Here is a 288,358-nt window from a genome sequence, read left to right as displayed (position 1 = left end):
GTATGCATATGTTGCTGTATTTTTCTGAATTCAACCCCTTTGGAAATACCTAGGAGTGGTAGAGCTGGATCATATGGTGGGTCTATTCCCAGCTTTCTTAGGAATCTCCACACAGATCTCCATAGTGGCTGAACTAGTTTGCATTCCCACCAACAGTGTAAAAGAGTTCCTTTTTCCCCACATCGTTGCCAGTATTTGTTGTTATTTGATTTCTTTATGCTTGCCACTCTGACTGGGGTTAGATGGAATCTCAGTGTAGTTTTGATTTGCATCTCCCTGATGGCCAATGATGTGGAGTGTCTTTTCATGTATCTTATCTATTGGCCCTTTGTATATCTTCTTTTGTGAAGTGTCTATTCAGTTCATTTGCAAAATGGGCACATTTTTGTGTTTAAAAATTACTCCCAATTTTTTGTAAATTATGCTATGCTGAGACTTCTGACATCTTCTATGTGACACAGATTTAAGGCTGATACTTACCTTTGAGAGTATTAGTTTCAACATTTTCATAAAAAAATAGAAAACCTACTTCACTATGAATTTTTATGAGACATAAAAACCTAATAAACCATGCTACATTCATACTTTTACACATATTCGGAGGTAGTTCCACCATTAACCAACCTCAGCCTTCTTCCTCTCCTACCCTTCCATTTCAGCTTTGCTGAGGTTTCCCCTCCATTATCTGGAGTCCCTATGGTATTCTTAATAGTCCTTAGTTGGGGCATATTAGAGAAAATATATGTCCCTTCTCTTTCAGTGCCTGGCTGGTCTTACTAAACATAATGTTCTTCGGGTCTTTCCATTTTTTTTTTTTTTTTTGCGAATAACATGATTTTGTTCTTCTTTATAGCTGAGTAGAATTTTGCAATATATTAATGAAAATAATTTTAAATGTTCCATAAATTGTAAATAACAAATAAATGAATATATACTGTATGCCTCTAGAGCATTCATCAAAGATGACAAATATGAAAATATCTACCATGTTTCTTTACCACCATAAAATAGTTCAGTATAAGAAATTTGATTCATTTTTATTTCCTTCATGGTTAATTCAAATGACATGAATCAGTCTAATAGCAAGAGCATGCTAAAAAGTAATAAAAACTCAGTAAATATATAAGAATAAGCATATTTTAGCACATTTTATATAATAGTTTATTGTTTTTCTATATTTTATTTTTCTTTAGTGACTTTGAGATTTTAGAAATTATTTTCAGTAGCACAAAATTGTAGTAACACCATCTTTGGTTGAAATTTTTACAGTTTATGATAAAAAACTAACCTTATTTTGTAACTTCTTGTTAGAGATATTGTTTCACTCAAATTTTCTTAAATGCAAACCTAAAAAATTAAAACAGTGAACAATAGTTTTTTTTTCTTTCTTGAGTTAACTGGTGTTTTGACCTATATGGTATGAATAAACAGATTGATAGTTACATAACTTGCTCATAAATGTACTAATTGAAAAATATAACCACATCTCTAATTATTTTCTTGCATTAGATGTTTTATTATATATCATAGATTAAAAGTTATCTTACCAAATTATCTCTATATTTACAAGTTCAGTACATCTATTCTTTTACACATATAGAAATGTAAAAAATAAAGTACTGAATAACTGAGTACATTATATGAAAACATAATTATACAGAAGTGTACTTTTTCTAGCTTTAAAACTACTTATGACAAATAATATAGACTTTAATTCATACAGCTTCTTGACGTCATAGAAAATTAACATTAAAATTACTTCTGAACTGAACAAGGATATGTGATTGGAGCAGTGATTATTTTGATGCAAATGGAAAGAGAAAGACATTCAGTAATAATGAAAGAAGCAATGAACCTGAGCAAAGAATGACTGTCTCTGAGAATCTTGTCCTCACATGTATAGTACAAGGCTTCTATCTCCTCTTAGACTCTGTCCAAACTCATTAGAAAGGTAATTGCAACTGTCTGTTCAAATACTGGAGAACAGCAATTGTATTTTTTTTTCCTTTCCGTCCTATTCCATTCACAAGCAAGTAATCTTTCCATGTCAGTTTATGATGAGGCAGGAGCATGCAAAACTCAAATCCCTTTAACCACCGGGCTATTCGCTTCTACAATGGAATAAAATCTATTGTATTTGAAGTAGACTTAATTTTTTAAGACGCTTTAATTCTTGGTGGGAATTAGAGTATATTATTGTTAAAACTCTGTCAGGAGAGGATTACTTTTATAATCTGCGAAGCCATATCAGTTCAAGTCATTTTTAAAATAGCTTTGGCATTTACTTAAGCCATTAATATGTCTAATGACAAAATTATATTTCTACTTTAGAGGTAAGGGTATACTTCTCAGAGATTATGATTCTATTTTGTCACCATCACAACAGCTGAAGTTTTACTATTAAATTTAAAGCATAATTATCATTATTCTACTAAATTATTTTTAAATATTTAATGTTATTAATGATAACATTAAACTAGTATGTTTCTTAATCTAAAGGCATTGCTCCTTAACACAAACTGCAAAATATGGAATAAGGAATAGATTCTGCATTAGTCAGAAATCATTAGAATAACAGAACTCACAGGATGTGTATATGGTAAAAAGGGATTCATCAAATTAGTTTACAGTCCAAAGCAGTATAGCCCCAAGTGGCCATCTCCACATGGAGAGCTGGAGGAACCAGCAGCTGGTGGAGAAGTCCAAAAGCTGGAGTCTCAAAATAGGAACAACTGATAATGTAGTCTCTGTCTAAGATGGAAAAGCCATCCAGAGAACATGTTCAGGAAAAATGATGGTGAAAAACCAGTTTGAACAGAAAAAAAAAAAAAAGCTAAAAGCTAAAAGCTAATATCTCAGGGGAGAGCAGATGTGCTCTCATTCACAGTTTTCTTCTCCTTCTTATCCAGCCTGCTGCTACCAAAGAGTACTGCTTACATGCAGGACAGACTTCTCCTTCCATCTCTCATTACATAAGCCAATCATCTCAAAACTCCCAAAGTCCGGTAACCTTAGGTGTTTCATAATCTACATTAGCTAACCATCCAGAATAAGCATCACTGAGCCAAAGCTCTACCATTTTCTATGCAACCGTTCATCACTTTTAAAATGGAAATCAAATACCACTCAGTACATCCAAGTTAAATAAGACATTTGTGACAATGGCAGGCATATAATGACTTATAAATTATACCTGTTTTTCTGTTTTGTAGTCTTTCCTCAAACTTCTCTTCTATATATCATTTTTGTTGTTATCTTTAACACATAAAATCATGTGTAGTGTAAGTCTTTATAGAAAAATGTAAAAGATTCTTTGAAATTTTTTCAGATTTCACCTTCTACATTCAAAAGAATGTGTCATTATATGTGTTTACATAGCTTCTAACAATGTTAATAGAAACAAATGGCTATTTTTCTTATTTTATTATGTGCTTTTCATTGTTTTACTCACCCACACATCTAATAAACAGAAATTATACTAGCATATAGAAGAGCTTATGTAAAATCACCTGAAATTTTGGCATAGCTATAAATATAATTATTTTTTAGTATTTATATTATTTATATTGTAATATTAGCTGAAACTTTGTAAGTCCCATCTTAACATAATTATTTCTCCTATTTTATCTGCATCATGGCCCCTTTAATTATGCAACTACCAGATCCTTCACCTTGCTCCTTCTCATGTATGTTGCCAGGGCTTAGCAACTCCTCTAGGTATAGACTGTGTGTCCCCTGTTGTCAGGCACAGCATGTTATACTGTTGACTCCAGGTATAGTTAAGTGAACAAGGTAGGTTTATACAAAGCAAGGTTGTACTGTTGAACCCAGGTGTAGGTAAGTGAACAAGATAGGAGGTGAGGACATGCACTGGGAGGGATGCCTGTTTTATTGCAGAAAAGAATAATTTTAAAGATTTTTTAAAGATAAGATTCTATTCTTGGTCTTGTTCTTTTCAACGCTGGAACAACTAATTTGGCAAAAAAATTAATCTAAAAGTATATGTAATAACAAAAAATCAAATACACAGTACTAAAAATAGAATTGTGTCACCAAAAGTTTAAAGACATTTTCTAAGTTTGGTAAAATGAAAATTTATGGGATCAAATATTAAGCTTCCTATATTCATAACAAAATTTCTTTCTCTTGCTTTCTTCAAGATTTTAGTTCTTGGCTTTCAATATTTTTAGAGTGTGTCTACATGACTCTTTGGTTTTTATTTCATTGGGAGCTTCTTCTAGGTGCAGGTTAATAGTGTTTTTGTAAAATTAAAGAAAATTTTGGGGCACTTTTACTTCAAATACTTTTCCATTCTTTTATATTTTTCCTCTCCCTTTGAAATTATGTTTATACTTCCTAATGTCTTTCAGTTTTATTTCTTTTTATTCTTTTTATTTCTAATTTTTATTAAATAATATATAATTATTTTTAAATTCACTGGTTCTTCTGTTGTCTCAGTCTGCTTGCCAAACAATTTAAAAATTTTAATTATTGAATTTACAAATTTCAAAATTTTTATTTGTATTTCTTTTATAATACTAATCTTTTATTGTTTTTCTCTCTTAAATCAGACATTAAATTATATGGTTCTTTTTTTTTGTGGTATTGGGTTTCCTGGAAACCCTGCTTCCTCTGGGCTATACTCCCAGACCGATTTTTTCATTTTATTTGGAAACAGGGTCTCTTAAACCAGCGTGGCTGGCGTCGAACCTGCACAATTCTCCAGTCTCTGCCTCCCAAACAAAGGGATTACAAGCTTGTGCCACCATGCCTGGCTACAATTATTTGTTTACTTATTTGATAATATTTTGAACATATTTGTATTGCCTTCTCTGAGATGTTTGTTGAATCCAACAATATTTCTTTTTCCCTCTGAAAGAATTTTGGTTGATATTTCTCCTCTGAATGAGGCACACATTCCAGTTTCTTTTCTATCTTGTATTTATTTTTTACAGACAACTTAGATAATCTACTGAGTCGATTCTGGTAGTGGAGAAATAAGTATGGACTTTGTAAACAGATTTGTGTGATGGCATAGATTTTCTATAGATATGGAAAAGATAAATGGTCTTAGGCAACATACATAAACTCTGAGTCTCCAATTTATTATCTTTTTTAGAGGGGAACATTTTTTTTCCTCCCTAGGGAATAGGAGATTAAGAATGTGATACAATAAGGGCCAGTAAGTTCCATTTTTTATAAATTCAGAATTTTACCAATTATGTGGAGACATCACCTAATGTCCCACAAGGCTTAAGATATTGGTTACAAATCATCATTCAATGCTAGCTTTCTATTCTTGTACAAATGGGATTACCACAATCACAAATATTTTACAAGAGATAACTCTTCAGAGAGTATTTGTAGAGATAGTTGTTTTCTTGGACTGCTCAAGATGCTTTAAAAATATCAGACTGACTGGCTTAAACAAAAGATGTTTACTTATCACCTACCTAGGGGCTAGCAAATCTAAAACCCAGGTGCCATATATTAAGTTCCTTCTCAGAGTCTTCTTTCCAACTTAAGGGGCCTTCTTTTAAGTATGGTCTCACATTAGAGAGAGAGGGAGGGGGGGCTCTTTTATATTTTTATTGGTGCATTGTAGTCATAGATCGTAATGGGGTACAAGATAGTGGAGGCATACATACACACATCACCCAATTAGTCTTTGACCAATTCCTGCCCCATTCTTCCCCCTCCCCTCCTCATCTTTAGCTGAGTGATTAACTTTGATATGTTTGTGAATGTACTTCATGAACATTAGATAATTTCCCTCTTCCCCCTTCTCATCCCTTCATGTCAACTTATTTGGTCATGTATAGTACCTCTGTCTAGAGTCCTTCTATGACCCATTTTCTCCCTAGCTTCCACATATTAGAAAAAACCTCCAATTTCTTATTTTTTGTGACTGACTAACCTCACTTAACATAATGTTCTCCAGTTCCATCTATTTCCCTGTAAATGATGTAACTGTGTTTTTATTTATTGCTGAGTAAAATGTCATTGTGTACATAACCCATAGTTTTGTAATCCATTCATCTGTTGATGGACATCTTGGCTGGATCCATAGTTTGGCAATAGTGAGTTGTGCAGCTATGGGCATGGATATGCATGCATTAGTTTGGTAGTTTGGTTTCTATTCTCTTGAGTAGATACACAAAGTGGTATTGCTGGATCATATGGTAAATTCATTCCCATTCTTCTGAGGATCCTCCATACTGTTTTCCAAAATAGTTGCACTAATTTGCAGTTCCATCAAAAATGTATTAGAGTCCCCACTTCTCTACATCCTTGCCAGCACTGTTGTTTGTGTTTTGAATGATTGTCATTCTAGTTGGAGTTAGGTGAAATCTCAGGATAGTTTTGATTTGTATCCCCCAAGACTCCTCCACATGGCCTCATCTAAACCTAATTACCTCCCAAAGTCCCCACCTTCTGACACCATTATGTTGGGAGTGCAGGCTTCAAAATATGAACCTTAAAAAATAAATTAAATTCACTCTATTTGCTTTTGAGAAATTAAATAAAAATAAATTGATATATTAATATTAAATATAACAGTCAATTAATAGACCAAATTAAAATGTAATATAATTCCTTTAGACATGACATATTGATATTCTAAAGTAGCCAAAATGGTGGCTCATACATGTAATCTCAGTACTTAGGAGGCAAGAGGATCATAGATTTTTGGCCATCCTCAGCTACTTAGTGAGGTCTTCCACAACTTAGAGCCTATTTTAAAATAAAGAATACAGAATGGGCTGAGGATATTTGTCAGACGTAGAATGCCCCTGGTTTAAATGTCCAGTGCATCAAAAAAATATCTAAAGTATTTGTTTATTAGGCTATTGAAAGAAGAAGAAAATTTCAAATGCACATATGATACCTAAAATTTTCTTGCCTTCACTGTGTTGTTGATTCCATTCCAGTTTTACACAGTCTAATATTCATCTATAATCTTAGGAATAATAAAAAAATAACATGAAAATATCATCATTAAATAAGAAGTTCAGAGGTTTTAGCACCAAAATGACCATGTGAACATCAATGTATCTCCTCAAATGCATACTTATGATAGATTTCACAAAATAAAAAAGTCCAGAGTACCAAAACGTTAAGACAACAAGATGCTCCAGCCTCTGGTTCAAATACGAGGGTAACAATAAAAAATAGGTCCAGCTGCCTGCTGAAAGATTTGTTATTTTCTTCTATGGAAATATAAACAATTCACCCATAAATAATTGCACAAGCAAGCTATAAACCCTTACACTCAGTCACTCATAACAGAGCTTTGCAGACTTGATTTATAATTACATTGTACCTATGTGAAAACAAGGCTATCTTGAAAAAACTCTATTATAAACTGATTATTTTGATACAAAACTAAAATGTATGAAAGAAATATTTTATATATGCCATGAAAACCATTCATATTCAATAATTAAAGCCTTTAATCCTGCTCAAGATTTTAATGGCACCGTTTTCTGCATATAATAATGTAAAATACAAATGACTTTATAACTGCTATATTGTGAAATGAATGTATTTTAGCATAGATTTTATTTTCCCTGTATTATTTAATCAAAATCATGCACTTCATATCTTCTACATAATATTTTAAAATGTCAAAGTTGTGCAATCTTAGCCTATTATACACAGTTTCTGACCCTGGTCTTTTGGCATTGTTATTTAGCATTATAGATGCTTTTGACTTGTTAATAAAACTTACTTTATGCTTTATAGTTCTGCATTAAAACTCTTAATTAGCCTTGGATGAGTATGGATTAATCACTGTATTATCATCATGGTGAAGTTAAGTATTTTTTACACCTATGTTGATAGATACTATCAAAACAATACCCACATGTATGAGGAAAAATAGCAAGAAAACCTGTCAATGAATTTTGGGAGGTAGTTGTCATGTAAAGCCATGTGAGTTTTTCTTTGGGAGACACAGTGGTAAGTTTTTTATGAGGATTTTTATTTCATCAGATGCTGTCTGGCTTTCTGCATTCAACCAGCTAAACAATATTCTCAAATCTTTAAATTTCTTAAAAATAATACTTTATACCTCTTTTTATTCCATATTGATTGGCTAAAGAAAAAAGAAATAAGGAAAAAAAAATAACTTGGAATGAATCTAAGTACCTGATTTCTATATGTTCATACTAGGTCAATTTTTTTGCTCCTAGAGAAAATACCACAACTGAAAACATGAGTAGAAACTAAATATTTGTGAGCATTAACTTAGCTGTCTATAAAATCTATTATCATTTTTTGGTCCTTGAGTAATCTATTATGCAGTGACTTTTTCTGCCTTCTCCTCTCTTAGTCTTCACTCTATATGCCTCTTTTACTGGCAGTGAATGACCTAACATTTTATTTTATACAGATAACTGGGACTGCCAAACATAAAATCTCAAGTTCTCATTGCTTCCCAAAAGCTTGACATAACTACATCTGCATTCTATTTCTCTTATTTATTATAATACATGAGTCTTTCTATTTTTCTGAGTTAGCTAAATATTTATTTATTTATTTATTATTTATTTATTTATTTGTGTGTGTGTGTGTGTGTGTGTGTGTGTGTGTGTGTGTGTAACTACTGGGGGTGGAACCCAGAGGCTTTCTACCTCCGGGCTATATTCCCAGACCTATTTTCTATTTTATTTGGAGACAGGGTCTCACTAAGTTGCTGAGAGCCTAAGTAGCTGAGGCTGGCTTTGAACCTGCACCATCTTCCTGTCTCAGCCTCTCAAGCGCGGGAATTACAAGCGTGCGCCACCACGCCCAGCAAGCTAAATATTTAGAAGGGATGTTTGTAAGGTATATTTTTCATTCTTAACATTTAAATTGAAGTTCTAATCACTACATAAGCACAAAAAATATACACATTATTGGGTTACACTGCTATATTTTGATACTTGTATATATCATGTAATGTGTACATCAGGTTAAGTAGATATATTTCCTCAGACATGTAACATTTACTTATGGTGAACAAACATTCAAAACCCTGTATTCTGATTTTATAGAATGTACAGTATATTATTTTTATCTGTAGTCTCCCTGCCTTGCAACAGCATCCTAGATTTCTTGCTCCTTACTGCAACGTAATACCCAGTAATTAATCTTTTTCTTTCCTTCTCTTCATGTTATAGGTTCAATAATGTGTTTCAAGAACTAATTCTACATTTTTAACTTTGTGGCTTTTTAGATGCCTATGGTTGGCTTGTAGATTATTTATTTATTTGTTGAACCTGTGAAGATACTCCTGTCTCAACCTTCACATGTACTAGGATTATGGGCATATGCCACCATTTTTGGCTTACATTATTTATTTTTAGGTATTACTTTTTAAGTTTTCTGATAAAAGATAAATTTTCTGCTAAGAACAGCTTTAGCTGCAACCCAAACGTTCTGATAAATTGTGTTCTGATGAATTTTTTTGGGGGGTACTGGGGTTCCTGGAAACCCTTCTGCCTCCGGGCTATACTCCTAGACCTATTTTTATACATTTTTAAAATTTGTAAACAGGGTCTTTTAAGTCAGTGTGGCTAGCTTCGAACCTGTGTAATCCTCCTGTTTCCGCCTCCCAAGCGCAGGTATTACAAGCTTGCGCCACCATGTTTGGCTGTGTTCTGATAATTTTTTATATTCATTCACCCAAGATATTATCTATGGTTTGCTCTTATTTTACTTTTTATCTCATTCATTGTTTTAAAAACCATTTTCATTAATTATCAAATATTTATAAATTTCTCAAATTCCCTTCTGTAAAAAAAGCTATTATCCCTCCATTGTGATCAAAGAAATATTTTCTAAGTATTCAATTATTTCTTCTTTTTTTTTTTGGTGGTACTGGTGCTCCTGGAAACAAACCCTTCTACCTCCGGGCTACACTCCCAGACCTATTTTTTTTTATATTTTTTATTTGGAAACAGGTTATCTTAAGCCAGCTAGGCTGGCTTCGAACCTGTGTGATCCTCTCGTCTCTGCCTCCCAAGCACAAGGATTATAAGCGTGTGCCACCACGCCCGGCCCTCAATTATTTTAAATATGAGAGGACTTAATATGTAGTATACCCGAGAGAAAGTTCTATTGAGTTCTATTGAGAAGAATCCATTTTCAGTTCTTGTGTGAAATATTTTAAATGTATATATTATATATAGTTATGTTACAATGTAACTCTGATTTTAACTGATTCTATTTTATGGTCTTGTCTTCTATCCTTTATGAAATGTAGAAGATTGAATTATTTTGTCTATTTTTCTGTATTTATTTTTCATATATTTCATGGATCTCATTCATGATTTGTAAATGACATGTCTTTTTGTGAAGCATGCGGGCTGTAGCCACAGAGTCCACAGTCTAAGAAGTGCCAGAGGGAAACCTTGCCTGATGATAACCATACCCCACTCTCTCTTGCTCCTCTGAGTACCACAGCTGAGAGAAATTTTACCTGGTTATAGCTGAGAGACACTATTGCTGAATCCCTGATATTCATTGCAAATGAAATAGTCAGTGGAGGGGGTGGGAATAAAGTCCCCAGGTTAGCCCTGTTCCTAGGTATTTTCCTGTTCCCAGGTATGAACAGGAATGGATGTCTGAGGTATTGCTGCTAGGCAGGCATGTCCACAGTAGCAGCAGAGTGGAATAACACAGTTTTTGTTAACACTGCACTCACATGGTGCACTGTGTCGGTCATTTCCACACATTTTCTGATCACACACTGTTGACAAGACTGGATATGTGTGCCACAGAGGGGCTGTTGTGCTATTTGTCCCCATTTCTAGCCATGAAGCCCCAGATGCATACCAGTGTCTAGTCAGAGAACAAGTGTGTCAGACCCCTTATTATTTTGGAGCAGCCAGTACCAGAAATATGTTCTTGAAACAATGCCAGAGGTAACAATAGATGAGAAAACTTCTCTACCTGATGAATGTCACCACTGTCATTGTGGGAGTAAATACAAAGGGTGTACTCACACATAAGTTGTCTGAATATTTAGAATATTCCCATTCTTGCAAGACCTGAAAAGACAGTTGGTTTCTCCAGGTTTGATACAGTATACAATATGGCCAAATGGATCTTAAGAAGCTTTGTGGAAATTACATTAGAAATCCAGCTGAAAAATACATTGAACATTGCATAAAAAAACTGATGTCCTAAGATAAATCTTCAGCAGAAAGTCACGGACTAAGAATGACATTTCATAAAAGTAATAACGATATCTATTGTACAAAGTATACAGGTTTCAACATTGGAATTCCCAAAGTATGGAGGGAAAGGTATTATAACCTCTTAAAGATTAAAGCTCTAGAAATAGGTCCCAAAGATATCAGAGTAGATTAAATGTCTGATAAAAATTTTAAAGGAATGATTTTTCAAAAAACTTAATGTGATCCAAGAGAATACAGATAAGTGGTTAAAAAAAAGTAGAAAGACAATACAGGGCATAAGTAAGAAAGTCAACAAAAAGAGATTCTGAAAAAATTCACAACTCTTTGACATGTAAAGCTTAGTAAATCAGATTAAAAAATCAGTCAAAAGCTTCAACAACAAACTAGATGAAGCAGAAGGAAAAGTATTGGTGCTTCAGTACATGTCTTTTAAATACCAAATTGGTATAGAAATACAGGAAAGGAAAGAATGAAGAGAGCGGATGGGATGTTTAGGACACCATCAAAAGATAAAATGTCTACATTACCAGGACATACACAAAAAGGAGAAATAAAGAGAAATAATGTTAAGAACATAGAAAAACTGTTGATTAAAATAATAAATTTTTTCTAATATTACAAAAGATATGAAAATCCAAATACAGAAGACCTATAGAATTTCATGTACTTATTACCAAAAAGGATTCTTACCACAACAACTTAAGAGTCAAATTGTCAAAAGTACAAAACAAATAAAGAATTTTGAAGACTCTAAGAGAAGATGTAAAGTCACATTTGTGGGCAACTGAACTAACAGCAGTTTCCTAGACATAAATTTTAAATAATGATAGGGCATGGAATGATGTCTTTCACACACTGGAAGAAAATAAATGCCAACCAAGATTATTATATCCAGCAAGCTTACCCTTCAGTATTGAAAGGGAAATATAGACCTTTCAAAATAAGCCAAAACTAAGGGAATTCATAAATTCCCACAAGATTATCTTTACAGAATATGTTAAAGGGAGTTCTATGTCAGAATTAGAAAAAAAACCCTACCATCATAGAGCATGTTAAAATGTAAATCCCAATAGAAGACTAGATAAGCAAATAAAAATAGAAAAGAATAAAATATTATCATAACAATTAACTATCAAAACACAAAAAATAAATTAAATGTATCTATATTTCAAAAAGTATTTTTATTACAAAAGAATAGTATTACTTTTTTGCAGAGCACCTTGGTGATAATACTTAGAATAAAATAAAAACAATAACAAGACAATTTACCCTAAACCTGTTTATTTGGTAGTGCTGAGTGTCAAACCTCGGGCCTTGCACATGCTAAGTAAACTTCTTACTACTGAGCTATATCCACAGCTTATAGGTTCTAATTCTTAAACAAAACATGCAAAGTCTTTGAATGGCAGACACATTGTTGTTCTAACAGGGCTCTTCTCCAATCAGTGCTTTAAAGCTTCCTCAACTCTAGCAATGATACTAAGCGGCTTCCTTGATACTATATTTTTAATACCTACCAATATGCATATGTGTTTTATGTAACTAGAAGGCACCTTTTTCTATGTGCTATTTACAAAAAAAAAATCCCAGATTCATTAATTTCGGTAGCTTTACTTGATATCTGAGTATAATTTATATATTTTTTCTTTGGGTTATATTAGCCTTTAATAGTTGTGTATTTAGTTGCATTTTACTGTATTTAACTGATAGTTATAAAATATTATCTGTATCTTATTATTTTTTCTGCTTGAAAAGGCCCTAGACCTTCTCTGAGATATTAGCCTATTATTGGGACTGTGATGCTCTTATTTTTAAAAATATTATTTCTTAAAAACACTTAAATTTTTGAGAATATATAATTTTATTTTTCTATTCTCTAAATAGAGATAAGAAAGGGGGATGATTTAAATTTATCTAAGGAGGCTTGCCATTTTATATTCCTGTACTGTATTTGAAGATTACATTTAAAAATAACTACAATACTCTCTATGCTTCAAAGGTTGAGTGGATATTTTGAAATTATTATTGTCACATTGTAAATAATAAATTGATCCTATTCCATAGCTTGTAATGATAAAACAGAGTTTGCACAACATGACAATCAGTTTTATATGTCGACTTTGGTGGTTTATAATAGTACTCAGCCATTTAATCAAACAGTAAAAGTATTCTTGTAGAAGTATTTTATGAAAAAGGTTTATAAGCACTTAAATTTCAGAAGTTTATCTCTGATAAAGGAGGTGGAAATAACTCAATCAGTCCAAAGGTCCGAAGAACAAAAACAAGTTTTCCTAAAAAAGGAGAAATATTGTCTCAATATTGCAGTCCTATCTCCAGCCTACAGGACTTTTCTGTAGATTTTTAAAACAAATTCTTTACACACCCATTCTCTCTTTGTAAAACTGTGATACACAGCACTCATTGAGCCTGCCTTTCAGTTTCCATCGTGTCCCCTCCCCTTTCTCCTTTCCATGCTCAGCCTAGTGATTACATTTGTTAAGTTTGTGTATGTACATCATGACAATTGAGATGTTTTCCTATTTCCCCATCTCATCTCCCTCGGTTAGATTGCTTTTTTCACTCATCTAAGATTTCTCCTTTGCCTGCATTTCCTCCTCAGCTTCTGTACACTAGGGATCACATCCAACGTTTATTTGTGACTGAATAATCTCACTTAACATAATGTTCTCCAGTTCCATCCATTTTGTTGCAAATGACATAATTTTGTTTCTCTTTATGGCTGAATTGAATTTTATTGTGTACATCTCCCAAAGAGATATAAATTAAAAACTATCCTGAGATTTCACCTAACCCCAAATAGAATGGCAGTTATGAGAAACACAACATCAAACACAGGTGAGAATAGCCGGGCGTGGTGGCGCACGCTTGTAATCCCAGCATTCGGGAGGCTGAGACCAGAGGATCACAGATTTCGGTTCATTGACAGCTTAGGCTATTTATTGAGGCTCTCTGCAACTTAGTGAGACCCTGTTTCAAGAATAAAGAATAAAAAATAGGGCAGGGGGTGTGGCTCGGAGGTCAAATGCCCCTGGGTTCCATCCCCAAACCTAAAAAAAAAAAAAAAAAAAAAACAAAAAACAACAACAAAAACAAAAACAAAAAAAAACACAGGTGAGAATATGAAGAAGTAAAAACTCTAATACATTGTTGGTGGGACTGCAAACTGGTGCAACTACTTTGGAAAAGAGTGTAGAGGATGCTCAGAAGAATGGGAATGAAACTACCACTTGACCCCACAATACCACTCCTGGGTATCTACACAAAAGAATAGAAAACAAACTACCAAAGTAATGCATGCATATTTATGATTATAACAGCACAATTTCCAATTACCAAACTATGAAACTGGCCAAGTTGTTCTTCAAAATATAAATGTATTTCAAAACCATGTGATATGTCCAAGAGTCAAATCAAGATAAATATCTCAAAGTCAGACCAAATATACTGCAAAATTACTAGAAGAGAGAATCATAATCACTTATCAACACAAAGGTACTGGTAGAAAATTTCTCAGAGGATCAATAAATAAGACATACTAAATTAAAGAGCTTTTGTACAGCAAAAAATAAATTTGCATCTGAAAAGAGAGTCTACAGAATAGAAGAGAATCCTTACAGGCTACTTCTTTGATAAAGGAATAATATCTAGAATATACAAGAAACTTAAAAAAATAAACTTAACACACATAATTAAATAATTCAATCATCCTAAGTATATATCCACAGTTAGTTTTTAATTTAATATTGGATTCTTAGTAAACAGTTTTAGTTCCTATGTTCTTATTATTCTTTCAAGCGTGATATTTATATATAATAGCAAGCCTGATTTTTAAAATGTCCACAAACATCTTAAGGTATAGTTTCACTCTTTAAGCTTACTCCTATGACCCATTTTCTCCCTAGCTTCAGTACAGAGACATTATTAAATTTATCTTATATCACTTTGTTGCAAATGACATAATTTGTATATACATTTATTTTATACTTATAAAAGGTCTATTAGGATCATAGTGATAATATATAAAGTACATATGGTCTCTTTATAAAATACTTTTGACTATTCATTTCATCTCATTTCTTCAGCCCTTTCAGAAGATCTGTAAAACATAAAGTAATGAACACAAAAATATAAAAATTCAGAAACTTTATAACAACTTTATATAGAACTAGAATTACGTACTAATTTGATTACATTCACTCTCCCTATTTTCCCCTCCTCTCCCTCTTTCTCATTCTGATCTCTATTCCTGTTTCTAATATCTCTCCTCTGTCATGTTGTTTTTTATAGATTCCACATATAAGGATTATTCACTACATTAACAGAACTGAGAACAAAAACCATATGATCATATCACTAGATGCTGAAACCGCATTTGACAAAATCCAACACCCTTTTATGTTAAAAACACTGCAGAAAATTGGATTAGAATGAACGTATCTCAACATCAAAGCCAACATCATATTGAATGGGGAAAAAGTGCAAATTTTTTTTTAAAATCATGAGCAAGACAAGGATGCCCACCATCACCACTCCTTTTCAATATAATCTTTGAGAGTCTTAACACAGCAATAAGACAAGAGAAGAATAACAAAGTAATTCAAATAGAAAAAGAGGCATTAAAATTATTCTTGTTTGCAGATGATGTAATCCTTTACCTAAAAGACCCAAAGAACTCAACCAAAAGATTACTGGAGCTGATTAAACAATTCAGTAAAGTTTCAGGATACAAAAACCTAAATTAATCAGTTGCTTTTTTAATATGTCAACAATGAATCAAAAATAAAAGAAATAAAGAAAACAGTTCCCATCCCTCCATAAATATTATTTTGTGGTACTGGGAATGGAACCCAAGGCCATTCTACTCTGAGCACCACCCTCAAACCTATTTTTTATTTTGACACAGGTTCTCCATAAATATTTTAAGTGCGTACTTTGTGACATAAAATGTAATAATCTCTAAGGTTTAAGAAATGTCTCTAAGAGATACTTATTAAGTAATATGAAAAGAACAGAGCATAATCACAAAAGAGTATGATTTAAACCTCAACTAAGTAAATACTACTAGTGTAAAATAATAAGAGAGAGAGGATCTCTGACTTGTCTGAAGAAGTCTCTAGAAAAGAGAGACATTTGAGCAGCTGTTTTGGAACTGGAAATATCTTGCACCATATGATATTTGGGAGAATCTGGATGGAAGAACATATGAACCACCTTTCCCTAGTAAGGACACTTCCTGTTCTACTTCTATAAACATTATTTTCATCTACAAGCTGTGCAGTAGTTCTGACAGGCCATTAATATAGTGATTTATAGAAGTTTGTTTACTCTTATTCAAATATACTTAATGAGATTTAAAAATTATAGTTTTAGAGAGAAATGACTAATAATCTACCAGGATGGGTAATATTTGTAGTGAAAGTCATTTTAATAGACATTCTGTGGCTCACTGAACTGAAATAGAATCTTGGATGTGTTATTACATCAATGTAACAAATGCCCCACATTTTATCCTGATGCTGGATAAATTTGTAGATTGAGGATAAGGGACTTATTTTATGTGCCATGAAACATAAATCTAAAGTTGATACAACAAAAGGACTATAAACTTATATAGTTATTTACAAAATTTTGAAACTATGCCCAAAATAAATATTTTAAACATATAAATAATAAATTAAGTAAATAAATAAATAAAATATTTTTGTAATATTTTAATAATAATTATGTTCAATTAAAAGTATACATTTTAAATGTTGGCTAAATATTTGAGAATATAGTTTTATAAGAAATAAAAAATAAGTGCTGAAAGCCAGGCGTGGTGGTGCCCGCTTGTAATTCCCAGCATTTGGGAGGCTGATACTGGAGGACTGAGGTTCACGAACAGCCTCAGCTTCTTAGTGAGGCCCTCTGCAACTTAGTGAAACCCTTTCTCAAAATAAAGAATAAAAAATACGGCAGCGGGTGTAGCTCAGAGGTCGAATACCCCTGGGTTCTATCCCCAGACCCACACACAAAAAAAGAAAATTAATAATGGTTCATTTTTCCTCAACTTATAAATATGTGAGGGCCTACTATATGTCAGACAGTATCCTAGCCAATGAAGTTAAGCAGTGAAAATATAATCTGTATTTATACAGTTCAAATCCTAATTAGAAGTGAGAGAAAATAAACACATAACACACACACACACACACACACACACACACACACACAACACACACACACACACACACACACACACACACACACACACACAGGCCAAGTGGAAATATGTTGAAGAAAAGTAGAAATAATTTTGCACAGTTTTTTCAATCACAGTTCTAGAGGCAGACTGCTGGGTGTTGAGCCAGCATTTCCCCACACTTCCTACCTGACACTGAACTATTTGTATGACTTTGAACACATTACTAAGCCCCTGCATGTCTCTATTTCTGTTTGTTAATAACAGCTAACATCTTCCACAATAATGTTGTAACTATTAAATAACTAATATATGTAAAACACTTGGAAATTTGCTGCACAGTTTTATTATATTGAAATATGTGTTGCTGGGTGTGGTGGCACACGCTTGTAATCCCAGTGCTTGAGAGGCAGAGACAGGAGGATCACACAGTTTCGAAGTCAGCCTCAGCTACTAATGAGGCTCTCCGAAACTTAGTGAGACCCTGTTTTCAAATGAAATATAAAAAATAAGTCTGGAAGTATAACTTGGAGGTAGAAAATCCCCTGGGTTCCACCTCCAGGAACACACACACACACACACACACGCATGCACACACAAGAAATATGTGTTAACTATAATTATAAATTATAAAGAAAGGAGATAGAAATAATGAAGCAAAATAATTTATGTATAGTAAATGCTACTTTATAAAGGATGGTCAAATAATATCCTTAGGATAAATGTACATTTTACTTGATCAAAAATATCTATGAGAACTTTTTTCTACAACTAGAGTCATGATAGACCAGTCATTTGAGATAGTAGTGATTTCTTCCCCAAATGTTGATTCACAATTTGAATAGTACATTATAGATTTATTGCATTTATAGGTAAATGGAAAATTAACAATATGTGCAAGAATGAATTATTTTTTGAAAGAAGCAGAATTAGGAGGATTTGTTTTAGTTTCATATTTAAACATGTACATTAAATTGGCATCAGAATAATATATATTTATAAAATTTAATACTTTGGATAAACTTGAAAGGGCTGTTTTGTTTTGTTTTAAAAAGATGAAAGATCTGAATGAACTTTTACTATATGTACTGATCAGAGAAAGAACAATCTTTTCTCAAAAAGTTATCTAACAGATATTATCTTTCATCTAACAAAAATAGACATAAAAAGTAGAATGAACAGATTTAAATAAAATATCAGTAGAGAAAGTAAACTGATTTTGAAAATGCATTAAATAAGAACCCTGGTGTTTTGCTGTGAAGCTGGCCTATCCTAGCATCAAAATGCATACTATAAAATTTTCACAGAAGTGTATTACATTAAAACAGTAATTTCAATACATATTGGCTGCACTGACTATATAGTTGCTGACTTTCAAAATATCACAGAATTGTAGATGACAACAATGTCTACCTAGTTTAATTTTTATTTATTTATTCTAATATCAGGAATACTATTTCACAGATCTTGAATAGAAACCCCAAGGGAGGCTGAATTACTTCTGCCCCAAATAATACACCTTTTCTTTTTTTCTGCCTGATAAATACTAATCAAACTGTCACTCAACATTATTTTAGTTTGGATATGTGATCTTTGAAGAAATTTTTTATTAACCTTGAAATCCAGCTCAGTAACACAAGCCATGAAAAACTCCCTAGATTTAACATAAGGACTGCAGTGTTGCACTCTACAACTTATCAATTTCCAAAAAATCATGCTTTTGACCAATGTAATCAATAATTTTTAAAACATAGTATTCTTGTTATATAAATACTTAGATATTTTATATTGAAAATATGCAGTTATAACAATCCACAACTGAAATATATTAAGAGATGTTCACAGTCATCACATATGCAACTTCTGATAATCAGAACTCCTTACCCGGGCTAAAAAGACAAACCCCAGATTTTTTTTTTTTTTTTGCCACAGAATTAATTATCTTTTCTATTCTTCCAATTCAGGGTGATGATGGCTTACTTCCTCAAACATGGCAGAGAAAACAACAAAATGATGCTTCTTTTATTTTTCAGAACTACACAGCTTGGTCTCTTTGAAACCTAAAGAAATCTCATTGGTTTACCAGGAGGAGGAGGTGAATTGTGAAGAGGTGAATGCTGGGAACTAAGGAACTGGAGATTGAAGGCTGCAACTGTAATGGCTGCAATAGAAATAACTTCTCTAGAGTGGTAGATAATTTGGTAAAGAAGAATGTGTCTGTATTTAAGACCTACTATTTTATTCTTGTAGATCTCCAGCTTTCTGCTGAGTTGAGGAAGACATAACCAAATTAATGTTATTTTCTTCAACAGAAGTACCTACCAATCAAGAATAGTTACTAGAATTTTAGTGTTTGGCCAAATTTTTCTGACATGAAGCTTTTGCAGCAATTATTTATTAGTAATTAGATACTATAGGAAGAGAAAGACAAAAACAGAAATTTTCTGACAATACATCATAGCAAAAGAATGAATCTACTGAAAACAACTGATTCCTATAAAAACTCATTTTTATAATCTCTAGAACTAGTTAGAGAAACTGTGAATTTGGCATAGGTATAAAAAACCTAAGGAAATGTGATCAATAGAAATCAGTGCATAACTTCTCATGTCTGACAAAGCATAACAACCTATGGGGAAACAACAAACAAAAATAGAAAAAGTAACACACAACAAGGGGGCAAGTGAACTCCACTGTTTACTTAACACTCATTACACCATTGTGGGAATGATGTGTTGACAAAACTTGTCATGACATTTTTGAAGATTAAATAGAAGATTTGGAAGAAAATCATTATCAGAAAAAGTAAAGATTGGTTGTGTCAATAAGATGAAGAATTCAAGAACCTGTTCAATTTTTGAAAGTACATGAATATGATAAAGACAGGAAAGATAAAAAAATTCAAAAACAAAATCAGTAGGATGAATTGGATAATTTTACATGCAATAAAGTATGGGGCAATAGAAAATAAATTTAGTTAATCCTAGTGATATAAGTTATTGGTATATATTTACTATATTAAGGCTGAATTTTGGACCTAGTGAACATCATTGTAAACAGTACTCATTAAGTGTGCTAAATATAACTGTACAATCAAAATGGCATATTGCTATTACAAGATGAAATAAACTAAGCCAAGTCATCATCATGACAGTAAAACCAGAAAAGCTAAAGAATCAGAAGTCTAAATAACATAAAAGAAAATGTATGACTTATCCCAGACAGGTGATGTTGACCTGTAATCCCAGCACTTGGGTGGCTGATATAGAAGATCAAAATTTGAGGCCAAATTCAGCAACTCAGTGAGACCTTTAACAATTTACCAAGGCCCTGTTTCAAAATAAAAAGGGGCAGATCTGTAGAAAGCAGTTAGCTTTACTTTGTGTTTTGAAATATGATTTGACTGAAGGAATTTTGCTTAGAGTGCACATGGCAACAATACCAATGATGTAGTAAGAGCAGTTATGGGTGAAGTTTATCTGTAATGTAATTGCAAAAAATGGCATCAATAATTTTACAGAGTCCTAAGGTAGTTCAATGTAATCTCCATTTAAGATTTTCTACTACTGTGAGTTAATCAGTTATTGGATATTGGCTGTCCCAATTATTTGTGATCAAATTTCCCCTCATGATGTACCTTGAATCATCTTCTTTTTTATTTCCACTGTCATAACCAAAATTCATGCCACTATCATCTCTTAGTTTACATAGCTCCCTAAACTCAATGACTTTTATTAAAGCTATGTCTCTATATTATTAACTGCCATTATATTACTCTAGAAATTCATAGTTCTAAATTTCCTTCATCCTAAATTAATGCCTATGTTAGACTAGATGAAACTACATGATTTAACTGTTTTTGACTTAGATCCAGTCACATTTCGGAACTGTACCCTTCTTTTCTGAGTTCATGACTATTACCCTTGTCTAAATCAACTAAAGGAATATTAAGACTTACCCTAATGGGTCATGTCAGTATCAAACAGATTCTTTCTTATTTATATTACATGACAGCATTTTTAACTTTCCCCAGTGATCAAATCAGTTACATAGCTAGGAGATAGTGATTCCTTTCTTGACTTCTTTTCTCTTGTCACAAGAAACCTAAAATTTTCAAGAGGTACTATGATTAAAAGTAATTGGAACTCTTCAGGATTTCTTGACAAAAATGTTCTCTAGGACTAATACCTGTAGTTTGTAGTTCCTGAATTTACATAGACAGAAAGCACAAATTTGTATTAATGGTAGTGACAATGAACAAGGTCACTCTTCTATTCTTTCACTCTTTTTTTTTCTTTTGTTGATTCTTAGACCCATACACTCAACTCATTTGGATCAAAGCACTATATAATTTTATTGCTTTAGCGTGTGTATCACCTCCTAGAGAATGCTACCTAGTTCGCATAGGACAGAAACTCTCAAGCTGATACCTCAGCTGCGTACAAAAGGGCTGTCGATACCTCTGTCAGCCAGAAAATGCTTCTGGAAGATATGCTATATACTAGTACTAGTACATCCCATAGTCTTTTGTGCATTTGCATCTTCATTTTCAAATGTTGCTTTCTTGATCTAATGGAACGATATGTATAGTAACATGTTAGCAGATCAAGTAGTCTGAAATTTTAAAACAATGATGTAATACAGGTTTATTGTGTTATTTATATAAAATATTGAAATATATCAAGGGCCAGGTCTGAATAGTTTACACTAAATTTTAGCTTCCCAAATTGAGTATGAATGTCTTATATTATTATTATTATTATTATTATTATTATTATTATTATTATTTGTGTGTGTGTGGTAAAGAAAATTGAATCTAGGGGCACTCTACCTTTGAGATAAACTCCCACTCCTTTTTATTTTCTTTTTTAAATAGGGTCTCACTAGGTTGCGATTCTCACTGAATTGCTTAGGCTGGCCTTGAACCTGTGGTTTTCTCATCTCAGCCTTCCAAGAACTGAGATTATAAGCATGTGCTACCATGCCTACCTAAAAATATTGCTAAACCATTTTGTCTTGTGCATTTCACACAAAAAAATGAGTTTTTCTTTGAAATAACTTGTCATAAAATATGTAGGGATTTATTAAAATAATAATAAAGACAAAGACCACTACCATTATTTAAATTATAATTATCTGCAGAATCAGTAAAGGTAATTGACTGTATTAGAAAGATAAAATGATGAAACAGTAAGAGAGAAATAGTATTTTCTGTATTTATCTTCTACATTCATTAAAGTGGCAGAATGTATCATTCACCATCAACAAGATAACTAAATTGAATTATATTCCTAAATTCATTCACATTACTTCTTTTTGCTTTCCCAACAGCCAAAAGCCCTAAGTCAATTTGATGTTGAATGTGATAATTCATTTGGGTCTTCTGTAGTGCAAAAAAAAAAAAAAAAAAAAAAAAGTAAAGAAAGGAGAGAGGTGACTAAAGAGAAGTTGAAAATAGGTTGGAAATTTAGAGTAGAAAAACATTTTCAAGATAGAAAGTAAAACTTTTATCTTCTTTTAAAGTAGATATGTATAAAACCTCTCAGCAGGTAATCAGAATGATACTACATAAATATTCATCTGAAAAAAAATCATGAAATAGAACCTGAGGAAAATTTTATATATGTGGTAAATCTTTACTAGATCAAGAAGCTGATGAAACAGTCCTTATGTCTCTTGGGAACTTAATGTCTCATGGGCTATTTATGATGCAGTTTTTGTTTCATTGGTAAATTTTATTCTGCTTCACATCATCTTCCTCCTTTTGCTCTAGCTTTTGTAATTCACATATGTAATCTTACATTACCTCCCCCATCATCATATCTTAACTACCCTAAAGCTTTTCTGATTTAAAGTCGTAGGATGTATGGGACAATTTTCCTGGTACTTACGCAGGGTTAACATGGAGGTGGAAGGCAGTAAGCCGTGCTATGGACAACTAATTCCTTTAACAGAAGTTCCCCTATGCTGTTATTGAGCACACAATTGTAAGTGCAATTCAACATTGCTTCTCAGAATATCCTAAAAAGATTAATATTCATTTGTTCACAACTTTGAAGTACCCAGAACAATGGTTTTCCTATTTTGTTAGCTTCAATCAATCCCCCACATCTATTTCCTACTGATGCAAATTTCTCCTCTTATTGGGTTCTTGTTTGTAAATTAAAGAATAATTGACAGACTATAGAAAAGTGGGCATAGGATATAAATATTTATTTTAAGCCAAGAGAAGATAAAATACAAAAACAACCCCAAACATACACATAGAAAAAAGGATCCCCCAAAGTGATTAACCATCTAAATTCATGGTGAGATTTAATCTTTTATTGTAGTTCTCCATCTGCTCTTTTGTTATTGAACACAATTGTGTCTTGAGGGCACCATGTCATTTTCCCAATTTTATTGCTTAATTTGAATTACTAAAGTTTGGTGGACTTTAACATCCTGGGGATGGTGGGTCCAAATCTCGTGGCAGCACTTGTCTGCCTCCTCCCTTTGATTGTCTTTAAAATTTATTTATACCAATTGTCCTGAATTAGCTTTTGGAAAGGGCTGAAGGTTTGTTTTCAATTCTCTTTCCCTGGTTTTTGTTATTCCTATATCATATTAACCATCCTGTTTTTGTTCTTTTTGCAAATGGCTTAATTTAATCCTTCCTTTTCCCAAGTTCTCTGTGCTGCATCACTAGAATCCTTTCCCAAGACAACTACCTGAATGTACCATAGGTAGTAAGTAATATCAAAACAATGCGTAAGCTGGGTGTGGTGGCAAACGCTTATAATCTCAGCATTTGGGAGGCTGAGAAAGGAGGATCATGGTTCACAGACAGCCTCAGGTTCTTAGGCCCTTCTCAACTCAGTGAGACCCTGTTTCAAAATAAAGAAAAAAAAAGGGCTGGTGGTGTAGCTCAGCAGTAGAATGCCCCTGGACTCCATCCCCAGTAGCCATCCCCCCCCACACACACATACAAAATAATGCTTAGATATAAAGTGCGTAAATCATTTAGGATATATCATAGACCAATACATAAACTATACAGTAATTACCAAAATAATATTTGATCAATCAAGTATCAAATTACATTTAGGATGATATAACTTCTCTCATATCTACAGTTTAACATTGTGCTGAGATAATGTTAACAATGCAAAAGAATCTTGTTAAAATAGCACACATTCTAAATCTTTAATCACAACTCACAACAATTTTTTACAGTATTCAGAATTTTTTTCAGAAAAATAAACACTATTTAAAGGAAAACTTCTGAAATCTAGGTGAAGACAATAATTTAAAAATTATCAAAAACATTTATCAGGGTTCAAGATGGTAGGGGCATACATGAAGAAATTTAGCAGAGTCTTTGTAAATCATACTGAAATGCACAATGCATATTCTTTGTCAAATGGTTTTCATGGAATATTTTTAACTTTCTTTTTTTAATTTATTTTCTAGTATCTAAGGCATATATATCTAAAACCTTTAAACATTATACTTTTAAGAGAGATTTATAAAAATCTCATAAAGTCAATTTATTATATTTATTTATTTATCTATTTATTTTCGGTGGTACTGGGGTTCCTGGAAGCCCTTCTATCTCCGGGCTACACTCCCAGACCTATTTTATATTTTTGAAACAGTGTCTATTACGCCGGCGTGGCTGGCCGCCTCTCAAGCGCGGGGATTACAAGCGTGCGCCACCACGACTGGCTCATAAAGTTAATTTAGATAAGTATATTTAAAGAAAATTTGAACATTGATTGGAACATAAAATGATTTTTCTTTTGGTTGTAATCAGCACTCATGTTAGGTCAGATTCTATGGCTTCTCTCTCCATTACGTATGGAAAGGCTACAATTATACTTATTTTAAAGTCTGATTTTACTATGGCCTATAAGAATTTTTACAGACTGACTACAAAGAAACCATCAGCATATATTCTGAAATCTATTATTATTGTTTTTAGTGTTTTGTATGTGAGAGCATCTTAAGGCTTATAAATTACATTCACAGTAAATATTTTAACTTTACAATGACTTAAAAATACATCATAATATTAACTTCATTTATAGGTAAAAATCTATATTTCAGATTTGATCACAAAAAACCAGCATTAGAGTCAAGATTTCTATTATTTTTAAAGATGGCAGGGTTACACTCTTACACATAAATAATTGTGCAGGTTAAAAGGTGTCCATTTTTATCATATAATACAACTCTCCAAGTCATCATTAAATTATGTCTTTCTAAAATGAACTTTGGAAATATTAAAGGCATGCCTATTTGTTCTGATTTAATAAAACATTTTTTGGACAAGAACTTTTTGTGTGGTACTGATGATGGAACTTAAGGGCATTCTACCTCTGAGCTACACTCCCAGCCCTAATTAATATTCTTTATTTTTGTTTTTTGTATTTTTTTAATTTGAAACATTTTGTTTAGATTTTTATACTGCTTTAAATTGAACATAAAGAATTCTGTAACCTTAGAGTGCTTTTTATTTTATTTTATTTTATTTATTTATTTTTAAATTTTTTACTGGTGCATTATATTCATACATCATATTGGGGTAAAAAACTTGTGTGTACATACATGTACACATCACTGATTTAACCCCTACCCAATTCCCACCCCATTCCCTCCCCGTCCCTCCTTCCCTTGCTTGGCTTAGTGGTTGACTTCGATGTGTTTAAGTACATTGTGTGTTTTAGAGATTTTCCTCTTCCCCCCTCCTTTCTCCTCCTTTAGGTTGCCTTGTTTGCTCCTCTATAGGATTTCCTTTTTCATCTAGAGTTCCTCCTATGACCCATTTCTCCCTAACTCTCACATATTAGGGAAAGCATCTGATTTCTTATTTTTTGTGACTGACTAATCTCACCTAGCATAATGTCCTCCAGTTCCATCCATTCGGTGAAAATGATGTAATTGAGTGTTTTTTTAATGGCTGAGTAAAATTCCATTGTGTACATAACCCACAGTTTTGTAATCCATTCATCTGTTGATGGACATTTTGGCTGGTTCCATAGTTTGGCTATGGTGAACTGTGCAGCTATGAACATAGATACACATGCATTAGTTTGGTAGTTTGGTTTCCTATCTTTTGGGTAGTGAGACCTGTTTGAATCAGGTCTCACTGAGTTGCAAAGGGTCTCACTAAGTACTAGCTGAGGCTGTCCATGAATCACAATCTTCTTGTCTCAGCCTCCCAAATGCTGGGATTACAAGCATCTGGCTAGACAAGAACTTTCAAGTCTTTATTTTAAGTAGATTTTAATGCTTATATCTAAGCATATACTTGTATTTTGTATCACTATTCAATTAGCACATATATTCTAGTTTCCTTAAAAATACATTTTATCCCTAAAATACTTTGATTTGAGGCTCCATAAAAAATAACTGGTACTATTATTTGAAATTAGACATGATTTGAGTAATCAGCAACAAAAGAAATTTTCAAAATTATGCATGAATCAGAAAACAAAAGGATCATCTGAATGGATTAATTCAATAATTATATTTGGAATATATAACCTTTCATAAGAAACAAACCAGTCTCTTTAAGAAAACATTGCTTTATGAACTTTAAACAATGTCTAGTCATTTAAGATATCAGAAAGAAAGGCTATTCACTATTTAGTTAAAACTTAAAAATAGTATTTTTATTCTATTACATGCATGTGACATTTTAATATTAATTGACAAAAATATTACTGCAAAAGTAACTATTGAAAGAAGTAGAGATACTTATTACTTAAATTAATAGTCAAATAACTTGGCTTTCCCAAGTTTTATATTCTCTTTATGTAAGGATAATTATGCTACCACATTTTACTTACAGAATTATTTCACATTTCATTTGAGAAAACTAATTTAAAGTGTTTTAATCAAAATAATAAGAAATGTGAAAATAAGATATTCTTTTCATCTTTAATATAAGCCATATCAATGTGTTTGTTTAATTGTTTGTTTAATTGTTTCACAGAATTATTCTTGTTGAAGTTTATAAAAAAATAACTATAAGCATTTTTTTTTTTGCAAGTCTGGGGATGGAACCCAGGGGCATTCGACATCTGAGCTACAACCCCTGCCCTATTTTTTTATTCTTTATTTTGAAACAGGGTCTCACTAAGTTGCGGAGGGCCTCATTAAGTAGCTGAGTCTTTTCGCAAACCATGATCCTCAGATCTCAGCCTCCCAAATGCTGGGATTATAAGTGTGCGCCCCCACACCTAGCCACTATAAGCATTTTTTATCTATCCACTGAATACGTGTTGCTTAGCCCATGAGTTAAAAGAAAAAAAAAAAAAAATATATATATATATATATATATATATATATGAGTGAAGTTTTAACTTCACGAAAGCATTTATTTGCCTATTTGCTCCTCCCTCCAATTGTATGATGATATTTGTTTTGATAGTGAACCTTGATGTAATTGTAAAATATAAATAACTGATTTTAATTAATATTGTTAGTTTTTCACCTCTGATTATTCAGTTAAATATATCTGTGGATTACCAAGCTAAAAATCAAAGTATTCCTTACAAAACTGCAAGGTGTACTACATATTTAAGTCTTCTTGAATAAGAATTGTAAAGCTCAGAAAAAAAAAACCTCATGCATCTGTGGTATTGGCTTTGTGTTATATAGTATTTTTTTAGCAGATTTGCAATCACACAGCTGAGTCAGTTTTGACAAGATGCATTAGCTCCCTAGATCTTTTCTATCTATGTGATCAAATCTATGCTTTTCAGTCTTGAAAAAGATTTGTTTCTATCAAGACAGTCTTATTTATATCATTCTTATTTTTGATAGCTTTTCTATCTAGATAAAATTCTTGTTTCTACAAAATAGCCACATTGTATGATTGGTATGTTTCTGATAATGTATGTTTAATACTAAAATAGATTACAGGAAAATATATCATCCAAGTATATAAATAATAAATAATTTATATTCATTTACATCGTATCTGTCAAATATTTATCATGAAATATTAGACAAATTAATATTTAAGTTATGTGAAGAATAATTTTTCCTTAGCACAAATGATTTCTTGGGTGGTAAGTAAAAATGTAGTCAATTATCACTCCCAAAGCAAACAGCCATCTTTTGAAAGAAAATTAAATATACTTTTTCTTGACAAAACAAAGTCATGGACATATGCATCTCAAATAGACTAACACTTCAATGTTGATATGTCTTCACAAGTGGGGTATAAAGTGGGAAAATTTGGAGAAGATGAAACAATAATACAGCAAGACCTTTGGAAACTGGAAAATAAAATAGAAGATTAATAATCAGTTTAGCACACTCAATTAGGCAGAAACCTTAGAGTCTCGGGGGAGAGAAGCTCAACTCTTTATATGTAGCATTCCTTAAAATTGCAGGAGTTTTAGAAATAAGAGAAAAAGAATTAAAATTTAGCCACAAAATAATTCAAGATCATTCTCCAAACATTACTCAAGAAGCCTCTTCATGCATAGAGCATTGATTAAAAAAAAAAAAAAAACAGCCTTTTACGATTGCTTTAAAATGCTAGAAACAAAAACAGGTAAGACCACAGAGAGTTTGTACGTCTTCCTGAGTGGAAAAAGGAGTAACATGTACAAGTGGTTGTTATTTTATTTTTGGAAGTTGGGAGATCTTAAAAGTATTCTTCACAATCTCAGTCCTTGATTATCTGCTTGCAAAACATTCAAACAAAAAACACAAATGGGGAATAGAGGAGGTTTCTTTAGAAAAGTGAAGGCACTATATGAGAAAGGTTGTGAAAAAACACTCCAGGGTCACACTCCAGGGGAAAAAGCATCTGGAATGGGCCATTCCTGGGAAAAGAAAGGTGTTTTGGAGCAATGGGGTTACACTCCAAAGATGGGCCCTGGAGCAGTTCATTTTCAGGAAAGGAAAGTGACATGGAGTGTTCTTCATATTAGGTCTTATTGTCTCTCTGGACTCCTTCTTTATAAGTATAACATTTGGGTGATTGGCTGCTCTTTTCACATCATACCTTAGTGACTCTGTTCCATTTATCTGTCCACTTTCCAACAGGAATTATGGAGGCCCAGGAGACTGGGAGATACATACTACAAAAAAGAGGGTAATCAAAGAGGAAAATATCTTTGTGGTTCAAGGGAAGCCAATGGTCAGCAAAACCATGACCTGTCCTAATACATGAAGCAGCTGGTAGACATAAAACTTCAACAAGTCCCTAAGAGGAACCCTGAGGAGTCTTGACTGACTTTAACAGAAAAATAATGTTATAAAAGATGTTTGTCCAACATAAGACTACCTGGTAGATCTTGAACACTCAACTAAAAAGCATAACCAGAAGTAAATATGCTATTTCAGAGCAAAGTAAAAGGAGCTATACAGAAGCTACCTATAAAATTACAGAAAAAATAATATATAACAACAATGCCCCCAAACCTCCCTTCAGTTCAGTCCTTATAATATAATATTTGAGTATAAGGTTTATTCTTCAATTTAAATTGCCAAATAATAAGAAAATTTTACAAAGCTATTAAAAAGAGGAAAAAACTACTTCTTTGGAGGACACATATCAAGGGTGTGTGTGTGTGTGTGTGTGTGTGTGTGTGTGTGTGTGTGAGAGAGAGAGAGAGAGAGAGAGAGAGAGAGAGAGAGAGAGAGAGAGAGAGAAAGAAAGAGAGAGAGGTACTGAGGAAGAAATCTAGAGGAATTCAATCTTTGAGCTTTTGACCTACATGCCCCAGTCCTATTTTATTTTTATTTTGAAACCAGGTCTTGCTAGGTTGATGAGAGTCTCAACACTTGCTGAGGTTATCTTTGAACCTACAATCCTCTTGTCTCAGCCACCAAAGTACTGGGATTACAAGACTGTGCCACCATGCTTGGCTGTATATCTAGTTTTAGCTGAATGGACTCAACTACATATATTGATGAACTGACTCAACTTCAGCAACATTTCACATAATTATTAGCATTTACATAGTTTTTTAAAAAATACTGTTAATTGAAAAGCCAGTATTTTCTTTATTGTTTTTATTAAAATCACCTTATATAAACTGATCTATTCATATTTAATTAGTATTTTCTAGAAATAATATTTCTTAGAATGTTTATTATATAACATTTAATTTGTATTTTTGTTATAAAGGATAAAATACCTATTAAAATTATGAAACATAAGTATAATTTTATCATTTATTTATATTCATTTGATCAATATATAAACTATATGCATCTTCTCATGCATTAGAAAAATGTATAAAGTTCAAGTTTTTATTTATGTTCTTGGAATTGAACACAGGAAAATTCTACCTTCAAGCCTCATCCTTTTTATTACGTATTTGTTTGTTTGTTTGTTTGCTTGCTTGCTTAATTATTTGCATTACTGAGGATGAAACCCAGGGGCATTCTAACTCTGAGCTACACTCTCAGTCCTATTTTTAATTCTTTGTTTTTGAAACAGATCTCACTGAGTTGCAAAGGTCATATATAGCTGAGGCTGTCCACCAATCATGATCCTCCTGTCTTAGCCTCCCAAATGCTGGGTTTACAAGTGTGTACCACCATGCCTGTCTTATTTTTTAGTATGAAACAAGTTCTCACTATGTTACTGAGAGTCTCACTATGTTTCTAAGCCTCCTGTCTTAATCTTCAAATCTAGTAATACAGATGTTTGCCACCACACTGAGGTAATTCTTATTCCTTTATTGTTTTCCTGTGTAGAAAAATAAAAACATATATTGAGTGTTAATTTTCACAAATAGAAAACAGAAGTATTTTTTCCAATATGAACTTTTAGGATTATAGCCAAAATGTACATGATATGAGGGCTCTAAGACTAATTCTGCTGCATACAAGTAGGTTGTTATTACCTGTATCTACATTTCCTAAAATAGAATTGCTTAAAAAAATTTTAAATTGTGGAGAAATGTTATGAGTTCAGTTTTGAATGGAGTCTGTGGTTAATAAACATATCCATTAAGTAACTATATTTTAGGATAATGCTTATGGGTTTAGTAGATGTAAAGTTGTAAACAGATAAATATATTAAATAACCCAAAGAGAACATATAGATTAATTTATAAATTGAACTAAAATAGAATCCTGAGGACTACCAATATTTAAGATGTGGTAGGAAAGATGCATTAGCATTCAGATAGTTAGAATATAAGCTATAGTAGAGTTGCATAGAAGCCAGTGGAAGAATATATTTCAAGGGCGAATGAAAAAAATGGGTTTGAAATCCAAATAAAACCAAGAGTTGTGGCCCATGCCTGTAATCCTAATACTTAGGAGACTGAGACAATAGGATTATGTGTTCCCTGTTAGCCTCAGCTACTTAGTGAGGCCCTCCGCAATTAATGAGACACTGTTTCAAACTAAAGACTAAAAAAATAGGAGTGGGGGGTATACCTCTGAGAAATGTCCCTAGGTATCGTCCCCTAAGACTCCGACCCGCAGGGGCTTAGAGAACGACACAGACACCTATTCAGCTGAAATATGAATTCTTCTTTAATGGATCCTTAATTCTTCTTCATAATATCTCTGAATATGTCTTTAATATGTCTGACAATGCGTACAACAAGCACAATATATATCAGCATCATAATCCCTCCCTCTATTCCCTACCAACCCCAAGCTTCCCACGGCTAGGGCATGCACACTTCTGACTCTTTCATAGTCAGGCTGGTGGTAGCATGAGGCTTTGCGTCACTGATCATTCTGCAGGCACGTAGCATGGCACACTGCTCATGCTCAAGGAGACGTCCATCTTGTGAGTCTCATGACTTGGCTGCAAGCCTAGGCGCCATCTTGAATCCACGCTGGCAACAAGCCTGGGTGCCATCTCGGTCCAGCCGAGTGGGCCCCAACACCTAGGTTCAATCCCCAATACTGCAATAAATAATTAAATAAATTATTAATAAATTAATAAATTAATAAAAATGTATAATAAAGAACAAAAAGTCCAGAATGGCCAATGCAATTCTAATTAATAAAACCATGTTGCATCATTAAGTCATCCCATGTTGCATGATGAAGTCATCATAATACCTGATTCCAAATTATACTACAGAGATATAATGACAAAAATAACATATTTGCATAAATAAAAATATTTAGATGAATAGATGCTACATAAATAAATCCTCACTATTATAGCTAGTTGACTTTTGACAAAAAAAATTAACAACATATATTGAAGAAAAAAGCAGTCTTTTAAACAAATGGTGCTGGTAACTGAATACTCATACACAGAAAAATAATATGAGATTTCTTACCTTTCACTCTGCAAAAAAATAAGCTCAAGATGGATCAAATAGCTTGAAATTAAATCATATACTTTTCAGTTACTACAAAAAACATAGGACCAACTCTCTGACAAGCACTGGCAGAAAATTCCTCAACAAGACACACAAAATTCAGTCAATAAAATAAAAATTAAGGTAATTTGATGGCATAGCATCAAATTAAAAAGCTTATGCACAGCTGGGCATGGCGGCACACGCTTATAATCCCCAGGCTTGGGAGGCAGAGAAAGGAGGATTGTGCAAGTTCGAAGCCAGCCTCTCTGGCTTAAGAGACCCTGTTTCCAAATAAAAATAGAAAAAAAAAGGTCCTGCACATCAAAGAAAATCATCGAGTCTGAAGAAAAAGCATAAAAATGAAAAAAAAATATATTACCAGCTACTTTTTTTGAAAGACTAATATCTAAGATATAGGGAAATTTTAAAAATGTAAATTTTTTAAAAATCTAATAAAAATGGGCAATTGAACTGAATAGACTGTTTTCAAAAGAAATGCAAATAGCTAAAAGTATTTGAAAATTTGTTCAACATTATTAGCAGTCAGAAGAATGCAAATCAAAACTGCACTGAGATTCCATATAACCCTGGTTATAATGGAAATGATCAAGAATGAACAATATTAAATGCTGGCAAGGATGTGAAAAAATAGAAAATTTTATACATCAGTTATGTGATTATAAATTAGTATTACCACTATGGATATCAATGTGGAGGTTTCTAAAAATATAAAGAGTAGAACCACCATAAAACCCCACAATACCATTCTTGGTAACTTTCTGAAAGAATTGAAGTCAGAATACTGTAATGATGCATGCATATTTATGTTTTATAGCACCACAATTTACAGTAATCAAATTATGGAACCGACATAGGTGTTTCTGAACAGATGCATTGGTAAAGAAAATGTGGCAAACAATAAAATTTTATTCATCCATAAAGAATGAAATTATATAATTTATAGGAATGTTCATGGAACTAAAGGATATTATACTAAGTGAAATCAGCCAATCTCAGAAGTCAAAGGTCATAAGTTTCCTCATACTTGCTGAAGCTAGAGAATAAAATTGGAAACAAATAAGGTTAAAATGTCAATAAATAAAGATAAATAACAGTAAACTAGTGAAAGAAGACTGGGAATGGAAGGTGAGAGCGAAAAAAGAGGATTAAGGAAGAAAACAGTTCATATAATATTATGTCCATTTATGAAGGAAGGAAAGAAAAGAAAAAGAAAAAGAAAGAAAAAAAGTTAATTTAATTACTTGGATTGAATTTCATGGGTTGGTAAAGGAAAATAATAAAAATATTTTATAATTTATTCAGCCCATGCAGTTTTAGATACAAATATACAATTTATCATTTATCCCTTCTATCTTCAATAAAATACTGTCATTTTGCTCCTGGGTTTTATTTGATTTATAGTGATATAAGCTAATCACAGAAATAAAAAGTGACTTATATCCCCTTCCCTCATAATGCTTGTGTGTGTGTGTGTGTGTGTGTGTGTGTGTGTGTGTGTGTTTGTGTAGTACAGGGAATTCAACTCAGGGGCACTTTACCTCTAAGCCACATCCTCAGACCTTTTTATTTTTTGTTTGAAAACAAGGACTTGCTAGACTGCTGAGAGTTTCACTATGTTGCTGAAGCTCTCCATGAATTTATGACCCTTTTGTCTCAGCCTTCCAAGAACTGAGATTACAAACATGTGTCACCATACCAGTTCCATAAAAGGCTATCAAATCTCTTCCAACAAGGAACATTCAAAAATTTTGTTTTTTATTATTAAATTAAATTTCAAAGTTCAGTTTAGACAATGGTGATCAATAGAAGGCCAGGAATGGCACACCGGACTATGAAAAGTACGGAATTGAATGGTTTACTTCAACCTTTCCAAGAACATATTAGAATGGACCTAATGGAGAATGTAGCTAATCTGATGTACTTCAAAGTTTTTGTCATGCTCCTAACAGACACTATTTCTACTCATTTGATACAAATTTTTTTTGATTTCTTGAAAGAAATCACATTACAAAGAGATTCACATTACAAAGAGATAGAAATAAATAAAATTACATATCTAGAGTACTACTGGAGGAAAACTAAGTAGCAGTAGGTATAGAAAATTTCAGAAGAGATCAGTAATTTTAAATTGGGTGGTTAGAAAAGGACTTTTTTGAGATGAAGGAGAAATTATTGATGAGTAAATACGGCAATCTTTTTGTTTGTTTTGGTGGTACTGAGGTTCCTGGAAACCCTTCTACCTTTGGGCTACACTCCCAGACCTATTTTATACTTGGAAACAGGGTCTCTTAAGGCTGGCTTCGAACCTGCACGATCCTCCTGTCTCCGCCTCCCAAGCGCGGAGATTACAAGCGTGAGACACCACGGCTGGCTAAGGCAACCTTTTTGAGGGGGACAAAAAGGGAAAAAAGGAAAATCCCTAATGTATATGATGTACATTCACAGATATCTCAAAGTCAATTACTAAGCAAAATATGCAAAGAAGGGAGAAAGAAGGAAATGGGGTAGAAATTTGGAAGGGCTATTTGAGTGATGTGTGCATGTATGCCTTTATCATAATATACTCCATTAATATGTTGACTATACTGCACCAATTAAAAAAGAAAAAAACTCATTGAAAAGATATTGAAGTAAAAAAATAGATAATGAGAAAATGAGCCAATCATATATATATATATATATATATATATATATATATATATATATGTTGTTGTTGTTGTTGTTGTTTTGTTTTGTTTTGTTTTGTTTTTTGGTACTGGGGTTCCTGGAAACCCTTCTACCTTCGGGCTACACTCCCAGACCTATTTTATATGATTTTATTTGGAAAGAGGGTCTCTTAAGCCAGCGCAGCTGGCTTTGAACCTGTGCCATCCCTTGTCTCCCTCCCAAGCCACGGGGATTACAAGAGTGCACCACCACACCCTGCAACCAATCAACTATATTAAGAAGGAGCATTCCAAGTGATTTAATAGTACATTCAAGGTTGAAGTCTGAAGTCTTGCCTGACAGTTGTGCAAAATACTGGCCTATGTATTTCTAAAATGTATAGATACATTTTAACAGATATATCTGCCTTAGTGCTATATGTCTTCACAGTCTTCATTATTTTAGAAAAGCCATTGAAAATGTAAAATATAACAGTATAAAATATAAAATATAATAGTAGAATATAAAACATGTGCCTAACATTGTAATAGTTTTAACGTTTCCTAATTGTGAAATGTGTTAGTTCCATAAATAAGACCTAGTTGTGAGTCTTTGGTCAAGTAATAGGCTGATGTTAAATCACTTTTACCCATCAAACAATGTAAAGCAGAGTATGAAGAGCAAACTAGGTAAGCAAGCTAGGTATACAACTGAAGAAAATTACAGACAGAAAAATCCTATAGAGTTTTTTTTTTTTTTAAACTTACCTTTTTCTGTTTTCATTCTGAGTCAAACTGATATGGAAATTTAAGTGCCTCTGGAATTCTGCAGTAAAAACTCAACCCTTCAGCTCATCCCTGACTATAGTCAGAAATATTAATGGCCATTGAGATTCTTTCTTCCTTGTATTTTATATTTTATATTTGGCCTGTCTATATGTGGACGTAAATATTCCAGAGTTAAGCATCATTTATCATTATTTCTCCAAACTTACCATTTTGTGTGCTTATTTAAATTAAAATATTCTTAACACCACCAATTTTTATGCAAAAAGTTGCTGCATGTTGCAGAGGAAAGAGGATGATAGTGCATTAAATTGGGGTCATGTTATAGGTCTGCCATTCCTTTTCCCATTTGTTGGTTCCAAGAATATACATTTATTAATCCCTCAATAAGTGTCATGATAATTATCATCTAAAAAACAGGATCTGTAAAAAATTGTTTCTCTCTGTTTACAATGTCCTAAATATGAGAATATAGCACTCCATCATTCAGTACTACTTGAATACAATTAAATTCCAGGTGCACAAGAGACAAGATAAGAGACAGTTACTACTTTGGTTCAAACTATCTCAAAATAATTAGGGACTTAGAGCTCTTTATTATATATTTGCTTAAGGATTGGCTTTGAATAATTTTCACAGATAGTATCAGGGAAAGATTAGTCCATCATTAAAAGATTTATTTCTCTTTCAAAGCAATAGGAGATCAATAAAGCAGTTCTACACACATATATATGAGTAAGTAATCCTAAACAAAAGTTAACTCATGGGGTGTTGGCAGCCCACTAAGACTGCCTCCTGGACTTCCGGGAAGGTGGCGATGGAGAAAAGTGGGGCTTAAGAGCCCTGCTAACAACCAATCTCTATTACCACAAAATCAGCACCTTTCATAGCCAGAAAACACTATCAGCAGAGAAACAATGTAATTTCAAGGGACAGAGAAAAAGAGGGCTGGAAAAACGAGACACCAGAAACCAGACTGCAGTGCTGTAGCCAGAACTGTGGTGCAAAGCAGTGGGCGCCATTTTCCCTTGCAGCACCAGACTCCAGAGAGGAGAGGAACTCATAACAGAGTTCAGAACCAGAGAGGAGATAAGCCGGCCTCACACCCGAGGATGCAGCAGCAGCATCTTACTGCTGGCGGCAGCAGCGAGTTCACCTGACGGCACCAGACCAATGCACTCAATAGTCTACCAGGCTCCAGAGAGGAGTGGCGGACAGCGAGCTGAGGTGAGCCGCTGCGGATCAGCCAGGAGGAATTCGGCAGATTTCTCAGTGCAGGGAGCATCTAAAGCTCTCAGAGGCTGGGCTCAGCACACCCTGCAGCGACTCAGAGCGGAGCTCAAAAACAGAAAAGAAATATGCCAGCCTCATGGCTGAGGGCGTGGCAGTGGCATCATATTGCCACTGGCGGCAGCAGCAGCAAATTCACCAAGTCCAAGACAGCTCCATCTGCGCACTCAATAACAGTGAGTCAAATTGTGGCCCCTAGAGGAGAAATCCCAGTACTGTACTCCCACGGACTTGACCCAGTGGGGTAGTGGCGGTGGCAGAGATATCACACCATAGGAGAACTCCTAACCTGGCACCCCCCCATGGTCAAAAGCAGCCTTGATTGACTCCCAGGGTCTGAGACTCTGCGATACAACCCAGTAAAGGAGTAGTGGTGACTGAGATACCACAGACTCGAGATCCAGAGCACCTTAAGTGAAGTCCTAGTGACCCAAGGGAAGAACCCAGAGAAGGCACAAATTTCCGAAATCATGGGAAAGAGGAATAATACTGGAGCAATTAATGCCCACAACCCCACAACATCAGAACCCGATAAAACAGAAATTCAGAGATTTCTAGAAGATCAAATCAGGAAAATAACTGTAGAAATAATAGAGGTGCTTCGAAAAGAACTCAGAGAGAGCCAAAAAGAGATAAAGGATGCAATTAATGAAGTAAAGGCCTCAATTCAAAGCACAAACAACCGATTAGACCACATGGAGAACAGAATCTCGCTCTTAGAAGATGATCATTCCAAAAATGGACACATAGTTTCTAATCTAGAAAAAAATATCCAACAGCAGGAATCTGACATTGAAGAAATATGGGCACATTTTAAGAGGGCTAACCTAAGAATAATTGGAATAGAGGAGGGAAAGTAAGGTGAAACCAAAGGGATAAACAATATTTTCAAGGAAGTAATAGCAGAAAATTTTCCAAACTTAGAGCAAGAGGTCGATACACAGGTCCAGGAAACTTATAGAACTCCCTTTAGAGAGGATCCCCACGCCACATAATTGTCAAAATGACCAATGTGAAGCCAAGCAGAGAATCTTAAAGGCAACAAAAACAAAGGGCCAAGTGACATTCAGAGGCAAACCAATTAGAATCACTCCAGACTTCCCAAACCAAGTCATGAGAGCCAGAAGGGTTTATATATCTGCCTTTAGAACAGTACTACACTGTTTCAATTATTGTAGCTTTATATGGTTTGAAATCAGAAAATATACATCTTCTAGCTTTGTTCTTCTTCGAGATTGTTTTGTGTATCTAGAGTCCATATTCCATATCAGGATAGATTTTTTCTGAAAAATAAATAAATAAATGTATGATAGTTTCACCTAAAAAAAAAAAGAAAAATATTCTCTGGTAAGAAAGAAAGCAAAAAGAAATATTGAAATGTTATCTTTAAGTCATCAAAAGCTTGATATGTGAGATTATCATTGTTAATATTGGATAAATTGCTATAAAACTAGATGTCAACCACTAAGCCAAGCATGGGAATGAGGAATGGGGAGGGAACAGGGTGGAGATAGGGTAGGGGCTAACTGGGCGAAGTGTTAGTAATAAAGTTAAGTAACATTACCTAGCATTAAATCATATGAACATTTTATTTATTTATTTAATTTTTGTTTGTTTGTTTTGGTGGTACTGGGGATGTAACCCAGGGGCCTAAAGAGAAAGCCTACAGAATGGGAGACCTTTACCATCCACCACTCTGATAGGTTCTTGATGGTTTTCTTTAGTATGATGCTATCCCACTTATTATTACTTTAATTTTCTGCACTTTGGAAGTCTTGTTGAGAAAGTTACTGCCTGGTGCCTATATGTTAGAGTATTGAGCCTATGCCCTCTTCTAATAACTTCATAGTCTCTGGTCTAATTTCCCAGTCTTTCATCAATTCACGTTGATTCCTGTGCATGGTGAGAGGTAAAGATTTAGTTCCAACTTTCTATAAATAGATAGCCAGTTCTCCCTGCACCATTTTTTTTGAAAAGGCTGTATTTTCTCAAGTGTATGAGACTGGCCCCTTTGTCAAAGATCAATTGACTATAGGTGTGTGAGTTTGTTTCCGTATCTTCTATTCTGTTCTACTGGTCTGTATGCCTTTTATTGTGCCAATACCATGCTGTTTTCTTTTTACTATTATTGTTGTATAGTATAATTTAAAGTCAAGGATTGTGATGCCTCCTGCATGGTTATTATTGATGAGAATTGCTTTGGCTAGTCAAGGTCTTTTTTCCTCCCATTAAAATTTATGACTGATATTTTAGTTCTATAAAGAATATCATTGGTATTTTGATAGACATTGCATTGAATCTGTAGATCACTTTTGGCAGAATGACAATTTTGATATTTATTCTGTCTATCCATGGGCAAGGGATATCTTCCCATCTTCCAAGTCTTCTTCAATTTCTTTCTTTAATATTTTATAGATTTTATTGTAGAGGTCTTTTATATCTTTGGTTAGGTTTATTCCTAGGAATTTTATTGGTTTTGAGGTTATTATGAATGAATTTATTTTTATTTCTTTCGTTGTGAATTCATTGTTGGCATATAGAAAAGCCACTGGTTTCTTTAGATTGATTTTTGTATTCTGAAAATTTGCTGAATTGGTTAATCAACTCCAGTAGTCTTTTGTTTGAGTTATTTGGGTGTTCTAGGTAAAGGGTTGTAGCATCTGAAAACAAGAATAATTTTAATTTCTCTTTTACTATTTGAATTCCTTCAGTATCCTTCTCTCGTCATATTGCTTTGGAAAGAGTCTCAAGGACTATATTGAAAAGGAGTGGAAATAGTGTGCACCCTTGATTTTAGAGAAAATTTTTGCAGGTTTTTTCCATTCAATATAATGTTGACTTTGAATTTATTGTATATTGCCTTAATAAAGTTGACATATATTCCTTCAATTCCATTTTTTGCAGTGTTTTTTTAACATAAATGGATTTTGGTTTTATCAAATGCCTTTTCAGCATCTATTGATATGATCATGTGAGTTTTCTTTCCAGTTATATTTATGTGGCGAATAACATTATGGATTTGTATATGCTGAACCAGCCTTGCTTTCCTGCGATAAAACCAGCTTATTTGTGATGTGGAATTCTCTCGATATGGTTTTGAATAAACATAGCTAGCATTTTGTTTTGTATTTTTGGGTCTATGTTCATCAGATATACTGGTCTGTATTATTTTCCTTGAGTTATCTTTACTTGGCCTTGGTATTAATGTAATATTGGCCTCAAGGAGTTTGGAAGAATTTTATGTCTTTCAATTTCCTGGAAGAAGTTGTGTAGAATTGGGTTTAGTTTTTCTCTAAAAGTTTTGTAGAATTCAGCTGGAAACCATCTTGGCCTGGTATTTTCTTTGATGGAAGAATTTTTATTGCTGTTTTTATTTCTTTAATTGCTATTGTTTGATTTAGACTTGCTATATCTTATTGTTTTAATTTAGGTAGGTTATATGTGCTTAGAAATCTGTCAATTTCTTCCATGTTTTCCAGTTTATTGGAGTATTAAAATTTCAAATTATTTTCTGATCATCTTTTTAATTTCCCCACTGTCTATAATGATGTCTCCTTTTTTATTTATGATTTTAATAATTTGAGTTGATTCTCTCATTCTTTTGGTTAAGTTGGCCAGGGATTTGTCAATCTTATTAATCTTTTTAAAAACCAGATTTTGTTTTGTTGATCTTTTGTATTTTTTTATTCTTTATTTCATTTATTTCTGTTCTGATTTTAATTATTTCTCTTCATTTTTCTGACTTTGGAATTAGACTTTTGCTGGGTTTTTTTTAGGTCTTTTTGATATATCTTTAGATTGATTATTTGACAACTCTCTGTTCTTATGTGGGCACTCAATGTTATAAACATTCTTCTTAACACCTTAAAAGTGTTTCATAGATTTTGGTATGATGTGTCTCTATTTTTGTTTAATTTCAGAAACTTTTAAATTTTCTCCTTATTTCTGATCTTATCCACTCTTTTTTCAAGAGTGTATAATTCAATCTCCATGAATTTCTATAGTGTCTTTTGGTCTTCCTGTTGTTAAATCTTACTTTTATTTCATTGTGATCTGAAAAGAGGCAGGAAATTATATTACATCCTTTGAATTTTCTGGTGCTTCTTTTGTGGCTCAGGATGTGATTTATTTTGTATTAGGGTCCATCAGCAGCTGAGAAGAATTTGTATTCTGCTGTTCCTGGTTGAAATATTCTGTATATGTCTATTAGGTCCATTTGGTTTATAGTTTTTTCATTAGTTCTGAAGAGGTTTTACTCATTTTTTTTTTTTTTGCCCAAAAAGTCCATCTAGTAGAATGTAGTGAGATATTTCAATATTATTGTATCTGGGTCTATTCAAGATCTGAAGTCCAAAGTAATTTTTATTGTTTTGCTCCAGAATGTCACCCATTCTTTTGTTCTCACTGCTTTTAAGATTCTTTCTTTACCCTCTATATTGGTCATTTTTCTTGTGACATGGCATAGAAAGATCCTTCTTTGATCTTGTCTTAACAAGATCAAAGAATGTCTTATGTATCATAAGTATGTCTTATGTAGGTGGATGTCCAAGTCTTTTTTAAATATATTTTTAAATATAAAAATTGCTACATTGTAGTCAAACATCTCAATGGAATATAAGACTTGTGAGGATACAAGCACACATCACCCAATTAGCCTTTTTCCAATCCCCATCCCATTCCCTCCTCCTCCCTTGATCACATGCTTGATTTAGTGATTGACTTTGATATATTTAAGTACATCATGTCCTTCAAAGAGATTCCATCTTTCCCCTCCCATCCCCTCTGATAGGTCACCTTAATTGCTCCTCCATAGGGCCCATTCTTCAACTAGATTTCCTCCTAGTACCCATTTCTTCCTAGTTTTTGCATATTGGGGGAAGCATCTGATATTTTTCTTTCTGTGATATTTCCCTGTGAATGCTGCACTGCAGGCTCTGATCCCACTCTCTAAGGCCCCAACACTGGCCTCAGTCCCTGGCAGTCTCTGAACCCGGCCTCCGAGGCCCTAGGACTGGCCCTGCCTTATGGCAGTCTCCTATCCCAGCCTCCCAGGCCTCGGTACTGGCCTCACCACAGGGCAGGCTCCAATTCTGTTCCTCGTTGGCCCCGGCACCAGCCTCACCACATGACAGGTTCTGATTCCATCCTTGGAGGCCCCAGCACTGGCCTTGCCTTAGTGCAGGCTCCGATTCCAGTCTCGCTGCCCCAGCACTGGCCTCACCACAAGGCAGGCTCTGATCCCCACCTCAGAGGCCCCAGCACCAGCCTTGCCTTATGACAGGCTCCAATCCTGGCCTCACTGGCCCGAGCACTAGCCTCGCCACATGGCAGGCCCCATCCCTGGCCTCGCTGGCCTCAGCACCAGCCTCGCTGGTCCCAGGACCTGCCTTACCTTAAGGCAGGCACCTATCCTGACCTTGCTTGCCCTGGCACCGGCCTCACCGCACTGCAGACTCCAATCCTGGCTTCAGAGGCCCCAGCACCAGCCCCAGCACTGGCCTCACTGTACAGCAAGCTCTGTTCCCTGCCTTGGAAGCCCCAACACCTGTCTTGCCTCATGGCAGGCTTCAATTATGGCCTCACTGGCCCCAGGGCCAGCCTTGGTGCACAGCAGGCTCCAATCCCAGCCTCGCAGGCCCCAGCACCAGCCACGCTGCATGGCAGGCTCTGATCCTGACCTAGCTGGCCCTGCACCAGTTTTGCCTTACTGCAGGCTCCAACCTCAATCTGGCAGGCCTTGGCACTGGCCTCGCCAAAAGGCAGCCTCCAATCCCAGCCTCATTGGCCCTGGCACCAGCCTTGCCTCATGGCAGGCTCTGATGATCCCAGCCTCAAAGACCTCAGCACTGGCTTTGCGGTATGGCAGGCTCCAATCCCAGGCTGGCAGGCCCTGGCACCATCCTCACCATAAGGCAGGCTCCAATCCCGGCCTCGCTGGCCCTGGCCCTGGCCTTTCATCACAGTAGGCCCCTATCCCAACCTCACTGGACCACTACCATCTCAGTTTTCTTCCAAACACTTTTCCCACACAGCATGTTGTCCAGAATTTCTGAGCATGCGCAGCAGTAGCAGACTACCTTTGGGGAGATTTCTTCCAAAGTTCAGGGTGGATTGGATCATATCTATGACTCTCCCTATTACGGCCACCACCGTTGCCTCGGTTCTCTCCCAAACAACTTTCCCACACAAAATATTCTCCAGAGTTCCCAAGGATGCACAGTGGTATCAGTATACCTTTGAGGAGATTACCTTTGTGTGTGTGTGTGTGTGTGTGTGTGTGTGTGTGGTGGTACTGGGGTTCCTGGAAACCCTTCTACTTCTGGGTTACACTCCCAGACCTATTTTATTTTTTATTTGGAAACAGTGTCTCTTAAGCCAGAGAGGCTGGCTTCAAACCAGAACGATCGTCCTGTCTCCACCTCCCAAGCACAGGGATTACAAGTGTGAGCCACCATGCCTGGCTGGGAGATTTCTTTGTGGAGATTTCTTCCAAAGTTCAAGGTGTATTGGATCAGATCTCTGCCTCTCCCAACTACTGGCCACTGCTGCCATCTTGGTTCTTCTCCCAAACAACTTTCCCCCACACAGCATATTGTCCAGAATTGTCGAGCATGTGCAGTGGTATCAGCCTACCTTTGGGGCGATTTCTTCAAAAGTTCAAGGTGGATTGGATCGAATCTTTGCCTCTTCCAAATACTGGCTGCTGCTGCTGCTCCTGCCACCATCGCCTTCCTCCTGGTTCTCCCCAGAGCACCTTCCGTACATGGTATGAGTCTCCAGAATTCCTAAGCATGTGCTACAGGAGCGGCCCCCCTTTGCGGAGATTTTTTGCAAAAGTTCAAGGTGGATTATTATTATTATTATTTTTTGAACTGACGCCTGCTTTAATTGATGCTTGTGGAGTATAAAGTCCTACAAAAACATTATAGAGACTCCCCTGGAAAACACAACAGCTGCTGTGGAGAGGACGACTGAGAGTAATTCATAGCTCACCGTGGCCTCTCAATTTCTCAGTACCCAGAAGATTTCTCCAATATGTCACTCCTGTTCTTCATTGTCTCAAATTGTATTTCATTAGAAGACAAAAGGGGCACATTGTTTGAAATTATTCTGGTCTTGAGAAGTTTAAATATTTTTTAGCAGTTGAACATTCAACTCTTAAATAACTTTAATGGGGAAACCAGTTGACCATCAAAGTTACTTTGCTAGCAAAGGCGAATGGATTGAATTATCCTGGATATCATTTCATTAAGGCTTCAAACCATCCAGGAGAGAGTAGCATAATTATATCATTTTATAATCCAAGTTTCAAGGTGGATTAGATAGGATTTGTCTTCATCTCCTGAATAATGGCTGCTGCTGTCGCCATCTTGGCCCCTTTACAATATTTTTAATAAAATAAGACGGTATGTGTGTTTTGAAGAGGTTGTGAGATTGAGCACTCAACAGCAATGAATTTTATCTTTCTATCAAGAGCAGAGGCCACAGTCTCACCACATAGAGCAGGATCTGCTGTTCCGAGCACATCACAACCCCCAGTGCAGCATAGAGGAGTGCAGTGGCCAGGCACACTGAGTTCCTCAGTGTGCTGGCTGGGCTTCCTGACTGACACTGCTGGGCTCCGTCCAGCACACCCAGATCATTTTTCTTACAAGGTATGTTGTTAAGAGTTTCCCAGCATGTGCGGCTAAAGAGGTCTTTTCTCTAATTTCTTCTGGGATGTTCTTCAAAAAAATCACTTTTCATGCGTGTTGGGGACCTTTTTATCATTTTGCTTATAATTCTGCCATTATCCACTCTCTCTCTCTCCTGTATTCTAGGTAGGAAATCAAAGCTGGGAATTCCTCCTTATGTTGTCCCAATAAAATATTAAACCAAAATATAGTGTCCAGGGCTTCTCTATGGAATGCATGTCCTATTCGGTGGCCGTGGTTGCAATGGCGACCACGGCCACCACCATCTTGCTCCTCTCCCCTCCAAGTCTTTTTTGTGTTTGGCAATTCTATGGAATTATTTTGGATACCCCTGGTCTGTGCCTCTATCCCTTCCTTACTGCCCATTATTCATAAGTTAGGACATTTCAAATTGTCACATAGTTGTTGGATGTTTAGGTTCTGTTGTTGTAATGTCTTCTGTATACTGTTGACTGTGATTTCTGTTGTTTTACCATTTGTTGTCAATACTTACTGCTATGGTAGCATTAATACATTTCAGGTGTTAAGGTCAGGTATTCTGCCTGTCAGTACCCTTATAAAGGGACACATCAGTGGTATGGATAGAGTAGTTTGTGACCTATTACTTTTTTTTAATTTATCTTTTTTGTGGTACTGGGAATGGAACTCAGGGGCTTTTCTACCTCCAGGCTATACTCCAAGACATATATTTTATTTGGAAACAGAGTCTCACTAAGTTGCTGAGAGCCTCACTAGGTAGCTGAGCCTGGCTTCCTCCTGTCTCAGCCTCCCAAGCACGGGGAATACAAGCATACACCACCATGCCCGGCTCCCTATTACTTTTTTTAAACTTTGATATGTGGTCTCTTGATGCATGAGTGGTAGTGTTGTTTCAATTATGAGGGACTCTTAAGGGGAGAGAAATTGAGGTAATGAGTACAGGAATAGAGTAAAGTAGAAGATACAATCAAGTTTAGTAAGAGTAGGAGGATAATAAAATAATATCTGGTTAAGATGAGAGATAGTGAATATATAGTAGGAATCTTATAGTCACTGTAGAGTATTTTGGTATAAAGATATAAAATAATTTGAATATAAAACAAGGAGATTCAGGAAGAGAACAAAATGTTTTGAGAGAAGAGAGTAGAGGAGATAGATGGAAGATGATTGTAAAAAAAATGGCGGGAAGCAAACAAACATGCAGAAAACAGCAAAACAACCAACCAACTAACAATAACAATTGCAAATCAAAAACAAAACCAAGAGCCAGGAATGGTGGCAGAAACCAGTAATCCCGGCATTCATGAGGCTGAGGATGGAGAATTGCGGTTTGTGGACAGCCTCAGCTACTTAGTGAGTGCCTCTGCAACTTAGTGAGACCCTGTTTCAAAATAAAGAATAAAAAAATAGGGCTGGAGGTATACCTTAGAGGTAGAATTCCCCTAGGTTCAATCCCCAGTATCACAGAAATAAAAAGCAACCAATGAAAAACAATTTAAAATAATGAAATGAGAAAAAAAAATCAATACTGTAAATTTACATAAAGGGCCCACTTGCCTTCTGCAGAGATAATTTTAGCCATTTAATGTCTGTTCACTGTAGTAAGTTCTGGAGCTTTTTCCAATATCTCTCATTTCTCAATAACTTATTTTCAGGTTTTATACTGACTTTTTGAGTGTCTGCACCTCTCTCTTGCCTCTCACCTCTTTGCTATTAGGTCTCAGGGCCACAGGGGTCACTGTAAATGAGCTCTGTGTAAACAGATTTTGAGTGTTTTTCTGTCCTCAGCTTGTGCCTTTGTAATTGCACTGGTGGACAGTATACAGTGTAATCTTGGAGCAACCTCCAGTGACCTTGTATGGGTACTGACCCCTGGGCAATTCGGGCCTTTCTGTATCTGTAGGTTATGGCAGCAACCACCTCAGCAGTAGACCACCAAATATCAGCCCACCATTGTCCCTTTGGCTGCTCTGAGTGGTTTTCCTCTGAGAAATGTATTTACTTTATTGTCTTGTGGGACCATGTTTCTGGAGGGCACTGTGCATTCTTGCAGGTGCAAAAATCTGGTGAGCTCATTGGCTTTTGAATTTTCTTTCTCTATCCCTGAAGTGTCCCAGAAGTGTGGTGCTAGTAGCTTAAGATACAAATTCTGTCACTGCTTACTACATCTCATGTCCTTGGCTTCCTTGCCAAGGATTTCTTGGGGCTGTGGAGGGAGCAGAAGCAGCTGGAGCTGGTGGCTCGATATGATTCAGGCCTCTACACTAGGTCACTTATGTCCTCTGGATCTTTTCTCTCAATCTGACTACTGGATTTTATTCTGCCATGGTTACCTTTTTGTATTTTTTTTATTTTTATTTTTATTTTTTATTTTTTTGTCATACTGGGGTTCCTGGAAACCCTTCTACCTCTGGGCTACACTCCCAGACATATTTTATATTTTTATTTGGAAACAGGGTCTCTTAAACAAGTGAGTCTGGCTTCAAACCAGTGCAATCCTCCTGTCTCCACCTCTCAAGCGCAAGGATTACAAGCCTGCACCACTGCGCCTAACTAGTGTTTTTGTTTGTATCTTTGCTTCTTTTTTGTCAAGGAGTATCAGTAGTTAATTTTTGTTTGTTACAGCTACTGAGAAGGGCAGTATCCCATTGTCACCATTGTCTCCTACTCTCCTACCTTTTAAATAGCCTATCATCAGATATTTGACTCAATTTATTTGCTTTGCAAATAGAATTGTGTACAATTAAGAACTCACGAATAAACCTGGCATGGTGGTATATGTTTGTAATCCCAGCTCTTGAGAGGCTAAAACTGGAGGATTGTGTAGGTTTGAAGCCAGCCTCAGCTACTTAGTGAGGCTCAGAACAATTTAGCAAGACTGTTGCCAAACAAAATATAAAATAGTTCTGGGGGTGTAGCCCAGGGGTAGAAAACCCCTGGTTTCTATCACCAGTATCATACAGACAAAAAAATTAATGAATAAAAATTTTATCATATTAATAATAATAATGATAAATGTTACATATTTAACAATAAAATAAAAATTTAAAAGCACTCTTTTTAAATACTTAAATATATCAAAAGAGGTTATGAAAATGATGGTATGTGTCACATATGCAAATTTAATAAATGCTTCAGAGCAAAATTATAAAAATAGTAATACAATAAAATATTTTGAGTATATGTTAAAAGCTATATAATTTAACAGAGGTGATGTTAACTAATAACTTACAATATAGAATATAAATTATAATTTTCAAATGATAATTAAAATGTTCCATCTGTATTGAGGAGTATATATACTATTGTATAGACCTTAAAACTATTACTCAGTTACTTTTTGTATGACTTCCTAAATCTAAGCACCAAGATATTCATATTCAATACTGTAAACTAGACAAATAAGCTTTTCTCCCAAATACAGTCATTATACTTTAGAATTAGTATAAAAAAGCAAATAAGTAACAGGTCCAAATTCAAATTTTATTGGGGAAAGAGCCAGAGTTTTAATGTTTTCAAATTTCCCATTGTTAAAATGGCTATGCTTAATGAAAAAATCAACGTTACTTTGCTTTTATTTTTCTAATTACCACTTTATCTTTTTAATCAATAAGAGATATTTTCAGAAAATAGATAAAAATGTGATTTTTAAAAAATCGTTAAATTATTGAACAGAGTAGTTAAAATTATATGGGAGGGCTGAGACAGAATGATGACACTTTGAAGAATAACTGTAACAATGAAGCAAGACTCTAAGCAACCTAGTGACACCCTATTATAAAATAAAATAAAACAAAAAGGGCTGAGATGTAGCCTGAAGGTAAAATGCCCCTGAGTTCAATACCCCGTATGTGTGTGTGTCTCATATCAAGTATTATTTATCACAATTCAGATACTGTATATCAAGAAAATTTCGGCAGATTTAAATAAAAATATACAGACAAATTACTGTTGCAATATTACTAATCTGATGTAGTATGTAAGGATGGACTAATAATTTTCTTAGAAAAAATTGTTTTAAGAGAGAAAACAAAGTTTTAAAAATATTTTTCATCTAATAATTTTAATGTAGTTTTTGTTGTACTGGAAATGAACCTAGGGACATTCTACTTGGGAGCTACATCCCCTGCACTATTTTTTTAGTTTTTATTTATTTATTTTTTGCTGTACTGGGGATAAAACCCAGGGGCATTTTACCTCTGAGATATACTCCCAGCTCTATTTTTTTGTCTCTTTATTTTTGAAACAAGGTTTCATTAAATTGTGAAGGGCATAGCTAAGTAGCTGAGTCTATCCATGAATCGCTATCCTCAGGTCTCCATCTCTGGGAACACAGGAGTGTGCCATTACACTTGGCCTATGTTTTTTTTATTTTGAAACAGGGTCTCACTAAGTTGTAGAGGGCCTTACTAACTAGCTAAGGCTGGTCTTAAAACTGTAATCATCCTGTCTCATCCTCACAAATACTGGGATTACAAGTGTGTATTACCACACCTGACTTTAAAGTGGTATTTTATTTTATGTTTTTTCTTTTTTTTCTTTATTTTTTTTTCGGGGAGGGGTGGTACTGGGGTTCCTGGAAGCCCTTCTATCTCCGGACTACAATCCCAGACCTATTTTATATTTTTATTTGGAAACAGGGTCTCCTAAGCCAGCACTGCTGGCTTTGAACCCCTGCGATCCTCCTGTCTCCGCCTCCCAAGCATGGGGATTACAAGCGTGCTCCCACCACGCCCGGCTAACATGGTATTTTACATGAAGGGAATACACTATATTTTCTACACTAAATTCAGAGTAATTCTAGTTTTCAAAATATAAAAATGTTTGTATTTGTAATATTTCAAATCAAATATCAGATACTTAAAATTTTATATTTAAGTCATGACTTGGTAATTTACACATCAAAAGACATTCTTTCTATTGATTTTTTTATTTTAACCACATTCTTACAAATCCACTTTTTTCTTGAATCTCCATTTTTTTTTTTTTTTTACTTTATGAAACAAAAAATTGAACTCTAAAAACTTTAGCTACTAACAAAACTATGTCTACAATTTTGACTGGTCTTTACCAAAATCTTAATCCCTATTATTTACTAATGGCCGTATTTTTATTTGACTTATTTATTATTTTTATTAAGACAATATTTTAGAAAAAATAGAAATTGTATATAACAACTATAGTGGATACAAAAAATTCAAAGTCATTTCTTAAAATATGACAGTTACATGTAGAATGCTTTAAAATATTTCTGGAAGATATTATGATTTTAATGCCACGTTAAAGAAAAAGTTAATAGAAGATTTAACTTCAGAAAAAGTAGACTATAATATGTCCATTCCAAAAATAAAATAATATTATACATAAATCCAATCCCTAGCAAAACCTCTATTTGTTTCTTTACATTCACTCTGCATTTTTCTAACCTAAATTTTCTCCAAAAATTTTCTATTTGGATTATATCAAAGTAAATGATTTCTAGATTTCTCATTATTTTATCCTTTTTGATACCAAATAGTAACCAGAGAACATTGTTCAGTGCAATGGATTATTATATTTCTCTTTTAAGCTCAGGTGAATTAATAGATTGATTCTACAATTTAGCATTATTCTATGCCTATGGCTTTGAAAAATACTTTTAAGAAAACTTCTATTAATTATCTAATTTACATTTTGGACATTTTATGTTAAAAATCTAGACTTTTAGGGGAATTGGAGATTATAAACCCAAATACTTTATTTTATGGAAGAAGTTACTTAATCTTATCTAACTTAAGGAATGCTCAGAATGCTAATTATCGATAAAAGTTAAAATTTTCTAGAGTACTTTTGTTGATCTTCACTATTACAGAAGAGCTAACTTTCAAGTGTTTAGGTAAATAGATTTTCCAGATAAATCTTACAAATTTATATTTGGGTAAATAAAATTAAATGATAGTATAAAAATGTTAAAGCAACTTCATATTCAAACATGGGAGATGCAGGTCATAGGACAATAATAAAATTTACAATGAAAACGAAGTCTGAATAATAAAAATATAAGTATGTAATGTGATATTAAAATAGCAGACCACAATAAAAGAGGGAAAAATAAGAGAACAAAAAAAAAACAAATAAACAAGAGGCCTAGAAAAAATAGTACTGAGATTTAAAATATTAGTTTTTGTTTTGTTTTGTTTTGTTTTGTTCTGTTTTGGTGGTACTGGGGATGGAGCCCTTCTACCTCCAGGCTACACTCCCAGACCTATTTTGTATTTTATTTGAAAACAGGGTCTCTTAAGCCAGCAAGGCTGGCTTTGAACCTGTGTGATCCTCCTGTCTCTGCCTCCCAAGCGCGGGGATTACAAGCGTGCTCCACCATGCCCAGCAAAACATCTTTTTTTCTTTTTAAATCAATTTCAAAATTATAAAAAACTTTATATTTCACCAGGAATAAGGTAAAAATCATAAGGTAAAATAAGTTAATTAAATAATAACTGAATAATGGTGGTGAGAGTGTACAAATATAACAAAATATTTTTTTATTTTTTTATTGGTGCATTGTAGTCATATATCTTAATAGTGTACAAGATGGTGGAGGCATACATACACACATCACCTAATTAGCCTTTACCCAATTCCCTCCCCATTCCCTCCCCTTTCCTTCTTATCATATTTAGCTTAGTGATTGACTTTGATATGTTAACAACAAAATATTTAAGGAATGATCTTAATAACTGAGATAGTGGAGAAAGTATTATTTAAAAAAAATGATGAACATTCATAAAACCTTCATATGCAACAAACAAAAATCCAAAACATAGCCATCGACAGTTGAATGAATAAAAAAATTATACTGTAGTCATACAATGAAACTCTGTAAGTTAAAACATTTTATCATATATAACAGACAAGATGAAACTCAGTAATTATTGTGATTAAAGAAGTTAGATAAAAATGTGAGGATATTTTACATGATCCATCCATATAAATTTTATAAATTTACATATATACTTTATTAAATTTGATAAAAATAAATTGTATATTAAAATAATATAAATTACATTTCTATAAAATTCTAGAAATATAAATTAATTTGTAGTAACAGAAATTCAAAAGCCTTAGAAATAAATGAGAGAAACAATATATGATAAAAAAATGTACTACTAAAGGAGAAAATAAACATTTGGGGAGAGAATGCAAGAACTCATTCTCTTGATTACTCTTATTATTTTATGAACACACATATATAAAAGAATAATTAAATTATACACTTTAATATGTGCAGTTTATTATATCAATTACATTTTAGTTTTATTATAAAATGCACTTTTTCTGATAAAATTATTTTTAAAAATATAACATTTATTTTCTTTTATAAATGTCATGTAGTTGAATACAATATTCATCACAAATATGACAAAAATATTTGTACATAAAAATTAATATTAAAATAATAAGAAAACTTAAGTGGTGAATTAGTTGAATTATCAGTTAACAAAAGAATAAAACTAAGTGAACAAGAAAAAATAAATTTAGACTAACAACTAGATATCATTTTAATTCTCATCTTATTGATAAGAATTAAAATGTTGATATTGAATATGTTGTAGATTTAGCATTAATTGCAATGATATGACTTAAATGTAAGAAATATCTAGGAATAGAAAAAAGTATACTTATTTTACACTAGTCACATAAATAGTTACATATTATTCTAAAATAATAACTTTTTCTTGTGCACATATAGCTATTGTAGAATATTGGTACTCCTATTACTACTATTACAAAAAATAAAATGCTGAAAAATGTTCAACAAAATCTAATGCTCATTCATGTTAAGAATACTGCAGAGGATTGTAATAGAAAAATTTTAACTGAACATCATAAACACAGTATACAATAAACCCAAAGCTACCACTATATTGAATGGAAAACTGCAATCATTCTCTTTAAAAATCAAGAAAAACAAAGATGCCCACTATCATCAATTATTTTCAAGTTAATACTCGAAGCTCTAGCCAGAACAATAAGATAAGCAGAGAAAATCAAAGAAATATAAATAAGAAAAGAAAAAGTAAAATTATTCTCTATTTGCAAATAGCATTATCTTATATTTAGAAGATTCAATGAACTAAACCAAAAGATTTTTAGAACTGGTTACCAAATTCATCAAAATATCTGGATACAAAATCAATCTAAAAACATCAGAAGCTTTTCTATATGGCAACAATAAATCCACTAAAAAGAAATTCAGAAAACATTTCCACTCACAATAATCTCAAAGGCAATAAAATATGAATAATATATAACCAAAAAGATGAAAGACCTCTACAATAAGAACTATAAAACACTAAGGAAAAAAATTGAATAAAATCTTAGAAGATAGATCTTTTAGGCCTTTGGATAGGCAGAATAAATATCAACAAAATGGTCATTCTTCCAAATTTGATCTAAGGTCAATGCAATCCCTTTATCTGGTTATTTATATGTAGAAAAATGGAAACCAATCTCACTTTTTCAACCTTCACAAGAATCAACTCAAACTGGAACAAAGACCTGGAAATTAGACCAGAGACTTTGCAGTTACTTAAGAGGTACAAGTAAAATTTTCCTCAATAAGACCCCAAAGGCACCAGAAATTAAAATGAGGATTAATAAATGGTATTGCATTAAACTGAAGAGTTTCTATGCAGCAAAAAATATCAAGAATCTTAAACATGAGCCACTAGAATGATAAATCTTTACAAGCTAATTTTTATAATAGAGGACTTATGTCTAGAATATACAAATAACTCAAGAAACTCTCCAGCAAAAAAACATGACCATTCCTCACAAATCTAGAAAAATTTGCCTTACATTCCTGCAGAAAAGAAAGACCTAAAATTGACAAAATCGTTTCCAACAATAAGAACCATGCAGGAAAAATCACAATACCTGACTTCAAACTATACTACTGAGTCATAGTAATAAAAACAGCATGTTATTCATGGAAAAGCAGACATATAGAATAATAAAGCAGAATAGGAGACTCAGAAACACACTTAAAGCAACTGATTTTTGACAAAGGGGCCAAAAACAAGCTGGGAGAAAAGATGGCCTTTTCAACAAATGAAATTGGCAAAACTGATTATCTATATATAGAACAACTGAAATAAATACTACTTTCTCCCAGTACACAGGACTCAATTTAAGATGCATTGAAGATCTGTAAATTACATCAGAGACTTTGCAGTTACTTAAAGAGGGCATAGGACCAATGCTCCAACATATAGGCATAGGTGAAAACATCCTCAATAAACCTACGAAGGCACAAAAATTTAAAATAACTATTAATCCATGGTATTGCATTAAACTGAAGAACTTCTATGCAGCAAATAAAATTATCAAAAACCTTAAAAGAGAGTCAACAGCCAGGCATGGTGGCGCATGCTTGTAATACCTGCCCTTGGGAGGCGGAGACAGGAGGTTCGAAACCAGCCATGCTGGCTTAAGAAACCCTGTTTCCAAATTTTAAAAAAGTATAAAATAAGTCTTGGAGTGTAGCCCGGAGGTAGAAGAGCTTCCAGGAACCCCAGTGCCATAATAATAATAATAATAATAATAATAATAATAATAATAATAATATAATATAAAAAGAGTCAACAAAATGGAAATTGAAGATTTTCATGAGCTTGTCTTGTGATAAAAGACTAATATCTAGAATAAACAAAAACTCAGAAAACTTACCACCCAAAACACCAAATAACCTAACCAAAAGATGAGCAATTAAACTAAATAGATACTTCACAAAATAAGAACTACAGATACTCAATAAACATATGAAAAATGTTCAGTATCATTAGCAACCAGAGAGATGCAAATGGAAACTACCCTGAGATTTTACCTAACTTCAATTAAACTACAAACAATAACAAATGTTGACGAGGATGTGGAAAAATAGAAACTCTGATACACTGTTGGTGTGAATGTAAGTTAGTACAAACACTTTGTAAAACAGTGTGGAGGGTTCTCAGAAGATTGATAATGAATCTGCCATATTACTGACCTATACCATTTCTGGGTATCTATTCTAAAGAACTAAAACAAGACTAATATGGTAATGCATGCACATCTATGTTTATAGCAGCACAATTCATAGTTGCCAAACCTTGAAACCAGCTGAGATGTCTGTCAATAAATGAATAGATTACAGAGTTATGGAATATACACACAATGACATTCTAATCAGCCATAAAGAAGAACAAAATATGTCATTAGAAAAATGAAAGGAACTGAAGAATACTGTGCAAAGTATGATTAGGAATTAAGAAAAAGTGAAAGGTCAGGTGCTTTTTCTCATATGTGCAAGCAAGGGAGAAATTGGGACACAGGGGCACTCCAGATAGAAGAAAAGAATCCTTAGTGGAATGAGGAAAGGGACCTAAGTGAGGGAGGTGAGGTGAAAGGGAGAATAAAGATTTAAAACAAAAAAATATTTTAGTGAACATGGTGTATATTCACAAATTTATCAGTGCTAATCAGGGTGTTCTGTACTGAAGGGTGAGAAGGGAAAGGGAGCTGAGAGTTCAAGCGCTGTGTGCATGTATGCCTCTATTATCCTGAAATTCATCACAACATATTATTACAATGTGGAAAAAAAAAGATTTGGTAGCCTGGTGTGGGGGCACATGGCTGTAATCCTAGTTTTAGGGAGACTAACAGAAGGATCACAGGTTCAAGGAAAGCCTCGGCAAGTAGTAAGACTCTCAGCAACCTAGTGAGACCCTGTATCAAAATAAAAATAACATAAGGCTGAGAGTGTAGTTTGGTAGTAAAATGCCTCTAAGTTCAATTCCAAGTAACACACACACACACACACACACACACACACACACACACACACACACACACAATAAATTTTGCTAGAAATAAGATGCATTGAATATAGTTACAGATATTAATGATTTTATAATCACTAAAAATTAAAATATATTTTAAAAAGATAACAATCTAACAACTCAGAAATAATGATTCTACAATAAGTAGAATAGTAAAGATGGGTAAAATCTTCACAAAATTTTCATTTTTTATCCATAATAGTTTTAAGCTAACAGTGTAGTTATGAGGACAAATATTAAACATTTTTTATTTAATATATAATTTATATTCCATGAGAACAAAATAGAAAAATAAGTAACTTAGAAAAATATGTAAATTGGAAATTGAATTAAGTTTACAGTAAACTTTGAAAATGTTTTATAAATATTTAAAAATTACTTCTGAATGACAGAAATAAGCTAACAGAAAATATATGAGAAAATAATTTTCCTAAGCAGAATAGAAAACATTTTTATTTTAGAATAAATTTACTAAGTAGAGAAAAAATAATGAATACACTGTACAATTTCTGAACTTCAATTATAAATTTAAAAAATAACAATTGTATAATCAAGAAACATCATTCTTTTATATCTAATTATATGTTGGTTAATAATTATAATCATGTTGATTAATTGTGATGATTATCAAGCAAGGGAATTAGAGAAGATTGTCCAAGAAACCATAAAATATATCTATAAAAAGAGGCCAAAATTAGAAAACTAAATAACCAAACTATAAAAACACAGACAAGAGAATGATGATATTATTTTGAAAATATTTGTTTTAAAATCCTGAAAATAAAGCCGGGTGTGGTATCACAAGCTTGTAATCCTAGCTTTTGGGAGGCTGGAGGATGGTGGTTGGTAGACAGCTTCAGCTACTTAGTGAGGCCCTCCACAATTTAGTGAGACCTTGTTTCAAAATAAAGAATAAAAATAGGACAGGGGGTGTAGCTCGGGGGTCGAATGCACCTAAATTCCATCCCCAGACCTGCAAATAAATAAATAAATACCTGAAAATATCAGCTCTACTAGTGAAGGAGGCAATAAAAGAAACACAAGAGCCGGGCGTGGTGGCGCACGCTTGTAATCCCCGGGCTTGGGAGGCGGAGACAGGAGGATCTTGCAGGTTCGAAGCCAGCCGCGCTGGCGTAAGAGACCCTGTTTCAAAAATATAAAATAGGTCTGGGAGTGTAGCCCGGAGGAAAAAGGGCTTCCAGGAACCCCAGTACCACCAAAAAAAAAAAAAAAAAAAAAAAAAAAAAAAAAAAAAAAAAAAAACACAAGAAAGAAATGGGAAAAGCAGAAAATTATGAAAGTAGAAAGAAATTTCAAAAATACTGCTTGATACTTCACACTGGCAAATAACAAAAAGTGAACTAAAAATAAAAAAAAATTAATAAGTTTCAAAAAGTTCTTAAAGTTTTTTTTTTTTTTAGAAATTAGGGCCGGGTGTGGTGGCGCACGCTTGTAATCCCAGCATTCAGGAAGCTGAGACCTGAGCGTCACGGTTCGCAGACAGCCTCAGGTAATTAGTGAGGCCCTCTGCAACTCAGTGAGACCTGTTTTCAAAATAAAGAATAAAAAATAGGGCAGGGACTATAGCTCGGAGGTAAAATGCTACTGGGTTCCATCCCGAGACCTGCAAAAAAAAAAAAAAAAAAAAAAATTAGGAAACCTTTCTTAGAAATAATAAGAATATTATCCTTACTATTATTATTGACATGATGTTTCCTAAAGTCCTTTTAAGTAGCAAGTTTTATATAGTTTTTATGACTAAATGTTAATAATTCCCAAAATGTCTCTTTGTCTAATTGTCTACAGAACCAAGAAAAATATAGTTTTGTTAAACTGAAATATCAGAAAGCTACAACCAAATAACTAATGTAAGAATTTATTAAATTTTTACATTAATGTTCATTATTTATGGTAGGCCCTAAATGAAAGTACAAAGGTTGAAAATGACCTCTATGCCTTGAATTTTGTCATAAAATATTTTGTTAACTTTTGTATGCTAATGTCTTTAAAATAATAAGAAAATGGCCCTGAAGTGAAATATTTAAGTTATATAAGAAATCACCGTAATGCTTTCTTTCCTAAAACCACATACCCTGCTGATTATATTTACATAATTTTAATAAACTCTTGCAATGACTTATCAAAGAATCCAAAGCCATATAAATGCATTCCTGTATTCTACAATAAAAATGATATTCTACATCTAATTTTTCACTCTTTCTTCTTATTGTATTGGCAAATATGTGGATGTCAACTTTCATGATCAACTTGAACACTTCAAATTAATAAAAGAAAGTTAAAGCAAGAACATTAAAGTGCATAATTTTCTGGAAAGTATGCACACAATTTTTAAAAACATAAAGATTTAATTATTGAATGCTTTTTCTGTATATTTAATGTATCAATTTTTGTTCATTTTTTAAAGATTTAAAACCATAATTGCCAGTTAAATCATTGTTTTGTACTTTCTCATTATTTAAAATGTTATGCTTATACTGATAACCTATATAAATGAGTTAGTTATACTCATAAAATAAAAATCTAATATGAAATTAGTGTTTTATCTAACTGAATCTCAAAGATTTAACCAAGTTTATATTATAGGTTTACAAATAAAATAAAAACTAAGGTATGTTGAATTATATGTCAAAAAACCACAATTATTAAATGATTAAAATAAAGTCAGGTGTGGTGATATATACTTGTGATATCATTACTTGGAAAATTGATACACTGACATAGGTTTGAGGCCAACTTTAGCAATTTATACTTAATTACTTAGCTTTTTTCTTGATACTAATGTCAGTAGGCAAATGACATAAGCCTCATTTTGAAGAGTAAGGTACAGTTTACAAAATCCTTTTGCAATTACCTACTAATTAACTGGTTTACAATAGATAGCATATTTTACAGATAAGAATAATTGAAGCTAGGCATGGTAGTTTATGCCTGAAATTTTAGTACTTTGGAGGCTAAGACAGGAGAATTGCAGGTTTGATGATAACCTCACTAATTTAGTGAGACACTGTGTCAGAATAAAAAGTAAAAATAGGGCTATAGGTGTAGCTCATGGGTAAAATGACCCTGGATTCAATCCCCAGTACAAAATGAAGTAAAACTTGAACTTGGAGACTTCAGTTGAATTTTTTCAAGTCTCCAGCTGTCATTCTCTTGAATAATGTAGATTTAGAGACATGGTGTTTCCTTCTAAAATAAAAAATATATAAAAATAACTAAAACTAAACTTAATAAAATAAAACAAAGAAACATTCCTTTTTTTTTAACTCAACCTCTGCCAGCCACCACTCCCAAAGAAGTTAGAAAAGAACAAATAAATATAAATGAATAGTGAACAAAACTTATATTAATTTGAAAAACTAAGAGTGTCACACATTTGGGGAAACATTTATATTCAGTAGTATCAAGTTAAAGGAAATCATTGTAAGCCAATTCTCACCTTTGATTCTGAAAAGAAATGTGGTGACTTCTCAAAGTTGTTAAGCATCAGAGAGTATACAACAATTACTATCTAATTTGAAAATTGTAGGACCTTAAGCAAGCTCCCCTTATAATCTATAAATAGTGTTATCAAGTTGTCTTTGCCATTGCAAAATGGGAGCATTAACACTGACTTTTTCAAGCTTAGTGATTTTTGAAAACTGATATCTTAGGACAAGATATAATGAAGATTTATATCAATTTACAGAAAAGTTTCTATAACTATTTAGTTCAATTTCATATTTTTCTTACATGTTGTTATCCATGTATGGATAATGAGTATTATACATAAAATAATTTAAAACTATAATTATTGAAGCATATTGGAAGAAAAGAAAGAAGAAATATAATGCATTGCTTATTTGCTTTCTCCCTTACTTTTCATTCTCCTATTTCTCCACGTGAAGCCTCAGTAGAAAATCTAATGCAAACTACCTCAAGAGTTTCAGAGACTGATCATGAACAATTTTCTATAGCACTTCATGAATAAATTGAGATTCACCATTATTATTGGAGTTAAGAGATGTAATGTTCCCCAATGGCTATGCTTTGGTCAGTAATGACAAAAGATTAGAGATCACTTTGTACCCCCAATTCCCAACACAAGTTATCCAATTCCAATCTTATACAAAATATTTATGCAATTTATGTTTATTAGATTAATGTTGAATTACAGGCAAAATATTTCTTTAGATATTAGCTGCAGACAAACCTGAGTGAGTGTGTGTGTATGTGAGTGTGTGTGTGTGTGTTTGTGTGTGTGTGTGTGTGTGTGTTATACAGGGGCTTAAACCCATAGGAATTATTCTTCTGAGCTATATCCACAGCCCTTTTTATTTTTTGTTTCTTAAACAGGATCTTGCAAGCCTCCTGAGGTTGGCCTAGAATGTGCAATACTATCTCAGCATCCTAAGTGTTGGGATTAGAGGCATGCACCACCATGCCTAGCTCAGATCATTTAAATAGTTTTTATTATTCAATAAAAGTAAAATGTTTTCTAAGAAACATTTTTTTTTAATTATAACTGTTTCTCAAGTCCAAATTTAGGGGTTTAAAATAAAAAAAACCTGTGAGACATTGTGGTATAAGCCTGTAATTTCAGTATTTGGGAGGCTGATGCAGCAGCATAGTAGGTTCAAGAACTACCTCAGCAATGTAGCAGGACTCTTAACAACCTAGAGAGACTCTGTTTCAAAAAACAAAAAATAAAAGATATTGCATGTGCAAAAGTAAAAAAAAAAAAAAAAAAGATTCAGAGGTAGAATGCTTGTGAGCTCAATCCATAGTGCTAAAAATATAAATAAATAACTTGATAAAAATATTGCTTCACATTCTTTTTTAAAGTTTAAATTCTGAAGGACTTTTTCTATTTTTGCTAATAAATTAGAGAATTTCTATTCTCTTTACCTTGATAAACGATCAAAAGTTAAACCTTTTAATTTTGGAAATTCAAGAAAATTATCTGATAAAATGAAAAACTTCAATTAAACAACAAAGAATACATACAGAATTTATTTTTGAAAAAATGTATGTAAAAAGGAAGTTTGCATATGTTTATACTTTTTGTGTTTCTATTTTAAATTAAGTAAGCTGTTGATTTAAGTGAGCTTTTATAGAATATGTGCTCTTCTCTAAAGCTAGGAAAAGTAGAATAGAAATGAAAAAGTCTGCTAAATAATGAGTATGGCATATCTCGATTGACCACACTACTCAAATAAGGTAAAAATGTGTCCTTTGTGAAGCACAATGTTCACTAAATTTGTTTGAAGCAATGTAGTCATATCCATTACCCTTTATTATGACTGGTCATCTTTCAATGAATTTGAACATTACTTTTTCCATTTTCAGCCTTCTTCTATCTCTCAGATTGATTATGGCTGACATTCTCAGCAGTCAAAACATCTTGTAAATGGCTTTTAGCCTGGAGAGCCCTACCAGAATGATGTTCACTTCACTGCCTGCTTAACTTGTCTCCCATCTAGCCATTGAAGCATTAAAAAAAAAACACACTTTTATTAAACTTGTTCCAACATGTGTTCAATTAGATTAAATCTTCTTAAATATTGCACTAGATGTAAATTGGGAAAATGCTAAATTGCCTCTTTATTTGTTAAGTGTATTCTCAGAGGTAGATGAAGCTATATTATATCAATGGATTCAAGCAATAAACTAAATAGAAGAAAAAGATGTTGTTTTAGTTTAGTTATGTTTATACATTAAGTTTTCTTTCCTTGATATGGCAGAGTTTATTATATAACTAAGTATAAAATAATAGCTCTGGCTAAATTATCATCACTTATTTTCTGTTTATCAGTTATAAGGAGGAGTAGACAAATATGCCCTCTAACATAACAGAGAAGGATATGGAAGAAAGGACTACAAATTAACTTAGAAACATCATTACTTTTTCTTATTTTATAAATAATAAAAAGTTCAATATTTGTCATCTCAAAATATGCCTAGCTAGTATATGAAAAGATTTAAGCTTAAGTCTCTCAAATATTGGCCTGCATTTTTCTATGTTCTATAGGACATAAGGATTCTTTTGGGAGTGAAGTTCTTTAGATACCAAGCCTGGAGAACACCACTGATGACCAGAGTTATAGTTAAGGCTGCAATTAACCTGCATATACAAACTCTTTATAATAACCCTTATATTTCACTAGTTCTTACATCCATCTCTTGGTAACATTCCTATAATGTACTACCCTAATCCACATATCCATTATTCTACCCTTCAAAAAAGTCAACAACTTAGTGAAGCCCTCCACAAATTAGTGAGACCCTATTTCAAAATAAAGAATAAAAAATAGGGCAGAAGGTGTGGCTCAGAGGTCAAATGCCCATGGATTATATCTCCAGACCCACAAAAATAGTATATTATTCCTTGTCTAAAAGTTATTAAAAAATCATACCTGGTTTATTTCTTCAGAATTCACTCTCTAGTAAAGATACTAATTTACATATAAGACTAATAAAATTATGCTTTTCTATTATTAACCAGTTAATATATTAATTGGTTTTCTAGATCACATAAGAAACGAGAGGGTAGGAGGCATCTTTTTTGCCTCACAATGGAAAGCTGCACAGTTTTTTTTATTTATTTTGCCAAATATTACATTTAGAACTAATATTTTATATTTCTTTGAAAATGTAGTAGAAGTTACAGATAGCATTAATACGGGCACTGAAGATCAAATATATCTGTTATTCATAATATTTAACATTAGTTTTGACATGCATCTTTTCAAAGGTTTTTCAATATGAGTAATAAAATATCTAGAATTCCTGAAGTAAGAGAAACACTCCAATGGACATGATCAAAATACACAAAAGTATCAATGACAATTTCAATATTATCCATGGCAAGGGTGAAATAATAGAAGGGAATTGAGAGTAAGCTAACTAAGCTATTTGCATGTATATCTCTATCAGTCTAAATTCCATCATGATAAAAAATTATAATGCATCATTTTTTTAAAAAGGTGAATCAGGGGAAACATGGCCATGGAGCTCTTCTATAAGCATGTCTCTAACACATCTTGAAGAGCTCCAAATTGAGCAGCATTTCACATCCCATAATACCCTCATGGGAGGTGAAAACTAAAGACAAAGAAACTCAGTATCTAACCATGTCTAATGAATCCCCAATCCTGCTCTAGCAGGCAGCAGCCAAGGAAGTGAGTACAAATCTACTGGGGTAACTGAAATGAGACCATAAAAATGAGGTGGGAACACAAACAGGCTGTAGCTTCATGCTGGACATGAAATATTGAGGAATATATCAGTCTGAAAGCTACAAACCAACCCAGACTTTGCTATGAAGAGAGTGGAATCCCACAATGCATTTGGATGGGCACCAGCAAGACTCGGCTCTCATGCAGGCAGAGAGAGAGAGAGACAGGGTCCAGGGTATCAGTCATTGCAAACGACTAAAAAATTGGGACTGAAAATTGACAACACTGCTATTAGTTACCAAGAGAGAATGCTTGTAACATCTTCAAGAACCTAATGTAATAAATGTACCTTAAACACTGAAAATATCCATACATAACCAAGAGGGTAGTAGAAGTTTATTTTTTAATTGTTGTTTTATGTATGTTTTTCTCATCATCTTTTTGTTTTATATGCTTATTTTTGCTACTGCTTTGTACTTGTTTATTTGTAGATTTATTTGTTCTTCCTTTTATTATTTCCTTTGCAGTGCAAAGGATTGAGCCTATAACCCTAGGCAAGGCTTGATAAGCTTCCTGGGCCACACTCACAACTCTCAGCCCAGAAAAGCAAGCAGCAGGGCAGGGCCAGCCCATCCATACCCCACCTGTAAGAGACAGAGCAGATGGGTGAACAAGCTTAAACAAAAAACTTACTCTTTTATAAAAAGAAAATTTAATCTTGTTTAAGCAATTTTAAGGGTTCTTTTTATTTTTTACTTTTTTTCTCATTTTTTCTTTATCTCTTCATGGGTGTGCACATGTGAGGAATTATATGGGTTCTGTTTTGTCTGTCAGACTTCTAGTGAACCTGACAGTGCCTTGTATTAAATCCATTTTATATTACTAAATCTAAATATTCTACAATGGCTACTAAAATTCTTTATTCCCACCATGTTTAATATTCATTATTGATTACTAATTACACTAAAACTCTTGTTCTACTTTATTCTATTTTCTATTTTACTCTGTTCTTGCATTTTTTACTCTAGCTCCTTTCTTCTCACTCACCTTTCACTTTTGAATACAATGCAATTTGCCCTTGTGGATACCATCTGACACCTTAAAACATCTACTGCTGAGATTGGACCAGATACGTATACCAACAGGAAGGACTGCCAGATACTAAAGACAAACTAACCATTATTGACAGAACTTTGCAGCAACCTGTACATCTAACTTTAAAAATTTCTAGGGCACAAACTGCTCTGCTCATAACTCAGAGCCTACTCCCTATTACAAAGGTACTGACAGGTCCCTGGACTTTAATACATAGAACTCATTAACATCACAATTGCAGCAGGTATACAGAAACTCTATAGTCAGAACAACAGAGGATTGATATGGAACGCAGACCTCAAAGTTGGCATTAAAGGGTGATAAATACTTAACAGCTGAGAATATTCATACAGTAGAGGCTATTCACTTTTAAGGCATACCTCAAAGTAAATATATACCATCAGAATAAGATACTATAAAGGAAGAGAGATTAGACATAGGAAACCTACATGATGAGAAAGAACCATCAAAAATAAAAAAAGGTAATTTTAAGTAAAATGAAATTATTAGAAAAAATAACAAAGAAGCAATGAGTCCCTAAAACACAACAAAATAAAAGAATCCAACAATACAGAATTGCAGAGAATTCCAGAAAAACAATTCAGAACTTTAATAGTAGAAATGATACAAAATTTTAGAAAATAATTCAGAGAGGCTAATAAAAGACCAAATCAACAAAGAATCTAATACAATGAACAGAAATCCAAAAAATGCTCTGTAGAAAGTGAAGGAGGCAATAAATGAAATGAGCGTATCAATACAAACCAACAACAGTAGACAAGATGACAGGGAAAATAGAGCCTAACTCTTATAAGATGACTAATTTATAAATAAATACATAGTATATCATTCAGCAAAAAATTGATAGTATGAATTAGACACTGAAAAGATCTGGACCAACATTAAAATAGTAAACCTAAGAATAATAGGAATAGAAGAGGGTCTAGAAGCCTAAACCAAAGGAATCATGAATATTTTTAGAAAAGTAATATCAGAAAATTACCCAACCTTAGATAACAAGGCCAGCACACAAGTACAAGAAACATATAGAACTCCCATTATAACATGAGAGAAAAGATAATAATAATAATAAAATTTAACCAGAGACCAGGAGAGACGCTTAAGTGCATCAAAAGACTAAGCGACATGCAGAGGCAAATAAATAAGAAGTACTTTAGACTTCTTAAACTAAGTCATGAAAGCCAGGAGGAGCTGGAATAAATACTATAAACTCTTAAAGGAAACAACTTCCAGCCAAGATTATTCTACTCAGGAAATATATCTTGCAAATTTGATGTGAAAATAAAAATCTCTCATGTCAAACAGAAGATGAACAAAATTATGTCTTCCAAACTAGCACTTGAGAAAATACTCAAAGAGATAAATTACAGAAAATAAATAAAAAGTAAGTTTCAAAACCAATTATTTCCATCAAATGAACAAATAAGCAAAGAAGGAGAAAACACTACTCAAATAGAAATTACAAATTAAAATGTCAGGAATTAAAAATCATTTCTCAATAATCACACTGAACATCAATGGCTTTACTTCACAACCAAAAGACAAAAGGTAGCAAAATGGATTAAAAGTTATAATCCAGCTGGGTGTGGTGGTGCCCGTTTGTAATCGCAGCATTTGGGAGGCTGAGACCTGGAGGATTGCGGTTCGCGGACAGGCTCAGCTACTTAGTGAGGCCCTCTGCAACTCCGTGAGATCCGGTTTCAAAATAAAGAATAAAAAATAGGGCAGGGGGTGTAGCTCAGAGGTCAAATGCCCCTGGGTTCTATCACCAGACCCGCAAAAAAAAAAAAAAAAAAAAAAGTTATAATCCAACTACATGGTGTCTGCAAGAAACACACATTACAGAAAAAGATAATAAAAAACTAAAGGTGAATAAGTGGAGCAAGGTAATGCATCCTAGTGAAACTTGAAGACAAGCAGAAATAGCAACTCTCATTTCAACACAAGAGAAATCAAACTTAAAGTTATCAGAAGAGACAAAAAATGCATTTTTTAAACTTGTAATAGCATCAGTGTAGCAGTAAAATATAATGACAGTCAACAGTTATGACCCGCAAATAAATTCAACCACTTTAATAAACTCTTTGTGACATTAATTCTTACATAGATCCCAATATAATAAATGAGAGGATTCAACACTCTTCTCACACCACTATCTGAGTCTTCTGGACAAGAGATAAAATAAAGATGCCTCAGACCCAAGAAACACCATAAGCCAAATAGTCTTGCTAAATACATAAAAAATATTTTATTCAACTACATTCTTTCAGTTACTCAAGGAACCTTCTTCAAAATAAACTGTATCCTGAGCAAAAATGCAAGTGCTAGAAAATTTTAAAAAGTGTGACATAACCTCCTGCATCTTTTAAATAACAATAAAATGACACTAGAAATGAACTACAAGAATGTCAAGAGAAACTTCATAAACAAATTGAGACTGAATAACACACTGCTGAATGAGAAATAGGTCAGAGAAGAAATGAAAAGAGAAATTAAAAAATTAGAAATAAACAAAATAGAGACACCACTTACCAAATATTTGGGATATTTTGAAGACAGTATTAAATGGAATATTCATAGTACTGAGTAAGAATATTCACAGCACTGAGTAAAAATAACCTAATGACACACCTCAGAATCTCTGGAAAACAGAAAGACTCTAATCCCAAAGCTAGTATAAGAGGAAAGTATTAAAAATTTGTTGAAATCAAGAAAATAAAAAACAACAAATAAAAAATTAACAAATTCAGGACCTGGTTTCTCAAAAAAATAAATGATAAAGTAAAATAACTAATCAACCTAATCAAAAGGTAGAGAAAATCATCCCAAGTTACTAACATAAGAGGTGAAGAAGGTAATAATACCAGATATAGAATGGAAATCCAGAGATTATTATTTTATTTATAATGGAATAATTTTAATGTCAACTATATAATTTCATCTGAATTTTTAAATATATTTTTATTGGTGCATTGTAGTCAAACATCTCAATGGAATACAAGACTTGTGAGGATAAACAAGCACACATCACCCAATTAGCCTTTATCCAATCCCCATCCCATTTCCTCCCCTTCCCTCAATCTCATGCTTGATTTAGTGATTAACTTTGATATATTTATTTACATACATCATGTCATTTAAAGATATTCCATCTTCCCCCATCCTATCCCCTCTGATTGGTCACCTTAATTGCTCCTCCATATGGCCCTTCCTTCAACTAGATTTCCTCCTATTACCAATTTCTTCCTAGTTTTTGCATATTAGAGAAAGCATCTGATTTTTTATTTTCTGTGATACTTCTCTGTGTATACCACATTATAAGTTCTAAACCCACTCTTGAAGGCCCTGGCACCAGCCTGTCCACCCAGCAGACTCTGATCCCATCCTCACTTGCTCCAGCACCGGCCTTGCCTCACAGCAGGCTCAGATCCTGGTCTTGATGGCCCCGGCATAAGCCTCACCCCTCGGCAGACTCTGTTCCTGACCTCGGAAGCCCCAGCAATGGCTTTGCCTCATGGCAGGCTCCGATCTTGGCCTCACTGGCCCTGGCACTGGCCTCACCCCTCAGCAGGCTACAATCTTGGCCTCGGAGGCCCCAGCAATGGCTTTGCCTCACAGCAGGCTCAGATACCAGCCTTGCTGGCACCAGCATCGGCCTTGCCTTAAGGCAGGCTCCCATACCAGACTTGCTGGGGTAAGGCAGGCTCTTATACCAGCCTTGCTGGCCCCAGCACAGGCATTACCACATGGTAGGCTCCTATCCTGGTCTCTGAGGGCCTGGTACCAGTCTTGCTGCGCATTGGGCTCAGGTCTCTCTCACTATGAGCAGGTTGTCTACAGATGTTTCCTTTTTTCTACCTTTTTTTTTTTTTGGTGGTACTGGGGTTCCTGGAAACACTTCAACCTCCAGGTGATAGTCCCAGACCTATTTTTTAATAGTTTTATTTGAAAACAGGGTCTCTTAAGCTAGCGAGGCTGGCTTCAAACCTGCGTGATCCTCCTGTCTATGCCTCCCAAGCACAGGGATTACAAACGTGCACCACCGAGCCTGGCATTCTCCCATTTTTTTTTTTTTAATATGAGAAAGCAGTACATGTCTTTTGCAAAAGCTGGAGCTCAAATACCTAGTGGCAATGAATTTTGTCTTCCCTCCAAAGGCAGAGGTCCACAGCTTCACTTCGGAGAGCAGGCTCTGCTGTTCCATGTGCACCCTGGTCTCCCTCTCTCCACAGAGAAGCACGGTGGCCATGAGAGCTGATGTCTCCCAGAACACACAGCATGGTGGCCTATCCTGGCTATCCAGGACTTCCTCTGAAACCCCCCAAACCTTTTACCACTTAGCATGTTGTCCAGAATTTCTGAGCTTGTGTGGCAGGAGCAGTCTACTTTTGGGGAGATTTCCTCAAAAGTTCAATGTGGACTGGACTGGATCTGTCTGCCCCTCCAAATACTGGTCACCACCACCACCACTGCTGCCACCACCGTCTCGGTTCTCTCCTGAACACCTTTCCCCCACAGTATGATTTCCAGAACTCCCAAGCATGTGGTGCAGTAGCAGTCTACCTCTGAGGACATTTATTTAAAATTTTAAGGAGGGTTGGATTAGATCTCTGCTTCTACCAAATACTGAACACCACTGTTGCTGCTACAGCCATTTCAATTCTCTTCTGAGCACCTTATTCACAAAGCATGTTGTCTCAAATTTCTGAGCATGTTCAGTGGTAGCATTCTAACTTTGGGTCGATTTCTTCAAAAGATCAAGGTGGATTGAATCAGATCTCTGGCTCTCCCGAATACTGGCCACCACCATTGCCACTGCCTCCACCATCTCAATTCTCTCCCAAACATTTTTCCCACAGGGCATGTTGTCCAGAATTCCTGAGCATGCATGATGGTAATATTCTAACTTTGGTGCGGTTTCTTCAAAAGATCTGCCTCTTCCAATTACTAGCCTCTGCCACCACCACAGCTGCCACCACTGTCACTGCTGCCGATTGGTTTAGATCTCTGCATCTCCCAAATACTGGCCTCTACCAACCCTGCCACCACCGCCTTCCTCCTTCCTTACATGGTATGATGTCCAGAATTCATAAGCATGTGGGACAGGACCAGTCTCCCTTCACAGAGATATTTTTTCCAAAAGTTCAAGGTGGATTGGTTAGGATTTGTCTGCATCTCCTGAATCCTAACTACTGTCGCTGCAATCTTGGCCCCTCTCCATTATTTTTTAACAAGAGAAGACAGTATGTGTCTTTTGAAGAGGTTGTGAGATTGAGCACTCAGCAGCAATGAATTTTATGTCTCCTCCAGGAGTGGAGGCCCACAGCCTCACCATGTAGGGCAGGCCCCCAGCACAGCATAGAGGAGCGTGGCAGTCAGGCGCGCTGAGCTCCCTGGGACACGTGGCTGGGCTTCCTGCCCATCACAGCTGGGCTCCCTCCACCATGCCCAGGTTATTTTTCTTACAAGGTATGTTGTTAAGAGTTCCCCAGCATGCGTGGCTGAAATGGACTTCTCTCATTGATTCTGGGTTGTTCATCCAAAAATCACTTTACTTGCATGGCTGGTGCCTCTTTGTCATCTTGCTTCTAATCCCACCATTACCCACTCTCTCTCCTGTATTTTAGATAGGAATTCACAGCTTGAAATGTCTCCCTAAGTTGTCCCAATCAGATATTAAGCCAAAATCTGATGTCCAGGGCTTCTCTGAGGAATGCATGTCCTTTACAGTGACTGCAGTCACCACTGAGACAGCGGCCGCCGCCATCTTCCAGGGTTTCCCTAATTTCATCTGAATTTTTACATGAGATAGTTCTTGTATAACCACCAATTCTATAGCTGTTTAATTTAATACTAGATAATACTAGGTATTATGGGTAATATTAGGTAATTATAATTAATTCTTATGAACTGATATATTGAAATATGATACCTCAATGTACAGTTTGTCAGATATGCTTGAATATGCAATTTAACGTTTTGTTATAAAAATACTCTAGATGAAAGTTTTGTAATTATTCAAATATTTGACACAATTTCTATTATTTACTTACATATTTGCTTATGTTTTATAGCCTTTTCTGATGACCACATTAGGAGATGACGATATTTTTGTGCAACTCTCAAAGGCAGAAATGTTGGTTAGTATTTGACATTCTCCAACTGTCTTCTAATATAGTCGCATCAGTCTACTTGACTGTCATCTGTGTCATCTAAGTTAATATCAAAGTCAAATAATCATTTTCTTCATTGCTTTTGCAACTTATTCTATGGCTGGAACTTTTATTACTGTCAATATTTTCTGTTTCTGCTCGTTCTTTGTTAAGCAGAATAACAATATCTTCTTTCTTTCCACATTTAGCGCAAACTTCAAGTTTACAGGTACATGGTCTACACATTATGTGTTAATCCTTCACTGTCTTTTGTAAACATTTAACACATATTTTAGGTTTGGATAATGGTTTGGATTTGCTGTATTTTACATGCCATTCTAGAACTTTACAGCGCTGACATACTCCATCATGAAGTTTTGCATTAATTTTCGTGGTATGAGCACTCTTATCAAACTTGTCATTTTTGAAGCTAAATGTGTTCTGGTGCTTCTGAGGTCTGGAATGAGCCATGTTGCCTTTTTGGGAGCTTATCCCCGAAACCACAAGCACCTAAAAAGTTGCGGGGAAGACCCCAAATTTCCCCCACCAGGCTGAAACTTCTGTCGGTGACCCAGCCAGAAATTATTATAAACTACTTTGAAAAACTATACTTCAACACAATGGAAAACCTAGGAGAAATTGACAAATTTCTAGAAACACACACACACACACACACACACACACACACACTTTCAAAATTGAATCAATCAAGAATATATAGAAAATTTAAACTAATAGAAAATTTAAACTGACTAAAGAGACTGATGAGGTAATAAAAAGCCTACCATCAAGGAAAAGCTCAGGTCCACATGGTTTCCCAGCTGAATTTTATAATACGATTTTGAAAGATCTAATTCCAATACTTTGCAATCTATTCTATAAAATAGAAAAATTAAATTTTCCTATTGCATTCTATAAAGCCAACATCACATTAATACCCAAAATGAATAAAGACAACTCAAAAAAAGAAAACTACAGACCAATATCATTGATGAACTTCTAAACAAAATAGTAACAATGTGCATTCAAAACCACAACAACAATATTATGAATGATGACCAAGTTCAGTTCCTTGTAAAGATACAAGGCTGGCTCAACATACAAAAAATAATCCATTTAGCCCGGCAAGGTAGCACACCTTTGTAATCCCCGCCCTTGGGAAGCGAAGACAGGAGGATCGCACAGGTTTGAAGCCAGCCACTCTGGCTTAAGAGACCCTGTTTCCAAAAATAAAAAAGTATAAAATAGTTCTGGGAGGAGTGTAGCCCAGAAGTAGAATGGCTTCCAGCAACTCCTGTACCACCAAAAAAGAAAAACAATAATAATACATTTAATTCACCAAATAAACAGAACTAAGGTCCAAAATCACATTATCATTTCAATAGATTCTGGAAAAGCATATGACAAAATTCAGCACCCATTCATGCTGCAAACACTTAAGACAATTAAAATAGAAGGAACATATCCCAACATCATAAAGTCTAAATACAATAGGCCCGCTGGGCATGGTGGTGCACGCTTGTAATCCCTACCCTTGGGATCAACAGATGAATGGATTAAAAAACTGTGGGATATGTACACAATAGAATTTTACTCAGCCATCAAAAGAGACTGAATTACATCATTTTCTGGGAAATGGATGTAACTGGAGGACACTATGCTAGGTGAGATTACTTAGTCACAAAAAATAAGAAATCAGATGCTTTCCCTAATATGTGAGAGCTAATAGAAATGTTTCATAGGAGGAACTCTAGATGAAAAAGAAAATCCTATAGAGGAGCAAACAAGACTAACTAAATGAGGGGATGGGAGGGGGGAAGAAGGAAATTCTCTAAAACACACAATGTACTTAAATATTATGCTACACCATCTCATGCAGACCTTGAGAAAGCTTGGTCATAGGACTCGCAAGGGCATAAATCCCCCATAAAGTATGTCTAGCATTTCCTTCTTCAAGGAGGATTCAAAATGGCGAATGAGGGACACAGCACTTCTCAGTAGTTGAAATAAATAAAGTTCAACTACCAAGAAAGCAGTGTCTTAACCAACAAAATATCTCAGAAACCAAAACTGATCCAGGAACCTCGGCAAAAGAAATCCAGGAACCCTGAAATGCGAAGGAAAAAAAAAAAAAAAAAAGGTCGAGTGTCTGCTCTGCTGCAGCCATGGCGGAGCTGCCAGTGCTACACGGCCTGTCCACCCAAACCATAGTTATGGGACCTGACTTACACCAACATGTCAACAAAATCCAAGAGGAAGTCTTTTGGGAACCCAGGGTGCCAGCAAACTGAGCCACCTCTGCTCCAGACTGCCCGCTGCCAGTAAGCAGCCCCGGGGCCCCAAAGAGGTTCAGGCTCTGCTTCCCCCAGAACCCCCTGGGCTGCCACCACCTCTGGCCCCAGCCAGCTTCAGCCCAAGCCTGGCGGGAGCACCTTCTCAGCGGCTGCAGCCTCCGGCCCAGCACAGACCCAGCCCAAACCCAAACCCGTGCAGTCCCATCCGAAAGATCCGAGGCACAGCCATGAGAAGGAGTGGCCAAGCCCAACTTACCTCGCAAAACAGACTCTGGGACTACTGCAGAAAAAATCCAGTAATTTTGACCTGCGAAAGTCTCTGCAACACCCACAAAAGGTGCCATATCGAGCCGCCTACCCAAAAAGGATTTTGGGGAACGGCAACACTGGCAGCTCTGTGAACTAAGAGTCTGAAAGTGATCATAGAGCTTTAACATCCCAAACTTTGAGATTAGCGCCGAACCCCTGAGTGGCAGTGTTGGTGCAACAGAAGAGGCACCCACAGAGACACTGGGAGATCTGCAGGATCCCTGACAAGGAACTGTCATCCCCTGGGAGAATCAGATATGGAAGAACTGCCAGCCTGTCAGAGCTTTTGATTGGTCTGTCAGGTAACAGCTCACACTCAGATAAGCCACGGGAGCCAGTGGGCACACAGTGAGTGTCACTAGACAGTGCGACAACTGAGGGTGCTAGTGTCCACACAGGGGAATACCTTCAACCCCACTGACATAGCAAGGGTGCTTAAGGCGTCACACTTTCAAAAAGCTACACCGTAAGTTAGTAAAATAGAAGGACTGTTTCCTTCTCTCTTTTTAAATTTTTTTTATTTTATTTTATATTTTTTCTTCTTTTTTGTTGCCAAATTTTATTTTATTGCTTTCTTAGAAACACTAAGAAAGAATCAGAAAGAGGTCTGGAATGAAATGAAAGAGTCAATAAGTGAAATAAAGACAGAAATACAAGAAATTCTGGAAGATTAGATAAAATGGAAAACAGAATATCACTGTTAGAAGACAGTACATCCAAAACCGAAAACACGCTCAGCGATATACAGAAATCTTTACAGCAACAAAACCTAAACATCCAGCAAATACAGGATAATATGAAGTGTCCTAACTTATGGATAATGGGCATTGAAGAAGGGATGGAGGTACAGACCAAGGGCATATGTAACCTCTTCAAAGAAATAAGCTCAGAGGATTTTCCAAACATGGAAAAAGACTTGGATCTTCATGTCCAGGAGGCATACAGAACTCCATTGAGACAGGACAAAGAAGGAACCCCCCGCCACATAATAACCAAAATGACCAACATAGAGGCCAAGGAAGAAATCTTAAAAGCAGTGAGAACAAAAGGATGGGTGACATATAGAGTCAAAACAATAAGAATAACCCCAGACTATACAACCCAGGTCACGAATGCTAGGAGAGATTGGTATGACATGATTCACACCCTGGAAGAAAATAAACTTCCAACCAAAACTACTTTATCCAGCAAAACTACTATTCAAAATCAGTGGTAAAACAAAAGTGTTTCAGGATAAACAGAATCTTAAAAAATTCATGAATTCAAAGCCAAAACTAAAGAAAATTCTTAAAGAAATAAACCATAAAGAAGAAAAAAGAAGCAGACTTCAGAACCAGAGAAGAGAGGAAGTTAATAAGTGGGCCATTTAAGTAAAGAAGAAAGACTAAACCACCCAATAGTAGACAGAACACAAAATGGCAGAAAAAAAAATCATATTTCAATAATATCTCTTAACATCAAAGGACTTAACTCACCAATCAAAAGACAAAGACTGGCAATGTGGATTCAAAAAAATAATCCAAATATATGAGTTCTGGAAGAAACTCATCTTACAGCCAAAGACATTCACAGACTGAAAGTGAAAGGATGGAAAAAGATATACCATGCTATTGGATACCAAAAAAGAGAAGGGGTAGCAACCCTGATACCCAACAAAACAGACTTTAAACTAAAACATATCAGAAGAGACAAATCAGGGCACCTCCTTTTTTTAAAAGGAACAATGCATCAAGAAGATATAATGATAGTAAATATTTATGGCCCAAACATGGGTGCAATTACATTTGTAAAACAAACCCTTTTGGATATCAGATCCCAAATAGACCCAAACACAATAACTCTGGGAGACTTTAATATGCCTCTCACACCACTGGATCGATCTTCAAGGCAAAAGATGAGTAAAGACTCATAAAGAAAACCATAAACCAAATGGACCTAATAGACATTTACAAAATATTTCAACCAGGAACTACAGAATACACATTCTTCTCAGCAGCCTATGGAACCTTCTCCAAAATAGACCACATCCTGGTTCACAAAGAAAGCACCAGCAAATTCAAAAGATGTAATATAATTCCTTGCATCTTTTCAGACCATAATGGAATAAAAGTAGAAATCAACAACAGGAAACTCAAAAGAAATTATTCAAATACATGGAGATTGAATGATGCACTATTGAATGATGAATGGGTCAGAGCAGAAATTAGGGAAGAAATAAAGAATTTATGGAAACAAATGAAAAAAAGAGATACAGCCTACGAAAATTTATGGGACACTATGGAAGCAGTATTAAGAGGAAAGTTTATTGCACTGAGTGCCCACATAAGAAAGACAGAGAACCACCAAATAAAGAACCTAATGACACAATTCAAGGACCTAGAAAGTCTGCAACAGTCTATTCTCAAATCCAGCAGAAGGCAAGAAATCATTAAAATTAGAGCAGAATAAATGAAATAGAGAAAAACAACAACAACAACAACAACAAAAAACAATTCAAAGAATCAATAAAACAAAAGAGTTGGTTCTTTGAAAAAATTAATAAAATTGATAAACCCCTGGGCAACCTAACTAAAAGAAAAAGAGAATCAACTCAAATTATCAAAATTAGAAATGAAAAAAGGAGATATCACCACAGATAGTGAAGAAATTCAAAATATTATCAGAAACTACTTTAAAAATTTATACTCCAATAGACTAGAACACCTGGAAGAAATTAATAGATTTTTAAGCACAGTTAACCTACCTAAACTCAACAAGAGGAGATAGCAAGCCTAAACCAACCAATAACAACCATAGAAATAGAAATGGCAATAAAAATTCTTCCACCAAGGAAAAGCCCAGGCCCAGATGGGTTTCCAGCTGAATTCTACAAAACTTTTAGTGAACAACTAATACCAATACTTCATAACTTGTTCCGGGAAATTGAAAGAGATGGAACTCTCCTAAATTCCTTCTATGAGGCCAGTGCCACATTAATCCCCAAACCAAATAAAGATACCTCAAGAAAAGAAAACTACAGAACAATATCCTTAATGAACATAGATGCAAAAATTCTAAACACATAACTAGCCATTTGCATTCAAAATTATATCAAGAGAATAATACATCATGACCAAGTTGCTTTCATCCCAGAAAAACAAGGCTAGTTCAACATACGCAAATCAATGCATGTTATTCACCACATAAATAGAACCAAGAACAAAAACCGTATCATCGTAGCAATAGATGCTGAAAAAGCATTCAACAAAATCCAACACCCATTTATGTTTAAAACACAGCAGATAATTGGGATAGAAGAAACATACTTCAACATCATTAAGGCAATATACTGTAAACCCAAATCCAACATTATATTGAATGGGGAAAACTGCAAGAATTTCCTCTAAAATCAGGAACAAAAGAATGATTCCCACTATCACCACTCCTTTTCAATATAGTCCTTGAAACTCTTACCGCAGCAATAAGACAAGAGATGAAAATCAAAGGAATTCACATAGGAAGAGAGGAATTAAAATTAACCTTATTTCCAAATGGCATGATCCTTTATCTGGAAGACCCAAAGAACTCAACCGAAAGACTTCTGGAGCTGATTGACAAATTCAGCAAAGTCGCAGGATACAACATCAACCTAAAGAAATCAATGGCTTTTCATTACGCCAACAATGAATTCACAATGAAAGAAACAAAGAAAACAATTACATTCACTATAGCCTCAAAACCAATAAAATAGCTAGGAATAAACCTAACCCAAGATGTAAAAGACCTCTACAATAAAAACTATAAAACATTAAAGAAAGAAATTGAAGAAGACCTTGGAAGATGGAAAGATCTCCCGTGCTCACGGATAGGCAGAATAAATATCATCAAAATGGCCATTCTGCCAAAACTGATCTATAGATTCAATGCAATTCCCATTAAAATACCAGCGACATTTTTCATAGACCTAGAAAAATCAATCATGAGCTTTATATGGAAAGAAAAGACCCAGAATAGCCAAAGCAGTTCTCAGCAATAAGAAATATGCAGGAGGCATCACAATCCCAAACTTCAAATTATACTATAGAGCAATAGTAGTAAAAACAGGCATTGCACTGGCACAATAACAGATATACTGAACTGTGGATTAGAATAGAAGATACAGAAACAAACCCACACATCTTTAATCAATTAATCTTTGACAAAGGGGCCAAACTCATACACTGGAGAAAATACAGCCTTTTCAACAAATGGTGCTGGGATAGCTGGCTATCTATTTGTAGAAAGATGGATCAAAACCCCTATATTTCACCATACACAGGAATCAACTTAAGATGGATCAAAGACTTAGAAATTAGACCTGAGACTGTGAAGTTAGTAGAGGAGAGCATAGGCTCAACACTTCAACATATTGGCACAAGCAGTAACTTTCTCAACAAAACCTCCAAAGCTCAGGAAATTAAAGCAAGAATTAACAAGTGGGATAGCATCAAACTAAAAAGTTTCTTCTCATCAAATAAAACCATCAAGAACCTAAAGAGGAAGCCTACAGAATGGGAGAAGATCTTTACCAGCCACCACTCTGATAGGAGGATAATATCCAGAATATACAAAGAGCTCAAAAGACTCTACATTAGCAAAACAAGCAACCCAATCAAGAAATGGCAAATGAACTAAATAGACACTTCACAAAAGAAGGGATACAAAGGGACAATAGATACATGAAAAGATGTTCTACATCATTGGCCATCAGGGAGATGCAAATCAAAACTACGCTGAGATTCCATCTAACCCCAGTCAGAGTGGCAAGCATAAAGAAATCAAATAACAAAAAATGCTGGCGAGGATGCGGGGAAAGAGGAACTTAGTTCAAGCTGGCCTTGTGATGAGACAAAGCATACCTTCTATGATTATTTAAATGTCTGGTACCTGAAGTCTGTTAAAGACTTTTTCTGTCCTTGAAGTTTCTGTTTGCATGACTATAAAGATTGTATCAAATTCTGAAAGGAGAGAAGTAAGAGAAAAGCTGGAGAAGCTTCCATCAGAATAAAGTTTGAAAAGCTGCCATCTGGTCTCCTGTGTCAGTGTCTTTTCTCATGACCAACTCTCCTCTAACCAACACAGGAACCTCAACTCTTGCTAGGGCTGGACCCCAGCACATATTGAAGTCAACCACTAAGGCAAGCAAGGGAAGGAGGGATGGGGAGGGAGTGGGGTAGGAATTGGGTAGGGGTTAAATCGGTAATGTGTACATATATGTACACACAACGTTTTTACCCCAATGTGATGTATGAATATAATGCACCAATAAAATTTAAAAATAAAATAAAATATAAACACAATATTATGTTATTTTCAGGAAAATTAATAACACTGAAGAACGTTATGCTAAGATTAGTCAGTCTCAAAAAGTGAAAAGTTTGATATTCTTTCTCATATGTGAAAGCTAGAGGAAAAAATGGGACACAGGAGGATCTCCAGACAAAACAAACCTTAGGTGAGTAAAGTAGGCAACTTAACTGAGGAGATGGGAGGAGGGAAGAGGAAACATCTCAACAGACATGATGTACTTTCACAAACATATCAAAGCAAATCACTGTGCTGAGCATGGGAAGAAAGGTAGAGAGAGAAAATGAGGTGAAAGCTGGGGAAGGGTCCAGTGTGTGCCATGTGCATGAAGGCCTCTATCATCCTAAACTTTCATCAAGATGTATGATTATAATATATCAATAAAAAGTGATATTAAACATGTATATGGTGAATGTGTAATGTGCAAATTAGAGCCAGCACAAAATTGATCATGTTTCTTCTGTTGCTAAGCCAATTCATTGATTCTTGTCACTCTTATAATCTGATTAAACAGATTCACTAATAAAACATACAACTTTTAAGTATAGCCTGTGCTATCTGTACTCTTTAATGAAACACATTTAGAATTAGTCTTTGCTAGCCTAATGTCAAATATTTACTTAAAAATTTTTACTTGCAAGATTTTGAACTATTTGTTCTCTAAACCAAAACTATGGCTACGTATTTGTGAATGTTTTTAATACTGTACAAATTTTTGCAGGAAATCAAAACATATCAAAATACATTATAATTTCTAGAATCTATGATTTTTACCAAAACAATTATACTTCTTAGTATTTTGTGGTGATTAAATAATATCAGATAAGACTGATAAGAACCAGGAAGAAAATTAAGATAAAAATTTATTTAAAATATTAAGGACCTGCATGCTTTAGAGGCATATACAAATCTAGAAGTACTATCCACTCAAGTTCCACATCTGTCATTGTACCTTAGGATGAACTCAGGCTCAGGAAAAAACACAATATTCTTAAATGGCATCCAATGCATTAACTTACCAACAGTGTATTTTTTTTATCATGAAACATATCTATCCTCTTTAAGGTTGTTATATACTTTACTGAACATTTCATAGAAAATTATTCCTCACAAATTTTTTAGCTCAAGTTTATTTACTCTAAGCAATCCAAACAAAGTGCATCCTGATATTTCATAGATAGAATTTTCAGAGGTATGTAATCGATGGGTTTATAGAAAATTGGGCAGCTATTTTTCTTAATTTTATATAGAATATAAAAATGGATTGAAGGTCATCTGCTAACCTTTGTTTTAAAGATCTAGTATACGTTAAGTATTTACTAGATTATATTTTAGGTTAATTTTCAAAAATTATCTATATAACTTGACATTGCTTTATAAGTATTAATTGTTCTTAAATTAAAAAGTTAGGATTGATTCTTAGTAATTTATTTGCAGAAAGAACTGAGATTCAGCTCATGAGCATGGTTTTCTCAACTCAGGTACACTTAATTGAATCAATTTTGAACATTTAAAACATCTTAGATGGGGATTGGTGCAAGATGGAGGCAGCCATGGTAGTAGTGGTGACCGTGGCTGCTGAAAAAGACATTCATTCCTCAAAGAAGCCCTGGACACCAGATTTTGGTTTAATATATGATTAGGACAACTTAAGGAGACATTTCCAGCTGTTTCTTCCTATCTAGAATACAGAAGAGAGAGTGGATAATGGCAGAATTAGAAGCAAGTTGACAAGGAGGGGCCCACCATGCAAGAAAAGTGATTTTTGGAAGAACATCTCAGAAGGGATTAGTGAAAAGATTGCTTCAGCCACGCATGCTGGGATATCTTAGCAAAATACCTTGTAAGAAAAATAACCTGGATGTGATGGAGGGAGCCCAGCAATGCTGGGCAGGAAGCCAGCCACGCGTCCTGAGGAACTCTGCATGCCTGGCTGTCACACTCCTCTGTGCTGCCCTGGGGTTTGTGTTGCACTCAGAACAGCAGATCCTGCTCTAAGTGGTGAGGCTGTGGGCCTCTGCTCTTGGATGGGAGATAAAATACATTGCTGCTGAGTGCTCAATCTCACAAGCTCTTTAAAAAAAATTTTTTTTTGGGTGCACTGTAATCATACATCATAATGGGATAAAAACTTTTGTACACATACATGCACACATCTCCCAGGTAGCTCCTACCCAATTCCCACCCCATTCCCTCCCCATCCCTCCTTTCCATGCTTGGCTTAGTGGTTTACATCTAATATTATAGCAATTTATCCAAAATTAATAATGATAATCTCACATAACAGATTTATTTGTCTGATATCAAACTTTTGATCACTTAGAGATAACATTTCAATATTTCCTTTTGCTTTCTTTCTAACCAGAGGATATTGTTTTCTTTTTCTTTTTTTAAAGGTAAAAAGATTGTACATTTATTTTTTCAGAAAAAAAATCTATCCTAACATGAAATATGAACTCTAAATACCCAAAACAATCTTGAAAAAGAACAAAGCTAGAAGGTGTACATTTTCTGATTTCAAACCTTATAGAGCTACAATAATTAAAACAGTGTAGTACTGATATAAAGGCAGATATATAAACCAGTGGAGTGGAGAGATCTAATTAGGATCAGATCTCTGCCTCTCCACTGCCACCACCACCACCACCGCTGCTGCCACTGCCACTGCCTTCCTCCTGGTTCTCTGCTGACCTTCCTTACATGATATGATGTCCAGAATTCTTAAGCATGTGCGGCAGGAGCAGTCTCCCTTTGAGGGGATTTTTTTCCAAAAGTCCCAAGTGAATTGGATAGGATTTGTCTGCATCTACTGAATCTTTGCTGCTGCTGCTGCTGCTGCTGCCATCTTGGTCCCTCTCCAATAATTTTTTTAATAAGAGAAAACAGTATGTGTGTTTTGAAGAGGTTGTGAGCTTCCAGGAAGATGGCGACCAAGAAAAGCAGCGTAGATTGGTCATCTTAATTGGTCCTCCATAGGGCCCTTTCTTCAAACTAGGAAGAAATGGGTAATAGGAGGAAATATAGTTGAAGAATGCTACCGCCGCACATGCTCAGGAATTCTGGAGAACATGCAGTGTGGAAAAAGTGTTTGGGAGAGAATTGAGATGGTAGAGGCAGTGGCATTGGCAACGGCCAGTATTTGGGAGAGGCATAGGAGACTGCTGTGAGGCAAGGCAGGTGTGTGGGCCTTCAGGGCCACAATCGGAGCCTACCTTGAGGGAAGACCAGTGCTGGGGCCTTGGAGGCCTTTATCAGAGCATGCCAAGGTAGGAGGCCAGTGCCGGGGCCAGCGAGGCCAGGATCGGAGCCTGCTGAGGGGAGAGGTCGGTGCCAGGGCCAGCGAGGCTGGGATCGGAGCCTTCCCTGAGGCAAGGCCAGTGCAGGGGCCTCTGAGGCCAGGATCGGAGCCTGCCAAGGGTTGAGGCTGGAACCAGCGAGGCTGACACCAGCAAGGCCAGGATCAAAGCCAGCCCTGAGGCAGGGTTGGTGCTGGGGCCTCTGAGGCCGGGATCGGAGCCTGCCATGCAGTGAGGCCATAGCTGGAGCCAGCGAGGCATGGATAGGAGCTTGCCTTACGACAAGGCCAGTGCTTGGTTCTCCGAGGCCAGGATCAGAGCCGGCCATGAAGCAAGGCCAGTGCCACAGCCAGTGAGGCCGGGATCAGAGTCTGCCAGGTGGCCAGGCCAGTGCCGGGGCATTCAAGAGTGGGATTGGACCTTGCAATTGGGCATACACAGAGAAATATCAGAGAAAATTAAAAATCAGATGCTTTCTCTAATATGCAAAAACTAGGAAGAAATGGGTAATAGGAAGAAATATAGTTGAAGAAAGGGCCCCATGGAGGACCAATTAAGGTGACCAATCAGAGGGGATAGGATGGGGAAAGATGGAATCTCTTTAAAACACATGCTGTACATAAACAAATATATCAAAGTTAATCACTAAATCAAGCATGGGATTGAGGGAGGGGGAGGGAATGGAACAGGGATTGGATAAAGACTAATTGGATATCCTCACAAGTCTTGTATTCCATTGTGATGTTTGACTACAATGCACCAATAAAAAATATATTTAAAAACATAAATAAAATTCAACCATCTTAGACAAAATTAATCTCAGTAAAAATCTATGTCCCAGAATACATAATAATATTTGGCTCTAGGCTTTGTGAATATGCTCCACACCCACTTTAGATAAGCTCAAATCAAGAAGCAATTGAGTGGATATCAGACATGGGAAATCAGAAAAATAGAGAAATCAAAGAATGTATAGAATTTATTATTTCAAAAAATTGGATAAATTATAGAACTAGAAATAGAATAGTTCATAATAACCATTTATTTTTAGCCCCTTGAAAATTTGAAAATATAGTATTACTAAATCTATTGAAATTAAACATATATAAACTGAAGATTGATCCCAGGTGCTTTCTATGTCCAAGCTATACTCTCAGCCCTATTTTTATTCTTTATTTTTTAAATAGAGTTTCACTAAGTTGTGGAGGGCCTTACTAAGTAGGTGAGGTTGGCCACAAACCTGCAATTGTACTATCTCAGCCTTACAAGTGCTTGGATCACAAGCATGTGCCACCACTCTTGGATGAAATTTATAGTTTTAACATAAAACTAAAAATTTGCTCAACTCTTAAAACATATTTCATTTAAACAAAATTTTATTTATTCTTGATTATGTTTCTTTACATTAATATTTTTCAAAGAATTTGAATTTCAGTTAAATACATTAGTCTCACTCCCATAACTACTCTCAAATGAGTATATTATGTAACCTATAGTCTGTTTATAAAATATGATTATACCTCAGCCTTACTGGCTTGAAGAGCTAATAATAAGAAATCAATAGAAAAGTATCTTGTATCTTTTCCAAATGCACTCACAATATTTCCCAAGGTCATTTGCATACATCATGCCTAATGTCAATCACTGATAACCCCAGTGCACCAAACAGGAAGCAACGAGCCTGGTGCCATATGGAATGTTTACACTCTGTGGCTCCAGAACGGCATGAGAAGGTTTTATTTTATTTTATTTTATTTTTCTGAGCTACTAAAAGTCATGAAGAAATATTTAATCCACAAATTATAAAGAAACAAGTTTAAGCTGGGCATGGTGGTGCACGCTTGTAATCCCCGCGCTTGGCAGGTGGAGACAGGAGGATCGCACTGGTTCCAAGCCAGCCTTGCTGGCTTAAGAGACTCTGTTTCCAAAAATATATATAAAATAGGTCTGGGAGTGTAGCCCGGAGGTAGAAGGGTTTTCAGGAACTCCAGTACAACCAAAAAAAAAAAAAAAAAAAAAAAAAGAAACAACTTTAAGGCACATCCTATATCTATGAAAATTGTTTAGTTTTTGTCCTAAAATTTTTTATGGTAAATAGTATTACTGTTCATACTTTATTTCTTCTTCTCCTTTGAAAATAATTTTATACCCATGGGATTAATTTTCTTAATGGAATATGTAGAACAGAAATGATATATGCCACATCTGGACATAGACCTTAAGAATTTATGTTTTCTCCAGTATATTTCTCAAATTGAAGAAAATGTGAGCAGAGCCATGACCAACTCTGAGTAGATTAGTAATTATCTTGATTTTTTTTTTTTTTTTTTGGTGGTACTGGGGTTCTTGGAAACCCTTCTACCTCTGGGCTACACTCCCAGACCTATTTTTATATTTTTATTTGGAAACAGGTACTCTTAAGCCAGCGAAGCTGGCTTTGAACCTCCGTGATCCTCCTGTTTCTGCCTCCCAAGTGCGGGGATTACAAGCGTGCGCCACCACGCCAGGCCTATCTTGATATTTTTAAGTCATGAGATTTTGAGATATTACTTCATTACAGAAAACCCAAAACTGCTGTGAATTAAGTAACTTTTATGTATTCTAGTCCTCATGAGTCCAGTATTCTCATATTTCTCACTTAAGTAATTTATCAATGAATAATACCTCTGGAATGTGACTCTTGTTAGAGACCATAATAAGAGGCCTCCATTGTAGCTGGCATGGTGGCGCACGACTGTAATCTTAGTACTTGGCAAGCTAAGACAGAAAGATCTCAGGTTCTAAGCCAGCCTCAGCAACCTAGAGAGCCCTTCTGTATCTTAGTGAGGCCCTGTTAAAAAAGTAAAATATGATACGGGCTGGTAGGAATACAACTTAAAGCTGAACTTGGAGTCATAACTATCCATGTGAAACATGATTTTTAAATTTTATCATTAAGCCTTCCTCTTATAATACAATTTACTGAATTCTATATGAGTAAGAGGAACTAATTTTGTCATCTTAGAATTTCAGATTTTAAAACAGTTTTTTTTTGTTGTTGTTGTTATTGAAGATGGAATCCAGAGGCATTCTATATCCGAGCTATAACCACAGTCCTATTTTTTAGTATTTTTTGAAACAGGGTCTCACAGAGCTGCAAAGGGCCTCACTAAGCATCTGAGGCTGTCCGTGAACGGTGATCCTCTGGTCTCTGTCTCCTGAATGCTGGCATTACAAGTGCATGTCACCACATCAGGCTTAAAACAAGTTTTAAATTGTTTTATTCATTACTAAATACTTTACATAAAACCTAACCATTAATTATCATACTAATATCAACTATATTAAAATGCAATATAACTCATACTTTGTTAAACCCTGTTTCAAATAAAGAATAAAATAGGACTAGGTGTGCAGCTCAGAGGTATAATGCCCCTGTGCTCAATCCCCCATACAGAAAAAAAAATGGGGCACATCTTCATAAAGCTACCTAAGAACTTATATATTTAATTTTGAAAATTCTGGAACATTTTTGTATTATAAATTTTGTTTGGTTGAGAGGTGAATTTATACTCTAGTATTTTTCAATAAACAGCATATATTAAATAAATATTTGTTGAAAGAATAAACAGAATGACCTCTTTTGGAAAGTTATTTTACATAGATAAATTATTGTCCTATAGAAGAATGGAATAAAAATATTTTAAAGCATCAGTATAAGTAAGAATTAAAGTAAAGGTGAGAAGAAGAATTTAAAATTCAAAAAGTGGTCAAATTTGTTGTGCAACTGGAGCTTGAATTGTAGGCAGAAAGATAGACTTAAAAGATAGCATCTGAATGCACCATTTTTTCTTTATTAAAATTAATGTTATTAGTGCATACTAATTATACATAGTAGTGAGATAAATAACGATACATTAATATATGATCATGGCATAGAGTGGACTTCTTTCTTCCCTATATCTCCTCTTTCCCTTAGACTTTTCAACTACTCTGTCATCTCTTGTATTTTTCTCAGGTCTTCTAGAGCTAATAAACATACAATGAAGTAGAAAGATACAAAATCACCATACAAAAATTAATCTTTTCTATATAACAAAAACAAATCTACCAAAAATTAGGAAAACAATTCCACTCTCAATATCCTCAAAATAAATTTAAACATCTAAGAATATATCTTACTAAGAAAATAAAATACCTCTACAATTAAAATTACAAAATACTAATAAAAGAAAGAACAAAATTTGAAGAAGAAATAAGAAGATGGAAAGCCCTCCCATGTTCTTGGATAGACAGAATTAATACTATTAAAATAGTCATATTACCAAAAGAAAAATAAAGATTCAATGAAATCTTTATCAAGATATCTATGACATTATTCATAGAACTAGACAAAAAGTCTTAAAATAGAAGGCCCAGAATAGCCAAAACAATTCCGATCAATAATAGCAAAGCTTGTGGCATTATAAAATACCAGAGTTCACATTATACTACAGATATATCATTAAAACAAACATAAACAACATGGTACAGGCATAAAACCAGACACATAAAGTGGTGGAATAAACTAGAGGATACAGACCCAAATCCACATTTATATTATCTGATTATTCACAAAAATGTCAAAAAGATATATTGTAAAAAATGACAGATTTCTAAATGGTGCTAGAAAAACAAAGGATATCCATATGTAGAAAAACAAAGAGAAAAAATACAGGGCCAACACTTCAACATATATTCACAGGTATAGAATTCCTCAATAAAACCTCTGAATCTCAGCAAATAAAACCAAGAATTAACAAATTGGATGGCTTTAAACTAAAAACTTTCTGCATAGCAAAGAAAACAAGAGTTTGAAGGCAAATTTTATGAAATGGGAGAAGATTATTGTTAGTTACATCTTCCTCTTCTTCTCCCTCCCCCTCCCCCCCCCTCCTCCTCCTCTTCCTCATCTTCTTCTTGGTGGTACTGGGGTTCCTGGGAACCCTTCTACTTCCGGGATACACTCCCAGACCTATTTTATACTTTTTTAATTTGGAAACAGGGTCTCCTAAACCAGCGCGGCTGGCTTTGAACCTGCGCGATCCTCCTGTCTCCACCTCCCAAGCGCAGGGATTACAAGCGTGCGCCACCACGCCCAGCTGTTAGTTACTCTTCTGACACAATTAATATATAAAGAAAACAAAATATGTAAAAAATGCAGAATATATAAAGAAACCAAAAAGTCGCACCAGAACAATAAATAAACAAATAAAAAATAGACAATTGTACTAAATAAATATTTCTCAAAAAATACAGGTAGCCAACAAATATATAAATCTTTCAACTTAACAGTCACAGAAATGCAAATCAAAACTACTTTAAGATTTTGTTTCCTCCCAGTTAGAATGGCAAATATCAAGAATATAAATACTAATGAATGCTGGCATAGATGTAGGAGAAAACGGAGCACTTGCTCACTGTTGTTAGAGCTGTAAATTAAATGCCTGTTTGAGGAAATGTCATCCATCAGTGGGGTCTGAAGACAGAAACCAAAGTGGAAAGTTATACTAGGGCATTCAACAATGTAAAAACTCAAAGTGAAAAAAAGGGAGTACTGTGCAATATTTGAAAATTCATTATTAAATATTAAAAGACAGAAACATAAGGTGAAATTGAGATTTATGTCAACTTCAGAATGTTAGATGCAAAGATGGTGCAGTTGTAAGAATAAGTAAAAAAACAAAAAACTCATGAGTGCTTAATTCAAATGCCAAAAATATCTTAGCTGAATTCATAATTTGCCCAAGTAGTTGTTAAGCCTGTAAAGGGCAGACATCAGGGGCTAGATCATGAACTATCTTGTGGCCAAACTATGGAATTTGAACTTTATTTGGAATACTATAGGGAACTCTAGGGGAATTTTTAGCTGGGGTGTGACATGATTAGTTTTGTATTTTATAAAGGTCACTCTGACAGCTGTGCAGGGTATGCAATTGAGAATGGTAATAAACTAAGAGAACAGAATTCAAAATTTCTTGGACTAATTAAAGTAAGTCTTCTTTAATGTATAAAAACACTATTAACATTAAGATCAATATGCAAATCTTAATAAAACCACAAATTAGGCTATAGAAACCAAATCAAAACACATTTACACAATCTAAGAAATCTGGTTGTGCATTTAAAAACAGTAATATATAAAATAAATTTATTGTATCTTTGTCTTAACCTGAATTCTGCTCTGATTTACAAAGTGGTTTCAAGCTGAACAGAAATTAACATTATTAAAGAAAATTAGATTTTTAAGAAATTTGTTCCTCAGATTTTGAAACTCTTGTTGCAAGGACTCTGAAACCTCCATGGATAAACAAACCCATCTCAAAACTTACCGAGAATTTTCAATACTAAGGGGAGCATGTGATTGTTTTACTTATAGTCTTAATTCTTTTGCTAGGACACAAACATGTTATTTCTAAGTGAATATACTGATTATTTCTTCAAAGAATATGTAACATTTTACTTTGTTTTTTAAACTAAAAATTTTTAAAAACTAATAAAGCTCTTATGTGACCTGCTCTTATGTGAAATTAAATATTTCAGCAGTGATTCTTTACCACAATGTGTAATAACAAAGAGAATGGCTAAGTGGCTGAAAGTACTTATTTCTGGTCTTTATGGCTGAAAAGTAATAACATTTTCTTAAGAAAATTTTTAATGTAGAAGAAAAAAATCCTTGTTGATTGCAACAAATTTTAACTAAAATTCTATTATGCACAAATGCTTCAAACATTTAAGGAAATGTGATATTATGATGTTTTCTACTCATGTAAGAAACTGGTACAATCCAGTTTCCTTGAGCAATTTTATGCAAAAAATAAAGAATATAGTTCTTACTGTCCAAAGTTTGTTCTCTCTCTCTCCTCACTTTCTTTTTCTATGTGTGTCTTTAAGACATTGGTTCATTTTATTTTCTGAAAATTAACTAATTTATATTCAAAATAAATCCATGAAAGCATGTTAATTGTGAAGTTATAAATAGGTGAACAATTATATACCAATAAAACCATTTTACCTATTTATAGCTTTCAATCATTAGAAATCTTTTTTACATGTGGAAAGATGAATGAATTCCATATTCAAACCTAAGAATTAGAATTACTACTATACTCTACCCAATGAATCAATATCTGAATTTGTTAAAGGTATTGTTAAGATACAATGGGTGCTTGATTGAATGTGATGTTAAATATGCCCATAGTAATTCTTATTGCTTCTGGCAGTACAAACAATAATTGTCCGCTTTAAAACATTTCTTAAAATTTTTACATTGACAAAACTCAGTTAACCTTTCAATAGAGTAAAATGTAGAGTAAAAATCTAGAGTATATTTAAACTATCTTATTTAAAATACATTTAAGAAATTTTGCTTCCTTTCTACAAGAGCTTTCAATATATTATTCTTTTCAGTGGTGAAGGTGATATTAGGGTATTAAAACAATTGAAACTTAATTAAAAGCCATGAGCAGCTTCTCTAATTCTACTGGACATATTCTGTTTCAAACTGTAATTTATAGGCTATGTGCTTACAATTTAATTATTAACATAGATGAATAAAGAATTTAATAATCATTAAAAATAAAGCTCTACCATTTTAAACCTTTAATTAATTTACAGTATATTAATAATAAAGCAATACAATTTTTAATCAATTTCTAGCATATGCATTTGAAATATATATATGATATTTTAATTCACAACTTGTACTAAATGTTTAATATTGTGAACTCTATAATCATTCGTGTGTATTTAATTAGAAATAAAAATAATATATTTGATATCAAATACAAGAACATAAAATAGTACATGATGTAATTTTCTTAATAATGTCTCATATTTCAAGAGAACTCTTCAAAGATTTAATTCTCTTTCAATATCCTATGATTTTTGTGAATAAAATGATGAAGTGGTTCTTATATTTTAGAATAATAGGTCACATATAAACCAAAGGCCTGCTCGGCGTGGTGGCGCACACGTGTAATCCCCGCGCTTGGGAGGCGGACACAGGAGGATCGCACAGGTTCAAAGCCAGGCGCACTGGCTTAAGAGACCCTGTTTCCAAAAATAAAATAGATCTGGGAGTGTAGCCCAGAGGTAGAAGGGTTTCCAGGAACCCCAGTACCACCAAAAATAAAAAAATAAAAATAAAAAAATAAATAAAAAATAAAAAATAAACCGAAGGCCTTTGCTGTAAATGAGATACTGTTAATTGTGTATCTTGGACTCCTTTCATGAATCTGCATCACAGAAAAGTAGACCTTTATACGTTTTTTACATTTAGAATTTATTTAGCTGAATTTTTCTGGTTTCAGTCAGTGCATCAAAAACAGGCAAAGAAAGACAGAACGGTTAATTACTACCTGAAGTTGAAGTGTAAAACTCAGAGGGCATATTTGTCAGTATATAGACAATCCATTATCTCTTGTAGAAGGAGAACAGGAAAATGAAGGATGGAGCAGGAGATTATCATAATGGTTAAATTTTTAAATATTTATTTACTTATTTATTTATTTTTATTTGTACATTGCAGTCATATATATTAATGAAGTAAAAGATGGTAGAGGGATACATGCACACATCACTCATATAGCCATTCCTCATTTCCCACCCAATTTCCTCCTCCCTCTGTCCTTCTCATGTTTGGCTTAGTAGTTGACTTTGATACGTTTGTGAATTTACATTATGAAATTTCCCTCCTCTTCTCTCCCACCACCCCCAGTTAGGCCTCTTTCTTTGTTCATCTATGGTTTCTCCTCCTTCATCTAGAATTCTTCCTGACTCTTTTTCTCCCTAGCTTTCACATAGTAGGAAGAGCATCTGATTAATCTCACTTAGCATAATGTTCTTCAGTTTCATCCATTTCCATATGAATGATGTATTTTTTTTCTTTATGGCTGAGTAAAATTACATTGTGTACATACCCCATAGTTTTGTAATCCATTCATCTGTTGATAGACATTTGGCTGGTTCCATAGTTTGGCAAATGTGAATTGTATGGCATGAACATAGATAGGAATGTATTAGTTTGGTAGTTTGCTTTCCATTCTTTTGAGTAGATACCCAGAAGTGGTATTGCTGGATCATATGGCAGATTTGTTCCCAGGATTCTGAACCCTGTTAAATATACCATGACTAAATCCAGTGGGTTAATCCATGTTTCCATTTTCTGTTCTTTGATTGATGCATTTATATGTTTACATTTAGGTAATTAATTTGAATTAGTGTTTACATCCATTCTTTATTATATTGTTTGTTTCTTTTAGTTTTCTTTTCTTTTTCTCTTACCTTTTATGAATTGCAAGACTTATTTTTCTGTTAGATTTTATCTTGATTTACATAACAGCATTTCTGAATGGATATCTTTGCATAGATTTTTTCAGTTTCACTGAGTATTACAACATACATCAGTGACTCATCTTTATTTCCCTGGAATCAATAATTTACTGCTTTACTTAAAACTGTAAGAAAAAAATATTTTAAAGTGATAAGATAAAGTGACTTAGTTATAAACGGGTTCCAATTAGCAGGCCCATACTTAAATATCATCATCTCTGATGTCAGATACACTATACTTTTATTTTAAATATTATGTGTAATATATAAAATGTATTATGAAAATGCATAGTCTACTTAGTATACAAATACCCATGCAATTTCCATTGTTCATTTTTCATTACTGATACAAGTTTCTTGCTTATTATTTTTTGTTTTATTTATAAAATTATTTTCAGTCATTTCTTATAAATAATTGTCCTAGTGAAAAATAATATATATTTTTCTATGCCTGAAATGTATTTTTCTTCATTATCGAATGAGTTTTCCTGGATACAGAGTTTTTATTAAATATTTGTTTCTAGCGAGAGTTGAACAATATTGTGTGAATTCCTTCTGACCTGCTCTGTTTTAGATGAGAAGCCCATTGTTGTCTGAGTTTGGGTTCCCTATGGTCAGTGCATCACTTACCCTCAGCTGCTTTCAAGACTGTTGCCTTGATATTACTTTTCAGAACTCTATGTGTCTTGGCATAGATTTCTTGGATTTTTCATGTTTAGAAATGACTTAGCTTCTTGATTCTGTAGACTTGCCTTTTGCAACCTTTGGAAATTTTTTAGCTCTTATTTAATTGAATACTTTTGCTTTTCTTCTTCTGTCTAGACCGTAGGATGCTAAGAATGATAGATAATTTGTTACTCTGTAGGTTCCTGAGGCTGTTAGTTAAAAAACTAATCCTTGTTAGTTTTTTTCTTGCATTCTGTTTTCTCTCTGATATTCATATGGGATAAATTTTTTTCTTTGAGATACTAGAGATTGAACTCAGGGTCATTCTACCTTTGAGGTACACCCCAGCCCTATTTTTTTTGGGGGGGTAGCGGGTCTGGGGAAGGAACCCAGAGGCATTTGACCTCCAAGCTACACCCCTTTCTCAATGTTTTATTCTTTATTTTGAAACAGGGTCTCACTGAGTAGCAGAGGGCCTCACTAAATAGCTGAGGCTGTCCGAGCACCGCAATCCTCCGGTCTCAGCCTCCCAAATGCTTGGATTACAAGCATGCACCACCACACCCGGCTCATATGGAATAAATTTAATGGATCAACTCACTGATCAGTTCACTGATTCTATTCTCTGTCACTTTTATCTGAATTCAACCAGATAAAATGGTACTGGGGACTGAACCCAGGGGGAGTCTGCCTCGGAGGTACACCCCAAGCTTTATTTAATCTTTTGTTTTTATTTTGAAACTGGGTTTCACTAAGTTACAGAGGGCCTAAGTTTCTGGGGCTCACTACGAATCTCCTCTTCTCCTTTATCAGCCTCCCAAGTACTGGGATTACAAGTGTGAACCACCACACCCAGCTAAACAGTGAGATTTTTAAAAAATTTTTATTGTTGCATCTTTTAGTTCTATAGTTTTCATTTCCTCCTTTTATATACATTCTATTTAATTACTAAGAATTTTTGTATGTATCTTTGTATCAGGATTATTTATAATTGATTATTGAAGCATTTAAAGGATTTCTTTATAATCCTCATTAGCGTCTCTACATCTGCTTTGTCTCAGGGTTTCTTTTAGTTGGTTATCTTGTTTTATATAATTTGTGATTTTCTTGGTTCTTGAAATTTTGGGTGATTTTTATGTGTACTGGAATTTTTTTTCTATAATTTTAGAAAACTAAATCATTTTTCTTAGGAGGCAGCCATTCTGTTTGGATTTTAACAGGCAGGTCCTGACCTACTTTTGTGTGCTCTATTTCTAACAGCAGTTTAATTTTTCAGAGTCTTCGCAGTACTATTTTATTTTCCTTGGCTTGTCTGATAGTTCTGGGAATTTCACCAACTTCTGCTAATGCTCTTATGGTAGTAAGAAAGATTTCTGCAGGCCTAGTCATCAGCTGTCATTTGTTGGTGGAGAGTGATCTGAAGTCAGGGTTCTAAGAGGTTTTTTGGGGCTTGGCTTCTTAACTTTCTGAGTTCTAACCCTTCACCTTATTGTTTGGATGTGAGAAGGAAGTATTAGGACCAAGGACATAAAGATGTTTTCTAGGTCCAAATAGTTACTGTGGTAGAATACCCACTGCCTCTCCATTTGCCCAGCTCTGTCTCAGCAGGAAAGGAAACCCTCAAGCTAGATGAGGAAATGAATACTTATCATGGATATTGTTTTTAGCATATCCCTTTATTAAACTTCTTCTCAGATTATGTTAGATTGCCTAATGTTGTCAGAAAGAATTCTATTTTATCCATCAGAATAATGAGCCACTTTGGCCTGAATTTTGTTCAGTTTCTAGTAGATTATGTTGCACTAGATCAACAAAGCAGTCCCAGCCTCCTTTTATAGTTGTGAGTGTATAAAACACGCCGCTACTCTATTATTCTTCCATTTCTGTTTGGAATTAATTCACCTCAATTATACCATGTTTGTTTATTCTTTAGTTATCCGTGTGTTATTATCTCTAGGGTTTCTAACTGAGTTTATAAGTAGGCATGAAGAAGAAGAGGGAGAAATAGATCTATGCAATCGTTTCTGGACCAAGAGTCTTTTGTTAATGCTTAATGAAAGAGAATGCCTTTTAGAGTGACAAAGAAACTTTTGATTATCTAGAAGAAAATATTATTCTCCACCATAGTGGAAACACTATCTGATAGAGTAATTTATAGTGGAAACACTATCTGATAGGGTAATTTCTTAGTGTGGAAAATTTATGTAAAAAATGCATCTCTGATTTATGTGTCAAATCATGTTGTACATAAATGCTTTACAAAATATTTCAACATGTCATCATCTCAGAAACCCACAATACAAGGTAAATATTTGAGTCAAAACCCTGCAACCTAAAGCAATATAACTTTTAATTTAAAAAATAAGTTAATATTTTAATTTTTGTTGTATTTTTCTGCCATCTATGCCCTTAGATGTTCCTAGCTCTGTCTCTGGAGCTTTCTCAGAAATATGATTAGATATTATGAATGACTAATAATAGTAAGTCCATCTGTCTTCTGCCATTCCACAGAAATAAATATAAAACTGCATCTGAGTAATGCACAAATATGAATTTATCCATTGTGATTAAGAGTTCTACCTAACTGGAAGATTATAAACAGAAAACCACCTCTTGGTTATGACCCAAGCTACAAGGACTAGATGAGCCAGATGACAAAAGGCTGAGGATAAAGGATGCCTGTGTCTGTGTACAAAAGAGATATTACTGTGCCAGAGCTATGATTCTGCTTTTGGTGTTTGTTATTTGCTATTTGCATGCTATGCTTACTAATGTTTCAAATAAAAAAAGCACATTTCCTGAGCCTAAACTAAGATTACAATAGTATGATGTTTCCAAACGTGTCAACAATTTTAAAGAGGAAACAGAACTTAGATCTTGAAACCCATTGTTTAGCTTACACATTCGGCTTCTTTTTCTACTTCCTAGCATGCAGCAGTCTCTTTTATATATCAAATAAATGAGGAAATAAAATTCAATCAGACTTTATTGAATCATTGCCCACATGTGCCTATAAAATACAAAATATAAGTAATGCTTATTGAACACTATCTTTAGGCAACCTTGGTAAATAAGAGTAAAAATCAGGATTTTGTTTTTTTTGCCTGGGAACCTAGAGAGTATTATAAATATCCATCTGCTTGAAATAGTTCATAGTACACCTCTGCCAATAGAATGATCAAGGTAACCTTGTACTTTACTCCAGTTCGGTAGTTTCTGGCTCTTCAGCAAAACAGACGATGTAGCAGGGTTCACACTTAAGATATGCTGATCCAACCATTTTATGAGTCTTTCCCTGAGATTTCTCTGGAGAAACACCACCTGTCTATGTCTGACCAGCACTGAAAATATATTTGCCTTTCGCACTTATCATACATTTGACTATTCCCTGAAATTTGTGGCAAGAAGCTGTCTGTGCCAAGGTATCACACATGCATAGTTACTTTGCTAAAATTAGACAGAATTAACCTTTGTGAAAGTTCTTGGTGCATACACCAATACTTATATTAAATTTGTAATATTTCTTGATATTACTTTAATGTGGAAGAACTTCCTTGGAATAAATTACTTCTATACTGGTCTCAAGCTCTTCTGGTCCCATCAGAGATATAAGTCACAAGTGTAGAAGCCACTGCACCAGGACTGCAGCCTGTTGGCCAGCAGCCTGAGAGTGCTCACACTAGCCAGCTTATCCAAGGCCAACTGGCAGAAGAAGATGTGTGGACAGATGCATCTTATAAATGGGCATCTGTGGAAAGGCTGCACTCCAGGCATCTCAGCCTGGCATGGAATCAAAGAAACAATTCTTTAATGATAGGATGTCCAACATAACAAAATATGTGATACCCAATTGGCAGAGAAAAGAGAGAATACACCATGGGCTGAGGTATTGAGTGGGCCAAATTTGTAATCTTTCAACCACAATATTTTAATAGAAAAAAATCTTTGTAATATAATGATTTTATTCTGCTTTACTTTGGTATGTAAGATCAGAGCAACAAATAGGTGCAGAAAAAATTAATTTTTATTACCGTATCTAGTTCTCTAAAAAGCAAAAATTATATGAATGTATTTAAACACATTTTGTGTGTATATGCATATGGTTATTATGTATATTTGAATACCTATATAAACTTTCATGTGTATATGTTTACATACATTTATATGCATATATAATATATATTTGATATTAATATAATCTGCATATTTATATATACATATACATATATGCACATGTATGTATATATACATAGTTATGTGTATATATATGAAGAGAGAGAGAGAGAGAGAGAGAGAGAGAGAGAGAGAGAGAGAGATTGAGAAAGAGAGAGAAATTCCCAGTTTAAGACTAACTTTTAACCATGCTTGGGCAATAACAATTATTGACTCTGTGGGATGAAGCTTATAGAAGTTAGATGGAATCTCAGTGTAATTTTGATTTGCATCTTTCTGACTGCTAATGATGTAAAACATTTTTTATGTATGCATTAGCCATTTGTATCTCTTCTTTTATAAAATGTCTATTCAATTCAGTTGCCCATTTCTTGGCTGGGTTATATGTTTTTCTAGTGTAATGGTTATTTTTAATTCTTTGCATATTCTAGATATTAGTCCTGTCAGAGTGACAGATGACAAAGATCTTTCCCTATTCTGTAGGTCTTCTTAGACCCCTGATGATTTCCTTTGATGATCAGAAACTTTTTAATTTGATGCCATCCCTTATTAATACTTGTTTTAATTTCCTGAGCTTTGGGGATCTTGTTGAGTAAGATTTTACCTGTGCTTATATGTTCATAGCAGTAAAATTCACAATAGTCAAATTATAGAACCAACCTAGGTGTCTGTCAACAAATGAATAGGTTATAAGATTATGAGAAACACACAAAATGGAATTCTACTCAGCAATAAAGAAGTAAAAAATTATGTAATTTGCAAGAAGATAGAAGAGCCTGGAGAAATTTATGTTACGTGAGATTAGCCAATCACAGAAAGTAAAGGGTCATATATTTTCTCTAATATGTGCAAGCTAGGGAGTAATTGGGATACAAGAGACACTCCAGATCATGAAGAAGAAACCTCAGTGGAGCCAGGAAGGAGATCTAAGTGTAGGGTAGGAGGAAAACTGAGGTTCATTAATGAAAATACTACCATCGACTATGTGTATACATCTGACTATTCAAAATGTGAAGGGTGTCACCAAGTGTTGTGTGCACGTATGGCATTGTCAACATGATTTACATTATGATGTGACATTATAATATACCAATAAAGCACATAAATAAGTGCCAGCGGTTATTTTATTCAATTAATTTATTGACAATCAGAGGTAAACAAATTCATAGTAGATGGGATAGTTTAATAATTTAACAACATATTAATTTATCTTAGTTTAACTGTATATTAAATTATCTTTATTTTGGTGTTTTTCATTTTTACTATGGAAAAATATAAATGAAACAAGAAAGCATTTATTATTTTGTGCTTCATCATTGAACATTTATTTCTGTATGCAAGTTCCAATATGAAAAAGAATTTGAAGCCACACACATATACAAAATACATGTTCATATACATATTCATCAATCAATCTATCTATATGGCATACTTTAAAGATATGAAAAATAATATGAGTCAGAAAATCACACAGATTTATAATATTCATCTTCATGATATTTATTAGTATTCTAAGTTTTCTTTGAGCTTTCTGGCCCCAAGATTTAAAAAAATAACTGATCAGTTTGATTGTTTACTGAAAAAAATAAGTGTATATACACACATAAAAACACATATATGTATGCATTTTTTCTTCAAAGCTATGCAACAAACTATAAATATTATATACATTCACAAGTACGTACACCTTCTTAGGCAAAACAAAATATTCAAAGAACCAAATTGTAATTTCTAAAATTTATTATCGATAAAAGGCTCTATTTAGAAGCATTCAACCATGTAGTGAAGAGTGTTCTGTTTATTTTTTCCTAAAGCTGTGCTGTAAACTGTCAATCATCCTTGTGAATGTTCATCCACCCTCTTTTTCAGTTGTTAGGTGTTCATGAATGCCTGTAGGTCTGAGTCAACAAGTAAAGTTCTAAGATAGAGTAAACAAATTAGACATCCTTGATATATTTATAAAGTCAGTCTTATCTGAAAAAAAATAGTTATTTAATCACACAGAAAAATAATTAAATTCAAACTTTATATGAGACTAAAGGTATAAATCTGTAATATAACCTATTCTACATATAAATCATATTATATATTATATATATCAAATTATATATTATATATTATATATAATCAAATTATATATTATAGGTTATATTATAAATAGATTTTCTTTTTCTTTTCTTTTTTTTTTTTTTTTTTTTTTGGTGGTACTGGGTTTTCTGGAAGCCCTTCTACCTCCGGGCTACACTCCCAGACCTATTTTATATTTTTTTATGTGGAAACAGGTTTTCTTAAACCAGCGAGGCTGGCTCCGAACCAGCGCGATTCTCCTGTCTCCGCCTCCCAGGCGCGGGGATTACAAGCATGCACCACCACTCCCGTCTAGATTTTCTTATAGTTAATAATTTTTAAAATTTTTTTATTGGTGCATTGTAGTCATACATTTTAATGGGATAAAAGATATTAGAGATATACATGCACACATCAACCAATTAGCCCTTACCCAATCCACACCCCATTCCCTCCCCATCCCTCCTTCCCATGCTTGGCTTACTGATTGACACTTATATGTTTGTTTAAGTGCATCACGTGCTTTTGAGAGTTTCCCTCTTCCCCCCTCCTATTCCATAGTAATATTTTCAAACTAAGATTTTATTTTTAAATGAACAAGGACTCACTATCATTAATAAAATATGATTCAAATTAGAAATAGGAATTCAGCTATAGGCGATGGATTTTTTATTAGATTATAAAATAAAAATTAAAACATGTTGAAATCAGTGCAGAAATGAACATCGACAGAAAATTGTTTACTAGCTACTGTACTCCACTTTGTTTTCACTTTAGTTCCTTATTCAGCATTGATCAAATGGATTAGCCCCTGTGACACAATGCACATTCAGAGTGCAAAAAACCCATTTTCTTCTCATTCTTCCAGAAGTACTAAATGTGTTCAAACATAAATACTATCTAAATATATGCATTAATAATTTGCAGTCAGTGACTATAAATCAAGTTTAAAAAGGACAAGATAAATGCTTAACAGACTACTATAGGATACATAAAACTTATATAAAATATTCATAAAAAGACAGAAAAGCCCTAAAAGCCACACTTATTTAATTCAAGTATAAGACAATGATACAGAAATCACCTAAAAGTCAGCCATCGTTCAAGACAGAGTTAAAAGTTCAGTATGTGGTTTGAACACAGAAATGAATACAGTTTAGGAGACTATAGAAAAGGTATTATGGTTTAGAAAATAGTTTAAAAGCATAGTCCTTTTTCTAGTTGGATCATCCTCATCTTTTATTACTTTAAAATTGCCAATCAAAACTGATTCAAGCTCTTAACAATATTTATATTGTTTTTCTTCCAGTACTGGGGATAGAACCCAGGGGCATTCTAACTCCATGCTACACTCCCAGCCCTATTTTAATTCTTTATTTTCAAACAGGGTCTTACTGAGTTGCAAAGTAGCTTATGCTGTCCTTGAGCCACAATCCTCCTGTCTCAGTTTCCCAAATGCTGGAATTAGGGATTACAAGCATGCGCCACCACACCTAGCTTACTGTATTTTTTTTATGTCACATACATATGTGGCTAAAGCCATACATGAAATCTTGTGTTCTCAGTTTTTATTCTAAAAAAATACTGTTTCTGACTTCTATACCTCTTACTATTTGTTTCTGTCAGCCTTTTTTCCCCTGAATAAGCAAGATGGTTATTTTCTCTTACTTTATAATTTGATATATTTGTTGTTGCTGTCAGCATTACATTTACAGAGGATGACAACTAAGATATCCACTTATTCTGAAAGCCAATCACATTAATATTCTTTATCTCATTGCTCAGTGACTCTAAGGACAAACATGCCATAAAACAGTACCCATAAATCAAATTTAAGCATACTGCAGAGATAATGGGTATTGTAAAAATGTCATGCTTTGGAAATGGTTGAGTAGAGAATAACCCATTATCACATTAAAGTGATAAAATCTATGTGATAAAACACATAAAGATTGTAACATTTCTGCTTCTGGGTAACCCAACAGATTTAGATCAAAGTTATAGTGTCATATTAAATTCCAATAATTTAAAATAGATTGAACTTTCAAAGAAATTGAGAGATTTAAAAGCTTATTTCTCTGTGTAAGATATACATTGAGAAAAGCCAAAAAACCTATAATTTATTAATATATGATTTTTCTGGAGAATTATTTTTATCATGAAAATTTCCAATGTATAATTTCTCTAAACTATAATTGAGATTGAAAGGAAATATTTAGAATTGTCAATAGGAAAGTAACTTTTAGACAGCACAATAACATCCATATTGAACTTTCACATTAAAATATATAACATAAATTTTATATATTATAAATGTGCACACATGTATGTACACATATGTAGTTATTCATGAAATATATTGACATATGGATTAGTTAACATGCATTGATGACTCTTGGCTAAATTGGGAGGTAGAAAAGAAAGAAAAGACCTATTAAGTACATACAGCTTAAAAATCATTTCAAATCATGAAAAAAAATTTTTTTTTTTTTTTTTTTTTTTTTGCGGTACTGGTGATGGAACCCAGGGGCATTCTATCTCCGAACTACATGCCTAGTCCTATATTTTTATTTTTTTTTATATTTTTGGAACAGAGTCTCACTGAGTTGTGAAGGGCCTAAGTTGCTGAGGCTGCCAATAAACTATGATCCTCTGGTCTCCACCTCTGTAATAGTGGGATACATGAAAATTTAACAAAATAACATGATAGCTTAGAAATAGGGTAAAATCTCAAACCCTTCACAGTTTTTTAACATGCTCAGATATTATTTATTGAAATACTCTTTGGTACTCAGAGGAGGGTAAATTAAACAATTAGACAAAAACTACACAATAGAGCAACATATTTTTAAAACTTGAATATAATAAGTTGTATTAGTAACTTCTGTCACAATTTAAGATAAAAAATGTCAAGTTTTAAAAAAAGAAAAAAGGTGTCAGCATGTCATAGTGAAAATAAAAATTGCTTAAGTTGAATGGCAAACTGATTGGATCTGTATAATCACCTGAATTATTAAATCAGAGCCAGAATTCTATAGCTCTAATGTCATAACAGAACAAGTTATAGAATGAATTGTTATATTTTGTAGATACATAAAAATAAAAAATAATATTTAGTCTTTCTTTGAAAAAATATGCATTGTATATGTGAAGGCAAAATTATTTCTAATTAACTGTTGTTGATATCCCCACTGAATATGTGCTAGGATAAAACTGATAGTTGACATGTTATTCACTCAAACAGATTCAACCTTTAAAGATTACTAAGAGGAATAGTGTAAAGAATTATGAGTCAGCCTTGATCTACCATTTATTTTCTATAAGTTTTTAAAGATATTTAAACTCTGTTTATGGCCTGAATTATATCCTCTCATCAGAAATTCATGTGTTGAAATTGTAACCTTCAGAAAAATAAAATATAACTCCATTTGAAGATATAATTTTTAAATTGACTGTGATGAGACCTGATTCAATATAAATGGAATCCTTATAAGAAGAAAATATTAGATTAAGATGGTAGAATAGAGAACGGTAGCACCTTTTGGTTGCTCTGAGACTCTGAACTCAAACAGCAGAAGATTGCTTCTTGGAAAGTGAATAAAAAACCAGAATTATGCAGAAGAAAGACAATCAAAATGTGTTTAATTGGAGGCAGCACAAAGATCAGAGCAATAAAAAGAGCTCTCTTCATCTCTTCTGGTGAGTGGAGAGCTGAGGCAGAAGCCATATTGGTGTCATCTTGGCAGGAGGTGGCAGGTGCCAGAATTTGGCAGGTCTTGGAGTCCAACTCCAGAAAAGAAGCTAAAACTTGACAATCTGATTATTACAAATAAACTACACAAAAAGCAACCAAATTCTTCTTTCCAAGCTCAAATACCTGAAGACAGCCACTGTCCAGACCACCTGGCCAAATTGCCCAGCAAATGCCTATGGCTACAGTTGAACTCTTCTGGACTGATAACTGTCAGGCCCTTCTTGCCGTGAACCTAGTGGACTCAATCAACCTTGTAAAGACCATTGGGAATCTCTTGACCAACTCTCCAAATTCTGCTCATTGCAGCTGAACTCAATAGAACCAACCAACTCTCCAAATTCTGCTCATTGCAGCTGAACTCAATAGAACCAATAAACTACAGATTATTCCTACAAAAACCTGATGGAAGTTCTTCTTGATTATGAATTTACTGTCACAGAGAAATTCTTCACAGCTACAGAGATTTGCATGGCAATAAATAAATCCATGTGTTCTGATTTTGCAAATCATCCCTTCAGAGATAATTTATATGTCTTCTATTTATCACTCATATATAGCAGATGTGAATTATCAGAGAGCCTCTAGGAACACTCTGGTGGGAGAGATCTACGGTCAACAGTTTACCATGCTTATGCACAGTCTCCAGCAATCACTTCAGTACCACTGGCAGTGGTGTCTGTGTGATGAAATAATTCAACTAAACCTGCTGCAGGCTTAGAAGGCTATAAAATCTCACTAGTGGTATTTGGCCAACACAGGTAACAAGGTCAGCAAGGTCTCACATGATCACAACTACCCAGAGCAGCAACAGTGTCCTTAGGACTTAAAAACCTCAGCCATCCAAGACCCAGCCTCAGAAGGGTAAATCTCTCTCTGCTCTGCTTTGGGCCTTGAAAGCAGGATGTGCAGGAACCACCAGGGCTTCAAGTGATTACAGAACAGAATAGCATCAGTGCCTTTGGAGTACATGACTAAAACAGCTATGCTTCAGGTTGAAAACATTACTATCTTAGTCAGCAAAATTTTTGTACCTGGTAAATATGATTTCCAGGAACTGATAGGGTTTTCCACAATTTTGATCAGCAGATCAGCAATGGAATCCCTTTAGCATCAAAGCTCAGTCACCTGAGTCAGAAGTTGAGAATATCATAATCTTTGTCCTTGCTGATCTTGGCCCCAGTGACCTTAGCGGCCATTGGTAAACACTCAGCAGTGTTTCACATGTTCACAATAACGGTGTAGTGATGGCACCTAAGAGGCATTAAATCCCAGCCAGTAGGCTGCAGGCTATGAATGGAACATTACTGTCTCTGGCACAGTTAAGTTTGGGCTCAGAGAGTACAGAAGGCTGGAAGTATATTAGAGATTTCTACTTCCCTGTATTAGAACTATATCTTATTATAAAAATTATAGAGAACTAACTCAAAAGCCTAATTACATGAGACAGACTCATGCAGGCAAATACATACCCCCAGCATAGACATGCTCATAAAAGGATAACAAATAGAGATAGTGCTCCCACACATAGAGGAAGAAAATGCCAAGGAAATAGAGGTGTGAACTTTAGCATATTTTTTTTTTTTTGGTGGTACTGGGGTTCCTGGAAACCCTTCTACCTCTGGGCTACACTCCTAGACACTTTTTTTTTTTGAAATAGGGTCTCTTAAGCCAGCAAGGCTGGTTTCAAACCTGTTCGATCCTCCTATCTCCACCTCCCAAGCGCGGGGATTACAAGCGTGCACCACCATGCCCAGTGCAAGAATTTTTAAATCATGAGAATTAAAACCAATGAAGAAACAATAAACTCCCACAACTCAACAAGAGAGATCTTAAATACTGAGTTACAGAAAATTCCAGAAGAAAATCTCAGAATTTTACTTTTCAATATGATCAAAGACTTAAAAATGAAATCATAGAAAATATACAGAATATAAAAGGATATATGAATAGAAAGACTGAGGCCCTAAGGAAGAATAAAAAAGAGACTTTGAGTAAAATGAAAGAGACAATAAATTAATCAAAAACCTCAATAGAAACCACTTCTGGTAAACTAGAAAACATGAAAAATAGAGTGTCACTCTTGGAAGACAGCTCATTCTAAAATGACCACATAGTCAACAATATAAAAAATTACAACATGACCATAACATTAAAAAAATATGGGAAAACCTGAAATGACCAAACTTACAGATAATAGGCACTGAGAAAAATCTAGGGTATAAACCAAGAGCATTAGTAGGCTCTTCAGATATATAATATCATATAATTTCTCAAACACAAAAATGCATTTGAGCATCCATGTACAGGAGACATTCAGAACACCAATGAAAAGAGAGATCAAAGAATAACTTCTTAATGCTCATACTATGCAAAATGACTAACACAAAGTTCACAGAAAAACTTTTAAACTCATAAAGAGCAAAAGAATGGATGACATTCAGGGACAAAACAGTAAGAATCACTTCAGAGTCCTCAACTTAAATCATAAAAATTAGGGGGAACTGATATGATACACTTCAGAATATAAAACAAAACTACTTACAGTTGCTGTATTCTGCAAAGATCTTTCAAAATGAAACAAGAGAAACCTTTCAAGATAAGCAAAATCTAAAAGAATTAATGACTATCACACTGGCAGTAAAGAAAATATTTATATAAAAACCAAGGAAGAAAAATAAATAAATAAATACTAGTACCAGAAAAGGAGAAAATCCCACCAGATGAGCAAGCAAGCAAAAGAGAAATAATACTACCACAAACTGAAGATATAAGTCAAAATGACAGGAAACAAAAATCATCTCTCAATTGTAACATTGAATGTCAAAGTTCAAAATTCCCCAATTAAAAGGAATAAACTGGCAATGTAGATCAAAGAACAAAAATCAGCTCTATGCTGCTTGCCTGAAACTCATCTTACAGGTAAAGATATTCATAGGCTAAAGATGAAAGAATAGAAAAATATTCCATGCAAATGGCAACCAAAAACAAGAAGGAGTAGCAAAGCTAATATCAGACAAAGCATACTTTAAGCCAAAACGTATCAGAATAAACAAATTTAGTCACTAGTTAATAGAAAATAATAGCATGAAGGTAGAATGCCACTGGGTTCCAACTCCAGGACCACAAATAAAAAAAAAAATGTGTATTTAACCTCTACCCCTAATTCCTAGCACAGAGATTATATAACCTATATATGGAAGAAATATCTGTTACATTCAACAAAATACTTAAATCCAGAATATTTAATGAATTTTAAAAATTAATAGGAAAATGCTAAGCAAACAAAAATAGGAGAAAAATTTTAACAGTAACTTGATGAAGACATTAAATAATCAATATGAACTAATGCTCCACATCATTTATTTATTTCTTAATTTAACTTAAAATGTCATTCTAAATGTAACTTAAAATATTTTAAAATGGCTTCATATAATCCAAGAGTTTGGCTATAATTTTAAAAGAAACAATTTGAACATGGTCTTTTCAAATGTTAAAATAGTGAAAACTCAAAATCTAGAATGTTTATTCTCCCCAAAATTCAATTAGCAAAAAATACAATTCTGGAAAAAAAAATTCACTAATTTATTTAAAAGACATTTATTTATTTTTAGAAAATGATTTGAGAAATATATAAAGACATGATGGAACACTACATTGGCCATTTATGGAGTAAAATAGACAATTATAAATGTTTTTCAAGCATCAATTCTGTTGTTGTACCAACCAAATAACAGTTAAGTGAATGAAGCATTTTCTAAAAGAAAGGACCATGGCCTATTCTACCACGAGCTCTTCTCTAAAGAGAAGAGCAAAACTAGACTTATTATTGCTGTCTCCCATTTTATCAATGCATTTATGCAGATCTCAGTGAATATTGTGTTCCCTGGGCTACCATGAGTATAAAATTTTCATTTTAGGCTATTTTTTTTAAGTAGAAGTACATCTGCTTCTTTACAAGGCAGATATTCTTTTAGTCTTACAAAACATATATATTCTAATATGGCCTTTTGTCTGAGTTTTTTGGCTCCACTCTCTACTATGTTCTATGGCAGATCAGGATTTCTTCTTTGCCAGCATGAGTCAGCAGCTTTAAGCTTGTAAAAGCCATATAGGCCAGGCATACCTAGAATGTCCTTGGGGTCAATCCCCAGTACCAAGAAAAAAAAAAAAAAACTATGTATGTGTGAATTTTTATATCTCTTAAGGTTATAGCCAGGATGTTCAGTCCCATATCTTAATAAGGTAACTCAATGTCAATTAATTCTCATTTGTTGCAACAAATGTGTATAATAATTTAAGATGTTAGCAAAAAGAGAAAATAGGTCCAGATATAAAAAAAGTCTGAATAATTTTGCAAAATGTCTGAAAATATAAAATTTTCAAAAATAAAACCTGAACACTAGAAAATTATGAGTTATAAAAATATCCACAATATTTAACTTAAAATTACTTCCCCGGACCTTTTGTTTTGTTTTGTTTGGGATTTTAAGTAGGGTCTTCTAAGTTACTCAGGCTCTCACTAAATTGTCATTGGCTTCAAACCTGTGATTATCCTGTCTCTACCTCATAAGTACTGGGATTACAGGCAGGCATACATCACCATACCAAGCCGAATTGTATTATTTTATTCAGATATTTATATATTTAAGTAAGGAGAAAGAGAATGCATATCTCGTTAAGAGTTCTTGGGTCAAATGATAAGTATATAATCAAATTTCCTCCTGTTAAATAAACCTTAATTTTTTTCTTTATTAAAAAAGTATATTAAATAACTATTAAAATTGTTGAAACTTTAAAAGCACAGAAGTCAGTAAATTCTAAATGATACTGTTTTATCAATAAATTAAATGTTGCTGAATTTCCTATTACTTCATTTTCAGGACATTAGGGCTTTTTATATCCTTGAAATTGCTTGGAATAATTGATCTTTTACTGATTCACTTTCTAAGTTATAAGAAAATGAGTTTTCTCCAGTCTGTCTTATGTACATAATTGGCAACATGATTATGGTTTCTGAAAATGATGACATTAAAAAATTTTGGAATTTTTTTCTTTGTTTAAAATGCCAGTAAATATAGTGAAGACTTTAATAATATTTATTCATTGTGAGAAAAATTCTTCAAATGATTGATACTGCCTAAGATTTGGTTTTTATGGTTTTTCATACTTATTAACCTTGTAAATCAGTGAGATGACTTGAAATTACTATTGTTTCAGTTCAGTGTCTTATTAAGTAACTCACTAACACACTGGTGGGAATAAGATAATTTACTTTGATAATTTTAATAAGCTTGAACTGTTTACTTTGCTTATTTGTTTTAAAAAATGTAAAAATTTTAGAACATGCGTGTTTTATACATAATTCTAATTTGTTATTTTATATCTCTACAGATACATATATATTCACAAATTAATGATTTAACTGAAAAAATATTTACTAAATACTTACTATAGACTGTTTATAAATATACTTATGGATATAATAGATAAATTAAATACACTATTAGTTTTGGATAACCTAAATTATGTGGAGAAGAGAAATATATGAAGGTTTCTCAGAGTGTTTTAATTTTCATATTTGCCTGAAAATTGCCCTTTAAGTGATTTAGCAACACATTCTAAAAAATCCAGAAATGTTGTAAAGAAAGGGTAAAATAAGTATAATGAATAGAAAGTATAATAAGAGATTGAAATAGCTTTTATATGCTTTTATAGGTACATTATAGCCTCACATCACAATATAGTTAGTAGTGAAAAAAAATACTTTTGGTGCTTCTAATTTGTCTGATGCAGAACTCTGGACTTTTTATCTTGAAAGAATGTAAGACTGTGGAAAGATCTGTGCAACAGGATAACATGTAAATTTTAAGAAACAAATATTGGCAGTTGTAAAGATAATAAGTGATGCAGACAAAGGTTAAAAAAAAAAAAAAGTCGAGGCTTGGTGCAGTTATTCAGGTGACCACAATAGCAATCCTAAATGTAAACAATATTAAGAGTAATTTTTGGCTAGATGTGGAGTATATGCCTTGAATCTCAGTACTTGAGAGACTTAAACAGAATAGTAGAAGGTTCAAGTCCATCATGCAGTAACCTAGTTTGACCCTGTTTTGAAATAAGAAAGGGGTGTGAGACTTGGGGCGATAGCTCAGGAGTAAAATGCTCACTTTTTTGTGTGGTAGGGAGTGGGACCCAGGGAAATTCTACCTTTGAGCTACACTGCCAGACCTAATTTTTATTCTTTATTTTGAAACAGGGTCCCACTAAGTTGCAAAGGGCCTCACTAAGTGGCTGAGGCTGTTCTCGAGCCATGATCCTTCTGTCTCATCCTCCCAAATGCTCCCAAATGATTAGAGTAGGAGAGAAAAAATGTTAAAACGTATTGAGGCAGTTTTGTGGTTTGAATTTAGAATGTCCTGTGGACCTCACACTTTGGACAAGGCAGTTATGTTTGAGGTGGGGCTCTTTACTGAAAAGAGGTCCCTGGTGGATGTGGTCTTGGAAACTATGATATAATCTTTCCTTCTCTTTCTATCACTTCTTTTGGCCTTCATGAAGTAAAAGCAAAGACTTGTCACTTTTGCTTTCTTAACAGTTTCTTCTTCCAGTCCCTGAGCTCCACAGACTTTCACTCAGCCTACTATGGAGTGAAGATTCTGAAATCCTCATAAGTTGTAATTTTTCAGGTGTTTGGGGGTTACAGTAGTGAGAATTCTGACTGAAACAGACAATAAACTAGAAAGACCATAAATGTGGAAAGAGTACATAAATGACTAAACCATTTTGAATACTTATCTAACAGTAGCAAAAAAGGTATTGTATCTACTGTGTTCCTGGTCTCATAGTTTGTTTATAAATTCGATGTATATAAGATTTGTTTATTATATGTATATAAGGTTTAATCAAATAATCATGTCTTTTAAAAATGTTACAGGATTAAAATTAGAATTTTTATATTATTTTAATAATAAAAATGCTAGGAGAAAAAAATATTTTACCTCTGTGATATTTGAGTAAATTTGTATGTTATGTGAAGTTTAAATCAGACTAAACATATCTATGTCCTCAAACACTTATTATTTTACCATAGTAAAAACATTTAAGTTTCCTTTCTAGTTTTTTGAAATATGTACTGGAGCATTATTAATTTATTGCCACCCTACTTTATAATACCATTCCAAAGTTTAACTCTAATTTACTCTATGTTACTACACATAGATCAATCTTTATTCATCCCTTTCTCCTGAAGATTTTCCCCAGAATCTGGTAACCACCATTCTGCTCCCAACTTTTGCGAAATTTTTTTTTAGATTCCACATATAAGTGAGATCATGTGGTACATGTCTTTCTGTGCCCAGCTTATTTTACTTTACATAATGATCTCAGTTCCTTACCTGTTATAACAAATGAAAGAATTCCATTATTTTTTTATGGCTGAAGAATATTGAATTGTCTATATGTCTATATGTATCACAATTTTTTTGTCTACTCGTTCACCGGTTGATTAATTTCACTTTATGGTTATTGTAAATGGTGCAAAAACAAACACTGGTCTTTTTATGCATTTTTAAACATTATATTTTAAGGCTCTCCTTTATCTTGAAGAACATATAAGTATATTTTCTCATATTGAGTGTCAGATGTATCTGTTTTTTAAGTATTTGTAAATTCCTTTTTGATATTTCTTTTTTGTTGTCCTCTGAATTTTTTACCTTGTTATTGTTGTTATTATGAACTTTTGAACTGCTGAGTTTTCTTCTTTGTTCATTAAAAATCTTTAAGAACTATTTGAAAGTTCAGTTTTTCTACAAAGAACTCAATATATGGTGATCCTCTCCTTCTGAAAGTATTTTCAATTGCAAACATTTTAACTTGTAGTTTTGACTTGAAATTTTCAGACAAAGCAAAATAAAATTGCACACAAAATCCTGAGTGTGGTACATCATTTGATTAGAAATTTCAGAGGTAATTTATATATTCCAATTCAGTTCTTAGAGACATATTTTCTTGCCTCTTATTTATGATTTATCATATTTCTTTTTTTTATTCTTATATGTTTTCCATCTATGCTGCCTATAAGAATATATCCCTGAGTAGGTCTTAGCTTTGTCTGTACTGAGAATTTGGGAAAATTTTTATAAATAGTCTGTTCTCAGACTTTTAAGCAATTTTTCTCATAGATAAGTGTATTGCTAGCTTTTTTCTCTAATAATTTATTTTACTTTTGAAAGGGGGTCTAATGTATTTTTCAGTTTTATATAAGATTCAAAATGTGTCATTTCAGACACAGACACAAATATGTACACATTTATGTTAGTCATATAAGGCTACTATAAAACTTATCATAAGCTGAATTGTTTATAAAGAATAGAAATTTGTTTATCATAGTTATGGATGCTGGTAAGTCTATGGTTAAAGAACAGAAAAATTTGGCATCTTTGTGAGGTCCTTCTTATTCACAAATGGGTCCACATATTGGAAGGGTAAACAAGTCCCTTAAGTCTCTTTAATAAGGAGACTACTCCCGTACATGAGGTAAAGTCTAGTCATAACCTAAAGAACTCCTGTTTCACTATTATCTCACTGATGATTTGACCGCAGCATGTAAATTTTACAGGGAAAGACTCAAACATTCAGACAATGAAAATATTGAACATGTATACATGCATGTGTACATATGTGTACAGATAAATTTTATTCAATCTCCAACTTAAGATGGTTTGACTTACACTTTTATGACTTTATGATAGTAGAAAAACAATATGTGTTTAGGATAAACTAATTTAAAATTTAAAATTTAAAATTTTGACTTTATCCTCAGCTACCAATATAAGATATAATATTCTTTTTAATTCTGGTCAGTAACAATTAGCTGTAGCTCCACATCAGAAACTAAAGACCCTTTTGAAGCAGTGCTTTCATAACCCTGTAATTAATGTTACTTCAATGGTTCAAATATTCTTTAGGCCCAATGTCCTTTCATCTGTGTACATTAAGATTCAGTATCTATACAAGCATTTAGTTTTTCACTTTTGTATAGTATTTGATTAAACACATAAAATATTCAATACTTTATTTCACAAAAAGCTTTATGTAAATGATTTTGCCTAACTGTAGGCTAATGTAAGTGTTCTGAAAATATTTAAGGTAGGCTAGGCGAAGTGATAATCCTCAGTAGGTTAGGTGTTTTAAATGAGTTTTAAAATATAATATTTTCATTTTGCAATGGGCTTAATAATATATTACCACATCATAAAGTATTTGAGCACATGCAGTCTTACTACATAGCTTATACTCAGCCACTGTAGTAACCTAGTCTGAATGAATAAAATTGAATAAAAATGATAGTTGCTGAAACAAAGAAAAAAAAGTTGATTTTTTTTTTATCATGTGGCATGTGAGAGTAGTTTAACTCAATTTAAGCCTTGCTGGCTTATGAGACCCTGTTTTCAAATTTAAAAAATATATATTAAAAAATAGGTCTGGGAGTGTAGCAGGGATGTAGAAGGGTTTCCAGGAATCCCAGTACCACCAAAAAAAAAAAAAAAAAAAAAGAGAAAGACCTGAAGAAATTATGTTAAGTGGGATTAGCCAAGCACAGAAAAAAAAAAAGACAAATTTTCTCTAATATGCTTGAGCCAGGGAGTATTGGGGATACCAGAGGGATTCCAGATAATGGAAGAGATCCTCAGTAGAGGCAGGAAGAAAAGGTAGAAGAGGTAAAAGGATCGGGATCAATAGTGAAAATGCTATCTGAGATAATGTGTATACATAAAAATATAACATTGCTAACCTGGACACTGGGTATCAGAAGGAAGGGAAATGGGGAGGCCAAAGGGAAGGTGCCAAGTACTGTGTGAATATGATACTATAATGCATCAATACAAAAAAAATAATAATACAAGCTGGGAGTGGTGGTGCACGCTTGTAATCTCAGTACTTGAGAAACTGAGACAGGAGGATCCAAGTCATCTTGTCAATTTCTAAAAAAAAAAAATCCAGCTAGAATTTTGAAAACATCAAAAGTTACTATAGCCTATTTATAAGTGAACATTAAAAAAACAATTTTATAGGACACAATTTAAATAATATTAACATGATTTTCTTATATGGCAAAGTTTTTTGAAGTCTTTTGAATAAATCATCTAGCTTTTGTGTATTTATATTTATATATAATATGATGATATAGAAATTATTCAATAATACAAAGTTTTACATATAAAGAAGCATTCTTTGGTTTCATTTACTTCTAAGTTATTTCTAAACAATCTGAGAGGCAAATTTTTGGTGCTCCAAAAATTGAATCATCTACCTTTATAGGATCAAAACATGTGTTCAGAATGAACAGTTATGACAGGGCTAGGTAAATAAATTAAACATAAAATAATGCTTTGCTTTTTAAAACAAGAGTTGCAAGGAGAGTTTGATATCTTTTACTCAAATAAAAATCTATAAAATACTAATAATTTGAGAGGAAACTTTTGTAGAAAAACAGTGTCTTATGTATATTTTCTGAAGCTACATTCTTCATGACTTCTTTACACATGGACACATGGATGACAAACTGTAGGACCCCAGCACCCCAATGGCTCCGGCATTCGGGACTTTCCACCCCAGTGCCCCTGTTTACAGGTACTGGGACTTTCTGTTGCTGGGACTTTACTTCCCTGTGTTCCAGGAACTGGCCCACTGAAGAAACTGTTGCTAGCTGCAACTGTTGCTAAGTGCCAAAAAGAATAATACCCAATCCTAGTAAAGGTAAGAAGTAAGAACCAATGACAATGAGACACCTAATGCTTAATGTTAACTGTACTTTTGTCTTTTAAGATTATAAAAGCTGCAAGCTTCTGTTACTAGGGGTCGCTTCCTCAACTTGCAAGGCACTGGATAAAATGAAACCTCTTGCAAATTGCATCGATATCTGCCTGTGAGTGATTTCTGGGAGGGGTGCATGCTTCCTGGGGGACATCAGGTCCAACAAAACCTCCCACAATTCCCATGAAAAAAAGAGCCGGATGGTTTTTATTATATAGAAGTGCTTCACATTGAAACCCTTGGCCCTTTTTTTTCTTTTATTGCCCACATAAAAGTCCTTCATACCACAGTTAGCTATTTTAACCTCATCACTATCTTAGACTAGTCAGTTATTCTGAGTATTGGTTTAATTCTGAGGTTGAGAAGCAGGAGTGGAGAAAGAAGTACCAGAGGAGAAGAAGAAAAAATGACAAAGATAAGAACAGGAAAGGCAATAAAATATATGACCTCTCCTGTTATTATATCAAAACTCAAGAATACCTTTTGGTTAATGTAATTAAGATAAGTGACATCATTTAATATTTGTATTTGTATCTTTAATACTAATCTGGAATCATGAATAAAAAATGTATTTTCTTAGCTGGGTGTGGTGCCTCACGCTTGTAATCTCAGCATTCTGGAGGCTGAGACATGAGAATTGCAGTTCAAGGACAGCCTCAGACACTTAGTGAGGCCCTTCTCAACTTAGTGAGACCCTGTCTCAAAATAAGGAATAAAAACTAGGACAGGGGGGTACCTCAGAGGTTGAATCCCCCTGGGTTCTATCCAAAACCCAGAAAAAAATTAATTTTCTGATAAATGTTTCTGCTGGATTAAAATCCTAATATTTTGACAAAAATAAAAAATATAAATTGAATTATATAAAATAAAAAATTGTGTTCTATATTAGCCAAAATCTCAGAGTTGTATTTAATTTGAAAAAAAATATTGATTCAAAAATGTCTTGGAAAATTATACCTGAAATTTTAATTTGGCAAAGTTGATATAAATTAAACCATAACTCTGCTTAACTGTCTTTAACCTGAAAACTCAGAGACCTCCTAACACCTAGAATAGCTTTGTAGTCACATTAGGCAAACACTGAATTTTCTACTAGTATATGCCAGCATAATGAGAATTTCAGGATTTTAATATACTTTGTACTATGTTAGCAAATTAATTATTGTCTCTAAACCATAGTATTCTTACATGTAAAACAGTTATTCAGTTCCTGCAATGTGGTATTTATCAAATTTGCTGTAGTTGTAGACAGATAGTAGTTTTTCTATATATATATATATATATATATATATATATTTTTTTTTTTTTTTTTTTTTTAATCAGGGCATGGCAGTGGATGCTTGTAATCTCAGCATTCAGGAGGTAGAGAGACCGGAGGATTGCAGTTCTACTTAGCGAGGCCCTTCACAAGTCAGTGAAACCCTGTTTCAAAAAATAAAAGGACTAAAAAATAGAACCAAGGGTGTAACACAAAAAATAGAATGCCCTCGGTTCCATCCCTGGTACTGCCAAATAAATAAGTAAATAAATAAATAAATAAATAAATGTATGTTAATATTTTTAGTTAAAACAGAAAAATGGATTATAATATTGATGATGATATTTTCTTTTTATAAAAGTTTGTGGGTAAAAATGATATATGTAAAACATTTAATTCTTTTTAGACTTAAGTTAGGGCATTCTTATGCATGGACTCAAAATACTATATACTCAGGTTAAAAACAAAACAAGTAATACATGAGTGTTTCAATATGAAAATTCATAGCTGAAGTTGGTAAGGAAATGGAGCATGCCATAAGGCTTTGTTACAATAAAGAGATATCTTAGAGAACCTTCAGAATAAATCCATATAAAACAAGTGGAAATTTTTATAAAATTATAAAGGCTGGATTGAAACTGATAAGTCAATGCAGCCTAACTTTGTTCAAAAGAGACAAATCTGATTAGTTTTGAGAAAATATCTTGAGGACAAAGAATTTTAATTGAAGGGACTCAGGTATGAAATTATTATAATAATCTAGACATGCAATGAAAAATCATTAAGAGGAATGTTTTGTATAAGAAGGACAATAGTTACAAGAGCCAATAATGTTCACCCTAAAGAGTATTTTATATTTTGAACCACCACAATATGTTGCTAGAAAGGTTAATATCCCAAATTGTGCTTATATAGAAAATTCTGTTCTCTATCAAGATGATTTATACACATGATTGATGATGATCTATACTTGGTTTAGTGCTGAAATGCCAAACTTAGGACTTATAAAAATAATTTATTAGACTTGCAAGAGGAGCAAATTGAAAATAATGATCCAATTTAACTCCTCATTATTGAAAAAAAGAAAATTGAAAGCAAAAAATATGCAACTATCATGAGCATTTTCTTCTACCTTAAAAATCAAATACTTTAGTTTGCTGAGCCAAGGTCAGGAAATTATCTAGTTTCACAAACAAAGATAAAGCCCACAGTTTCAAGGGAGAGTTGAAGCAATTATACACACTAACTTTTAACTGAACTTAAGTAACTTCTGAGATCCTAACTCACCCCTGCCTAAGATTAGTAAAAAATAAGTAAATAAATAAATAAATAACTGCTTCTAAAGAGGTGTGGAAGAAAACTACTTTCACAAAAGACTTTCACCAAAGGAGAGAAGAGATATTTTTGGTTTCAGGATCCCATACTAATAAACATAGAGACATGATGAAGTAGTGGAGAACAGAATAAACTCCAGCCAGTGGAGTGGAAATGGTGGCACACTTGTAATTCCAGTATTTGGGAGGCTGAGACAGGAGGATCCCAGGTTTGAGAACAGTCTCAAAAACTTAGCATTAAGTATTTGCAACCTAATGAGGCTGATTTTGAATAAAATAAGGCTAGAGATTTGGTATAGAGGTAGAATTTTTCTGGGTTTAATCACCAGTATCACACATACACACACACACACACACACACACACACACACACACACACACTCATACACCCCAAAAGAAAAGAAAAAACAATCCAGCCAGTAATCACAGACAAAAAAAGTACATTACTCTTACCAAAAAAAGCTGTGATATTTTTGGTTTTGTTGTGGGTTAGAAAACTTGATATGAGGCTTTCTATCTCTGAGAAAAGGAGAATGATAGCAACAGAGTAAGACTGTAAGGTGAGCTTTCCCCAAACTCATCTAGGGAATTATGAATAGAGTAGCATTCCACATCTCAAACTACCTTCATGGGAGGTGGAAACTTAGAGAAACTCATGAATATCTACAAGTATACTTTAAACACCAGGCTGAAAAAGAAAAAGGAAGCTGAATAAGTGGAGAGAATAGCATACACTCCCAACTGGCAGAAATGTTGGAAACTCCCCCAAATCATATCCAACAACCTGAGACTTGCTGCACAGATAGCAAGGACACCAGACAAAAACACCCAGCCCTTTGATGGCACTGGATAGAAAAAGGAAAACACACCTACTCATCTGTTCCTCTCTATATCTGCAAAACCCACTGCATACCCAGTGGCAGAGGTGAGTATTTGATTTACAGAGATGTTAGTGAAGGCCCTTTACCATGGGAAACTGAAAGGAGACCATAAAAATAGAGTTTTGGGAATATATGCAGGCCTTAGCTGCATGAAACACATAAAATTCTGAGAAAGACATCAGATTTGGAAGATGCAGACCAATCCAGGTGGTTCTGTGGAGAGCGCAGACTCCCTGAACTTGTTAGGGATGGACCCTGTGCCTGGAGCTCAGGGACATTGACTCAGGTTTTCACTAAGAAGCCTTAGAAATGGGGCTGCAGAATGTCTTATTTGTTATAGATTTATGAGCAAGTAGGAACATTTAAAACTATAGGTTCTTCAGCATGCTTTAATTGTTTCTACTTCCTCATAAACCTATAAAAAGTCATTCTGTAGCCCCATTTTTCTTTAAATTCAGTATTTTTATTTTTATTATCTTATCTGACTTTACTCAAACTCTACCTGATTTTTCTATTTTACACTATTCTTGCATCCTTCATGATGTCTCTTTTCTCTTCACTCACCCTTAACCATTGCTTCACATCACAGTTTGACCTTGTTTATAACAGCTAACTCCTCTAAACCCCTACTGCTGCAGCTAAACAAGATATTCAAACCAACAGTACAGATTCTGGAAGTAAAGACAGGCCGATCCTAGTTTACAGATGAAACTGTTCAGCACCCCACACATTGAAGTTTAGAAACGCACAGGACACTTATCTGTTAATGGTGATCTGGGCTGGTTCCATATTTTTGCTATTACAAATTGTGCTGCTATGAACATAGGTATACATATGTTGCTGTATTTCTCTGAATTCAACCCCTTTGGAAAGATACCTAGGAGTGGTATAGCTGGATCATGAATGGATAGCAAAACTGTGGGAAATACACACAATGGAATTCTATTCAGCCATAAAAAAGAACAAAATTATATCATTTGCAAGAAGATGGAAAGCCCTGGAGAACATTATGTTAAGTGAGATCAGCCAAGCACAGAAGGAGAAGATGCATATGTTTCCTCTAATATGCCCAAACTAGGAAACACAAAGGATACCAGTGGGACTCCAGATATTAGAGGGGAAATACTAGCTAAGTTTGAATGGAAAGATAGGAGAGGAGGAAGGCCAATCTTGATTAATGAGGGTCTACATCTGAACATGTGTAAAATTATGAATAAGACATGGTTAACCTGGACAACCATTGGTGGGAGGGGGGAAGGGAAAACGGGGACGGGGGGGAGAGGGCATCAAATATAGTTTAAACGTATACTATTTATGTTCAATAAAAAAATTGTTAAAAAAATTTAAAAAAAATAAATAAAATGAAAAAAAAAAAAGAAACGCACAGGACACAAACTGTGCTGTCCAACACCATAGATAATACTTTCTATTAAAGCGCTGACTGACAGGTCCCTGATCTTTAGTACCTTGGACCCCATCAATATCATCATTGAAATGAGAAGAGTCATAAAGTATCTCCAACCAAGTACTAGCAATCTAAGAGGGGGAAAACAGAAGGGCAATAGAGGATACACACTAAAAATATGGTATTGTTAAGTAATACCCAACAGAAAGCTGTAAATACTCATATGACTGAGACTATTCACTTTTAAGACTTCTTAAGGTCAATATTTACCTCCATAAAGGGATGTTATAAAAGGGAGAGATTAGACAAAGAAAATCAATAGAGTAAGAGAGAGAGAGCCAGTAAAAGCAATAAAGATACAAAATTAAAAAATACTTTAAAAACATAGAAACATGAAATAGAAGAATAGCAAGATAACAATAACCCCTCACAATCCCACAGCAACAGAACTCATCAAAACAAAGTTGTAATAAATGCCAGAAGGAGAATTCAGAAGTTGAATAGTGAAAATGATTCAGAAATTCAGAAAAGAGTTCAATGAGATCCTAAAAGAAATTTTAAAAAACTATATAAACAATTGATACTAAACAGGAACCAAAAAAAAAAAAATTAGGAGTCAAAAAGAAGCTCTGAAGAAAGTAAAGATGCTATAAATAAAATAAAAACATCAATACAAGCCACTAATCATAGATTAGACCACGTGGAATACAAAATTTTACTCTAAGATGTTGAGCTTTCCAAAATTAATGCATAGAATAAAATTTAGAAAAATCAAATGGACAGCATGAACTGGACATCCAAGATATATAGGATAACATTAAAAAACAAATTTAAGAATAATAGGCATAAAAAGGGTCTAGAATCCAAAACAAAAAATATATCTTTTCAGAGAAATAATATCAAAGATCTTTTTAAACATAGCAAGTCAGATTAATAGGTAGGTACAAGAAACATACATAACCTTTATTAGATAAGATCCAGTTAAAGGTTCACCACACTATATAATAATCAAATTGACTAATATAGAAGACAAGGAGAGAATCTTAAATTCAATGAGCTTAAAATACTGACTAACATTCAAAGGCTAAACAAAAAGTGTCACTCTATACTTCTCAAACCAGTCATGAAAGCCAGGGAGGCCTAGATTGACATATTTGAAATCCTGAAAGAAAAGAACTTTTACCCAAAATACTGTACCCCGGAAACATTATTTTTTCAAATCTGATGGAGATATGAAAATCCTATATAACAAACAGAAGCTGAAAGAATTTATGTCTTCCAAACCAATACTAGAGAAAATACTCAAAGAAATATGTTAAGAAAAAGAAATTTAAAACACAAGTACCAAAGAAAGGATGATTTTCATCAAATAAATAACTAAATAAAGAAGAACAAACAGTACCTGGAGCAGAAACTATGATTCAAAATCTTTGGAATTAGAAATCATTTCTCAATAATTATACCAAATATAAATGGCCTCAACTTCCCAATTAAAAGACATAAAGTAAAAAATCGATTACAAATCATAATCCATCTATATGTTGTTTGCACTTTACAGGTAAAGATGTTCACAAACTAAAGTTGAAGGGCTGGAATAAGGTAATTCATGCTAATGAAACTTGAAGATAAGAAAAATAGCAACTCTCATATCAGATAAAATACACTTCAAGACTAAACTTATCAGAAGAGACAAAGAAGGCAATTTTTTACTGGCAAAAGGAAAAGTTCAACAAGTGTATAAAATAATAATCAATATCCAAGCTCCAAACATAAATTCAATCACTACTATTAATTAAACTTGTGACATTAAGTCTCACATACAGTACAATACAATAATACTGGGATACTATCCCAAGTTAAAATGACAATCATTAAAAACAGAAATAATAATAAATTCTGGCAAGTATGTCGAGATGTAGGAACTCTGATACATTGTTGTTGAGAATGCAATATAGTGCAAACACTTTGGAAAACAGTATGTAGTGTCTTCAGAAGAACGGGAATTCAGAAGAATGGGAATAAAATGAGAAAGAGAAAAAGAAAGAGAAAAAGAAAGAGAACGAGGAAAGGCAAAATATTAATTCTTGCCCCAAACCCAACAAAGATGTATCATAGTTTAGCTCCCACATGAGTGAACATTACGAAATACTGATAATACCCTTTTTTTGGTGTCTGATCCTAAGGCTGACTCAATAATACCACAAATAACTTATCTGTACCCCTTATGCATTTTATGCCGAAACACATTAAAAAATATATGTTCTAGAGTTTGAGAAGAGCAACAGTGTGAAAAAAGACTCACTCTATGCACAGGTATGTATGGATGGCTGACAGTTATTGGAGTGGAAGCATTGACATATATCGTACAGAGTCTCAGGCTTCATATCAGATACAGGATAATGGCAACCTACTGCTGGACACATCTGTATCATTTAATTCACTGAATGTAATAACAACCACAATATAATTTATTTCAGGTGAACTACTGAATATATTTCTTAGTCCTTGTTTTTGCTTACATGAACTGCATGTCAAAAAATATAAAAACAAACAGCAAAATATCTGGGTATAAGAGATTATCTCATGATTGCTTATACTTCTACATCAGATAACTTTTCTTCTTTGGGAAATTAGGAAATTCACACATAAGTAGTAAAAACAAAATAAAAATTTTCAAAAGATAAAGAAAATGATCTAATTAGACAGAAAAAATTTAGATATTAGAACTCATATGCAGTTCATTAAATGAATTGTCAAAGATTCTACTTTTAAATCATGATAAAATGACTCCATCTGTAGACAGATGGAGAATTTCAGCAGAGCTGAGAACAATAAGTCATGAAAGCATGATAACAGAAATAAAGTATAACATTAGCAAGCTGGTTAGCAGACTGATTAGAACTAATGTAAGAATGAGAAAATTTTATAATAGATTGATATAATGAAGCATAAGTGAAAAAGCAAGTCAAATAAAAATACTGACAATAATCTAATCATTTGTGATTATATAAAATGTACAAACAGGATGGGAAGAATAATTGAATTTTTAACAAATTTAAAGACAATAGATACCAATCCAATAATCTCAGAGAACACAAAGAAGATTAATATAAATAATAAATTCTATTTATCTAAAAATATCATATGAGTCAAAGAGCTAAAAACCAAAGATAATCATATATATTTTTGAATTCAGCTGCAGGAAAAAGGAACACTACTTAGAAAGAAACAATCACCAGTATTAAACTGAACCATTTGTGAATAACTACAAAAGCCAGATGATAACTGATTAAAATCTTAAAAAGAACTGAAAAAACATCAGTTTGAATTATATGTTCATTAAATATATAGTTCAAATATAACAATTAAATGAAGACATTTTCAGAGAAGTAAACATTGATCAGAGAAATAAACAATGAAAGAGTCCATTGCCACCATGTCTGCACTAAATTAAATGTTTAAGAAATTATATAAGGCAGAAGGAATATTGAAACAAATGGAAATTGAAACTGCACAAAGAAATCAGAAGGATCTCAGTTTGGGAACAGCCTTATCTACTTAATGAGGAACTTTGCAAATCAGTAGGACCCTGTTTCAAAATTAAGAGCCAAAAATAGGGCTGGGAGCCTAGCTCAGAAGTAGAATGCTCCTGGGTTTCATCTCAGTACCACAAAATAAAAGAGTAGCAGAATGTATAAAAATAAGAATAAAAAGCTCAATTACTTTATATTTTTCTAAAGATAATTGATTGTACATATAAAAAGAGTAACTATCATGGAGAAAGTATTTGAGATTATAATGATGAAAGAAGTAATACAGAATGAGGGAGGTTTGAAATTATTTCTAATACCTATGTAAGGCCTTTACACTGTATACAATTTAGTATAATATAAGCTATAGTTCACCATAACAAGCAAAAACTATGCTGAAATTCTTAAAGAAACTGCAAATAACTTGAAAAGTTATATCTATATAAATCTGCCTACAAAATTTCTAGTTTTGTTTTTAAAATAGTCATTTTACTTTTAAATATATGGTAAAATTATTTTATTACATATCAATATATTGAGAATTAGTGACAATAACAAATTAATCTGTCAACCTAACTAAAAAGTTTACATAACTTGATAAAATAGTTATTTAATAATCCCACCCAGTATCAAGAAGATTTTATTTGAAGTGACGTTTTAGGTTAGTATAAAATTCACGCCGGGCGTGGTGGCGCACGCTTGTAATACCCACGCTTGTGAGGCAGAGACAGGAGGATCGCTCAGGTTCGAAGCCAGCCGTGCTGGCTTAGGGGTCCCTGTTTCCAATATATAAAGTAGGTCTGGGAGTGTAGCCCGGAGGTAGAAGGGCTTCCAGGAACCCCAGTACCACACACACACACACACACACACACACACACACACACACACACACAATCACAAAAATTTTTCCATTATTTCTTGAAGTAATTTCAGTTTAGCATAAAACAGAGATTTGGGACTATTTAGGTCGCAAAAAATGTGTGATAGACACTATCATAATATTCTTAAAATGGAAGTGCTCTTGAGAACAAGTGCCTTTACTTAAATTCTGCCATAATCTCCAAAGGAGATTGTTCTTTTCTCTGATCTGTGTAGGACTTGGGGAAAAATCTTTATATATTGGTCTATTTCTTCCTCTCAGAATGTTCATAAATATTTGAAACAAAGGCAATAAGTTCAGAAGATTCAATATATAAAATAATTTTCTGAGTCACTCTGTGTTTTCTTCCAATTCAATATTTGCTGTTCTATTTTACTTTTCTTTCAAATTCTCTCTACATTTTTCTACTTTTCAATTTTTGATACATTAACTTTCCTCAGATTTAATCAGGCTGTATCATTCACTTTTCTCAAACTCTTGCAGATTCCTCTTGAAATTTTATAATTTTTAACAAAGATGTAGACACTAGTATAAAAAAAGTTCTGTCTATACTGTTAGCTTATTTTATAAAATATTTTTATGTTATAGGTATAACTTTAAAAGATTCAAGAAATTAATTCAATCTTCTGCTTCAAATTAAGATGAAATAACAGAGGTTTATTTTATATAAAAATCTAAGATCACAAATAATTACACAACAGTTTTCAAAACACTGGACAATAAGTCAACATGATGGTGATCTGAAAGCAAATGATAAGTGATAAGCAGTACATAAATTCAACTCTACAAGTACCTTAGCCCACTGTCTGCAGAGTTTGCAGGCTCCAGTGGATGGGTTTCCAGGAAGCCTGACAGAAACTGGTATGCTTCCTGAGTGTAGGATTCAGAGTTTATAATCTAGTGACAAATGGTAGATATAATATAGACTGAAGAGTAATAGAAAGCAGACAGGTACACAGAGAAAAAAAATTCTTCAAGATATACTTTTATTTGAAGAATAAACCCCTGGAATACTGAATAGACTAATACTTAATAGAATTAATCAACATATTATGCATTAACTACCAGAACTTGGAGAAACAACATAACATACTGGGATTGGACGATCAGAGAAAGCACTATCTAGTGCTCACACAGTATTGGGCAGAGTACTTGTTCTAACCAACCTGAACAGAATTGCTGTTATTCTCAAAGACAGTGAGTACAAAACTCACAATATTTTTTATCCTTAGTAATGAGAAATTAACCCTAGAAAATACTACTTTTTTCATACCTAATAAATCTTAAAAGTAAGACTGAAAAGGTCATTTTTTCTAGAGAACTGCTTCACAGAATAAAGTTCAAGAATATTTATAAGGATGTGAAAAAATCTAATTCTCAACAAGGTAAAATCTACAGAACTTAGCATCCAATCAAATATTACCATATATGCAATGAATACTTCCCACAAAAATAAAATTCAAACTAGCTCACAAGTAACCCAGATTTTATTTTTTTTATATAACAATTTTTTTATTGAACATAAATAGTATACATTTACACTATATTTGGTGCCCTCCCCCCCCGCCCACATTTCCCCCCCACACACACCAATGGTTGTCCAGGTTAACCATGTCTTATTCATAATTTTACACATGTTCAAGTGTAGACCCTTATTAATCGAGACCGGCCTTCCTCCTCTCCTATCTTACCATCCAAACTTAGCTAGTATTTCCCCTTCAATATCTGGAGTCCCTCTGGTATTCTTTGTGTTTCCTAGTTTGGGCATATTAGAGGAAACATATGTATCTTCTTCTTCTGTGCTTGGCTGATCTCACTTAACATAATGTTCTCCAGGGCTTTCCATCTTCTTTCAAATGATATAATTTTGTTCTTCTTTATGGCTGAATAGAATTCCATTGTGTGTATTTCCCATAGTTTTGCTATCCATTCATCTGTTGATGGTGATCTGGGTTGGTTCCATATTTTGGCTATTACAAATTGTGCTGCTATGAACATAGGTATGCATATGTTGCTGTAGTTCTCTGAATTCAACTCCTTTGGAAAGATACCCAGGAGTGGTATAGCTGGGTCATATGGTGGATCTATTCCCACCTTTCTTAGGAATCTCCACACAGATCTCCATAGTGGTTGAACTAGTTTGCATTCCCACCAACAGTGTAAAAGAGTTCCTCTTTCCCCACATCCTCGCCAGCATTTGTTGTTATTTGATTTCTTTATGCTTGCTACTCTGACTGGGGTTAGATGGAATCTCAGTGTAGTTTTGATTTGCATCTCCCTGATGGCCAGTGATGAAGAACATCTTTTCATGTATCTATTAGCCCTTTGTGTCTCTTCTTTTGTGAAGTGTCTATTTAGTTCATTTGCCCATTTCTTGATTGGGTTGTTTGTTTTGCTAGTGTAGAGTTTTTTGAGCTCTTTGTATACTCTGGATATTAGCCCCCTATCAGAATGGTGGCTGGTAAAGATCCTTTCCCATTCTGTAGGCTTCCTCTTTAGGTTATTGATAGTTTCCTTTGATGAGAAGAAACTTTTTAGTTTGATGTTATCCCACTTGTTTATTCTTGCTTTAATTTCCTGAGCTTTGGAGGTTTTGTTGAGAAAGTTACTGCCTGTGCCAATATGTTGTAGTGTTGAACCTATGCTTTCCTCTACTAGCTTCACAGTCTCAGGTCTAATTTCTAAGTCTTTGATCCATCTTGAGTTGATTCCTGTGTTTGGTGAGATATAGGGGTTTAGATTCATCTTTTTACAAATGGTTAGCCAGTTCTCCCAGCACCACTTGTTGAAAAGGCTGTCTTTTCTCCAGCGTATGTGTTTGGCCCCTTTGTCAAAGATTAATTGACTAAAGATGTGTGGGTTTGTTTCTGTATCTTCTATTCTAATCCACTGGTCAGTATATCTGTTTTTGTGCCAGTACCATGCTGTTTTTACTACTATTGCTCTATAGTATAGTTTGAAGTCTGGGATTGTAATGCCTCCTGCGTGTTTCTTGTTATTGAGAATTGCTTTGGCTATTCTAGGTCTTTTCTTTCTCCATATGAAATTCATGATTGATTTTTCTAGGTCTCTGAAGAATGTCACTGGTATTTTAATGGGAATTGCATTGAACCTATAGATCAGTTTTGGCAGAATGGCCATTTTGATGATATTTATTCTGCCTATCCATGAGCACGGGAGATCTTTCCATCTTCCAAGGTCTTCTTCAATTTCTTTCTTTAATGTTTTATAGTTTTTGTTGTAGAGGTCTTTTACATCTTGGGTTAGGTTTATTCCTAGGTATTTTATTGGTTTTGAGGTTATAGTGAATGGAATTGTTGTTTTTATTTCTTTCATTGTGGATTCGTTGTTGGCATAAAGAAAAGCCACTGATTTCTTTAGGTTGATTTTGTAACCTGCGACTTTGCTGAATTTGTCAATCAGGTCCAGAAGTCTTTTGGTTGAGTTCTTTGGGTCTTCCAGATAAAGGATCATGTCATCTGCGAATAAGGATAATTTTAATTCCTCTCTTCCTATGTGAATTCCTTTGATTTCCTTCTCTTGTCTGATTGCTGCAGCAAGAGTCTCAAGGACTATATTGAAAAGGAGTGGTGATAGTGGGCATCCTTGTCTTGTTCCTGACTGTAGCGGAAATTCTTGCAGTTTTTCCCCATTCAATATAATGTTGGCTTTGGGTTTGCAGTATATTGCCTTAATGATGTTGAAGTACTTTCCTTCTATCCCAATTTTTTGCAGTGTTTTTAACATAAATGGGTGTTGGATTTTGTCGAATGCTTTTTCAGCATCTATTGCTATGATGATGTGGTTTTTGTTCTTGGTTCTATTTATGTGGTGAATAACATGTATTGATTTGCGTATGTTGAACCAGCCTTGTTTTTCTGGGATGAAACCGACTTGGTCATGATGTATTATTTTCTTGATATAGTTTTGAATGCGTATAGCTAGTATTTTGTTTAGAATTTTTGCGTCTATGTTCATTAAGGATATTGGTCTGTAGTTTTCCTTTCTTGAGGTATCTTTATTTGGTTTGGGGATTAATGTGATACTGGCCTCATAGAAGGAATTTGGAAGAGTTCCATCTCTTTCAATTTCCCGGAACATGTTATGCAGTATTGGTATTAGTTGTTCACTGAAGGTTTTGTAGAATTCAGCTGGGAACCCATCTGGGCCTGGGCTTTTCTTTGGTGGAAGAATTTTTATTGCCATTTCTATTTCTTTGGTTGTTATTGGTTGGTTTAGGCTTGCTATGTCCTCTTGGCTAAGTGTAGGAAGGTTAACTGTGCTTAGAAATCTATCAATTTCTTCCAGGTTTTCAAGTCTATTGGAGTATAAATTTTTAAAGTAGTTTCTAATAATATTTTGAATTTCTTCACTATCTGTGGTGATATCTCCTTTTTCATTTCTAATTTTGATAATTTGAGTTGATTCTCTTTTTCTTTTGGTTAGGTTGGCCAGGGGTTTATCAATTCTATTAATCTTTTCAAAGAACCAACTTTTTGTTTTATTGATTCTCTGAATTGTTTTTTTGTTCTCTATTTCATTTATTTCTGCTCTAATTTTGATGATTTCTTGCCTTCTGCTGGCTTTGGGAATAGACTGTTGCAGAATTTCTAGATCCTTGAGCTGTGTCATTAGGATCTTTACTTGGTGGTTCTCCGTCCTTTTTATGTGGGCACTCAATGCAATAAACTTTCCTCTTAGTACTGCCTTCATGGTGTCCCATAGGTTTTGGTAGGTTGTGTCTCTGTTTTCGTTTGTTTCCATAAATTTCTTTATTTCTTCCCTAATTTCTGCTCTTACCCATTCGTCATTCAATAGTGTATCATTCATTCTCCATGAATTTGAATACTTTCTTTCGAGTTTCCTGTTGTTGATTTCTACTTTTATTCCGTTGTGGTCTGAAAAGATGCAAGGAATTATATTACATTTTTTGAATTTGCTGGTATTTTCTTTGTGTCCCAGGATGTGATCAATTTTGGAGAAGGTTCCATGGGCTGCTGAGAAGAAAGTGTATTCTGTAGTTCCTGGTTGAAATACTCTGAAAATGTCTATTAGGTCCATTTGGTTTATGGTTTCCCTTAGTTCTAAAACGTCTTTACTCATCTTTTGCCTTGAAGATCGATCCAGTGGTGTGAGAGGCGTATTAAAGTCTCCCAGAATTATTGTATTTGGGTCTACTTGGGATCTTATGTCCAGAAGGGTTTGTTTTACAAATGTTGTTGCACCCATATTTGGGGCATAAATATTTACTATCATTATATCTTCTTGGTATAGTGTTCCTTTTAGTAAAAGGAGGTGCCCTGATTTGTCTCTTTTGATGTGTTTTAGTTTAAAGTCTGTTTTGTCGGATATTAGGGTTGCTACCCCTGCTCTTTTTTGGTCACTGGTGGCATGGTATATCTTTTTCCATCCTTTCACCTTCAGCCTGTGAATGTCTTTGGCTGTGAGGTGTGTTTCTTGCAGACAGCATATATTTGGATTATGTTTCCTAATCCACATTGCCAATCTATGTCTTTTGATTGGTGAGTTAAGTCCTTTGACATTAAGAGATATTATTGATATATGATTTTTGTTTTCTGCCATTTTGTGTTCTGTCTACTCTTGGGTGGTGTGATCATTCTTCTTTACTTAAGTGGCCCACTTATTAACTTCCTCTCTTCTCTGATTCTGAAGTCTGCTTCTTTTTTCTTCCTTATGGTTTATTTCTTTAAGAATTTTCTCTAGTGTTGGCTTTGAATTCATGAATTTTTTGAGATTCTGTTTATCGTGAAAGACTTTGGATTCACCATTGATCTTGAATAGTAGTTTTGCTGGGTAGATGAGCCTTGGTTGGAAGTTATTTTCTTCCAGGGTCTGAATCACATCATACCAGTCTCTCCTAGCATTCATGACCTGGGTTGTATAGTCTGGGGTGATTCTTATTGTTTTGCCTCTATATGTCACCCGTCCTTTTGTTCTCGCTGCTTTTAAGATTCCTTCCTTGGCCTCTATATTGGTCATTTTGGTTATTATGTGGCGTGGAGTGGTCTTTCTTTGGTCCTGTCTCAGTGGAGTTCTGTATGCCTCCTGGACTTGAAGATCGAAGTCTCTTTCCAAATTTGGAAAATTCTCTGAGATTATTTCCTTGAAGATATTACAGATGCCCTTGGTCTGTACCTCTATCCCTTCCTCAATGCCTATTATCCGTAGATTAGGGCGCTTCATATTATCCCATAATTGCTGGATGTTTAGGTTTTGTTGCTGTAAAGATTTCTGTATATCGCTGACTGTGTTTTCGGTTTGGGATGTACTGTCTTCTAATATTGATATTCTGTTTTCCATTTCATCTAATCTTCCAGAGTTTCTTTCAATTGCTGTCTTCATTTCACTTATTGCCTCTTTCATTTCATTCCAGACCTCTTTCTGATTCTTTTTTAGTGTTTCTAATTCACCTTTAACCTCCTCTATACTTGTTTTGAATCCTTTCATCATATTGAACAACAAGATTCTGAACTCCCCTTCTTGCATTTCTAGTAGGTCAGTATTCGTGATTTCTGCTGTCTCTTCGTAATTCCTGGTTCTCATATTTGTAGCGTTCTCTGTCCTGTTTTTCTGGTTTCTACCCATCGTTCGTGAGTATTATGCTTAGTCAAATCTTAATATTAGGAGTTGGGGTATCGGCTAGTCAGCAGAGCCTTTCCAGTGTTGAGGGTGGGTGATGTGGGAGGAGCTGGGGTGATTAGTAAAGGAGTCAGATTAGGTAGAGGATATGTTTAGGTTGAGAAAGACTTTGAGTATCGCAAGGTGAAATCTTGCTAGGAATGAGAGAGAGTTAACTACTAGGACTCTTGTCGTTCGTGGAGTAATTATGAATGTAAGAGATACTTAGAGTATTAGACCAGGAGGTATATTATGTGGAAAAGTTTTGGGGGGGAAAAGTATGTAGGGTTAGTGTGGGAAGGTTTGTAAATAGGGGTGATGGAAGGAGCAGACAGACACAAAAAAAGAATAGAAAAAAAATCCACACAAGATACCAAGACTATTATGTAATCCTAGAAAAAGGGAGGAAGACCAATCAAAGGAGGAGAATGAAAATAAAGGAAGGAAAGAGGAAGAAAGAGGACAAAAGAACAAGAATAAAATAAAAGGAGCTAGCAGCTGTGTGAAATAAAAAAAATAAGGCAAACTATCCAATATATATATATATAAAAAAACAACATGTGAAAGTAAGAGAAGTATGGGGTGAAAGAAAAAAAAATAACACAGCAATAACCATACCAAAACAAAAGCACTGTAAAAGCAATATAAAACAAAACATCCACATTAAAATAAACAGTCCTCCTTATTTACGCATATGGGGTCAGGCCTATATAATATGTGCGTATGTGATTGCTTTAGTAACTTTCAGAATACCATCCAATGTCTCTTAGTTTTCTTTGTACTCTATTTTTTTTATCTTCTTAGGTCACTCTGGGTGTTTGGACACCTTCTCTCCTTTAGCTGCTTTAGGTTTATGTGTCCGGATGTCTGGTTTCACTGTTATTTGATTCTATACAATTCACAGGTTCTGCGAAATTCTAACCTGTGGTCAATACCTCTGCACTCACCACCCTAGACTCCAGCCTGTGCTTCCCTACGACACGGGTGGAGCATGACCAAGGTATAATTAGAACCTCCCCCTGAGGTTCTGTGCAGATATTGTGGCCCGATGGATTTTCCTGTGTCTCTGGAAATTCCAGCTGGGTTAGCCGGTGTGGTCCCAAGATGTACCCTGGGCAAATGGGTGCTGGTTCCTGGGTGCCCACGCTTGCTGCCAGAGCTCTGCCTATTCCAAGGGTGCAGGCTGGGTGTGCTGCTTTTACTGGAACCAGGAGTGAGTGGATGCAGCTGTCTGTTGCTGCTGGTATGCTCTTCCAAGGTGTATTGAGCTGAGTTCTCGTTCTCGCTTAGAATTAAGCCTCTGGCTAGCAGGAGGGTGGGAACACCCAGCGGTGGGCCAGGAGTGCAGGATAGGTGCTCAAGGATCCAGTGCGTGGTGCCCAGTAAAGGCCTCTGCCTCCCGCGGGATGTAGAAACTGGGGGTGCCCCAAGGAGATTTCCAGTTTACACAGGGCTTTCGCAGCCTTGAAGGCAGTCTCTGGCAAGGTGGCGGGGGGGGGGGGGAGCTAGACACCCAGGTAGGCTCCAATTTAGTGGAGAGAGTTGGACAGGCAATGACTGCTAGCAGGGAACCGGGGCGCCGACAAGGTGCGCAGAGGGGAGTGCTCGGGTCTGAGGCTTGGGCGTGCTGGGGGGTTGGAGTGCAGCACACGCTAGGGTCCGCACTTCCCGTTGCCCGCAGGTACCTGTCTTTCTTGGTCCAGGATTCATGGGAGTCTCTATGCTGTTGTGATCCAGTCGCTGGTGGGCACACAAAATTCTGACGTGGGAGCTGCTCGCTGTTTTCAGTCCCGGATTATCTTGCTGCGGGACTATCGGGGCTATCGGGCAGGCAGCTCCGCGGGCCCGCGAAAGCAGCCCGCGGCCGCCGATCAGCGTTTGCAGCTGGTCCGGTGTCCGGGTCTATGTTCTTCTTCTTCTTCAAGTTCAGAGTTCCCCCGAGGTACCAGGATTTGTTTTGGTTCCTGGTATGTATTTTTTATTGTTGATTAAGACACAGCTTTCTAAGTATCTGAAGTTTTATTTGCTTCAGCTACTGAGGAGTACTGTGTCCCTCAGTCGCCATTTTGAAAAAAAAAAAAAAAAAAAAAAACGTAACCCAGATTTTAAATGGATTAAAAAATTACTAGATAAACACACAATGGAATTCTGCTCAGTCATACATAAAAACAAAATTATGTCAAAATAGATGAAAATGCAGAATATAAGGCTAATATCACCCAATCACAGAAAATTAAGGTCTTATGTTTTATCTAATATTTGAAAGCTAGATAGAAATTAAATTACAAAAAAATCCAGATAAATGTGAATAAACCCCAGTGGAGTGTTAGGAGTGGATTTGGTGAAAGGATATTAGAGGAGGGAGACTTAGTGAAGAAATCACTTTATTTGATGCTTTGTACGTATACAAAATTATCATTGCCAATCTTGATATAAAGTACTTGGAAGGGGAAGCGTGTGGGTTGGAATCCCAGGAAAACTCACCAAATACTCTGTGCAAACCTGTCCCTATCATTCTGATCTTCACTATTGTATGTGATTACAATGCACCAGTAAAAGTATATTTAAAAAAGAAGTAACATAGGTTTTAAAAATAGACAACTAGTCTACCCTCTAATTAGAACAAATATTAAAATTATTATTATTGTTATTAATATTATTATTATTATTATTATTATTATTATTATTAATTTGTGTGTGATACTGGGGATGGAATCCAGGGGAATTCTACCTTCATGCTACACCCCAGCCCAAATTTATTCCTTTTTAATTTTGAAGCAGAATCTTGCTAAGTTGCAGTGATCCTATGTTGCTGAGGCTGACCAGAAACCTGTTATCTTGTTGTTTCTGCCTCCCATATACTAGGATTATAAGCATCTGCTACCACATCAAATTTTTAGTTGTTCAAAAGTTAAAGTTCATACATGTAAAGAAAAGACATGAAATTATTTATACACATACTTTAAAACATTAAAATCAAATGTCTAAATAACACTAAAATGCCTGGAATGCAAGGTATAACAGTAAACAGCACATTACATGTTACAGAAGAAAACATGAGGGAACTTGAAAAAATAGCAAGAAAAACTTCACATTGAGGGGAGGGTACATGAAAGATGGTATTGGTGACAGCTGTCAGCAGCTGAATAGGACTTGTATTCCTCTCAGAAACCCTGGACAACCGATTTTGGTTTAATATCCGATTGAGACAACCTACAGAGACATTTCCTGCCATGACTTCCCATCTAAAATATAGGAGAGAAGAGACAGACCAAGATATCAGTGGCAGTGGTGGCGGCCAGTATTTGAAAGGGACAGACAGATCCATTCCAATCTGCCTTGAACTGTTGGAGAAATCTCCCCCAAAATAGGCTGCTCCTGCCCCACATGATCAGAAATTCTGTACAACATACTATGTGAGAAAAATGTTTGGGAGGAGAACCAAGATGATGGTGGTGGCAGCAACCAGTATTTGGGAAAGGCAGACAGATTCAATCTAATCCACCCTGACCTTTTGAAGAAATCTCTCTGAAAGTAGACTGCACCTGCCCCCACATGCTCAGAAACTCTGGACAACATACGAAAAACTCGGGACAACATAAGAAAAAGGTTTGGAGTGCATCAGAGGGAGTCCCGCATAGCCAGGTAGGTTGGCACATTGCGTGTCCCAGGGAAACAAAGGTGCTACTGGTCACCACACTCCTCTGCACAGCACTGGGGGCTGGGGTGCACTCAAAGCAGCAGAACTCACTCTCCATGGTAAAGCTGGTGTCCCCTGCTTTTGGCAGGGAGATGAAACCCATTTCTGCTAAGTACTCAGGCCCCAAACTTTTGCAAAAGACACATACTGTTTTCTTTTATTAAAAAATATTGAACGCCAGGCATGGTGGGGCATGCTTGTAATCCCCGTGCTTGGGAGGCAGAGACAGGAGGATTGCACAGGGTGGAAGCCAGCCTCACTGGTTTAAGAAACCCAGTTTCAAAATAAAAATAGGTCTAGGAATGTAGCCTGGAGGTAGAAGGGTTTCCAGGAACCCCAGTACCATATATATATATATATATATATATATATATATATATATATATATATATATATATATTAGGAAGATGTTGGTGAATGTGACCATAGTGGCAACTTCAGTTGCAGCAGTGACAGCTGGCAGCGGTGAAATAGGACATGCATTCCTCTGAGAAACCCTAGACAACAGATTTTGGTTTAATAGCTGATTGGGACAACATACATAGACATTTCCATTCATGACTTCCTATCTGAAATATAGGAGAGTGAGAAATGGTGGAATTAGATACAAGATGGCAGTGTGGCATTCGCCACTGCAAGAAAAGTGAGTTTTGGAGGAATATCCCAGAAGGGATGAGAAAGTAAACTACTCCTGCTGCACATACACAGGAATTCTTAACAACATACTTCAGGAGAGACTAAGAAGGTGGTGGCAGCAGCAGCCAGTATTCAGGAGAGGCAGAAAGATCCAATCCAATCTACCTTAAATTTTTGAAGAAATATTCTCGAAAGTAAAATGCTCCTGCCCCACAGGCTTAAGAATTCTGGACAACAGTAAAAAAAAAAAAACAAAAAAAAAAAAACAAAATGGCCAGGGTGAATAGGAGGGAACCCCACCCTCAAAGCCAGACTGGCTCGCTGTGCCAGGAGTCCTGGGAGACCTTGGCACTCATGGCCACCATGCTCCTGCTCTCTGTGGTGAAGCTGTGGGCCTCCACTTTCAGTGGGGAGATAAAATCCATTGCTGCTAGGGAGTTTGGCTCCCAGCTTCTACAAATGACACCAACGTGGCAGGCCTGGAGCCTGTTGCGTTGTGGCTGGGACCAGGGGTCTGCTCCACAACAAAGTGCCAGTGGCTTCCTCCAACCATGTGGCCAGGGAGCACTAGAAGCTGCCGCTGCCTCACTTCATCTCTCAGCAGATTTCCAGATCCAAGTGACCTCTATTAAAAAAATTAGTTGAGAGTGGATCATCTTGTCGAAGTTACTCACCTTCTGGCTTTCAGAATTTCAGTAAGTGGGAATCAGTGAGGAAACTATAAGAAGGCCTTCCAAGAAAAGAAATTGATCAATGAGGAGAAATAGAAGCTCTAATACATTATTGATGGGATTGTAAATTAATATAACTACTTTGGAAAACAATATGGAAGATCCTCAGAAGAAGGAAAACTAACTTATCATATAATCCAGCAATACCACCTCTGGGTATCTACCAAAAAAGAATGAAAACCAAAATAACAAACATGTCTGAGCAACCATGCTTATAGATGCACTATCCACCATTGCCAAACTAGGGAACCAGCCAAAGATGTCTTTCAACAGATGAGTGGATTACAAAACTCTATGTATACACAATGGAATTTTGCCCAGCCATAAAAGAGAACAAAATTATGACATCTACAGTGAAATAAGATGTTTTCCCTAATGTGCAAAACCTAGGGACAAATGGGTAACAGGAGAAATTCTAGATGAAAAAGGGATCCTATAGAGGAACAATTAAGCAGAACTATCTGAGGGGATGGGAGGGAGAAAGAGAGAAACTCACTAAAGTACCTGATGTATTTAAATAAATCAAAGTCAATCAGAAAACCTAACATGAGGAGGGAGGAGAGGGGAGGGGCTAGGGATTGAGTAAGGGCTGATTGTCTGATGTGTGCATGTATATCTCCACAAGTTTTTTTGTATCGCATTAGGATGAATGACAACAATGCACCAATAAAAAATTATTTAAAAAAAAACTTCACAATGAAACAAGGATAGACAGAAGAACCCCATCACTCTATCGAACCACTTGAAAAAAAAAAAGGCTTCTGGATATTAGCCATCTATCAGAGTGGTGGCTGGTAAAGATCATCTCCCATTCTGTAGGCTTTCTCTTTAGGTTTTGAGGGTTTCCTTTGATGAAAAAAAAAACCTTTTTATTTTGATGTCATTCTTGCTTTAGTTTCCTGTGCTTTGGAGGTCTCGTTGAGAAAATTACTGCCTGTACCTATATGTTGGAGTGTTGAGCCTATGCCCTCCTTTAATAACTTCACAGTCTCTGGTCTAAAGTCTTTGATACATCTCAACTTGATTCCTGTGCATGGTGAAAGGTAAAGATTTAGTTCCATCTTTCTATAAATGTATAGCCAGCTCTCCTAGCACCGTTTGTTGAAAAGGCTGTCTTTTTTCAAGTGTATGAGTCTTGACACTTTGTCAAAGATCAGTTGACTATAGGTGTGGGTTTGTTTCTGTATCTTCTATTCTGTTCCACCGGTCTGTATGCCTGTTGTTGTGCCAATACCACACTTTTTTTACTATTATTGTTCTGTAGTATAATTTAAAGTCAAGGATTGTGATGCCTCCTGCATGGTTCTTATTGCTAAGAATTGCTTTGGCTCGTTTAGGTTTTTTCTTTCTCCATATAGAATTCATGACTGATTTTTCTAGGTCTATGAAGAATGCTATTGGTAGCAAAATAACCCAATCAAGAAATTGACTACTGAATTGAATAGGCACTTCACAAAAGAAGAGATATAAATGGCCAATAGATACATGAAAAATTGTTGAACATCTTTAGCCATCAGAAGATGCAAATCAAAACTATGCTGAGATTTCATTTAATCCCCAATCAGAGTGGCAAGCAAAGAAATCAAATAACAAATGCTGGCAAGGATGTGGGGAAAGAGGAACTCTTTTACACTGATGGTGGGAGTAGAAACTAGTTCAGCCACTATGGAGATCAGTGTGGAAATTCCTTAGAAAACTGGGAATAGATCCACCATATGATCTGGCTATACCACTTGGGTATCTTTCCAAAGGGGTTGAAATCAGAGAACTACAGTAACATATACATACCCATGTCCATAGCAGCACAATTTGTAATAGCCAAAATATGGACCCAACCTAGGTCTCCATCAACAAATGAATATATTGCAAAATTTTGGAAAACACATACAATGGAATTCTACTCAGCTATAACGAAGAAAACAATCATGTCATTTGCAAGAATATGGAAAGGCCAGGAGAATATTACATTAATTGAGATCATTCAAGCACAGAAAGAAAAGAGACATCTGTTTTCTCTAATATGCCCAAATTAGGGAATATTAGGAATAACAGAGGGACTCCAGATAATGGAGGGAAACCTCAGCAAAGCTAGAATTTCCGGAAGGGTAGGAGAGGAAGAATGTTGAAGTTGATTAATGGAGGAGCCACATTCAAATATGTGTAAAAAGCATGAATGTAACATGGTCAACCTGGAAAGTCATTGTTGGGAGGGGGTAAGGAAAAATGGAGGGTGAGAGTGCACCATGCACAGTCTGAATGTATGCCATTTTCAATATGATCTACATAAAAATAAAAAATAAAAAATATAATAAATAAAAAGAAAGGTTTCAGTGAGCTGTAGTAAAATTTCAAGAGCAAAACATACATGTTAAATTGGAGTTTCCCATGAGAATAGAGGGGAGAAATAAAAAAGGTACATGAAGAAATAGAGGCTGACATTTTTTCTAAATTTTATGAGAACTATAAACTCACAAGCCTGAAAGTTCAATGAACACTAGCCATAATAGACTTGAGTGAGACTTCACTCAGACTCATCACCAAGTCATCTAAAGCCTGCATAAAGAGAAAACCTTAAAGACAGCTTTAAAATAAAGTACAATATGTATAGAGGAACAATCATGAAAATGAGAGTAGATTTCCTATTAGGAATATTAAAGTGAAAAATTAATAAAACAAAACTTTCAAAATATTGAAAAAGTCTGTCAACACAATTAAAATGTCATATTGAAGTAAAATAAAACAATTAATGTATTTTTGGCATACAAAAACTGAAAAGAACTCATCAACATTACAAGAAACATTGAAGGACATCTTCATGCGGAAGGAAGGAAGGAAGGAAGGAAGGGAGGAAGGTTGGTTTCTTAGACTCCACATAATAGTACATTTTATATAATACCATTTGATAAATTAAAATTTATCATTATTAATGTCATCTGATCTTTGAAATAATATTATAAATAAGTAGAGCTGGGGACTGAAGAATTTATAACTGATAAACTATATCAAAAATATACAAGTAAATAGGTATGGTGTTGTATACCTGTAATCTCAGTATTTGGGAGGCTGAGACAAAAGGGTTACAGTTTGAAAGACGGTCTCAGCAACTCACCAAGACCCCCAGAAACTTACTGAGATCTTGCTTTAAAATTAAAAATATAAAAGGGCTGGGAATGTAGCTTGGAGGCAGAATTTCCCCTAAGTTCTATTCTTAGTATCACATGCAAACAAACACAAAAAAAGAATATTCAAGAAACTCTCAAAACACGGTAGGAGAAAGGTATATGAACAGTAAATAAGAATCTGATAAGGAGACAATTTCATTAAGTCATTAGAGAAATAAAAACAAAACTATAATGAAATACCACTGTGAAGATTCTAAAAGCCAAATAGAAGAAGGTCTACAACAGAGAAATTCTGTAAGGATGTGGAGGAACAAGGACTCACTCATTGTTGATATGAAAATAAAATGTATAAACACTTTGGGAAACAGTTGGTTAGTCTTTTTTTTAATAAAACACACACCTACCATATATCTAGCCATTATCCTTCTAGTAAAAATAGACACAAGAAAGCTTATGTCAATTTAAAAGTTTGTGCATAAATATTATTAGAAGCTTTATTTACACAAGCTCAAAATTATAAACAATCCAAATGTTCATTGATAGTTGAGTATACTATTGAAAACATGCTGTGGTATATTTTTATAGTAGAATATACATATAGAACATGTACACATGTATATATGTATAATGTATTTACATATATATATATATATATATATATATATATATATATATATATTCTCAACAAAAAAAAGAATTATTGATAGATGTAGTTTATGAGTGAATTTAATCTTAATGTTGGTTTATACTGAAATATCTTCTTTTAAATATCAGTTATAAATATATCTTGTCTTCTCTCAAGTTTATTAGCAATTAATGATAATACAGTAGCAATGAAATGATAAATTAAAATATTTTCTTAATTCTGCACACTATTCTATCTGATTCAAGTAATAATACATTGTGCTAATAAAAATTGTAAAAAAATATACTGGCACCTTTGTTATATATCTACAGTTAATCTTGAGCTTAAACTGAGTAGGCATCTTAAAGAGAGAAGTTTTATGAAACTTGAAAATTCCTTAATAAGAAGTAGTATAGAGGCCTTTCTAAAATGACACTTTTTTCTTACTACCCCAAATCATTATGTAATTATTTTTATTTTATTAATAGTTTTGTTTGAAAATCAAATTTATAAAAATACTATTTAAAGACAAATAAATGGAATAATAGAAAGTAGTTGTCATAAGAAAAATGTGTATTGTTGTTTTTCTAACTATTGAGACATTTCTGTTTTGAAATTACCTACAATAGAGATTTAAATTGTTCCAACCATATTATTTTTCCTCATTATTAAGTATACTAGATTATTACATCTTTAAAAATAGTCTTTACAATATTACCAAACTATTTTAAGGTCTATATGCCAAATAAATTCAAATAAACTACTATTAAAATAGATAATTTAAATATATAGTTCCTAATTTCCTCTCCAATCACTTAACACTATCAAGCTGTAGTTAGTGCAGTGAACTGCCAAGACCTATGGCTTAAATATGAGCTGAATAATCTGTCAGTCCTTTAAAGAAGCCTTTACAAGCCATATATACTGTAGTCCAATTTGTATCACTGACTTTAAACATTGGATAATTGATACTCCATGCTGTTAGTAAGCCTGTTTCACTGCAGCTGAGTGATTTTAGTATGTGCTTCATAGAGTAACATTTCCCTTGTGACCCTGAGTTTAATTCAGATTGATTGACTTTTGTGTCAGTGAAAGCTGCCAAAATTACATCAGTGGGATTTGGGATCTAGTCTCACTCTTCCAAAAACCTTCTCAGCTTTAAGATGTTTGGAAAATTCCTCATGTGTCTCTGTTGAGTCACCTTTTATATGACCTTCACCAGGTTTATCAGTATCAGCATTGGGCAAATTGCCTAAGAACTCTCTTCTGCTCCTTTTAAGATATGAAAACAAAATTAACAAAGTGAGGCCAGCCAGGGAAAGTTGGCTTTGATGAAACTATGGCCTTGTCAATATCAGTCACCCAGGATGTGGCTTTCTGTATTCTGATAAAATTCTTCTTAAAATGGAAAATATTTCAATATCTTAAGATATTAAAATATTAAAGTATGTGGTGTTAATATGTTAAATAAACATATGATTAAAATGTACAAATAAACCTTATTATACAATCAGAAAATGGGGGAAAGAGAAAACTGTCACATATATATTCAAAATTATTTTTAAAAATAATATTTACTCAATATAAAATCTGTTGCAAACTTCAATTTTGCATATAAAGACTGAAACCTACTCAGATTTATGTGTAAATAGAAAATATGTTACTTAGAAAAAGCATATTATTTTGTAAAAACTATGTATATTAAAGAAATGAATAAAGTTATTCTATCTCTGTTCTTTAGTTTTCATGAGATATAAGAAATAATTGGATAAAACTAAACTGCAAGAAAAGGATTAATGGATACAAAACATGACTGGTAGTATCACTGAATCAGACCTGAGATGACCTACCGTCTACATTATTGTTCTAATTTCTAAACATCTTGATAATTATAAGCTGAATCAAAAAGGATCAACAATGGATATATATGTATTCTCTGCAGAAAGTGAAGGGTTTTCTTCCTTGTTCACACAGATGAAGCTGACATACTTCATACTTCCTTATCCTTAAAGAATTCATAGATTTTATTCTTGATGAGACAATGCTCTCAAGGGGTTTAGCAATTCAGAAACTAAGTATTTTGAATGTAAAAATAGTGCAGCAAGAGGTCTGGTAGTAAAGAGAGCACTAGAGGAAACTTGAAGATGCTCTTTGGGGAGAAACCTTAGCTACTCCAATACTGGTGAGCATAGCAAATTATCACTTCACACCCTCAGTTTAGTGTACCGGAGAGAATTCTAGTAAGACTTAGATTACTTTTTTCCCCCCATTCTTCTATTTTGTATCTACTTACTCTTAAAATGTATGTATGACAAATACATTTATTCAAAAACCTATGCTTCATACTAAACACTTCAGAGAAAATTCAAGAGAGAGTAAGAAAATAGTTTGCTATCATCTTGTGAAATAACACTGGAGAATGGGAAATTAGGAGGAACATCAAGTCTTTGAACATTCTGGGAGATGCAGTGGACCATGACAGGCCTTCTAAAACTTATAAAGACTCTTGTTTGTTTTATAATATTTGAAGGCTTTTCCCTTAAAAATCTCAGGTGTCTCTCCACAGTAAGCACTTCACTTATTATGTAAAAAACACAGACATATATGCAGAATAAACTCAGATACTAATCCAGAAGTAAATTCTCGCTGAGGCACATAAAATAGACAAGCCCACTTGTGCAGAACACCAAGGACCTTACAGTTGGGAGGTAATGTCACTTACCTTATCTGAATACTTTGAAGAGTGATACATTCAGAATACTATATTACTTTTATTTTTCCCCAGCTGAAAAAACAAGAATTCTTACTATAGAAGCTTTACATTTATATGTATTAAAGAGCACAGAATAAAAGGAAATAATATATCATTGTTGCATGGAAAACAATAAAAGATTCAATACTAGCTAAAGAAAAGAAATTCAATATGTTTGTTGGATGAGGGTTGTTCAAATTTAATGTTGGCAAATATATTAATGAAGTTCTAATTCTATATGCTTGCTTTTTTACTTTCTTATTTACTTATTTGAGGGATACTGGGAATTGAACCCAGGGCTTCATGCAATGTAAGCAAGTACTCGGCCACTGAGCTACCTCTCTAAGCACTTTTCATGTTTTATTTTTGAGACAGAGTCTCACTAAGTTGCATAAGCTGGCCCCAAACTTGCCATCTATCTGCCTCAGCTTGGAATTACAGATACCCACCATATAGTCCTGTTTTTTATTATGAGCTCAAAGATTCATTTAATAAACAAGCAATACTTGTAGAAAAGGAACTTGTTTAAAGAGAGAATCTTAATGAAATTGAATTTAAAACTAAATCATCTAGATCTATTTATTTCTATATTTTAATGAAATCGGTCTTTGCCTTAGTATAAGAGATTTATACCATATTAAAAGAATAGTCCCAAAAGGTAAGAATTGTATACAAAATAGTTCTGGAAAATATTTTACATGAGGATAACAATAGGATGAAAGTATTTAAAATAAAAATACATTAAAACCTGATTAAAATAATGAACACAGATGTTATAATAATAAATGTAATGTGATGGTGATATAAAGTAATAACCAATGCATACATTTTTTCATAGCTACACTCCTTTTATCTAGTTATATTTTCTCTTTTAGTTCTCTTGACTTGTGGACTTCTTTGCCCCACAAGTCAGTAATAAAAGCAGAGTCAGAAAAAAATTAATTATGTATGAGTGTAGTTTAATAAGATTAATAAGTGAAAATGCCAATGTCAACATTAGAATTCTGTATGAGAAAGGAAGGAGATGAGAAGGCAGGATGAGGTAAACCAAGTGCTATGTGCATGTATGTCACTGTCAATATCATCTAAATTATGGTGTGAGAGCAAATACATACAACCAGGCTTTGTCCCACAAGTATGCCCTCTCCCATTAAGCAGACTCACCTGCTATTGCTATTGAATATCTGTCATGGTATCAAACAACTATGACTATCAAACAACTATTAAACAATTATCAACAAAGACTAAGCCTCTGCTATTCTGCCAGTCTCAAGAAATTAATTTGTCAAATGACTTAATTTTTCTCTTCTACATGTGAAAGAACAATATTTCATCCCACTTGCTATTGGTACATATTCTGGGCTAATTAGTACTAGTTATTTCAGTGAAGATTATAATTCACATATCTAGACTTTTCTTTTTAAGTTTTACTGGATCCTTGACAAACAGAATCTGACACAATCCATTCCAGAATTGCAAAAACCCACTTTAAAGAGTATGTGGATCTGAGTTTGGAGAAGTTAGAAAGAAAGGTTACTGTTTGTGTACTATTCAGAGCACCATTAGCATGTCAAAACACCTGTCACTCGGCTTCTATATGTGTTAGCTGTTGACAGTTCACCTTTGTCCTCTGCTTTGGAGAATTTCCCTCGGCTAAAGAATACTCCTACTAGATAGCTGTTGCACTCCCCCTCCACAGGGCAACCCACAGCCAATAACTTTTTCTCATCAGGCAACCTTTTGCCTGCTAGCTTGCAGTTTAAACTTTAGAACTGTAGTATCAAATAAAACCTAATATCTGATTAAGAAGACATCCTTGTTTAGCATTTTATCTTGACCTATTCTAATTCATAATTCCTGTTTTTCCTAGGCACGTTGGTTAATAAATCACTTGCAGAAAAATCCTCATTTTTCTGCCCTAGGGAAGTCTCATAAAGGACTACACATTTTTTTACTGACAAGTATTTCATGGTGAAAAATATTACTTTTTATTAATTCATTAATCTTCATGACAAGGGCATATTTATGATGCCTTTTCTCAAATTTAGTTGACACTAGAAACACTTAGCTCAGAGGCAACAGTGAATAGGGAGGTGCCTTAGTATGAACAAAAAAATCTTATGAGTGTTCTTGAGCCTAAAATCATAGAACTAAATCAATTATAATACGGAGGATTTCAAGAAATGCGATATTCCAGTTGCTGATTTTTAAAGAAATTGATTTTCTTAATTTTAATACTTGTTTCAAATATCTTATTTATCTTAACAGTCTTTAAACATAAACTTTTACATAGTACTTTTTAAGGATTCCAGTTTTTCAGAGTACTCTATAGTCAGCGTATACCTTTGAAATAAATGACATTCTTTGATATTAAAAAAGATGTAGCACCAGGTGTGGTGGCGCATGCTTGTAATCCCCGTGCTTGGGAGGCGGAGACAGGAGGATCACACAGGTTCGAAGCCAGCTGCGTTGGCTTAAGAGACCCTGTTTCCAAATAAAAATATAAAAAATATGTCTGGGAGTATACCCCGGAGGTAGAAGGACTTGCAGGAATCCCAATACCACAAAAATTTTTAAAAAATAAAAAAATAAAAAAGATGTAGCCTTTAAGTAATTTTCCAAATAAAAATGTGCAAATATTTATTTCCTTATAATAAAATCTCTCTTACTAGCTGATAGTGCTCCAGGAGTTTTATTAGGTCAGTCAGGAAAGATAATTCCACAATAAAATCTGATGGACAACATTATCCACCTTACTTAAATTAACATGGTATTTATTAAGAATAAATTTCTTATGAAAGACAACACATATACTTTACTTGGAAATTTCTTTAAATCAAGATACAATGAATGATGTTTAAAATGCTCATATTTGACACCAGATGCATCATTTGTTACACATTGATTTCTCTTTTTTTTGAAGATTTAAAAAAGTTTATTAAAAAGATAGAAATACAGAAGACAGTTACAGCCTCATGTTACTGAGGGACAACATGAGGGGGTGGTTTGAGCGAATTTACCCAACACACATTGCTTTATGCTTTCAATTTGTAAACTTTGACATTTGTCACTCAATCTTCTTCCTTCATCTTTAACTACTTGTCCTGAATAAAGTAGCCCAGCAATGCAAACCAGATGAATATACAAATACATTCACAAGAAACCATTTCCAATTCAGCTAAAAGTCTTTAAAAATTTATTTCCTTATTGGTAATTTTAAATTGTATTCTCCTAAAATAAATTCTACATTTTAATGAAAAATTATGCTAATTCTAATAGTATTATTGGGGCCAGCCAAAAGTTGACACTAGATGCTATTAATACATGTAGTTATCCACTGTTTTTTTATTTTTAAATACTATTATTTTTACATTGTAATTATAATCATAGTGGAGTTCAGAGTGACACAAACATGCATGTAAAAGGCCTTTCTGTGTTTTCCTTCAGATCCCACTCCACTACTTGCCTTTTCTCATACATATTAGTAAGATTGGAAGAGATAATTCCAAGTAGGGACAGAGTATATTTTCACTGTTTTCATAATCATTTCTCTTTCTTTCTTTCTTTCTTTCTTTCTTTCTTTCTTTCTTTCTTTCTTTCTTTCTTTCTCTCTCTTTCTTTCTTTTCTTTCTTTCTTTCTTTTCTTTTCTTTCTTTTGCGGTACTGGGGATAAAACCCAGGGAAATAGTACCATTGAGCCACACCCCTAATCCTATTTTTTGTCTTTTTATTTTTGAAACAGGGTCTCACTGAGGGCCTCGCTAAGTAGCTGAGGCTGTCTGTGAAGCGTGATCCAAACCGTGATTCTCTGCCTCCCAAATGCTGGGATTATGAGTGTACACCACCATGCCAGGCTTCATTATCACTTCTCTTTTCTCTCACCACCTCCTCCTCCATCCCTTACATTAGTCGACTGTTCTCTCGCAATTATCTAAGGTCGTTTTTGTTTTCTATTTTCTGTCTAGTTATACATATGACAGGAAATGTTTAATCCTTGACTTTCTGAGACTGGCAGATCTCACATGGCATAATATCCTCAAGTTCTACCCATTTTCCCACTGGCAGTGTTAATATAAGAATTGTATATATAGTAAATTTGGAAAATTTATAACTGAAAAACTCCCTCTCTCATGAGTCACACAGTCAATCTAGAGCATGATTCCTAAATAAGTTAATGTATAGCACATAAGTAAATATTGCAATTTATTATTTGAAAAGAATAATCATGATAAATGAAACATGTAATTAATAATATTTGCTAAATATTTAGAGTGTATTAGATTTTATTACAAAAAAAACAGAAACAAAGACACATGTATTAATGTAGGATTTAAATGGTTCACAAATCTATATTTGGATTGCACTGTTGTATGTTCTTTTGGTGAAATGCTGACAAAAATGAAAATCTCATTTTTTATTTACAACTTAAATTTTATGTATTAGAATACAGTAAAAATACTGAAAAATTGTATCATATATTATTCAGTAAGGCAAGGATTTTTCTAAAAATTTAGTTATGGAAAAAATTTTACATAGAAAATTTGTTTCATGTGACAGAAAAACTTCAAATGGAACGAAAACATTTACAACCATTAGAAGTTCCTATCATCGGCAGGGCTGGGAAAACAGCAGAAGTTGCTGAAACAGAGAATCAGGGTCATATTAGGGCCACTGAGACTATGAAGTGCTTGGCAGTAACCATTGTTGCATTTACTACAGTGAACAGAGACACTTAACAGAAGACTGGATTTTCTTCTCTCCTGCTTTGATTGTGTGATTCTTAAATGCCTTCCAGAGAGCAACCTGGAGACTCAAAGATTGTTTCCTGTAATACCAAGCAGAGCTGAAGATCAGGAACATAGCAAAAAAAAAAGCATATTTTAGAAGAAAAATATGATAACAAAAGTTGGGAATTGGGCAAAATAATGACTAAAGTCCATCTTAAAGAGTTTTAAGGGCCAAAGAAGATATACTTCTTTCTGTGATAATTTTCTACTCAGCTTACTTTGTTAGGAGGCAGAATAATACACATGAGAAACCAGAAGTGTTGTATCAAATATTTATAAACTCAGTTTTGAAAGTGTCTCTATTTTGAAAACAAGAATTTATTTGTGATGTGATTCTATCCAATTAAAACCTTAATAGTTCTAGTACTTGGGAGGTTGAAACAAGAGTTTAGCAAGACCCTATTTTCCAAAAGAAACTGAAACCAAACCAAAAAAACTAAAAACCTTCAATAAAAATGTAAATTTTATCCTATTCTTAAGTATTATGATACAATACACAAATTATTCTATTGCAGTAAAATAGCATGAAAGGAGGTGAGAATTATCAATATATATTTTAATAAAATATTATGAAAATATTTAAAAATGAATTAATCTATAGCAATAAAATGTAGACAATTGATGTAGCAAGTACTCAAAAATATTTTGAAATAAAAAGTTTATTATTATGTTTTGATTTATTTTTATTGGTGCATTGTAATCATATATCACATTGGAATACAAGACTTGAGAGTATATACAAGCACACATCATCGAATTAGCCCTCATCCAGTCCCCATCCCATCCCCTTCCCCTCCCTGGATCCCATGCTTGTTTGGTGATTAACTTTGATACATATGTTTATGTACCTCCTGTGTTTTAAAGAGGCTCCATCCTCCCCTATTCCATACCCTCTGATTGGTCACGTCAATTGCTTCACTATAGGGCCCTTTCTATAGCTCGACCTCTTCCTGTTATTGCTAGTTATTTCCTCCTAGTTTTTGCTGATTAGGGGAAGCATCTGGTTTTAATTTTCTGCAATATTTCTCTGTGCATGCCGCGTTGCAAGTACCGATCCCACTCTTGATGGCCTCAGTAGTGGCCTGGCTACCTGGTGGAGTGATCCAGACCTTGCTGGCTCAAGCAGCAGCCTTGCCTCATGGGAGGCCCCGATTCTGGTCTCACTGGCCCTGACACTGGCCTAACCCCTCAGCGGGCTCTGGTCCCATCCTCGGTGGCTCCAGCACTGGCCTAGCCTCAAGGCAGGCTCTGATCCTGGCCTCAGAGGCCTCAGTAGCGGCCTTGCCTCATGGAAGGTTCCAATGTCCACTGCTGGCCCCAGGACTGGCCTAACCCCTCGGCAGGCTCCGATCCCAGACTTGGAGGCCCCAACACCGGCCTTGCCTCACGGCAGGCTCCGATGCTGGCCGCTGGCCCTGACATCAGCCTAACCTCTCAACAGACTCTGATCCCAGCCTCAGAGGCTCCAGCACTGCCCTGGCCTCACAGCAGGCTCCAATCCCAGCTTTGTTGTGTCCATCACTGGCCTCACCCCTTGGCAGGCTCCAATCCAAGCACCCTCTTCTCCCAACCATTTGTCCCACGTTCTCGAGGGTGTGTGGTGTTAGCATTCTGCCTCTGGGGTTATTACTTCAAAGGTTCCAGGTGTAATGCATCAGATCTCTGCCTCCCCTGAATACTGGCCTCTGCCATTGCCACTGCCTCCACCATTTCAAATCTTTCCCTAGCTCTTTTTCCAATTTGAATGTTGTCCAGTATTCCTAAGCATGCGAGACAGTAGCATTCGACATTTGGTGTAATTTCTCCAAAAAAATAAGGTTGGTAGGATCCAATTTCTGCTTCTCCTAAATACAAGTCTCCACTGCCATCATGGAGACCGCTTTCAACACCGTCTTTCTTCTTGGTCTCCGCTAATCTCTCTCCTTACAGGTGATGTCAAAGATTCTTAACAATGTAGAGAAGAAGCAGTCCTCCTTAGCGGGAAATTTTTCAAATAATTCCAGTTCATTTGGATAAGTTTTGTTTGCATCTCCAGTATTCTGGCATCCGCCACAGCCTTCTAGACCCCTCTCCGATATTTTGGGTTTTTTTTTCTTTTTCTTTCCTTTTTTTTTTTTTTTTTTTTTTTTTTAATAAGAGAAGACAGTATGTATGGTTTGAGGAGGTTGTGGAATCAGGCACTCAGTAGCACTGTGATCCAGGCCCAGTTTCCCCAGGGGTCCAGTGTGCCCCGCACGACTTTGCCTGGGGCCCAAAGTCCTGCGACCTGGGCCCCAGCTCTTTCAGGGGTCCGGCATGCCCCACCTGACCCAAGCCCGGGGCTCAGGGCCTTGCGACCTGGCCCTGGTTTCTCCAGGGGTCTGGCATAGTCCGCGCAGTCCGGCCCGGGGCCCAGAGTCCTACAACCCTGGCCCCAGCTCTTCCAGGGTCCAGTGTGCCCCACCTGATCCCCGCCTGGGACCCAGGGTCTCACGACCAGGCCCCGGTTTCTCCAGGGGTCTGGTGTGCTCTGTGCGGTTCCGCCTGGGGCCCAGAGTCCTGGGACCTGGGGCATTTATTATCTTTAGATAATTAAATCAGAGAAGGCTGATGAACAGTGCATCTTAACTAGAAAAACAAATATGACTATATGTAGAATTCTCTCTCTCTCTCTCTCTCTCTCTCTCTCTCTCTCTCTCTCTCTCATTTAATCTCTCAGGCATAAAGTGTGATACCAAAATCTCTCAAGATAATTTATTTAAATTGAATCTTGATATGTTAAAATGATTTTTATGCATAATATCAGGAAGCAACAACCTAGAAAAAAATATTGGTGCTTAAATGCAATGTTACTTTCTGGCTGATAACAAAAGTTAAAAGAAGGAACACTTATGAAATACTTATTAGATCAAAAAGAAATATAGTTAATTTATATTTTAATATTATTAACCACATATTTCTTCACAGGATCATTTTATAAGGCACTTTTTAAACTTTTTTGTAAAATAAGTCTTTTTTATTCTCTCAATCTTCTTATTGAAGCTCATTTCATTGTCAAGGCTGGTATTCATATATAATGGAACAACTTCTCAGTCATATCATTTGAATAGCTGAAACCATGCACAACCAATTTCTAATGTAGATGATGACACATATTACAGTTTTTAAGCTCATTGTTACATTATCTTCATTTTAAAATAGGACTTGTTTTTCTATAATATCTCGTAAAATTTCCCATTTGTACTATGTAATAGTAATCATTTATGAAAGGTAGGAAAATCTATCATATATTTTTTTACCTGCTATGAGAGAAACAAATAAAGGTAACTGTATTCAATTAAAAATCAAAATATAGTTGGGCATGGCGGCACATTCTTGTCATCCCAGCAGTTGGGAGGCTGAGACAGGAGGATCGCACAGGTTCGAAGACAGTCTCAGCTACTTAGTGAGGCTCTCAGCAACTTAGTGTGACCCTGTTTTCAAAAAAATATAAAATATGTCTAAGAGTATAGCCCAGAGGTAGAAAGTCTCTGGGTTCCACCTCCAGTACCACACATGTGCACGCGCACACACACACACACACACACACACACACACTTTCTATCTATCTCTATATATACATATATATATATATATATATATATATATTTCTTAAGGTTTTGAACTCAAATTTTTATCTTAAACTTAGAAACAAATTAAGCATCAAATTTTAAATAAAAATTATTTTTAAGTCATCTAAAATATTTTTTATGATAGAAATGTCATATATCTCTGTGTTGTTCAATAAGGTAACAACTAGATGCTTGTGGAACTGAGCACTTGAAATATTTATAGAGAAACTCAGCAATACAATTTTCAACTGAATTTTTAATAGACTAATTTAAATATAACCTGAAATAACCAGAGGTTGTTACTAACCTTTATATTGAGCAGTTCAAAATAACACAGTGTCAAGATGTGAGTTAGTAAATAGCATTTTCCATTTAATATACAGCTTGTAAAAATATAAATATTCGTACTAGCACATTTATGACAGATATTTCCAAAACATGATGGCACTCTGTACCCTATGCTTTAGAAATTCTTTTTAATTTAGCATTCAAGACAGATACAAATAATCAATTGGTATTGTCACACTATATAAAACAGACTTCCCATTTCTAATAAGATAGCATATAAAATAAAATGTATATAACAATATCATAAAGGTAGTAATATTTATTCTTGAAAATGTAAAAAAACTGCTTAAAATGTCATTTCTCTGATTCAGAAAGAGGAACCTGTTTTATACTACAAAATTTAAATAAACAGGACATATGAAAAGAGAAAATAGTAAAAACTGAGAGAACAAAATAAATGAAGTTATAGTGGTATTGCAGTATCATAGAAATGCAGAAAAATGCATGAAAATGTAAAGCAGATGAAAGTAGGAAAAAGCAATTTGTAAGAGGAAAAAACTATCACTAACCAAATACAATATATTTTATACTTTTATTGGGGGATTATAATTGAACATCATAATGAGAATCAGAATGGTAGGAATGCATGCACAAAATGTTTGGTGTGTTTTCTCCCAGATCTCACCCCATTATCTCCCCTATCCCATGCATGTTATTGAAAATACTACTGATGATTTTGTGTATGGATATAGCAGTATTTTTTTTATTTAATTTATTTTTATTGGTGCATTGTAATCATACATCACATTGGAATACAAGACTTGAGAGTATATACAAGCACACATCATCGAATTAGCCCTCATCCAGTCCCCATCCCATCCCCTTCCCCTCCCTGGATCCCATGTTTGTTTGGTGATTAACTTTGATACATATGTTTATGTACCTCCTGTGTTTTAAAGAGGCTCCATCCTCCCCTATTCCATACCCTCTGATTGGTCACGTCAATTGCTTCACTATAGGGCCCTTTCTATAGCTCGACCTCTTCCTGTTGCCCCTTTCCTCCTAGTTATTGCTGATTAGGGGAAGCATCTGGTTTTAATTTTCTGCAATATTTCTCTGTGCATGCCGCGTTGCAAGTACCGATCTCTTGACGGCCCCAGTAGTGGCCTGGCTTCCTGGTGGAGTGATCCAGACCTTGCTGGCTCAAGCAGCAGCCTTGCCTCATGGGAGGCCCCGATTCTGGTCTCACTGGCCCCGGCACCGGCCTAACCCCTCAGCAGGCTCCAATCCCGGCCTCTGAGACCCGGCACCGGCCTTGCCTTATGGCAGGCTCCGGTCCTATCCTCCTTGGCCCCAGCACTGGTCTAACCCCTCAGCAGACTCCGATCCCAGCCTCGGAGGCCTCAATAGCGGTCTTGCCTCATGGCAGGCTCCGATCTCGGCCTCACTGGCCCCAGCACCAGCCTAACCCCTTGGCAGGCTCCGATCCCGACCTCGGAGGCCTCAATAGCGGCCTTGCCTCACAGCTGGCTCCAATGCTGGCCATTGGCCCCAGCACCGGGCTAACCCCTCAGCAGGCTTTGATCCCGGCCTCGGAGGACCCAGCACTGGCCTTGCCTCACAGCAGGCTCCGATTCCAGCCTCACTGGCCCCAGCACCATCCTAACCCCTCGGCAGGTTCCGGCCCGGCCTCGGGGCCGCAGAACCAGCCTTGCCTCACGGCATGATCCGATTCTCGCTTCCCTGGCCCCAGCACCGGCCTAACACCTCGGCAGGCTCTGATCACGGCCTTGGAGGCTCCAGCTCCGGCCTTGCCTCATGACAGGCTCCAATCCCAGCTTCACTGTATCCATTGCTGGCCTCAACTCTCGGCAGGTTCTAATCCCAGCACCCTCTTCGCCCAACCATTTGTCTTACATTCTTGAGCGTGCGTGCTGGTAGCGTTCTGCCTCTGGGGTCATTACTTCAAAGGTTCCAGGTGTAATGCATCAGATCTCTGCCTCCCCTGAGTACTGGCCACTGCCATTGCCACCACCAATGCGGAGACTGCTTTCATCACCGCCTTTCTCCTTGGTATCCGCTAAAGTCTCTCTCCTTACAGGTGATGTCCAAGATTCTTAACAATGTAGAGAAGAAGCAGTCTTCCTTAGCGGGGAATTTTTCCAATAATTCCAGTTCATTTGGATAAGTTTTGTTTGTATCTCCAGTATCCTAGCATCCGCCACAGCCTCCTTGACCCCTTGCCAATATTTTCCTTTTTTCTTTTTCTTTTCCTTTTTTACAGGGTCCTTCCGGGTGGGAAGGGGGTCACCTAGAGGTGCCCACCCACCCAGGGTCGGGGCCAGAGGACCAGACCACAGGGTCCTTCCAGGTGGAAGGGGGGAATCACCTAAGGGTGTCCCGCCAGTGCCTGCCCACCTGCCCAGGGTCAGGGCCAGAGGTTTTCTCCCAGATCTCACCCCATTCTCTCCCCTATCCCATGTATGTTATTGAAAATACTACTGATGATTTTGTGTATGGATATAGCAGTATTTAAACTGTTGACATTATCATATGTTTTACCCCTCAAATCCTTTATCTCCTCTATTAATGCACTGGGGTCTCTCTTCCTTTACCTGAGCTCCCTTTTGTTACCCAGGTTTTCTAGAATTTACTTATAAAAAAAATCTGTTGGCTTTCTAAGACTGTCTAATGGTTAATTACACTTAGCATAATATTCTTTATTTCTATCCATTTTTCTACAAATGAAATAAATTTGTTCTTTATAGCTGAATAAAATTTTATTATATTTCACAGTTTCTTAATTTATCTGTTAAGAGACACCTAGGCTGGTTTCATAATTTGACCAATGTGAATGGTGCTAGCTGTAAATATGAATATGTATTTATTTCTAGAATATTTATTTATTTATTTATTTATTTATTTATTTATTTGTGGTACTGGGGTTTCTGGAAGCCCTTCTACCTCCAGGCTACACTCCCAGACCTATTTTTTTTATATTTTTATTTGGAGACAGGGTGTCTTAAGCCAGCACGGCTGGCTTTGAACCTTTTCGATCCTTCTGTTTCCGCCTCCCAAGCGCGGGGATTACAAGCATGCGCCACCATGTCCAGCTCTATTTCTAGAATATTCTAACTTCAAATCTTTCTTATAAATCCCCAGGAATGGTATAGGGTAATATGGTAAACAGATTTCCTGTTTTCTGAGGAATATCCAGACTGATCTTTTTGGGAAATTGAACTGAATAAATAATTTTCAAATGAAGAGGTACAAATGGTCAACAAATACATGAAACAATTAGTATTATTAGCAATCAGAGAAATGCAAATTTAGAAAAAAACATGTTAAGATTACATCTTACCTCATTTAGAATGACACTTATCAACCATATAAACAATAATAAATGCTGTGAAAATATGGGGAAAGGAAAACACTTATACATTGTTGGTGGGATTGATAATTAGTACAATATAATTCTGAGTAAGGATATTTAAAGATACAAAGAAAAGAAGATAAAGGATGGTGAAATGGAGGGAAAATAAATGCATTGTGGTTGCTTTGAAACTCAGAACTCAACCAGGGGAAAGATTGCTTTCTGCCAAGAGAAGAAGAGCATTCAGAACTCAATGGAAGAAATACAACTGAAACCTGGAATTTAATGCAGCACAGAGAGAAAAGAACTGAAGAAAGTTCCACATGTCTCATCTGGTAAGCAGATAGCAGATGTAGGTGTTGGAACCCAGTGTAGCTCGGTAACTAAATCCAGCAAAGGAGAAGCAGAGTCTTTTTTAGCCAGTAATTGCAGAAACCCAACATCAAAAGCAATAAAACTCTATCCACACTCCTATACCTCAAGACAGTGACTCCTTAGACTACTTAGTCAAACCATCCAGCAAACTCCTGTGAATTTGCAGCTGAACTTTTACTAAGAAACCAAGTGGCTACAACCTACCTCATCAAGACTGCTGTGAATATTCAGAACCACCCAGCCAAATCACCCAGCAAACTCCTATAGGTATACCTATCGTTTCCTACAGGGACCCAGATGGGCACTCTTTAAGACCATACATTTACATATCATCCCAGCCAGAACTTGCAAGGTTATAGGGAATTTCATAGCAATGAATGGAGCTATGGGGTTTGGGAGTTTGCAAACTATCCCTGTGGAGGAGGGTATGGAGCTTTTACTTGGACAGAGAATAAACATGATTAGCAAACAATTCCTAGGAGCACTCAAGTGGGCAGGACCCAGTGTTGTCAGTTTCCCATGCCCCTGCAAGGTTTCTACTAATGACCACAGAACTACCAGCAGAGGTGTTTTGTAAGGTGAGATAACTCAAACAAAACTGTCACAGGTTTGGAATGCTATAAACTCAAACCCAGTGTTCAGATGCCACAAGTATGAAGGCCAGAGGACAGCTAGATCTTAGCTACCCAGAGCAGCAGTGATGTTCCTGGACCTAAACAGGTGAGCCACCCAAGCCCCAGACTAAGAAAGTACAATCTCCTTTTGCCAGATTTTGGACTCAAAAAGCAGGGATTCTGGTGGCAAGCTGAGGTTCATTTGACTGTAGCTATCATTTGAGAATGCAACACTCACTCCCAGCAGAGTTTGTTCCTGGTGAGCATGTCAGTGTTCATCAGGACTCCAAGTGATCACAACCAGAATATCACTGGTGGTATCCCTGGACCATCAAAAATATGAGAAACACAGGACTTGGAACATAGTAATTTATGGCCCTTGTTGAGCTTATGCCCAGTGAACATCTAATATCAGCACCATTCAGGGTTTCACAGGTTCTCAATGAGAAGAAAAGCAGTGGTGTTTGTGGGATATTAAATCCCAACCAGCAGGCCTCAAACTCTGAATGGACAACATAATGTCTGATTCTGCTAAATATGGGCTTGGAAAACACCATAGTCTACAGCCAGTTAGATATGCCAGTTTGTCTGTATTGAATAATAAGAATGTCTTGTTGGAGAAATTCTGGGAAACAAACTCAAAAGTATGATTATATAAAACATATTCATTGAGGCAAATATACCCTCAGCATAGGCCTTATAAGGGGATAACAAGTAGACATAGGACTCTCACAAATAGAGAAAAAAATGCCAAAAAAAAAACCCCACATACTCGAGAATTGTGAAAATGTGAGAATGAAGGCCAATGAGGAGACAATAAATTCCCACAACTTAACAACAAGGGATATCAAAAATACTGAGCTGCAGAAAATTCTAGAAAGAGAATTCAGAATTTTGGCTTTAAGTATGATCAATGGCCTCAGAAATAAAATCACAGAGTACAAAAAGTGTACAGGAAATAAAGAATATATGAGAAGAGAAATTGAGTATTTTTTCACTATTTTAAAAATTTTGCTCTTATTTTATTATGCCTTATACTGCCTTTGGGATTAGTCTTTTTTTTAAAGGTCTATAATGTGTGGCATTAGGTTGTTTCTTTGGTGACTCTGTTTTTCTTATTTTCTTATATGGGCATTCAGTGCTATAAATTGTCCTAAACATATATTATAGATTTGATATGTTGTATTTCCTGTGAATTTGCAGCTTAGTCTTGAAATCTGTTTTTTTTTCTTTTCTTTTTTAAAATTTGTGCATTATAGTAATACATCTTAAAAAGGTACAAGATTGTAAAGGGTATACATGCACATATCAGTTCTTTAGCCCTTCCCAAATTTTTACTCCATTCCCTTCCCATACTTCTCTCTCATTCTTGGCCTAGTGATTAATTTTGATATATTTGTGATTGTCATGTACATTAGGAATTTTTTTCTTTTCTTCCACATTCCCCTCAGTTATTCTTCTAATATCATAGTTGCTATCCCTGCTTATATTTGAGTTTCATTGGAATGCATTAGCTTGATCCAGCCCTTCATCTTTGGTTTGTGAGTACCTTTACTCATAAGGTATGTATCTTGCAGGAAGCTTATAGATATATTTTGACCTTTAATTCATTTTGCCAACTTATGATTTTTTTTTATTGGGGAGTTGAGGCCATTTATATTCAGTGTGATTATTAAGAGAATATTTTTACTTCCTAACATTTTGAGTTTTAAATTTTGTTTGTTGTAGTGTTTGCTCTTTTTTGCTTAGCTTTGTTTGATGAAAAATATCTTTTCTCTTTTTGGAATTTATTAATTAATTCTTTTTCATAATTAATCTCTGAATATTTTCTCTAGTGCTGGTTTAAAAGACAAAGATTCTTTTAGCTTCTGTTTATCAATAAAGGTTTTTATTTCTCTGTCAAATTTGAGAGTTTTTTTGCTGGGTAGAATATTTTTGGCTGCAAATTTTTTTCTTTCAGAGTTTGTAATATGTTGCTTTAGGCCTTCTTGGCTTTCATTACTTGATTTAGGAAGTACAAAGTGATTCTAATTGGTTTCCTCTAAATGTCACTTGGTCTTTTACTTTCATCCCCTTTAAGATTCTCTCCTTGGAGATTCTCTTCTTGGCTTTTACCTTAGTCACTTTGATGAGTATGTGGCTTGAGGAACCTTTTCTCTGATCTTGTCTAAGCAGGCTTCTCTAAGTTTCCTGTACCTATGTATCAACCTCTTGCTCTATGTTCGGAAAATTTTCTGATCTTACTTCTTTAAAAAGATTGTTTATCCCTTTGATTTACCTTCTTTTCCATCCTCTATGCCAATTATTCTCAGGTTAGCTCTTTTTAATGGACTCATATTTCCTCAGTGTTCATTCCTCAGCGTTGAAATCATAATATCTAATTGTTTTTTTTTCTAAGTTATATACTACATGTTCATTTTAGGAATGGTTATCTTCTAGAAGCAAGATTTTATTATCCATGTAGTTTAATAGATAGTTTATAGCTTGAATTTGTACCTTCACTTCAATGATTGCTTACTTTACTTTTCCTAGACTCTCTAAATTATTTTCTAAAGTCCTGTATTATTTCTTTTTTTTTTTTTTTGGTGGTACTGGGGTTCCTGGAAGCCCTTCTACCTCCGGGCTACACTCCCAGACCTCTTTTTACATTTTATATTTGGAAACAGGGTCTCCTAAGCCAGCGCGCGTGGCTGGCTTCGAACCTGCGCGATCCTCCTGTCTCTGCCTCCCAAGCGTGGGGATTACAAGCGTGCGCCACCACGCCCGGCCAAAGTCCTGTATTATTTATACAGTTACATTCCTGACTTGACCTTCTGAAGATTTCTGTGATTCTGTGTTGTCAGGTTCTGTTATTGTGGTGTTGTGTGAGCTCATTTCTTTCTTACTACTTCTCCTTCTCATTATTTTAGAAGTTTGTATCTGTTGCTTTTGATGGATTTATCTCAGCCTGTAGATGTCAGCTGTTATATCCAATGGCAAGAGGTATTGTATTCCACAGTGAAGATTGAGTGAGGAGGGAAGTGAAATATTTAATTCAGGAAATTCACAAAAAATACTCAGGAATAAACTTAACCTGGGAGGTAAAATACCTCTACAAAGAAAATAATAGAACATTAAAAAGAGAAATCAAAGAAGATCTTAGTAGATGGAATGATCTTCCATGTTCATGGTAGGCAGAATAAATATCAAAATGGCCATACTTTTAAAGGTGATCTATAGATTCAATGCAATACCCATTAAATTACCAAGATCTTTCCTCACATAGAAAAATAAGTACTTAAATTTATTTGAAAACAACAACAATAACAAAAAAAAACAAAAAAAAAAACCAAACCCTAGAATAGCCAAAATAGTTCTCATCAACAAAAACCATGCAGGACAAATCACAATACCTGGCTTAAAACTATACTACAAAACTATTGTAATAAAAACAGCATGGTACTGGCACAGAAATGAATATGTAGAAAAATGGAGCAGAATAGAAGACTCAGAAACAAAATCCACACACTTATAGCCAATTTATTTTTGACAAAGGGGTCAAAACATGTACACTAGAAAAAAGATAGCCTGTTCAACAAGTGGTGTTGGCAAAACTGGTTAACCATATGCAGAAAACTGGAAATTAATCCCACTTTTTCACCCCTCACAAATCAATTCAAGGTAGATCACAGACTTGGAAATTAGACCAGAGACCTTGAGGCTCCTTGAAGAGGGCATAGGTCCAACACTGCAACACATAGGCACAGTTGAAAAATTTCTCAATGGGGCATGGTGGTGCACACTTGTAATCCCTGTGCTTGGGAGGTTGAGATGGGAGGGTAGTGCAGGTATGAAGCCAGCTTCAGCTGGCTTCAGAGACCCTGTTTCTAAATAAAATATAAAATAGGTCTGGGAGTTGAGCCCAGAGGTAGAAGTTCTCTGGGTTCCATCCCCAGTATCACCAAAACAACAACAATAACAACAACAACAACAACAACAACAACAACAACAACAACAACAGCAACAAAACTTTCTCAACAAGACCTCAATGGCATAAGAAACTCAAAGGTTAATCAATATGTGAAATTACATGAAACTCAAGAGCTTCTGTACAGCAAAGGAAACTATCAAGAACCTCAACGACAGCAATAGAATGAGAGATTTTTGCAACTACTTCTCTGATAGAGGACTAATATCTAGAATATACAGAGAACTCAGGAAACTCAGCACTAGGGGAAAAAACAATCAAAAATGGGGAAGTGAATTAAAAAGACATTTCATGAATAAAGAAATTCAAATGGCTAATAAATAAATGAATAAAGGCTCAACATAATTAGCAATCAGAGAGATGCAAATCAAAACTGAGATTTCATCTAACTCCAACTAGAATGGCAATCATTCAAAACACAACAACAAATGCTGGCAAAGATGTGGAGAAGTGGGAACTCTAAAACATAGTTGGTGGATTTGCAAATTAGTGCAAACCCTTTGGAAAACAGTATGGAGTATTCTCAGAAGAATGGGAACAAACTTACCATATTATCCAGCAATACTACTTCTGGTTATCTACCCAAAAGATACGAAACCAAACTACCAAACTAATGCATGAATATCTATGTTCATAGCTGCACAATTCACCATTGCCAAACTATTGAACCTGCTAAGATGCTCATCAACGGATGAATGGATTGCAAAATTGTTGGATATGTAAACAATAGAATTTTACTCAGCCATAAAGAAAAACAAAATTACATCATTTACAGGGAAATGGATGGAACTAGAGGGAATTATGAGTGAGATTAGATAGTCATGAAAATAAGAAATCAGATGTTCTCCCTAATATGTGAAAGCTAGGGAAAAATAAGTCATAGGATGACTCTAGATGAAAAAGGAGATTCTATAGATGAGCAAATAAAACAACCTGAGTAGATGGTAAGGGAGAAGATAAAAATTATTTGATACACATAATGTACTGATGGGGTGTGTCTATACAACACCTAAGGAGATTCGGCCTGAGTGGCCTACGGCCTAAGGCAAAACTTTAAGTAAAGTGATTCAGCAAAAAAGGGGCAAAGATGGCGCCTGGAGGAAGCTAGGAAGGCATGGTTTCCCCATTCATTATGGGTGGGGAGACTGAGCAGTTTTTCACTTTCTACCTTTTTACTTTTTTATTTTTTTATTTTTTATTTTTGGTGGTACTGGGGTTCCTGGAAGCCCTTCTATCTCCAGACTACACTCCCAGACCTATTTTTACATTTTTATTTGGAAACAGGGTCTCCTAAGCCAGCGCGCGTGCGGCTGGCTTCGAACCTGCGCGATCCTCCTGTCTCTGCCTCCCAAGCGCGGGGATTACAAGCGTGCACCACCACGCCCAGCTCACTTTCTACCTTTAAAGGAGCTTTCCGCACACATGAATGACTCATGTACTGGCCTGGGATTGGCTGTAAACTACGTGCTAGTGATCTTTATCCCAGATAGGCTAGGCTATTTCTCATGGAAATTCCCCTCATGGCTTGGTACTATATAAAGGATGGCTTGGAGAGAAATAAATGAGATCTAGCTTGACTTGACTCCCGGCTTGTGGGTTTGTGTTTGAGTCGTCAGTACTCATCATCTCGCCAAGCCCTGTCAGCTGTTGGGCAGGATTCCTGACAGTCTGGTGCCCCGTGTGAGGCCCCCCTCTTCACCCCCTAACAAAAGAAATCGCTGGCGAGCAATCGGTCTTCGGGTTAATATACGAGTATCCCCCCGTATATTAATATGGGTATTAATATGGGGGAGTTCAGTTCTAAACCTGACCCTGCCCTAGAATCCCTTCGACTCTTTCTCAAGAGCCAAGGACTTGGTATCGCTGATGACCAAACCGCCCAGGCCTGGGGGGTGCTTTCTAAGATTTGCCCCATGGCTCCCCGAAAGCAATCTTTATGATTGGGATACCTGGAATCAAGTTGAGGGGCTGGTTAGGAGAGCCCAGACAGAGCAAGGGGAGATCCTCCCTCCTGCGGTTCTCCCCACCATCTCTGCACTTAAAAGTTGTTTCTCCCTGTGACCCCCAGATAAACTCGCTGACCATATCCCCAAGCCAGCGAAAAATGGGGCCGCCGAGCATATACGCCCCTCTGGTCCTGAAGCCCCTAAAAACCCTCCCAATTTCTTTGGGGACGCCAAGGACTCCCCACAGTCCCTTTCCCTGGCCAATTCCTTCTCCATGCCCACTGCTCTGCCACTTTATGCTGACATAGGGGGAGCCAGAGAAACTGTGGGCCTCTTTCCTGTTAATGTCAACCCGGGAGCAAACCGTCCAGCCGCCTGGTACCCCTGGGAACCACAGGATCTCAAAGAGCTCCGAAAGGCGGTGGCAGAGGACGGTCCCAATTCCTCCTGGGCAGATACCCTAGTGGAAGGGCTGGCCTATCAGGTTTTAGTCCACCGGGACTGGAGAGACCTAACCAAGGCAGTTCTCCCTGGGCCGCTCTTTATGAAATGGATGGCCTATTACCAGGAGGAATGCCGAATCTTGGGGGAAAGAAATCAGAATGTCAATCCCTCCATCCCCTTAACCTATGGCATCCTTACGGGGACGGCCGAGCCGCATACCACAGGCCTACAACAGGCAGCCTTGCCCCCCCCCCCCCATACCAGGATCAGGTTAGGGCAGCGGCACTGGCGGCATGGAGGAAATTAGATGATGGGCCCACTGAGGCCCCTATTGCGGCAATCACTCAAAAGCCCGGTGAGGATCTACCTACATTTATAGAGAGAGTATATAACAGCCTTAAGAGGAAGTTTCCGGCTGGTCCATTAAGAGACAAATTTGTCAGAATGCTTGTGTGGGACGGAATGACAGCCGACCATAAGCTGGCCTGTGCAGGGTTGAAGGGGCATACTTTAGAGAGATGGATTGTGGCCTCTCGAGACGTTGGCTCTATGAGCCATCAACTCCAAACTATGGCAGTTGCGGTCAAGGAAGGGCAACGGGAGGGCATATAGACTCTGATACAGGCAATGCAGCAGTCAAGGGTTGCCCCCCACCACGTGTTTCAAATGCGGAAGGGAGGGCCATTTCTGCCGAGAGTGCCCATCCCAGGTTACACCTCCTATGGGAGGAGGGAAGAAAGGGGAAACTCCCCGGAAGCCCTGCCCCAAATGCCGTAAGGGCTTTCATTGGGCCCGGGACTGCCAGTCCAAGTTTAACTTAAAGGGGGAGCCTTTAAACTCCCAAAGGGGCTTCCCCCAGCCCCGTTAAAAAAGGGGAATGGTTCCACCGAGATCCATTGGACGGTACCTCTGGTGACCGGATTAAGACCCCAAGATGGTCGTCACAATTGGAGATAAAAATTTTAAATGTTTAATTGATACTGGAGCCTATCAAACAGTGATTAGAAAAGAGGAAGTTCCCTATTCATGGCAGCTAGTCCCTGGACCCCCCGTTCAAGGAGTGGATGGTCAATCCTCATCTTGGGAAACCTCCACGTGGCTGCCATGGAAGGACCCATCTGGCGGGAAGGGAGAGGTCCGCCCTCTTGTGGTTTCTGGACTCTCTGCCAACCTTCTAGGACAGGACATTCTTGGAGAAGCTGAGGCTGTTATTACCACTGATAATCGAGCCTCTTATGATGATCTTCTAGACGAGGAGGAATACCAGCAGCAGTTTGAGCAAGGCAGAAGGTGTCGTCCCAATTATAGGGATGATTCCCATTCTAAGCAGCAATGTGGAAATCATCCAGACCCATTTCTAATAAATGAAAGGTTTACACGGAATCACCCCCAATCCTAAGGGCCACTGCCTCACCCTCTCTAATCAGGCTTAAATGGAAGTCAAAAAATCCCATATGGGTGGAGCAGTGGCCTCTTCCATCACACAAACTTGATCAGTTACAATTGCTAGTAAAACAACAATTAAAACTCAGACATATCCGGCCGTCTATCAGCCCTTGGAACTCCCCTGTTTTTGTTATTAAAAAATCTAATGGGACCTGGAGGTTTTTACAGGATCTTAGAAAGATCAATGAACAGATGATCCTTCTTTAGGCCCCACAGAGGGGACTCCCATGGATGGGTTCCAGCCATCCCTAATCAATATCATTTGACTATTATTATTAAAGATTGCTTCTTTTCAATACCATTACATCCTGATGGTATGGAAAGGTTTGCCTTTTCTGTACCCTCCTTAAATTATCAAATGCCTAACCTTAGGTATGAATGGACAGTCTTGCCACAGGGAATGGCCAATAGCCCCTCCATTTTCCAATATTATATGTCTAAGGTACTCTCCCCTTTTTTCAATTTATCTGAGTCCCTGTTTTATATATATATGGATGATATTATTTTGGGCGACCCAGACCCAAGTCGATTATGTTTATTAGTAGATAAGTGTATGAAAAGATTGGCCTCATTTGGATTTAAGGTGGCCCCTGATAAGGTCCAAAGGATTCCTCCCTTCAAAATATTGGGCTCCGTGCTAACCTTGGACGCTGCCTCCCCTACCAAGCCTCAGCTTGTAATACAAGAAGAATACACTCTTCCACAACTACAACGATTGTTAGGGGAAATAAACTGGCTTCGGCCATGGATTCCCATCTCTACTGAAGAACTTTCCCCCCTCTTTGATCTCTTAAAAGGATTGGACCTTACTTCCAAAGTCCCCCTTCCCTTACATTGCAGGGCAACGCTGATCAAGGTGCAAGAATCCATTAATGATGCAAAATTGAGAAGATATGATCCAAATTTGCCACTTAATTTTTATATATTTGTGGGAAATGCTCTATGCTCAGCCGTACTTGCTCAGGAAGGAGAACCTATTCATTGGATCCATTTAGCCATTGGGGGAGTGCCTAGAGTATATTCCATCACTGATCAAATGGCTGATTGCATTATAAAAGGCAGAAATATTGCCAATCGGTTATTCAGAATGGACCCCCATAAAATTATCATTCCCTTTCACCTCTCTGATTTTACATGGCTACAGAGAAATAATTCAAGAATAGTATTTGCATTAGAGGGATTTTTAGGAGACTTGGACTGCCATTATGGTCACTACAAGTGGATGAGCTCTTTTACACAATTAGAATGGAAACCCCCAAAGCTATTTTTACTTACCCCAGATCCCAAATTTATTACTGTATTCACTGATGGAGGGTGCAAAGGGGCCTCCGTGGTTATTTATCCCCCTTTTGTAAAAGGAATGGATCCCCAGCCCCAAAAAAACATCTTCCAGCCTGTAAAGGGATCCCCCCCAATTCAAAGAACTTTTTCCCATAGCCCTAGCCCTGCAAGAATCTTTTGAGTCTATAAATTTATTCTCAGATAGTTTATATGTAGTAAATTTGTTACCTACTTTAAAAGATGCTTATATTAAATTAGATGCCAACCCTATCACCCCTTTAATGATACAAATACAATGTGTGCTTAAACAACGTCGATATCCAATATATATTCAGCATCTTAGGGGACATCAAAACCTACCCGGGTTATTGTCCAATGGCAATGCCATGGCTGATCAACTAGCCTCCACAAAAGTTCAAGCCCTTTCTGTAGAAGAGGCCATGGATTTTCATCGATTAACCCATATAAATTGGAGGGGATTAAAACACAAATATCCTCAAATCCCTACTAAGTATTTAAAAAGAATTGTTCGCACTTGTAAATCTTGCCAACCCTTCTTGCAAATACCCCCCCTTCAATCACCCGGAGTCAACCCGAGAGGACTACGCCCCAATGGATTATGGCAAGTGTATGTAACTCATTTTCAATCATTTGGAAAACTCAAGTATATTTTTGTTTCCATAGATACCTATTCCAGGGCTGCTTGGGCCTCAGCTCATTTGGGTGAAAAGACAAAACATGCTATAAGTCACCTTCTTCAATGTTTTGCTATTCTTGGTATTCCTGAACAAATAAAAACTGATGATGGCCCTTGTTTTATTAGTCAACATTTCGCCTCCTTCCTTCAATTATGGAAAATTAGTCATACTACGGGCATTCCATATAATCCAAAAGGACAAGCTTTAATAGAAAAATATAATCATACCCTAAAAGTTCAATTACAAAAACAAAAGGGGGAGTCACTACCCCCACATGATCAATTAAGAAAAGCATTATTAACCCTAAATATTTTAAATTTTTCAAAAGACTCCAACCTGTCCCCTTTTCATAGGTATTGGACCACAGAGATTCCCTTTTCCTCCATCAAAGTAAAATGAGAGAGCCCCTGACAGGAATGTGGAGGGGCCCAGATCCCCTCATAACTGCAGGAAGGGGCTTTGGGTGTGTCTTCCCCTATGATGATAAAAGACCACTTGGGTCCCAGCAAGAGATATCAAACACCTGCCTACAATAACTGGTAATTATGATTCCAGGGAAGAGGAAATCCCTGAAATTAGTCCTTTGTTTTTTATTTTAAAAGAAGACAGTCATGAAAACCCTAATGTTCGTCATCCTGTCCCTGCAAATATGGTATAGTATGCCAGGCTTTGGAGACACAGGTAAGGCAAGGGAAATATTAAATGCAGGCCTTTGCACCCTTGCCTCCCTGCTCTCCGATATAAATATTATCCTTGAGGAGAAATCAGTGCCCACCCCCCCCCTTTTTGATTGGGGAGGACGGAAAAAGGAGAGCAGTGCAAGCCATTCTGCTCTTAATCAGCCTGGAGATTACTGCCAGAACTGCCATGGGTGTGGCTGGCCTTGGGATAGCCTTTGAGTTACATAGGAGACTCCCTCCGAATAATTGATGGTGTTAAGTCTGTCTCAGAAATTGTCTGAGATTTACAAGCCCAATTAGATTCCCTAGCCTATGTGGTATCACAAAAAAGATGGATATTGGATTTATTAACAGCCAAAAAGGGAGGCATCTGCTCATTTTTGCAGGAACAAAATAAGATTAAGCAGCTCCAACATGATCTGGAGAGGTGGCGAGGAGATCTTCAGAAGAATCCGTTCTGGACCGGCTTTCATGGACTTTTGCCCTATCTTCTTCCTTTGTTGGACCCCTTGCTGTTTATCATAGTTTTGTGCATCATAGACCCCTGTGATTTTAATAGATTAGTCCAGTTTCTGTTAAAATCAACCAAATAGAAGTGCATTACCAAAGGCTTGCCAGCACAGAAAATAAATCTTAGGATTGGTGCTCTGAATATGACCACCCCTCTCCCGCCTTACAATTTCCCCAGATGGAAAAAATCAAAGCATGTTGAAGTGCTGGTAGCCAATGACGGGTAAGATTCCCAGGGGCAATGGAAACCTAAGACAGGAAGTCCAGCATCGCTCTGTACTATCCAATGACGGGTAATCCCTGGTACTCGATGGGGACAACCTAAGACAGGCACAGTCCCGATAAAATAAAAGAAAAAGGGGGATATGATGGGGTGTGTCTATACAGCACCTAAGGAGATTCGGCCTGAGTGGCCTACGGCCTAAGGCAAAACTTTAAGTAAAGTGATTCAGCAAAAAAGGGGCAAAGATGGCGCCTGGAGGAAGCTAGGAAGGCGTGGTTTCCCCATTCATTATGGGTGAGGAGACTGAGCGGTTTTTCACTTTCTACCTTTAAAGGAGCTTTCTGCACACATGAATGGCTCATGTACTGGCCTGGGATTGGCTGTAAACTACGTGCTAGTGATCTTTATCCCGGATTGGCTAGGCTATTTCTCATGGAAATTCCCCTCATGGCTTGGTACTATATAAAGAATGGCTTGGAGAGAAATAATGAGATTTCGCTTGACTTGTCTCCCGGCTTGTGGGTTTGTGTTCGAGTCGTTGGTACTCATCATCTCGCCAAGCCCCGTCAGCTGTCGGGCAGGATTTCCGACAATGTACTTTAGTAAGCATTTCAAGTCAATTACTAAGCCAAGCATGAGAAGGTAGGAGGATGAGGGAATGGGGAGGGAATTCCATAAGGCCTAGTTGGGTGATGTGTGCATGTATGTCTCTACCACCTTTTATCCCATTAAGATGTATGACTACAATGCACCAATAAAAGTTTTTTTTAAAAAATGTTTCCTTGGCCTCTATATTAGCTAAGTATTATGTGGAATGATGAACATTTTCTATAATCTTGTCTAAAGTGCATTCTATATGTTTTCTGTACCAGTGTGTCCACCTCTTTTTATATTTAGTATTTTTCTGACACTACATCTTTGAAAAGTTTTTTTATTCCTCTGCCTTCAAAATCATCATAGAAAGGATTCTTAACTCTATGTACTGTACTTGACAAGTCATTTTTAAACCTGGTAGAGGGTTTCCAGGAACCCCAGTAGCACCAAAAAATGAATGAATGAATAAATAAATAATTAAATAAATAATTAAATAAATAAAATAATAAAAATAAATCTGACATCACTGGGGGTTTTTTTGGTGTGTGTGTGTGTGGTGGTACTGTAGTTCCTGGAAACCCTTCTACCTCCTGGATACACTCCCAGACCTATTTTTATACTTTTTAAAAAAATTGGAAACATGGTCTCTTAAGCCAGTGCGGCTGGCTTCGAACCTGCGTGATACTCCTGTCTCCGCCTCCCAAGCACTACTACCAAAAATCATCATCCTTACTCTAATTATGGAGAAACCCACAAATTCAAATTAAACAAAAATCAAAATAATTCAAGACAAAAAATAAAAAGAAAAGATTAGAATTTCTCTGATGCTAAAGATGACTATAGGGACATGAAAACTATATTTATAATGGATTCTTTATTGAATTCTAAATTTTAAAAAAACTAAGAATTATTCTATTGAAACAATTGGGAAAATTTGAACAAGGACTGTTATATAATATCTTTGTTAAATCACCTAAGTATAATTATATTATGGTTATGTAGGTGCATATCCTTGTTTTAATATAAAACTGAAGCTGGGCATGGTGGCACACGCTTGTAATCCCCGAGCTTGGGAGGCGGAGACAGGAGGATCGCGCTGGTTCAAAGCCAGCCTCGCTGGCATAAAAGACCCTTTTTCCAAATAAAAATATAAAATAGGTCTGGGAGTGTAGCCTGAAGATAGAAGGGTTTCTAGGAATCCCAGTATGACAAAAAATATATATATACATATATAAGTAATGAAGTAAAATTATGTGCATAGGCAAATAGATATATAAAAAATATATATAACAAATGTGGAAAATATTAATAACATGAAAGTGAACCAAAAAATTTATGTAGTTGTTTACGGATCTATTAAAAACTATTCATGTTAGATTAAAGATTCAAGTCAAGAGCTAGGGAAAAGTTTCACCTGAGCCTTACCTGACATCTTCTGAACCTGAAGCTACTAAGGCAGGAATTTGTGTCTTAGTGAGACACTTTTATTTTTATTTTTCTGGTACTGCAGATTAAAACCAGAAGCATTCTAACTTTGAGCTATGACTCTAGTCCTCTTTTATTTATTTTTTATTTTGAAGAAAAAGATGTCACTAAGTTTCTAAGCCCTCTCTAAGTTGCTGACACTGGTCTCAATCATGTGATACTTTTGCACCCAAGTACTGGGATCACAGACAGGGGGCACCATGCCTTGCTGTTGAGACTGTAGAGATTCTGGAAGATCAGCAGAACACAAATCTGCAAAGCATGTGGAAACCAATAAACTCAATGTTTTCTTTGGCAATCTCCCATTAAAATTTTGTAAATTTTTGAAAGTCTTTTAAACATTAGGAAAAATATGGATTATTTAATACTTAAAGTTTATAAATTAAAACAAAAGGCATGGTTCTACCTTACTCCAAAATAAATAACAGATTAATCAAATATTTAAATACAAAAAGTTGACCTGTGAAAGCATCTGAAGAAAATAGGCTATAATATTTAAATTAAATATTGTAATAAATAGTGTGTAACCAAGATGAAATGTATAAATGTAAACTAATGATAAATTTGTCCACATAAAAGTAAAAAAAAAAATTCTCCATACTCAAAATACTTTAAAGAGCCAGATATGATGCTGCACATATTTAATACCAGTACTTGGAAAGCTGACACAGGAGGATAGCAGGTTTGTAGCCAGCCTCTCAACTACCTGGTGAAGCTCTCCACAACTTAGTGAGTCCTTATTTTAAAATAAAGAATTAAAAAGTAGGGCTGTGGATATAGCTCAGAAGTTGAATGCCCCAGGGTTCAATCCCTAGTAACACACACACACACACACACACACACACACACACACACACACACATCAAAGAAAGACAAAAAAAACAAAAAAACAAAATACAAATGGAAACTAGTATTAGCGAAACAGATGGGTAAGGCTAATTTATGAGAATAAGTTTAAAAATTCAAAGAAATACCCAAAACCCAATAAAAAATGAATAAAAATATAATAAAGTCCAAAGGAAAAGATATATAAATGTTTCATAAACATACTAAAATGTTTGTCAATTGTTACCCCTAATAACTTAAGTGGCCATTAAAAATGAACTGACATATCATTTTCTGCTTTCTAGATAGTCAAAGCTTCAAAGTCTAACGGCAAACATTTTTGCAGAGGTTGTGAGGGATATAGGTGATTTCATGCTTTATTGATGATGCTTTCAACGGTGCAGCCTTTTGGGACATCATTTTAGTAATATCAATCAAAGTATTAAATGCACATACTTTGCCACACAAACATTTCACTCTTAAAAAATCTATTCAAAAGAAAATTTGTCAAGTTGCAAGATGATTCATAAATCCACCTACAATGTATGATTACTATTGATTCTATTTTCATCTATCTTTTTTCTAAGATCTAAAAAATGTCCTTGATATATAATGTACCATATGTGTACAATACTGTACAATATGATTTTGAACAATGAATTTATTATATAAATTAAGAAGGAAGGAAAGATTGAAGGAAGGGAAGAAAGAAATATTTTCAAATTAGGTAATATCAGAGCATCTTAGAAATTTATTTTTATACTTTTATTGATGCATTACAGCCTCACATTATAATATAGTTCATAGTGATGGTGACATACATGCACACTGCACTCAATGGGTTTTATCCAGGCTGCTTCTCCACTTCATTCCTACCACATAGATGAGATTGACATTGCTATTCTCGCATATTTATATAATATAATTAGAAGTGATTCCTTTTATTTAATATTTTCTCTCCCCACCCTCCACTTTAGAAATATATTTTATTCTTCTTTATAGCTGAGTAGAATTCCATTGTGTATATTTTTCATAATTTGGAATCCATTCATCTGTTGATGGAGACCTAGTTTGGTTTCATACTTTGGCTATTACAAATTGTGCTGCTATGAACATAGGTATGCATATGTTACTGTACTCCTCTAATTTCAGCCCTTTTGGCCACTCAGGAGAGGTATCAGATCATAGGTGGATCTATTCCCAGTTTTCTAAGGAATCTTCTCACTGATCTCCATTGTGGCTGAACTAGTTTGCACTCCCACCAATAGTGTAAAAGATTTGTTCCTCTTTCCCCACATCCTCACCAGAATTTGTTATTATTTGAATTCTTTAAATTTGCCACTCTGATTGGGGTTAAATGAAATCTCAGCATAGTATTAATTTGCATGTTTCTGATGGATAATGATGTTGAACATCTTTTCATGTATTTATTGGCCATTTATATTTCTTCTTTTGTGAAGTGTCTATTCAGTTTAGTTGCTCAATTTTTTATCGGGTTATTAATGTCACTCTCAAGGTGGAAAGATCTGGAGAACATTATATTAAGTGAGATCAGCCAAGCACAGAAAGAGAAGAGACTTATATTTTCTTTAATATGCTCAAACTAGGGAGTATTAGGGATAACAGAGGGACTTCAGAAAATGGAGGAGAAACCTCACCAAAGCTAGAATGGAAGGATAGAAGAGGAAGAAGGCTGAGGTTGATTAATGAAAGAGCTACATCCTAATTTGTATAAAAATATAATTATAGCATGATTAACCTGGATACTCATTGTTGGGAAGGGGGGAAGGGGAAGTCAGGGGGAGTGTACCAAGCATAGTCTAATTGTATGCCATTTTCAATATGTTCCACACAAAAATAAAATAAATAAAAAAGAAATATATTTTAAAATATATTAAAATTATATACTCAGTTTTTAAAAATATGTTTCTGGTATATATTATGGTCAAAATGTATTCAAAATTTATTTATAATGCTAAATTATATTACATCATAATAAAAATTAGTCATATAAGTATGATAGTTTACATCCCAGAACATCTTTGCAAATGCTGTTTAAAGCCCCAGATGCCTGGTAAGCAATTTTGTATATGTTTATATTTCTTTAGACTTTTATTTAGTTACATTAGCATCAGGATTTTCAGGTACTGTATTTCAAAATGATGTTCAGGCACTAAATTTAATAAATCATATAATTTTCTATATTAACATTGTTTATATTTTCTTAGATAATAACTTTTGCACAATAATTTTGCTTTAATCCTGAAATACACTAAATTTTCTTTTGTGCTAGCATTTTTAATAAACAATTGTGACATGGTTGAATCATCTTTTATTGAAACTAAGATGACTGATATTAAGCTACCTACCAAGTATTATGTTCCAATTAATATGAAAGTAAAGGCTTTTTGAAATATTTATAAAATTCAAATGAGAGCACTATAATTCTGTTATTTTCATTGTTCAAAAGAAAAAAAATCTGCTACTAATTTCTGACATATAATTTGAATATGGCCATGTTTATTACACCAATTATTTTCTGTGTGTGTTCATATTTATTAAAATAATTGTAGCCGGGCGCGCGTGCTTGTAATCCTCGCGCTTGGGAGGCAGAGACAGGAGAATTGCACAGGTTCGAAGCCAGCTGGACTGGCTTAGGAGACCCTGTTTCCAAATAAAAATAAAAATGTAAAAATAGGTCTGGGAGTGTAGCCCAGAGGTAGAAGGGCTTCCCGGAACCCCAGTACCACCAATAAAATAAAATAAAATAAAATAAAATAAAATAAAATAAAATAAAATAAAATAATTGTAATAGGTTAAGAAATATTCTATAATCTCTATAATCCAAGGCTATGAATCCTAATTTTAATTCTTGTTGTATATGATTGGATAAATAGCATATAATTTTATTTCTTTTAGTTTTAGTCATAAAAATAAGAATTAAATTAAGTTTTTGCAAGTAATATCCTAGAACATAGTTTTTCTGTTAATAATAGATATAATTAAGAGAACTAGAATAACAAACATGCCAAATTTTTAATTTACAATACATCTATTGTTAGCTTGCAATATAAATTTTTCAGGGAAGGAATTATTTGTACTACTGGTTTTATTAACTATAATAAAAATTTATTTATTTACTTATTTACTTATTTCTTATTGTGGTACTAGAGATTGCACCCAGAGGCATTCTAACTCTGAGTGACACCCCAGCCATATTTTTATTCTTTATTTTTGAAATAGGGTCTCACAAAGTTTTGGAGGGCCTCACTAAATAGCTGAGGTTGTCCATGAACCTCCAATTCTCCTGTCTCAGGCTCCTAAGTACTGGGATTATAAGCATACACCACCACACCTAAAATTTTTGTCAAATTTCTGAAAATAAAAACCGTCATATTTCTTCTAATTTTTAATAGTACATATTGCAGAAGCATTGATCTTTACAATTTTTTGCTTATTAAAAGAAGTGTCACAGAGAATTAACATTTAAATTTCAAATCCTGAAGTACTGAAAATTGTAAATAGTATAATTATATATATATATATATATATAATCATGCAAAATGTATAAAGTTTTTATTATAATATCTTAACATGCACCTAATAAGACATTACTAAAAATAATTACCTTTACTACTCAGGTTCTATCATAATCAATTTCTCTTTTAGTATTTAAAAGAAAATGATAAACTTCTCACATGACATTTATGAGAATGATGGAGGGGTGATTTTAGGTGCCTGTGGGGAAAAAAATGGAAAGATTTATGCTGCAGGAAAAATAAAACATGGAAAAGACCTTTTTTAATACAGACAGCAACTGTTACTGATGAATTAAGGCAATTACATAATTATTATGTTATGCTAATTACATAATTAAATATTGTGCTCATTATATAATTAAATTTATTATGCTAATCACATAATTACATAATATCTTTCAATTATTTTAAAATGAATTTTTTTGTTTTATAGCATTCACTTTTACATAGGTACTCCAATGTAATTTGAGACCTAAAAATACACAGTCATTTTTCATGACTGAAAAATGTGTTCAAGTTTTATTTACGTACAATGTAAGTGTTTAGCTCTTCTGTCTTTTCCAACTTTTCTTGTAGCTGGATAGAAACATGATTATTAAAGGTCAATGGTCAGTGAACAGCAGTGATATGTATCTTTAAGACAATGCATTTAAGTCTTTGGTGTTCCTGTTTTTTTTTCACGCTGGGAATCTAAAATTTATATATTCCTTATGTTGCACCTGAAATCTATATCTTTGGGTGATTGGAGAAAAAATATTTCCAACATTGAGACCTGCTAATTTGCATTAAAAGTTACCAAAATCTATAATGAATTTGAGGAATAAAACTGCTAACATTTTATGTATATTATTTTTCAGTATAATCTAAAATAATCTGAATGATATTAAATATAATTAAAAATTAGTAAACTTTTTCTCCTATCTTTTCTGTAGTGTTTTCAATAACCTCAAATAATATTTACATTAACCTTGGAAAATGGAATTTTATGTTTATTTTATATGCTCTTTTATTGAATATTCTTATCCAAAATTTTGGTTGAATTGTTGAGATGTGCTACTGAGAATATAATATTCCCAAATGTGTTGCTTATTCTCTTGTCATTTGAATAAATGAGATATTTAAGCTTCTATTAACTACACTTTAAAATTAATAATTATTTAATAGTTCATAACAAATTACAGAAATTGAACACTCAAGAAGAAAAATATATAGTTAGTTGCTTTTTGCAATTTTTAAATTCTTTTTTCTGTCACATTTACTCTGTTCAGTCTATGTTTTATACTTTTTTAGTGCATAATAGTTTAATATCATAATAAAGTTCATACTGATAGTTACACAAGTGCACACAGACCTTGGTGGTCTTTACCTCAGCCCCCTCTCCAATCCCTTGTTTCCAATACAAGGTGTTGAGATTGACATCAGTATTCTCACATGTCTACAAAATGTCAACAGAAGTAATTTTTTATTGAATCTTTTCCCCCTCACTCTCCACTAAAGTGCCTCCCTTTTTTTCCAGTGGAGTTTTTCTCTCTTGTCCAGACCCCCTCTGGTATCCTAATTACTCCCTAGCTTTCTAATATGAGAAAAAACATATGACCTTTACTTTCTGTGAATGGCTAATCTCATTAAACATAATGTTCTATAGGTCCATCCTTTTTTTGCGTGTGTGGTACTGGGGTTCCTGGAAACCCGTCTACCTCTGGGCTACACTCCCAGACCTATTTTATATTTTTATTTGGAAACAGGGTCTCTTAAGCCAGCGAGGCTGGCTTCGAACCTGCGTGATTCTCCTGTCCCCGCCTCCTAACCCCGGGGATTACATGCGAGCACCACCATGCCTGGCGGTCCATCCATTTTTTGCAAATAACATAATTATGTTTTTTTATTGTTGTGAAGAATTTCATTCTGTGTATAATCCATCATTTTATATCTTTTCTTTTCTTGATAGACACCTACTGTGGTTTCCTGACACAAATGTTGGAAAAAAGACACTCCTTCCAACAAATGGTGTGGAAAAGGCTATATTTTTTATTTCTAGAAAAATGAAATTAAATCTCTAACCCTCATCCTGCACAAAGTCAACTGAAATATTTGGAAATTAAACCAAAGACTTTGAAATTATTAGAAGAGGGCAGAAGTCCAACAGTTCAAAATATTGGACACAGGTCAAAATTTCCTCAATAAGACCCACAGAGCTTGAGAAATTAAGATAAAAAAAAATCATAAATGGGTTGGCATTAAGCTAAAAAGTTTCTTCTCATGAAAGGAAACCATCAAGAATCGGAGGAGAAAGGCTACAGAATGGTAGACCTTTGCTATCTGTTCCTCTGATAAAAGACTAATATCTAAAATATAAGTAATATCTAAAATATACGATTTAATACTAAAAAAGAAAAGAAACATCTAAACGAGACACTTTATAAAAGAAATACAAATGTTCAATAATACATAAAATGTTCAACATCATTAGCAATCAGAGATGCAAATCAAATAAAAACTACAATGAGATTTCCTCTAACTCCAGTTGGAATGACAATCATAAGAAGTTAAACAAAAATAAATGCTGGCAAGGATATGGAAAAATGTGAACTCTTTTACAGTGTTGGTGAGGCAGTGAATTGGTACAGCTGCTGTGGAGATCAGTTTGAAGATCACTCAAAATTCATTAATGGATTCATCATATGATCCATCCTTATAAAGGGACCGAGATTATAATATCAAGTAATGTATACATATTTACTTTTTAGCAGCACAATTTATGGTCTGTATTTCTATTGAATAATTTAATATGCCTACATTTTAGGTAGTTATTGATAACTATGAGGTTGCTGATATCATTTTGTTTTTTTCTAGATACCTTGTGTGTGTTTATGTGTTGCTGGATAATTCTATTTTTGAGCTACATCTCTAACCCCTTTTTAAAATTTTTGAAACAGAGTCTCACTAAGTTGTTGGAAACCTAAGTTTATATAACTTTATCTTTGGATATTTTTCTTTATGGTTTGATGATATACAGTTAGGGGTGTTTGAAATGTTATTGTTTTGTGTATCTTTGGGTATGTTGTTATTGTGAGGTTTACATAAACTATATGAAGCTTATAGTGTGCTATTTTAAGTTTTTAACTCAATTTTTTCTATAGTGCTAGGGTGAAAAACTGATGGAAGGCAACAGAGGACCTACAGCAAACAGAGGAATCATATTAGCATTAGGAACTTAGAACAGAGGAAGTTAAGGCATGAATATAGCACAGAAATATCACAGAGGTCTTTGGAATAATATTCATAGTCAGAAACAAATTTCAGAAGTTGCAGAAGTCCATTCTGTAGTTATATCAAGATTCAGCTAACCATCCCTTTTATGGTATAACATTTTCTTTTATTAGTAGTATTATAGAAATACAATGGGCTTCTCTCACAAAGTTTGTTTTAGTAAATTTTTAAAGTAAAATTGTATCACCCTTCACTAAACTATTTGTTTAGATAATTTTTACCTTTTTATTTATTGACATTTTACCATATTTTATTTATATTATATACAATGTTTTCATCTCTACTTTTTCAAGAACAATAAAATACACCTATTTTATGTTTTATTAAGTTAGAATTTCAGAGAAATATTAAGCAATACTGCCAATAGCAAATGTAATACTATTCTTTTAAAATTAATGTCCATTTAAAACATATTATTAAGCATTTATAACAAAGACATTTTGCTTACTTTAAAAAATTTTCTTTGAGATATATCTCTTTATTTAAGGGTCTTCTCTAAGGGATAGGGCAGAAAACAAGAGGGTACAGTATGAGAATCACATTTTACATTATTTGATCTAATACTAATTTATTCTTCAATTTTTGTGTATGAGGGGTTCAGGGGATTGAAAACAGGCATACTCTGACACTGAATTACATACACATTCCCAACTCTAATATGTATTTTATGGGTTTTTTTTTTTGTGTGTGTGTGTGTGTGTGTATCTGTGGCTAGGGATTAAATCCAGGGATAGGCTATCTCAGACCTACACTCTCAGCTCTATTGAATTCTTTATTTTGAAGCAGGTTCTAAGTTGTGAAGGGCCTCAGAGATAGCTGAGCCTGGCAACAAACCTGTGATCCTCCTGTCTCAGTCTCCCAAGTACTAGGATTATAGCATGCACCACCTTACTTGGCTTTAAGCCCTAATTTTAAACTATTGTTGTTTTTATTTTTAATTTTGAGATAGCGTTTCACTAAATTGTCAAACCTGGCCTTAAACTTGCAGTCCTCCTGCCTCAGCTCCCAAGATGCTGGTATTGCAGATAGGTGCCACTGTGATCAGCTATATGCCAAGTTTTCTCTATAAATTTTAAACAGCAATAATTGGTTATTCTTCCTCTGAGAAAGAATACTTTTTAGTGGAATTACTTACCAGAATATCAGAATATAATGAAGAGCAAGTGTAAGAAACCGAAAGCAAGCTTCGGCCTTCTACAAATCCTGTCTGAAGACAGCTTAGGCAGAAGTCCTACCTAGCATATCTGTAGTTCTCATTTTGTAGTTTCTTCCATCTATGTGAATAGTTTTAAATCAGCAACTTCTAGTATTTCCCAGGAAATCTAATTTTGATTTATGTATTCTAGGTTACATTTTTTTTTTTTTTTTTGGTGGTACTGGGGTTCCTGGAAGCCCTTTTACCTCCGGGCTACACTCCCAGACCTATTTTTACATTTTTATTTGGAAACAGGGTCTCTTAAGCCAGCACCCGCGGCTGGCTTCGAACCTGCGCGATCCTCCTGTCTCCGCCTCCCAAGCGCGGGGATTACAAGCGTGCGCCACCACGCCCGGCTGGAAGATTTTAAAGAATAGGATAAATGTTTTTTTTTTTTTTTATTTACTAGTATTACTTTTTTCAAACTAGATTTATCTGCAAAGGTTAAATATGTAACTTATTATATTTATCTCTATATAATCATGTCATTTGAAATTATTCAGTTTGAAGCCGAATGTAAAACATTTAATGAATAGAATTATTGACATTAAAAATGTTTCCACATATAAAGGGACAGAAACAAAACAAAAAATTAAGTAAAATAAAATAACAGAAATTATCATAAAACTGCTACCTTAAAAAAAAATAAGCCTCTAAGTATATTAAAATTATTTGAGATATTCACACATAGAAAAGGCTTTCACTAATTTTTCATAGCTTTAGTTCAAAAATAGACATTCAAACACAGGTTATCACAGTGCAGAATTACTTTGTTGTCTCCCAATTATAGAGGCATGTTTCTAGATTTAATATCATATCCTTCATTTTTATGTATACTCTCTTTGAGCTCTATCAGATGTGAAGTACTATGTAGTCTCATTAAAATAAGGCAGCTAAAATATAAGTGGGTCTCTGGAGTTTAATTGAATATATTCTGAAGGAATCTAATTTGGGGGGGCTTATCTTGTGAGATAAACTCACTTTTAATTACTTGAAAGCATTGTAATTGTTCCTGTCCATTCTAAATAACATAAATGTTTTCCTGTTTTATTATAATTTATTCAGTATTTTTATGCACATACATAGAAACACTTTGCATATTATGAGATCTCTACTGCTTTTTTCAGGTAAAGCAGCCTTTAAAATAAAATGTTTTTAACTTACTTCCAATTTTCATTGTGTTCTCTGTCCAAAACACTGTAATTCATTCAAGGCATATAGTGAAAATAGCTTCTATTAAAGCTCTTCAGGTGAACCCTTTCAAAAAGAAATCACATGCTATAACCTTACATCAGATGCATAGGGATGACTGTTTCTTTGGTATAATTAGTTCTCTTCTGTCCCCAAAGGATATTAGAAATAGTATTAACAATGTTTTCCTGAATTCTGAGGGTTAGCTCCTAAAATTTTTACTTGAAAATAATTGTATGCAATTGTATACATATATTTTTCTCTATTCTGTGTTTAAAAAATAAATCATTTTAACAATTGTCAGCAGAATGGGAAATTATGACCATATAATACACTTTAATTTTGTTTTGAAACTATTTTAAGAGATATTTTCAATTGAGAAAAAAGGCTCTGAAATACTATGTTTTGGGGGCACTGAGAACAAGCAGAACTTATAAATTACAAGTTTTGTACATCAGTAAGTAATTAATAGTGACTTAATAGAATTTGTTGTTCTATCTAGCCCATTTACTTAGGTGTGTGTACTAATATTTTATTTCCATCAGAGATAAGTTTCGGGTATAATGTGTGTGTTGACTGCTAAACCACAAATTCTCTGAGGTGATTTTTGAACATTTTCAATCCATTACTAGCCACGCAAAAAGCTTCTTCTACACAATAAGCATTGCATGTATACAGTTTTATTTAATATTTTTAAGTTAGTAAAATTGCTTCTTTCTTAATTTCTAATTAGTGTCTTTGTCTATTCTACTTTTTATTTACCTATACTTGACCATTTCTATAAATTAACTGAATCTGGAGTAAGGTTAGTCATATAACTCCAAAAGGCAATTGATTGCTTGTGCCCTATTATAAAGAATAATAAAAAGATAATGACAAGTACTTGTCTTTTATTAACCTTAGTACTTTGTAATTTGTTAATTGAAATATGATTTTTATTTTAAGACATTATATTTTTTGAGAAAAAGTTTACTTGTCATGTTATAATATCGTCCCTCAGTAATGTGTCTTTGATAATATAGAGCCTTTTTAAATTTTAAATTAATTTCAGTTTGGTGATAGAATATTTAACTCAATAAGCAATCCCATAAATTATATTTGTTGTTCTTTAAATCAAAATAAATTAAAAATATTTCTAACAAGACTACAGTGTAGGACAAAGCTATAACTTTTCCATACTTAATATGTTTTCTTGAATAAAATTCTATACTAATTTTTTTCAAAAATTTTTCAGATTTTTAAACCTTCTTCTAATTCTTTAGATATAAAATAGGTGATTCAAATTCAATTCAAAATAGGTTTTTGTTTCTAGTCATGTATTTTCTAAGGTGTATTGAGATTAGCATAACTTTAAAGGAAATATAGTTACATAAAAGTTTAGAATAATAATAGTAGTATATTCTCTAAAAATTTTCCTAAAGTTTAATCATATATAAGCAAATACATTCCTCTCAAATTAAATAAATCATATTATATCAATCAAAACCATCCTATCACCAACCAAAAATACAGAAGATTTTTTATCTAGATAAAATTTACATATATATTAGCAAGTCCAATTTTCATTTTTTATATATCCAGATATCTGATGTAGAGAAATAAGGAATTAAATAAAATATACTCTTTTTCTGCTCTTGACAGATTTTTTTGTTACACTACAAATTAGGCTTCAGAAAATAACAATTAGACCATTATGACTTTCTGGCTAGTTCCTTGTAGGAAAAAGCACATTCATTAATCAACAGAAATAATGAGCAACTAATTAATGTGTCTTATTAGTCACTCAAGATGAAGGTTAAGAGCCGGGCGTAGTGGTGTAAGCTTGTAACCCCGAGCTTGGGAGGTGGAGACAAGAGGATCGCGCAGGTTCAAAGCCAGTCGTGCTGGCTTAAGAGACCCTGTTTCCAAATTTTAAAAATTATGAAATAGGTCTGGGTGTGTAGCCTGGAGGTAGAAGGGCCTCCAGAAACCCCAGTACCACCAAAAAAAAAAAAAAAAAAAAAGATGAAGGTTAAGATCCAAATAGATCTTATGTGGAAATTTAGAGAACATTAAATACTAAGGAAAAGATTTTGTGTGCATTGCCTCTATTATTCCATCCTATTAAAGTATGATAAGTTTATTATCATGTCTATTTTTAGGTCAACAAGCATGCTGATACTGTATAAATATGGTTTGGGTGTCCTCCAAGTGTTCATGTATTGGAAACTTAGTACCCAAAATAGTGGTATTGAGTGGTGGTAGAACCTTTAGAATATGGACCCCAATAAGAGGCTACTGGGAGTGTCCCCTCAAGAGGGATTAAGGCATCTCTCATGAGACTGTGAATCAGTTCTCCTGAGGGGCTGCTATAAAGGAGCAATCTTTACTCTGCCCATTATAACTTTCTTATTACAACAGGATTGCAGTAGCACTCCCATCATGATGTAAAATTACCTGCTCTGCTCACCAGGATATCTATCACTCCCTAAGAAAAAAGTGATATTATGGTACAGAATTCCATGACAATAAGATTGAGATGCTAATATTATCTCGATAACAAAATTAGAGAACATATGGATTTGTATTTATGAACCATTAAATTCACATGTACTGTATGGTAAGTGTCTACCAGTTGCCACTGGGTAATAAAAGAAAACAAAGCATCCTCCATGTTTTATTTCTGTAGTTTACACTTGTGTAGAAAATGAGCATTTACACAAATTATAACACTAATTTAGGCAGTAACAAATATATTGAAAATTAATGGAAGAGAAAATAGATCTTACCTAAACGAAAGAAGCAAAGAAGATAAGTCCTGTCTCAAAAAATATTTTTCTCATCTGAACCACAGTCACAGGAAATGATTATTTGTGACTAATCCAAGTGCTCCTAACAGTTTATTATTAGTCATAGTCTGTATTCACTGGAGAGAAATTGATTCAATGGCCATACAGAGGTCTTGAAACAAGAGGTCTTAATCAGCTTGAAGAAATCAGATTGAGTAGAACTCATCAGAAAAATACAATTGGGATGATTTAATTTGAATTTTGATATGAATGTTAAGAAATTAATCATATTAAAGATATGAGGACCTTGTAGTCTAAAAAGAAGCAATAATATATGCAAAAACTTTGAAGCTGGAATATAATATTCCCATGGGTTGATCCTCTGTTAGCCATTTGGTGGATTGCTTGAACTATTAAAAGGAAAATTGCTTACCTCCAAGAAAAACATATGTGAGACAAATTGCTATACAATATGCCTATAATTTGAAGATAAGTACACTAAAATATGGATGATGGGGTAAAACATTTCTCATGTATTATTCATTTTGACCCTCTGATGTTTATTTCAGAAGACACAGCATTTTCATTCTGTCATTGAGTTCCACATTATACATCAAACAATTCAACTTCATAACAAATTTTAAATTTTTAATTCATTCTTATTATGGTAAATATGTTGCCAAGGGTTATTAACCATAGAATTATAGAAAAATAAGTTAAATCGGTATTTGACCATTTAATTTTATATTATTTTATCCATTAATAATTTTATAATTACAGACTTGCTTTCCTTAGTGATGTTATTTTGCCTATTCCCCTGGATCCCTCAAATTTTATACACTTTAATTAATAGAAAAATAAAGCCCTTTAAAGAAAAAATATATATCATACAGAAAGACCAAGTGATAGATAATTTAAATAGTTGAGATATTAAATTAATTAATTGAACTTTTAGTAACTTTGTCACATCAGATATGCATTTAACTTTTAATACAAATTTTGTGTCTACACATTTCTTCAGAAAATAGTTCCTTATTCTTTGTCTTGCCATGTTCCTCATCCTGCCCCGCCCTCAAATGAAAAGCTAATTTTGATATATGATAGCCAGCCTTATATACCTATTATTCTAAGACATGATGAATCCAAGCTTTTCATATAATAGTTTGTAATTTATGGTTATTTGTTCATATTTTAATTTTGCAGCTTACTTCTAGCTGAGTGCAGCTTTATTTTTCTACTTTGATTAAATTAATTACATAAATTTTTGACACATAAAAGAAAGACAACCATTAAATACATGCCCCTACTTAATGCCCTTCATTTTTAATGAAGACAGTATTAGAAATATTTTTGCTGGCTTAGAACTTGTATGATCCTTCTGTCTCACCCTCCCAAGCGTGGGGATTACAAGCATGCACACCACACCCAGCTGATTATTTTGTCTTTGAGGAATGACCTTGGTAATTAATGGGTACTGCATTGAATGGGTAGATCAATTTTGGAAGAATGGTCATTTTGATGATATTTATTATGCCTATCCAAGAACATGGAAGATCCTTCCATCTTCTAAGGTCTTTTTTGATTTATTTTTTCAATTTTATATAATTTTCTTTGTAGAGGTTTTTACATCCTTGATTAGGATTATTTCTAAGCATTTTATTTTCTGTGGTATATCCTGAGTAGAAGTGTTTTCTGGATTTCTTTTCTCAGTGGATTTATGGTTGGCATATAGAAAAGCTACTATTGTTTTTTAAAGACTGATTTTGTGCCCAGTTTGCCCAATTTGATAATCAATTCTATACACGTTTTGGTTGAGTTTAATGAGTCCTCTAAGTATAGTTTTATGTCATCTGCAAATAGTGATAATTTTTATTCTTTTCCTATTTGTACTCCTTTGATTTCTTTTTTTTTATTTTTTTGCCTATTCCTTTGGCTAGAGTCTCGAGTACCATATTGGAAAGAATTTGTGATAATGAACATCTTTGTCTTGTTCCTGTTTGCAGGAAAAATTCTCAGCTTTTCTCCAATTAATAAGATATTGGCTGTGGGCCAAATGTATATTTTTTACACTTAAAAATCTCAAAGTTTGCACTTACATACATTTAGTTATTACACTTTTTGTTATTTTCAAGATATGTGTGTACACATACATATATAAAAACTGTATGTATATATGGGGACATGCATACACATGATGTTTATCTTCTATAGAAAATACAAAATTACTAAAATACATTAATGTAAATGTTGTAATTTGACCCCTTATCTTCATTTCTTAACTGTATTACTTCTTACACAATCACTCAAAAATTGATTACTTGGTTAGTAATTTCTGACACCACTTCAAGAAGTTTTATATGTTAAAAGGGAATATAGTCTGAACACATATAATAAATTATAAAACTCTAAGTTAATAATTTCGCATTACTATACTGTTTTCTTAGTGAAATCCACATTATCAGAAAAAACTAAAAATTTGTAGTTTATTGTGCTGAAATTAAGTTTAGAAAACACAAACACATTTAAGATTTCTAATATGTGTGGTTGACTGAAAACATTTATCTACCTCTAACCTTCTTTTAAATTATATTATCATAAACTTTGTTTAGCAATGATATAAAGCCAGAAAGGGAAATCTAGAACATGAGAACAATACACAGTTAATAAAGAGTACTATGAAAAGAGAAGCCAATTAAAAAATGAGCATGATCAGAATCAAGGAACTATAATCCTGTAAATGAAAAAATAGAATCTATTAAAACTATACCTTTCCAGAAGAATTTTAGAATACATTCAGGAAGCTTGATAAGGTAAGCCTTAGCAAAATAAAGATGTATAAAAAGTCTCATTAAAGGTATTGATTTAAAAAATGACTACTTAGGCCAAGCGTGGCGGCACACCCTTGTAATCCCAGCATTTGGGAGGCTGAGACAGGAGGATCGTGATTCATGGATAGCCTCAGGTACTTAGTGACACCATCCACAACTTAGTGAGACCCTGTTTCAAAATAAAGAATAAAAAATAGGACAGTGGGTATAGCTGGGAGATCAAATGCCCCCGGGTTTCATCCCAAGACCCCCCCCAAAATAAAATAAAATAAAATAAAATAAAATAAAATAAAAAATGACAACTTAGGTCAATTTCACACTATTAGTGCTATCACCATCTTTAACCAGTTAATCAAGTGTCTTCTCTGAGAAGGGAACCCATTAATATTCAATTTCTTAATGGCTGATACCAATCTTCTTTAGTGCAAGCATAGGTTTTGTTATAGATGATTTTCAGAATACCTGTGAGGTCAATTTTATTGCATCAAACTATCAAAGCTGAAACAAATTGCCCAGAATTACCTTCCTTGCATACTTGTGGATTAGCATAGGCTACAAGAGGCATTTTGAAGGTAAGTGATATGATGTTTCAGCCATCTTTTTACACTGGGAGTCCAATGAAGAACAAGAGTAAAGGCGGATCATTGTCACTTATCTGTCACCTCTGCTAATTGGCAAAAAGAGCATCTGGTTGCACAGCACTTAAAACTCCTATCAGGATTTTAATGTAAGTCTCTCCAACTCCTGGGCCAAGAGTAATGCATGATATCAACATATTCTGCTTAAAACCCTCTTCAAAGTTGGAGTCTCAGAAGTGGTAACAAACCATTGCAGGTTCCACTTTGACAGCCTTGTATGTTCCTCTTTGTGTGTTTTTCCCTAATTTCCATCTAACTTCAGCTCTTATCAGCATACTCAGAAAAAAAAGAAAGAAGGAAAGAAAGCAAGAAGAAAAAAAAGATGAAGAAATAAAAGAGCCTGATATAGTCTTCTTTAACCAAAGAACACTGTTGAATAAAAAGTCAAAGCTCTATATTAAATCTATTTACATATAAATCTTCTACTGTTGTAGAAACATCACTAATATAGCCTAATATAATTTTAGACTCTCAGTTAATATTAATTATATTAATTAATTACATTAATTAATATTAATTACATTAATTAATTCCTTCAGAGAATCTCTGTAACACTACTATATAGAATTGGAATTTTCACAGGCTACTACTTCATAAATTATTCCTTAAATAAATATAAAATAATAAATTAATGACTCAACCAATCCATCAATGAGAATCCCCTCAGAAAACACATTAATAGGAAGCAGGGATCCTTGAGGAAGATTGTCATGATTTATTTCTACCAAAGATTTTTTGGCATACAATAAAAGAATAATATGAAATATAGGTTTGAGAAATGATGACTGCTCAAAGAGTATAATAATTTTCTACTAACCTCTTTACATTGCTCACTTATTTTTAAAAAATTTAGTGTAAAAAAAATTTTAAATATAATCTCATAAATTATTAAGTGCATTTATCAGTGGACACAGTTGGATACATTCCTGACAATATTGAATTGTCTGAATAATTATCAATATGTTAAGTATTATAAAAGTAGAAAGAACTGTGTCAAAACACTGATGATGTCATTTTGTCTATATAAGTAAAGAACTAGATTGAAATGAATTATATTAAAAATACTTGGGGCATGGTTTTAAATCGAGGTAATGTTTACCCTGATAATTCTATCAAACTACATTTAAATCTATCGAGTCAGTTTTGGAAAATAGTAAGAGGTGATATTCATATTGCACTAATAATCGGAGCAGACTATAAAATGTTGTAAATTTCTCATTATAGAAAGAAGTATTTTAGCTATGATTATGAGGAGAAATCTAGATAACATTGTTATACATGGTAAAGCAATGTGTCTTTGACAATTCTTATCTTAAATATATGAGAAAAGGAACTCATATATAAATAAAACCCTTTATAATAATAAATGTGTGCATATGACAATTATCTCCATTTTCAGCATAGTTCCAATTATGTAGTAATATAGAAAGTGTACACAAGCAAAATTATTAACATTAGTCCCAAATGAAAAAACTAAATTATCTATCCACAATAGTATTAGTAAGCAAATTGTAGTATCATTTAATTAAATTATATTGGGCCATAAAAATGAGATGAATGACATTGATTATAGTAAAAGGAATGAATACTACAGCTATACAACTGAACAAAAGAATCCAGTCACAAATATCAATAAAGTATTTTTAGATTGTGTTTTATACAGGCAAAAAGATTATGGTATTAGAAATCATGATATAGATTAGCTTTTTCTGTGGATAAACCTAACATAAGTACAGCATGAGTTGATGCCACTAATCATGAGCTTTCCAGATAAAATATCATCTCTGAGTTTGCCTTTTAGAGTGTTCCTGAAAAAGATTAGCATTTGAATCATAGAACTCAGTAAAGTAGGTCACCTTATTCAATGTGGGCTAAAATTATATAATCCTTTGAGGGACTGAAAGAACAAAAGATAGAGAAAAAAGAAAACTCACCCTTTTGTTTTCTGTCTGCTTGTTTAAATTGTTAAATCTTATCTCATTATTTTTGTAAGTTGTCCTTGGTATCCACTGAGGACTGATTCTAGGGCCACCTTCAGATACTAAAATCCATTAGTTGCCCAGTTCTTTACTAGCGGGGATGTCATAAAGCAAAATATATATATTCTTGAATGTTTATTTGTTCCTGGTCTCAAAGAGGTGAGAAAGAAGACAGTAAAAGAGCCAAACTTCCCAGTTAAATTTATCTCTTCCTCTTATTATAAATTTATGGAATTAAGTTTCCTTCATTAAATCATTATCTCTGGCTAAGAAGTAGAGCATTATGCCATGAATGCTTTAGAAGAAAAATTGTAATCTGTGAGATTTTCTAGAGCAGTAAAGGTTTCTGTTTTCAGCTTTCTCAGAGGGTAGGGCGAGTCATGAGCCCTTATGCAAAGCAAACAAATGGTGGATAAAAACAAAATAAAATAGTTTAGAGAGTGAAGAAGTATCGAAGTCACTGTTTTCAGTTCCCTCAATAAAAGCAGCCTCATGCCAGAGCCAGTAATTAATTATAAATCCTTAGGCCATATTTTAAACTTAGATGGTTTCTTACAACTAGTTATAAAGTCCCTTATGTAAAATGTTATACTAGTCAGATATAATGTACAAATATATGAAATATGAATGCTTCTTTTTATAGGATTTTTGTCCAGTAAATTTTGATAATTATAGACCAAGACTAGTAAAGGTTCTAGAAATATGAAAGTATTTTTTAAGTCAGGGCAAGTGTAGTGTGTGTGTGTGTGTGTGTGTGTGTGTGTGTGTGTGTGTAGTACTGGGGATTGAACTTGAATCCATGGGCATTTACCTCTGAGCTACATCTTCAGACCTATTTTTCATTCTTAATTTTGAAACAGGGTCTCACTGAGTTGTGGAGGGCCCAAGTTGCTGATGCTGGCAATGAACTTGTGATCCTCCTCTCTTAGCCTCACAAGTATTGGGATTACAAGCGTGCACCACCACATCTGACTTAAATATAATTTACTTCCTTATTGATTGACCTCAATTGGGCTGTGCCTAATCATACCTATTTATCTGCCTTAAGAGTTTATGCAGGGCAGCAGTTCTTTGTAAGTTTGACCAGCAGCCTCAGAGGCCTAGATGTGAGTTGTTATCAGTGATACCATAGAAGGGATGTGAGTTGTTGTCAGTGATACCATAGAAGGGTAAGCTTCAACCCTCCTAGTGTCAACAGGTAGGTGAATTTAGAGGAATGGTTTAAAGCAGACACATTATTATGAATATTAAATTTGGGGTGCTGAAGAGTTTTGCTTTTTTTCTTGTCCACCACAGTATTGGGGTGAGGGTCTAAAATCTACCCCTCACCATTGTCAGAAACTAACCAATTGTAAAACTATATCACAAATTTTTAGTCAGCCCAGATCAACCAACCAGCTATTCATTTTCTCATCTTATAAAACCTGGTGCTTCAGCTGCCCATTTATATGCGAGATACCTAGAAATGGCTTTCTGACTGTTGCAGGGGCCAGAGCAGGGGTCCCTGCACAGGAATTAATAGTGAACCCCATTTGATCTTACCCCTTTACAAGGCTTAATCTGCAAGCCCTCCATAAAGAAAACCCCTTGTTTTCCACATGGTACTATGGAACACTTGGTCAGATTTCCATGTGTACTTGTCTCAGCAAGAAGCATGACCTTTTTGGTTTTCTTCTCTGTTTATTTGCTCTGTTTATTCTGTTACACAGATGAGTACCCCAGCCTCTGTACCTTGCTGATCTTAATTCCAAAAGGCACAGCATAGATTAAGTCTAACTGTAAGCCACACAGGATCAAACTGTCTGACCTGAATCTATAAAAATTCACAGCAAAAGCCTCAGAAGAAAAACTATTTTTAAATTCATTTTCTTTTTCATCTTTCCCAGCCAATGCACCAACACTGATGTCGGGAATCCAGCCCGACAGCTGACGGGGCTTGGCGAGATGATGAGTACTGGACGACTTGAACACAAACCCACGAGCCGGGAGTCAAGTCAAGCTAGATCTCATTTATTTCTCTCCAAGCCATTCTTTATATAGTACCAAGCCATGAGGGGAATTTCCATGAGAAATAGCCTAGCCTATCTGGGATAAAGATCACTAGCACGTAGTTTACAGCCAATCTCAGGCCAGTTCATGAGCCATTCATCTGTGCAGAAAGCTCCTTTAAAGGTAGAAAGTGAAAAACCGCTCAGTCTCCCCACCCATAATGAATGGGGAAACCACGCCTTCCTAGCTTCCTCCAGGCACCATCTTTGCCCATTTTTTGCTGAATCACTTTACTTAAAGTTTTGCCTTAGGCCATAGGCCACTCAGGCCAAATCTCCTTAGGCACTGTATAGACACACCCCATCATATCCCCCTTTTTCTTTTATTTTATCGGGACTGTGTCTGTCTTAGGTTGTCCCCATCGAGTACCAGGGATTACCCGTCATTGGATAGTACAAAGCGATGCTGGACTTCCTGTCTTAGGTTTCCATGGCCCCTGGGAATCTTACCCATCATTGGCTACCAGCCCTTCAACATGCTTTGATTTTTCCCATCTGGGGAAATTGTAAGGCGGGAGAGGGGTGGTCATATTCAATGAAAGCCCTTACAGCATTTGGGGCAGGGCTTCCGGGGAGTTTCCCCTTTCTTCCCTCCTCCCATAGGAGGCGTAGCCTGGGACGGGCACTCTCGGCGGAAATGGCCCTCCCTTCCTCATTTGAAACACGTGGGGGTGGGGGGCAACCCTTGATTGCTGCATTGCCTGTATCAGAGTCTGTATGCCCTCCCGTTGCCCTTCCTTTACTGCAACTGCCATAGTTTGGAGTTGATGGCTCATAGAGCCAACGTCCTGAGAGGCCATGATCCATCTCTCTAAAGTATGCCCCTTCAAACCTGCACAGGCCAGCTTATGGTCGTCTGTCATCCCATCCCACATAAGCATTTTAACAAATTTGTCTCTTAATGGACCAGCCAGAAACTTCCTCTTAAGGCTGTTATACACTCTCTCTATAAATGTAGGTAGATTTTCACCAGGCTTTTGAGTGATTGCCGCAATAGGGGCCTCAGTGGGCCCATCGTCTAATTTTCTCCATGCTGCCAGTGCAGCCGCCCTAACCTAATCCTGGTATGGGGGGGGGCAAGGCTGCCTGTTGTAGGCCAGTGGTGTGCGGCTCGGCTGTCCCAGTAAGCATGCCGTAGGTTAAGGGGATGGCGGGATCGGCATTTTGATTTCTTTCCCCCAAGATTTGGCATTCCTCCTGGTAATAGGCCATCCATTTCATAAAGAGTGGCCCAGGGAGAACTGCCTTGGTTAGGTCTCTCCAGTCCTGGGGTACTAAAGCCTGATGGGCCAGCCCTTCCACTAGGGTATCTGCCCAGGGGGAATTGGGACCATCCTCCGCCACTGGATGGTTTGTTCCCGGGTTAACGTTGACGGGAAAGAGGCCCACAGTTCCTCCGGCTCTCCCTATGTCAGCATAGAGCGGCGGAGCAGAGGGTATGGAGAAGGAATTTGTCAGGGAAAGGGACTGTGGGGAGTCCTTCGTGTCCCCAAAGTGATTGGAGGGATCGGGAGGTTTTTTAGGGGCTGCGGGACCAGAGCGGGGTGTATGCTCGGCAGCCCCCTTTTTCGCTGGCTTGGGGATACAGTCAGCGAGTTTCTCCGGGGGTTGCGGGGGGAAAACAACTTTTAAGCACGGAGATGGTGGGGAGAACTGCAAGGGGGGGGGATCTCCCCTTGCTCTGTCTGGGCTCTCCTAACCAGCCCCTCAACTTGATTCCAGGTATCCCAATCATAAAGATTACTTTCAGGGAGCCATGGGGCAGTTTTTAGAAGGTACCCCCTGGCCTGGTTGGCTTGGTTATCAGCAAGATTAAGTCCTCGGCTCTTGAGAACGAGTCGAAGGGATTCTAGGGCAGGGTCAGGTTTAGAACTGAACTTCCCCATATTAATACCCATATTAATATACTGGGGGATACTCACCTGAAGACCGATTGCTCGCCAGCGATTTCTTTTGTTAGGGGGTGAAGAGGGGGGCCTCACACAGGGCACCTGACAGCTGACAGGGCTTGGCGAGATGATGAGTACTGGACGACTCGAACACAAACCCAAGAGTCGGGAGTCAAGTCAAGCTAGATCTCATTTATTTCTCTCCAAGCCATCCTTTATATAGTACCAAGCCACGATGGAAATTTCCATGAGAAATAGCCTAGCCTATCTGGGATAAAGATCACTAGCATGTAGTTTACAGCCAATCCCAGGCCAGTACATGAGCCATTCATGTGTGCAGAAAGCTCCTTTAAAGGTAGAAAGGGAAAAACCGCTCAGTCTCCCCACCCATAATGAATGGGGAAACCATACCTTCCTAGCTTCCTCCAGGCGCCACCTTTGCCCCTTTTTTGCTGAATCACTTTACTTAAAGTTTTGCCTTAGGCCGTAGGCCGCTCAGGCCGAATCTCCTTAGGCGCTGTATAGAAACACCCCATCACACTGAAATGGTGCTTTCTGTTCTTATTGAGTTCTCCTCTTACTGAGTTCTTGTCAAATGGGTTTTGACAAATGAAGTCCAATGACTATCAAAGGATTTAGAAATATAAAAGTTTAAGTCAGAAAAATATAGAAGACAAAAACAATCCCTTATTCTAAGGGGAGAGGTATCCCCAAAAAATTAACCACTGATATTCATGGGAGATGGGCATTTAAGCCTTACTGAATTTTTCCATGTGTTTATATATGATTTGTTAGAAGTAGATTTGGGGGGACCCAATGTCTTTTGACCAATTTGATTCTTTAATTTAAATTGTTATTTTGTGGTCTATTGGGTCCTGATCTCCTAGCAGCTATAGGTTTCTCACCTTCCTGCTCACCTCTCCCCACCTCTATAAGATGATGCGGATGACCTTTTTAAATCCCTCCTGTTACCAGGTCCTCTGCAATGTCTCATTATCTTTCTATATACTTTAGTGAGGTCTTATTGAGAAAGTTTTTATCTGTTCCTATGTGTTGCAGTGCTGGACCTATGCCCTTTTCAAGTAGCCTCAAGGTCTCTTGTCTAATTTCCAAGTCTTTGATTCATCTTGAATTGACTCTAGTGCAGGGTGAGAAAGTGGGATTAATTTCCAATTTTCTGCATATGGTTAACCAGTTTTGCCAACACCATTTGTTACACAATCATCTTTGTTTTCAGTGTATGTTTTTGGCCCCTTTGTCAAGAATCAATTAGCTGTAACAGAAAACCATCACTCCACAAATGAACACATACTGTATAACTTTAAAAAAAACAATTTGACAGCAGAAATTGGACATTGAAGAAATAACCTAAAGATAATTGGTATGGAGGAGGAAAAAGAAGGGAAAACCAAAGAGATTAACAATCTTTTCAAAGAAGTAATAGCACAAAACTTTACATAGTGCAAGAGGTCAATACACAGGTACAGGAAACTTATGGAACATCCTTTAGACAAAATCATAGAAAAGGTTCCCCATGCCAAATAATAGTCAAAATGACCTATGTAGAAGCCAAGGAGAGAATCTTAAAGACAACACAAATAAAAGGCCAACTGACATTCAGATGCAAACCAATTAGTATCCAGACTTCACAATCCCAGTCATGAAAGCCAGAAGGGGCTGGAGTAACATATCCCAAACCCTGAAAGAAAACAACTTACAGCCTAAAATTTTCTACCCAGCAAAACTATTTCTGAAATTAGATAAGAAAATAAAAATCCTCAATGGCAAACAGAAGCTGAAGGAGTTTTTGTCTTCAAAACCGGTGCTAAAGACAATACTCAAAGAGACTAACTACAAAGAAGAAATAAGTAATACATGCCAGAACTAGAGAAACAAGAATTTCCATCTAGCAGACAACTATGCAAAGAAGAATAAATAGTATTTCAAACAGAAGTAAAATCTCAACATGTTAGGAATTAAAAATCAGCTCTCAATAATCACACTGAATGTAAATGGGCTAACACCCCAATAAAAAGACATCAAGAGGCAAAATGGATTAAAAACCAGAACGCATATATCTGTTGCTTGCAAGAAACACATCTTACAAGTAAAGATAGTAGCAAACTTAAAGTAAATGGCTAGAACAAGGTAAAACATGCCAACAGAACTCTACGATAAGCAGGAATAGCATCTATAATATCATTCAAGTTAGACTTCAAGCCCAAGCTTGTTAGAAAAGACAAAGCAGGTCTTTTTTGCTGGTAAAAGGAACAACCCAGCAAGAGGAAATAACAGTAACCAACAGTATCAATAATACTAGTTATTAAAGAGCAAATATAACCTTTCAAATTTCACCCCTATTTTCAGCTTAAAACTCTCCAGTGGTTTCTGTGATTTTAAAACATAATGATAAAAGCTACACTCCAAGACATATTTTATATATTTATTTAGAAACAGGGTCTCTTAAGCCAGAAAGGCTGGCTTCAAACCTGCATGATCCTCCTGTCTTCACCTACCAAGCACGGGGATTACAAGCGTGTGCTACCACGCCCAGCACAAAGAGTTTATGGGTGTAGTTGCACCTATGTTTGGGGCATAAATGTTGATTATTGTTACTGTAGGCCTTTCCGTAAGTCGTTCATTACCACATAACACCTCTATAGCTTTGTGTCACCATCAAAGAATTCTTAAAAGTCTTCTATTGTTCATCTGAGGAATTTTACCTCTATACTTTCCTTCACATTTTTATCTCAGAGCCTTGCACTGTAAGCTCTTTTCTCACTATCAAAATACACAATTCTTTCTGATATGTAAAAATCTCTCCTTACAAATTCTAGCTTTGTACCAAATCTCGTCTTGTTCCATCTTCTCAAAGACAGCCATAAGATGAAATGAGCAGTTCTGAAACTCTAAAATACAAACATATTTGTAAAAATGGTCTTTAACTCGAAACAGCCAAAAATAATTGTTTTTCAAATCTTTACCCAGAGTCCTCATTGGCAATATACAACTTAATCATGCCCTTAGTATTTCTTCATGGAAGCTAAGAATGCTGTTTCTGTCTTTGGAGTAATGTTTTGTATTGTTTTTATCATTCTGAAACTCACTAGTTTGTATAATTTTAGTGCAACAATAAAAAAAATGCAACACGAATTTCTTTCCAAATTGAGTTCCAAAGAATAATTTAGGTTGACATAAATTAACTGCATTGTTGAACTAGTATAAAATAGGTGAGAAGATTTCCGAGAAATTAAAACTGTAAGACATATTAAGAAAGAAAGGAAGAAAGGAGAGAGGGATAGAGGGAGGGAGGAAGATAATTGAAGAAAGATCACATGCCATTTGTTTTTCTTCTTCTCAAGTCCACTCTTAGATCTTATGCTTCCTACTAAAATTATACAATTCAAAATATGAATGATTTATGAGAACCCTAATACATAACCAAAAAAAACACTAATCATGAGAAAAACTGATCACTTCAAACTTTGTTTTTGAATACCATTAATAGCTGTCTTGGCCAACTGAATAAAATCTCTAACTTTCAAAACTCAAAGTAATAAGTATCTGCCATGTGACTTTTCTGTACCATAATGTTTCACCATTCATTGTAGCTCCATCCAGATTTTTATTTTCTTATGAAATATATATGCAAATATATGAAATAAGGCTGTGTTATCAATGTTCATGGTAGGTTTAGGTGAGCTCATTATGGTTGAATATGATTAAAATCTGGTGTTAAGTTTGTTTTAAAGCAGACTTTCTACAGTAAACATTTTTAACTTGTAAGGCAGCCATAAGAGGATAGTGTGAATTTAATCTATAGAAAATTAAACAGAAATTTTGACTGAAGTTGTAATTTTATAAAAATATTATAGATGATGCTTTATATATTTTTCAAACTATAACAGTATTAGATGATACTGAATACTGTATTTTTAATCTTTTAAAGGCATAAGCAGTATTGCAGCCAAGCCTAGTACTTCTTATTGCAATGGGATGGCTTTAATAGACTCTTTTCATGCAAAGGGCAGATAGAAAATGTGAATGGCATCATTGCAATAAAATATGATACTTAATTGGATTCTGGGTCAATAAGATAATGTTAATTCAGGTGCCTTAGCTCTACAGAGTGTATTTTATATCTGAAGAAAATCCTAAAATTTAGTTATTTAATTAAATGCATTTCAGACAAAAACTTGCTATCAGAGGTAATTTTGTGTTCCCAAAGTTTATTGGTATGTTTGACACTTTTTGCTTACAAAACACAGAAACTGCTGACAATTTTACAAACTGATAAAATGAAAAGTACTTTATTATGCTGTGTTAACTATACACTCAATATTAATAAATTTTAGTAAATAAGGAGTTAAGTTTCAAATTATCACCTCAGTATACTTATAATATACAATGGTCTGTAATTTAAACATCATGTAAGAATGGAGGCTTAATTATGAAACAGATTTCTATTATTATCCCAGGAATAACAAGCATGTTAAACGAGTCATTAAATTAGACACAGAGAAATAGAGATATAAATATTGAAGCAACAATTTCTTCTACGGATTTGTCAAATGAGTATCCCTATAAACCAGATTTTGATCACTAGTATAAAGGATCATTCTTTTATTTTCTCTGGGAACATGAGTTCTATTGAATACCTTATTAATTAGCTTATAGATTGATGAACCATTGAAAAATTTACTATTATGGTACAACTTTTTAATTTTGATTTTACTATAAGGTAGACTTTATTGGACAAAGAAAATATAGATTATTAGTCAACAATTCTGTGCAGCAATAATTGTAAACTCTGAATCTTTTACCTAAAATAATTTGTTGTATATGTGTATACCATATAAAAATAATTAAAATTAATAATAGAAAAATAGAAAAAATAGATCAATTCAGTGCTTATTTGAGAAAAATGAGTTCAGAGAGAAAAAAGAATTTTTCTAAAGCAAGATCTAAAACATTCAGGATGTGAGATTTCATGAGTCTAGATAGATGTGGCTAGAGAAATAAATCTAAAATTGGTCATAATGTTCTCAGCAATAAAACAAAGAGGATTTAGAGAACTATGTCCTGGTGAATACCAATTTTTAAAAGTAAAGAATATTTAGCATGGTGGTGCATGCCTCTAATTTGAGCACTTGGGTGGTTGAGACCAAATGATTATAGTTTTAAGGACCACCTCAGCAGTGTAGCAAGACTTTAACCTAGCAAGACCCTGTTTCAAAAACAAATCAAAATGAAAATAATAGCAAGGTCTGGTGTGTAGCTTGGTGATAGAGTGTCCCTGAGTTAAATCCCCAGTACCACAAAAATAATAAATAAAATAAAAGTAAAGAATACCTAGTAAACCAAAGCAAAAGGTAAAATTAGCAAAAATTGACATAGAAGGCCAAGTTAAGCATGAATGTGAAAATGAAAAGATTGGCTTTAACAAACGCTATTTATAGGTAAATGTTATGAAGGTTAAAAAGAATCATCAACTTTAGTAATTTAAAATAATCGGTACATTTATAGGTATACATTTTGTAGGTGAAAGAATAAGAAGAGTAACACTTGGCACTGAGAGTTAACAAATGTAACCTCTTTTTAAGGAGTTTTTCAAAGAGAAAAAGTGGTGAATGGTAGCTTTTGAGAAATGTCAGATTGAGATATAGCATTCTTTTTTAATATTTTTTTCTATTGATGCATTGTAGTTGTATATCGTAATGGAGTACAAGATGGTAGAGGCATAAATGTGCAGATAATCCAATGATCTGAAGTCATGAAAACATAAACTGACTTTGAGATTTCATTTATATTTATGAGGTAGAAATGTATATACTAGAAAATATTTTAAAGGGGAATAAAAAGCCAATAGTAAATAAAAGAGACAGAAGAATTGGTAAAGCAGGATTATTCAGTTATCATATAACAAGCTCTACTTCATAGAGTTAGGGGTTGGCTCTAAAGGTAAAGATAATTATTTATTTATATTAAAAGAAAAGGTAGTAAATATAAATGGCTAAAGGTTGTTGTGGATGTATTGGTGAAAAAATGTACAAGTTCTATAATTAGATCTGTTTTACTAGTGAAAGAACTAAAGCCCTTTTTGAGAATGAAGAGAGTGTAGTGGTTGTTTGAGGTTTGAAGAGAGAGGAGAGAGTGATATTCCAGTAAGAAAGGGTCGACAAGAAAACTACATAATGAGCATTTTGGCCAACTTGTGTTGATAAGTCATTTCTGAGACCGTTCAGAAATGTTGCATGTGGTGTTAATATAAAAATCTAGATAATTTGAGTTGCAGAGATCCAGGCAAGTTGTAAGTGGGGAGTCGCATGTAAATAGTGCTGTAAAGAGAAACTAAAATTAAGTGACTGAAAATCAGAGGTCATGAAAATGTACACAAACTCATTGCTAATTATATTTTTAAATATAATTTTATTGGTGCATTGTAGTTAAACATCTCAATGGAATACAAGACTTGTGAGGATATCCAAGTACACATCATCCAATTAGCCTTTATCCAATCCCCATCCTACTCCCTCCCCCTACCTCAATCCCATGCTTGATTTGGTGATTAATTTGATATACTTGTTTATGTACATCATGTGTTTTAAAGAGATTCCATCTCCCCATCCCACCCCTTTGATTGGTCATCTTAATTGCTCCTCTTCCTTCTTCCACTAGATTTCCTCTTATTACCCATTTTTTCCTAGATTGTGCATATTAAGGAAAGCATCTGATTTTTTATTTTCTTTGCTCTTTCTCTGTGTATGCCGCATTGCAAGTTCCAATCCCACTCTTGAAGACCCCGGCACTGGCCTGGCCACATGGCAAATTCTGATCCAGGCCTTGCTGGCTCCAGCACCAGCCTTGCATCATGGCAGGCTCCGATCCTGACCTCAGAGGCCTCAGCACCAGCCTTACCTTTAGGCAAGCTCCTATCCTGGCCTTGCTGGCTCCAGCTATGGCCTCACCACATGGCAGGCACCTATTCCGGCCTTGCTGAGCCCAGCACCATCCAGGCTCTGATCCTAGCCTCCTTGGCCCTGGAACCAGCCTCCCCCCTCATAGGCTCCAATCCCAGCCTCCAAGGCCCCAGCATTGGCTTTGCCTCATGGCAGGCTCAGATCCTGGCCTCGTTGTCCCCAGCACTGGCCTTAACCCTCAGCAGGCTCCGATCCTGACCTTGGAGGCCCAAATAACCAACCAGCCTTGCCTCACGGCAGGCTCCAATCCCAGCCTCGCTGTCCCCGGCACTGGCCTCACCCCTCAGTGTGCTTCGATCCCAGTCTCCGAGGCCATAGCACTGGCCTTGCCTCACAACAAGCCCCAATCCCGGCTTTGCTGGCCCTGACACTGGCCTCACCACCCCAGCAGGCTCCAATCCCATCCTCAGAGGCCCCATCAGTGGCCTTGCCTCATGGCAGGCTCTGATCCTGGCCTCACTGGCCCCAGCACCAGCCTCACCCCTCGGCAGGTTCTGATCCCAGCCTCGGAGGCCCCATCACTGGCCTTGCCTCACAGCAGGCTCCAATACCGGCCTCACTGGCTCTGACACTGGCCTCACCCCTCCACAGGCTCCAATCCTGGCTTTGGAGGAACAAGCACCAGCCTTGCATCACAGTAGGCTCTGATCCCAGCCTCACTAGCCCCAATAATGGCCTCCCACTCATCAGGCTCTGATACCAACCTTTTTGGCCCTGGCACCAGCCTAGCACCCTGGTAGCCTCCTATCTTGACCTCAGAGGCCCAGGCACCAGCCTTGCTGTGTTGCTGTGCATTGGCTCTGTTCTCTGCCACTATGAGCATGTTGTCTACAGATGTTTCCTGTTTTCTTCCTTTTTTTTTTGGTGGTACTGGGGTTCCTGGAAACCCTTCTACCTCTGGGCTCTACTCCCAGAGATCTATTTTTTATATTTTTATTTGGAAACAGGGTCTCGTAAGCCACCAAGGATGGCCTCGAACCTGCGCTATCCTCCTGTCTCCGCTTCCCAAGTTTGGGGATTACAAGAGTGTACCATCACAGCCAGCAGTCTTCATTTTTATATTTTTTTTAATAGGAGAGAGCAGTATATGTCTTTTGTGAAAGCTGGGACCCCAAATGCCTAGTGGCAATGAATTTTGTCTTCTCTCCAAAGGCAGAGGTCCACAGCTTCACTTCAGAGAGCATCCTCTGCTGTTCTACGTGTACCCTGGCCTCCCACTCTGTACAGGGGAGTGCAGATTGCCATGAGGGCTGATGACTCCCAGAACCCGCAGTGTGATGGCCCATCCTGGCTATGTGGGGCTCCCTTTGAAACCCCCAAACCCTTTTACCACTTAGCATGTTGTCCAGAATTCCCGAGCATGTGTGGCAGGAGCAGTCTACTTTTGGGGAGATTTGCTCAAAAGTTTAAGGTGGAATGAACTGGATCTGTCTGCTCCTCAAAATTCTGGTCACCACCACTGCTGCTGCTGCCAATGCCATCTTGGTTCTCTCCTGAACACCTTTCCCACACAGTTTGTTTTCCAGAATTGCCGAGCATGTGTGGCAGTAGCAGTATACCTTTGAGAATATTTCTTTAAAATTATGAGGTGAATTGAATTGAATCTCTGCCTCTACCAAATACTGACCACTGGTGCCACTGCCATAGCCATCTAAGTTATCTTCCAAGCACTTTATTCATACAGCATGTTGTCCCAAATTCCCGAGCATGCGTGGTGGTAGCATTTTACTTTTGGGGCGATTTCTTCAACAGATCAAGGTGGATTAAATCAGATCTCTGCCTCTCCTGAATACTGGCCACTGCCATTGCTGCTGCCTCTACCATCTCAATTCTCTCCCAAACACTTTTCCACCCTGCATGTTGTCTAGAATTCCTGAGCATGCATGGCAGCAGCATTCTACCTTTGGGGCAATTTCTTCAGAAGATTAGGGTGGGTTGGATCAGATCTCTGCCTCTTCCAAATAATAGCCTCCACCACCACCGCCACCACCACCTTCCTCCTAGTTCTCTGCTGAGCTCCTTCCATACATGATATGATGTCCAGAATTCTTAAGCATGTGGGGCAGAAGCAGTCCCCATTCATGGGTTTTTTTCCCCACATTTCCAGGTGAATTGGATAGGATTTGTCTGCATCTCCTGAATCCTGGCTGCTGCCACCACCTTCTTAAACCCTCTCCAATATTTTTTTTTTTTAATAAGAAAAGACAGTATGTGTGTTTTGAAGAGGTTCTGGGATGGAGCACTCAGCAGCAATGAATTTTATATCCCTTTCAAGAGCAGAGGCCCACAGCCTCACCATGTAGAGCAGGGTCTGCTGTTCTGAGCGCACCAAGGCCCCCAGCGCAGCACAGAGGAGTGCAGCAGCCAGGCATGCTGAGCGCCCTAGGATGTGTGGCTCAGCTTCCTGCCTGGCACTGCTGGGCTTCCTCCACCATGCCTGGGTCCTTTGTCTTACAAGGTATGTTGTTAAGAGTTCCCAGAATGTGTGGCTGAAGCAGTCTTTTCTCTAATCTTTTTTGGAACGTTGTTCCTAAAATCACTTTTCTTGCATGGCAGGTTCCTCATCGCCATCTTGCTTCTAATTCTGCCATTATTCACTCGCTCTCCTGAATTCTAGATAGGAAGTCATGGCTGGAAATGTCTCCTTAAGTTGTCCCAATCAGATATTAAACCAAAATCTGCTGTCCAGGGCTTCTCCGAGGAATGGATGTTCTTTTGGGCGGCTGTGATCGTCACTGGGACTGTTGCCACTGCCATTTTGCCCTCTAATTATATTTAATTTATAGTGAAACTAGAATATGTATTTTACATCATATCATGTACGTGATAGTAGATAATCTTGAATATAATATTAGAATAAAATTTTGGGGTTACTGAGTAGTCCTGGTTTTAAAATTTATCTGAGGTTCTCAAATTTAGCTTCAGTGTAATTGTATTATGTTGCATTTTGCCAGTCCAAGATACTTGAATGAATTGCTTGATTCACACTTTATACATATTTACAAATCAACAAATTTTACTTTTATGTTATTAAGTGAATATTAAATATTTTGATCCATTATTTAGTCAGTTAATTATTTTATTTATTTATTTATTTATTTATTTATTTATTTATTTATGTGGTACTGGGATTCCTGGAAGCCCTTCTACCTCCAGGCTACACTCCCAGACCTATTTTTTTTTATAATTTTGAAACAGGGTCTCATAAGCCAGCGTGGCTGGCTTCGAACCTGCGCGATCCTACTGTCTCCGCCTCCCAAGCGCGGGGATTACAAGCGTGCGCCACCACGCCTGGCCCAATGATGTTATATTAAAAGCAATGCAAGTAATATATTTTATGTTACATATGTTCTTAATTGATTCATTGTAATTATACATCATAGTGAAAATCAGAGTGATACAAACACACACATATCACTTGGTATATTTGTTGGTTAATTTATAAATATTGTCAACTGACTATAATCAAGTAAAGTTTAGTTGGCTTTTACCACTCTCATTATTTCGGAGGAATATAATGTAAATTATTTGTATTTAGAGAATATTAAAAACTAAAATTATTATTTTAACTGTTTTAGGTAAGAAATTGAAATGAAACTGTATTTTTTATTTTATTTTTGAAGCTATATTAAATTATACCAGAGCAAAATAAATTGAACTCCAATAACTCTAGAAAAGTAATTTCACAGTATGAGATGTTGGCATTTTTAGAATTGATTTAGATTCAATAATTTAATTACTAGGACCTTCAGTCTTGGACCAATTTATACTACTCCTGCCTTTGACCATCATAGATCCCAGGTAGTCTGCTTGCCTGCCAAATTTAATGTCTCTTCATAAATTTCTGCCTTGTTAATTCACATGTCTGGCCTTGTTCTCTTTCAAGATATTATGGCCCATCTTTACCCCTTATGTTTTGCCTCAGACCTTGGCACATTAATTTTGTAGTTTAAAATATCCCTTCTCATCTAGAAAAATAAATACTTTAGGCTAGCACTTAAATTTAAATTCTTACTACAATTTATTACAATTCTAAGCAAGTTCTAGAATCATTCATGCCACAGAGAATTATTGTCAGGCTTGCAGTAGGCTTTATAATGTCAATAAAGACAAACAGAAATTTTTCATCAGCTTTTTCTTCAATACCTTTCAAATAAAAATACAGAAGGAAAAAATCTCAAAGTTGAAAAAAGGTAAAAATCCATCTTAAATGGTTTGTGATAGTTTTTGTTAATCATTGATCATCAAAATTCAGTTGCAGTCTTCTCAGTGATAAGAAGCTAAATGCTCAATAACACTGTTTGCTATGACTATTACTAAAAATGGTTACATAAATGAATAGCCACATGAAACTGCTGCCAGGTACTTTGTGATAGAATTTACTATAATTTTATCAAAATATTCTATATATAAGTAGAAAATCAAATCTTATGTGTCAGTAGTTATTTTCAAATAAACTTATTTTCTATTTTTATCCTTTAGCTAGGAAACTCCATAAATAAACATTAACTGTTTTAGTTCAAATAACATTATATACAATAGTTTCTGTTTAACTGGAAATGCTACAATCAATCAGCACAACATGACCACTCCAAAAGTAAAAATGGAAAACAATCAGGTTTAATTTGAGATGGTTTTCATAAGAAAAAAGGAGTTCTCACTAATTATTTTATATTCAATTCAGTGTTAACCCATTGGGTTAACTCTTGTTATTTACTCCTAACTCTGACCATAAACAACCTGGTTGAGTCCATAAAAAGTGAAATATTTCAAATGGTTATAAAGCTAGGAATACAGTTTAATTAAAATTCTGTATTTTCAACAATGCCTGGCATGGTAGATACTCAATGCATGTCATAATCCCCATAATTGTAAAAAAAGTGTCTGCACATATGTAATGGGTGGGATCACACCTAGTACAAAAGATTATTGCTTGATATTGATAAGTATGTATTGGATGCATTAGATTGAATTGGAGTTTTGTTCTTCAATTTTGTAATGAGCCCTAACTTACAATTTTAGCATAAGTCATGAAATGGACGTTTACCCTGTGACTTTTGGTTGTGTGTGTCAATCAAGCATCAGATCTTGTCTGATTGATATATGGAATGATATTCTTGCAATATCTGGGCTCATTGGGTGATCACTTCTGGGGAAGAGCAGTTATTTTGTGGTTTGTTGAGGTCGACATGCCTAAACTCAGATGATTCAGGAGAAGGCTATAAAAAGATTTTGCTGCTTTCTAAGTTTCTGCAATTACACCTAACCCAGTCTTCAGAGTTATAGGGTAAAACATATATGGAAAACCCAGAAGAGTTTCCTGATCACAAGGTTTAACTTCTGCCACTCTTCTAGGCTCAGAGAACCTCATCAATCTATCTGATAACCATAAAATGTTCTGACAGACTTAGTAAGCTTCAATGAATACGAAGGCTCATAATAAAGCCAAGAAGTTAACTTAAACCCAATCTATAAACCCAATGAAGCAGTAATTTCTATGTGAGAGGCCCCTAAATATCATAATACTTAGTAATCTTTGAATAAAGAGTACAGTAGTGCTTTTGACATTCATTAAAGCCATAAAAATACAAAGGAGTATGACAAAAAAAAGGGAAGAGTTATTGCTCCACACAAAGTAAAGGCCCTGCCACCTCAGCAAAAATGCCTGTGAATTATCTGGCTAATCAAGGGCTTTTCCATCTCTGACACCATTAAGAAATAATTACTGACCCCTTCACAACTTACAATGGCTAAAAACGCTGAACATCATGTAGGTCCATTTGTACTCTATAGACAACATGTTACTCACTTAGAAATAATAATTAAACCAGTTTATGATGATATTTTTAATTCAGACCAGAGTGTGACTGCTTCAAAAAATATCATTATAGTAACTGTCCAAATTCTAATACTTCAGATACTCCCATTAGTGTCTCCTCAGTCCTTCCTTGTAGAGGCTTTAGTGACTTATTTTTATGATACCTGGAGTCTCTGTACCACTTAAGGACTTCTGGTGCAAAAAATTGTTCTTCTCAAACTTGAACTGCATACCACTAGAACATACTAGTTGTGTACTGAGTTCTCATGGAGACAGAGTTTATCATGTACCCTTTGACTATGACTTTCCATACTTGCTTATGATTATGCATTGAGTTGTAGAAGCAGAACCTTCAGGCTTCTGCAAAGCCCACAGAGACTACATAATTAAAAATAAAAGTTTCTTATGGGGGAAATGAGAATATGGGACGCATGGCATATACATCCTATCCAGAATGAAAAGTGGCTTCCTTTGACATATTTAATGAAACTGTTGAAGTTTAACTCTCTACTAGATCCATTGCTAAAGTATGGAACAACTTAGGATCAACTGAGAGGAAATAAATGTCTATATTGATGCCATCATCATGCAAGACAAATGATAAATGATGAAGTTTATTTTCTGTCTTTCACTGAAGTCAATTCAACAAAGTCCTGATTTGTGGTATGGGTATAAAATTAATTTTATAAATAATGATGAAAATTATGATTAAATGAGCATTCACTTACTATGCATAGTGTTACTAGTATACAAAATAAAGTAGTCAAAATAATAAATTTTCATGATTGTTTTGTAAAATAATTTGTAACAATAAGAAAAGATAGAAAAATGTTCTATATTTAAACTTAACTTGTAACAAGACATGAAAGATTTTTTAACTTGCAACTCAAAATTAGTCACATACTGAAACCATTTGTCATAGATAATTTGAAAATTCTAATTTAGTGTCTAGATTGAAATTTATATAGTCAAAATAGCAAGTGACCTTTCTTTCTGAAGTTGGTTCGGTGTCACTATTATTATAAACTATATTATGGTGGGAGACTATAATGCACCACTAACAGTACAAAAATATGCATTAAGAAAACTAAAATTTGTGTAGAAGTTAAATGATGTTTGAGAAACTACATAATCAGTAAATATTAAAGAGAAAAGCGGAAATGGAATCATACATTTTAAAATGGCAAAGGCTCAGCTGAGCGTGGTGGCGCACGCTTGTAATCCCCTCGCTTGGGAGGCAGAGACAGGAAGATCGGGCAGGTTCGAAGCCAGCCGCGCTGGCTTAAGAGACCCTGTTTCCAAATAAAAATATAAAATAGGTCTGGGAGTGTAGCCTGGAGGTAGAAGGGCTTCCAGGAACCCCAGTACCACACACACACACACACAAAAAGGCAAAGGTTCTACATTGTGTCTGGTAAATATGTTATAAAAATGTAAAATTAATCATGGAAAAATTAGAATGTGTTAATAGATCCTTTGATACTAAAGAGGACTCAAGCATTAAATAAGTACATTATGTATTATAGATTTTACAAACACACTAAGAAAACTTCATTCAGTCAGCACTTAAGATGTTCTACATGTTGTACATGCTAGCTGATTCACTTTAATTAAAATTATATTTTGGGCTCTATATATGATATAAATAAGGAAAAGGAAAAGCACTTGTATTATATAATCACCATGACTCAGCTGTGATATCAAAAATGCAAAGGCTTATATCAATAATCACATAAACTGTAGAGAGTTTTGTTTACTCTGTCTGTAAATAATAAATCCAAGTTCTTAAAGCCTGCATTTTGCAGGAAACATAAGCTTAATGGTCAAACTCTTATTTTAGCGTAATTATTAATTGGTATACTAAATTAGCATATATTAATACTTCCTTTACCATGTGTCTTTTTAAGAATGCAGCTCACTTCACATTTAATTTTGAATCTACTTTCCTCAATATCTTGTGTTCTCAGGTACACTTGTAATTATTTTCATACAATATAAAAAGGGATGCCTTATTTGAATAAATGATTCAATTTACACTAGTGAGTGAAAGTATTTTTTCAATGATATACATATCAGAATAAAAATGATATACTGGACTAAAATTAGATGTCTTTGCTGCAAATCAGGTTCTTATACACAATGTTTGAACACAGGCAACTCACTTAGGTAGGCTTTTATTTCTATATGTGAAAAATAAAGTGTTTCATGCAGTGAATTTCTCTAAGAAACATCTTATAGTCCAGTTCGGTGCAATTCCATGACATCCAGTATTGACGGAATCCACATCAATGTCAGTTCATGCCAACTGAAGATAGGCGGGAGAGACAAGACAGGGTTTCAACAAATACACCTCACAGTGCTCCTTGCTTTTTTTTTTTTTTTTTTTTAATATGAATGCTTTAGTAGTATGGTAGAAAGTTAACTGTGAGAGTAACTAAATAGCCCACAAAACCTAAAATATTTACTGTCTGACCCTGGATTAGATAAAATTTGCTCACTGTTATTATATACCGTAACTATATACTTTTAAATCTCAATTCATCTTTATTCAGAGTTTCAGCTTTAGCATGTGTTAGTTCCTGTCAAAACTTAATCTTGGTACTCTGTACTGGAAGAGGGGAAGGCGGGAAAACTGGGTGGAGGGGGTTATAAAGTGCTGCCATTTATGTATGCTATTTAGTATGATTTAAATTATGATGTGAGACTATAATGCATTAATAAAAGCATATTTAAAAAGAAAACAAGCACTCAAAAAAATGAATTTAAGGAATATATACCAAGCTAACACTTTCACTTCCACAATTCTCCAGGCACCACCACTAGATGTTTCCAGTTGAGGAACTTCAACTTCAATAAAGCATGCTTCAGAAATTTGTATTATTATTATACGGAAAATGGAAAAAAGTAGTAGAATATTATTCTTTCAGGAGTTTTGGGGGAGCATACGCACAGGTCTTTTAAGGGCACAAGATTTGTATAAATGTGTGTGACAAATGAAGAAAAATACACAAAGTTAATAACTACATCAATTGGGGTGTGGTGGTGCACACTTGTAATCCTAGTACTTGGGAAGCTGAGAAAGGAAGATCGCAGGCTCATGGTCAACTTCAGCTACTTAGTAAGGCATTTTGCAACTTAGTGAAACCCGGTTTCAAAATAAAGAATAAAAATAGAGCTGAGGGTTGTGGCTTGGAGGTAGAATGTCCTTGGGTTCAATTCTCAATTCTGCAAAAATAAAAATGAAAAAAATATAAAAAATAAACTACAATAAAATATTTATATATAAATATTTATATATAAATATATATTTATAAATATACATGAAAGAGAAATACTTTCAAAATATTAGCTATTCTTTTAAGTATTTATCAACAGACATTTTTATCAAAATGTTTCTGCAAAAACATTAATTCTGAAAATAGAAACTTGCCTTCTGCAGTATTTTAAATACTTGAAAGCAAAACAAGACTTAAAGAATTCCAAAATCCACATAACCTTTAGACGCAAATAGTCCTGCAAGCCACCTTTACCACAAGCATTTTATGAATAGTTACACATTTTGTTATTTTGTTATTAATTATTCAGTGTTTGGAGGTGTTTCTTAGATAAATTGTTAAGTACTGAGTTTGAGAGTAAGAATTCAAACTAGTAATACAAGATAAAGTATTCTGAATTTGCCTTTTAGTATTCTTACAGGTTATCTGTCTATGAAAAGGATACAATAATTCTTACCACTTTGTATTAACTATGCATTAGTAGTATAATATTTGTTTATTAACCAATTCCTATATCAATGTAAAGTATTGTGATACTTTCATTGAATAATAAACTATCGTGTCCAGAGTCATCTGTACCAGCACACACATGTGGGGGTATGTGCATAGGTGACGGCCTTTCTTGCTTATGTTCTTTGCTTCATCTTAGGTCTCGGCTCTGTTTTCAATGAACATTTTTTTCCAATTAAATTGGAAAGTATTTGATAAGATTATTAAGAGAACAAAATTGAGGGCTTACTAAGAAACAATATTTCTAGGAAAGCTGACCCTTTGCCAAAATAAGAAAATAAGCAAATGGGATATTTTATTAGCATTTCTCAAAATAATAGTTAACCTTTTATGGCAGATGGCAAGGGTGTGACCATGTTTCATCTTTTCGTAATGTATTCTCAAAGTTTATAGTGCACAAGAACTAAAAGAAAATAATGTCACCATCAAAGACTTACTGTGATGTGTTTTTTGCTATAAATTAAGTGATAATAAAAAAACAAATAACTAAAGCCTTCTTCTAAATTTTCTTCTTAAATTTATTTATACAATGACAAATTGTATTATTTTGTGTAAATTTTGATGCTTTGAAATACATATATACTATGGAATGGTCAAATTTAACTACATACAATATGTATTACCTTATAGTCATAATTTAAACTTTAAATTCACTTATTTTTTAACTTTAAAATGGAATAATTTACAAATAAAATTTTATATATTTGTGATTTACAATGTGGTCTTTTTATACATTCATACATTGGAAATGATGAAATCAAAATAATTAACATATTCATCACCTCAAAGTATTTCAATGTTTTGTGGTGAGAACATTAAAGATCTGTCTTAGCATTTTAAATAATATATCATTTTTAAAATAGTCGCTATAATGTATAATTTTCCCAGAATTCACTTTTCTTGAAATTGTACTTTTTGACTAAGTCATTGTTTGAGTCCCTGGTAACTGATAGACACTTAGGTTCACTTAAGTCATGCATAATGCTAAAATGAACATGTGTTTATACATATCTCTTTGACATATTAATTTTATTACACTTGAGAATATATATAAGTATATTTATATATAATGTATATAAAATCCAGATTATAATTCCTGATTATATATAGTAATAATAATATTATATAAAATGTAATTTTGTATATATAATCTTGCTTATATATGTACATAAGTAATATAATCTATCTCATTTCTGGATATGCATATATCCAATATACGTATGTGTCTGAGTGTGTGTGTGTGTGTGTGTGTGTGTATACAGAATTGAAATAGATTGATTTTTAATGTGGTAGCTTTATTTACAATTTTTAAATTTTAACATTTTTCTTATGGTATGAACATTAAACTCAAAGTCATTCTACATTGAGTTACACCCCAGCACTTTTTATTTTTTGTTTTGAAACAGGCAGCCTCTTAGGTATGTTGCTGAGAGTCTCAGTACATTGTAATTACAGGCATGCACCACCAGGTTAGTCTGTTTTTATTTTTTAAGAAAACACTATTCTATTTTCCATAATGACTGTACAAACATTCCCACCAACAGTACACAAGGGTACCTTTTTATCTATAATCTCTCAATGCTTATTATTTTTACTTTTCTTCTTAAATTTATTCATACATTGATAAATTGTATGTATTTTGTGTAAATTATGATGCTTTGAAGTACATATATATTATGGAATGGTCAAATTTAACTACATACAACATGCATTACCTTATAGTAATAATTTTTGTGGCAAGAACACTTAACCTGCTCTTGAGACTTTCACAATATAATATATCATCATTCCTGTTATGTCCACACTCCAATTGTGCCAGGCAGTGGGGTAGCTTACAGAGAGGCCAAGTTGCATGCCCATATGAGGCATGTTATTTACTGGGGAAACCTTAGAGGACCTCAGTGGCCACTCCAAGAAGAGTTCAAGTGGCTGGAGGCTGGACAAGTAGCACCTCCTCGTCCTCACAGTGTTTTGTCCAATGGCAGCTAGGTGGGAAAGTGACACGTGTCCTTTCAACAGGGCCCTCAGTGCTGTAATAGGCTTCACAAAGAGAGAGGTTTTATCTTACATTGAGAAAATGTACAATAAACTGAATAGTGATTAACAAAGTTGTACTTGAGTTATTTTGTAGTTCTATAATGACAGTTTGGGAAAAAGTCTCATGTTAGTCTAAATATGCCAAACTGTCTCTAAATTTTTTTAACTTTTGATATAATTATTATGTTAATTGTATTCCTTCAAATTTTCTATACCTAAAATTTACAGCTTTAGACTGTATCAAAAATGTCATTATTATTTTTATTAAATTCTGCCATTAGAATTGTACCATGGTTAGCTTAATAATATTTTCACTGCTGGATATTTAGGTAATTAAAATATTTTAAAGATAAAATAATTTATATATGTGAATAATAATTTTAATGAAACTATTCTGATGTTAAAATCAGTATTTCTTGTATTCTTTTTTAAAATATATTTACTTATGAAACACTTCAAAATTTTCTTTCTACAAGTTTTAAATTATTAATGAATATTCAAAATTGTTATTCTTGTGTAAAAATAGAAAAGTGGGCCTTCAACTTACTTTATTCTTTTATTATCTATATATTAATTTGTTTTAACTAAAACAAGAATGTTGTTCTTTTCAATGAAGAAGTAAAAATATGTTTGAAATCTCATCAGTGTTAGCCTTGGAGCAATATATCTAAGAAACATGACAAAATTCACCTCCCTAAACAGGAATGAAATATAAATCCATTTTTTCTGACCTTGGTTGTAGAAGGAACCACTGGAAAAAAGATAAATCCAATATTTCAGTTTTTTGTGTGGAATAAGTTTCTTCTATCAATCATATAGCTTTCACTAACAATCTCTTTTTCCTAGAAGTTAGAAAAGTTGCCATCTAATGACTTGTAAGAGTCTGGTTTCTCTTAGAGTGTTGTGATATGTATAGAAAATTATTTAACTTCAACATGATTAAGGATAGAAGCATGTGTCTAGAGATACTAGAAAAAAGACCTATGCCTTCAAAGAGTTTATAGTCTAGTTAAGGGAAGCACAAGCCACTAATAAAGTATCAAGTGTTGTTGAAGAAATAGAAGTTCATCTTGGGATTTGATTCATTTGATTTCTACTTTTCAGTTTACGTCTAGTTTTATAATTATCTTAAGAAACCTTATACATTGTCCATTTGTTACCTCTGTGCAAGTAATACTCTAACAAATTAATGTTGATAAAAGACACATATAAAATAAAATTTGAATATAAAATGATAAATTTAAGCTGGGCATGGTGGCACACACTTGTAATCCCAGAATTTTGGGAGGCTGAGATGGGAGGATCCTCATTCTTGGACAGCCTCAGCTTCTTAAAGAGGCCCTTTGCAACTTAATGAGACCCTGATTCAAAATCAAGAATAAAAATAGGTTTGTGGTTGTAACTCTGAAGCAAAATGCTCCTGGATTTCATTGGCGGTACCACACACACACACAAATAAATTGATCTCACGACTACTTTTTATAATACATGATCAAATTTTTGGCCTTTGCCATATAGGGTCAAGATACTATAAATTCGGTTAGTTTTTCCCTAAATCTGTTGAGAGTATGGATTGAATAAAAGATAATGAATAATTTAACAAAAATAGCTAAAAGAATTTTTTATAAATTGATACCACAAAATGCAAGGTGTTAATTTTTTGACAGCTCAGATCATGCTTCAGAATACAAAAAAGATGAGAAATATTCTGTATTAAGATCAGCTTTTTCTTCATATTGTAGTTGGAAATTTCTGGAGTAAACTATCAAAATCTAGTTAAATTTGATTACTAGCTAAACAACAAACATGGTTTCAGTTGAAATATTTTCCAAATATGGCATAAGACATTAAATTAAAAACCCTGTTATTTATCTAAGCCAGACGTAATGGCACATGCTTGTAATCCCAGCATTTGGGAGGCTGAGACAGAAGGATCTTAGTTAGAGGCCAGCCTCAGCTATTTAGTGAGACCCTCAACTCAGTGAGACCCTGCTTCCAAATAAAGAATAAAAAATAGGGCTAGTGGTGTCGCTCAGAGGTAGAATGCCCCTGGGTTCCCACCCCCAGTACCTCAAAAAAACCCTTTTATTTATCTAAAAGCATAATTTAATAGTATTTCTATTATTATTTGATAAATATATTAACCTCAGTGTTATAAGTGTTTTGATTCTTCTAATTTCCTACAAGGATACACAATCATTGAAAAGTAAAACAGTGTTGGACACAATGGAACACAGCTGTAATCCCCGTACTTGGGAAATGAATAAGTGAACAAAAGCAAATAGCAGATGGTATTGCACAATTTGAAATATTTTATATTTTATTTTATTTTTATTTATTTAAGTTCTGTCATTGTGGGGGGTTGAACCCAAGGGCATCTGCCTCCAAATGATATTTGTAACCCTATTTTATTTTATTTATTATTTATTTATTTATTTTTGTTTTCTGCGTGTCTGGGGATGGAACCCAGGGGCATTTAACCCAGCCCTATTTAGTATTCTTTATTTTGAAACAAAGTCTCACTAAGGTGCAGAGGGCCTCACTAAATAGCTGAGGCTGTCCTTGAACCGTGATCCTCCAGTCTCAGCCTCCCAAGTACTGGAATTACAAGCGTGTGCCACCACTCCTGGCTCTGTTTTATTTTGTACTTGAAAACAGGTCTCATTAAGTAGATAACATCCTCATTATGTTTCTGAGGCTGGTCTTAAAACTTCCATCCTCCTGTCTAAGCCTCTCAAGTACTGCGATCATAGATGCGTGCCACCACACTCAACTAATGTTTTGATTTTATACCTTTCAATGGATTTAGGTGCAGTTATACAAAATCACTTAACTATCTCATAGCAAAACATAGAAATGTGAAAGCTAAATGGATTAATTCTGTGTTTAAATAAACAGCTCATTCAGATTTTTACATTGACATGATTCTAGGTGCTACATTTGTTCAAATAAAAAATAAAAACCTTTAATTTTTAGTACTTCTTCATATAGAGGCTGTATTCACATATAAGATTTTCTTTTCCCTTTCTTTTTGATCTTTTCATTATCCAAACATCACTTGCAACTGTGTTGTCATATGCAACACAGGACACTTAGACTTCCTATGTAATCTGGATCAGAAATCCATATTTCCCATTCTCATGTGGACCTCTAATAATTAGGTACAACACTTTTAAAATTTTGAGAATCAATTATATGTGCTATAGAGTAGACAAGAACACCAGTTTTCTTCATGGTAAGAAATAGCTTTTTTCCCTTTCACATCCAGGAACACTTCTGCCGTGTTTTTATTTTTTTTTATTCACTCATTTTCTCTGTTCTTAATTCTAACTATCTTTTCAATTTTTAGAGCCTAAAAAGTTATTCTTGATATACTTATTGTTAGAGGTATCACTATTTGTTCCAGTCTCTCCTGAGATTTATATTTATATTTTTAACTGCTGAACGATTGCCATTGTATTTTAAGTATTCCCTTGGTGACTTAGATCATGAAGGAAACACTTGTATAGGGAGTTATTTCTTGCTTTCCTCTCCCTGATCACCTCAACTTTTTTCACCCAAGAACTGATACCTGAACAGTTGTCTGATGTGAAGAATTCAGTCAAGATACTAATTTCATAGTCAAGGCTATTGTAGAAAGACAGGCTTCAGACACACAACTTACTAAAATATTGAACTGCTTTCTGTGTTTTAATTGTTTATGTGTTTGCATAAAAATTATGCAAACGGCTGCAGACACCTATGTGACTCAATAAGTAAAACCATCCATATCCAATAACTTAATGCAAAGACAACGAATGAGCAAAAACAAAAACAAAAACAAAATATTGATGTTGGTAACTATCAAGCCTAGTCCCAAAATCACAAGTTATCATAATAGGGTAAAAAAATTTCCAATTTTAACTTATTTCTAGGTAACAGTCAAAGTCTGAGAGTGTGAAAAAGCTTTTCTAGTCAGCATTCTCACAACCATAATTTAAAGACCTGACTATGGAACTTCAAGAAGAGGAGATGTATTTTATTACAGTTCTGGGTTCAGTCTATTTGAGGCTGGGAATGCAAATTTCAGGGCATAGTGATGGGAGACAGAGAAAGAGAGGGTACATGGGCTGTGCTCCTCACTTCTTCATGGAGGCCAGAAGCAAGAAATCGAGAGGTGGGGAGGTTGACCATATATAATCTTCAAGGCCAAACACCCAAGGATCCACCCCTCCAGTCTCACCCTATTAGCCCAGGCCACCACCCAGAAAAATTCATTACAATAGATTTATTTATTACTGGAATTACAACCCTCATGACTCAACTATATCAGCTCCAAACATGAATATATTTTGTATTTAACTATAAAAAGGCTTTCAAATTATTTGTTTCATTTATATCCAAGCAGCCTTATCCCAAGAATGCAATAAGGACTTTTTAAAGCTAAGCATCTAGAAGACTTCAGTAATATTAATCTCAATAGAATGTATTCTCCACCCTTTCCCCAAACATATAATTAAACCAATTAAACAAACCTTCTGCATACCAATTCCATGTAAGATTAGTGTATCCTTTTAAAATAAATAACAGTAATGATCCAAGAATTTACATTTTAAACATTTTTTCAAGAGAATTAACTAAATAAGTTCAGAATAAAACTTTGATTCAAAGATGGTTCTGACTTATTCCAAGAACATGTGTTTAATCATCACTATCTCTTAGTGACCTCTGAAATGATGGTCAACATAACCCTGAAGGATTAAATTACCAAGCATACTTTAGATACTTGTGATTCCTTAACACAAAACCTGTTCCTAAAAGAAAAAAAAATAGATAAATATTTTCAATGTCAATCTGTGCAGAAATGAAAAGAAAAATAATTGACAAAGAAAGAAAATAAATAGGGGTGAATTCATTCGATCCCCCCACCCATGCTACTCCTAAATGGCATGGGGCTGTGACTGTCTTCTGTATTTCTATCTTTTTTTTAATAAACTCCTTTAAATCTTCAAAAGAAGAAAAAAATAAATAGACAAAAGAAGAAAGGAAGACATATTTTAGCCTCTGGCCCACACATCATTTCTTCAAGATATGAAGAAAAAGAGTTTCTTTGCTTTATTTTTCCCTTTAATCTTTTGATCTGAAGGTCATGTCTTTAGAAAGGCACCTGTGAAGACTTCAAAGGACTGCACTTAAAGTAGACACTAGAAGCAGAACCTATTTCTTTTTTGAGATTAGAATGTAGGAGGAGTACTCATTGTCTTACTTGTTCATGAAATTTAGAAAGAGAACAAACCTAAAGAGTTTGAAGCCGAGATATAGTAGAGCCTGTCTTCATTAGCTTCCTTTAGCCAGAGACCCACAAAAGGAACAGAACAAAAATATGCTATAGCTTATATTTTCCTCATTCTTGGGGAAAATATGCATATTTTCAAACATTTCAGATTTGTACAATATTACAAACAACTCAGCATCAACACTTATAAGATGCAAAAGGCAACTGGGCATTGCGGTGCACAACTACAACCCCAGTACTTGGGAAATTGAGACAGGAAGATTGTAGGTTTCAAGGCAGCCCTAGCATCCTAGTGAGACCATGTTTCAAGACAAAAATAAAATTTAAAATAATCGGAATGTATCTCTGAAGTAGAATGCCCCTGGGTATAATTTACAATAACACACACACACACACACACACACACACACACACACACACATACACCACAAGGTCATAAAGCCATTTACAACAAAATTTAAAAGACGATTATTAAATCACTTTATAGTATTGTTTACTTTTGGAAAATAACATCATTTTAGGAAATTCAATAATCCAAATTATTTGGAAACAGGGATACTAGAGAAAAAATAAATTTATAAATATTGATAGATTGGTAAAGGCAGGACTATATATGTGTGTAATATATATATATATATATATATATATATATATATATATATATTATTGGTGCATTGAAGTCATGCATCTTGATGGGGCACAAGATTGTCGTGATGCACACATCACTCACTTAGCCCTTTCCCATTTCCTACCCTATTCCTTCCACTGTTCTCCTTCTCTTGTTTGGTTTGGTGATTGACTTGATATGATTGTGAATGTAAAATAGAGAATTTCCCTCTTTCCCCATCCAATCATCTGAATTATGTCACCTTATTTTCTCATCTATGCTTTTTTTCTTCTTTGTCTAGAGTTCCTCCTATGACACATTTTCTCCCTAGCTTCCCCATATTACAGAGAGCATCCTATTTTTTTTTACTTTTTATGACTGACTAGTCTCAGCATAATGTTTTCCAGTTTTGTTTTCAGACAAAATTATGTCATTTGCAGGGAAAAGACTGGACTATAAGCAAATCTTTGCTATATATTACTAAATTTTTTTCTCAAAAATAAGAATAATTAGGATAAAGAAAATACAGATCTCAAGAATAAAGGTCATATTCCCCATGATCCAATAGGATATAGCAACATGCAGATCAGTATTTGGATTTAAACATTATTATTCAAATCTAAGGCATTTTATCTTAAGGTTGCACGAACAAAATTTGTGTGGTAAATAAAATAGTTACTTTTTGGGTGTCCTCGGGAAACCTTCACCTTATGTCACAAACAATGTTCTCATTGTTTTCCACTCCCACATCCCTATGAAATCTGTCTGTTCCTAGACCAAGACGTAGGCTAAAAAATATATCTATTCCTAGACCCTCCTCTCTCTCTCTCATCTTCCCGACAGCCACGAGTTGAGGGTGGCTTTCTCCTCCTCTGCCATTCCCTAAATTCCTCCTTCTAAGCTGTTCTGCACCTTGAACCACCTGACGATGGACTGAACTCTGAAACCTGAAATCCTGAGCCAAAAATCATCCTTGCTTTCCATAAGTTACACTTGTCAGGTGCTTTAGTTATGGTCACAAAAATGTTAACTCATCCAACCTTAAATTAAAACAAAAACAAAATTATTACGGATTCTGTCATATACTATTAGAGTTAAATTTTGAATAGTTTCTTAGCTATGCAAAAAATACAATAACAAAACTTCTAGGAGAAGTAAGAAAAGAGTATCTTCATGATCTCCATGTAAACAAAGGTTTAGTTTAAAGAATAAAAGTGTGTGCCAATCATAAATAAGCTAGGTATGGTTAAGCACAATTGTAATTCCATTACTTGGGAGACTGAAACAGGAGTATTAAATGCTCGGGGGCAGCCCAGCAACTTAGTGAGATTCTCAGCAACTTAGTAAGATCCTGTTTCAAATTTGAAAAAATTAAAAGTCAGAGGGTATAGCTTAAATGTAGAATGTCACTGTGTTCAGTCTTAAATATCACCAGAATAAAAATAATAATGATGAAGAAAAGAAGAAGAAGAAGAAGAAAAAGAAGAAGAAGAAGGAGGAGGAGGAGGAGGAGGAGGAGGAGGAGGAGGAGGAGGAGGAGGAGAGGAGAAGTAGGAGGAGGAAGAGGAAGAGCAGGAGAAGGAGAAGGAGAAAAAGAAGAAGGAAAATAAACATAGTTAATGGGCTGGATTATTATAAAATCAAGAACTTTAATTCCATAATTAATAACTTTGGTATAGCCCAGTGACTCGATGGTATAGAATGTCTTCAGTATGTCTATCCAACAAGCACTCATCAGGAATAAATGAACTCCTACAAAGCAATAATGGCAGACAATACAACAACAAAAGAAATGGAGAAAACCTAAAAATCACTTTATAAAAGAGCATATCTGAGTTACTTCAGGGTGTAAGAGAATACTGCACTGTATTTTAAAATAATAACTTGATATCACTACAAATCTCTTTGAATGATAGAAATAAGATCCAGGCTTCTTCTTATTAAGAATCTTGCCTGGTTTTGCCTGGATATGAGCATGTAGGAATTCTGCAGGATGCTTTGATTCATACACGATCCCATACACACATGCACACACACAGTGCCAAAGATTAGCAAAGACAAGAAACAACCTATATCTTCCATTCACCAATTATGTAATGCAAATTGCTGCAATATTTTTATTAATGCAAATGTTAATATTTAACATATATGCATTCCATAACTAAGCAATTCTACTCTTATGTGAATATATATAAGAAATTCTTATGTGTCCATAAGAAATGTCCCAGGAAAGGAACAATGGCATTTTGCTTTGGTGATACAGAAAGTGGTCAGAAGTGTTTTAATATATTTTGAGGTTGGAGGCAATACTATGTTCTGAAAATTGAATGTGTCATATGAGGGAAATGAATTATAGATGATTTATGAGAAACCAGAAAGTTAAACTCATCATTAAAATGAGGCAACAGCAGGAGTTCGGAGGTGAAATCATGTATTTGGTTTGTGATGTCCTAAGTCTAACATTGTTTCAGATAATCAAGTAAAGATATTAAAAAGAATTCAATATTATCTTCCAAAGTTCAGAATCAAAATCTTGGACTAAAATAAAACAAAATACTAAAGTTCAAGAAAAAAATTAAAAGGGTATATATAGAAAATATTAAACTTAACAAAAGTTACCATATCTATACTAATATTATACAAGTAGTCTTTACTGTTAAGGGAATTTTTAGATAAAACTAGAGAAACCATACTGATGTTAACTTCATCATAAAACTCCTGAAATTTGTAACCTAATATAAGTTCAGGTATCTAAAATTAAAATTAACGAAATTATTTATATACTTCTTTCACAAAGTCTAGATTAACAACCTCAGCAAGAAGGAAAAATTTCATCAATTTAGACCGTGCTTCAAAGTAAAATGAATTAGGGATAAGGATGTAGCTTGGGGGTAGAGTGCCCCTGGGTTTAAATCTCAGTTCCATAAAAAAGTAAAGATTAAGTAGGAAAAGCAAACTAGCAGCAATTTGGCACACAATATTTGCAAAGTACAAATGACACATCTGCTCTAATGGGCAAATACAGAACAAATTATTACACAAAATATATTTGACTTTTAATTACATGTCAAACATTTCTTTTAATGGAACAAAGACATGAAGCAAGTGTCAAAAATATAAAACATAGTCATTAGTTTCATAAAGACAATATAGCTTTGTTAAATATAGGGTAAGCTTAGGCCATGGTACAAGTTTGAAGAGCAATATATTTTTATGTTTTATTGATATAGGTCAATATCCTATATCCATGCAGAGACACAAAATGTAAAATAATCAAGAGTACCTTTGTATAATAAATAGTATGACTTCCCTAGTAAGTAAGTAATAAAATATATCCTGAAAATACATTTTTCTAAATATCTAAGTCATGGATCAAAGATAAAGACTATAAAATAAATAATAATATACCTGAAACAGATCAATAATAAATTCCTATGATCATCCAAATTAGATCAGTAAAGTACCATAGCTCAAACTTTTTGATCTGAGGACACTTTTGAAGTCTTAGACATTGAATAATCTAAGATCTTTTGTGCATTGTGCATGTGTTATCATTCAATACTTTTAGTATTAGAATTTATTGCTGAGGGATTTTTTTTTTTTTTTTTTTTTGGTGGTACTGGAGCTCCTCGAAACCCTTCTACCTCCGGGCTACACTCCCAGATCTATTTTTTATACATTTTTATTTGGAAACAGGGTCTCTTAAACCTGGCTTCTAACCAGTGCAATCCTCCTGTCTCTGCCTCCCAAGCACGGGGATTACAGATTACAAATATGCGGCACCATGCCCAACACTGCTGAGTGAATTTTAAAATGCAAGATTACACAAGCACAAATTCGCTAAGCCATCAGAATTATGATGTCATAACATACTAGGTAGTCTCTGGAAAACTTCATCCCACTTTCCTCAGAAAATAAGAGTGAAAATGGTGATATCTCCATAAATATTATTTTGAAAATAGTGTTGAACTAATAAACCCTTTAAAAATCTGACACAACCAAATACAGCATAAATAAGGAAAGATACAGTATAATTTTATGTTATTTGTGACACCTTTAAAATAGTTCTAGAGCCAGGTGTGGGAGCACACACTTGTATTCCCTGCGCTTGGGAGGCTGAGACAGGAGGATCGCACAGGTTCATTGTCAGCCTCACCTACTTAGTGAGGCTCTCAGCAACTTAGTGAGACCCTGTTTCCAAATAAAGTATAAAATAGGTCAGGGAGTATAGCTCAGAGGTAGAAAAGCCCCTGAGTTCCACCCCTAGCACCACCCCCCCAAAAAAAGTTCTAGAAAGAAATAAAAAATATGAATGACATCATTATCAGAAGAAAATATTTTCACAAGTAGACACCCTCAAAAACAAACAAAAAAACAAAATTCCGGAATCACACTGTTGTGATTTGAATTTGGAATGTCCCTCAAAGGCTCCCTTGGGCCTCAGTGCAGCAATGTTCAGAGGTGGGGATTTGAGGATGTGATTGGACCATGAGAGTTCAGATCTCATCAATGGATTAGTCCATTGATAGGTTCATAGCTGAAATGACTATTGGAAGGTGATGGAAACTGTAGGAGGAGGGACCGAGCTGAAGAAAGTTGATGGGATATGCCATCAGTGAGTACATCTTGCCCTCAGATTCCCCCCCCTCTCTCCTCTTCTCTTCCTGTTTTTCTTTCTTCACTTCTCTTCTTTATCTTCTCTTTATCTGCTAGAGAGCAGCTTTTGCTTTATCATATACTTCCCTTTATAATATTCTGCCTCAAGGTAGGCCCAAAAATAATGGAGCCAAGTGATCCTGGTCTCAAAATTATACACTACATCAAGGGCAAAGCCCAGAAAAAGGAAGAGCAGGAAATTTTAAAAAATATTTAAAAGAAAGAGAGAGAGAGCCGGGCGTGGTGGCGCACGCTTATAATCCCCATGCTTGGGAGGCAGACAGGAGGATCATTGTAGGTTCGAAGCCAGACTCTTTGGCTTAAGAGACCCTATTTCCAAATAAAAATATAAAAAAATAGGTCTGGGAGTCTAGCCTGGGGATAGAAGGGTTTCCAGGAACCCCAGTACCATCAGAAAAAAAAAAAAAAGAAAAAGACAGAAAATAAGAAAAGAAAGATAAAGTAATTAATTGAAGAGAAAGTCTTTAAAAGCCAATAAGACAACAAGAAGCTCAACATGATGTGACTGTACATTTCACTGTATAATAAGATTGCTGGTGATGAAAACTTATCTCTCAAGTAGAGAATTCCTTCAGTATATATTTTTCAATATAATATCTAATAGGGTAAATAAACTTGCATTTCTAATACTACAGCTTATTCTGGAGAGAGGACTTATGATCTCATGTTCTTTTCAAATGAATTCTACTTGTATATACTTAAATTCTCCCTCTTTCCCAAGTCACATCGCTGATCCCAGCCACTTTAGTGTTAACTTGTGGCTGGGCCATGAGTCACAGCTTGATTTGCCTTAGACAAACCTGCTTACCAGCCCAGAGAAAGATTAATTGCTTCCATGGCTTCTTCTTCACAGTTTCTTAAACGGGGCTTCACCCTCTAGGCCTCAGGGCCTTTGTAAAATAAGCATGTCAAAAATATAAGATATTTTATTCTACTCCTTATCCCCTTGGTCCCCATAGGCAGTGAAGTGAATTTTTAAAAATGTAAGAGAATGGGGAAGAGAAAATCTCTTTAATAAATGTGTGGCTCTGTTTCTATTACAAGTGTTTTACATTCTGGCTACATAGCACACTTGGCACAGAGACCCAATTCTTTAGAAGAGATATTCTCAGAGGGAAACAAATGGCATGGTGTCAGCTTTGAAGCCACTTCAGTGTTTGTAGATTTTATGAGGTAACTTTGACAGCTCCTCTGCATCCTACTTCCTTCTCAGCAAAAGCTGAAGCAGTAATGCCAATGGCCCTGGTAGGGAGATGCCCAGTGCTGACCCAATAGTCTCTTTTCTGGCTCTACTTTCAAAGATGTTTCTTTTTCTTTTTTTAAAAATTTATTTGTTCTAGTAATTTCTAAGTGAGCCAATTGAGGCTCACTCTTTTGGTCTTTATTTTGCCTTTTTACTCATGATAGTGATGGAGAGAGGTGTTATTTGAAGTTATTCAGAAATGTTAAACAGTTTGATTAGGAAATCTCACTAGCAATGAGCCAGACTGTGTAAGGGCTTAAAATTTTGACCAGGATTCCTAAAAAATTCTCTAGTTATTAGGGAAATCAAACTTTAATCATTTTCTAAATGGGAAGACGAAGAACCAATCTTCTGCAGATTTCTAATGTTCTTTCTCTGATACTCTACTCTTGAGCCTAGCTTCCTTGTTCATGCTGGTTATTCTGTAATTATCTCTGTTACTTAACTTATAGAAATTGTTAGCCTCCTTCTTGGTCCCTACTTTATGCTGTATAGTATGGGAACTCTCAGACCATGAAAATGGAATTTTAATCTTTGGATTAAACTTTTATTCCTCCTTCTTCTTAGTGATCTCTGTGTTTCATTGTTTTGTTGTTATTATTTCAAAAACAGTTGTTTTATGTATTTTGTTTTAGGAAAGATTATAGGTAAGTTTCACATTATTCCATATGGGTTAAACGCAGAAGTTATCCACAAAAACATTATTTTTAAAAATTTTTTGGTTCAAATAATACATTTAATTCAATATATCTAAAATATGATCATTTCAATGTAGAATCAATATAAAAATAATGAACGAGTTATTTATATTGTTTTTGTGCTAAATCTTCAACATCTGATAGGTAAGGTCTATGTCAATTCAGAATAGCTATATTTTAAGTCTCAGCATCCACAAGTTGCTAGTGACCCCCTCATATTAAGCCCCCTGGCTCTAAACTCCATGCTGGTGTCTTCCCTGAGTTTTCTTTGAAACTGAAAGGCTAGATCTTCTTGTGAAAATCCAGGCTTTGCTTCAAAACAGTCTTTAAAAGAGCAGATATCTGCACTCTCCTAAGATATTTTAAATTAATTAGCCTGGGTAAGGCCTCAAAAGCACTGTTTATAAAAGTTTCCCAGTTTATTCCAATATTTGCATATAGTTCAGGATGTGTATTAAAGGGTGATTCTTGGAGCTATAGAATGAAGGAAAGTTCTTCTTTATGCATGAATATTCATCTAAGACTTGAATGAGAAGAGTTCAGTTGTGTGGATATTTTGAAAAACAGATCAGGCAAATGAATTAATCAAAGTAAATGCTTTAGGTAAGAATATGTTTGCTGGGCATGGTGGCCCATGCTTGTAATCTCAGCATTGGGGAGGCTGAGACCAGAGGATCACGGCTCATGAACAGCCTCAGCTACTTAGTGAGGCCCTTTGCAACTCAGTGAGACCCAGCCTCAAAATAAAGAATAAGTGCTTGGGAGGCTGAGACAGGACGGTCACACAGGTTCAAAGCCAGCCTCAACTACTTAGTGAGGCTCTCAGCAACTTAGTGAGACCCTGTTTCCAAATAAAGTAGAAAATGGGTCTGGGAGTATAGCTCAGAGGTAGAAAAGCCCCCGGGTTCCACCCCCCAGTACTACACACACACACACACACACAAAAAAAAAAAAAAGAATAAAAAATAGGGCAGAGAGTGTAGTTTGGAGGTCAAAAGCCCCTGGGTTCCATCCCAGACCCACACACACACACACATAAAAGAATATATTTGACATCATAGCTCAAGAATATAAATAAAAAGCTTCCAAAGCTGCAAGCTAAAACAAGGAAATCTTTTGAACTTGAAAAAAAATGTAGAATTTGTTTTTATACAAATATTCACTACTTCCTCAGTGAAAAATAATGAGTCTTGAAGCTATTTCCTTTGGCTTTAGAATTATGTGTACTTTCTTAACCCCTAAAAGCAATTGACAATGAGAATATCTATTAGCAATACAATTCAGAGCATTCAGGAAAAAAGATTCATCTATGTTCTATCCTCTCATTTCATCAAGTTCTTATAGGACATAGAAAGAAATGCACAGATTGTTGAGATTCTGCCAGTAAGCACACTCAATCTGCCTTTTACAGGCCCTAAAATCAGATTATATTTTTAAGAAAGTATACTATGTCCTAACAATCCCAGATGCTAACTGTTTTCCTTTGACTGAATACCACTTGTGTAAATTTGCTAAGAATATAGGTTTATGATAGTCCACACTAATCTAAGCAGGGAGAGAGTATGTTCCCTATTATTCTGGCAAAAATATTCCTAACTTTTCTTCAATTTTGTCATGTTACATAATGTTAACAATTTAGGTAACTGAGACTTGAATTATTCTATTTTAAAAATAGGTATGCATTTTATACATTTTTAACCATGCCTTTAAAAGCATTACTTTTTAAATTTCATTTTTGTAAGTACTAGGGTGGGTGTAACTCAGTAATAGAGCATAGCCCTGGTTTCCAACTCCAGCATCAAAAAAAAAAAAAGAAAGAAAGAAAGAAAGAAAGAAAGAAAGAAAGAAAGAAAGAAAGAAAGAAAGAAAAGAAAGAAGAGCAAAGAAGAGAAGAGAAGAGAAAAAAAGGGGGTGTGGTGGCAGGGCAAGCTTGTAACCCCAGCATTCTGAAGGCTTAGACAGGAGGATTGGAGGTTTGCAGCCAGCCTCAGCTACTCACTGAAGGATTCCACAATTTAGTGAAACCATTTTTTAAAATAAAGAATAAAAAAATAGAGCTTGGGATGTAGCTTGGAGGTAGAATGCCCTTGGGTTCCATCCTCAGCACTGCAAAAATACATACATACATACATACATACATACATACATATAAAAATAAATAAAATGTGATTAAATTTTACTTAATAAAGTACACACTTTGACCTTTAATTTCTGAACATTAGATCTATTTCATTCAGAAATCCATTTTTTTCTAAAATTGGCACTTATTAAATGCATCTGAAAGCTCAGGAAGTCAGTGCTTCCTCCTCTCAACCTGTTCATATTTGCAAAATAAAATAATTTAATTAATTTAAATCTCCTTGGTCTCCTATAACAAAACCTGTGCTAGATGTAAACTGTGCAAATATTATTTGAATGTACAGGTAATTACTGTATTAATTTGACCCCATTTACCCTCATCTTCTACATGGTTCTGGTTGCTCATAATTTGGGGGGAATCATAAGAATAATTATTGGGATAAACTATCTTTACTGAGGCTCTATTTAATCTTAATATTTATATTATTACTCTTTCATTCATTCTAGATTCTCCTCATATCCAACTGTTACTCTTCTTAGTCTAGGATATTTACTTGGTAGAGTGAACCAGACCTTCAATCCTAAAAGATCTAAGCCCCTTATTGTCATAATATTATTAGGCACTGGTTGCTTGCTAACTTATAGTTAAAACTGAAAATAAGAGAACAAAGGTGGTGCATTGGATCAAAGGAGTGTCACACATGGTCTGTCTCTTTAGGTAAATGAAGACCTGCAAGGGTCAAGTAATTCTAGATTACAGTAAACACATTTTGTGTTTACTGGTAGTCTACATTCACAAAAAGTTAAAGTAGTTTTCTGAAAGATTCAAGTTTAAAAGCTCTCTTAATATATCCTCAAAGCATCTCTACTCAAAGACCTCTAGACACACAGAGCCTATAGATAAAAAGATAATATGAATTAGCTAAGTGAGAAACTTAGGAATAATTGTGAGTATGATAATTTTTGCTTTCTCTTTTATTTCTCTTTGATTCCAAACCTTGCACTTTTAAACACTTAAATATCAAGGGGGAACATAGTGACATATAATGGTGGTTAGTTATAGCATTCTATAAGATACTTCTCTATCATTACAGGGTATTCTGTCCAAGCTGGTGTCTTTCATCCATGCTGTTATGCTGCTATGTGAGCACCTCAAGGATTAGGTAGTATGCAGTGAGACCAAAGGATCCATTGATCATATGCGTACCATGAATGATACTTATGCCATGAGGTGAGATACTTGATCCAAGAGTATATGCTGTGAGATTCTATGTCAGTAGACTAAGTAATACATGTCTTTGGATATTAGTGCTGAGTGTAGACAGGATAAATCTAAACTTGCAAAATATATTAATAGTAGTCAGGATATATATTTTTTCTTCCTGAGTAGAATGGGAACAATATAATCATCATGTCACCAAATGGCTGATGGACTATTCTCTTTCAGGAGAAAGTACCATATTGGTGATTCGGCATTGTTTTTGTTTCTAAAGGTCATATAATTAGTACTGTCATTTTAAGCATATACTATCATTTAGATTTTTTTTAACAAATATTTCTCACTTTACTCCTTTATTGTTAGAATGACACTAAAAATGGTAGCCAACTTTATATTGCTCTATTATCTACTTCATGTTCAATTTACTTCAACTTTTATTTTCTAGTTTTCAATTTACATAAATTCTACTGATATTCTAAGACTATTTATTACTGTTTTCTACATTCCTTCTGCTGCCAAGGTCATTCTAAACATGCTTAATTTTAGATGTTTTCTTTTTGTACTAGGATAACAATTCTTTGCAGTTCTTTATGTTTATGTTCCTTTTCTAGTGATTCTGACATATTTTAATTATCATTTAAAAAAATCAGTTTCTCCATCCTTGGTTTTGAAGACCATGTTTATAAGATCCTTTATGATTTTTTTTTATAACTGAGACATCTGTGAATTTAATTTTATAAACAAGTTTCTCTTTTTAACTCTGGATCATATGTTTCTGCTTCCTTAAATCTCATACATAGTCTAAGCACAAAATTGAATTTTAAAAGATAAAAGGAAGACTTATATAAACATGATTTTTATTTTTTTCACAAAAAGGGCAAACTCCTTTTACTGTGAATCACCAATGTTGAGAAGCTTGTTACTTTGATTCAATCTGAGGTAAAACTCAGGGGACTGGATTGTATCTTTTATCAATTTCAGTTTCCCTTTAGTTTTAAATGCCATATGGATGGAATCAGTCCTATGAGTATAATACATTTCACCTACTAGAAGGATTTTAAGTACATTAAGACTATGACAATCTCTCTGCTTTCTATTCAAGTCTCTAGTATATCAAACCACAGCTCTGAACTTAATAGCCTCATAAATGACTATCTGATGGTAAAGAGAATCACCCATATTTTGAGTTCCCTATCAATCTTAATCTTTCATGCCAACCCTTAAAGTTTTAACAGCTATTCTGGATTTTCTTTACCATAAAAATGTTGTTTATTTATAATTATATTTTATTAAGACCTCCAGGAAATAATATGATCAATTATTTCTTCTCACATAGAAAGCATTTGTCCTTGTTCTTAATATATTCAGAATTCTTTAAATACCCTCAGTATTTAATATATATTTATTTACTTATTTATTTTTTGGTGGTAGTGGGGTTCCTGGAAACCCTTCTACCTCCGGGATACACTCCCAGACCTATTTTTACATTTTTATTTGGAAACAGGGTCTCTTAAGCCAGCGCGGCTGGCTTCGAGCCTGCGCGATCCTCCTGTCTCTGCCTCCCAAGCACGGGGATTACAAGCATGCGCCACCACGCCTAGACTTATTTCTTTATTTATCTATTTATTTACTTATTTATTCATTTATAAGCAATCTCTCTAAGCACTGGACTCAAACCTGTCTCAGCCTCCCAAACACTGGGATTACAGTTGTGCTCTATTGCACCCTGCTAACATTTCAGAGCCCTCTTTCTGCATTAGTTGTTGGGGGGAAAATTGAAAAGACATATAATTGAAATGACAGAAATTAAAATTCCATTTAATTTGATTTTTTCAGTACTATGTATTAGATTGATTTAATTAGCACCTTAACTAAATGAATATAATACATACATTCATTTTTATAGTAAAAAATATATATTTAGAATTAGCCATCTGGATTCTGTGTAGATGATCTCAATTTTTTTTGAAACATAGCATCATAATCAGAAGCTAGTCAAACATATGCCTTCTCTCTATCAGGCCTGATCTGGGTGTTGACATCAGCCACATCAGTGTCATAGAAATTCTCCACACCCTTGGCATCTACAATAAACACACTGTGATTTCTTCTATCTTCTTCATAGCTAACTCAGTGGTGGGGGGAGTTTGATGATGGCATAGTGTTCAAGTGTGTATCTTCTCCAGGCGCTCTTCTGAGGGCATTTGGGCTGTCTCTGGAGCTGCAGTGTCTTGAGCTGCAGGAAGGTGACTAAGATGTAGATCTTCTTTTTGTGGCTGTGGACACCTTTCAACACTGCCTTCTTGACCTTCAAAGACTTTTCCTTGCATATGTTGCTGTATTTCTCTGAATTCAACCCCTTTGGAAAGATACCCAGGAGTGGTATAGCTGGATCATATGGTGGATCTATTCCCACCTTTCTTAGGAATCTCCACACAGATCTCCATAGTGGTTGAACTAGTTTGCATTCCCACCAACAGTGTAAAAGAGTTCCTCTTTCCCCACATCCTCGCCAGCATTTGTTGTTGTTTCATTTCTTTATGCTTGCCACTCTGACTGGGGTTAGTGTATGTTCATAGCAGCACAATTTGTAATAGCCAAAATATGGAACCAACCCAGATCACCATCAACAGATGAATGGATAGCAAAACTGTGGGAAATACACACAATGGAATTCTATTCAGCCATAAAGAAGAACAAAATTATATCATTTGCAAGAAGATGGAAAGCTCTGGAGAACATTATGTTAAGCACAGAAGGAGAAGGTACATATGTTTCCTCTAATATGCCCAAACTAGGAAACACAAAGGATACCAGTGGGACTCCAGATATTAGAGGGGAAATACTAGCTAAGTTTGAATGGAAAGATTGGAGAGGAGGAAGGCTGATCTTGATTAATGAGGGTCTACACCTGAACATGTGTAAAATTATGAATAAGACATGGTTAACCTAGACAACCGTTGGTGGGAGGGGGGAAGGGAAAATGGGGGTGGGGGGGAGAGGGCACCAAATATAGTTTAAATGTATACTATTTATGTTCAATAAAAAAATTGTTAAAAAATAAATTAAAAAAAAGACTTTTCCTTGACTTCGACTTTAGCAGGGGCAGGAGTACCTTTTCTACTTTCAGCACCATCTTAGTGAAAGGCATGTATAAGTTCTTCACAGAGAAAAAACTTTTTGTCTGATTTTATCAGATATAGAATATGTTTTTAAATATCTAATGACAAAATTATCAATAAGGCAATGTTTTTATGGTCCTGGAAAGATAGAAGCATATACAGAAGTCAGGATCTTGACCAAAACAACTACAAACTGTCTATTAAATTTATTATCAATCATAGAGATAGGAAATTGTCCAGGTGTTTTACTGAGCTTGAGCATTTAATTCAGTGTATATTATTGCAGATATTACATAGACCAAATATGAAACAACTTGAGATCTCCACATTTTATAGAATTCTTTTGTTTCATGTTTTATCAAGATGAGAAACACTTGAGCTTCAAATAAGTTATTTTAGGGAAGAGTTAAGAGTATGAGATGATTATTGTAGATTTAAACCTATTTGCCCAAGGAAAGAAGACAAGATGGTTTCAAAATATGTTTTAGGTAATATATTATGGTGAATTAAAACTGAAATATTTAAAAATATACAATAAAGTAACATGAAAACATGGTTCTAAGGCACATGAGGAAGTTTATCATGAGATATAAAATTTGTACTCCACCCCCAGGAACGTAATGCCTCACACTGTGCTTCTAGCCATGTCCCACTCTCAGGTTTACAGTTTAATATTTGCCAGGTATTAAAACCTTAATTAAAATCTTGTTCTCACATGTATGCTTCTAAATTTTTCATTTAATAAATGATAATTCTATTTCAAATTTCAAAAAATTGAACATTTAATAAGGAGGACATTAGAGGGAATGATAGAAAAGACAGATTATTAGAAATATTCATTTGCATTAAAACTGTGGGGGTAGACAACTCAGAGTAATTAGCACAATCATCACCTTAAACTTTTGGCATTTCTTTACTCTGAGTAAATTCAAGATCTTCTCATCTATTTTGAGATGTATCATACATTATTTTTAGCTAGTGTATATATGAATCAAAACATTACATTGTAACTAAAATATGTACAAATATTATGTCAATCAAAAATAATTAAATTAAATGATTAAGTGTTCTAAAAGCTGTAGGAGTGAAAAGAAGATTGGATCTAAAAATTAGTTTTATTATTAAAATTATTATTTTAAATATTATTAAAATCAGAATTATTATTAAAATCAGATATATGACTATCCTATTTCTGAAAAGTCCTAGTTCATATTAAACTCATAATATTGTTAAGTGAGTTTAAATATTTATCCCTGCTTTAGTGATGTTTTGAGCTAGACAGATAGAAATATATTCTTCTAGTAATCTGAAGTTTTCTTTATGGCACTACCACTCAACCATTCTCTTTTTATTTATGAAGAACATTATAGATTCATTAACCTAGGTGCAGCGTTGTGCATTATTGCTAAAATATTATTTTACTACATGTAGAAAAATTAAAATATAATATAATATGGGACCCAAGTGATTTGAATAGAGTTTACTCTCTTCCACAGCTGCAGAGTTTGCATGAGTAAACCTTTATTAGTCAATCACAGACATCCAAAAATTTATAAGGGTCTTCTCACTTTTATTGGTTGAGGGATAATTGCTTGATCCAAACTAGATGAAAGAAACCTAATAAAAGATTTTGGTCGGAATCAATGTGACAGAAAATCTTTATTTTCTCTGGAACTACTAACTATAAAAATGGTACATATATTTGCAGTTGCTGAAAACTATTGGGTAGAAAGTCTTATATTCCAATAAATGCATTCAAAGAAATCATGAAGTAGGAGATTTAAAGACATATTCAAGTGACGGTGTTATTTGAGCCTCTGGTTCAATTAAAATGAAAATGCCAAAATGATCATAGAATTTTATGTTTTTGTAAGGTTATGATATTCAATTTTTGCTTTAAGTAGTTTGTGTTGATTTTTCATCATAGAGAAGACAAAGAATAAGGAATTATACACTTAGGAAATAATTATTAGCAAAATAAAAACACAATAAAAAACTTTACTAATCTATCAAAATAATTTAAATGTTTTAGAAAGTACTAGTAAAATGTAAAATAAAATGTTTGTATGTTGTACAGTAAAAGATGTGTCTACAATGCATAGAAACCATTTAAAAATTAAAAATAAATATGTAACATAATATATTTAATAGATAATCTGTCATTTGTTAATAACCAATTGTTTAGAAATTTTCATTAAAAATTCTAAAAATTTAGCATTAAGTACTTCAATCTAGCTTAAAGAAATTCATAATTATTACTTTACATTTCAGTAACATGAACTATTCATTCTAATGATATATTTATATTCAAATAAAAGCAATATTACCTTTTGTTTTGACTATACAAATGAGACAATCTAATAAAGAAAGATACACATACATGGACTCTCCAAATACACTCATGAATCTTATTTTTACAATTTCAGGTAGAAAAAAAATGTCTTAGACTATACAAGGATAGCTAATTTAAATAGGAAAACCTATGCTTTAATAATTAAATTTAAAAAATTACTAGCTTGGTGTGGTGGTGTATGCTTGTAATCCCAGTACTTGGGAATCTGAGACAGGATTATTGTGAGGGTTTGAAGTCACCCTTAGCTACTTAGTGAGGCTCTCAGAAACTTAGTGAGACTCTGTTTCCAAATAAAATATAAAAATTAGATTTGGGAATGTAGCCCAGTGGTAGAAGTTTCCTGAGTTCTATCCTGAGTATCACACAAAAAGTACTGAATTCATAAAGCTTAACTTTATTATACATTTACTGATGCATTATAGTCTCATATTATAATGTATCTCAAAGAACTAGAGAAGTGCATGCACATTAACACTTGATAACTTTTTCTCCCTGCTCGCTCCCCACTTTTCCCCATTTCCCTACAAAAATATTGAGATCGCCATTATTTTTCTCACATATGCACATATGTCAATGGGAGTATTTCTTTCATTAATTCTCCTCTCATTTTCTCCCAAAACTACCTCCCTTGATTCATAGGAGTTTCTCCTCCATTATCTAAAACGTCCCTCTTAAATCCCAATTTCTCTGTGGCTTCTACATGTGAAAGAAAGTATATGACCCTTTGTCAGTGTCTAGTGCACTGGAAACCCAAGGGTAGAGCCGCGCTGAACACAGGGCACAGGAGATGCAGAGTATCATGTACAACTGCATGTTTTATTGAGAGAGCAATAGACTTTTATAGAGAAAGCTTCTATGGATTACATTAATAAGTTAACTATTGGTTATCTTAAAGCAACAATGGCTGTGTGTAAATAAAGCCAAAGGACTAATCTCAAATTTATCAATATAATTTGTTTTGGCAAATGAATTTAACCCTTATAGTTTGATTACCATTTTGTAATTTAGGCCTAATGACAATTTATACCATGATAAGATTATTTTTCAACTAACATTTAATTGTTTCTAATTTTCTTTCATTACTGAAATGAAATTGATATCTGGTTATTTTAATATACCTTCGTAGAATTAGAGGCATAAATTTTGGAATCTTTCTTTTTTAATTTTTTAATAATTATATAGATATAATTATATATCACAATGATCCTCAGAGTAATTGAAATATATATGCACACAGAACTTGGTATGTTTCTCACAAGATTTCACCTAGTTTTCTCCATTTCCCCATATATATTATTGGGGAAATAATAATTATGGGGTATTGATAATTTTATATATGTACATAGTATTATTTAAACTGTTTCTTATTGAGTCTTCTTTTAATCCATTTTATCTCTTCTCCTATCTATACTACACTGGTATCTTTACTCGTTAATATGAAGTCCCTTTTGTTTTCCAATTACTTTTTTAAAATCAAGAACCTGAAGGGAGATCTCACAGAATGCGAGAAAATCTGTGCCAGCTATTTCTCTGATAGAAGACTAATATCTAGGGTACACAAAGTAATTAAAAAGTTAGCACTAAAAATCAAATAACACAATAATAACAGGCCATTGAATTGAATAGAAACTTGTTAAAAGAAGAAATGTAAGTGGCCAATAAATATAAAAATCCTCAACATAATTAGCAATCAGGAAAATGCAAGTCAAAATTATACTGAGTGGGCATGGTGGTGCATATTTTTAATCCCAGTACTTGGCAGAGTGAGATAGGAAGATACCAGGTTTGAAGTCTAACTTAGCAATTTAGCAAGAACTTCAGCAATTCACTAAGACCCCTCTTCAAAATAAAATAAAATAATAAAATGAAATAAAATAAAATAGAACTGGGGATGTAGCTAAGAGGTAGAATGCCCCTGGATCCAAACACCAGTACCAAAAAAAAAAAAAAAAATTTCCAAACAGCAATAAGATAACAACAAAATAACTGACACTGAGAGTCCATCTAACTCCAAATAGAATGAAACTTACCAAGAATATTAAGAATATTAATAATAATAATTTATAAATGTGGGGAAATAGGAACTCTTATATACTGTTCATAGATTGGAAATTAGTACAGCCACTATGGAGATTAACATGGAAGTTATTTAAAAGACTGGAAATGAAACCATCACATGACCCAGCCATACCTCTCTTAGGTATCTTTCCAAGTGAACTGAAGTCAGAATATTATAGTGATACATGCCTATCTATGTTTGTAGCAGCATAGAATTTACAACACCCAAATTATGGCACCAATCTAGGTGTCAACAGATAAATGTATTATGGTACTGTGTATACATACAGTGGAACTTTGCTCAGCCAAAAAGAACAAAATTATGTCATTTCCAGAAAAATGAATGTAACTAAGAAACGTAATATTAGCTAGTTTCAGAATGTGACATGTCATATGTTTTCTCTCATATGTAGAGTCTGTTTCTTAATACTGGGTTCTTGTATACTTTTTGTGTCACTCTATTCTCAACCAGAGTTCTTCACGTATATGATGTTTCAATACATATATTGAGTAAATAAATGAATACCTACTATATTATGTACATTCATGCATCCTTATCATAACTTTGTTTTTCTGTTTGTTACAAATTACTAAGAACCTCATAAAAAATCATCAGCCAAACAATTATCTCTATGACGAATGAGTAACAAATCAATATTCCTGTGTGTGCATATGATGTTTTTACATTTGCTTTATTGAAAGCAATTTTTTATTTATATTAAAGTACAAATATTGGGAGGGGCCCTCTAAAATTATAGCAATGATGAAGGCTATCTCATTTTATTTCACAGAGAAAGAGATGGATTACAATTGAAATTAAACAGGGGCCAAAAAATAAGTAAAGGGCTACACAGAAACAAAAGAGTGAGGCGAAAGCTAAAAAAGAAGTCCTAAGTTATAATTTGAAAGAATAAAATAATGAAGAAACGTATATACATGCACAACACATACAGTTTCAAAGCATGATGTATGTTTGTGCAGTACTATATTATTAAATGTAACTTTAAAATTAGAGTAATATTAATTTTTAAATTTTTCCCTCCTTCTCTCTCTCCCTCCCTCCCCATTCATTTCTCCCTTTTTAACTTAAGAGTTATTAAGCCAGGCGCAGTGGCACACACTTGTAATCTCCGCGCTTGGGAGGTGGAGACAGGGGGATTGCACAAGTTCAAAGCCAGCCATGCTGACCTAAGAGACCCTGTTTCCAAATAAAAAAGTATAAAAATAGGTCTGGGAGTGTAGGCCGGAAGTAGAAGGCTTTCCAGGAACCCCAGTACCACCAAAAGAAAAAAAAAAAGAGTTATTGAAATAAAAAGGACACTAGACTGGACTGGTATTTAGAATAACCAGCTGTAGTTGTGGCTTTGCACATTACTAAATATGTAAACACTGGAGATACAAAATCTCAGAAAGATACATTGTATTATTTTATGCAATCTTTGTAAACTCAATATATTCTGAACTAACTTCTAGTAACTAAAGAAAAAGCATATTAATTGTGATGATAAAATGTACTTATACAATTGGGGAATATTTATTTTTATTTTTTACTTTGTAAAAGAATATGATGATGAAAATCTTTTAAAAAAACTTCCATTAAAATTTGTCTTTAAGTTGCACATACGAATGTGTTTATTAGTGTGATTTTCTCCTTTTCACTAGCATTATAAATTAGCACTTTATAATATTAACTAAATTTTATTACCTAGTTTTCCACATCTACATTAAATGCTTTCAAAATTACGTGGCTATATTCTTTGGTCATATTTCAATATAGTTGTCCTACTTGATATTTTTATTATTTTATTTTTTTAAATTTTTTTATTGATACATTGCAGTCATATATCTTAATGTGGTACAGATGGTGGAGGCATACATGCATACATCACTCAGTTAGATCTTACCCAATTCCACCCCATTCCCTCCCCTCCCTCCTTCTCATGTTTGACTTAGTCATTGACTTTGATATGTTTGTGAATGTACCTAATAAACATTAGGGTATCTCTCTCTTCCTTCTCTCATCGCTTTAGTTAGGTCGCCTTATTTGATCATCTTTAGTATGTCCTTCTTCATCTAGAGTTCCTTCTATGGCCCAATTTATCCCTAGCTTCTACATATTAGGGAGAGCATCCTATTTCTTATTTTTTGTGACTGAATAATCTCACTTAGCATAATGTCTCCAATTCCATTCATTTCCCTGTAAATGATGTAATTGTGTTTTTCTTTATGATATGGCTGAGTAAAATTCTATTGTGTACATATACAATAGTTTTGTAATCCATTCATCTGCTGATGGACATCTTGTTTGATTCCATGGTTTGGCAATTATGAATTGTGCAGCTATGAACATACATATGCATGCATTAGTTTGGAAGTTTGGTTTTCTTTCTTTTGGGTAGATATCCAGAAGTGGTATTGCTGTATCAAATGGTAAATTTTTTCCCATTCTTCTGAGGATTCTCCATACTGTTTTCCAAAGTGGTTGCACTGATTTGCAATCCCAACAACAATGTTTTAGAGTTCCCACTTCTCCACAGCCTCACCTGCCTTTGATGTTTGTGTTTTGAATGACTGCCATTCTAGTTGGAGTTAGGTGAAACCTCAGTGTAGTTTTGATTTGCATATCTCTGATTGCTAATGATGCTGAGCATTTTTTCATGCATTTATTGTCCATTTGAATTTCTTCCTTTGTGAAGTGTCTATTTAGTTCTCTTGCCCATTTTTGATTGGGTAATTTGTTTTCGTAGCACTGGCTGAATTTCTTGAGTTCTCTGTAGATTCTAGATATTGGCCCTCTATTAGAGGAGTAGGTGGCAAAAATATTCTCCCATTCTGTTTGATCTAGGTGGAGGTTTTTGACAGTTTCCTTTGCTGTACAGAAGCTCTTCAGTTTGATATGATCCTATGTATTGATTTGCCTTTTAGTTTCTTGTGTCTTTGGGTACCTGTTGAGAAAGTTTTTAGCTGTGCCTATGTGTTGCAGTGTTGGACCTATGCCCTCTTCAAGGAGCCTCAATGTCTCTGGTCTAATTTCCAAGTCTTTGATCCACATTGAATTGACTCTTGTGTAGTGCGATAAAGTGGGATTTGTTTTAATTTTTATGCATATGGTTAACAAGTTTGCCAATACCATTTCTTGAACAGGCTTTTTTTTTTTTATCAGTGTATGTTTTTGTCCCCTTTGTCAAAAAGCAATTTGTTCTAAGTTAGTGGATTTGTTTCTGAGACTCTATTCTGTTCTATTTTTCTACATATTCATTTCTGTGCCAGTATCATGCTATTTGTATTACTATGGCTTTGTAGTATAGTTTAAAGTCAGGTATTGTGATTCCTCCTGCATGGTTTTTGTTCCTGAGAACTACTTTGGCTATTCTGGGTTTTTTGTTGTTCCAAATGAACTTAAGGACAGATTTTTTCTATGTCTGTAAGAAATGACCTTGCTAATTTAATGGGCATTGCATTGAATTTGTAGATCATTTTTGGAGATATGGCCATTTTGATGATATTTATTCTGCCTGTCCATGAATAAATAAACCAGGGGCATTCTACCTCCAACTCATAACTCCAAACCTATTATTTTATTCTTAATTTTGAAACAGGGTCTCACTATGTTGCAGAGGGCCTCACTAATTATATGAGGCTGGCTGCAAATCTGCCATTCTCCTGTTTCAGCCTCCCAAATACTGGGAACTACAAGCATTTGCAATCAACACGCAGCTATTACTATATTTATTATTAACTTAAAATGATGCTACATTTCATCATTTGATAAGATGATTTTTCTTATTACTCTTCAAAATAATTCTAATTATTCACACTTTTAAAATTCATCCAGACAATTTAAAAATCACTTTTAATCTTTGAAATTTTTTTAGATATTTGTTATTGTATACATCCATTTAGGCTTAATTTGCATTTAATAACACAACATTCCTTGAAGGAAAATAGTATATTTTCATTTGTTCAAGGCCTCTTTTGAGGCAATATGTCAAATTTTGTTATAATTATCATATATTAAACTTTTGCTAATTGTTTTACATGTTTTAATTTTGTATTTTATACTGAATGGACATTTTTTAACATTTATTTTTATTAAAATTAATTAAGTGTGCATATTAATTAGGTTTGGAGTAATATTTAAAAGCATGCATACAGTGTGCTTGTTTAGAATGAAAGTCTCATATTCAATTATTCTATTATTGTGGAATTTCTAAAAAAATTATTAGAATTAACCATTCATAGTTTCTATTTTTAATTATCTTTATATTTTCAAAATTTATTTGATAAATATTTTAAGAAAATATTAATTGATACCTTGGATAGCAGATTTGAACATAGAAGATTGTACAATATTTAACATCAGTTTCTGTTGCCAAGAGACACAGCAATTTCAAGGAAAAGTATCTTTCTTAAAGACTGACATGATTCAATGTGTCATTTTCTTTATATTTTTGATAACAAAACAAATAGAAACCTGTTCATTGAACAGAAAAATAATTATGAGGTGGACAGTATGTAAAAGCTTTCATTTACTTTAGGGATGGGCTTATAAAGTCAATTGTCTGGAGAGCCAAATTTTGAAGTCAGTAACAGAATTCTTCTAACAAAGTTGCTGTTATTTGAGATTTGTCTTCTTGTAACCAAAATATCAAAGTTAAAAGAGAATAGGAAACTGAGAAGGGGCTGGGGGACTTGAGAGAAGGAAAAACACTGTGTGTGGTGTGATCCATATCCTGCATTTTGTAAAAAGTTATTCTGATCTCTATCTCTTTTGTTTCTCTTTGTCTTCCTTATTTAACACATTTTTTTTTCAGAAAAGTTCAACCCACTAGATGTTCAAGATGAAGCAATAAAAAGTTTCTTGCCCTCCTTTGGTTATAACTTTGTAAAATCAAAGAGTTCTTCCTTTGTTTGCGTAAGAAGATGATTGAATAGAGTTGATAGCCGAATGTTGGAAAAAAAAAAAAAAGCACAGGGCAACAATTTTAACCCTATGGGGTTTAGAAATCTTAATTTATTTTGTCTTCTTTTTTCTTTTTTTCTTTGAGATGTGTTCTTTAAGCATTTTTATTGTTGAATTACAGTCTCACCTTATAAAGTAGTTCAGAATGATATTGGCATATATGCTCACAGAACTTGATGGGATTTCACCTGGCTACCTCCACACTCCTTCCTCCCTCCTTTTTTATACAGTGTATTAAACTGACATATATGTACATAATATTAAGATAAGTGATATCTCCATTGACTTCCCCTATTTCTACCCCTAATACCACTTTCCTGGCTACACTGAAGTTTCTTCTCCAATATCTAAAATCTCTGTCATCCTGATTATTTCCTCTCTTCATCATATGAGAGAAAACATATTGTCCTTCACTTTCTGTGACTAGCTAATCTCACATAACATAATGTTTCCAGGTACATCCATTTTCCTGCAAATGACATAATTTTGTTCGCCTTTAATATTTAATAAAATTTCATTGTGTGTATATACCATAAATTTGTAATTCATTCATCTTCTTTTTGTTTTTTTGGTGGTACTGGGGTTCCTGGAAGCCCTTCCACCTCCAGGCTAAACTCCCAGACCGATTTTTATATTTTTATTTGGAAACAGGGTCTCTTAAGCCAGATCAAGCGGCTGACTTCGAACCCGCGCGATCCTCCTGTCTCCGCCTCCCAAGCACGAGGATCACAAACATGCGCCACCACGCCCAGCAATTGCTACCATATTCTGATTTCAGTACCCTTTGAAAGATACCCAAGTGTAGGATAGGTGTATCATCTTTCAGATCCATTCCCAGTTTTCTGAGAAAACTCTACAATGATCTCCATAGCAGCTGTAGACATTTGCAATCCCACCAACAATGTAGAAGAATTTCTATTTACCCACATTCTCACCTGCATTAATTGTTTGACTTCTTTTTTGTTGTTGTTTGTTGTTTTTGTTTGTTTGTTTCTTTGTTTTGAACCAGGGATTGAACCCAGAGTGCCACACCTGCAAAGCAGGTGCTTTGCCACTAAGCTATATCCCAGCTCCAATTGTTTGGCTTCTTGATGATCAGCCTTCTGATTGAAATTAGATAGAATATCATTGTAATTTTGATTTGCATTTCTCTAATTGCTAAAAATGTTAAGCAATTTTTAATATATTTACTAAGCATTTTTATTTTTTCTCTTGTGAAGTATCTATTTAGTTCAATTGCCCTTTGTGTGTGTGTGTGTGTGTGTGTGTGTGTGTGTGTGTGTGTGTGTGTGTGTTACTGGGGATGGAACCCAGGGACTTTCTACCTCTGAGCTATACACTCCCATACCTATTTTATATTTAATTTGTAAACTGTGTCTCACTAAGTTGCTGAGAGCCTCACTAAGTAGCTGAGGCTAGCTTTGAACTTGTGGATTCCTACTGTCTCAGCCTTTGAAGCACTGAGTTTACAAGTGTGCATCACCATACCCAGCTGCCCATTTCTTGATTGAGATTTTTTTTTTTAGTTTTAAGTCTTTTAAATAGTTTGTATATTTTATATTAGTCCTCTATCAGAGGAAACACTGGCAAAGATCTACTATTTCTAGTAATTTGTTTAGAGTTTTTACATATATATTCATAAAAATACTGGTCTATAATTTATTTATTTGTTTATTTATTATTTATTTATTTTTATGGTACTAGGGATGGAACCCAGTGACACTGTACATCCAAGCGACCTATTTTTTAGTCTTTTGATTTTTGAAACAGGGACTAACTGAGTTGCCATGAGCCTCACTATGTAGCTGAGGCTGCCCACAAACCATGATCCTCCAGTCTCTGCCTCCCAAATGCTGAGATTACAAGCATGAGCCACGATACCCAGCCTTGTAATTTTATTTTAATGAGAGATCTTTATTCAGTTTTGTTACTCAGGTGGTTGTGGCCTAATAGAGTTTGAAGGATGCCATCTCTTTTTACTTTATAGAATAACCTGTAAAGTGTTTGGTTTAGTTTTTCTGTAAAGGTTTTGTAGAATCCATCTGGACATGGGCTTTTCTTTGATGAAAATTTTTATTGCTGTTTTTATCACTTTGCTTGCTATTGTTTGATTTAGATATTCCATATCTTCTTGGTTTAATTTAGGTAGCTTTTATATGTCTAGAAATCTGTGAATTTCTTCTGTTATCTCGTTTATTGGAATATACATTTTCAAAATAATTTCTGAATATTCTCTGAATTTCCTTGCTGCCTGTAGTGATGTATTTTATTTTTGATTTTGATAATTTCAGTTGATTCTTTCTTTTGGTGAGGCTGGCTATAAATTTATCAATCTTGTTTAACTTTTCAAAGAACAAACTTTTGTTTTTGTTGATCTCTTGTATTAATTTTTGTTCTCTATTGATTTGTTTTTTGCTCTGATTTTCATTATCTCCTGACATTAAGTTGCTTTGGAATTAGTCTGTTCCAATTTTTCAAGGTCCTTGAGTCCTATCATCACGTTGTTTATTTTGTGACTTTCTGGGTTTTTTTATATGAGTGTTCATTGCCTTTGTATTTTCCCTTAAAACTGCTTTTAAAATATACCATAAATACTGGTATGCTGTGTCTCTAACGTTATTCACTTACTTTTAAGAATTTTTTAAATTCTCCCCATATTTTTTTATGATCCAGTCCTCATTCAAAAGTTTACAATTCAGTCCCCATGAATTTAGGTAATTCTTTTTGGTCTTCCTGTTGTTGATTTCTACTTTCCTTCCATTATGATAAGAAAAGAATCAATAAATTATATTGCATTTTTTTAAAAATTGCTGGTACTTGCTTTGTGGGCCACAATGTGGTCTCTTTTGGAGAAAGTTACATGAACTACTGAGAAGAATATGTATTCAGTTGTTTATAGTTAGGATATTCTGTATATGACTATTAAGCTCATTTGGTATATGGTCTTCTTTAGATCTGAAGAGTGTTTACTCATTTTTTTGCCTGGAAGAATGATCAAGTGGTGTGAGTGGTGGATGACGTCTTCAAACATTATTGTATTTGGATCTATTTAAGGCATAACATCCTAAAGGGTTTATTTTATTAATGTGATTGCACCCATATTTGAAGTGTAAATGTTTGCCATTATTACATCTTTTTGTTAGTTTATTCTGTTATAAATAGAAAATAGCCCACTTTGCCTCTTCAAATAATATTCTGGTCAGTATTCTCACAGTGATAATATAAAGACCTGACCATATAACATAGGGAAAGATTTCTTAATATTTCATGTTCAGCCCATGTCAACCCAGGAATTGTGGATCTCAGGGAATGGTAGCAGGAGGTAGAGAAAGGGAGAACACATCAGCTGTGTTCTTCACATCATGAAGGTCAAAAGCAAGAAAGAGAACAGGAGAGAACAAACCACATATATTCCCTAAGACTGCACCCCCAAAGATACACCCCCTTCAGTCACACCTTACTGGACCAGGCCACATCCTGAAATTACAGCCTTCATGATACAATTACATCAGCTCTGAAAAATAATAAGTAGCTTTGTAGGGAACTTTTAATATAATACCTAATCATAACATTCCATTCTTGGTGTCTAGGGGATACTTAGTTCAGAATGTAAAATGCATGTATTCTTCTTCTAGAGTTTCTACATTCTTAACAGTTCCACCACCCCTGCCTGAAAAAGTTCAAAGTCAAAAGTTTCTTCTGAGACCCAAGGTGAATTTTTGTGAGCCCCAGTAAAAGACAATGAATATCAAAAATAAAAAGTTATATGTAACCAATGTATAATGACAAAGTATAGACATTTATAACCTGAAAGAAATAAAATCTGGCAGAGCAAACAAACATCTTTTTTTATTCTTTCTTTCTACTTCTTTTTTTTTTTTTTTTTTTTTCAGCTTCATGTCTGATATCCAGGGCAAATGGAGGCGAGAGAAGATCTTCAAGGGGCCTTGGCAGCCTCACCCTGCAGTCTGGCTGGTCAAAATTGGTGTTTTGTTTTCTTTTTTTTTTTTCCCCTCATCCAGCCTGGCTCTACAGCTCGCAGCGGGCAGTCTAGTCTTTCCTTGTGGTTCTTTCGTGTTTCTCTATTTTTTTTTTTTTTTTTTTGGTGGCACTGGGGATGGAATCCAGGGGTTTTCTACCTCCGGGCTACACTCCCAGACCTATTTTCTATTTTTATTTGGAAACAGGGTCTCTTAAGTCAGCAAGGCTGGCTTCGAACCTGCCCAATCCTCCTGTCTCTGCCTCCCAAGCACGGGGATTACAAGCGTGAGCCACCACGCCTGGCTGTTTCTGAAGTTTTTAAATCTTGAAATTTTTTTGAAGCCTTGGCTTCATCCTTATAGCATCACAAAGTACCCTATTTGGGTCTGCTTGTAGGGATTCTGAACCTGTCACATATTCACTGTTTTTTTCAGACTTTCCTTTAAAATCTGGGGGAAGCCTCCACAGCCCTCTCTTTTCTAGTAAAGCCAGTATTATGTGGGCTTTGAAATGGGCTACCAACAGAAAAGGTAATCATGTCCTCCTTAACCATTGCTGCTGGAGCCTTTTGCATCACAACACCTGGGCCTGCCACATCTGAGTAGCTACTGGGCTCAATTGCATCTGGGCTGCCCATGCTGAGCCTGCTACATCTGAGTGGCTACTGAACTCAACTATACCTGGGCTGCCTCCTGGCCGCAACCCCATCTGCCACTTTATTTATGGTCATTTTTGTCCTGATTCCATCATGACCAGCACTTCCTACATTCTTTTAGCCATCTTTCTTTCTTCTATAACATCATCTCTCTGAGTCTCACCTTTGCCCAATGCCTTTCTGACCAAACTACAAAGTCTCTCATTTTTAATTTCAACTTCTAAAATTTGGTATACATTTAGCTAAAACTGGACATTGATATTCATAATGAAGAATATTTTGCTGTTTCCTCTCCCAGTTTATTCAACCTATCTTTAAATTAGGCCTCAAACAAAGTTTCAGAACAAGGAAAGAATGCAGATGAGTTTTTTACCAAAATGTAGGACACATGACCTCTACTCCATTTTGCTATGGAGTCCTCTACCATCCAAAATCTTTGAGCAGTCTTTACTGTCTACTCATATACCCACGTTCTGGCCTTTCCAATTTTCTCTCACAAAACATTTTCAAAGAGCCAAAATCCACATGGCCAGACATAGATGCAGCAGCAACTCAGTTTCCTGGTACTATTCATAGATAGCTGATTATTTGCACTAGATGATTTCTTTAATATATCATGATTACATTATTGTTCCACAACAACAAAGAAACTAAAATATTTCTAGAATAATGGCCATACTCGCAAACATAATATTTATTGGGTTTTTAAATTTACAAAATGTTGCATCTCTTTCAAAGCCAGATGTTCTATACTTGTTTTTTATTAGTCACATTAAAAAATTATTATTATTATTTTTTTTTTGGTGTAAGGTATTGGAAATAGAACCAAGGGGACTTTGACTTTCAGGATATGCCCCAGCCATATTTTAAAACAGGGTCTCATTAAGTTGTTTGAGGCTTCACAAACTTGCTGAGGTTGGCTTCAAAGCTGCAATCCTCTTGTCTCAGCCTCCCAAATACTAGGATTACAGGTGTATACAACCACACTGTTTCAGAGATACTTTGGGAAAAAATATCATTAGGATTTGAACCTTGTTAATAAGCCCTCTGCTTATGTTTGTGAGGAGCCTAGAAACACTGAAAATTTACGCACTAGAGGAAGATAGAGGAAAAAGAACTTAGCTAGATATAAAAGTTGTATATGAAAATATTCTGGAAGTATTCCGGAGTTGTTTTTTTTTTTTTTTTTTTTTTTTTTTACCAAGAGTATAGATGTAGTTAACTCATGTTTGTTAAGTCTAATAGTACATTGTCATGAAAATCTCCAGAAGACAGTTGAAAACAATAGTCCTAAAGCTCTACAGAGAAATCGATTTTAAAAATACATGAATTAAAGTTATTAGCATAGTCATTGAGGTTTTGGATTCACTCAGATAATTGGATAAAACAAAAATGAAGTTAAACTCAGCCGGGCGTGGTGGCGCACGCTTGTAATCCCCGCGCTTGGGAGGAGGAGACAGGAGGATCGCGCAGGTTCGAAGCCAGCCGCGCTGGCGTAAGAGACCCTGTTTCAAAAAATATAAAATAGGTCTGGGAGCGTAGCCCGGAGGTAGAAGGGCTTCCAGGAACCCCAGTACCACCAAAAAAAAAAAAAAAAAAAAAAATGAAGTTAAACTCAGAGTACACCAGTCCTGTTTTTATGAGAGAACTGGATGAGTTAAATTGTTAGTTTTCACCACACAGATTTTTTTCATCATTACTACTGAGTGAAAAGCGATAGTTAAAAACTAGTAAGCAAAGTTATCATATTGCACAATATTAAGGGAATAGATTCACCCCATACTTTCAAAATATTACTAATGTATAAAGTATTTTCTACACAAGACAAATCAGTACTATGGGTTTGTTTTTGCTGTTGTTTTTGTTATTAATATTCTATGGTTTAAACAAAAATAAAACTGCTTCTATGATTGTGTGGGAATTTGCCATAATAATGCTGCCTATTCTTTTGTTTTCTCAGTAATGTTTTAAAATAATAATTAAGGCCAAGTAAACCCTTGAGACTGTGTTTCCTTGTTTCTGTAAAAACTTCAAATTGAGAGAATATTCCATTGTTTATATCTAGAAATACAAAAACAAAAAATAATATTTTTAGCTGTAACACAAGCAATGTACTTTCTATTTGGTCAACTCATGGTACTGAATGCTTGTATTATGACAATTTTTGCTTTTGCCTTATTTAGCTCCTTAAGAACAAATCAGAAACATTTTCCCCATGTATTGCCATGAATATGTGGTTTACATTTTAACTACATAAATTCATCTCATTTTAACTATACGTATTCAAAAAATATTTACCAATGGCCACAGCATGAAAAATTTTACACTACTGACTTAAAATAACAAGACATATTTATTTTATATTTCTCAGAGTTCAGTGTGGATCAGCAGGAACTCTTTTTACAAACATTCAGGACCCAGGATCCTTCATTTTTGACATTATTATATAATTCTGAGAATTACATTTTTATAGCAAAGAAATGCAGTGAGGAAGGAGACATAAAGTTGTTTTAAGTATCTCAATGCAGAAGTAATGCATATAATTTCTGTCCTCAACCATTCACAAAACTAATCTTGTGGTCCAAATATCAGTGGAAGGGAAATAGGAACAAACTGTGAAGACGAAGGTCTATTTGTTGAGTGCTTGCTATCCCTTACATCACTCTGAAGACCAAATTAGACTTGATTTTATGTCCTAAAAGTGCTCTTTCTACCTAAGAATATTTTGTTATGGAGCAGGCATAAGACTCTCAATAAGCAATAATTAATCTTTATTTTTACAATTCTACTAGCACAGTTGTACAATGAAAAAGATAACAACAAATGCTGACACAATAGTAATTTTCTATAGTTTTGTAAGTTATTCATCTCAGATTCCTTTTATTCATCTCTTGTGTCATTATCTGGGTTCATTAAAACATTAGTCTTAAAATTTATTAGATCAACACATAATTGACAAAGGCACTAATTAAAGATGTTTATTGTGGCAACATAGCTCATCTTAACAATATTATCTGGATGCTTTTATCACTCCAAATGGACTTGCTATAAAATAATGAAGCATATGTATCAATATACTGATTGCTTTGTTGTTTAAAATAACTTTCCATTGTCATAACTATAATAGTTAATTCAAAATATTTAGGATGCTGGGCATGGTGATGCACGCTTGTAATTCCCACACTTGGGAGGCTGAGAAAGGAGGATTGCACAGGTTCAAAGCTAGCCTCAGCTACATAGTGAGGCTCTCAGCATCTTAGTGAGACCCTGTACCAAAGAAAATATAAAATAAGTCTGGGAGTATAGCCTGGAGGTAGAAATCCCTTGCGTTTCACCCCCAGTACCACCAAAAAATAATAATAAATAAAATAAAATAAAATATTTGGTTTACACTTTTTTTTAATTTTTGGTGCATTGTATTCACATATTATAATGAGGTAAAAAAAAACGTGTAGACATACATGCACACATCAACCAGTTACCCCTACCCAATCCCACCCCATTTCCTCTCATCCCTCCATCCCATGCTTGGCTTAGTGGTTGACTTCAGTATGTTTAAGTACATAGTGTGCTTTAGAGAGTTTCCTTCTTTCCCTTTCCCATCCCCTAAATTAGGTTGTCTTATTTGCTTCTCTCTAGAATTTCCTTTTTTATCTAGAGTTTTTCCTATGACCCATTTCTCCTTAGCTTTTGCATATTAGGGAAAGTATCTGATTTCTTATTTTTTGTGACTGACTAATCTCACTTAGCATAATGTCCTTCAGTCTCATCCATTTCCCTGAAAACGATGTAATTGTGTTTTTTTTATGGCTGAGTAAAATTTTGCTTTGTATTTGTTGACTTTAAGATTCTTTCCTTGGCCATTTTGACTATTATGTGGTGTGGGAAACCTTTTCTCTGATCTTGTCTAAAGGGAGTTCTATAAGTTTCCTGAACCTTTTTATTGACATCTTGCTTTATGTTTGGAAAGTTTTCTGCTATTACTTCTTTGAAGAGATTGTTGAGCATCTCTGTTTCACCTCTTTTTCCTCCTCTATGCCAATTATTCTTAGGTTAGTTTTCTTAAGATGGGCCCATATTTCTTCATTGTCCAATTCCTCCTGTCAAATTGTTTTTTTTTTCTAACTTAAAAACCATGCATTCATTTTTGGAGTGATCATCTTCTAGGATCGAGATTCCATTCTCCATGTGGTCTAATCGATTGTCTATAGTTTGAATTGATGCCTTTACTTCAATGATTTCATCCTTTATTTTTTTTCAGACTCTCTCTAAATTCTTTTCTAAAATCCTGTGTTATTTCTGCAGTTACATTCCCTATTTTCTCTTTTGAAGATCTCTGCTTTTCTGTGTTCTAAGGTTCTGTTATTGTGGGGTTGTGGGAGCTCATTCCTCCATTGTTGTTCCTCCTTTCATGATTTTAGAAGTTTTTACCTCTTGGCTTTTGATAGTTTTCTCTCAGTCTCTAGGTGGCAGCGGGTATATCCAGGGGCAAATTGTATTGTATTCAACAGTGAAGGTTGAGTAAGGAGGGAAGAGAAGGAGTAAATGGAAGAATAGAGTAAGTCTCAGGATTGAATAGTATGAACATATGAGTTTGGAAAGGTAGTATATACTAGAGATTAGAGATAGTAAAAATGTAGTAGTATTCTAGTAACCAATGTAAGGTTTCGGGTATATTCATATGAAGTGGAATTAATACAAGACAAGGGAGAGATATAAAGAAGAAAAAAGATAGAAAAGGGATAGAGAGAAGAGAGTAGGTAGGTAAAAGGGAAGAAGCTTGGGAGAGGATTTGTGAAATGGATGAGAAGAACAAGTACAAAACAAACAAAAACAAAAAACAAAAAAATACCCACAAAATTCCCCAAACAAATAAAAACAACAACAACAAAAAACAGCCAAGCAAACACTGTCACACAAAAAAAGAATAACAAAAAAACAGAACAAAAGAACCCCCAACAACAAATTAATGAGACTCCACAAATAAATGACTGTTCAGTGGATAGGTCCTTTGCAGTCTCTCTCAATGTAGATACCAAGTGCCACTGGTACCTTTCCCTTTGTGAGTCTGGGTCTCTGAGTCTTCTCAGTCTATGCAGATGGTGGGTATCTATGGGGCTGGATTTAATACTGAGTGAGTGTCACCCTCCACTCTTTCCACAGATTTAGAGTCTAGGTCACTCCTTGCCTCTGTTGGTAGTATATGCTTATGAAACCAAACTCAACGTAGGAGTCTCTGTTCTCCACAGCTAGGGCTGGGCTAGTCTGACTTCTCCCTGTTCACCACAATTGGGAGGTCCGTGGTGTTCCCAGAGATCCTACTCATTGGGTTTATTGTTAAGCATAGGACTACCCCCACACTGCTGGGGTCCAGCCCTAGCAAGAGTTGGGGGTCCGCGAGCGGTGGAGTGAGGAGTCGGTGAAGTTCGGCGGAGAAACAGCACACAGACACAATGGAGAGTGAAGCTGCTCTATTTACTTTTGGTTTTGGCAAACGTTTTATACTTTCTTTTTTGGCTACATTCTACTCTTACAATTTTTTTAGAAATAATTCATCAGTAAGTATACAAAGAACTAATACATCAAGGCAAGGTGACAGACAGCCAGGTTTCTTTTTAAGGGAACATTTCCTCTTACAAGCAACCATGGAAAAGATCAGTTTATAATTAACTACTAATGTAATATCAAAATAATATCCTATGCTAAGCATTATACTTTTTGATTAATATATATCATTGTTTTTTTAATCAATAGGCACTACTAAGGAGAGGAACATTTCATACTTTCCCACGCCCCAAGGCTGTGCCTGGGTACCCATCTATTCTGCTGCTGTCCACGCACCCATTGTACAACCAAAGGGGGTAGGGTTACTGGGGGGTCGGTAGCCACTCTATCATAGCCTACCTCTGATTAAATATGCTGGCTTTTTAGAATTTATGACGGTGGGAACAATTTGTCTTGGCTCTCTTTTAGGTGTATTGTTAATATTGCTTGGGAAAAACCTGGGGAGGATCGGTTGCCTTTAAGGCTTATTCTGCTTGTTATTGTCTGAGTCTTTATAGAATTCTTGTTAGATCAGTTATTTGCAAATTTAGGTGGAACTCATACATAAATGTTACAGTTTCAGGGAGTAAATCTGGAATTATTTAAAACAATTTGAAGCCATTAATAACATGAGTCTCAGGTATCTTTTGGTAACAAAGCCAATTCCAGAAAATCCCCAAATCCCCATGCCTAATACTATTCCCCAGAAGGAGATGCTGCACACTTGTTCCAGGGAATGTCTGCCGCGCAGCATTCCTGCTAAAAAGAGCCTTGCTCAGTTTTAGACTGTGAAGAAGGCACGGCACCACACTTTCTACTGATCAGAGCCTGAGTCTGTCCGAGCTTCTGATATGTTTAACAGCAGATCCCACTCCTACTTTCTCTGGGTTCTTCTCCAGGTCAACATGACTTCACTTGTGGTGCTCTGGATATCTGGAGGGTATGGTAATCTCAGCCACCACTACTATCACAAAGTCTCAGACCCAGGGAGTTAGTCACAGCTGTGCAAGACCCTGGGGGCACCGGGCTGGGCATTTTCATGTGGGAAACTGCGATTAGGGTGTGGTAATCTCTGCCACCACTACTCCTTCAATGGGTTGAACTGCAAGATCTCAGACTCAGGGAGTTTATCAAAGCTGTGTGTGTTCCTGGGGACACAGCACTGGGAGTTCTCCTGCAGGGGCCACAGATTCACTTACTTTTTTAGTGCATGCTGGTCTAGCTCTCTGGAAGGCATAGTGAACTTGGCTACTTCTGGCAAGATGGCACCATTGCAACACTCTTGGCCGTGAGGCTGGTGTATATCTTTCCTAGTTTTGAGTTCCACTCTGACATACTGGATAGCATGGTGGGCTTGTCCTCTGGAAGTTTTAGCTGGTCTTTGCATAGGAAAAACTGATGAATTACGACTGGCTGATCTGCAGCTGCTCACTTCAGCTCCTTGTTTTCTTTTTCATCTCTGGAGTCTGGTGCTGTGAAGAAAGATAGCACCAGCATGGTGCCTGCCGCTGCAAGGCAGGCAGGTTTCATTTCTGCTTTCTGGTTGTTCTTTTAGTCTTCTATTTCTGTCCCTTGTATTTATAGTTTTTATTCCTCTACTGATAGTATTTTCTGGCTATGTAAAGCACTGTTTTTGAGGCAATGGAGATCAAGTGTCAGCAGGATGCCTTCTAGGTGGACATCTTCCCAGAAGTCCCGGAACATACTTTTAAGCAAGGCTTTTAGTACACATTTTTATCATTTAGGAAAACAAGTTCTATGAAGAACAAATTAAATCCTATCATTTAAAATTATTATTATCAAAAATACAAGTTTGGAAAAAGCATTATTGTTTTACAAAAAGTTTCAAGTCCAATTTAGAAATCTATTTATCTAATACAAAAATACTATAATGCATAACCTTCAGAAGAAAGCTGGTATGGGATGCCACACTGCATGTTCTGGGATTCATCAGCCCTTTTGGCTGATGAACATATCTATTATAAAAATCATAATTATTGTAATTATGTAATTATGATAAGGTGCAAAATTAAATACATTTTAAAAATCAGCGTATCTGGTGGGTGTGCTTGTGCATGTTTGTAACCCCCACACTTAGGAGGTGGGGACAGAGGATCATGCAGGTTTGAAGCCAGCCTTGCTGGCTTAAGAGACCCTGTTTCCAAATAAAAATATAAGAAACATAGGTCTCTGGGAATGTAACCCGGAGGTAGAAGGGTTTCAAGGAACACAAATACCACAGAAAAAGGAAGAAAAATGGGAACTTCTGTAGACAACCTGTTCATAGTGACAGAGACCAGAGCCCGATGCACAGCAAGGCTGGTCATGGGGCCTCTGAGGCCAGGATAGGAACCTGCTGGGCAGCTAAGCTGGTGCCGTTGCCAACAAGGCCAGGGTTGGAGCCTGCCATGAGGCAAAGCTGGTCCTGGGACCTCCAAGGCCGAGATCATTGCCTGCCGAGGGGTAAGGCTGGTGTTCGGGCCAATGGGGCCAGGATCGGGGCCTGCCATGAGGCATAGCTGGTTCTGGGGCCTCAGAGTCTGGGATCGGAGTCTGATGTAAGGCAAGACCAGTGCTCGGGACTTGTAGGCTGAGATCAGAGCCTGCCGAAGGGTGAGGCTGGTTCTGGGGCCATTGAGGCTGGGATCAGAGCCTGCCATGGGGTGAGGCTGTAGCTGGAGCCAGCGAGGCTAGGTTAGGAGATTTTCTTAAGGCAAGGCCAGTGCTGGGGCCTCTGAAGCCAGTGCTGGAGCCAGCGAGGCCGGGATCAGAGTCTGCCATATGGCCAGGCTGGTGCCGTGGTCTTCAAGAGTGGGATCGGAACTTGCAATGCTGCATACACTGTGAAATATCAAAGAAAATAAAAAAATCAGAGCTTTCCGTAATATGCAAAAACTAGGAAGAAATGGGTAATAGGAAGAAATATAGTTGAAGAAAGGGCCCTATGAAGGACCAATTAAGGTGACCAATCAGAGGAGATGGGATGGGGAAAGATGGAATTTCTTTAAAACACATGATGTATGCAAATAAATATATCAATGTTAATCACTAAATCAAGCATAGTATTGAGGGAGGGGGAGGAAGTGGGATGGAGATTGGATAAAGGCTAATCGGATGATGTGTGCTTGGATATCCTCACAAGTCTTTTATTCCATTGTGATGTTTGACTAGAATGCACCAATAAAAATATATTAAAATAAAATATTTAAGGACTTAGAGAAAACCAGAGATTCATACAAATATAGAAAGAATTAGAAAAGAGCAGTAAATTGCTCAGCTGAGACTATCCTATTTCTGTAGTCAATAAACCCAGATATTTATTGACATCCATTATGTTTTGTATTTAACATGTTCTCCTAGACCTCAAAGAGACAAAGAAGCCATGTTGAAGTGGGGCTTGGTTACTGAAAAAGAGTTCCTGGGGATGTGGCCTTAAGGATTATGTATGGTTTTTCTTCTTGCTTTCTTACTTCTGGCCTCCATGGTGTGACAGCAGAACCCTTGCACATTCTCTCTTTTGCTCCCTGTGCCATGTATTGAGCTTCACCTGTCTTAATATAAACAGATTCCCTGAAATCTCCAGAACAGTGAACCAGTAAATCTTTTTTCTTCTATGTTTTGAGGTTACAGCAGTGAAAATGCTTACTGAAAGAGCAACAAAGTGGGTAATTATAATGAAAACCTTTAGAATCTAAGAGAATTTCAGTATTTCTGATCACAGCCCATGTGTTTCAATTGCCTGCTTATGACAGGTGTTTCTCAGTAGTACTTCAAAAGCAGGGAAAGTTGCTTTGAATTTAGAAATTGTCTATCTCCATTGCTGTCTTAGAATACCAGCTTTATTTTTCTTTTACTTTTTGATATCTTATTTTATGATTCTTACCTGCTGAATCTAAGGGCCAAAATTTTGGGAAATGTAGCATTAGGCTTCTCCCTAAAAGGCAAAGAAAAATACTGAACAGGTTAACTCTGTGAGAGATTATATTCTTCTATAGGAAGAAAGTTAAGAGGAAAGAATAATGTCATGATGTAGAGAATATGCACAAAAAATGTTGCAATCCAAATTGTATGTCTGCATTTTACTGTGTTTCTGGATCTGACACTGTGCGATTGTAGAAAGGAAAGGAGAGCTGTGGAGACATGAGTTTCTGTGGAAAGCCTCATGTTTTAAAATCTCTCAAGGACCATAATGTGGTGGAGTGTTTCAATTCATTAAAAAAGACTGTCCATTATCATGTTGGACCTTGTGATTATCTAGGATTATGCATCCCTTGGCTGGTGTAAAGTACTAGTTACCAACACATTAGAAGAGCTTTTATGAAAAGACATTTATTGCAACACTAAATAAGAAAGTGAAAGTAGATAGAAATTGCCAAATGGACAATTTAAGTTTGAAGTAAATATAGTATACAACTCATGTATTTTCTCTTTGAGAAAATATTGATATGCAAGATAAATTATCATAAACACAGTATTTCTTAAAATACTTTTGCCAATAATTTAGTTGCAGCCATGCTACATTGAATATAGTTCCATCCAAGGATGTGTGTGTGTGTGTGTGTGTGATGAAATATAGTGATATACAAACAATTTTATATAAAGTTATATATATTTTACATATATATGCACCCAATACATAGCATTTTTAGTTTTACATTTATACACATGTATGATTATATTATATAAATCACACACATAGTGTGATTATATGCATATGAATGTATGTATGAGTATGTGTGTGTTAATATATTGAGAAAATTGGTATAGCATATCAATTAATCATCAGAATAAATATTGCCATAATAATCTTAAGGTGAGATCAAGTTTTAGTTGAATATCAGTCTCAAATTAATGAGTTAATCTTTGCAAAATCTTCAATTTTATATGTCTGTTAGCAATTATTGAGTAACATAGAAATATTGTAACTTTAAAGAAGACCCATATTTATAAACTATTTTAAATATTTGTCTAGGCTTTCTAAAGCATTTGACTTGAGAACTTCTTTGTACTATTAATTATTTTATTTATTTATTTATTTATTTATTTATTTATTTATTTATTTATTTTGCAGTATGGGGATGAAACCCAGGGGCATTCTACTTTTAAGCTATACCCTCAGCTCTATTTTTTTTTCTTTATTTTTAAACAGGGTCTCACTTAGTTTCAAAGGGCCTCAGGAAATAGCTGTGGCTATCCTTGAACCAAGATCCTGTTGTATCAGCCTCCCAAATGCTAGGGTTACAAGTTTGTGCCACCATACTCAGTCAATAAAAATGTGGAGATGCTGGGAATTGAACCCAGGACCTCATACATACAAAACATGAGCTCTACCACTGAACTATATCCTCAATCCCATCTATTAATTTTTGAGACAATAATTTATACTCAATTAAATACTCTTTGGTAAATATCAATAAAAAGTATATTTCTGTTGTCTACTTTTTTCTTAGCTTCAATGAACTCTGCTCTTTTGTAGTCATTCCACAAAATCAGAATAATCATCATGTCAAGATTGATGACCACTCCTAAACAGTTTGAAAGGTTTATAATTTACCTAAGTTGTTCTGGATAGACATGCACACTGACAATCAGGTCCAGGCTGTCCTACAAAGCAGAGATTGGAGGTTGAACTTGGATATTTTTCTGAGTGGTTTTAGTTTTTTTTTAAATTTTGTATAGCATTATGGCCTTCTAAAGCATCAATGATTCTTAATGTGGTCAACAGACTATAGACAAACAGCAAGAATAGAGTCTGTTTAGAAAGAAAATCAGTACGGTTTTCTTAGGGGCTGAGATCAAGAAGTATATTTAGCCCAAAATACTTAAAATTCAAGTCAAATAAAGAGTAGTAATCTAAGACAAAGTAATAAGTGAGGCAGAAGGGCAATAGAGCCAATCACTCTTAGCGAATAAAATGGGGAACCAAAACATTACATGATCCTATTTCGCTTTTGCTGTTAAACTAGACTTTAGCAGTGTGAGCTTTGGTGTGGATATAGACAAGTATAATTTTTTAAGTGACAGTCTCACTATGTTACTCAGACTTACCCCAAATTCCTGGACTTAAGTGAGCCTTCTGCCTCAGCTTCCAGAATAGCTGAGATAATAGTACTCACCACTCTGTCCAACAATAACAAATGTGACACTAATTTAAATCTTTACTTAGACTTAAAAAATTTCCAACATTCTTTCCCCAAAACGGGTTAGTCTTAAATGAGCAAAAAAATTTTTGTGGTAGTCAGGCCAAATAACTAGACTGTTAAAAATTACTCTCAAATCTGTGAAAGTTTGAGTCAGTTGTTGCCCAGGGGTTCATGGTAAGCCAAGATGATTGCTGAAGTTTTGACCAATGGTGTTTAACCTTAAGGAGTATCTTTTATCAGGGATATTTTAGCTCTCAAGTGAGCTCTACTAAATACCCTGTTGGTGTTGTTGCTTCTATTAATAAAACATACGGACCCCTGATACCAAGGGGCTTTCCAGGTTGCAGAGAATTCTGAGAGATGACCTCCTTTGGCAGTGACAAGAGAAAATCATCTCCTTCAGGCAGAATGTGCTAGAGAGGCAAGTTTATCTGTATGCTTACTTTTACTTCATTGAGTTTCCATGCCCTCAAGATCCATAGGATAAAACTTTTTTGTGTGTGATAGAGGCATTGAGAGCAACATTAGAAGAAGAGAGGACAAAAAAGGCACTCTGTTCTTTAGGTGCAGACCTCAGTACACCTCATATGATTTCTATTGTTCTCTCCCCCTCTCCCTCTCTCCTCCTCCCTCTTCTCACTCCCCCCCCCCTTTTTAACACTCTTTATACTTTATTTTTGATGACTACCCTACCCTACCCTCATACTGTGCAGATTGTATTTGTGCTTATCCTCTACAGAAAGGAGGCCAAAACCTTCTTGAAATACATGCCAGTTAATCACAGAATGAGTCTTTCTTCTGTGTCTAGAATCAGGCACAGATACAATTTATTCAAAGACACAAATGAGTCTGGGCTGAGACACATGATTCAAAGTTCTTTAAGAAAAGTTCCAATCTTGTCATCTTCTTTATAGATGCCAAATGAGGTCACTCAAGTTCATAACAGAAGTTCAATAGGGATAAAGATTATTATGAGTAGTGGGATACTTATTGCCTAATGTCTAGTGCTTTCAATATGACAAGCAAAATAACAAATACTTAAGGGTAGATTATCTTGTAACTTTTCACAATTCTAATACAAATCTAATATTATTTTTCACATTTGAGAAATATCAGGATAAGAAAAGTTACTTGAACTATATAAAATTTATTCAAGAGTTTTAAGGCCCAGCAACTTTTAAAACTACATATTTTCTTTTGTTGAACTTTCTTCTTTCTCATATGAGATACATATAGATTTTAGAATTCCATACTTTAGTTGCTTATTATCTTTCTTACTTTGCTTATTTTAAAAAGAATAAAATTTTATTTATCCTTACCTTACAATTTCTCCTAATTTATAACTGTATATTCATGTTGAACAATTTAATGCCCATGAAAGAACAATTGCTAGAAAAGCATTATATATATATATATATATATATATATATATATATGATATGTTAAAACTTATTTCCATTTGCTCAGATTTTCTAAGGACATTGCATAAATAAAAGATAAATATCAGAATATATGCAAAACCAATGTACTTAAGCATTCATATAATACTTTTTGCTTTACAATTATTGACTTCCTGTTCCTTCAGGAGGCACAAGTTAAGAAGGCTTTGCTATATTGAACAAAAATGAGTATGAATTTACATTTTATTTCAAGGAATATTTTATTCCTTGTATGTTGATAGGAGCTAACCTTATTTGCAAATACTCACTTGTTTCCTTTGATAAAATCCAGGCTGTTTATCTGCATGGTATAGTGCTAAAAATACTTAGAACCTGATAAATTTCTCATCATCTATATTTTTTTTTTGCATGAGAAAGTGTGAGTATGCTAATGAAGATATAATGGCATTTATTTCCAACTGACTTTTATATTTACTTTTGTTTGGTGCCAAAGACTTAGAAGCTAATGAAAATTAATTTAAAATAAATATGGTATAAGAATTCTACAGACTCTTTTTTATTATGGAACATATGGAGGTCTTTGGCATTGACTAGAAATAGTGACCCATTATTACATCTATGCATAAATTATAGTAATGGGCCAGGAAGAAAGAGAAAAATAAAAATCTGAAAGGCTTGCTTTATATTAGTCTTATCTATATTGCTGAAAATAATAAGCTAGTAATCCAATAGAGTAAATTCAGATACCTAAATTGATTTGAAAAATATGAATAGACCGATTTGAACAGTGATATTTTAAGAGCTGATAAAATTTGTTACCTTTCTTTTATATTTCAAATTGTAAGATAACATTTAGCAAGAAAGCTGCATAATTTTTTGGCATTAAGACAAGTTTTAATTTGGTTACATAGTTTAACAATTGACTTAATTGATATTTGGAATAATTACAAGCTATTTTGAAATGATAACTATATATTAATAATTATACTGAATTTCAGTATATACTTAAAGATCAATTCGTAACAGCTTGACTTAAAGACCAACAATACAATGTCACCAGAAACCTGCAGGTATGAATGAAAGGATTTAAAATAATAATAATTGGATGATAAATTTAAGAAGAACATCTAGAATAATTAATCCAAGAAAGCACTTTTTTCTTTCAACTTCCTGAATATTACTAATGATTTGTATTAAAAATCAGTTTATCTTTTATGTGAAATTATCAAAACTTATACCTGTTCAGTTTCAACATTATTTAGAATGAATATAATTTCTGATGTATTATTTTATTTTTTCTAATATAACTGAATACATGTCAGTAAGAAATCTATTATTCAGCATATATATATATATATATATATATATATTGCTTACACTTAGTTTTATATTATTTTTATAAATATCACTAACATTATACAATTTTTTTCACTAAGGTAGAGTTTAGATTAAGCAAAAATTTTAGTTTGATAGTCAATGTAAAATCAGTAAAAAGACTAAAGAAAAATATTGCTTTTAATCCTCTCTCTCTCTTTTATGACCAAAGCCATTTCCCCTTAAAGAGATGAGTGGTTAAAAGTGTTGAAGATAGGTCACACTTTTAGGCTAACTTACCCCTTTCTTGGATTAGAGGGAGTTTAAATAGCTCATAAAAAATGCACATGAAGGATTGGACTCCCACTCTTTGAGCATCCCCACATTCTGTCAAATTTGTGGTCCTCTCCAAAGACATGTTAAAGAAAACCTACTTTAATTTCAAGGGAGCTACATTCACTTAAGTACAGCATATTTAGATCTAATACCTCTCAATTGCTAATCTATGCTCCCTTTTGTCAATGTAAATGTGAGATGTTTTATGTTCCAGCAAGATTAGTTTTTCCTGTGCAGTTGTTTCCTAGGGAGCATTCTTGGAACTTTGCCTTAACTAAAATATGTTGATTTATGTAGAAGTAAAAGTGAGTTCCCTCCTAGAGTGTGGAAATGTTTGATGCAGATCCACTTCACGGTCTCAAGTTGCCACCTTAAACTCTGTTTCAGTGCCATTCATGTTTGGTAGATCCTGTCCCATGCATCCCGTGCTGTATGGGCTTCCATGTTTGTGGATTCTATCTCTATTGCTCACTGTGCTTCATAACAGAAATCTGTGATAATTTGTTTCTGTTTTATTTGGGGAATTCTAAAAACCCTATGTTTAATAAATATTTATAACTATCTTTCCCCCTATCTGTGGGGAAACAATACTTGGCAAACTAAAGTTATAAGATATATGTTTGCTGTCTATTTTTATGTATGCTTGTTTGCATAAGTGTATTGTCTTGTTGTCTACACGGTACCAACATTGGCTTGGAATGAAAGACTGCTCATAAAAATAAAAACAAAATAGCAACCCCCAAAAATTCAAGTATGTCTTAGTTCATATTTCTTAAGTCTTTAACAAAAAAGATAAGTTTGTTGATAAAATAAAAGTAAAAGATGGCATTAAATATTAACAGATTCTTTTTCAGTTTAGCCAATTAGGACTATATTGTCTAAACTATTTGATGTTTCAAATGAAATTTTCATTGTTTTTAGGATTTTTAACTTGTTAAACATAATTATTTAAAGAAATAACTATGGAATTTAAAATTATTAAATTAGATAAATAAAAATAATATTCTGGTGTAATGGTACATTCTTTTAATTCTAGTACTTGGGAGGCTGACATAGAAGGATTGCAGATTCATAGCCAGTTTCAGCTACTTAGTAAGGCCCTCTGCAATGGAGACCCTATTTCAAATTAAAGGATAAAACATAGGGCTGGAGGTGTAATCAGGGGTAGATGTTCAATCCCCAGCCCCACAATAAATAAATGCATAAATAAATAAACAGTAAATACTATATTTTAATACATTTTTATCTTAAAAAATAACTCATGCATAAATAAATTAAAATCTTAAACATCACTTGATGTGCAATAAAGTTGGTTAAAATTAAAATGAATTGTTTAAATGGTTTCCTAATGCTGGGTATGGTGGCGCACGCTTGTAATTCCCATGCTTGGGACGCAGAAACAGGAGGATCGCACAGGTTCAAAGCCAGCCTCGCTGGCTTAAGAGACCCTGTTTCCAAATAAAAATATAAAAAATAAGTCTGGTAGTTTAGCCCTAGAGGTAGAAGGGCTCCATCCCCAGTACCACCAATAAATAAATAAATAAATAAATAAATAAATAAATAAATAAATAAATGTTTTCCTAAAAGTTACATTTAATAATACATTGATTCTATTTTTGAAACAATTAGAATTTCTCAAGATATTAAGATACTGCTCTTGGTAAAATTTTACAAAACTGTCTTAGAGAGATTTTTTATTTTATTAAAATATTTTTATGTTCTTTATTTAAAACAGTATGGTTTTGTGCTCTTAACTTTTATAAAAATTAGCTTAAAGTTCGTGTTTTATCAAAATAAACTCTTGTTTTTACTGCCTCTGATTCCCTAGCAAACTGCACTTTGCAAAATCAGGGTTTAGGTGTCTTTGTTTATAGGAGGCTGAAGAAATAATTATTACTTTGAGTTACTATAGTCTATGACATCCTATATATCAGTGACAATAGATGTACATATCTGAGGGCTAAATATGCTGTGTATTGAAGGTTCATCTAAATGTTTCATAAAAGCTTATAAGGTTAAAGGCATATGGATTTTATATGCATAAAAAAGCCATAAATTATCACTCTATTAACAAAGTTAATGAAACTTCTTCCATCCATATATTTAGTACCATTTAAAAAAATCTCTGTCATTTAAGACTTGGCTTATATATGTTTGCTTTGACAGAATAAGTGGTTTATTATTATATAAAGGAGACACAATTGTCCATCAATAATAAGCCTATTTCTGTTGAGTAATACTGTTCTCTACACTTACAATTTCTAGAGCTATTCCTTGATTTTTATCAGTGCTGTTAACCTACATAGACTTATAATTATACTTATCTTACTGAACCATGAATTATAAACTTTACTCGAAAATTAAGAGTTAATATTTTATGTTAATTTTTACATAACAGTAATTTTACTTATTACTGGCTCCTTTATAAGTTGAATATATTTGTGTTTTCTAAGTATTTTCTAAAATTCAGTGCTTAAAAGAACACTCTACCAAATTTGTGTCCTCTAAATAACAACCAAAAATTGTTAATAGTGATATACTTTTTATTGTTTATATTTGTGTATTTCTGAATTGTATTATAACTACCTATAAGCAATTATCATTAGAGGTGCTTGAACATCTTGCATTCAAAATCATACAATTTGATTAAAAATTGGGTATTAATATATATTATATATAAAGTCAAATGTAAATAAGAATTTGTTAATGTTATCATATACTATCAGAACTATTATACAAACTGAATTTGTTTAGTCCCTAATAGTTTTGCTATGTATTTTACTTTTATATCTTTGTAATTAGTGTCTGCTAACATGTACTACTTCTAACAGAATAACCTAAAAATGTTTTTATATTTATTGCTTGGGAAAATAGATTCGTGATTACTATTACTTAAAATAATTAGCGAAACCTACCTTCTGAGAATTCATCAACTGAAAGTGGCAGCACATTCATGAAATAAAATGACTATAAAGAGAACAGTAGCTATTTTGGTTCTAGCCCCCCAAAGGTCAAATAGAACCTAGTAAACTAACTCACTAAGCTAAGGGTCCTGCAACTTAAACAAATCATTTGACCTTCCAAAGCAGAAAAATCACAAAGGCTCCAGAGACTGGGAGTCACCAGCACATACTCTGAAAAATGGAGAGTCATTTAAGATAGAAATGTCCCTTATGCTTTTAGGGAAGGCACATGTTTGGCAAAACCATGACCAAGGCTGGCAAATGGTACCAATGGTATAGAAAAAGCTCCAAATTCTGTAGGAATAACTCTGAGGAGCCTTTCCTATTATAACAAACATTTTATAGGAAATTATATTTGTCCAACATTGGGCTAATTACTTATTCTTAAACAACTAGCAGAAAAGTATACCTAAAAATGAGTGTGCTATTCTGGGGTAAAAGAAGAATCATACTCAGGAAGCCATTTAAAAGACCACCAACATAATTTAACTAGATATCTTTTGACTTTGGCTTTACCTTTTATAGTCTCCACTAAATTACAATAGTACTGTTTTTAGGCTGACAGAAAAAATATAATATGTTAAGGATGCCCAAAACTTATGATTCTTTATAAAATTCTATAAAGCTAAACTTTTCTCTCTTGAAGTTTGGTAGGTCTAGGAGCACCAGACATTATAAAAGAAACATTTCTATTTTTGTAAGGTACTGGAAGGGCTAAGAATTCTGCTCAGATTTAAAAAAGAATAAAAAGAAAATCCAAACCTGTTTAATTTTCTCTATGACCTATAAAACAGGAATCCTGCTTCTTTCTACTCTTGTGGAAATTTTTGATTATGAGAATTTATTTGCTCATCAAAAATTTTCAAGATATTTAAAGAGTTAATGGGGTCTCCCATAAAGTGAAAAAAGGATACCTAAAGAAACTTTTAAACATAAAGAAAATATACTTGGTGTGTAGACAGTTCTGCCAAATATGTAAAAGCAAAAGACAGATAGCAGGGGTATATCTTCTTTATAGTAAGTGAATCATTAGTACTAATAAATAGGGTCACAGCAACCAATATGCTGTGTTTTAAATTGGCTCTATGGCTTCCAGTTTAAAATGTTTATCATTTGGTCCAGGGTAAAGATATATCTCATTTTTGTACAGTACACTTATATTTCTACTTTTTGTGTAGATGCCCACTGTAATTGCAATACAACCAAAAATCAGATGAATAGTTTGGTGGCCAATTGACCAGGATTACAAATGTTGACTCAGCAGTTCTGATTGGCAGGCTTGATACTATGGGCACAATAAAAACTTCAGAAAGGAGAAAAAACACCTACTTATCCCGAAGCTGTGTCCTTCAGTGATGTTAGCTCCTGACTTTTCACTAAAATTCCAGCTAAATAACTGAGGCCAGTTTCTCTCTGTCTCTTTTAGGTCAGTTAAAATGAGACTTACAATCTCTGGCTAAGCAGGATCTTTGTCCCTTGTCAATGTTGAAGAAGTTATAGAAGACAGACTCTTGATCTTCATCAACCCTTAAGATTAAGGGATCAAGTCTCAGAGGGGTGAATTAGGTAGAATAAGTAATATGAAAAAGAGAAACAGAAAAGTAATCAGGAATTATAGTTTTCAAATCTAGAAAAATTTTAATCTATATCTTCACCCTTTAGAACCTGCTTTTTTCTTAGGCAAAAATTCTCAATAGGCCCACACATTTAATAATAATGGCCCCTCTCCCTAGCTGGGATTTCTGAGATTCTTAGTAAACAATGAATCTATAAGGAAGGTCAAGCTTAAGTACCACCCACCCACCAAACATCAATGTCTGGAACCTGAAGATTCAGAGGATGTTCATATCTCTATCTCTGACATGTGCCCCTACCCACCCTTCATGGAGTTTCTTATAAAAGAAGAACTGGAAACATCCTACAGTTACTCTCTGCCTCTAGAGATGCCCTGTGTTCTCCTTGTGCTATTATTTTGCAGCTTTAAGAACTGGAAGCCCTATATAAAAATAAATATGATTAAACTTAATGTGCATTTTAGCTATAAATTTTAAAAATATAGAGATATAATTTTAAAAATGAATAAATTTTCTGAAATTTCATAATCTAAAAATAAGGCACTGACATAATATATTTTAGAAGCTATACATATATATGTATAATACTGATTGTGAATATGATTTCTTTATATTTAAGAGGAAGACAGAAACTCTTTCTTACTATCTTTCTATTTGTTTTTTTTTCTTTTTTTGGTACTGGGGATTTTTGTGAGGTCATTCTACTTATGAGACACATGTTCATTTAAAATATAGAAATATAAATTAAAAAACATACAATTTTTAAAATTCCATATTTAGTATGTTACTGAAAACCTCACTAAATTTCTGAAGCTGGTTTGAAACTGAAATCCTCCTGCCTTAGCTTCCCAAGTCCTGAGATTACAGGGATATACCACCACATCTGGCTGTATATAATAATTTCAATTTTTATAAAAAATTGCATGGGTTATTTATCTATTCAAATAATATCATTATATTAACTTTATATTGTCTTAAATTGTCTGGGTAACATTTTACTAAACAAGTTATTACACATTATATATTTGGCCTAATTTTTTTTTTTTTTTTTAGTACTAGGGACAGTACCCAGGGGCATTATAATTCCAAGCATTAGTCCTAGCTCTATTTTTTAGTCTTTTTATTTGTTTGTTTGTTTGTTTGTTTGTTTGTTTGTTTGTTTAGTGACACTGGAGATGGAACCCAGGAAAATTCTACCTTCGAGCTACACTCCCAGCTTTAATGTTTATTCTTTAGTTTGAAATGGGGTCTCATTGAGTTGCAAAGGGCCTCATTAAGTAGTATCTGAGGCTGTTTTTTTTAAAATTATTTTTGAAACAGCATTTCACTGAGTTGTAAAGGGGCTTGCTAAGTAGCTGAGGCTGTTCACAAACCAAGATCCTCCAGTCTCAGCATATTGAATACTGGGATTAGAAGCATGCACCAACACAACTAGCTATTTAGTGTAATTTTAACTTTTATTTGATAAATGCAATTTTTGTCTGCTGAGGTTTTTAATGTACATTTTAATTTCTTAGTTATATTAGCAAAACTAAATTTTCTTTTACTTTTTTGTTTTTTATTTTTTAATGTAAAGCTTGTTTATTTCCTCTTGTATGTGTGGGGTAGTTGTGATCAATCAGAGGCACACTACCACTCATAATATCCCCAGTAATAATTTTTTATTTTATTTATTTATTTATTTATTTATTTATTTATTTATTTATTGATGGACTGGGGTTCCTGAAAGCCCTTCTACCTCCAGGCTACACTCCCAGACCTATTTTTTATACTTTTATTTGAAAACACGATCTCTTAAACCAGTACGGCTGGTTTTGAACCTGCGCGATCCTCCTGTCTCCACGTCCCAACGTGGGGATTGCAACTGTGCACCACCATGCCCGGCTTTATTTTATTTTTATATTGGTAATATGGAATTTCCTTTTTTATTTTCTTTTCTTCAATGTGGATCATGTTGAAAATGGCATACATTCAGACTGTACTTGGTGCCTTCTCCCCTCACTTCCCTGTTCCTCCCTCTCACTTCCCCTTCCTTCCCTCCCAACAATGAGTGTCCAGGTTAACCATGCTACATTCATACTTTTATACATATTCAATTGTAGCTCCTACTTTAATTAACCTCAGCCTTCTTTGTCTCCTCCCCTTCCATACTTTGCTGAAGTTTCCCTTCCATTATCTGGAGTCAGTCTTGTATTTCAAATACTCCCTAGTTTGGGCATATTAGAGTAAATAAATGTCCCTTTGCTTTCTGTGCTTGGCTGATCTCACTTAATGTTAATGCTCTCTAGGTCTTTCCATCTTCTGACGAATGACATGAGTTTGTAATTCTTTGTAGCTGTGTAGAATTCCATTGTGTATATTTCCTGTAATTTTGCAATCCATTTATCTGTTGATGGAGTCCTAGGTCGGTTCCATATTTTGGCTATTATGAATTGTGCTGCTATGTACATGGGTATGCATAAGTTAGTAGTTCTCTGATTTCAACCCCTTTGGAAAGATATCCAGGAGTGGTATAGCCGGATCATATGTTGGATCCAGTGTCAGTTTTCTAAGGCATCTCCACACTGTTCTCCATTAGAGGCTGATATAGTTTCTACTCCCACCAACAATGTAAAAGAGTTCCTCTTTCCCCACATCCTCACCAGCATTTGTTGCTATTTAATTTCTTTATGCTTGCACTCTGATTAGGGTTAGATGAAATTTCAGCATAGTTTTGATTTGCATCTCCCTGATGTCTAATGATGTTGAACATCTTTTTGTGTATCTATTGGCCATTTGTATCTCTTCTTTTCTGAAGTGTCTATTCAATTCAGTTGCCCATTTCTTGATTGGATTATTTGTTTTGCTAGTGTAGAGTCTTTTGAGCTCTTTGTATATTCTGGATACTAGCCCTTTATCAGAGTGGTGGCTGGGAAAGAACTTCTCCCATTCTGTAGGCTTTCTCTTTAGGTTTTGATGGTTTCTTTTTGAGAAGAAACTTTTTAGTTTGATGCCATCCCACTGTTAATTCTTGCTTTAATTTTCTGCACTTTGCAGTTCTTCTTGAGAAAGTTACTGCCTATGCCTGTATGTTGTAGTGTTGAGCCTAGTCCCTCCTCTAATAACTTCACAGTCTCTGGTCTAATTTCTAAGTCTTTTGATCCATGTCTGGTTTATTCATGTGCCTGGTGAAAGGTAAGGAATTAGTTCCATTTTTCTACAAATAGATAGATATTCTCCCAGTACCATTTGTTGAAAAAGCTGTCTTTTCTCCAGCATATGAATTTGGTCATTTTGTAACAATTAATTGATTGATTAATAATTAATTAATTAATAATTAATAATTAATAGGTGTGTGGGTTTGTTTCTGTATCTTCTATTCCGTTGCACTGGTGTGTATTCCTTTTGTTGTGTTGATACCATACTGGTTTTTACTACTATTGTTCTGTAGTATAATTTAAAGTCAGGGATTGTGATGCCTCCTGCTTTGTTCTTATTGCTGAGAATTGCTTTGTCTATTCTGGGTCTTTTCTTTCTTCATAGAAAATTCATGACTGATTTTTCTAGATCTACGAAGAACATCATTGGTATTTTGATTGGAATTGCATTGAAACTGTAGATCACTTTTGGCAGAATGGTCATTTTGATGATATTTATTCTGTCTACCCATGAGTAAGGGAGATCTTTTCATCTAGCAAGGTCTTCTCTAATTTCTTTCTTCAATGTCTTATAGTTTTCATTGTAGATTTCTTTTATGCCGTTGGTTAGATTTATTTTTACGTATTTTATTGGTTTTGAGATTATAGTGAATGGAACTGTTTTCCTTATTTCTTTCATTGTGGATTCACTTCTGAAATATAGAAAAGCAACTGATTTCTTTAGATTGATTTTGTATCCCAAAACTTTGCTGAACTAGTTAATCAGCTCCAGGAGACTTTCAGTTGAGTACTTTGGGTCTTCTAGATAAAGGATCATGTCATCTGCAAAAAAGATATAATTCCTCTCTTCCTATTTGAATTCCTTTGATTTTCTTCTCTTGTCTTATTGTTGTGGCAAGAGACTTGAGGACTATATTGAAAAGGAGTGGTGATAGTGGGCATCCTTGTATTGCTTCTAATTTTAGAGAAAATACTAGCAGTTTTTCCCCATTCAATATAATCTTGGCTTTTCACTTATTTTATATTGCCTTAATGATGTTGAAATACATTCTTTCCATTCCATTTTTCTGCTGTGCTTTTAACAGGAATGGGTGTTGGATTTTGTCAAATGCCTTTTAAGCATCTATTGATATGATCACGTGGTTTTTGTTCTCAGTTCTATTTATGTGATGAATAATATGTATTGATTTATGTGTGTTGAACCAGCCTTGTTTTTCTGGGGTGAAACCAACTTGGTGTACAATTCTCTTGATATGGTTTTGAATGCATATAGCTAGTATTTTGTTTAGAATTTTTGCATCCATGTTCATGGCCACTATGTTGGTCATTTTGATTATTACATAGCATGGGGAGGTCCTTCTTTGATCTTGTCTTAATGGTGTTCTGTATGTCTTCTGATTGTGTAAGTCCAAGTCTTTTCATGTTTGGAGAATTTTCTGGAATTATTTCTCTTACAAATACCCTTTGTCTCTACCTCTATCCCTTCCTCAATGCCTTTTATCCATAAGTTAGGATATTTCATATTGTCCCACAGTTGTTGGATATTTAGGTTTCATTGCTGTAATGTCTTTTATATGCTATTGATTGTGCTTTCAATTTTGAATAACCTATCTTCTAATAGTGATAGTCTATTTTCGATTTCATCTAATCTTCCAGAATTTCTTTCTATTGCTGTCTTTATTTCATTTATTGACCCTTTCATTTTATTCCAGACCTCTTTCTGATTATTTCTTAGCATCTCCATTTTCTCTTTCATTTTCTGTACAATTGCTTTGAGGCCTTTAATCATATTGAAGATCAATATTCAGAATTATTCTTCTTGCATTTCTTGTAGGTCAGTATTTGTGATTTTCATTATTTCTTTACTGTTTCTAGTTCTCATACTTTTAGAGTTCTCATGCTTGTTTTTCTGATTTATTTGCATCTTGTCTTTTGTCTATATTATGTCTGATCCAATCTTAGTAGTAGGAATTTAGATGTGTCAGCAGGTAAGCAGAAGAGTCTCTGTTGTTCTCCACAGCTCGGGCTAGACTGGTTCAACTTCTCCCCATTCACTGCAATTATAAGAGCTTTGGTGATCCTGGAGATCCTACTACTTTGGTCTAGTGTTAAGCATAGGTCTCACTTCATACTTTCCAGTGATCAGAGCCTGAGTCAGTCTGAGCCTCTGCTACGTCCAATAGCAGACTCTACTCCTACCTCTTCTGGTTGTACCACAAAGTCTCAGACATAGGAAGTTTATCAGGGCTGCATGAGTCCCTGGGGGCAACAAGCTGGAAAATTTCCCATGAGAACCATGACTTCACTTATGTTGTTTTTGAGAGCTGCTCTGGATCTCTGGAGGATGTGGTAGTCTCAGCCACTACTACTCCATCACTGGTTTGAACTATAAAATCTAAGACCCAGGGAGTTTATTGTAGCTGTGTGAGTCCCTGTGGGCCCTTGGCTGGGCATTTTCCCACAGGAACTGTGATATCACTTATGGTGTTATTGAGAACCTCTCTGGATCTCTGGAGGGTTTGGTTTTCTCAGCTGCCACTAATTCACTGGGTTGAACCACAAAATCTCAGACCCAGGGAGGTTTTCAAGGCTGCACAAGATCCTGAAGGCACAGAGCTGTGAGTTCCCCTGCAGGGACCACAGTTTCACTTATAAATTTGGTGAGCACTGGTTTGAATCTATGGTGGGCATGGTGAGCTTGGCTGCAGCTAGTAAGATGGTATCACTGTGGTAACCTCGGCCGTGAAGGGTATGGGTTTCTTTTCTGGACTTGAGCTTTGCTCTGGATCCCTGGAGGGCATGGTGAGCTCAGCCGATGATAGTTGTAGTTTGTATTTACACAGGAAAAACTGAAGACTTACAACTCATTGATCTGCAGCTGCTCAATTCCGGTCCTTGCTTTCCTTTTCATCTCTGGAGTCCAGAGCTGTGAGGCAAGATGGTGCTGGTATGGTGCCTGCTGCCACAAGGCAGTCAGGTTTCTTTTCTGCTCTTTGATTGTTCTTCTAATCTTCTTATTCTCTGTCTTATATTTGTAATTTTTATTCCTCTAATGATAGTATTTTCTGGCTTTGTAGAATGCTGTTTTTGAGGCAATGGAGATCGGTTTTCAGTAGGACTCTTAAATGCTGCTTCTCTCCTAATTCTTTATTTTTCTACTTTTTTGTTTTAAACTATCTTTGTTTAATGATAAAATTTATGTATAAGTTAGAAAAAATTAAATGGTAGAAAAAAGTATAATTTTAGAAATATTCTCTCTCTAAAATGGGATCCATATACCTCAAGAGAAATACAGCTAATCATTTTTATTTTTAGTTTGGTCATTGTAACATTTAGGTTTATATTTTAAACCTTATTTTAAACTAAACTCTAATATTTAGTTTATAAAATTTATTTGCATTTTATTATAAGTTACTAAGTGTCTTCACAGCACCTAGTAAAGTTGCTCCTCTAGTTACTATTTTATATTTTTAAATTTATTAGTTCAGGTAGTTTTCCTTAAGCATAGACATATTAATTGTGCTTTCCAAAACATTAAGGAATTACCATGACTAAACTTTCTAATCCACTACTCACATTTAATCTAAATATATAAGTTTTAAGAGATTTTATTTTAGAGCATGGGCTATGATGCCCATATAAAGGTTGATTTTATAAATTAGAGTATTATAAATAGTATTTCAAATATTAATATTATTTAACAAATTTATATTATTTTAATACCAACAAGATTTCCTAAAATAATGGTTAGAGACTTAGAATAACAAATTCTTCCTTCTTTGAAAATTTTTTGTAATTTTGGCTTGCAATTTTCTTCTGCTACATTTTAAATGTTAAACCATTTTATCATTTAACATTATAATATTCTTCCTTTCCCTAAAAAAATTTTTATTTGTCCCCTACAAAGAACATTTTTTTTTCTTTTAAATATCAATAGTTCCTCCTAAATTACAGCTACTTTTATATGATTCTTGGTACATCAGAGGGAAAAAAAATATGTTCTAAGATTTGACATCATGGAAAATAATTTAGTAAATGAGTTTAATTTTTGCATTTTATCTCAAATAAGTATTTTTTTCAATTTATTTATTTATTTATTTATTTATTTATTTATTTATTTATTTATTTTTACATTGTAGTCATGCATCTAAATGGAGCACAAGATGGTACAGGCTTTATAAAAGACTATGCATTTCTTATTCCTCCAAAATTAAGAGTGACATTGTATTTTTTAAATACACATTTTATTCACTTATTAAGGTCCTGTCATAAGTATAATTTTAATAATTGAGAAAGCATAGATATGACTATATTGGCCATAATGATCTTTACAACAGGTAGTATAAGTAGTGCTATTGTCATTTGTTCTAATATGAAAATCACATGAAGAAGGGAAGCTAATACAAGTTATAGGCTTATTCACAATTTGAGCAACTGGTCCTCTTTTAATAAATAAACATACATTTAATTATTTTTTGATAAATTTATTAACAGAAAATTATCTCAATTATAATTTAAAATATGTAAATGTATAAGCTATACCTTATATAATGTAATTCATCTACAAATTTTTTATGAGGTAAATTTTTTCATAAATTCAAGTAAATAATGGTGGAATGACTTGTATTGTCAAATTTTCTTTTTGTTTGTTGTTGCACAGTAATTTACTAAATTTTTTTTTTTACTACTACTTCAGTATAAGCTCTCCTCTAATACAGCTAGGGTATATAGAATGATTTTAGACAGCTTTTATGAGTGAATATTTAATTAAGTGTTCATGGCTGAATCCATATCAGATTTTTAATGATGTAGTACTTAAAACACAATATACCATATTAAATAAAAATTACTGATCCATTTTGTAGAGTTAATCATGAAAAAAAGCATTAAATCCAATTACTGAGGAAAAAGAGTAGAAAGGCAGTCAAAACTGAAGTGATATAACCGAGAATAATCATTCCAGTTATATTAGATACCTGGTATTTCATACCACATACTTTTCTTATTCAGTACTTTTCTCTTTCATTCCTTCAGTTATCATCAACTATAATCTAGGGGCCCCTTGGTATTATAAAAGACAGAAGAAGGCAACTCACAGGCATTTTACTCAAGATGTGCATAGCCTAGTATAAAACAAAAGACAAATTGATTTATACACTGGAGAATGTAAGTACAATCAGAGTACTGCAGAAGGTCCAGGGGGAGAATGATAATTGGGGATCCAAAACAGAGACACACGGCCAGAGGTTTGAAGTTCACCTGAGAACACTACCTCTCAGAAGCAAAGTGGGTCTGTGATCTGAGACTACTTAGAGGGGAAATATAGGTGGAACAGCAAGGCTTCTGGATAGATGGTCCTGTTTTGGCAAGATGGCTGAATTCATGGGCTGCTAGCTCTAAGTGTTCCTCATCTGTGCCTTTCCTGTGTTTTAGTTCTCCAACTAGGTGCTTCTTCCGTGGTACTCAGCAACCTCACTTGAGGTCATCTCCCTCTAAACTGTCTGTTTTCTAAGCTAGCCTCCACATAACTAAAGGAATTCCAGTTTTTCAAGTCTAAACATACAATAAATCATGCCAATATTACATTTTTAAATACCTCTGAGGCTGAACGTGGTGGCACACACTTGCAATCCCAGCATTCAGAAGGCGGAGACTGGAGGTTGTGGTTCGCCGACAGTCTCAGCTACATAGTAAGGCCTTCTCAACTCAATGAGACCCTGTTTCAAACTAACGAATAAAAAATATGACTGGGGGTGTAGGTCGGAAGTACAATGCCCCTGGGTTCCACCCCCAATACTGCAAATAAATGAATGAATGAATAAATAAATAAATAAATAAATAAATAAATACCTCTGAGTTCTTGCAGTCTGTAAGATAAAATGTCAAACATTGCATTGATATTTAGAATATGCTTATCACTTTGAACTCAGCCCACTGCCAGTGTCTCACTGTTTGCCACCACTCTTCATCCCATAACATTCAGCATTGTTGATAGCCTTCTGTTTCCACTCCCAACCTAAGTTATACCCTTTGTGAGTCTGTGAGTCGGCACTGGCTGGTTTCTGGTGTGGACCATTCCACTTTCTCCCTCATCCTTCAACTTTTGCTTTCTATCTGAAGATTCACACTTGCTGTTCAATATTCATTTAAAAATTCACCTACTTAGTGAAGCATTTACCATCTTCTTACATGTCAAGATTGAGTTAATTATATCCCTTTATTTTAGACCATGAAATATTTTGTTGATATTCTTACTTTTTTAATACTTAAAATGTAAGTTTATTTCTCATATATGCAGGACCTAAGTCCTGGGAGTTATAAAAATAAATTACACTTCTAACCATCATGAAGACAGTTTGTAAAGACAGATAGACATGTTGCAGTAACTAAAATACATAGTGAAAAATAACATAATATTATATGTGATGTGATCTTAACACCAATGAGGAAGAATTTAATTTGAACAATGGCAATAGATAGTAAAGTATGGACAGGGATAGTTATGAAAAGAAATATTTTGGAGCTGGTCTTGAATATTTGATAATGAGATTGCTGAGGATGAAGAATTAAAGTCGGCACCATCACCCAGAAGGTGACAATTGACTTAAGTAAGATAAGGAGCAGCCTCCCCCCAAAACGGGGAACTACAATAAGGTCATTTTGTTAAATTATACCTATCTTCCTATTCCTGTAGGCATTTGAAGTTTCTGACCCCTACTATACAGGGCCGCAGTGTCCAAGTTGTAAATACATACATATATATATATACACACACACACACACACACACACACACACACACACACACACACATACTCACATACTCACACATACTATACTCACATACTCACACTATACTCACTCAGGATGCCTGGAGGTTAGGCTTCACTATGTGAACAATAAGGTCATTCAAAACTTTGGAAAAGGAGAATGACACAATCAAGTGCCTCTTTGGAAAGATTGATTAGAGGCAATAGAAAGAACTCTTTGCAAGAAGAAAATAGCGATTATTTGGAAGGGATTAGGAATTAATTTCAGAAGTTTAGAAGTTTAGTAAGGAGAGATTAAGAGCTTGACCTAGAGTTGTGACAGCTGAAATGAAGCAAAAGATAGAGTTTGTTACTTTGGAGGTAATATTGACCATGAGTCTTGACCAAGTATAGACAAGGAATAATAACCTATATAGGGAGATGCAAAGGGCACTGTGTTTCTTTTATTTATTATTTATTTATTTATTTATTTATTTATTTATTTATTATTTTTTGGTGGTATACTGGGGTTCCTGGAAACCCTCCTACCTTTGGGCTACATTCCCAGACCTATTTTAATATATATATTTTTATTTGGAAACAGGATCTCTTAAACCAGCACAGCTGGCTTCGAACCTGAGCAATCTTCCTATCTCCGCCTCCCAAGCGCGGGGATTACAAGCCTGCACCACCACTCCTGGCTGGGTTTCTGATTTGGGAATCTGATGCAGGATCATGGAACTAAGATAAATTGAAACACATGAGTGGTCACATTAAAGAAAAGGGGCCAGAATCCAACTCTACTCACACTGTACACCTTATTCTTTTATTATTTCATACTACATGATAATTCATTCTTTTACTTTTATTGGTGTGATGTATTTATACACCATAATGAGATTCAAAGTGATAGAACTAAACATCATTTGCTATATTCACACATTATACTTTATAAAATATTAATTAATTAATTAATTTTCTGGTGGTACTTGGGGTAGAACCCAGGGGCTTTCTACTTCTGGGCTATACTCCCAGACCTATTTTATATTTTATTTGGAAAGAGGGCTTCACTAAGTTTCTGAAAGCCTCACCTATGATTGAAAGCAATCATCCTGCCTCACCCTCCCAAGTGCGGGGAATACAAGTGTGCGCCACCACACCCAGCTTTTATTTTTTTATATCTTAATATATCAACAGTTGAGTAATTTTATATAGTATTTGCATAGTTTTTAAGGTGTGTTCCTATTTTAAAATAAAATTAAGTGCAAGAATAATTTATAATGTAAATTTTAAGAGTAAACTTTTACATCAAAATGATTGTGCAATTGTAGTTAACAAAGATAATTTTTTTTCTTTTTGTGGTTCTTGAAATGAAACTCAGAGGCATTTGACCTCTGAGCTACACCCCTTGCCCAATATTCTATTCTTTATTTTGAAACAGGGTCTCACTAAGTAGTGGAAGGCCTCACTAAGTAGCCGAGGCTGTCCGTGAACCATGATCAGCTGGTCTCACCCTCCCAAATGCTGAGATTACAAGCATGTGTCACCATGCCTGGCTCAAAGATAAAATTTTAGGGGGTAAATTTGGTATGGTTGCAAAATAGGAGCTCAGATAAAATTCTTAATTTTGCCATTTTAAAAGTGAGTAACTATTAATGATAATTTATTTACCACTTTATATGCCATTTTATAAGTGAGTAACTAATAATGATCATTTATTAATGATCATTATTATAATAAATTCATAAGAACAGATGAAAGTCAAGAATCTTTGACATTAGGATACTGGATGAGATATGCTTCTGGCCCCTACTTTCAAGTCTGAAAATGAAAAGTATTTTCAAAATGGTCCAATCTCTAAACTTTATTTAATTGTGTAAAATATAGATAATAACCTATATAACCTATATACAAGTGAAAATATCAATTTTATAAAGCAACTAATGGTCAAATTTTATATGTCCTGTTTTTAAATGATGTTGATTTTACATAACTTAACCAGGCAATTTTCATATTTTTTGTAGTAAAGGAAAAACAATTCAGAACCATTCCATTTCCGTTGTTGTCTGAATTGTCCCTATGTAACATTAAACAACTATTTAAATTATTTTAAAATCTAATTTTATTACTTTCTGTGTTGCACTTTGTACAATTCCAGTGCAGTAAATCTGCATACTAAATATTGTTTGACTACAGATAGGCCATAGCAAGGTTCAATAAACATGTTGTGTAAAGGGCCACATAGTAAGTATTTTAGGGTTTGCAGGACATTTAATCTTTTTATAGCCACTTGCTTCTATCCTTGTAATACAAAAGCATCCATAGACATAAGTGAATATGTGTGGTTATTTTCCATAATGCTTTACTCAAACTGATAGCAGTCCAGATTTGATTGGTAGCCTGTAGTTTGTTGATCACTGCAATAGAGGAATGAATACAAAACCACACAACCTTTTATATATTCTCTACTTTGCGATGTTATGTTCTTAAGTAGTGTACCTTTCAGTAATACGAATTTTTATTTATTATATTAGTAAACATTTTCTAAAATACTGAATAGGAGCGATCACAAAGGGCACCAAGATAAGAATTGTTTTCATTTCTACTAAAATATCTTGAAACCTCTCAATAGCCTTACATTATTTTGTATGTTTGAAACTCATCTGAAACCCTAAAAACAAAACTGTGCTCTTAGCACCTTCCTGGAGGAATTCAGGAGCTTGCTGCTGCTCTTCTGCAGCTATGTTTTGAATATATTTGGTTGCTTTATTTTCAAATGCAGGAATGAGGCTACAGAGACAAACTTGTGCAGAATCATTTGGCTTGAAATGAGTCTAGCTGTCTTAAGTATTGTTATTGTTCCACATTTGAATTATACCTACATCCCAGTTTTAATAAAGAAGTATACCTGGAAAGAAAAATTTAAGGTTTATAACAAGGAACCTCAAATGACCAAAATAATAAAATGAGCTAACACTGTGGCTATATAGACTGGTGATTTTTAATTCACTAATATTAGTTTTTATGTTATTTTCCTGTTAACAGCAGCTCCCTCTTTCCTATGCATAAGATGAAATATCATGCTTAAAAATTAAGCATTATGATTCATGAGACTTATTAAGTATTAAAAAGTGTAATTAGTTTTCTAGTGCCGGAGGCACGTCTGAATTACTTGAGCAGAATGCAGCTGGTTATGTGATAAACCTATAACTGTGGGTCAATGAAAAATAATTGATACTTCTCTCATATACTGTTTTGAGCTTTATCATTGTTGTTGTTGTATTTAATTGTACAATGAAGTATTGAAGCTGATAGTTCATCTTCTTTGAGGATCTGTGAGAAAACAGTGCAAATTTGACCTACCTAACATTTTTTGGAGACTTTATCAACCAAAACTAGTAAAAATAATAAAAATAAAGTGATATGTATGATTCACTTATTCTTTTCTCCTCCCTGTTTTTAGATTCACATTTTCTATGAGAAAGAAGCTAGTACTAGAATTTCTACAAGCGATAAAGTCAGATAGCTTGCTCTCAGCTGGGCCTTCACTTCCCAGAATACAGGTTGAGATGGCTGTGGCATGTTCCTAGGTTGAGATTGCTTGGATGACAGTTACTTAGGGGAAGATGTTCCAGTAGTAATGGGAGAGGCACACACACACACACACACACACACACACACACACACACACACGCACGCACGCACACGCACATATCACAGACACACACACCAGAATTCCTTAGGTCTCTTTTTGGCTTTCGTTTATAGCTAGTTTATTGTTATTTTCAGATACATACCTTTTCCAAAACAAATGACACCTAAATGCATAATTTATAGATGGAAAAGCATGCTCTGCACCGGATGAAACAAAATAAAGGTGTGGGTATTGGCAAAGACAGAGATTATGAAAAATTTTACAATCTACTATACTTAGCAATTATGCAGCCAATATGATTACATTTTACCACTATTGTTTTTTAAAATTATTAAGTGCCAGTATTGAATTCAAAAGCAGAGATGAGCAAGTAAGGCAACCTAACTGAGGGATATGGGAGGGGGGAAGAGAGAAATTCCCTAATGTATATTATGCACATTCACAAACATCAAAATCAATCACTAAGCCGAACATAAGGAGGAGGAGGAGGGAGGAAATGGCGTGGGAATTGGGTAAGGGTTAATTGGGTGATGTCTGCATGTATGCCTCTACCATCTTGTACTCTATTAAGATGTATGACTACAATTCACCAATAAAATATTTTTAAAAAATAGAAAAATAAAATATTTTTCAGGTAATTAAAAAATGCTTTATCAAATAAATCTATGTTAAATCTAAGTTAAATCTTGCTTAAAAACTAGTTTATGTCAGAAAATGTATTTATCTTTATTAGATTATTATTTTCTATGCAAATATTGGTAAAATGTATATATAAGAATTCTATAGAATAGTGCCCACCAAGACACAGATTTTGCTTCCAAGGAATTTGCAACTGATTGTTTGAAAGACACATAATTGAATGATGGTTATATCAAGCAAAACATTGTACTTATTTCTAACAATTGACAAAATATTATCAAAAGTCTAAAAATATGACAATTATGCTTTGAGAGGAGGCTATTAGGGAAAGTTTTAGAAGAGTTAACTTTCAAGTAGAGTTTTAAAGGAGTAGGACTTCAAAGACAGTGATAAAGGACATTCTGGGTATGGGGTGCCAAGAACAGCAAAAGCAAAGATGTGGGTGAAAAACAGCCTTGTAAACAGTTACAGAGACCACATGCTGCATTGGGCCAAACAAGTATGTAAATCTGGATGCCCATTCCAGAATAGCAAATGACAGTGGCTGGGATGAACAGTTAGAACTAAGAATCATTAGAACTAAGACAAGAAACAGACATGGCCTAGTAGTCCAGGTGTTTACTGTGGGGTACCCAAAATGTAGGTCATAGGTAAAGATCTTGGAGCAAATAGTGTACTTGGAAGGTAAGTACATGAAGAATAGAGAGCTGAGACATGGGAAAGGAAAAATGGGAAGAAAATCAATCTGAAGTGTGTGTAATGAATGTACATTTACCATAACTATTTCTCCTCTACTCCAGAAATTCTTAGAGATGTGGAATATAAACCATCAGAGTAGTAAGTAAACCTTCTACATTCCACCAATGATTATTTCTTTTCTGTTTAGTAAAACTTGAGGTATTAACTTTATCCTTCCAGCCTGCTATAGCTGAAGTCAGTACTTTGCTATAGACAGAAAATTTTCTCACACCCAAATCCAAGAAGGTCAAGGCATTTATTTTACAAGTAAAATATTAAAATACATGTGTTGACACTGTATATTTTTAAAGAAATACAAGAATTTGCATAACATTAAAAGATAGAACAGAAAAATTTACTAACTTTAATATATTAGTTGTCTCTGGAATATAAATATAGAGAAAAAAGTTGCATGTGTTTTAATTAAATCTCTACATTTTTCATTATTTAAAATATATCTAAACTCAATATATCAGCATATAAACATTTATAATATTATGACAGTATGATTTTTAAATGTCATTTTAGTATGCGTGAAATAGTCTAGAATCTCAAAATCTGTACACTAAAATACTTGAGAATGATGAAGATAATTTGCTTAAAGAACAGAAATCACTGACATTTATCTCAATAATTTGTACTATATACAAAGAAATATTACATTGAAATTATAGCAAAATACAACCAATTATTCAAAAGTTTTAATTATTATAACCTAAATTGATAACTGTTGAATATGAATATTGTGATATATTACATGTAAGTGAAAGGCAAATTTTCTCAGGCCACAGCAACCCAAACATATCAATAATTTTCACCTGTATTTATGCAAGACCTCATATCTATCCAGACACATGCTCCTCTACTCTACATCTTCACAGCTTCTTCTGGGAGGCTCTAGATGATGCCCGAGAAGCTCAAAGGGTAACGTCGTTTTCTTTCTTTCTTTCTTTCTCTTTCTTTCTTTCTTTCTTTCTTTCTTTCTTTCTTTCTTTCTTTCTTTCTTTCTTTCTTTCTTTCTTTCTTTCTTTCTTTCTTTCCTTACTGTTTTCTGGTCTTATTTTTGTTCAGACACCTACAGAGCAGTTGGGGGCAGCATTGATTTGGGTGGACCAAGAAAAAATTTAAGAAAATTAAAAAAACCTTCAAGATGCTGAGGTGTTACTAAATATCCTTCATTCTTTTCCTAGAATTTCATAAGTACCTGTAGTCTTAGAGCACTTTTGTAAAATTTGGCCTCTCAGACTTTACTTACAGCCTTCCCTACAAAAAGTCAAGCTTATGTTGAAGAGTGGCTTAGAAACAGATACCATCATATCCTCCTTGTTTGGTACCTAAATGAATATTTGAAAATGTGTATGTTCTGTCAATTCAAGTAAGAGATAACTAGTAAACAGGAGTGGAGGGTCTGTACTACCAATTCATTAGATACTATTATCTGCCTGCCCCATGTAGGCTCAAATGGGTTACCTACCACTCAATGCCCAAGACTATAATATGGTCCTGTTCCTCATCTTCATTTGACAATTCGACAAGCCCTTCCTGACAATGAGATATAATTTGAGGATAGTGCCTTTCAGTATATGAAAACAAATCTAATACAAATACTTTAGTATTTTCAAAAATACATGATTAAATGTTGTTAGGTTAGTTTATATGTTACTTTTCATTCCTAATAATGTTGATGTTAATGTGGCAGTTGGAAGCAGCTTTAAATTTGGAGGGAGCTCAGTGCAATAGTACTCAAATTAATTATTTGTTGTTAAGAGGAAGGAGAAGTTTGGAAAGTATACTTAGCAATGTTTTCTTTTTACAGGCTTAATGAGAGAGAATGAAGAAAGCAAAGCTAAAGAATGCATTATGAGAATAACCTTTGTGAAATTGTATCATTGCTTTTAAATCATTTCCAGAACTAAATAAAGCTTTGAGTTCTTCACAGGCTCTAAACTAAAATTATAGTAGATGTGCAGAGGCCATTTGAATATTTCTGACAAAGATAAGCTGTGAAATGAGTTGATGCTTCTGTTGAAAAGGGATAAAACCACTCTACTGGTAAGGCATTTATCATTATAAGAAAAAAACTATTAGTAATTTTATTCCCCATTCTGAGATTATCACTCACAGCTATGGTCTCTGTTATTGCAATAACAAATTGAGAAATAATATTTCCCCTAGGAAAATGTTGGATGTTTTAATGTTTTATGGCAGAAAGACATTTTTGCAGACATTGCAGAAAGCTAATGTCTCCTTTAAATTGGGCTATAATTCAAAGGATATATGAAATGAAACTGCAAAAGTCAAATAAATAAGTGAGCTTCCTATGCTTTTTAGTTTATCCATATAATATTTTGATGGTATTTTTGATAGTATATTTAACTTTTTATTGTTGTTCACTTTGTGTCAACAAAAAGCAGTACAATTTATATCATATATGTCCTTGGTTAAAGAAAAATTAAGGATCCCTAAATAATGGGGCATAAGGCTTGATAAAGGAGAGAGAGTTGCTGATAGTTCTCCTTTGTATTTCACTATTTTGCACGCATTAGTCCACTCATTAATTTACAGATGCATATTGAATATTATTCACCAGACATTATACTAGAGACTTGGCAAACTTTGTGGAACAAAGACAGGATCTTTTCTGTCATTGATAAGACTGGCAAAAGCAAGTAAAAAGTAAATACTATATGGTGAAAAACTGTAATAAAATGTAAAAGACAAATAAGACTGGATTATTTTAGTGAAGGTGTGTCTATTCTTAAAATAATATTTTACAGAGTATTTACTCTTTTCCTAATGTAAATAAGATTTTGCTATATTTTAATTAGCTACATATATATACATTTACTATTTTAAAGTAATTTTATATATGTATCATTTATGTAGAAAAATATAAAATGAATGGAATAGTTTAAAGAGGTAATATTAGCATTAAAATTCCCAGTTTAAAAAATAGCATATTACTTATATATATTATTACCAATCTATATTCTGATCCCAGAGTATTACCTTTTCTATCTCCACAAAGGGGATCTCTATATTAGTTATTTCACTATTTTTGTATGCCATTATATTTTAATAATTACTTGCTTAATATCACTGCATTAAAATTATTAAAAGTGGAATAATAGTACATGTATTAAAGTGATATATTTGTTTTATATAATGTTATATCTTTACAACCTCTCCATTTTTACTTATGCAGCTGTCATTTATACACTTTATTGTCACATTGCATATTGTTTTTACAACTTGCTTTAATGGGTATGTAAACTGCTCTCCAAATTTGAGGAGAGAAGTACAACTTTAAACAATAATTCCATGGACAATTTTGTGTGTGTCCCCAGGGACACATGTAAGATAATTTTCCCAGAACGCCAAAGTGTTAGTACTTTGTTAACACTTTATGTTAAATATGTTAACACATATTTAACATAAAGTGTTAAATATGTTAATCACATATTTAATTTTACTATGTAATAAGAAAGTTTAAAAGAGAAAACAAAGATATATGATGCACAAGAGAAAGTTGAAAATGGTATAATCATTTTAATAGATGCAAAAAGTTGACAAAATTAAACAACTATTTATTAAAGCAAACAAAATTAGAATAATAAAAAGTAAGGGAACTTACATAATAAGAAGTCTCTTTAATTAAAACTAAAACAAACACTGTATGTAAACATGTTCATCATTTTTATTTAACCTTTTATTGGAAGTCTTGGAATTGAAATGTGATAAAATGTAGAAAAACTGAGTAAGGAGAAGATGGCGACCAAATAAAGCAGCATCTACGAGTACTGCTGACACTAGATCTCCATAGTTTCAAAAATAACACCTTACATAGCCAGAAAATACTATCAATAAGTGAATAAAAGCTATAAATACAAGGGACAAAGAAAAAGAAGACTAGAAGAACAACTAGAGATCAGAAACCTGCCTGCCTTGTAGCGGTGACCGCAATGCCAATGCCATCTTGTCTCACAAAACCAGACTCCTAGGATAAAAACAAGGAAATGAAGTCACCAGTTGCAGTCCAGTTGGTTGTAATTTAGCAGTTCTTTCAGTGCAAAGACCTTAAAGAGCGGCTAAATCCCATGCCATATAATAGTCAAAATGACCAATATAGAAGCCAAGGAGAGAATCTTAAAGGCAACAAAAACAAAAGTCAAAGTGACATTTAGATACAAAAAATAAGAATCATTCCAGTCTTCCCAAACCAAGTCACAATAGACAGAATAGCCTGGAGTAACATATTCCAAACTCTGAAAGAAAACAACTTCTAGCCAAAAATTTCCTACCCAGCAAAACTATCTTTCAAATTAAATGGGAAATTAAAAAGCTTCCATGACAAACAGAAACTGAAGAAATTTATGTCTTCAAAGCCACTTCTGTAGAAAATACTTAAAGAGATTAACTATAAAAAAGAAGTAATACATGCCAGAACCAGAGAAACAAGAATGTCTACCCAGCAGACAACTAAGCAAAAAAACCAAAACAATATTTTAAACTGAAATGAAATCTTAACATGTTATAAATTAAAAATCATCTCTCAACTGAATGTAAATGGTCTCAACTCCCCAATAAAAAATGTAAAGTGGCAAACTGGATTAAAAAAACAGAAACCATCTATCTGCTACTTGCAAGAAACATACATTACAAGAAAAGATAGTAACAAACTTAAGGTAAAGGGGCTGGAGCAAGGTAATCCATGCCAATGGAACACGAAGGAGTAAGGTGCTAAGCAGGAGTAGCAACTATGATATCAGAAAAGTTAGACTTCAAGGCCAAGCTTATTAGAAGAGACAAAGAAGGTAATTTTTTACTGGTAAAAGGAAAAATCTTGCAAGAGGAAATAACAATTATCAACATTTATTCCCCAAACTTAGGTGTACCTACTTTCACTCTGTGACATTAAGTCACACATAAATCCCAATACAATAATACTGGGAGATTTCAACACCCCTCTCACACCATTAGACCGATCTTCTGGACAAAAGGTCAGTAAAGATGCCTCAGGACTAAAGAACACCATTAATCAAATGGGCCTGTTGGAAACATATAGAATATTTTACCCACCTACAGTGGGATTCACATTTTTATCAGCTGCTCATGGAAACTTCTCCAAAAGAGATCACATCCTGGGTCACAAAGTAAACACTAGCAAATTAAAAAAAAAAAAATGTGACATACTTTCCTGTGTCTTTTCAGACCATAATGGAGTGAAATTAGAAATCAACTATAAGAAGACCCAGAAAAAGCACATAAACATATGGAGGCTGAGCACCACACTTCTGAATAAAGAACGGGTCATAGAGTCATAAGAGGTGAAATCAAGAAATTTATAGAAACAAATGAAAACAAAGATACAACATAACCAAACCTCTGGGACAGTTTGCAGGCCATGCTAAGAGGAAAGTTTATAGCACTGAGTGTTCACATAGAAAAACAAAAAGTCATCAAATAAGTAACCAAATGACACACCTCAAATCCCTTGAAAACCAGGAAAAATCTAACCCCAAAGCCAGTAGAAGACAGGAAATTATTAAAATCAGAGTAGAAATTAATGAAGTAGAGAATAAAAAACAATACAAAAAATCAGCAAAACCAAAAGCTGGTTTCTCAAAAAAATTAACAAGATAGACGAACCAGTAGCCAACATAAATACAAAAAAGAGAGAATCAATCCAAATTATGAAGAGAAGAAATGAAAAAGGATATATTACTATTGACAGTATAGAAATCCCAAGGATTATCAGAAACTACTTTGAAAAACTATACTCCAACAAGATGGAAAATCTGGAGGAAACTGACAACTTTCTAGATAAATGCAACCTTCCTTAACTGAGTCAAGAAGATATAGAAAATTTAAACCAACCAATAACAATCAAAGAGATTGAAACAGCAATAAAAAGCCTACCATCAAAGAAAAGCCCAGGACCAGATGATTTCCCAAGTGAATTCTATAAAACATTTATAGAAGAGCTAATACCAATACTCCTCAATCTATTTGGTGAAACAGAAAAAAAAAAAAAAATGGGACTCTCCCAAATACATTCTATGAAGTCAATATCACATTAATATGAAAACCAAATAAAGACAGTTTAAGGAAGGAGAACTACAGGCCTATATTTTTGATGAATTAGGATTAAAAACTGCTAAACAAAATACTAGCAACATGCATTTTAAACCAGATAAAGAAAATCATACATCATCACCAGGTAGGGTTCATCCCAGGGATGCAAGGCTGGTTCAACATATAAAAATCAATCCATGTAATTCATCATATAAACAGAACCAAAGACAAAAGTCACGTGATCATTTCAATAGATGCTGAAAAAGCATTTGATAAAATTCAACATCCATTTATGATAAAAAGCACTGCAGATAATTGAAATAGAAGGAACATATATTAACATCATAATGGCTATATACAATAAGCCCACGACCAACATTATATTAAATGGGGAAAAACTTCAAGAATTCCCCTAAAACAGGAACAAACCAAGGATGTCCATTATCACCACTTCTCTTCAATATAGTACTTGAGACTCTAGCCAGAACAATAAGGCAAGAAAAGGAAATCAAAGGAGTACAAATAGAAAAAGAAGAACTCCAACTTTCACTATTTGCTGATGACATGATACCATATTTACAAAATCCAACAAACTTAACCAGAAGGCTATTAGAACTGATCAACAAATTCAGCAAAGTGTCTGGATACAAAATCAATCTTAAAAAATCAGAAGCTTTTCTGTACACCAACCATAAACCCACTGAAAAAGAAATTCAGAAAACACTTCCACTCAGGATCTTCCACAAAACAATAAAATACTTAGGAATAAACTTAACCAAGGAGGTAAATGATCTCTACAAAGAAAATTATAAAACATTGAAAAAAGAAATCGAAGAGAATCTTAGAAGATGGAAAGATCTGCCATGCTCATGGATAAGCAAAATAAATATAATTAAAATGGCCATTCTTCCAAAAGTGATCTACATATTCAATGCAATGTCCATTAAATTACCAAGATCATTCCTCACAGACATAGAAATATCTGTTCTTAAATTTATTTGGAACAACAAAAAAAAACAGAATAACCAAATAGTTCTGAGCAACAAAAAACATGGAAGAGAAATCACAATACCTGACTTTAAACTATACTACTAAGTCATTGTAATAAAAACAGAATGGTACTGACATGAAAATGGATACATAGGCCAATGGAAAATGTAGAAACAAGTTCACACACTTACAGATAATTGATTTTTGACAAATAGCTAAAAACATACACTGGAAAAAAGATAGCCTGTTCAACAAATGGTGCTGGCAAAACTGGTTAACTGTATGCAGAAAATTGGAAACTAATCCCACTTTCTCACCCTGCACAAGAGTCAATTCATGATAGATCAAAGACTTGGAAATTAAACCAGAGACCTTGAGGTTCCTTGAAGAGAGCATAGATCCAATACTGCAACACATAGGAACAGATAAAAACTTTCTCAACAAGACCCCAAAGGCATAGCAAACTAAAAGGTGAATCAATATGTGGGATTGCATGAAACTGAAGAGCTTCTGTTCAGCAAAGGAAACTGTCAAGAACCTCAACCAAGGGGCAACAGATTGGGAGAAGATTTTTGCTGCCTCTTCCTCCAATAGAGGACTAATATCTACAATATACAGAGAACTCAAGAAACCCAACACTAAAAAAAAATCATCAATCAAAAAATGGGCAAGTGAACTAAATAGACATTTCATGAAAGAAGAAATGTAAATGGTCAATAAATGCATGAAAAAATGCTCAACATTTTTGGCAATCAGAGAAATGCAAATCAAAACTCCCCTGAGATTTCACCTAACCAACCCCAACTAGAATGGCAGTAATTCAAAACACAAACAACAAATGCCGGCAAGGATGTGGAGAAATGGGAACTCTAAAACATTGTTGATGGCATTGCAAATGAGTGCAACCACTTTGGAAAACAGTATAGAGGATCCTCAGAAGAATGGGAACATACTGTTCAATCCGGCAATAACACTTCTGGATATCTATCCCAAAGAAAGAAAATCAAACTACCAAACTAATGCATGTTTGTCTATGTTCATAGCTGCACAATTCACCATAGGCAAACTATGGAACCAGCCAAGATGTCCATCAACAGATGAATGGATTACAAAACTGTGGAATATGTACACAATGGAATTTTACTCAGTCATTAAAAAAAAACTGCAACATTTATAGGGAAATGGATGGGACTGGAGTACATTATGCTAAGTGAGATCAGTCAATCACAGAAAGTAAGAAATCAGATGCTTTTCCTAATATGTGAAAGATAAGGTGAAATGGGTCATAGGAGGAACTCCAGGTGTAAAAGGAGATACTATAGAGGAGCAAATAAGGCAACCTAACTGTGGGAATGGGAGTGCGTAAGAAGAAAACTCTTTCAAGTACACGATATACTTATTCATATTGTAGTCAACCACTAAGCCAAGCATGAAAGTGAGGGATGGGGAGGGAGTGGAGTGGGGGCTAGGTGGGTGCTGGCTGGGTGATATGTGCATTTATGTCTACACAATTTTTACCTCATTATGATGTATAAATACAATGCACCAATAAAAATTTTTAAAATAACAATTAGTAAGGAAAATAACAAAAAAGGCAGAAAAACTGGAAAAATAAATTTTTCACATATCTTAGATCCTTTTGAACTTCATGCATAACTACTTCCATAATTTAAAGAAGGTAGAAATTTTGTTTCTTCTTTCCAAGTTTCACATATTTTATTTTTCTAGTAATTTGATATATAGAAATATTGGGTCATAGATATTTTCAAATATAAGGATATTTCTTGTCTATGCTTTTCACTTAATATTTTCATAAAACATCTCTCACATCAAAATTTGATTGACTTTGCCTATGAATTTCCTAAGCTTACCCTTCCTTCCTTCCTTCCTTCCTTCCTTCCTTCCTTCCTTCCTTCCTTTTTTCTTTCATTCTATCCTTCCATTACTACTACTATTTATTATTATTATTATTATTATTATTATTATTATTATTATTATTGTTGTTATTGTTATTTAAGTGCTAGAAATTGATCCCAATATTCAACCTCTGATATACACTCCCAGAAATATTTTTTATTCTTTATTTTGAAACAGGGTCTTAATAAGTTGTGGAAGGCCTCATTAAATATATGAGGCTAGCTGAAAATTTGTGATTCTCCTGTCTCAGACTCTCAAGAAGTAGGATTATAAGTATGTGCCATTACGCCCACCTTTGAGCTTACAATTTCTTCTATGAAAAAATTTAAAATGTTCATTATTTTTAGTGGCAATAATTTATTTCATGTTTTGACAGTTTTGAATCATTTGCAAAAAGTTATATTTTTTACTTTTTATTGGTCCATTGTAGTCATACATCTTAATGGAGTAAAAGATGGTGGAGGCATACATGCACACATCACCCAAATAGCTTTTACCCAGTTTCCTCCCTTCATTTCTCATGTTTGACTTAGTGATTAACTTTGATATGTTTATTGATGTACATCATGAACATTAGAGAGTTTCCCTCTTACCCCCTCCCATTCCCGCAGGTCGCCTTATTTGCTCATCTATAGTATCCCCTTCTTCGTCTAAAGTTCCTACTATGACCCAATATCTAGCTTTTGCATATTACGGAGAGCATCTGATATCTTATTTTTTGTGACTGACTAATCCCACTTAGCATAATGTTCTCCATTTCCATCCATTTCCTGGTAAATAATGTAATTATGTTTTTTTCTTTATGGCTGAGTAAAATTCCATTGCATGCATATCCCATAGATTTGTAATCCATTTATCTGTTCATGGACATCTTGGCTGGTTCCATAATTTGGCTATGGTGAATTGTGCAGCTATAAACATAGATACACGAGCATTCATTTGGCAGTTTGGTTTCTATTCTTTTCAGTAGATACCCAGAAGTTGTATTGCTGGATCATATGGGAAGTCTGTTCCCATTCTTCTGAAGATCCTCCATACAATTTTCAAGGTGTTTATTTTTCAAAATTACATTTATCAGCTTTACTATATTAATGTCATTTATTATTTCTGTGGTTATGTCTCCTTTTGCATTCATATTATTGTTTGTCATTCTCTTTTGATTTTGATGAATCTTAATACATTTTACTTTATTTGCCTTTTGGACAACAGACTTCATATTTTCCTTTATTTTATACTTTGAGCTCAACATTTTATAGTGAGTCTTGTTTCCTAAAAGAAAGGTTTATTTTCCCTTCTAAATATGACTATCTGGATGGAACTGGAGGACATTATGCTAAGTGAGATTAGTCACAAAAAATAAGAAATCAGATGCTTTTCCTAATATGTGAGAGCTAGGGAAAAACGGGTCATAGGAGGAACTCTAGATGAAAAAGGAAATCCTATAGTGGAGCAAACAAGACAACCTAAATGAGGGGATGGGAGGGAGGAAGAAGGAAATTTTCTAAAACATACAATGTACTTAAATATACCAAAGTCAACCACTAAGCCAAGCAAGGGAAGGAGGGATGGGGAGGGAATGGGTGGACTTGGTTAGGCGTTAAATCGGTGATGTGTACATGTATGTACACACAAGATTTTTACCCCAATATGATGTATGAATATAATGCACCAATAAAAAATTAAAAAATAAATAAATATGACTATTCCTCCTAAATTTTGATACCTTATGCTTTACTTAATATTAAATTCTTTTTTGTGGTACTGTGGATTAAACACAGCAACATTCTACCTTTGAGCTAAACCCCTAGTCCTTTAAAAATGTTTAGTTTGGAACAGAATCTCACTAAGGAACTGAGGCTGGCTTCAAATCTGCAATCCTTTTTTCTTAGCCTTTCAAATACTGGGATTATAGGTGTGTGCCACCATGCTCAGCTTATTTTTATGTTCTTATTGCTTAATTTTAATTTTGATTTTTCATTTGTGTTTTTTCCATATACTTTTCCAGTTCTTGAAAATAAAATTTGTATTTAATTGCCTGTGTTCAGAAAATATTGTCTGCATAAATAGGAATATTTAAGCATACATTATAACAGAACATCAAGTTATATAATCTAATTTTTCCTCATAATCATTTAACCCCTTATACTTCAGCTTTCATTTTTTACTAATTCTTTATGGATTGTTATTGTAACATTACCTTAATTTTTATTGGAAATTATTCATTATTTTAACTCATGGTTTTACTAATTTTTTTTTCAGGAGAACTTTAGTAGTATTTGTTCAGCATGGGGGCATGATTTCAAACCACACATTTACTTTTTATGTAAAACAGAAGTTTGATGAGCCAGTTTGTATTTAACTGACTAGATTTAATCCATTTGCATTCTTCCCCTGTGTACATATTTTAATTCATTTATTTTTTTCAACAAAATTTTACTGACCTCTACTATTTTCAAGGAACTGTTATATACTGGTGAAATGACTATAAAGATGCAAAGTTGTAAAAGACAGAAAAAAATAGTATATTAAATGAGATCTTGGTCATTTACAACTCCTAAGAAGAAAAATAAAGCAAAGTAAAGGAATTCTGTGTGGGGGGATTGTGTTTTAATGTATAGGAGACACTTTCTACAAAATGTCATATTTGACCTGAGAACTTGAAAAGCTGATTTGAAAGAACCATGTGTTATTTATAGAGAGTGACCCAGCTAACAAAGATAATAGTACACAGATCACAAGGCATGAAGACTCTTGAGTTGAAAGTGAAAGAAAGAAGACTAGGACTGTTTTATCTGAGGAAAAGCTTGACAGGGTAAGGTAGAAGCAGTACCTAAATTTGTAGATAATTCTACTTGTCATTTACTATTTTAAAGAAAATTAATTATACTCCTGATAATTTTGCTTGTTTGCTTCTTAAGCCTCTTTACCTGTTTGAGTGATTATGTGAGATTATTCTTAAATCTTTAGGATTCAGCATCTTGCCAGACCTCATTATTTTTCCAAGTGTAGAAAAAGCACCTTTGACCTAGAGTGTCAGATAATTTTTAACATAGAGATGTTTTTGTTTTCATTAGAATTTTGTTTATTTTATCTATTTGTTTTATTAAAATTATTAGAATACTATATTTGTAATTATGTTTTTAGCAATAATTATTGGTTTGGATTATTTTCACTTTTCATATTTGTTTCATATATTACTGCTATCATGTTTTTTTTTTTTTTTGGTGGTACTGGGGTTCCTGGAAGTCCTTCTACCTCCAGGCTACACTCCCAGACCTATTTTTACATTTTTGTTTGGAAACAGGGTCTCCTAAGCCAGCGCACATGGCTGGCTTCGAACCTTCGCGATCCTGTCTCTGCCTCCCAAGCGCAGGGATTACAAGCGTGTGCCACCATGCCTGGCTCCTTACTGCAATCATTTTAAAAAAATTAATATCTTACCTTTAAGATTTCTATTACCCTTTTATTGGTTTCCATTTAGCATTATGGACTTCAGTGGGATTTATTATTGCACTTTTAAGTTTCATGTACTAAGTTCTTAATTAAGCCACTTCTCTTTTCTCTCCAACCTACTCCTCAAATTTCTTTCTTTGCATTTCTGCTTTTTCTCTTATGTTACAGTGCTTTATTTTATAGGAATAATATAATTTTATGTTTTCGTGAAAATTCAGAGTGGATCTTTGTTTATGCTTTTTCTTTCTGCCTCAGTTTATATTCAGAAGGATTACTTAGTTTTTTTCCCTGCAAATAGTTTTCCCCACACACCACTCACTCTGCTCTAGCGGATTTTTACTTCTTTTATATTTTATCATTGTAACTTATTCATATTTAAATCAGAAAATAAATATTCAAACACTTATTTTCCAAATAACAAAGTTGTGGAAAAAAATTTTAAGTAATCCTTTTCCTATTACTTATTTACACAAGATGTCCCAAAAAAGAGCCACAAAAGAGAGGAGATATATAAAAAGTAAAACTCAACACATTTTTCTGAAACCATTGTAATCTAGACTGCTTAAATTCAGAAATATATAGTAGCAAATAATATACTAAGAATATAAAAATGCCAAATCTCTATATATTCTCAACACAAAAAAATACCAAATTAAAAAATTCTTGTAATTGTGATGATGTAAAAGCCCCACCTATGTATACTAAAATGTCATGTTAATTAAATAATGTGAACCATTTTTTAAATTATAAAATATTTATGAATGAAATTGAAAGATGAAAAATCACGTAATTTATGTAAAAGTATCTATCCATAGAATGGAGTACAAAATATTTCTGAAATGTCCATGATACCTAACCTAACAAAGTCTACTAGTTCAATGGATTTTTTGCCAAAACTCTGAAAGTCAGCCATTATAATTTTATTTTAAAATCTAAAATATCTATGGAACTACAAAATACTCCAACTAGATTAAGTAAGATTGAGCAAAAAAAGACTTGAAATTATAAAACTATTTGAATAAAATATAGATAAATTGCTTTTGGGCATTAGTCTAAGAAAGATTATTTGGATATAATCCCAAAGCACATGCAAAAAAAAAAAAAAAATGGACAAATGGGATTACATTAAGCTAAGAGTTTGAACAGCCCATCAAAAAATTATCAATGTGAAAGGACAATTTACAGATTGGTAGATAATATTTACAAAGCTTAATAAATAAATATTAAATAAATAAATTAATTAAAAAATATTTATTAACCTAAAGAGGTTAATAAAGCCAGGTGAGGTGGCACATGCTTCTAATTCCAGTACTTGGAAGGCTGAAACAGGGGGATTGCAGGTTCAAGTCCAACCTCAGCTACTTAGGCCCTTCACAACTTAGTAAGACCCTGTTTCAAAAATAAATAATAAAAAATAAAGTGGTTAATATGCAAAATATACAAAGAACTCAAATGATTTAATAGAAAGAAAACAACAACATCAAAAAGTGGAAAAAAGATCAAAATAAACATTTCTCAAAAAAATAAAGACAAACGGCCATCAGGTCATGGAGTATATGGAGAAAAAAATGGTCAATATTACTAATAATTACAGAAATGCAAATCAAAACCACAATGACCTTGTACCTTCTAAAATAATGCTACATACAAAGCAATATTTGTGCAATATCCCTAGCAGTTAAAAGCACTTTTCTGGTACTATGTGGATGCCATTTTGCTGGTGACTCCCTTTTATATCATGCAATTATCTCCACTGTGGGGATTAGGACAAAC

This window comes from Muscardinus avellanarius, assembly GCF_963383645.1.
Source record: "Muscardinus avellanarius genome assembly, chromosome: 13".
Taxonomy (NCBI): domain Eukaryota; kingdom Metazoa; phylum Chordata; class Mammalia; order Rodentia; family Gliridae; genus Muscardinus; species Muscardinus avellanarius.
This window is presented reverse-complemented; position numbering follows the sequence as displayed.